The sequence below is a fragment of the Antechinus flavipes genome, chromosome 4, assembly GCF_016432865.1.
Source record: "Antechinus flavipes isolate AdamAnt ecotype Samford, QLD, Australia chromosome 4, AdamAnt_v2, whole genome shotgun sequence".
Taxonomy (NCBI): Eukaryota; Metazoa; Chordata; class Mammalia; order Dasyuromorphia; family Dasyuridae; genus Antechinus; species Antechinus flavipes.
In genome coordinates, this window is record NC_067401.1 from 82268589 (window position 1) to 82530188 (window position 261600).

Here is a 261600-nt window from a genome sequence, read left to right on the forward strand (position 1 = left end):
CCTTTGAGAGTTCACACATTAGCTCACACATTAGTTCACACGTTTGGGAGATTTCAGGGTTCAGTATAAGATATCCAAATTCATACCCCCCATAATCCTACTCTCAGAGGAGGAGTCAACCTTTAGTTTATACCTCTGAAAGAGCATAAAAACAGCTGAGCTCAATCAGGAGAAGTCAGCTGAAAAGATTCAGAGGGGAGCGTCAGTTAAGGAGATCGAGAAGCTAATCTGCAGTTGGGCAGAACGAAGATTCAAAGAGAGCTGGAGGCTGAAGCTAGCAACAAAAGCTCTCTGAACCAAAGAAAGCTAACTGGGCTATTTTGGAAGAGATAATAAAAGATTTGAACTTTTATCACTTGGCTGCGTTTGAGGTGATTATTACTCTGAACTGAAACTAAGGCTGCCTCCAGGAAACCTCCCCAAGAAACCTGCTCCCAGAGAACCATCATATTTTAGAAAAGAAGAGAACACTACATATAAGCCCAGTAGTAGGATTCCTGAATAAAAAAAGTATGCACATGATAGTATTATGACTTTTGGGGGTATAGTTCCAAATTACTTTCCAGAAAAGCTAGACCAATTAATTCATTGCTCCACCAGGCATAGATATTAGTGTCTCTATCTTTCTGCAGATCCTTTAAGAATGTCATTTTCCTTTATCATCTTGGTCTATGGGAAACAGAGAATTTCTGTACCTACTCTAAAGTGAGGGAAAGAAGAGCCCTTCTATTATTTAACCCCTACGATTCATTAAAATGCGACACCAAACCACAAAATCAGAAACAAGAAGTTAAAGAAGTTGATGGACTTAGAAGACAAACTTAGGAAGCTCTGCCATTTTATTTTGGATAAAAGTGCCCTATCAATGAAAGGAATGCTGAACTTGATATCAGATGAGATGTAGGTTTCAATTCCAGTTGTGAAACTTACTAGTTATACGACCCTGGAAAAGACATTTAAGCTTTCTTAGCTTCAGGTTACTTTTACCTGTAAAATGTAGATAAGAATATTTGATACTATATACAGGTTAATCTAAGGAGGCCTTAACATATGATATAAATGCAAATTATTTGCAGTAATAACTGTTATTATAGAAGATATAACAGAAATATATTACAATAATAGCTATAAGCAATGTCATTATCAAATAAAGGAATATAAATGATAAAAGATGACAAAGAATCTAGAGTGAAAGAAAAGTCCCATAGCTAAATGAGAAAGGAAAATCTTCTAAGACATCAAAAAGAATTGTAGAATAAAATGGCATTACAGGATTGAAAAAAATGGGACTTGTGCTGTAAGAACATGGCAGAAGAAAATTACAAAAGTTTTGAAAGAGAATGACAGTAAAAGGGTATAAAAGACATTGTTGTCGTATCCAAATAAGACAGAGATGAAGCTAAGCAATGAAAAGGTTATATAGACTATGGTCAAGGCAAAAGATAGCTACAGTTAGAAATTCTCATGGATAAGACTTAGGAGTCCAAGCTGGAAAAGTGTCAGAGAGTAAATCAAGAAAGGCTAGGGAACTGGTGTCTGCTGAAGAAGTTTTCCAAGTCTTGGAAAGAAAATTACTTGCAAGGGAGCAACCAAGACTGAAATTAAGCCATTCATAAAAAATCAAAGCTCAAATCAAGAGAAGAGGAAGGATTGCAAAAAAAAAGTGAAATACTAAGTACCAAGACTAAAGGGGAAAGCCAGGAGGTTGCACAAGTCACATGTATTGAGTAGTAGTAGTAGAGTAGTAGAGTAGTAGTAGAGAAGATAATACCATGAGTCATAATGTTGACTGTGAGAGTCTGGAGATTTGAAGTTTATAATCTAAATCTAGATTTAATGTACAGAATTTTAAAAGTGATCTAGCTGATGCTGGGCTTTGGGATAAAGCTACGATTGGGAAGATTTTGGGTTTTTTAAGGGGACAGGATATGCAAGAATCTTATGTAAGTTCTGGCAAAAGTTATAGAAAGGACATTATGGAAAAATAACATTGGAAGGTCTGAGAAAAATAGGAAGTAACATTTCAATATTATTACTATATGCTGGGCACTAAGCTGAGTGTTGAAGAGACAGAAAAAAGATGGCCCTTGACTTCAAGAAGCTTACATTCTAAATGGGAGGGAGGGGCAAATACATAAAATACATTCCACATATGTGAAATGTCTGCCAGTGTGTAGAGGAAACAAATTTCTGAGGAAATAGCAGCTAGATGGGCAGGTCTGATGAAATCAATTACTAGATAGAAAAATAAGTGTGAAAGTGATGGTAAGAGTTAAATGACAGGAGGTCAATGAATATAAAATATAAACTTGATATAGTTCTCGAAGAACTATTCTGATATTCTGATAAGCATGTGTGTGTGTGTGTATGTGTTATCCAAGGATCAATCTAGATGAATTTAGAGAAAATAACTACTTTTAGCTGAATAAAAGTCATCAATTAATTATTTTTTTCTATACTTGCTCATGATTTTAACTCAGTATTATCTACTAAGTTATTGAGGTATTATAATCTATGTTTGGTGAGGTGAATGAATATGGTGGTGAAATCACAATCTTTTGACATACTGAAGTAAGATATTTTAAAGATGAATATTTTAGCAGGCTTGAGAAGTTTATATAAAGGGAATTCAGCATAATGATTTTTTATGGGATTAGACAGCAATGCACTGCCTTCATTCTACAACAAATTCAAGTAGATGGATCACATTTTTGACTTCTCTTCTTTAATCTTTCTGTTGCTCTTTGCGTGGGTGGGCATGCTCCTATAGAATTGTTATCACATAGAAAGCATAGGTATTATGGTTCATTGTCCCATTCTGCGACAAAAATGAAAACAGTATCTCCAAATATAGCTGGATAAGAAATGATAGCTCATTGAGATAGAGCTTAGAGCTATGATTTCATTGATACTGGGAATTCCAGAGTATGGAAATTCCATCAGTGTAAGTCAGAACATTCTTTGGTACTTAAGAGTCTTAGAAAACTTCTATATCACTAAGAGATTAATTGATTTATCCAGGGTCACACACATACAATCAATATGTAGAAAGTTGGGACTTAAATTCAGAAATTCTGCTACATCCATGATGTCAAATTCAAAAAAAGCACCTTCCAATGAATAGCCCTGGTTAATTTCTTTAAGTATTGGCTGATCTGATCTCCTTGATTGTCTGATTTTCCCAGGAACTCTCAAAAGTTTTTTCCAGCACTACAATTCAAAAGTATCAATTCTGTGACATTGTTTTTCTTAAAATCCTATTCTCATAACCATACACTACTACTGCAAAAAAAATACATAGATATATATATATATTATATATATATACACACATACATACATATATAAATATATAAAACTGACTACATGGACCTTTATCAAACAAGATGAGTCTCAGTTTTTTTTTTTTTTTTTTTGTTTTTTTAGCTGTTAAGATTTGCAGCAGCTTTCCTTCCAAGCAGTATCTTTTAATTTCATGGCTGTAATCACCATCTGTAATGATTTTTGTACCCAAGAATATAAAAGCTGACACTGATCCCATTTCTTTCTTTTTTTTGCCAGGAAATGATGGAACAGAGTTTCCATGATCTTAGGTTTTTTAAATGTTAAGCTTCAAGAAAACTTTTACAGTATTCTCATTCACCCCCATCAAGAGCTTTCTTGGTTCTTCATTTTCTGCCATCAGAATGTTATCATCTGCATATCCGAGATTGTTGATCTTTCTCCTGTCAGCTTTACTTTCAGCTTTTGATTCATCTAGCCTGGCATTTCACCTGTTGTGCTCTGAATGTAAGTTAAACAAATATTGTGACAATCTATATAGCCTCCTCATATTCCTTTCCTAATCTTATACCAATCAATAGTTCCATGTGCAGTTCTAGCTGCTGCTTCTTGGCCCACATACAGATTCCTTAGAAGACAAGCAAGATGATCTGATACTTCCATTTCTTTGAAGACTTGCCACATTTTGTTGTAATCCAAACATTCAAAGTGTTTAGAGTAATTAAGGAAGCAGAAGCAAATTTTTTTTTTGGAATTCGCTGGTTTCCTCCTTAATCTAGCAAATGTTATCAATTTGGTCTCTAGTTCCCCTGACTCTTTGAAAAGCAGCTTATGGAAACCACTGGGTAGGTGGTGCAGTGGATAGAGTACCAGCCCTGACGTCAGGAGGACTTGGGTTCAAATTTGCTCTCAGATACTTAACATTTCCTGGCTGTGTGATCCTGGGCAAGTCACTTAACCCCAATTGCCTTGACAAAAAAAAAAAAAAAAGAAAGAAAACCAGCCTGTGCTTCTTGTAATTTTCAGTTCTATAGCTGAAATCTAGCTTTCAAAATCTTAAGGATAATCTTACAGGTATGTGAAATAAGGGCAATGATTTGGTAATTTGGTATTGATCTTCTTTAGGACTGGGATAAAACTGATCTGTTTTAATCCAATGGCCACTGTTAAGTTTTCCAAATTTGCTGGCATATTGAGTGCAACACTTTTAAGAGCAACATCTTTTAGGATTTTAAATAGTTCAGCTAGAAATCTATCACTTCCATTTATTGTTAGCAATACATCCTAAAGCTTATTTGACTTTATTCTCTAGGATATCTATCTAGTTCTAGATCAGTAACCATAATAGTTATCTGTGATGTTTAGATCTTTCTTGTTTATTTTTCTATAGATGGTTTGCCACCTCTTCTTAATTTCTGTTAAGTCTCTACCATTTTTGTCTTGCATAAAAAAGTCTCCTGCTATCTCTAATTTTCTTTAAAAGATCTCTTATCTTTGCCATTCTATTGTTTTCTTCTATTTCTTTGCATCAGTCATTTAAGAAAACCTTCTCTTTCCTTGCTCTCCCCTGGAATTCTGAATTCATTGGATATAGCTTTCCTTTTCTTCTTTCTCTTTTACCTTCCTTCTTAAATCAGGTAAAGCTTTCATCAGAAACCCATTTTACTTTCTTACTCTGCTTTTTATTTGGGTTCTTGTGTGTGTGTGTGTGTGTGTGTGTGTGTGTGTGTGTGTGTATGTGTGTGTAAATAACTGTCTTCAATATTATGAACCTCTGTCCATAGTCCTTTAGGCATTCTATTTACCAGATCTAATCTCTTAAATCTATTCATCACTTCTTCATATGTACAATAGATATTATTTAGGTCATACCTAACAGCTTTTCCTACTTTCTTCAATTTAAGTCTGAATTTTGCATTAAAAGGCTCATAATGTGATCCACAATCAGCTCCAAGTCTTGTTTTAATTGACTTTAATGGAACTTCTTCACCTTTGACTATAAAGTATATAAAAATCTTATTTTGATATTGACCATACAGTGATGTTTGTGTATAGAGTTGCCTGTTAAAAAAGAATGTTTGGTATGGCCAGTGAGTTTTCTTGACAAGACCCTATTAGTCTCTGCTCTGTTTTATTTTGTATTCCAAGGTTAAATTTGACTATTATTCTAATTATCTTTTGATTTCCTACTTAAGCATTCCAATGCCCTATGATGAATGTGACATCTATTTGTTGGTATTATTTCTAGATAAGGTTATAGGACTTTCTAGAACTGAGTAACTTTGCCTTCTTCAGCATCAGCTGAACTCCAACTAGAGCTAGTTTTGTAAAGCTGTGATGTTGAATGATGTGATTTGGAATCAGCCATATCATTCTATCATTTTTGATATTACACTCTTTGCTGCTTTTCTTATCCTTTAGAAGTCATTCCATTTCTCTCATTTTACAAGATCACATGGGTAGTAAGTGGGAGACCTGGAATTAGAAACTAGGTCTGCTGAGCACAAATTTTTTTTTCTCCTAGGCTAAGAATCAATATTATGTCAACTACAATATTTTCTGTCCAACTGTCCCTCTTTAGTTCTTCAATTATTCCAACTGTCTCCCTTCTTAAAGATTAGTACAAAGGAGAGCTTTGATCTACCATCATCTGAGCTAATCAAGTGATTTTGGTGATATTACACATTTTCAATGAGTTGTAGATAAGTCTAAATAACCCTTGTTGTCCTTTTAATTGTATCTATCCTCCACAGGCAGATTCAATCAAGGTCCTCAAAAAAAGCTCACTTTGTAGCAAGCCACAAGCATTTATTGAGCACTTACCATGGGCCCAAATTTGGCAATCTGGTTCCCTCCACAAAATGAAAGTTCTAGGAGGAACTCACAATTAGGATTAAGGAAATGGACTGACAGAAGGTTATTCTAGAGTGAAGATATAGAAATGACTGGATTTTCTAGGATAACCTAAAGCCTGTGGGAACTTCCAGAAGACATGAAAACTGAAGCATGATTTCTAAGTCTACACAGGCAAGTGCAGAGCCTGGAGGGGAAGAGCAGTAGTTCTTAAACTTTTTTTAAATCATGAATCCCTTCAGCAGTTTGGAAAAGCATATGAACTCCTTTTTACTATATATTTTTTTAAAGTTTAGAATTGAAAGAAATGTTAAAAATAGTCTTTTCCTCACCCAACTTAATAGATTTTGGACTTTATCCATATAAACTGAGGTTAAAATCCTTTCTAGAATATTCTCTTTTATTAATTTTGTATACATCCTTCAGCTAATAATAATAATTACTATTATGGGCAGAGAGCTTATTTTAGACTCAGGAAAGTCCAGATTCAAGCCTTGCTCCTTAGAAATACTGAGTGAGTTCTATTGGCATAGACTGAAAATACCAAAGTGTGCATTTTTCCTAAAGCTGCAGGACTTTTATATGGTGTTTATTAATGCTCTATAGGAGAGCCCCGTACAGTAGAGGCCTTCTGATACTTTTAGTCTCTTGGTTAACTAACTTTCCTCCTTTTCTAATCATGTTTTCAGTATCTTTTATGCTATATCCCTTATTGATACTCACCATCCATCATCCAATTACATTTTTAAATTATTCACAAGTTTTTTTTTCCCCAAGATCATTGTGTTCCATGATTCTTAGCCATCATTTTAAGAATTTCAAATATCAAACCCTAGCACCCTAGCTCCCCAGCTCCCTGGCTGGGAGCCACAAATTTCCCATTTTCCACAAAAATCATTAACCATGGGTCTCACTAGAACAATGGACAGGCTGGCCTATTCTGTGGCCACATCACCAGGTCACCACATGATGGTTATCACAAAATATAATATAAAAATAGCTAGTAAGAAAGTAGCATTAATAGATGCAAAACAGGATGCTGGACTGCAAATCTCAATAAATCTTTCCTCCTAAATGGAACCTGTGAAGTCCTCCCTTTTTTGCTGTGCTTGGATGAACCCATGCTAGTTATAAAGTTGTTACCATAAATTAATACTTCCTAAGTGGTCTTTTCTGTATGGATTCTGGGTAACCACATACACAGTTCTACAAGGTTTTAGGACTTCTCCATGTTAGCAAACTCCTCCTTTAACCTCAAATTTTACATAACTTATACATAATATAATCAGCATCATTTATTCTATAACAATCCTTGTCTTGCTTTGCCAGGCTGCTAACAACAGAGAGCCTGGCCTGCCAAAGGAGTGAGTAAATCGCATTAAAATACCTTTTTCTTGGCTTAGAGACTGTCTGAGCCTGGATTCTTTCAGAGGAGACACTACGACATATACCTGATACCTCAATATAACCAATGGAATTGTTGAGCCCTATAGGGTTACCAAAATGTTGCCATATAGGCCACCAAAAATATTTTAAGGTTCTCTGTACAGGGTCGACAAAATGCTAAGGTTATGGGGTGCAGACTCTTCCCATAGTAGGCCACTGAATTAATGATCAAAATAATTGGATGTGATACCCAAAAATATATTGGGGTTGTGGGCTGATGTTTCGAGTTATTTCAAAAGAACTCATAGGCTTAAACATCCTAATCATGGGCCAAGATTTTATTGTGCTAGTAAGAACAGGCCAAAGGGCTTTTAATAAGGATAAGGGTTTTAGCGATCTTGTTAAGAGGGAAGAAAAGTTCCTAGCAGTAACCAGAAGGAAGACTCCATTAAGAGGGAAGATGCAATAAGGTAGAATTAGGCCATTGATTGGTGGGCTAAATTCATAAAGAAGTTTCAGGGAAGATCTACAGTTTGAAATCTCTTATGGGGGAAAATATAACCTGGGGGTTTGATATTATAACTTGGATTTCTGTTTGGACAAATAAAGGTGGGGTTTCTAGAGTGCTTCACCTAGGGTATGATTGTCATAAAAAATCCACTTGAAAAAAGACTCAAGAACAAAAGATTTAAATAAAGTCAAAAGGATTCCCTTAAAACCCCATCAGTGCTCTTCCCAGGTTGCTTTAGGGAGTAGCTAGGCATCCAATTTACAGAAATTCAGGCTTTCTCTGCCAAAGCTCAATAGACTACCCAGGATCTCATCAGGATTAATACAAAAATGAAGAAAGATTGGAAATCCATTTAGTAAATGTATATATATATATATGTGTGTGTGTGTGTGTGTGCATATAATGCATATATGTATACACAAAATATACATGTGTTTATCACACACATATTTGTTGTAATAGATTATAGTACCTCAATGGAATATCAGACTTTCTAAAGAGACTCATTTTCTCTTTTCAATACTTTCTCATTCAGCTGCCATTTAGAAATCCTAAGGAACTGCCTCTAGCCCTAATTACATCTGGCTATCTTTAGTTGTGGCAGGGACAATCTTTGTGACAAGATGCTGGTAGTCACTATTCACTAAAAGGGCAATCTGTCCTCCTGGAATCATTATTACTGAAAAGGCTATGGTACAAATTACTAGCTGGATTTCTGTCCTGAGTCCAGTATTTAATGGCTATGTGACCTTTGATTGATTTAATGAATAAACATTTATTAAAGGTCTACTATGTACCAGGAACTAAATAGAATTGTTAGAAGGAAATTCAACGATGGGATATTGTAAATTTCCGTGCCATAACTAATGGATAAAAAATTTTGAGTGATGGTAATAATGAGCTTCACCAAAAAAACAGAGACAGGAGAGGGGGGAAGTTTGAGACAGACAGTGAGAGAAAGAAACAGAAAGAATGCCAGAAAAGGGGGAAAAAACATCAGTGGTTTTAAAAGTACAATAGAACATGTGATTCAGGATAGCCACAGCAGCCTCAAAAATATTTGATGTAGAAGGAACTTGAATATTGCTTCCAACTCAGTTCATAATCTATTTTTAACTATTTTTTTTACTGTTCTCTGTAGCATTTTATTTTTTTAATTACATGAAAATAGTTTTCAACATTTACTTTTGCAAGATTCTGAATTTCAAACTTTTTCTTCCTCCATCCCCAAGACAGAAATCTGATATAAATTATAAATGCATAATTATTTTGAGCATATTTCCATATTTGGAAATTTGGGGAAAAAATCAGAAAAGGAAAAAAAAAAAAAAAAAACAAAAAAGTTAAATCTACTTTAATCCCCACTCAGTCTCCATAGTTCTTTCTCTGGATGCAATGGCATTTCCATCCCAAACTATTGGAATTGCTGAGAAGAACTAGGTCTATAATAACTGATCTTCATATAATAGTGTTACTGTGTTCAATGTCTTCTTGGTTCTGGTCACTTCACTCAGCCTAAGTCTTTTCAGGCTTTTCTGAAATCATCCTGCTCATCAATTTTTTAATTTAAAAATTTTGATTTAATTTCTTACATTTTTTTCATCCTAGGGTACCTTTGTCCCAAGCTAAAAGTGAAGTGTCTAAATGTGATGAATATCAGTTTTTTTTTTTCCTAGTAAATTTATTTATTTTTAATACACATTGCTTTATGAATCATGTTGGGAGAAAAAAAATCAGAGCAAAAGGTAAAAATCATAAGAGAGATAAAAAAACAGAAAAAAAAGTTCTTTTTCTGCATGCAGATGGCATTTTCTTTCCAAAGTCTATTGTGATTGCTTTGGGATCACTCAACGAATGAGAAGACCCAGATCTTTCATAGTTGATAATCCCACATTCTTGTTATTGTTATTGCATTCTTGGTTCTGCTTGTTTAGCTCAGCATCAGTTCATGCAAATCCTTCCAGGCCTTTCTAAAATTAGCTTGTTCATCATTTCTTATAGAACAATAATACTTCATTACATTCATAACTTTATTAATTTATCCAGTCGTTCCCCAAATGATGGGCAGCTATTCATTTTCCAGTTCTTTGCTACCACAAAAAGACCTGCTCATAATTTCTAATGGAATAATACTCCATTATATTCATATACCAAAACTTACTCAGCCACTGATGGCATCTGGTCAATTTCCAATTCCACAACTTATTTTTAAAGGTCTTCCACAATTTCTTTTCAATTAGACAAGAATTTATTTAAAAAAAATTTTTTTTATTATAGCTTTTTATTTACAAGATATATGCATGGGTAATTTTACAGCATTGACAATTGCAAAACCTTTTGTTACAATTTTTCCCCTTCCTCCACTCCCCCCTCCCCCCTAGATGGCAGGTTGATCAATACATGTTATAGATGTTAAAGTATATGTTAAATACAATATATGTATACATGTCCATACAGTTATTTTATTATTATATTATGTTATATATTATTGTTATATTATATATATTATTATTACATATATTATAATATAATATATATACATTATTATGTTAAGCATCTCACATGAAAAAGCTTTGGGTGAGGCTGGCCCTTTTTTGGATCCAGAGTTGTGCTCTGAAGACTATAGGTGTATAAAATTCTAGGTGTGAGATAGCCATTTTTTAAGAAGCAGATGAGAAATTCACAACTTGTTATATATCCTTAGGTGTCTGGGAGTACTGGGAAGTCATGGCTTGCACATTTTATTGCAAATTGTTTGGCATTTAGTAAGCACTTAACAAATACTTGTTGCCTTGCTCATGGCTGCCTAGCTATGGCTCATAAGACTGAGCTTGAAGCCCTGATTTTGGACTCTGCAAGACCTGTCTTTATTTTTTTATTCATTCACTCACTTTTGGGGCTCCAAAGGCAAAAGCAAAACAAAACAAAAAACAAAAACACTCTTCCCTTTGCATATTCTACGAGGTTTTCAAACAACAAAAAATTGGTTATTTTTTCTTTTCATTTAATAGTATTTTTTTTTACCAATTAGATGTAAATTTAATTTTCAACATTCACTTTTTGCAAAATTTTGAATTCGTTTTTTCTTTCTCTCTCTTTTACCCTCTCCTCCCTCCCCAAGACTGCAAGTAATATGATATAGATTATAAATGTACAACCACTTAAAACATACTTCTATAAGTTATGTTGTGAAAGAAAATTCAAAACAAAAAGTAACGACCACGATAAAGAAAAAAACAATTTAAAAAATGAAAATAGTTATGCATCCTCAGAATTATTTCTCTGGATTCGGATGGCATTTTCTATCCCAAGTCTATAATTTGTATACTTCAAAAAAATCAAGTAAGATGAAGTACAATAATAAACAATTGTGCATTGGCAAAGGGGGAGTGGAAAGGCAGTACTAGGGGAATTCTTCGACACAAGAAGCCGCGGCGGGGCTAGGGCTGGAAATAGCACGCACCTTTTATAAACGGCTGTGGTCCCAATTCTGGATTGGAGAAGTTGGAGAAGCTTGGGAGGAAAAAGGCAGGTAAAATTAATTACCAGTAAAACATACTTAAGATCAGTAAGAATTTTATTACGGGAAAAAAAAGATTTTTCAGGTTCTAGTGATCCTAGGGACTTGAAACAACTGGGAGTCAAGGCCTACATAGAGAGGGTTTTCTCGGCGAGCAAAGGTGGTCCAGGTTTTGCGCTCACACTTCCTCAAAAGGCGGCGGATTTAAGCAAAAAACTACCACTCCCGATTCACCCCTTTTCTCGCTAGAGAGCAGAACGGGCCGCAGGGTGTTTAAATTCGCACGTCATGCTGGGAATTGTAGTCTTTTTTCCTACTGGGTCAGAATGGGCTAACGCCAACTTACGTCAATGAAAGCGTCTTAACTCCACCTCCAGCCTTAGCCCCAAATTCATCTCCGACTCCATTCTATCTCACTTTGCCCCGCCTCCGCCTTTTCGGGATCTTTTTACTAAACCCGAGAGTTTGAAAATTCCCGCGGCAGGAGATCGGGAGGCTTGGGCTCTCGCGAGAATCCCAGCTTCAGGCGTCGAGATCTCCGGGTCTTTCCACTCCGCAGCTCCCATTTCCCCCCCTCCCCCCTTCCCCGCCGTTTCCCCTTCCCTTCCCGGTGTGAGAGATTTAGCCTGGCGGCGGCAGTTGTGGCGGTTTTGGATAATGCGTATAGCGCGGTCGACATAGCTTTGGTGTGAGAAGAAGGCGGGGAGAGGGATCCCCGGAACCGCGGCGGGGGTCGCAACTGTGTTTTAACTGCTGAGCCGTTGTCCGGCTTGGAGGTTGGGTGCTGAGTGAGGTGAGTTGGAGTGGGAGGATCGCGCGTCTGGGCTAAGGGAAGAGGGGGGAGGGGAGGAAGCTGCTCCTCTGAGTCGCGAGCCGCAGGGGGAGGGGTCTCCAGGGCGATGCTGTGACGTGACGGAGGCGCGCGGGAGCCGCTTGCTACCCGGCCTCGCGCCCCACTGGACTCGGGAACCACCGGCTGGGTCATCCGCCCTTCCCAGGTACTGGGGGGAGGGGGAGAGAGGGAAGGGCGGGTAGGTAAAAGCGCTGGGGCGGCGGGCCGGTCGTAGTCGGCGCGGCCTGCACTCTCTCTGCCGGTGCCCACCTCGTCTCGTCCCCCGCTCCCTCGCTCTAGGCCGGGTTTATGCCGAAGCAGGTAGCGGCAGTCGGGTCTCCTTTCCTCCTTCCCTCCCCGGCTCGCTAATCGCCCCCTCTGCCCCGCCGCCTCTGCCCTTTGGGGCCAGGGAAGGCCTCTCCCATGGGGTCGGGAGGGGGGGCGTGCTGGAACCTTCCCTCCAGCCCCGCGCCAAGCAGGAAGGCAGAGGCGGCGGCCGCCCCCCACCCCACCCGGCTGCGCGGAGCTCTCCGGGAGGGTGAGTTATATAAGCTGCTTTCCCTCCCCGGGGTTTGGCGGCGGCGGCGGCGGCGGCGGCACATGGCTGCGGTGTGGCGCAGCAGGATCCGCCCCTCCTTGCCGGCCTGCAGGTCTCCCTGCATCCTCTCCTCCCCCCCTCTGCTTGTCTCCCACCTGACAGGGAAGCCTGCTCCTTAGGTTCGAGGGAGTAATAATCGTTTGACTTCATATGATCTGAAATTTCAGGAGAAAACCAATTAAAGGAAAAATATGACTGAGGGCGAGGTCAGACAACTGCTCCCTCTCCTTTAAAACATTTTGCTAACATTTGCCAATTCATTTGCTGTCACCTAGAGAATCCATGCATGTGTATGCTGTGTGTGATTTGGTATTCATGCTTTCGGTCTTTCTAACTTTTAGTGACCCTATTTGGGTTTTTCTTGGCAAAGATACTGGACCAGTTTATCATTTCCTTCTCCAGCTCATTTTATTGATAAAGAAACTGAGGCAAACGGGGTTTCGGGACTTGAACAGTTCGTAAGTGCCTGAGGATGGATTAGATCGTCCTAACTCCAGGGCCGCCAACTCTATTCACTGTACCACCTCGTTGCCCTCTTGTATGTGATAGGTGGGAGGTAATTTAGATTTTAACGGGGTACAATTATTGTATGGAGTATAAACTAAATGAATGTTAACCTGTGTAAACTAAATGAATGTTAGCCTCTATATAGTTTACCACCTTTTATAGATGTTTTCTTTTGGTTTGTTCAGGAATGGGGAACCTTTTTTTTCTTCCTGGGCCATTTGGGTATTTAGAACATCTCTCTGAAGACCATATAAAATTATCAACTTAAAGAACTCAAGCAGTGGGAGGTTGTTGGTACCTACCTCATCACTGATTGCCTTTGGTTGCCTTAGTAAATGATTTTACTTCTAAAGACATTCCCCACCCCTGGTTTAAAGCAAGGATCACTTTGAGGATTGGTGTGTTTTTTTTTGTTTGTTTGTTTGTTTTAGGGCCTGCAACTTTCCTGACTCCATCCTATTCTAAGAATGTAGGATTGTTTTTGTGAATTTGTGGAACTATCAAGAACTTTTGGTCAAGAGTCAGGAAATCTGGGTATGGTGCTGTTATATTACACGATAACTTTATGATCTTTGCCAAGTCATCTAACTTCAATTGTACTTAAGTTTCATCATCTATAAAATGAATTAAGTAGCTCTTTTCAACCTTAAAATTGGGATAGCACATGGCTGCAATGGATGACAGGGAGGAGAGAGAAAACTTAAAATACAGTTAGGGTATTTAGCCAGTTTTAAAAGATGACCTTTTAGCATCAGTGTGTGCTACATAACAAAATGTATAATCCCTTTCTTCCACTGTAGTGATTACTAATTCTGTATTCATATCAAGTTGTGACAAATTGTCAAATGAAAATTAGTATTTGCCTTAGTTTTTTAAATCAATACAAGTCACCATTTTTAGGAGCCACATAAGTAAATCTTGAGCCAAAGAAAAAATTGTTGGTTGTCATACCTCTAGAAAGGTTAAGAATCACTCGAGTTTGTTGGAAGTTAACATTTAAGTGTTAATTCTAAAAATTAGTAATAGTGCTTGAAAAGTGAACAATATAAAATATTCTGAACATCTTTAAGATAAGCATGAATAACAAGAGGACTCATTCCACATCCTCAATATTGTAAGTATATTAAGATAGTATTTAATTGACCCTCAACTAATTAGAACAACTCCTTTTGTAGATAAGGAAATTGAAGCCCTGTGTCAGGATGCAAATCCAATCTCAACTTCAAATTCATCAGGCTGGAGAGTGTTATACTCTTGAAAACAGTTTAGAATCCGTTATTCTAATGTTTCTTAAGTAGAAATTATACTTACTTTTTATTTTTGCTTCTTAGTTCTAAAAAGATTCATTTTAAAATATATTCAGTGTTGAAAGAATTGAGAATTTTAAAAAATGTATTTTGCCTCTATAGTCAATCAGTAAACATGTTAAGCCCCTACCTTGGACCAGGTACTCGATGTCTCTTGTTTTCAAGGAGCAGACAAATAAAGGAGACAACAAGTAAACAAATATGTTACAAGTGATAAGCTGGATAAAAAGTAAAGGCACTCCAGTTAAGAAGAGTTGGGAAAAGGTTTCCTGTAGAAGATGGGATTTTAGTTGTACTTAAAGGAAGCCAAGTAAGCAATAGGAGATAAAGAGGGAGATCATTCCTGACATGGAAGACAGCCAGAGAAAATGTTTGGGGCCAAAGAGTATTTTGTTTGATGAACAAAGCAGCCAACATCACTGGATCAAAGTGTAAGGTTGAAAATGGGAGATTGGGATAGGTTATAAAGAGCAAACAGGAATTTGTATTTGATTCTGGATATAATAAGGAATCACTGGAGTATGTTGCAGTTGACAATGGGATGACATGTTGAATCTGTTTTGGAAAAATTCATTGTATAGAAAAATTGTCTTGTCAATTGAGAATGGATTGGAGAGAGATTTACTTAGTTTACCTTTTTATATATTAGTATACCTTTTTATAACTTTATAGTTTCTAGAGTAGGCATAAGAAATCCTGTGGATCTTGCAGTAGTAGTAGTAAGTGGCCATTTTTTGTTGGTCTGTAAAGGAGAGTATTTGAACTTTGTCACACTAATTTTCAGTTTGTTCACCATTGACAATCTATCTGCTTAATTCTTTTCAACACACAGCGCGAAAAGCTATTTTCTAAGCATAGAATGTATTTAGGACTCCTTGGACTATTGGATTTCAACCCATCTCTTCCTCTGTTATTATACCAAGATGTGGTAAATTCTCAAAAATTAGAATCATTGGTTGTCACAACTTTAAAAAGGATAGGAATCACTGTGCTTGTTGGTAGGTGACATTTAATTGTTCATTCCAAAAATTTATAATAATCCTTGAATAGTGTACAATGTAAAAAAAATATTCTGAACATCCAGAGGGTAAGCATCAGTAACAAAATGATATATTGTTAAATAAGCATCCTCTTTTAGATGTGTAGGAATTCAATGTATTAAGATGTTATTTAAAACAGTTTCTTTAAATTCTTTAAGGAATCATAAGATTTAGAGTTTAAAGGAGACCCTTAGAAATCATCTAGTTTTAGTAGTAAGGAAGGACCTCATTTTAGAAGTAAGGGAGTCTAACATTTGGTTTATTCTATGAGACTATCCCTTTCTTGAACGTAGTATTTTTATCTTGAACAAAGATGATTTTGGAGTTAGGAGAAATCTAGATTTGAATCCACCTCTGACATTTAAGAACTTTAATATTCTAGGGTAAGGGTTCTCATTTTGGGATTTGAAGTAGGGTCACTTTGGTGAAGATGATAAATCTTTTCTGAGAATCATATTTTTTAATTGATAAAATACTTTGGCTTACAAAGGATGCCAGGTACAAAAGTTATCAAAAATTTTTCTTAAATTGGAAACATGTTTAATTCACCAATTCTAGGTTGAGTCACTGCTCTAGCACAATAGGCCTTTAATTATTAAAGTTGGATTTTTTTTTAAAGGTCAATACTTTATGAACTAGTCTTTTAACTTTAGTGAGATTAAAGGTGATTTGAAGTAATATACTTTATAATGCCCAATCTTTGCTGTATAGACTTTTTCAAAATCTCTTTACTAAGTTTGAATAATGCTAATATTCAAATAAAATGAATATAGCTCTTTGTCTCATCCTGCTAGCCTTTTGGTATATATTACAAATGTCTATTAATGAATGGCTAGAAGATATTTATTGATGAATTAAATGATGTTGGTAAGTTTTTACTTGTCCATTTTTAAAATTAATTGAATGATTTTAATATATTTAACCCAATTATATGTTAAAACAATTTCTAACCTTTTTTTTTTTTTAAACATTTTAAGTATACCTTTTATACATTTTGAATATTGAGTTCAATATTCAATTTTCTTACCCCTTCCCGATAATGGTAAGCAGTTAAATATGTTATATGTATTCAATTATATAAAACATTTCTATATAAGAAGATTTGAATAAAAGAAAAAAATGGAAACAAAAAGAAAAATAGCATGAAAACTATGAATATGAAAAATCATATTCAGTCTATCAGTTCTTTCTCTGGAGGCAAATAGTAAGCTGCTTTATTTTCTTGAATAATTGTATTGCTGAGAATTGCTGAGTCATTCACAGTTCATCACAGTATTGATGTTAGTATGTACAAAGTTCTCCTGGTTCTGCTTGCTTCACTTTGTATCAATTAATATAAGTCTTCCCAGATTTCTTATAGCCCAATAATATTCTGTCACAATCATATACCACAGCTGATTCAGCCCTTCCCTAATCAATAGATATCTCCTTGATTGCCAGTTCTTAGCTGCCACAAAAAGAATTGCTATAAATAAATTCTCCTTTTTAAAAAATTTTGTGTGTATGTGTGTGATATAGACCTACCAGTGGTATTGCTGGATCTTGCTCTTTAGGCACTTCCAAATTGTTGTTTACAGTGGTTGGATCAGGTCACAGCTCCATCAATGGTGTATTAGTGTCACAGTTTTCCCACATCTCCAACATCTTCCTTTTTTAGCCAACTGATAGATGAGGTGATATCTTGAGTTGTTTAAATTTGCCTTTCTCTAAATCAGATCACCTAATCATTCTTATATATTTCAGGATAGTTCAGTCTGGACGAAACCACAGAACTCATCCTTTACCCTAAACCCTTACATTCATTCTCCTTCCAGTCATAGCTATTTTTGCGGAAATCCTAATTTGACTCTTCTCATCCTCCATTTTTCATGTTCTCTTGCCATATGTGCTTTATATATTAAAAAGATATATTATCAAATCTAGCTCCACATTTCTTGTATCTATTCCTTCTCTCCCCTTACAGAATTGCCACCAAAGTTCAGGGTCATCTTATTTCTTGTCTGGAATATTTTAACATCTTTCTCATTGTTCTGTTTCTAATTTTTTCCCCTTCCTAATTCATCTACATTCAACTACAAAAATATTATTACTAGAACATTCGATCTTGTTATTCTTCTGCCCCCAAATCTTAAACGCTTGAAGTCATTAGCAACTAGCATTTGCAAATTTTAATTGCTTCTCGATTAAAATACAAAATCCTTATAATGGCAGCCTACCTTTCCACATTTATTTCATATTACTATTTTAGGTGAACTTTTGTTTGTTATTCCCCAAATTTAACATTCAGCTTGGGCCTTTACCTTTGTACTCCCTTATCTTTTTGAAGCCTCTCCTAATTTCTATAGTTGTTGTGATTTTCTGTCTCAGATTCTTTACTTATCTTTTAACATGTTGTATTCTCTAGGTAAATGTAACTTCTTTGAGTGCAAGGATTATGTTTTTGTCTTTGTCTTTGTATCTTCTTATGCTAGCACAGTGCACAATAAAGGTAATTAATAAATCTGTGCTGAATGTAAACTTTGTTACTATAAATCAGGGTTCTTGGTTCTGTCATTATGAGTCAGCTATGTTTTCATAGTTTATTTATTGCAGTTATACATTTATTAAGCATCTTCTATGTCCTCAGGGTTGTTTTGGGCTCTAGAAATCTAAAAACAAAAAATAAAAAACACCCCAAAAAGTACTTGCTCTTAAGAAACATTCAACCAGAGGATATAGTATAAGTATATATAATTGCCCAAAAGGTATGTGATATTTGGAAAGTGAGGTAGGGAATGTTATTATTAGCTAGAAGCAATTAGGGAATCAGTAAATATATATTTAATTTGCAGACATTTACAGTGTGTCAAGTACTGGAATAAAAAGATAAAAAACAATTGTTGATTTCTGGAGGCTTTCCTTGCCTTGTTGTTAACATATCTGCTCACCCTTTATAGACAAACTGTATACAGGATGAATGAGAATCTGCAGAGGGAAAGCAGTAGATTGAGAAGAATTTGAAAAGATTCCCTTTGAGTTTATAACTGAGACTCGAAAGAATCCAGGGAAGTGGTAGTTGAACTGGATCTTTCATTAAAGATTTGGGTTGGAGTGACATTTCTGAGTTTATAGAATGTGATGAAAAAAGGCATAGAAGGTTGGAAGGGTGTTGGGACACTTAGCTCCTGTTAGCAGCTACTAGAAGCCTTTCTAGTGCCTCTAGTTGATGTTCTTTCACTTTTCAAATTAATTTATATTTATTCATTTGCTTGCTCCCGTTTGTTGAATATGAACTCTTTTAAAGCCTTGCATATTATGTCTTTGAATCCTCAGTGTTTGATGTCATAATTTAATAACTGTTGAGTTGAATTGAAAAGGCCTGTACAAGAATGGTAAACAGCCTAGTTTGCTTTTCCTGAAGGTAACTGAAATAAGAGTAGACAGGGAAGGTGGGATAATTCAAAGTTTTGGAGGGCTTTCATTCCTAGGACCATGATGACTAGGTTAAGGAATTTTAATTTTCCTCAGTAGGCAGTAGGACTGGCGTGGAAGTAGTGCCGTAATCAGATGTGTGCATGAGGAAAACTCATTTAGTATTGATAATAAGAGAGCATGGTTAGGGAAGGTGGGAAAACTGGTTAACAGTTTCTTGCAGTAATTCAGGTGGTTAATGATGAGAGTGGGAATAGAGACCTGGAATTGAGAAGATAGGTGACACAGACACTGGAGTCAGGAAGTCTCTAGATACTTAAGAATTCTGTGATTCTGGGAAGTAATTAATTCTCTTTGCCTCAGCTTCCTCAGCTGTAAAATGGATACTAGCACCTATATCCCAGAATTGTTCTGAAGATAATAAAATGAATAAATTTGTAAAGAACTTTATTGTTCTGAAAGTGCTATGTAAAGCTGGTTATTTTTATGATTATTATCATTGTATGTGTTGCTTTCATAAGACATCACCCTCCCCACAGATACATTACATAAATAAATATTAGATATTGTTATTTTAGTAAAATAGTCCTTAAAAGTTCTTGGGGATGGCTCTTAACATTGTAACAATGAGACTTGGGCAAAGCTTCCAATTCAAATTCTGAAACAATACTGAGTAGGGATTTTTAGGTTTCTAGATCGCATTTGAGGAGATTAAAAATTGCCAGAGGTGATCAAGTTTATGGTCCAGCTACTCCAGAGTCATAACTTTAACAGGCAGGTGTTTATTGATTCTACTTTGTGTAGGACACCAAAGAATATTTTGCTGGTCTTCCTTGGTAACTTCAGGAGCTTAAGTGAATATCCAGAAGTAGTCCGATTTGCTCTCTACTCATCAATCTCAAATCTAGCTAAATTTTTTTTGAAGCCATTTTTACATCTTTTCTAGTCATACAGTTGACTGAAAAAGTCCTGATACAGTACTCACTTTACAGTTGACTAAAAGCTACATTTGATTCTATAGAGCAAAATAACATTTTTTCCAAGTTGTCTATCTTGTTTGTGTCACATTGTTCACAAAGGTCTGTTTTAGGATATCAAAGAGAGTTTACTTATAGGTGATGATGATGATTTTTCCTTTGTTCTAGAAGAGGGAAGATGATGGTCATATTAGGGAGGTTATGCCATGATATACCTAGGAACTGGATACCCATATCTGGGAGGGGAAGACCTTTCCAAAAACTTAAGAAACCATTGGTATTTACATTCATTCTTTAGCCAATCAGGGTCAAAACTTTTAATGTAAAGAGTGCATTGTTGTCCTTCATTCTTAAAGATGACCATGACATTAGGGACATGATGCCATGACATGCGGGTGAATTGGATTTAAATGAAAATGGGTTGTGCAGAATCACTGGCCACACTTTTCTGGCTCCTGTGGCAAGATACAGATCTGATGGCTCTGGATACAATTGGATACCTTGATCTTTTTTCAGCTAAGGTCTTAAACTGGTCTGTTTGACTATAATTAAGGAGAGGCCAGAAATGAAGAAGAAAATAGTCTCTTTTACTAATCCCCCCCCCAAAAACAAAACAAAACAAAAAACAAACACTTAGGAGGTAGAGACCCTTGAGGTTTCTGACCAAAACAGAAGCAATTGCTATTTACTATCACTCTGAACCATTTTGGCCCCAAACCATGATCAAGTGGGACTGGTCTGGGAATTCTTGTTGGCCAATTAATGAGTGCCAGAATGATTTGGATTTTAAGCATGATCTTTAAGAAAGAAATCTACCCTGATGGCATTTTCTGAGGTTTCAGGAAAGCGCTAGGGGGGAAGTAGAAAAATGGTAAATTGAAAATGACTATGCGGTTAAGAATGTTAAATCTTTTCAGGGTAGTACTTTCTTGAAATATGCTAATAGCTTTTAGGTCTTGGTTAGAAGGGTGATGATTTCTTTATTTTTGACTTTTCAGTTATTAGGTGGAAGATATCAATTTGATATCCAGTTCCATTTTTGTGGCAATCACCTGCTGAAATGATAAAATATTGAAATTGATTAGACTACTAAAGTTTAACATCAATTTAAGCTCATCTGTATTTAAATGTGTTAGGTTGAGTAATTGTTAGCAGATTCCCCCCAAAACAATTTTGGGTGGGTTTTAAATTAAAATTGATTCCTAGAAAGTAAAAGACATTACTTATTTGAATGTTTGAATATTTACCCTATTGAATAATGCTTCAAATATTATCTTTGAAATGAAGTTGATTTTTCCTCTTGGAATTTAGGTTTTCATATACATATGAAAGTGATTCAAATTTTTAAATTTTAATTTTAAAATTAAATCCATTTCTTTCCCCCCCCCCCCAATTAGCTCTTATTGGGGAAAGAAACAAGTTATTAAAAAATAAAAAAAGCCTTCAAGTTAGAATTTAGGCAGATACCATTTTCAGTAAGTCAGTTTTACAAGTTTTCAAGGAGCTACTCATTCTAGGTGGAATATATAATAAGATCACTTGGAACATAATGCCCTCCTTTCCTCCATGCCTTTTATTATGAAAATATCTGGAAAAGTAACTAAAGGAGAGACTACTTAGTAAATATGTTTTGTTTTCTAGGAACTGGCATTAAAAAAAAAAAAGATAAATTTTACACGTCTGATGTATTTTTAAGTTCCCTAAAAATAATAAATGCAATACAAATTTACATGGTAGTAGAAAAAAAGTAGAATTTGTTAACTTCATTGAGATAATTTAGCATTTATTTTTACGTATCTAATAGTCTTAACATACAATAACTATATGTGCCAAATTTTAATAGATTTAATTAGAGACAATTAAAACTTGAGTTACTTCTTCCTGAACCAACTTTCATGATTTTTTTTTTGTTCTAAAGCATAAAACTTTTTAAGAAAAAGAAACCTCTTCTAACATGATTTTTCCTTATTATAAGTTCCAGAGATTGCCTTTTAGACAATCCAACATTGAACATATTTCTGATGAAAATATTTTCATCTTAATATTTCATTTTCTTAATTACCATATATAAAATTCTCTCCATTTAAAAAAAGAAATCTTATCTTCATTTACCTTTGCTTTGTAGGGCAATTGACTTAGATCTTAGACTTAAGTTCTTCAAAAAGCTTAAAAGCAACTTGGAATTTTTGAGAAGTTATCATTGTCCCCTTAGAATAAAAACCTTTTGCCTGCATTAGACATTTGTATGCTATTAAACTATAAGTAGAGTGTCAAGAGTATTGTGGTTCTTCACTCTTTGCATAGATAACACAATCTGGTCGTGAAGAATATAGCTTTTAACTTTTGAGTATATTTGGCATCTCAGATTAGGAAATCTTATTTGTGCTTTAATATGAGCATAAGTTCTTCCATGTTGCAATAAACTGCTTTATGAAAGTGAAGATTGTTTTAAGTATTCTGTCCACTGATCAGTCATTAATTCTTACTTGCATAAATTCTAGAGGGTAAAGTTTTGGTTTTATTGAACACATAGAATAATACAAGTGACAGCAGGATTAAGTGAAAATAGTTAAAATATTTTGAGAGGTATTTTAAAAATACTCAATGGACTGAACTTAGGTTAGAGGTTTCCTGAGTTCATTGACAATGAATGAATTAACATGAATGCCAGGATTTCTTACTTGTAAAAATGGGAATTTAAAAGTCATCTTTGGAATGTTTTACAAGAATAAAAGTGACATAGTTAAACTGCTTTGTCTTGAAGGTTTGATGAATTGAACTTACTGGGATCATTAAGACAATGAATACAGATTATAACTTTAGTAGGGAAAGTATTATAGTACTGACATTCAGGTGATGGATTCTAATCATTTTTATCACTACATAGGTGTGGTATCATGGAGAAGTAATTTAACTTTTTTGAGCCTCAGTTTTCTTATCTGTAAAATGGGTTGGAGGCTGAACCACATGGTCTCTAACTTCAAATTTTGTTCTTGGATTTATTCTTATATTTAACTATTTTGTATTAACTTTACATTTAAGCTAAATTTATGTAAGTCATTAATTGGGATGTAAGCTTCTTGTGAGCTGGAGTTCTTTCTTTGTACTTTTATAGGCTAGCACATATTATGGTTCCAGGCAGGCATATAGTGGGGGCTTTAATGATAATAGGCTAATTGATTGTTCTTGTGATCTCATTAGCTTCATATCTCTGATCTTAACTTCATCAAGCAGTCATACAGCTTTTGCTTGAAGACATCCAGTGATGGAAGACTCACTATTCACTGAGGTAATCTTTTTTTAAAAAACAAAACAAAACAAAACAAAAAAACCTTGGGACAACTTTATTAGGAAGTATTTCCTTATATGTGGTAGTGGTGGTGGTGGGGTATTTTAATTTTTTTACAACTTTCATCCATTGCTCTAGTTTTGATTTGAGTCCCAACTGAATAAACTCTTAATTCTTTTCCCACTCTAAGTCTCCTTTTTGAGAGAAAAGGAGAAACCATTTTATTGAGCACCAGTCTTCTACCTTTGAGGTAAGGGAAAAAAATGCCATTTATTCAGATCCGGCTTATTAAGGTGGGTGTCTCCAGGGTCTGGCCTGGGCTCTCCTCCTAAGCCCTTGTTGACTTCATTAGTTCCCCACTTTCAGTGATCATTTATGCTGATAATTTTCAACTGCTTCTTAAATAGCCTGAACAGGATATCCCCTATAAACTCAGTATGTCCAAAACTGAATTCATGTTTTACCTTCATAATCTACTTCCTTTCTAAACTTCCCTATTAATTATCAAAGGATACCATCAGTCTTCCCAGTCTTGCAACCCAAATGTTATCCTTGATTCCTCACTCTCACCTCTCCATATCAAATCTGTTGCAAAGTACTATTGATTTAGGCCAGGGGTCCTCAAACTTTTTAAATAGGGGGCCAGTTCACTGTCCCTCAGACTATTGGAGGGCCAGACTATAGTAAAAACAAAAACTTTGTTTTGTGGGCCTTTAAATAAAGAAACTTCATAACCCTGGGTGAGGGGGATAAACGTCCTCAGCTGCTGCATCTGGCCCGCAGGCTGTAGTTTGAGGACCCCGATTTAGGTCTTTGTAACATTGTTCTGTACCTCCTCCTCTCAGACACTGCCGTGATTTTGTGCGGACTCTCATTACATCTTGCCTATACTACTGCAATAACTTCTACTTAGTCTTTTTGACTCAAATCTTTCCCTACTCCAATTCATCTTCCACCCCACCTATCAAATTAATTTACCTAAAATGCAGATCTGACCACGTGGCCCTCCCTTTCCCCCATTCATAAACTTCCTATTATCTCTAGAATCAAAAATAAAATATTCTAATTTATCATTCAAAAAACCTTTACAACTTAGTCCCCTTCCACCTTTCCAGTCTTTTACCATATTCTTCCTTATCATGTATTCTGGGATCCAGTGACACCCTGGTTTTCTCTCCCACGAGATATTCCATCTTCACACTTGGGGTCTTTTCACTAGCTTTTTGCATGCTTGGAATACTCTCCTCCCCTATTTTTTTTCCTGGTTTTCCTGGCTTCCTTCAAGTCTCAGCTAAAATTTTACTTTGTATAGGAATCTTTTCTGAGGCCCCTTAATGAGAGTTAAGCAGCAATGTATACAACAGTGGATAGAGAGCTGGGCCTGGAATTTGGAAGACATCATCCTGAATTTAGATCTTGATTTCAGAATGCTTCCTGTGATTCTGGGCAATCACAACCCCATTTGCCTTCATTTCCTGTAAAATGAGCTAGAGAAAGAACACTTTATCTTTACCAGGAAAAACCCAGATGGAGTCACAGAGAGTAGGACAAGATAAAAATGACTGAGGAACAAAAATTAATTAGCTTGTAGCTTTCCTGTTGGTTATACCCAGCTTATTCCTGTATTTTTTATTTGTACTTAGTTGTTTGCATATTGTCTCTCCCATTAGATTATGAGCCCTCTGAAGGCAGGGACTGCTTTTTGTCTTTTTATGTATCTCCAGTCCTTAATACATATCTGGTACACAGGAAAAGATTAATATATGCTTATTGATTGTCATATCTCCTTGAAATTGACATGGTTATATACATCTGCTTGTTTAAATTATATGCTTAAAAATTACTGAAAAAAATTTTAAGAGCTGAATTCTGTCCCTTTCAACTCTTCCCCATCCCATTGAGAAGGCATGAAATGTCAAGTATTTTCACATGCCAAGTATTAAAAATAAGCTTCAAACTCCATCAGTTCTTTCTCTGAAGATAGCATTTTTCATTATATTTGAAATTGTATTAATCTGAATACATGTAGTTGGATAATATAATGTATAGAGTGCAGGGATCAGGAAGATCTGAGTCCAGATGTGGCCATCAGACACTCCTGGGCAAATCATTTAACAAATACCTCATTTTCCTCATCTATAAAATGATCTGGAAAAGGAAATTGGAAACCACTCTAGATCATTGCCAAGAAAACCCTAAATGGGGTCATGAAGAATCAAATATGACTAAAACTACTGAATAATAATTGATCAGAATAGCTAAGTCATTCACAATTGATCATTGTATTGGCTTTTACTGTATATAATGTTCTTTTGGTTCTGCTCATTTTACTTTGCTTCAGTTCATGTAAGTCTTCCCGGATTTTTCTAAAACCATGCTGCTTATTATTTTTTATAGCACAATAGTATTCCATTACAATCATATACTACCATTTGTTCAGTTGTTTCCCAATTGATGGGCATCCTCCCAAGTTCCAATTCTTTGCCACTTCTAAAGAAGCTGCTATAAATATATTTGTACAAATAGATCCCTTTCCCCTCTTATTTGATTTAGTAGTTATTTTGGTGGGTCAAAGGTTATGCATTGATAGTGCTTCAGGCGTGATTCTAAATTGTTCTCCAGAATGGTTGGATCATTTCACAGGTTCCATTAGCAGTGGTACCAGTTTCTTCACATCCTCTCCAACATTTGTCATTTTTCTTTTGTCATGTCAGCCAATGGGCTAAGTGTGAGATAGTATATCAAAGAATTGTTTTAATTTGTATTACTCTCATCGATAGTGATTTAGAACATTTTTTTCATGTGACACTTGATAGCTTTGATTTCTCCTGAAAACTGCCTGTTCATAACTATTGACCATTTATCAGTTGGGGAGTTCTCACATTTTTATATTCACTCAGGTTCCTAAATATTTGAGAAATGAGGGCTTTATCACTGACACGTGTTGTAAAAATTGTTTTCTTGGCTTTCTGCTTTCTTTTAATTCTGGCTATATTGGTTTTGTTTGTACAAGAACTTTTCTTCATCATTATTTGTTTGTTTTGCTGAGACAGTGGGGGTTAAGTGACTTGCCCAGGATCACACAAGTAGGAAGTGTTAAGTGTCTGAGATCAGATTTGAAATCAGGTCCTCCCGACTTAAGGGCTGGTGCTATCCACTGGACCACCTAACTGCCCCATGCAAGAACTTTTTTAATGTAATCAGCATTACATTTTTTTTTTTTTTTGGGTAATCAACATTATTGATTTTATTTTCTGTGACCTCTATCTCTTGGACCATAGATGTGACGGGTATATTTTCCCATGCTCTTCTAATTTAATAATCCTTTGGATCTAAATCATTTAACTACTTTGACCATATATTGGTATATAGTGTAAATTGTTAAACTGTTCTTAGTTTTTACGAAATTGCTTTCCAGTTTTCCCAATGATTTTGTCAAAGAGTGAGTCTCCTCTCCTCCAAAAGCAGGAACTTTGGGTTTATCAACATTAAATTACTGTGATCTTTTACTACAGCATATATAGTGCACAGTAAACAAGTATACAGTTATATTAGTTTTGTAATATTAACTGTGAAAGAGTTAATTACTCTGATCAAGACAGTGATTCAAGACAATTCCAAAAGACCCTAATAAAAGATGTAGCTTAATTGGGTACCTAATCTATTTCCCTGCTCTACCACTCTATTTCTTAGTGCTAAATTGTTTTTAAATTTAAAATATATATATATGTAAATAAAACTTTTGGTCTTAAGATTTCATTGACAGCCTTAGTTAGCTTCTAATAAAAGTTTTTGCCGGACCCATTTGTACTTGGTTTATACTAAATGATAGAATACAGCTGTGGTTTATTTTGTTTCAAATTTTGAGTTCCTGGTCTACCATTTATTCATAGGACCATGATTTTGATCTTGAAGGAACATTAGCAGAATTATGTTCTGGTGGAGTTTTTTTTGGGGGGGGGGTGGAGGGGAGGTTAACTTTTTTTTTTTAAAACATAGAGGAAATTTAGGCCTAATTGACAGTGATTTGATCAAAGACAACAGTGGGTGACAATTAAATGTCAGATAATCCAATTCCAATGTCCTCTGGCCTCATAGCCTGAAGGAAGATTGAGATCATAAGATAATAGAGGTAAATTTTAAAAGAATCAAATAGAGTATAAATAAGAAATATTTAACAAAATATATAGAACATAATGTAGTTTTCTAAGTCATTATGTGACCTGTAGGGATCCTTAAGTATGATTTAGTGGCTTCATTTCTATCTTGAGTTTGACCTCACCAATCTATCGTTGGCTTTTCACTTATTTATTTTAGCACATGAGGAAATTATGTTACAGGGTGAGGATAAATGATTTGCTTAAGGTCACTTAAATTACAACAGCATCATAAAATCAAGTAGATCTATATACGAATATTGTTACATATACAAGTATTGTTACCTATTAGATTATAAATATTATCATCTAATGTAAAGCTAACAATACATAGAAAAGGGTTCGTGTAGAATATTTCAGTGATAGGTGATTAGGTAATCAAGGACTAGCACCTGAACTAGGCCTTGAAACAGTATGGCAAATGTCTGTATGGGGAGAAAATTGGTTTCACTTACGGGGCATAGCTCAGAGGCAGGAGAAGATTGAGTACTATTTCTTCGGTTGGTTAGACTGAAAAGGGGAATAGTTAAATAGATGTGGTTAGAATGGAATACTGTGTTGTATCCTTTTATCAAGAAGTTTGTATTTCATCCTTTTAACTATTGGAGCCACTAGGGTGATTAACAGTGACATAAGACATGAATTTTAGGTGCACTAAGATTAGGGTATACAGAATGGGTTAAAGAGAGGAGAAACTTTTATTAATTCAGTAATCCCTCATAGTCAAGAATATTCAGTATTTAAGACTATAGACTGTTTATTTCCAAATTTTTTTTTCCCTTTTTTACTCATGAGTATAGTCATTTTCTCTTAATACTTTCTACTTAAATCCCCATTGAGGAACCTTTCTTATAAGTAAAAGGCCCATTGAAAGTGACATGGATTTTTTTAAAAAGCAGGACATAAAGAATGTTTCTTTATATTCTGTGTTCTCCATTAGACCACATTTTTACTGGATATTAGTCACTTTTTTTAAAAAGGCTGCATGGTTTTGTTTCTCATTTAGTTTTATAGGATGATATATATTTTGTAGGTTACTGGTTATGTAGCTTTTTATACATTCATTCATGCATTTTTCCAGTGGGCATTTTGTCTAATCCTTCCAGAATCATGTTGGCTACATGGATTCTGGGATTTTGTATGCAGATACTATTTTCTTTCTTAAAAAAAAATTTTTTTTTTTTTTATTAAAGCTTTTTATATTTCAGCACATATGCTTGGACAGTTCTTCAACATTAGCCTTTGCAAAACCCCATGTTCCACTTTTGCCCTTTTTCACCAAGCCCTTCCCTAATTGCAAGTAGTCCAATATATATTAAACATGGGAGAAATACATGTTAACTCCAATATATGCATACATATTTATGCAATCATCTTGCTGCACGAGAAAAAAAAAAAGCAAAATAAAATGCAAGCAAACAACAGAAAATGTGAGAATGCTATGTTGTGAACCACACTTAGTTCCCACAGTTCTCTCTCTGGGTGTTTATGGCTCTCTTCATTACTGAACAATTGGAACTAGTTTGAATCATCTCATTGTTGAAGAGAGTCAAGTACATCAGAATTGATCATTGTATAGTTTTTTTGTTGTTGTGTCCAATGATCATCTGGTTCTGCTTGTTTCATTTAGCATCAGTTCATGTAAGTCTCTCCAGGCCTCTCTGAAATCATCCTGCTTATCATTTCTTAAAGAAAAATAATATTCCATAACATTCATATATCATAACTTACTCAGCCATTCTCCAATTGATGGGCATCCACTCCATTTCCCAGTTTCTTGCCACTACAAAGAGGGCTGCCACAAACATTTTTGCACATGTGGGTCCCTTTCCCTGCTTTAAGATCTCTTTGGGATATAAGCCCAGTAGAAACACTGCTGGGTCGAAGAATATGCACAATTTAATAACCCTTTGGGCCTAGTTCCTTATTGCTCTCCAGAATTGTTAGATTTATTCACAGTTCACAATGTTCACAATGTATTAGTGTCCCAAGGTACTGTTTTCTTATTTCTTTGACATGGTAGCTGATAGTTACTTTTTAATTTAGTATAATTGAATTAACCATTTAAATATTTTCTTAAAGACTGTATAATTAGAATTAATGTTTAAAATGATGAGTTTGAAAAACTGCAGGGTCTTGAGCCTTTTGAATCAGTATATAATGTTAAGTATAAATTTAGTGTTGTATTTTTTATTTTTTATCTTAAAAGTATTGTATTTTTTGCATTAGTATTTTGTATTGTATTTTAATATTTTCACATTTTCCCCATAATGTTTAAAGTATTTGTTTAAAAACTTAAAAGAGGGGGAATAGCAGTATGATTGGGAATGGGGAAGAGGTCTGATTTCTCTCCATTCTTTTTTGGAACATACAAAATACCATGTTTTCATGGCTGTACTACAATATAGGAATCACTCACAAAATATTTAGGAACTGTACATTTTAATATTTTCCCTGAAAGGTAGTTTTTGGTATATGCCTCCTCCTTCATTACTTTTTTTGTTTCCCCTCTCTCTCTCTCTCTCTCTCTCTCTCTCTTTTATTACAGCTTTTTATTTACAAGATATATGCATGGTTAATTTTTCAGTATTGACAGTTGCAAAATCTTTTGTTCCAATTTTTCCCCTCCTTCCTTCTCCCTCCTTTCTCCTCCCTCCTTCCCCAGATGGCAGGTAGACTAATACATGTTAAATATATTAAAGTATATGTTAAATACAACATATATATATATATATACATACATGTCCATAACAGTTATTTTGCTGCACAAAAAGAATCAGACTTTGAAATATAGTGTACAATTAACCTGTGTCCCTCATTACTTTGTATTAATTTTGTATGTGTTTTGTCCACACTTTTATATGCATGTCTTTTCTTCTTGTTATACTGTAAACTCTTTGAGGACAAGGACATTTTTGCTTGTCTTTGTATCCAGAAGCCCGGCACATAATAGGTCCTTACTGAATTGTTATTGATAAATTGACTAGCTGGATTTTTGAGGTGAAATAGAAGTTAATCCCAAATTCCCTGCCATTTTCCTTTTTTTGTATTAAATCTCTTTGATGGTTTTCCTAAGTAAATAATTTTTAAACATTTTATTTTTGTTTGAATTACTAAAATAGGATCATTTCAACATATTTAAAAAACATGAGAGACAAAACTAATGTTTTGTTTTTTCCTTTTGTGTTTAGCTTGATGGTTTTTTTTTTAATAATAAAAGTTTAATATTGCTTCCTTGTCTTGATGGATGATCTAACTTCCTAGTGTTCTCCTTAACTCTACCACCCCTCTAAAACCTTAAAATAAATTCATAAACTGTTTGAAAATCTAGTTTTCATTTTAAACTTTTTCCAGTGCATTATTAGCAATTCAAGAGAACAGGAAGCAAGACCATTAGAGTTTTGGAGTTGAAGTTTGTCATTGTTTTTCTTTTCAGTGTTAAAAGTGGTACTTAGTTAATTCTGCATTAGTTCATACAAGTCTTCATTTTCTCTGCATATGATCCTTTCATTTTTTAAGGATGCATAATTTTCCATTATGTCATATAATTTGTTCAGCCATTCTTCTGTTGATGAATTCCCACTTTGTGTCTAGGGGATGTTTTTCTTGATTTTTGTTTCTCAAACAAAAAAGTATTGCTATAAATACTTTTGCTTACTTGAGGCCTTTACCCTGAGGTAAGGCCTATTCAGCATTTATTTCATCATGTTCAGTTTTATATGGAATTTTGCAAAGGTAGATGAAATAAATGCTTTTTGTAATCAAATAATTACACAATGGATTCTGGGTCTTGAGTTGGGGAGATTTGAGTTAAGATCCAAACTCAGACACTTAGTAGTTGTGTGATCCTGGGTAAAGCACTTCAGTTTCCTCATCTGAAAAATGAACTACAGAAGGAAATGGCCAACTAGTCTAGTATCTTTGCTAAGAAAACCCCAAATAGGGACATGGAGAATTAGACACAAGAGAAATGACCAAACAACAAAAACCATTTGGTTATAAGTTCATTTTCTGTAGGCTCACTGAAAATGACCTATGTAGAGCTACTATAGCATGTGCAACAATAGGAATGAGAAGTACCTTTTCTTTCTTTTTTTTTAATATGATTTTTTTCGATTTTTATTGGCTCCCTATTCTTTGAAAGTTTCCATTATATCTTACTTGGAGATTGCATATTGATGATCTACTAAATTATTATTCTTAAGTTTTAATAAATTGAATCAGTATTATGCCTGGGTGGTTGTGGGCAATAGTTTTATTTGGAATAATAATCTGGTTTCAATCCAATTGAGGTATTGTAGTTATGAGTGTAGGTGGCAGTAGTAGAAGTAGTAATTGTAGTTGTGTAAATTAGAATCCATCCTCCACTCAGCTGTCAAAGTGATCTTCCTGAAATGTAGGTCTGAATATATCATTACCCTTTTCAATAAATTTCATTAACTTTTTCACATCCAGAATACATTATAAAATATTCTTTTCATATTCAAAGCTCCCTAAAACCTGCTCTCCCTCCCAACTTCCTTCTTTAACTTAACTCCATTTTCCATTTCCTTGCTCCCCAACATCCTGGGACAGTGATGTTCCTTAACTAAGCAAGGATATAATCTTATTTCCTGACTCCATATTTTCACTGCTTGTCTTCTGTGCCCAGGTTTCTTGTCTTCATCTCCACTTCCTAGTTTCTTGAAGTCTCGGCTAAAATCCAACTTTGTGGATAAATCCTTTCCAGATCTTTTTCATTGCCTGTAGGGCCTTGATTGTTTTCCAGTTTTTCTTGGATCTATCTTGTTTGTACATAGTTGATTTTTTTGTTGTCTCTCTTGTTAGACTAAATTTTTGAACAGAGACAATTTTTCTTTTCTTTGTATCTCCCAACAATTAGCCTGGTGTTTAGTACATAGTAGGCCCTTAATAAATGTTTATGGACTAATACCTAGTAAATTGTACCTTAGTGCTTCATGATACAGTCCTTATTTTTGAATGCCTGATTCTTAGAAAGTTTTTCTTTACACCTTAAAGTTATTCATTAGTAACCTATGCATATAGATTGTAGTTCACAAAGGAATTATATGGAATAGGCCTAATTCGTTTTGTAATATCAGGAGAGAAAACTGGTAGCTCACTGGACTCTTTGAGTCACTGATTAGCTGTTCTCCCTGGGAAAGTTAATTTCTGCCTCTTATGTCAAATATGATCAGAATTATTCAAAATAAAGATTTGGAGTGGAATCTGGAGTTACTCAGGGTTTTTTACATTCATGGGAGTCTTGTGTCATGGAGTACAAATGTTAAGGGATGACTGTATATTCATATTAAATTTGAGTCTTTTAGTTTTTTTTAAAATACTTTTAAAATTCTTGACAATTCAACTTTATATAAGGCATGGCAAATAGAAATTTCTGTAGACAATCCCTGTTAAGGCTTTTAAGAATTGTTTGAGGTGAGAAAAAATAGAATATCTATACTTGAGAAAAAATAAGTTCATCAAAATTTGTCTAGCGTCATAGATTTAGAGTTTGAAGGGATTATCAAGGTCATCTAGTCCAGTCTCAAAGAAACTAAAATTTGAATGCAAATCCTGATTCTAAATTCAGTGTTTTTTTCCTTGTTTGGGAGACATTTAAAGAGTTCATTATTTTCAACTGCAGGTTTAGAAAAGGTATGTGTCATAGTTTAGGGATCTAGCCCAGTTTGTATTTTTCATCTTTTCCTTGGATTTCCAGTAGACTGGTACTAGGTATAGAATGGTACTAAGTATAGAATTCTATATTAGGTATAGAATGGTACTAAGTATAGAATTCTAGGTTTGGAGTCATGAAGATTTTTTGTTATTCCTAAATTACATATTATAAGTAGATACTGCCTTACCCTGCCGGAAAACAAACAGAATAAATGGGGGGAGGGGGAACTACAGTTAGCAAAAGTAATTGTAAAAAGAATTCAAAGCAAATTTCTCTGATAAGGCTTCATTTCTCATAAAACTGAATCAGATTTATAAATTAAGAGCTATGCTCCAATTGATAAATGATCAAAAGATATGATCTATGCCCAAAGGCCATAAATTCATGCATATCCTTTGATTCAACAATACTACTACTAGGCATGAATACCAAAGAGATTTTTTTAAAGAAAAGGACCTATATGTATAAAAATATTTGTAACAGCTCTCTTCATAGGGCAAAAAAATTAGAAATTCCCCATCAGTTCTGAATAAATTGTGTTATGTAATTATCATGGAATATCATTGTTCTGTGGAAAATAATGAGTGGGAGATGCGCTCAGGAAAAAACCCTGGAAAGTCCAAATGTACAATATTAATATTACTAATTAATATTATAATCATATTAGCAATCTGGGCTAACCAGCTGTGACTTCCCTATTAAAGTCAATACTTTAGAACAATAGTGTGATTATGACTACTCTGAAGGACTTGATGAAAAATCCTGTCCATAACCCATAGAAGAAACTCTGAATACAAATTGAAGCATTCTCTCTGTCTTCTCTCTTTAAACTTGATTTTTCTTGAGTTTTTTTTTTTTTTTTAACTATGGTGGGAGAGCTATGTTTTCACAACATGACTTCTATGGGAATGTTTCCTATAACTTCACATGTGATTTATTAATGGAGGCTGAGAGTTATGGGAATAAGGGAGAGAATCTGGAACTCAATACTTGCCAAGAGAAAAAAAAATTTTGTTTACGGCCACAGCATAACAAGTTTTTTTTAAAAGAAAACACAAGTATTGATAAAGGATCTATTCCTTTTTATTGTGAAAGACAAGGCTAAAATAATAATATTTTTTCAAAAATGCCTTTGAAATTTGTTATGGCCAGAAAATGGCAAACCAAGACTATTCTTGGAGGAAAACTCATTGAAGGACAAAAGATAAAGACAAAAAACCCTAGTGGTTTGAATACATTGAGATAGAAGTTCCAGTTTTGGCATATTAACATAATACTTCTATCTGAAGTAGTACAACTTCTATTAATTATTAATTGATAGATTATCCATTTTGTAGATTATCAGGATTTTTTATTTCTCTTTCATTTTCTTCCAGTAGTTTAATTTCATTGTTTGTTGATGTCTTTGCCTTGAAAATTTTTATTTGAAGCTGTGGAAGAAGAGGAAATTAGATAAATTTTGTTGTTTATTATTAGATAAATTAATATTACTATTATTAAAATATTAACAGTACTAATGTAACTTGTTAATATTAATGCTATTAATAGATAAATTACTGACCCTGGTTTCATGAACGAAAATGGATATAATGAATTGTTTGGATTATTTTGCCCAGTAATTATTAAAAATAAATAGTTCATTAATCTTATTATCTTTCAATATACCTATACTAATAGAAGTTAGTAAAACTGTATCTAGACCTGGTAATGTTTAGAAAGTAGTATTCTTTTTTATCATACTGTTTTTTCTGGTCAACTACTTTTTACTTTGAAATTGTAGCTTTTCCTGATGTCTTTGTTCTCGGTTTTAAGTGACTTCAACATTGAGTCTTAGTGCATAGAAGACTGGCTAGTCTAGGAATTAGGAAGTCCTAGATTGGAGTATAATGGTTGTTAACATAGCTGTATGACTTTAGACAAGTTATTGAACCTCTCAGAGCCCTCAGTTCCTTTTGAAGAATTTTATAGGGCTCACCAAAAATAAAATTAAGATTGCCTCCTTTTCCAATGTTATAACAATCTTCTGTAACTTTCCTTTTCTCCCCAAAAAAAGTTAAGGAAAACTCAATTGTCAGTGCAGTTAAATGACTGATCAATTTAATTTAGTTGAGTTTAGAAAAATGAAACAGATTCACAATGCAAATACATATAAAATGAAGTGATTTAAATCAAAGAAATTAGTAAAAGCCTTTTGTAGCATGATGGCACTTGAGCGGGCCCTGAAGGCTTTTGAGCTAGTAGTTCCAAAAAAACGGAATGAGGGAAAGTGTTAAAAGCATGTGGGTATAAGGAGTTTAGGGAGCAGCTTGTACAAAAGCATGGAGATGGAAGGTGAAATGTCAGTTGGCAGGATACTAGTGGGGTAGTTTGGACTCTGTAGTATGTTAGTATGGATTATATAGTATTGTAATAATGCATGATCCTTCTGGGAAAATGCACATGAGATACATTGTAAACAGATTCAAATGCCAAATTGGAAAGAGGTTGATTTTTTTTTTTTGCTTGGGAGGAACTACTGAAGCTTCTGGAGTTCAACCTCTTTTCTGATGTTTTTCATTTATATTATCATATGTATTGTTTTGTTATTGTTAATTCATTTTCCTAAAAATTTTCTTATGTTTCTGTTAAATGTTTCAATGAAGTAACATTTCAGTCATTAGATTTACTTTGAATCATGTTTTTAATGGGATGAAAAAATGTGGTAAAGTATTTATTTTAAATTTATATGTTTAATTATAGTATTATGTCTTTATAGTGAAGTATGCGAGACTTAACTGCACAAGTAACCAGCAGTGTGCTGCGGTTTCCAGAAGTGACTATTCAAGCCCTTGGAGAAGATGAAATAACACTAGAGTCTGTACTTCGGGGACGTTTTACTGGAGGCAAGTTAATATTTTTGAGATTTTACTGACTCACTAACATTTTTTGGTTCTATCTATTAGTTAACATTATATATTGATTCAAGATTTTACAAAGTGCAAAACTTAGATTATCTCATTTGATCCTTGCAACAGAAGAACAAAATGGGCGAAACAACAAGCATGGGAAAGAGAGTAAAGAGAAAAATAGGAAGGCCTAATGATAATAGTTAGTAGAGGAACATAAAAAAAAAATTAAATCTATGCCATGTGTTGTCTGTTTTTGGTCTTTAGTGGTTTACTGTTAGATAACATTCTAGCAAGTGAAATGAGTACAATTATAGTTTTTTCTTATTTTAAAGAGCTGGAGTTTTTTATTTGCTAACTTTTGATCTTCACAGTAAACCCAAAAGGTGATAATTATTGTCCCTGTTTTACAGTTGAAGTACCCACAGTTACACTATAGTTTCTGGGGCAAAATTTCAATTTAAGGCCTTCTGGACTCCTGAGTTCAGCATTCTATCCACTATGCCTGTTTATATAAGCCTATGTCATATTTAAGGCATTAAGTATCGTAGGCATTACTTCTTATCTGAATGTTAACATTAGCTTCTGAATTGGTCTCCCTGCTGAAGTATACTTCTTTCTACAATCCATCCTTTTCATTTCTGTCATTGATTTTCTCCTTTTTTGAATCACCTCTAAATTTCTTTCAGAACTCAAGTTGTAGTACCATCTTCTGTATGATTCTTTTCCTTGCACTTTATATATGTACAAATTGTGTCCTGCAATAGAATTAAAACTCTTTTGGGGTGGGGATTGCTTTGTTTCCCCAAGGGCCTCCATTGGAAAATGTTAAGCAGTGTACTGGATGTGAAGTCAAGAAGATCTGAATTCAAATTCTGTATCAGACAATAAAAAGCTGTGTAAACCTGAACAAATTACTTAATATCTCACGCTTTTTCCCTAAAGTGTGAGTTTAAAAATCTCAGGATTGTTGTAAGCATCAAATGAGATCTTACTAGTAATTGGTAATTGGCAGACTTGAAAGCATTATGTAAATAGATGTTATAGTATTTTCGTTAATATTATTGTAATTAATATAATATATGGTAGGTATTTAATAAATGCTTGATTTATTAAGCTAGCTATAGTTAAAAATATAGTTGTCCAAGTGTGGAAAAAGAAAACTGGAACTTGTACGCTTGTGCAATTTTTCCTGATTCTGACTTTCAAGGAACCATTCTATGCTTCAGTTTACACTGATAGACTTTTCTTTTAGCCAACTTAACTTAAGTATTCTAGCACTAAATCAGCATTTTTTGAGGAAAATGATACAAATCTGAATACTGGATTTTTTTTATCTACAGACTTCTCTAATTAAAATAAGTTTTTTTTTTTTTTTTTGTTTTTTTTTTTTTTAACAAAGTCTTTGAATAGAAATCTGTAGAAATACTTTGGAGATTATGTGGGAAATGTAATTCACAAAATTTTAACATAGGATTGACAAGCCAGCAATAGATAACATAACTTTACCATCTCATAATTAACTTAAAGTTGTTCTTAATTGTTTAATTATGAATAAGCCATCTTCTTGGCTTTTAAATCAAACTGTCTCCCATTTCTATTCATATGTATAGTTTATTTAGATTTCATGTAGATTCACGTTTAGATTTACAGATCATCATCCTTGGTTAGTATAAGAACAGAATTAGCCCAATTTACATGATCCTCTTATAAAATACATCAAGCTAAATAATAAAACAGATTTATACATGCAAAAGGTGTTCATCATTATTACCAATTAAAATGCAGTGCAAAACTTACATAGAGAGGGAATTCCTTGTCCGTGATAGGGACCTCCAAATGCTGTCTTTGGGGGATAAAAGGGGTTGACATTATATTGATTACATCAAGCCTCTGAGATTTAAGCCTCTGTGATAACTCAAAAGAATTAACCTAATCATCCTCACAGGAAATGCCAAATGGATAAAGAATGTATGTTGCTCATATTTCAGCTTCCATTAAATGGACATGCAATAGAACTTCTCCAGTTGTATGTAGTTCTGGAACATAGTATATATGGATGGCAAATTGGGGCCTCGAGTCTAAAAAGAAAAAAACAGTTTGAATTGCTTACAGGAAATTGCACAGCTCTTTTACTGCCCTCTAGTTTCTCATAAAAGCAAAATTCCATTTTAAAAATACTAACAATTTACTGGTATTTGCTGCATGGAAGCAAGACATGCTATCTGAAGAAAGGAGAGCAGCAAAAAGGTGGATAGTAGAAGTAAGCGACGTTATATTAAATATATTAAATGTATTGATATTATTAAATAAAATTAATATTATTTTTAAAAATTAAATATTAAATAAAGGATGTCATCAAGAGATTGCATGACAAATAAAAGAGTTAGTCTTAGAGCCATGGTTATCAAGAAAAAGTAAAGAGAGCTTTCAATCTTTGGGCAGTCTCCTGTGGAGAATTTGAGATAGATGTTAGATAATCTAACAGACTGGGTAAATTTAGAGAAATGGTGATACACATTTTTAATATTACAAATAGTTCTCATTTTATGTAAATTCACATTATGCAAATTCTGAATAAAGAATTCTTAAATCTACATTCCAAAGAACACTTGTTAACTTTACAGTACTGTGCTCTTTTCACTACTACTCCTCACTTGGTGCTCCATCCCCTTCTACCCCATCAGATTTGAAATTAAGGTAAACAAGAGACAATGATCTGAGAGTTGGGCTATCAATAACCAATAAATTGAGTCAATGGCTTCTCTTTTGACCAAAGACCCTAAGGGAGAAGTTATATTAGTCTTCAGATGTAATTTTGGAAAGTACATGAGAACTAAGAACAGAGTTGGTTAGGTAGGGGAAGCATAGAATGGGTTATAGGGTTAATGACAATGTAACATCCACATGGGCCTAATAAACTCTTCTTTCTGTATTAGAGAAATGTTTGGTTGATTTATGGATCCATCTGCATCTTGAGGCCATTAATAGTAGAGCTAGAAGAGCAGACTCCCTGGCTCCTGGGAAGGAGATATAAGACCCTCCTTAATTCTACAGGGACAGGCAGCTATGAACAATATATCTTATGGAATTGTACCAGGTCAACTCAATCCTTCAGACACAGCAAACATTATGGAATTTTCTAAGACCTGAAAGTATAAGGGAGAAATTTACTTTTAACTAAAAGTTTTATTTTTAACTCAGCAGAAGCACTGAATTTCTGGGACTAAGAAGTGTTTGATGTTTGAGTTTACCTGCAAGGTTAAGAGATAGTGGACCAGACGTGAATCCCTCAAGGATAACAAATTTCCTTGAGACACGAATAGAACAGCTATTAAGAAGAACTGAAATTCTAAACTTAGTTCATAGGCAGAGACAAAGAAATGTGGTTTGAACAATCACAGAGTGGGCAATAATATAAATCAGTTACAGAATAGAAAAAAATTTTTTTTAAATTCCCTATAAAATAGACCCTCCAAACAAAAGAAGTAGATGTACAGAGAAAGTACCACCACTGCTACAAATCGGGGGCCTTGGTTTGATAACTCCAGCACTTTGCCCTTCTCTGCTTGCACGTCCTTTCTGTCTGTCAACATTCAGGTATTATGTGTCTGTTTCTGATTTCCATGTGTTGCTAACCCTTTTCTATGTACATGTCCAACCTGCGTTTATCTGCCCTTGAGTGTTTTTCCTCTTGGTTCTGGCCAGGGCCCCCATGTAGCTGCCCCAATCTCATGTTCCTCCTCATGTTCTTGCCTTTTTGTCCCTGGCCCCCACTTGTTCTTGGACCATATGTCAGCCATTTTTCTGCTTCTCTTCTTCCCCTCCCCCACGTTCATGAGCAAATTTACATTATGTAATGCTTTACCTAAAGGCCTACAGAACAGTCCACTTATATAAAACAAACTATTTCTAATAATGAAAGCAGCTGACATTTCTATAGTGCTTACAGTGTGCTAGGAATCATATTATTCACTTTGCAATTATCTCCTTTGTTCCTCACTACAATCCTGGAAAGTAGGTGATAGCATTACACTCACACCCACACACATGCACATATTCTTTTATAAATGAAGAAACTGAGGCAGACTTAATAAGTATTTGAGACTTGATTAGAACTCAGGTCTCCTTGATTCCTGGTGTAGTGCTCTTTATATTCATTGTGCCACCTGAGTGGCCCATAAAATGTCTGCATTTCATTTGTGTATAGTGGGCTTTTCCCTCCAATTACGTGTTTAAAAACTATTTTTAACAATGTCTGCATTTTCAAAGGAAACTCCTGAATCAGTGAGATCCATTTGGGTATTGAGCTCTTGCTGTTGTTTAAAAATTATACCTTTTGTTTATATAAGAGATACTGTTTACCAGGCACTATGCTAAGTGCTTTACAAATAGTATATTATTTGATCATATAACAATCTTGGGAAGTAGATGCTGTTATTAATCTTCATTTTATAATTTTAAGAAACTGGGGCAAGTAAGGATGGATTTAAAGTCAGATTTTCCTTAATAGGGATTAGCACTCTATCCATCATGTTACCTTTGTACCCTTAATGCCCCTTTGATCCTTGTATCTATTCTCATTGTCAACATCCCAGATCAGACTATATTATATTACTAAGCAGTCATCTATCTGGTCTCTAGTTTCTCTCATATAATCCATTTTGTCCATTTCATTTCCTATAGTCAAATTAATTTTTTTTATTTTTTTTATTTTTTTTTTCAAATTAATTTTTTAAATTTTTTAAAACTGCTTTGATCATGTCAATCATGTGATATGAAACTTTAAATAATCTTATTTGCCTAGGGAAGAAATTTTTAAGTTTGTCCTTCTAACTTTCAGGGTACCTTTACAATCTGGCCTTATCTTATCCATCATTGTTCTTGTATTCAAACTCTATCTTTCAATCAGAAAAGTTTATATTGTCACCTATAATTATCCCCTTCTTGAATCATTGTGCTAAGTAGTAGAGAAGCAAAGAGAAAAAATCTTTTCATAGTTGTAAATGTGGGGGAAGGACAACTACATGATAATAACTATGTGTAAATAAGATATACAGAAAAATCAGATAATCATAGAAGTGGGACACAAATATTAGGAAGAATTGGGAAAGACTTTTATAAAAAGAAATAAGTTCAGCCTTAAGAGAACCTAGGAGGCAGAGATAAGGAGGGAACAACATTCCAGGGGGGAGGGGGAGGAGAGAGAACCAGTAGAAATGCACTTGATGGTTGAGGTGTCTAGTGGGAAGAACAGCAAAGAGACCAGTGTCAGTGGATCTTAAAGTAGATAGGAGTAAATTTTAAGAAGACCTTAAAAGTAGGAAGGGGCCGGCTTTAGAATGTAAATTTTGATTTTGGAGAATTAATGGATTTATTAAGGAACTTTTAAATTGAGTAAGAGGTAATAAGTCAGACCTTTGTTTAAAGGAACTAAGTAGTTGAATGGAAGATAGATTTCAATGAGTAAGTTGTTGAGTAGAGAGATCAAGCAGAAGATTATTACAGTTGTCCAGGCTTGAAGTGCTAAGGGCCTATATCAGACTTGTAGAATGTATCAGGAGAGAAGGATGCATATACTGGAGATGTTAATGAAGGTAGACTCTGGGAGTTGGTAACAGAGTGGATATTGGGAGAGAAAGAGTAAGAAGTCCATGGTGACACATAAGATAACCCCTTTATTTTTATTCCCTTCCCCCTTCTGTATTTCCCTATTTTAATTAAATGTACAAGCAAGTCTTCTAGTCCAAATTAACAACCTTGGTGTCATCCCTGATTTATCACTTCACTTAACCTACATTTCCAGTTGTTTTTACCCCCACAACATTTTTCTTCCTTTTTTCTTCATTCATTGAACTACTTCTGTAGTTCAAATAACTTTATCAGGCTCCCTACTTTTACTTGCCAAATAGCTGCCAAAGTTCTGCATAGTTCACTCCCTTTTAGTTTATATTACATTTAGGATTAAGTGTAAACTTCTCAGATTGTTTGACAGTCTGGTTGCTGCTTCTGTGTCAGCCTTAGTACACATTACTCTCTGTGATCCTCATACAATGCCTTTGTACTTGCAGTCCTCCTGGAAGTTCCTGGAATGTTTTGTTTTTACCTCCATTTTCCAGAATTCCTGGTTTTCATTGACTTCTTTCCAGTTGCTACATCATGTTCACAAAATTAGAATGCATCTGTTTTGTAGATATTTATGTGTATATGTGTTGTCTTTCCCCATAGTATGTGTCTTGAGGGCAGAGATGGCTTCACTTTTGTCTTTGTTTACCCAGCACCTATCGTAGCTCCATGTAGTAATTTTTTAATAATAAATGTTTGTTGATTGTTTTGAGGCATTTAGTTTCCTTGCTTCATGTTTCTATAGTTTAACTGTCAAACTAACCCATTTTTTCTTCTTCTAGGAAGGAATGGATTAGCTTGCCTGGCTTGTGGTCCACAACTTGAAGTAGTAAACTCTATTACTGGAGAGCGGTTGTCTGCGTATAGATTTAGTGGAATAAATGAACAGCCTCCCACTGTCCTTGCAGTGAAAGAATTCTCTTGGCAGAAAAGAACTGGATTGTTAATTGGTTTGGAAGAAACAGAAGGGAGTGTTCTCTGTCTTTATGACCTTGGAATTTCAAGAGTAGTTAAAGCAGTTGTCCTTCCTGGAAGGGTATGTATTTCTCAAGAATGGAAAGTTTGGGGTACTCATTTCCCCCAACTTTCACATTGTATTGTTTTTCATGTTCTGAAATAATAAGGGAATATACAGGGAGTATTTAAGATCATTGATATAAATCTGCAAGAAGGAACTTTCAGAAGTCAACAGTTTCAAATATTTTGACATTGTTTAGAGTGAGGATTATTTTTAAAAGCCTACTTTTTCTCTTTAGACATGCACTTTAATCCTAGAGAAGTTTTTTGTTTTAGTTTTAGTAGTTTAGTACTATATTGGTAGAATCAAAGAATTTCACTCTAAATTGAATTAGTCATAGTAGCAAGATTGTGAGCTTTTCTTTGGGTATAGAATATAGGTATATAAATAGTATTTAGTCCTCAGGTAAAAAGGAGCGAAGCATTTCTTCCTCCCCCCTCCAAACTCCCCCCCCCCTTTTTTTTTAAGGGAGTTGACCAGGATAGGTATGTGAGATTTTAAAGAATAAGCATATATAGTTCACATTTTTTTGAAAATGAGGGAAATAGTGGTTTTCAGGTGGGTCTCACTCTTTTGAGACCTCATTTTGGAGGTTTCTAGCAAAGATGCTAGAGTGATTTGTTATTATTTTTTTTTTTTATCTAATTTATTTGGCAGATGAGTAAACTGAAGCAAACAGGGTTAATGGCTTTCTCAGGGTCACACAGCTAGTTAGTGTTGAGTTTGGGTTTGAACTTGGGCTTGCTTACCTCTACACTTAGCTATTGAAGCTTCCCTGAAGGAAGTAGTAAAAAGTAATTTTTAAAAGTTTTTTTCTATGGAAACATCTTCATAGCAATAAAGTTTGTTTATAGTCACATTGCTAATATGTTGGAGAGATGCATGGAATCTATCCTAGATCTTCTGACTTTCAGGGAATGAAAGTACTGAAAAGATATTATCTAATTTGACTCCCTCATTTTGCAGATGATTGACTTGATCATTTAACATCATATAGGTGTGGTGGAGTCAGTATTTGAATCCAGGTCTTTTGAAACTACATATAGTATTTCCATTATTCTCTAGAAACATTGTTCAAGCCATTTTTGTTGTTGTTTGCTTTTTTGTTTTGTTTTAAAGAAAATCTAAGTATATATTGACTAGAGAAACTCTTGGTGTAGCACCATTATAATTTTCAATATGCTAATCAAGAATTATTGGTATAAATTTCCTTTTTCTTCTCCAGGACATTAATGAACATAGTAGTAGAAATATCTGTCTTTAAAAGTTGTATTATCACCTAATATCCAATTGAAAATCAAAACTATTTTAATAAAAATCCAAAATTGATCTGAAATAAATGCTAGTCTCTTTAGGTTTTGAAGGAATTTTATTGCTATTTGAATAGCAATAAATAAAATAAAGCAATAAAAAATTTATTTCTAATTTGAATAAAATTTTGGTCAAATCCATTTTCCCTTGTTATTGTAAGATTTTTTTAACCGTGCATTTCTCTAATGGTTTCTCTTACATCATTTTTCATGAATACGTTAACACTGCAATATGCCAAAGTCTATTTGTACCCATCATGGGTTTTTTCATTGACTTTTGACCACCTGAAACTTTGGTTCTTTAGAAAAGTGTTTTATTCCAAAATTAGCATTACATTACTAGGACTTTAAAAAGGAAAAAAAAAAAACTTTTTTTTGCTGATACCACTAAAAGCATTTCATAATTTTCCAAATTGATCCTGCTATCTCTTTCTCCTATTCATTTCTTAAGCCGCTGAATTCATTGTCCGTCTCTAGTGATTATCTAGCTGTATGTATTGATTCATTGAACAGTAGACTCTTTTTTAATCATTTTTTTTCCTATGTGGCTGTTTGAATAAACATGTTTATTAGAAAGGCAATCTAGTGTTTTGGAGTTAGATGCATTCAGCACTACTCATATACTTATGAAACCATTTAACAGTTTAAAATTTTAAAAATTCCCTTGCCTAATCTTACAAAATTGACATCAGAATCTATGCAGTCAAGAAAATGAAGGCCTTCAGCATTTTGGGTTCCTGATAAATTTATGAGAGAAAATCACTAACAACTGTACCAAAGGGAAAGAAATAAGACTTGCAGTGTGCTCTCATGGACGTACTCATGAGATCATGAGTTCTTTTTTAATTATTAAAGTAATTTGATCACATAAAGGTAATTATGGGACTTATTTTTGGTATAGTCAAAGAGTTTTATACTTGTCTTGCAGTCTTGAGTTTGAATTCGGACTCTCCCAATTACTAGTCTTATACCAGTCAGCAAAACATTTAGCATTTTTAAGTCTCAGAATTCTCATCAATTGATTCAGGGATATTTGCTATCTCTATCTTAATAAAATGGTTGTGTGTGAACTGAGGATAAAATGTTTTGTCCTATTTTAATACATACAGATATCAGCTGTTACCATTTTCATCATTATTAAAGTAATTTATATCCTTTGCTTAGTGAGCTCTTGTATTTCTTTGTTTACAGGACCATTAGAATCCAGGGCTTCTGTTTCTAGAAAATGACATGAGAAATTAAAATAATATTAAATACTATTTGGAAATTACATTAATTTTTTTTCTCTTAAGTTTTAAAGCAAGGTTAAATAACCTCTTCTGCTTTATTCCTTGAATTAGTATGACATTAGGATTTTATGATTAATTTTTTAGCTCCAATTCTCTGTGAATCTGAAGGCTTTAATATACTTGTGCTTAATTACATTAAGGTTACCTGGTATAGCTATATTAAGCTATATGTGAATGGTTTGTAAATATTAAATCCAATATAACAAGTAACTTTTTTCAAAATTTTAGTGTGTTTTTATTTAAAAATGTTTATGCTGCACAAATGAAAAAAACAAATCTTATTTGTTTTCCAGGTAACTGCCATTGAACCAATAATTAATCATGGAGGAGCCAGTGCAAGTACTCAGCATTTGCACCAGAGTCTTCGATGGCTTTTTGGTGTGGCAGCTGTGGTTACTGATGTTGGACAGGTCCTTCTCATTGATCTGTGTTTGGATGATTTGTCTTGCAGTCAAAATGAGATAGAAGCATCAGGTAATATTTTTAAAAGGGGGGAAAAATTAATGCTTGAAAATCCAAAAATAGTTAATAGAAGTGAATCATTGGTTTTAAAGTATGCATGCTTTAAATCAACTAACTATCCAAACACTTACAAGGTGCCTTTTTTCAATCCTGCCGCAGTGTACTTGACATAGAGTATATGATAAAACACATTTCCTGATCTTGATGTGCTGGTCTCAGAAAAGTTACAGCTAACATGAATGAATAAATGAATCATTAAGTGTTTACTCTGTGCTAAATGCTAGGGATACAAATGGAAGAGTAAGGCAATTCCTGCTCTCAGAGAACTTACATTCTAATGGAAGAAACAATATCTGGAAGCTTTTGATTGCAAGTCTGATAGAAAAGTCTTTAAATACTTATCGTACAACTGCAAAGGAGTTGGAATGCTTCTTTGATGTCATTCCCACTGATAAAAATCTTGTCAGTTTCTGATGTTGAACCATTTGACAGTGCTAAAGACTTTGGTAGCAAGAACTTCTTTTCTGAATCTTCAGTAGCTATGTCTGTCTAGCACATACTAGAACATTTGCCAGACTACATTTCTACAGGAGTTGCTTCCAAACATGATGGCTTTGGGTATTGGACTAGATATAAGGTTATTATAATTCAGGGTACCAGGCTAATCTAAAGTTCTAAAGAATGGTGGTAGGTGACAATTTGGTTTTACTTACAGCTTAGTGTTTCCTGTCTCTCTAGATGTCTTGCTGTTTTACCTAAACTCCTTCTCCATAGTATTGCTTCTCCAGGGCTGGATTATAAGCTGGACCAGTGTTGTGGAAGGTGCTGGTAGCAGCTGGTCAGAAGGTGTTGGTCGTGACATGAAAGATGGGTTCTTTCTCTGCAATTTTTTTTTCATTCAGTGGTGTCTTTGGAGCTAGGTTGGAAATAGGTCCATTAATTTAGGTGATATTAATATTCCCATAAGTCCTAAGTTTAGGATCTTTTTTAGTCTTTCTCAAACAAGTGTCTAGGAGTAGATGGTGGTGCATAATGATAGTAATAGTTTAACAGGCACATGCTGTCTTTTGTCTTTCCCTTAGGTAGAGAACTAAGTTTGATACAAGATAGAAAATCATGAGGGGATGAAAGAGCTTCATACCACAGTGCTTTAGAAATATTTGAGGATTGGTCAGATCATATGTATTTCAGGGCATTAGGAAAGACTTTGTGATGAGAGTGGTATCTAAAGGTAAGTTGAAAGAAAGAAAAGGACTTCAAAACATAAAAGAGTACATTAATAGGCATGAGTTTAAATGTAAATAGAAGAGTAATACAAGATTCCAAAACACTAGTATTCTGTTTTGTCAAGAACATGAATATGCGTTGCAAAGATAAAATGAAATAAAGCTAAAAAGTTTTTTTGGATCCAGTTCAAAATGCAAATTCCATCAATATCAGATCAGGGAATTTGTGTTTCTTATAAATGCAATTAGGAGCCATCAAAGTATTTTGAAAAGGCAAGACTTTTGCCTTAGAAAGATTATCTTGTGTGAAGGATTATTTAAAGAGGAGATGGGTTAGGGGGACCATTTAAGCATTACAGTGGTCTAATAAGAAGTAATAAGAATCTGATATAGTTAGGTGACTTAGAAAGAAAGGAAAAAATAAGTATCAGAGATAACTCAGGTTTAAATCTGTACAGATGGTCAAAGTATAAACAGATTAAATGAAAAATAAGTGGAAAATACAATGAATCAGTACAGAGAAATTTATCATTTCATTTGGTGTTGGTAGTATATTCAGGTGAAGAGTCTTAACAAATTACTTTAAGGCATTTATGGGAGATAATTGGGTCTCTGATTTATATGGGTTTGGGAATCATGTGCATTGAATTGATCATTGACACTGTGGGAAGAGATGGGGTAGCCAATGAATAAAGTCTAGAGAAAGAAAAAGAAATGAAAGGAGAGGGTATGGAGCTGCTGAGGAAGGTGGAGAGAGGTATCAGAGAGGTAGGAGAGCCAAGATATTGTGATTTCATAATTTCTAAAAGAAGAGAACATCAAGAAGAGTGAAATGAGTCAGTCTTATTAAAGGTGCCAGAGATTAAGATTTTTGGACTTATATCAGGTTGCATGCTTTCTTGGGAAGAAGGGAGGGAAAAAATGAAACTCAAAATCTTAGAAAAATAAATGTTGAAAACCATCTTTAGCTGTAATTGGAAAAATAAAACATTTTAAAAATTCTATGTTATTGTAAATAGGTTTAATATTCAAAGCATATTTCCTCTTTAGAAGTTTGAGTATTTTAAATGATTGGTATTCTGTTTGTTTAATTCATTGAGAGACAAGGCATGAGATTAAGATGAGAAATAAAACATGCTTTTTATATTCTTAAGCAATTTATGAGGCCCAAATAAAGAATATGTATATTTTTTATATTCATTATAAGCTTGTTCATCACTTATTATATCTAGATCTTGAAGTTGTAACTGGCATCCCAGCTGAAGTACCACACATCAGAGAAGGTGTGACTCGAGAGGGAAGACATCTCTGTTTCCAGTTACTAAGCCCATCAGGAACAGCCATTTCAACCCTTACCTATATAAGCAGAACCAACCAGCTTGCTGCAGGTTTTTCTGATGGCTGTCTAGCCCTTTGGAACATGAAAACTTTGAAAAGGGAGTGAGTATAATCAATGTATTTTTGTCTTCATCAGATGATACATATATTGCTAGTTTGAATTGTTTTTATTGTTTGAGTTTTTTATCAATATGAAAACATAAGAAAAATTAGGATGCAACATTAAAACATGATTTGTATCACCAGATAGGGAGATAGCAACATTTAATTTATTCTGCTGCATAAAATAACTGGTAAATACCTAATTGATGTTTATTAAAGCATCTAAAATCCCAAATTTATTGAGCAAAAGGAAAACAGCGGAATTCTGGAATGGTAACAGAACAAGGGTTTAGTGTCAGATTATTGAAACTTTCCCAGTACAGTCAGGACCATAAGATTCAGGGTGGAAAACATTCCTTTATTTTACTTCTTATCTTTTAGTGATGCTTTTTTTAAAAAACATTGTCCTTTGCTGGTACCATTTCAATAATAGAACATACCCATTTAATAAAAATTACTGTTAAGCAAAACAAACTTTTGAGTAGACTTGGAGCATGTTCCTCAGTCTATACCTATAGCTAACTACCTTTTGAATGGGAATGGTATGGGGTACGGGGAAAAAAATTCTTGTTAATACGATAGTACAGTAAAAGTAGTACTGACAGTTTTGCCACCTAAAATGAGTTCTAGAGGCGAATTTTCTTTTGAATCTAAACTTCAGAGAAATTAAGCACATTTGGATGGGTAGGGGAAAGTATAAGAATTCTGAAGGTAAGGGTTTGGTTTTTTTCTTTGTTTTCTTTTTACTGTTACTATTATTATGAAGAGTTAGAAATTAGATTTTTGTTTAATGATAATTTTGTGAATACTAGTGCTTTATAAGCTTTTCACTCACATATGCTTTAGTTTACACAGAACAGGAAAAGAAGCATAAGAGGGACAAAAAAAATTTCTTTTATTTCACTCTTTTCTGCAATTGGAATATCTTTTTGGATATCTTATTGGATGTTTTTTTACCTTTAACTTGAATTTTGATTCCTAGCAATCTTCTTTTTCTTGACTATTTTGAACTTTTGTAGAACTTTCTAAGAAAATAGAAATTTTACCACACAGACTTGGAGAGAGAATAAAATTGGCCATCTTCATACATAAAAAAAATTTTCTTAATATGTTGGGGACAATGTAGTATGTTGGTAAAAATTTACTTTAGATAGTTGACTTATCACTATATGATGGGACAATTAATTCTACTTAAAATAGTAATGTAAAAATTAAGTTGGACAATTTACTGGAAAATCAGTATAAAAAAATTGATTCAACTTCTGCATTGATTCTGTTTGCAAAATGATCTTTAAACAACTTGAACTTGTTTGTATTATTGTTTTCACAAAAATCTAGTGCTCTTTTGTCCTACCTTTTTTCAGCTCCAAGATTGTCTCCTGTTCTCTTTTCTATGTATTCTTTCTCATTTGGTGATATTGTCACTTCTCATAGGCTGGGTATGCTGGCATTCAGTTCATCACCAACTGCCTATTGGGCTGTTTCTAGTTGGATTCTTAAATTTCTAATTGGATCTCAAACTTGACATACACACAAAACAGAAGTCATTATCTTTTTGAACAAAACTACACCCTCTTCAGAAATTTTAGTCTAGGAAATCATCCTTCTAGTCATCCAGTTTTTGTAATTTGAATGTTTTCTTGACTCTTCCCTCATCACACTTATTCAGTCATTTGTTGAATCATTTTTACCACCGCAATTTTTCACAATACAACAACCTAGTTTAAGCTTTCATTATGTGGATGAACTACCATTGTAGCCTTCAAATATGTCCTTGTGCCTAAGTCTGTATACTCTCCACATAGCTACCAAAATAAATTTAATTCAGGTTTGAAGGATTTTAGCCTGCTACTAAATTCCAGTAATTTCCTGTTACCATGACAAATATAATGATGCGTATCAACTCACAACTTTACATAAATCTGATATTGATGACATCTTATCAAATAGTAATACATTTTTTGCTTCTTGACTTTTGAATTTTCATTGTTGTTGGCAAAGGAACTTTGTTCCTTGGTTTTGGGGACACTGTCTCCTCCCACTTTTTTTTATATTTTACTTTCTATATGTGTTCCCTGTACAATTTTCACTCACCTATTATCTATATAGGCTTCCACATGGTCATAGACCCTTTGCTCTTCTTTCTGTAATAGTTCCACTGGATTGTTGATGTGCTTACATGGTTTCAGTTTCTGCCTGTACTTGGATGACTCCCAGTTCTTCATTTCAAGCCCTGACTTCTCACCTCTGACAGTCCCGTATCTCCCACTGTTTAAAGGATTTTTTCCCCTAATACAATCCATAGAATATCTCCGTTTAAATGTCTATGTGCTGCCTTAAGCTCAGAATATAATGTAAGTAGAATGTAAGCTCCTTGAGGGCTGGGACTGTCTCACTTCTGTATTTATATCCCCAGTGCCTTGCAGTTAATAATTGCTTAATTGAATTTTACTAACAGCATTATGCTTGGTTAATGGATTAAAGATTTGTGTTATCAAAAGTGCTGATTTCTAAGCTTTGTGGAAGATAATTCAACTTTTTTATGTACTATTTTTATTACATTTTTGCTTTAAAATATAAATCCAATATTTGAGTATTGAAACTAACTCTGCCTTTGGTGCTTAATTAACTACAGTAATGAAGAATGAACACTTACTAAAATTTTTGAGAATGGTTTTCTTTAATAAATATTTAGAGGCAGCTTAGAATATTGATCAAAGATCCAACCTTGGAAGTCAGGAAGACTTGAGTTCAAGTATTATCTCTAATTCATGCTGCCTCTGTGACCTTGAGCAACTTATAACTTCTCAAAGGTCCCAGATAACTCTCAAGTAGGGTTAGAGTTGCTGATCTTTTATCAGTAGAGTGGTTGTGTACTACAGTGAACTCATAACTCCTCAATTCTTTTTTGGTCTTCCCTCCCTCCAAATTTCCAAATTTCTGTGACTGATGGCTAAATTTAACTGATTTTAAAATTTTTTCTTAAAAGGTTACATGATGATATTGATAATCTACTGAATCTCTATTCCCTCAATCAGCAAGCAAGCTTTATTAACTATCACTTCTGTATATCTTAATGAAAATATAGAAGAAATTTATGAAAAGTCTGATTGTCTATAAATATAAAACATATATGCATATTAGTAGATGTCTATAATATTTTAAGGCATTGTTATCTCCTTTTAAGTATATTTGAAATTAATGAAGGATTAATTGTATGCTGAATATAGTTTTAATGTTTTCTTTATTAGTATTTTTGAAAATTAGTGTATGAGATTTACTAATCAGAAAATCCCTAACCATCTAGTTAATGTTTATATCAGAATCCTTCTAATATCTATTCTAGTTTCAACATTCTCCGTGTAAATCAGTCTACTTTATTTGATATATCCATCAGATTTTTAAAAATTAACATTGGCCCCAAAAATATAATAGGAAATCTTTGTTTATATAATATTATTTGATTCTGTAGAATCAGCCATTTTACTAGCTAAAAGATAATGTGACATTTAATTTAATATTATTTAATAGTTGGCTGACAAATGTTATTTAAAATTTAGGGGAAAATCCTAGAAACTTCTTGACTTGATGCTTGTTGCTGTTTCAGTAACTATCCTTGTATGATTCTCTTTTAAAGATTTTTTTTGTTCTTTTATGTAGTATCTAAAAATCCAATATTTTGATAGATGAATATTGAAATAGAGAGGGGTTTTATTGAAGCAATCCATGCATGCTCTATTGAGTATAGCTCTATAGTTTAAGAAATTAGGATAATGAAATGATATATAACATAATTTTTTTGTATCATTTCTCACATAATTAGAAAACCTAGTAACTAAAATTATAATTTAATATATATGCAATTTGTAAATATTTTATTTTGTATTATAGGTATTATGCCCAGTTAGAAGGAGGAAGAGTACCTGTTTATGCTGTTACTTTCCAAGAACCTGAAAATGATCCTCGAAATTGTTGCTACTTATGGGCTGTTCAGTCTACACAAGATAGGTAAATAAAATATATATAAGGCATTATTTTTTTATTATTCTCTTTGATATTTATGGAGTTCATTTTAGCATCTGTATAAAAGACTAAATTGATTTATAAATACATGTAAGGGCAATTGAAAATTTTAATTGTAAGTATTTCTTCTGGCATATATTTCTCACATTTATATAGTGTTTTATATTAACAAAAGCATTTTTTCCCCAGCAACTCTGTGAGGTGTGGGTACTATGGGTATAATAATCAGTCAGTAAGCATATTAAGTACTTCAGATGTTCTAGGATCTCTGCTAAGATATGTGGATACAAATAGAGGGAGAGGACATATCTTTTCTCAAGGAGCTCATGGTCTAATGGGGAAGACATTATGGAGACTACTATGTATAAAGATAAATATTGAATAAATTGGAAATAATGTCAGTGGGAAGTTTTTATTAAGGAAGCCTGGGAAAAGCTTTTTAAAGAAAGTAATTGAGCAGAGTCTTGAAAGAAATCATGGAAGCCAGGAGGTGGTAAGAATTTCTAACATGGATAAAGCCAGTGAAGATGCAGTGTCAGTCTCAGGCAGCCTTAGAGAGGAGGCACTAGCTTTATTGGGAAAAACTTTTTATAGAAAATGGGATTTTAGCTGAGAGTTGAATGAACCCTGAGTGAAAAAATTGTGATCATAAGGGGATAGCCAGATTGGACAAGGGAAACAAAATGAAGCTAAGATCGCTGGATTATGAGGTGGGGAGAGGTAGGTGGATTGTGGAATGACAGATTATGAAAGACTTTTTTAAAAGCCAGAAGGATTTTATATTTAAAAGAAGAAAAGAAAGAAGGCAAGATTTATTTATTGCCTATTTTGTTTTAACTTGATGACAACCTTGGGTGGTAGGTACCATTTCCCTGTTTTATAATTGAGGAAACTGAGACAGACAAGTTAAGTAACTTGCCTGACATTTTGCTCCTATTGAGTCTGAGCCCAGATTTGAAGACAGGTCTTCTCAACTCTTGGAGCATTCTTTTCATTGCACTAGCTAGCTATCTCTAATTATAGGTGATTATGAGCATTTTTTCACATGGCTATTTATAGCAGAGAGAGCCCAGAGGTACAGTGGGATAAAGTTTCAGTTCAGCCTAAAATACCTACAAACTGTATGACCCTGAGCAAATCACTAACCCTCTCCAGGCTTTAGCTTCCTTGTCTGTAAAATAAGGAGATGATGTCGTATTATCAGTTACCACCCAAAAGTTGTTGTATGGATTGAGTTTACATGTGAAATTTGCTTTGCATAAAGTATAATAGCTACATGCAGAAGAAAATTTTATACTTAATTTGCTAGAATATAATGTGAGAGTAAATCGATGAAGACCCAAAATTGACAATACATAAGGCACCATATATCTGGGATCTCTCATCATTAAACCCCTCCTAATTATTTCTTTGCTCTATTTTCTTTTATTGTCTTTTTTTGTTCTCTAAGACAAATAATCATTTCTCTCTGATTTGAAAATCATGTTACTGAATACTGAAGGGATATGGAAAATAATAATTTTTTGCCTCCTCAGCTTGGATTTTCAAAATTATTAATAATGCTACAATGTTTGAGTCAGAGATTGCAATGCAAATCTGGAGCTCAGAAAAAAGATCAGGTAAAAGATAGAGATACAATTATTGGTGTCTACTACATAGACATGGCCATTGAAATTTAGAGTGAATGAGATTATCAGAATATAAAGAAGAGAGAAAGAAGAGGTTCTTTGGTAGTCCCCACACTAAGAAATCAAGAAAATAATAAACTAGTCAAGTTGACAAAGGTACTTAAAAAGGTAGGAACTGAACCATTAGAATGTTATATTTCAAGCCTGATGAGAGAAATAGATCTAGGGAAGATTGAAAAAAGGGGCTTTGAATTTGTTGATCCATATGGCCTTATGAGATTTCTAAAGAAGTTTCAGAAGAGTGATGAAAGAGACTTTTTGAAAGATGTTGCAACAATAAGGAAATAGAGATCAGTTATTGACAATTATTTCAAGAACTTTATTAGGTGAAATAATCGATAAATAAACTAGGTCATGAAAAGTCTTCTCTCCTACCCTACCACAAATTTGTGGAGAATCTTACATGTTTTTAGGCAGTTAAGAAAAAGCCAGAGAAGAGGGAGAATAAAACATTGTAAGAGAGGAGGGATGAAACAGCTAGATGGTACAGTAGATAAAGCACCAGCCCTGAAGTCAAATCTGGTCTCAGACTCTTAACACACTTAACACTTCTCAGACACTTAACACTTCTTAGCTATGTGATCCTGGGAAAGTTAATTACCTCAGTTGCCTCAGCTAAAAAAAAAAAAAAAGGGAGAGAGAGAGAGAGAGGAGAGGTGATTAAAGATCAAGATCCTGGAGGAGGAGGAAGGAGGATATAAAATAAAGAGCATGGAAAAAGGAGTGATTTGTAAAAAATAATTACTCGTTTGTATCCAAAGCAAAAGAAGAGAAAATTGAAGATGGTGAAAAATTTTGAGGAATAGAGAAGGGGCTAAAGAAGTTTATATTGTATGCCTTTAATCTTAGAGAATTGAGTGGTTAAGTTTTGGGCATGGTTTTATGTTGTTGTAAACTTTGTGGTAAAGGCTATACAAATTAAGTTTGAAAAGGAGACTAGGGATCTGTTCATGAACCAAGTTTGAAATGTTGTCTTGAGGATAATATTTCAAAACAATTGGCTTATAGATTTAGGAAGGAACCTCACCTCAGAGAACAACTCAATCAGATACACCCTTTTAATTTACAAAATGGTAAAAATGAGAAACTGAGAGGTAAGATGTCAAAGTCAGAGAGGAAGCTAGTAAGTAGCAGGGCCCAAGATCCTAACCAGGCCCTGGGTTAAGAGCTACAGAATAGATACTCAGTATATATGCTTAATCCTTGTAATGTAGATCTCATGTGTAGGATAAGTAGTTGAAGGATGAAGTTATTGGAGTTAAGTTGAGAGTTTTTATTAGAGTTAAGGACTCAACAGTTATGAAGTATTTGATATAAAGTGTGTGCTAGCCCACTATTTTAGGCATTGAGAGACATATACAAAATCATTGTATATCTAGTAATTTTCTAGGAATGGATTGGTGGTGAACAAGGACTGACTGTGGGGATTAATCAGAAAGGGATGGTACAAGCAACTCAGTAACATTTTTCACACTGATTTTCTAGAAAAGTTGGCACTGCTGTTAGTATTGTGTACTTGTCTCCAAAACTAATTAACTTCATTGCCAACTTGAAGGTTGAGATATATGAAAGAAATTAAATCTCTTATTAATAGCTTTTTGACAATTTTCCTTCTAAAAATTGTTCACTCCTTTGACCACTTAGATGTGAAAAAGCATTCAGTACTTACTATGAGTCAAGTGCTTTGGTAAGTGCTGGAATTACAAATTGAAAAAATTGAGACAGGGCCTTTCCTCAAAGATAGCACCTTAATTTTCATAGCATAACAACACACAAAGGAAAGTTTACCCTGCAAGTCTGATGGAAAGACCTGGAAGACCTAATGGTACAATGTCAGAGCAAATGAATTTAATTACCTGGGGCTTTTGGAGAACTATCTATAAATTTTTTTTCTTCTTTTTTACTTTTTAAATTACATTAATTTTATTTTAAGAAACAAAGGAATACAAAACAAAAGAAAATATTGTCATGTGCCCAGCAGAACATGGCGGGGGATGGAGGGAGTGTTTAAAAATATACAACAACAAATTACCATGTGTGTCTGTCAAAAAAATTTATATTCCTAAGTATCCATCTTTTCTTTACTTCCTTGTAAATTATTCTTTTGCTCTCTGCTGAGCACCTTTTTTTACTTAATTCTTTTTCCCTTTCATCCCAGTACCACCTGCAAGCAGGCTATATTTAAGAATATATTTATGTCTACATATGTAGATATATACATACACATACACATACACACACCCACTCCTCTGCCTCTCTCTGACCCACCCTACCCCCTACAAACATCTTTCCTATCCCTGCTGCTTTAATTCTATTCCTTAATTTGCCTTTATTTTACTTAACCTCCCATACTCACGTATCCCTCCCTTGTCTTCTTCCCACATCTTTTGTTCCCCATCTGCCTAGTCCTTCCCTTTACTCTTTATATAGGTTTTGGAGGGTGCTGTGCCCTTCATAGTATGTATGTAGTGTTACCTATTTAACCCATTCTTGATAGGAGTAGGTTTTTAGATGTATAAGTCTCCTCCTCCCAGGCCTGTGTGTATATGCTCTTCTCTTCCTCTGCACTGGGGCATAATTACTATTTTTACCTTAATTCTGCCAAAGTTTTCTTTTGAGCTACTCTATTGTTGTGAATTCTAAACATATAGTATACGTTTCCCATGTAAAAAAGGAATTTGTCCATGTTGAGTTCCTTGAAATAGATCTTTGATATTGGCTCTTATATGTTATATTTTCTATTAAATTCAGGTTTGGTTGATAAAAAGCCCTGAAAATCTGCAAGTTTATTGAATGTCTTTTTTTTTTTCATTCAATATTATAGATAATTTTGCTGGATATGATATTTTTGGCCACAGGCCTCGTTCTTTTGATTGTTGGTAGATATGATTCCAGAACCTGAGGCCTGGTTGCTGAGTTCTGACAATTCTAATTGTAGCTCCAGGGTATTTGAATTTTTTTTCTCCTTTCTTGAAAATTTTTCTCTTTGGTATGGGGTTTTTTTAATTGTACAGTAATATTCCTATGTGTTTTCCACAAAGGATCTCATTGAGGTAATGATTGGTGGATTTTTTCTGTTTCTACTTTCCCCTTATGTTCTATCACTTCAGGACAATTTTCTTAGATTATTTCTTGCATTATTGATGAAAAGGTTCTTTTTTTGGTCCCAACTTTCAGGGAGTTCAATTATTTTTATATTTTCTCTTCTTGATCTTTTCTCCAGACCTGTCATTTTTCTTATAAAATGTTTCACATTTTATTCTACTTTTTCATTCTTCCAGAATCTGTTTTGTTATTTTTTCACTTTATAGCCTCACGGCTTCCCCTTGCCCAATTCTAATTTTCAAGGAGGGTGTCTCTTAATTTTTGTCAGTTCATTTCAGATATAATATTCGGATTTTATTTCTGAGCTAGATAGTGAAATTTTTTTTTTCCCTATCAGAACATTTTCTCTTATTCTAGCTACACTGATTTTATTTTTATTAAGACATTTCCTGCGGCAGCAAGGAGGCACAGTGGATAGAACACAAATAGATAGAAGTCAGAAGAACCTGAGTTCTAGTCTACCCTGTGTGACCACAGGCTAGTCACTTAACCCTCAATAACAATAAAAAAGAAATTTCTCCCTAGCTATAGTTGTGAATACTACTTTTTTCCTTCTATTCGAAAAAACAGTTGCTTTTGATTTTGATTACATACCCAGTATTGAGTTTATTATAGAATATGGTGTTAGATATTGATCTCTACATCTAATTTTCCCCGTGTTCTTGTCCAGCTTTCTTGGATAATTGGAATGAGAGAATCTTTTCTAGTACTTTGTACTTGAGTTTCTCTAACACTTTGGGGTCTTATCTAGTTTATTCTACTGTTCTATTTTTCCGTTTGTAGCCATCTATCATTTTTGTTGCTTTTCTCTCTTTTATATTTTAATTTTGAAACATGATAGCCAAATCTTCATAGTATTTAAGTGTGAATACATTATAGTTGTATATATGATTATAGATAATTAATTTTTTTCTGATATTGTAGTTGCTGATGGCTATCCTTTAGCCACTCTTTACTCTTTGGGCAATATGACATACTTCTAAATATTGTTAAGAGTTGGAATAATAGGACCCAGGTTGAAATTCCCACTCTGTTGCTCATTACTTCTGTGAATTTGGCATGTGCTTTAAATTCTGTACTAATTGTAAACAGACAGGGTTAGGTTAATTGAGTACTTTGATGCTTTTGTTCTCTGTCTTATTCTCAGAATCTATCCTACAATGTCTTTATTTCTCCTCTTTTTTTGGTTAAAATCAATCATGTAAAGTCCTTTGTTTTATAAATACATTTCCTTGTACTTATCCATCCCTTACTTTTCTGGAGTGTAGTGAGGGGATAATTAGAATCGAGTTTAAAAAATTAGGGTATTGTAGTAATAATTATATTATTAGGGGATTATAGTAATCACAGTATTATGTGATTATATATGTGTATACATCAAAAAATGTGTGCATTTTAGCGGGGGAGAGGATGATTTTTTTTTTTTAAGTTCCATATTACATCTTTATGTTCAAGGTAATTTTGGGTGAGTATTTATTTATATAAAATTTGTTTAAAGACTTGTTAAAAACTAGTATAAAAATTTTAATTTATATTTACAAAGGTTGTGTTTTCATTTAAAATTTAATTTTATGTTTTTATTTATAGAACAAGTTTGATAACTGCCTATTGGTTTATTGTATAAAATGAACTGTGTACATTTATTTTCTCGTATTATATTAACTAAACAATATAAACAATTACACTTTTATACTATTATCGTTTTTTGAAATATCTCAGATCAAACTTTTTTGACAACCCAATGTTAGGTTTTGTCAGTTAAACACATACACAAAATTAAATGTGGTTGTGAAAATGTTATATCCAAAATAGTTGGAACATTTAGCGTATGAAATATGTAAGGTACTCATAGCCAAATTTTTATATGGTTTCAGTGAAGGAGATGTTTTGAGTTTGCACCTTCTTCAGCTGGCCTTTGGTGATAGAAAGTGCTTGGCATCAGGACAAATCCTTTATGAGGTAAAAAAAAAATGACAGTACATTATCAGTTTGAGGTATCTGTATTCTAAATATTTTTACTTTTACTGTTAAACAATAAAAAGAGTGCTTCTTGAGTGATTGTCAGAGCTGCTATATTATAAGAATGTGAATATTGGACTGGGAGTTAGGAAATCTAGAGACCTAAGTCTAGTTCTGAGACAAACTTTGAATTCTGTATTTCTTGATACAAGCTGTGAGTTGTAGATTTTTCAGCTTTTAGTATAAAGGATTGCTTGACCAGGCAGGCAGTGATCTTTTTCTGGATGCTTTGTTTCTGAGAATAATAATGCTAATGTTATATCTGTCTTTTTTTATCTGCCTCTTTGAAAAAAGTCAATAAATTATCAATTAAATTAAATTGTTCCATATTTCTGCCTGGTGAGCATGATCTAGAACAATCTTTTAGCCAAATGTCAATTGTGTCCTTCCTCTACCTCAGCCTCAGGCAGTGGGGATCTCTGAAAGGAACCTTCAGTTTTTTGTGAATCTGGGCCCTTGCCACCACAAATATTCCCTTCCAATTCTAGGGGGTGTCCTACCCTAAGGAATGAAGATAATCCTTGTATCTCCCATCACCCAGATTCTGGCTAGATTGGAAGATTCCGTAATAATCATTTAGACTTTGGAAACCCCTACATTAAACTTTTATTTTGGCAGTGCAGGATTAAAGCACAGCCCTGCCTTTTCTGGTAAGTTTTATTGAGTTTCTTCCATGTGACCCATCTCCTCAAACCCCACCTGAACATAATTTTGACTTTATTTAAGCTTTTGTTTAAATTTCAGTCTACAGATTTTTTTAAAACTTTTTTTTAGTGATAGTGTTATTATTCTCTTAAATTCCTTACCAATTCCTCAGTTTGTAGAAAAGTGTCATTATTATATATAAAACCATTTTTGTACTAAGAGGCAATTTTTTTTTTGTTGTCTAGCAATATATTTTTAAAAATTTTGTAACTAGAATATTAGTTGTGAGATTATTAATGTGAATATATGTTTCAGGGATTAGAATACTGTGAAGAGAGATACAGCCTAGATCTTACAGGTGGTATATCTCCTTTGAGAGGTCAGACTAGCAACACCAAACTCTTGGGATGCCAGAGCATAGAGAAATTTCGAAGTCACGTCGACAGGGAGGAAGGCGTGAATGAAGGTTTGTAAAATGTCTTTGTAGTAGTTAGTACATGTTTGATTTGATTTGAGACTTGTGGATGGTAGATGAATTGTTGAAAATTGTTGATAGTCTGGAAACAAACATTATGAGGATCACTGGGTCTGTTAATCTACTCTAACTCCCAAGCCATACATACAAAGGACAATTGTGTCTAGAGAATGGGACCTGACCAGAGCTCTCTCATTGAAGAACTTTTATTGAAGAGCTGTACATTTTTTGCTTTTTAAAAGTAGTTTGTCTAGAGCACTGAAAGATTAAGTGATTTGTTTGAAGTTGCTTAGCAAGTATGTACCCAAAGTTGAAATTAAATTGAAGTCTCCCTGGCTCTTAAAATCCAATTTTTTTACTGTGCTCCATTATTTTTCTAGCAGCATATATACTATCTATTTAACTTATCAAACATCGGTAGTAATCTCTATTTTTCAGAGATTGATTCTAACCTAATTGGTTAAATAACTTTTATTCTCCAAGCTATGTTCTTGGTTCTCTCCTGCTTTTACGCTGTACTTGCTCTCTTGGCTTCCTTCATTACCTTTTGCCTTCCGTAAAGCTTCATTCTGGTCCTATGTTTTAAATTGGTCTATAGATCATTTCCACTTTTGCTTAACTTTTATCTTATACTAAAAAATCAAATTTATTATATTTTTCTTAAACCAACTCTTCTTTCTAATTTCTATTCATAGTCACCTTTCTTCTAGTTTTTACAGCTAAGTTAAGAGCTCCAGAGTAGGGATTCAGAGTTAGCCTAAAGCTAAATGAGTAGTACTTAAGCAGAAATTGAATTTGAAATCAGAGGACTTAATTTGATCCTAGCAGTTACAAAGAGCTTCTGAAGCTTTTTTTTTTTAGAGTTTTAAGTGTGACTTAGGTTTTAGGGAAGCTATTGTGGAAAATGAATTGGAGGAGAAAAAAAAATTAATAATAAACCAAGTTATTAAATACTGCTTAATGAGAATTGTTACAAAATTTCTCTCTTTATGTATATGTTGCTTCCTTCCCCAGTTCTGTCTCCTGACACCAGTGTTTCAGTCTTTAGCTGGCAGGTGAATACATATGGACAAGGAAAGCCATCTACTTATTTAGGTCTTTTTGATATAAATCGTTGGTATCATGCACAAATGCCAGATTCTTTAAGGTAAGACTGCTTTTTTATAATGATTTTTAACTTTTTCTTAATTTTGTTTTTTGGTTATCAGATCAGTAAATTACTACTGTCCTACCATACCCTTCCCCCCCATTTTTGTTTTTAAGGCCAGGAGAATTTCTTCATAATTGCTCTTATTTTGCACTGTGGTCATTGGATTCTGTAGTGAGTAAGACTTCTCCACATTGCATCTTGGATATATTGGTACATGAAAGAAGTTTGAATCGTGGTGTTCCTCCTTCATATCCACCACCTGAGCAGTTTTTTAATCCCAGTACTTATAATTTTGGTACGTATTTTGTTAATAACTGTGACTATTAGAAAAGTCACTGAGTTTAATCATATGAAATGTGCTTTACTTTATTAATGAGCAGAGAGGATTTTTCTGGAAAATCTATGAATTAAATGTATGAATTTCATTCTTTTCAATTGAATCATATTTCCCTTAGCTAATGCCTTTATGGATAATTTCTCAGCTTCGTTGTTTGTACCTTACTGAATCATGATAAAAGTCATGGAGTTTAGGAACAAACTAAGTATGTAATTATGATATGTACATTTTATATATAATTAGTAATTATCTTGCAGGCAGAAACATATCAGATAATTAGCTTTGTGGAATTTAGAGCTATAGAAGAGACCTTAGTGGTCATCCTACTCTCATTTTGCGGTTGAACACATTAAGATCCAGCAAGGTTAAGTATTCTATATACATTCATGTGTATAATCCATAGGATTAGTATGCTTTTTACAAATAAATTAGAAAGTTTTTATTTTCAGCAACTGTCATTAAAACTTTAAATGACTTTTTGTACTCTTTTAGATGCTACTTGCTTGTTAAACTCAGGAGTTGTTCACTTGACTTGCACTGGCTTTCAAAAGGAGGTAGGTACATTTTTAGTGCTAATTTTATAAACATAATCTTAATGTTTCTGACTCAGATACAATTATATCTATATCTTGTATTAATTAGATTGTGCATATTTATATGGACTCTAAGATTTATAGGCAATAGCCTATAGGCTCTGAAACTATAATTAGAAAACCATTATTTGTATTTATTTCTTCCCACTTCGTATGCATTTACTCTTCCTTGCTGCCACAGCAAGGATACTGAACTGGCTGTAACCAGTATTTGATTTTTCAGATATCCTGCTTCATTTAAAATTTTTTTTATTACTATCTTTTCATTTTTACATCACCTTAATTGCCAGATACATATCTCTTTCTGTCCTCCCCTTCCCAACATCTTCCCAACCGATGATGGGGGGGGGGGGGGAAGGCTTTAAAAAAAAAGCTCAGAAAAACAAATCTAAGAGTATGTGTGATATTTCACATCCTTTGCACAGAAGGGATATATTTGGTCATTAAAATTGTATTCATTGCCATTTTGTAATTTTCATTCTTAACATGTATGTGGTTGTACTCAATGTGCTTTTTAAAAAAAGTTCTACTTACTTTGCAGCACATTGTTCATAAAGGCAATTCCCTGAATTCTTATTAGTCATCATTTCTTATGGTGAAATAATACTTGATTATGGGCACTAAGGGGATAAAATAATAGATATTTTCCTGAATTTAAATCTGAACTTAGACACTTACTAGGTGGTGACTTTGGGTAAATCATTTAAAACTATTTACCTCAGTTTTTTCCTCTATAAAATGAGCTAAAGAAAAGATGACAATTCATTCCAGTATCTTGGCCAACAATATCCCCTATCATGGACATGACTGATTGACTAAACAACAATATTCCATTATAGTGCTGGAGTTGGTCTATCCATTCATTTGATGGATATATGTGTGTGTGTGTGTGTGTGTGTGTGTGTGTGTGTATCCATCAGTATATATTACTATATATCCATGAATATATGTATATGTGTTTCTGATTTGTTTCTTTTTTCTTGAAAAATATTTTGGTTTTGACTTATTGAAAAGTTCATTCACCTCAACTATTTGATACTGGTCATAATATCAATAAATAATATAGCGGAAAAAAATAACTCAGTTTAAGGAAGAATTCTCTGTTTGACAACACTTATGAGGCAAACTGGGAAGTATCCTGGCAGAAAATTGGGTTTAGGATAAAAATCTTCCTGCATATACCACAATAAAGTCAATATATTACCTAAACATTATATATTTTAAGATAATATGAGAGCTGCATAAGTTACCTTTTTTATTATGGATGGAATAGAGTTTTCTCATGAATGAGAACACAGAACATTTGGAGATTTATATTTAAAATGATAAGCAAAATAATTTAACTCACTTAAGTAATTGTCATACTGGTTAATTTACCATCTGTTGTATTAGACTAATTATTTAATATCAGTGATTACTGAGAACCTATTAACATTCACTTTTTCAGACTTTGACTTTTTTAAAGAAATCAGGGTCTTCTTTGAGTGAAGCCATTCCTGATGGTTATAATAGATGTCTTGTGGCTGGACTCCTTTCTCCAAGACTTATTGACATACAGCCTTCCAGCTTAAGTCAGGTGAGGCCATTAAAATGTGTGTATTTAGGGGTTTTTTTGTTTTTTGTTTTTTGTTTTTTGTTTTTTTTTTTTGCATTTAACAGTTATTTTCCAAGCAGTAAAGAGTCTGATTTGCTGTTTTCCAAATAATTCTTGGGACAAGTACTTTTTAAATTTTCCATAACCAAATTATACATATATTTGTGTCTTAGTAGATGTAATACAATGTATCTATTAAAATATTGCAAATTCAGTATAAATCATCATTCTTCTTGCAGATAGTATAACAATTTTTATAGAGAAGTCAAATTTGATAGGTAGCTGAAAAATGAGAAAATGTTCTAAGAGAAAGGCAGGAGTTCCTCCTCTGATTCAGGAAGACTTGGTTTCCCATCCCAATTCTGACCTATACAGGGGTTGTGACTGGCAAGTTGTTTAAACACACAGTGGCCCAAGCAACTGAAAGCTGCAAAACAGCTAAGGAATCCCTATACTTTATTATATTATAGATCTCTCTCCCCCTCACCTGTGAATTATTTATAAAATGATTTGTCAGGAATGTGTTCGGCATTGGGCATATAAAGATAAAATGAAATAATTTATGCCCTCTAGGAATATTGCTTACTTTTTTTTTTTTAATCATCAAAACTTCTTGCCTGTGCTTCCATCTGAAATTCCTTCTGTATTCTTTATGCTCATTTCTCTTTCCGTGGCCTAGGGCTTTCTAACCACCCTATGTCTTTCTTGGAGGAGCCCTCTGCTTTTGCTGCCTCTGGATACAGAACCGTTTCCTTTGCTTGAGGGGCCCTTTTCCTATTGCCAGTGGATGTCTGGCTGACTTTTTTCACAGTTTTGGTGTGGAAGATGTCAATTAGTATAAGTTTCTTGTTAGATCTTTTAATCATAATTCAGTATGTTTTGAGTTTCAGGGTTTTAGTTATCTGTGCATCCTGTCTTTCTAAACACTAGCTTAATTAGCTTAGCTTTTTAGAGAAGAGCCTTCTCTGAGGATATTGAATTCTCTGGTTTTTTTAGTCGCCACATCAAAGTTAAGTGATACAAAGGTGACTCCCATCCCTCTTTGTTCTTTCCTGCTACAATAGCCTTTTTAGCTCAGTTCATTCTTCACTGTAGGATTGGTGTTGAAAAGGTATTCTAGTGTAATTTTTTTTTATTAAGGAAAATCTTGTTTGCTTCATTTCTTTTCATAAGTTAAAAATATCATAAATACCTAGTATTGTTGCAGTAATCTGCTTTATTGAATCCATGCTAGAAGTACAGAAGATGACTTTTTAAGGTGTTTTTTTAAAAATTTACTTTATTTTTTAAAGACAATATTAGAGTTAATATATTTCATGGTACTTCACAAATTAAGGGCACTGTTTAATATAACACTGTTATTAAACTCAATATGTACAATGAGGCATATATTTTTGGACGTACTATATGGTTATTTGATTGCCAGACTATGCATATTTTAATTGATTTTGTTTTTATTATTATTATTTTTAAAAATTATTTTATAATAACTTTTTATTGACAGAACTCATGCCAGGGTAATTTTTTACAACATTATTTATCCCTTGCACTCACTTCTGTTCCGATTTTTCCCTTCCTTCCCTCTACCCTCTCCCCTAGATAGCAAGTAGTTCTATATATGTTAAATATGTTGCAGTATATCCTAGATACAATATATGTATGCAGAATCAAACAGTTCTCTTTGTTGCACAGGGAGAATTGGATTCAGAAGGTTAAAAATAACCTGGGAAGAAAAACAAAAATGCAAATAGTTTACATTGATTTCCCAGTGTTGTTTCTTTGGGTGTAGCTGCTTCTGTCCATCATTGATCAATTGAAACTGAGTTAGGTCTCTTTGTCAAAGAAATCCACTTCCATCAGAATACATCCTCATACAATATCGTTGTTGAAGTATATAATGATTTCCTGGTTTTGCTCATTTCACTTAGCATCAGTTCATGTAAGTCTCTCCAAGCCTCTCTCTATTCATCTTGCTGGTCATTTCTTACAGAACAATAATATTCCATAACATTCATATAGCACAATTTATCCAACCATTCTCTAATTCATGGGCATCCATTCAATTTCTAATTTCTAGCCATCCACTTAACTTTAAAAAGGTGCTAAGAACAGGACTTGGAAGAAAACAATTTTGGTTCTTTAATTTATTCTGGGCCTTAAAGGATGAATATGGTTTGGGAGAATCTACAAATCTGTAAATCTCACTGGAAATTGGGCCTTCTTTTGAAAATGTCCATTGTCATTATCTTGTGAAGGGTTTCTTAATATGTTGTTATATGTTCTAAGCACTTTTACAATGATAAACAACTTATCCTACATTTTTCTATTTAAAAAATTACTTTTTAACTTTTCTCAGTGATTTCAGCATTAGACCCTTTTTTTTTGTTTTGTTTTGTTTTTACATTATTTAGGAAGAACAATTAGAAGCTATATTGTCAGCAGCCGTTCACACAAGTTCCTTAGGACTCCTAACTGGATGCATTAGAAGATGGACAACAGAAGGTAAAACTTTTTTACTTTGGAAAATTAGTATTCATTTTGTATTTTTTTAAAGATTATATTAATGGTTTTCTCCCATTCCTCTTTCTTAAACAAGAACAACCAAGCTCTGCTGCTAATTTGCGGTTTGTTCTTGAGTGGACGTGGAATAAAGTAATATTTACAAAAGAAGAATTTGATCGAATATGTAAGTAATCTAAATTTGGAATTCATTACGTTAGAGTACCATGTGTTATAATTTGGAGGGGGAAAAACCTAGTAGAGAAAAAGTTTTTTTGTGATGCATTTAAACTTTTGAATTAAAGTGAAATAAAATTTATTTTGTTCATAAAATTAAACTCCCTGAGAAGGCAGGGATTATTTTTATCAAAATTTTTTAAGTCCTATTACCTATCGCAGTGCATTGCAGAGTAAATACTTAATAAATTTTTCTTGCTTCCTTGTTTATGAGAACTTTTAAAATATCCTTTCAGGTTAGTGAAACCTGTCTGAAGAGTTTAGAAAATTTATGACAGTACCCTCCCTCCTTTTGTTCATATTTCTCAGGAAATGCTAAATAAAGAGCGAAAAGATTATAGATTGAAAGTTAAAAGAGAACTAAGAGGTCATCCAATTTATGCTCCTTAGGAAATGTTAGAATACTAAAGAAGCTATTTTAATTAAAAATGTAATAAATAATTTAAAGTTAAAACTTGGTTAAACTAATTTTCCTGTCTATAGTTATTGAAAATATAGTTGCCAAGATGCATTTTAGAAACCATGAATTCTAAGCTAATTTGTAAATTTTAAAATGCCCATTCTGTTCTTTTCCATTTCTCCATAAAATAAATTAGGCCGTACTGCTTTGAGAACATTGTCCTGTTACAGAAATATTGCTGGCTTTTGAGAAAGGAATTAAAACAGTGGTGTCATCAAAACTAGGTGGGATTATCTTAAAGAGATAGTTACTTTTTAGTAGCAGAATGGTGGACTTGAATTGCTTGGCCTATAGTCAGGAAGCCCAGTCTAGCTGTGTGAACCTGGACAAATCACCTAAACTATCATGGCCTGGATTTCTTCACCTGTTAAATCAAATTGAGGTGAATCAAATGATCTTAAATCTTATTTAGCTCTTAATCTGTGGTCCTTTTATCTACGATCCCATTGTAGCACTGGATTTAAGAGATCATATATTTTACAGTTTGTTTTTTTTTCATTCCTCCAAACTAATATCAAATTGACTTTGTGATACTTAAATTTGTGATTTATTATGTTTAAGCTGGTTGTGTTATATTACCCTCAACAGGTACTTCATTATTTGATGGTTCTTGTCATTTTATTGATCCACAAACTATCCAGTCTCTTCAGCAGTGTCAGTTGCTTCTTAACAACCTTAGCACCGTCTTAAACTGCTTTTTAGCAGAGGCTCAAGAGCTCACTGAAAGAGGTTTGTTCTTTTTTTTTTTTTTTTTCCCTTCTGGAAAGTTTAACTGCAATATCTTGGTCTTTGGAAAAAATTATAATTTGTTTTTTGGCTAACATGTATTTAATGGGGAAGGATATAGAAGATATTCCACCAAAATGTAGTTATGTCTGTTTTTTCCAAGTTTTTGTTACCTACATAGTTTGTAGCATTGAAGAATCAGTTCCATTACAGAATAATTGATTCTTCATATACATTTTATTGAAAGCATATTACATGCAAATGTGTCTTCTATCATTCTAACCAGTGATAGAAATGAAGATTAAAAAGTGACTTTTAGGTAGCCTCAATTGAAGGCCACTTAGAAGAGTTTTATTATATTGATTTATATTAGAGTATTGTGGGTTATGGAAGAAGCTTGTATCTGTAAGGTTTTTATCATTTTATTAATGTGTTTTTACTTTGAAACTGTTATCTTTGTTTCAAATATATAATTTCAAATAGCAGAAGGCTAGAAATTTTATTATTTTGGGGAGGGTGAAGAGACAGGTTCTAAGATTGGTTACAATCTATGACCATGAAGGAAAATGAATTCTCAAATGTCCTATCTAGGTGTGCTTCTCCTTTTTTTCAATACATTTTTGCTGGTATTCTTTATTTCTCCCAGTATTCCTCTTCTTCCTTTCCCACAGTCAACCATTATAACAACAAATACATTTTTTAAAAATGTCTCAACCACCACCATCCCACCCCACCCCCCAATTACAGGTAAATATAATATATTTTGGAGGGTTTTTCCTTTTTTTTCTTTGGTTTTTAAATTTTGAGTTTCCAATTCTATACCTTCTTTCCTTACCTTCTCCTTCTCTGAGATGGTAAGAAGTGTAATAGTTCATAAATGTGCAGTCTTGTAAAACATTGTTATATTAATCATTTTGTGGAAGAATATTCATAATAAAAGAGAAGACTTTTGTCTATATTCAGCAGTTTTCTGGGGGCACATGGCATTTTTCATTAAGTCCTTTGAATTTGTCTTGAACGATTGTATTGCTAAGAATAATAGCTAAGTCATTCATAGTTCTTCATTGTACAGTAATTGTTCTTTTTGTATCTTTTTCTGGTTCTTTTCACTTCATTTTACATCAGTTCGTTGAAGTCCTTTCAGGTTTTTCTAAAATCATTCTGCTCATGATTTCTTACAGCATTTCAATATTCCATTATAATCATACATCACAACTTGTTCAGCCATTCTCCAATTAATGGACAATCCTGTAATTTCACATTCTTAGCCACCATAAAAAGAGATACAGTAAATAATCTTCTGCAGATGGGTCTCCTTTCTTTAAAAATCTATCTAGGGAGCTAATTCAGTTTTAATTGATCAAGGATGGACAGAAGCAGCTACACCCAAAGAAAGAATACTGGGAAATGCATATAAACTGCTTGCATTTTTGTTTTTCTTTCCGGGTTATTTATACCTTCTGAATCCAATTCTCCCTGTGCAACAAGAAAACTGTTCGATTCTGCACACGTATATACTGTAACCTATTCAACATGTAAAGGACTGCTTGCCACATGGGGGAGGGGGTGGAGGTGGGAGGGGGGAAATCGGAACAGAAGTGAGCGCAAGGGATAATGCTGTAAAAAATTACCCTGGCATGGGTTCTATCAATAAAAAGTTATTTAAAAAATAATAATAAAAAATAAAAATAAAAATCTCTCTAGGATATAGATTTAGTAGTGGCATATTGCTGGATCAAAGCGTATCCATTGTGAGCATAATTTCAAATTATTCTCTAGATTCACAACAAATTCATTTTAAAAAAAATAAAGAGGAAGGAAAAAAAGTTCCAACAAAATTGAACGACAGACAAAAAAAATCTCAGGATATATGCAAAATCCCACCTATGTGAAATTTATCACTCTGCAAAAGCAGTGGGACGAGGTACCCAGGAGGTATCATCCCTTCTTAAAAGCTGTTTTTAATTTTACTTTTTTTTTTCTCACACTTCTGACCCATTAGCTTTTGATTTCGATTTTTTTTTTAAAAATGGTCATTTTTCTATTTATATTGTTGTAGACGTGTGCTATGTTATTTTCTCTTGAATCTGCATGAATATGCAGAATCATATTCTTCATATCTTCATATCTCTTCATGTAAGTCTATCTGCTTCTTTATATGTATTATATTCATCTTGCTGATAGCACTGGTCATCTCTTTAGAAGAGTTGCATTCTGTGAGAGTTAAATGATTTCCTGTGTTCTAGATTTATTAAAATATTTGTCCACAATTTGCTTCATTGATTTAGGATTTTTGTTTTTTTCTATATATTTTATTTTTACTACATGCTAATAAAACATGTGTTGCTATAGTATTTTGTTATATTCAAAAGTATATGGTCAATGAGGCTGTGTATTGGAGAGTTTTGTTTTTTTTTTTTTAATGTGTGTGACCAGCCACTAAATTAAGTATTTTTGATGAATCTGTCTTTACAGGTCTGGTGGACTTAACCAATAAGCAAATGGTTACTAACCTGATCTCTCAATATGCACAAGTGGTTCTTTGGTTTTCTCGTGCTGGTCTCTTACCAGAGGGTTTAGGTAAGATTGGGGGGAGAGGAGGGGAGAGAAATAATTATTTAGTAATTATTTATGTTAATAAATTATGTATGTAGTTTAAGATAATGAAGCGTGCAATATATTTACAAACTTTTTTTTTGTTTTTTTTTTTTGCTGAGGCAATTGGGGTTAAGTGACTCGTCTAAGGTCACAGAACTAGGCAGTGCTAAGTGTCTGAGGTCAGATTTTGAACTCAGATGTTCTTGACTTCAGGGCTGATGCTCTATACACTGCACCACCTAGCTGCCCCATTTACAAACTTTTTAAAAATATGTTCTCACAGAGAGAATGTAGAGTGAATCTTTTAGCCATTAATACAGGATAGTGAAAAGACTCCTTGACTAGGATAGCTCTAATTACTTGGTATATGATTCCAAACAAGTAATTCTTTTGAGTCTGTTATTTAGATAATGAAAATACATGTGCTGCCTACTTCATGAAGTTGGCATGAGAAAAATTCTTTTTAAAATGTTTTGAGTATTAGTGTATCATCATCATCAAGTTATAGAAAATAAAATAGGCTCTTTTATATGACTTTTTAAAATCTTCATTTAGAGCAACTATGTACATTTAGTATATGCAAGAATGTAAATTTTGTGAAGACAAAATGAAAATACTGTGCTAGACATTCACTAGTGTAAATAGAACATCAACATTTTACAATTTTAGATTATGCAAATGAATATTTATGGATTAGGGAACATTTTGAAGAGTCTTGCTTTTAAATTGTCACTTTTTGTTGCAGGAATTGGAAACATTTCAAAGAACACTAGATTTACAGTGATTTACATAGTACATTTAAGTTTACATAGTACATTTAATTTCTCCTTTGGGTATTACATAAAAAAAGTACTTAAAAGAATTCTTTTACTCCTTAAAATAATCTAGGAAATACAGTAAAAAAGTACAATAAAAATTGTGGTAAAATTATAGATGAATATTGTCTTTTAAGTAGAACACTTAAAATTTAAATTACATAGAAATACTACCTTTCAAAAAATTTCAAAAATTTACTTTTAAAAATATATCTAGATGATCCTATGCAGTTGTCAAGATTATGGTACAATTATCCTGTAATTCAGAGCTACTACACCAGTCGGCGACAGAAGCTTCAGCGTCTGGCAAGGTACATTTCATTCAGAAAATTTTTCAAAAATTATTGCTATAATTCAGCCACCTCATTACATGATTCAGCATGTTATTAAATATTTAAGCTTGTTTCTGAGGAAAGATTTAAATCTTATCACTAATGCTGATAGGTTATTGTTGGAAGAACTATTATCTTAATCCTACCCCTTTTTCATTTTGCATAAGAAAAATTTGAGACATGGATGGTAAACAATTTCCCAAGGTTACATGTCTAATGAGTGCTCAGCCTTTCCTTACTGCTTATTTTCACTGTCCCATCTTTACAGTCTCAAGTCTTTCCACGAGTGCAAGCGTGTGTGTGTGTTTGCCCCATTATAATATAAACTCATTTTTAGTAGAGATCATTTCATTCATTTTCTAACATGGCATCTGGCATGTAGTATATGCTGAATATTACCTGTTTATTAATAATAACTAAGGGGGAATAAACTCTCAGACTTTGTGAATCATAGCCCAATTGTCTTTACACATGACTAAAATTTAAAAGACTGTATCTATTATTTCAAACTACAGAGATAAAAAGAATTCTTCAATTTCTGTGATTGTTTACAAGAAATCATTTTAACTGAAATTTTTTTTTACCATGCTTCAGTAGCTACCATATCAAAAAGAAGGAAATAAAGGATAGAAACTTCTATAAAAGATTTTAACTATTGGTACTTCAAAATGAAATAAATTTTGGAATCATTTCTTAAAAGATTAAAAGTTCTAAAATTTAACATGCTAGTAATGACCTTAGTCATTATTCAGTGTTCTCTTCTACCACAAATGACCTTTCCAACAAAGGAAAAAAATAAACAAAACAAAACTACATGATCCTATGAATTTGCAAGGCTATTATAATGCACCAAAATTGGATTAATTGAAGAAAATAGAAAAGACACATTCTATGAGATAAATAATCTTCCTGATGATTTATTGGAATAAATATTGATGCTGCAATTTTAAATAAATATTAGCAAAGTTCATTGTACAGTTTATACTGGGAATGCAGGATTGGTTCAATAATAGGAAAATTGTCCACATAATAAGAGCACATTAATAACAAGAACAATAAAAAACATGATCATCATTAGTGACATCACATAAGCTTTTGAGAAAGTAGATGCATTCAAGTTTTTTTTTTTTTAAACATGAACTCATAAGAATAAAATCTATTTAAAACAAAGAGCTAACGTTAAAGCAGGTGTCATCATTATTATTGTTAAGTTAGAATTGCTAGCTGTAGAAATAATGAAGAAAAAGAAATTGAGGAAATAGTCATGCAAAAAAAGAATTAAAATTATTTTTGTAAGTGATAAAGTAGGTTGCTTAAAGAATATTAATATTAGTTTAAAAAGTAATTAAAAAGAGAATAATTTCAGCAAGGATAGAAAAGGAACCCAAATGAATCATGAACATTTTTATATATTAGCAAGAAATCCAGTTGGAAGAGATTTAGATTTTAAATAATTACAGAATATATAAAGCTACTTGGATTTACCTGCTAAGACATATAGGAACTATAAGAATATTGCTATAGAATTTGTCAATTATAGACAGTCTAATAGGAGAAATTTTAGCTGCAATATGCTTATATGGTTAGGCAAGCCCTACATAATAAAAATAGGGATACCTTCTAAATTTATTTAGTGCCATAAAAATCAGAGTACCAAATGGTTATTTTAATGAGTTAGAAATAATAATTAAATTCATTTTTGTTAGGCAACTCCATGAGAGCTAAAACATAACTTTTTGTTGTATCCTCAATACTTGACATAGACACTTAATAAATATTTCTTGAACTGAATCCGAAGAAACAATTTCAAGTGAAAAGGAGACTTAGCAATTGCAAACTATACCAAAAAGTGGTAACAAAACAATTTGATATTGGTTAAGAAATAGAGGTAAACAAGAAGAATAGATTAGTTATACAATATATAGAAGCCCATGAGATCAGTTGCATAGTATTGGGTAAACTTAGTAAACAAGTTAGAGGAGATAGGAATAAATCTCATTTTGTTCCTATCTCCTCTAACTGTGTGTGCGTGTACATCTTACAATAAATTCTTATCTGTGCATGGAATAATTCCTGACCAAAAATGAAACAAGGAAGATCTTAGAAGTTAAATTAAGTAATTTACATAAAATCAGTGGTACTGCACGTGCGCACACACACACATAGGAAATTGAATCAAATTTATAAAAATAATGCTGGCTTTAGGCATTGCTTGCAATAACCATCTTCACCATAGTGCACCCATATCTTGACTTGCTGGTTGCAGAGTTGGAGCAATTCTGGAGCTCTAGTTACATTCTGAAAATATTTTAAAAGTTCTAGTTAATAATTGTGTGCCTGAATGTTAATAATTTGATTGAAGACTGATAATCAGTAATCTTCTATGTTGTCCTCATTTCAGAGGGAAGTGGAACTCTGACTGTTTGATGATTGATGGAATGCTTTCCCAATTAGGGGATCGAATTGAGAAGTTGTGGCAACGGGATGAAGGAGGCACGGGAAAATATCCTCCTGCTAGTCTACACGTAGGTTTTCTAAATTTTTTTTTAGTGCTTAACAAAGTAGTGCTTGTGATATAGGATTAAATTTCTTATACCTAGACATTGGACTGGTAAGGAGGAGAACTCATTTGCAGTTGGGAGAAATAACACTAAAACTTTTTTTCCCTTTATTTTATAGGCACTTCTTGATGTGTACTTATTGGAAAACATTGATGAAACAAATAAACATGCTATTGTATCCTTTTAAAAGATATTTAATATTGCAGTATTAATTATATTAGAATATTATGTCTTATAAGCATGACATATAACATGAAGGTACACATTTTTGAACAGGAAATTGTAAACCAAAATGACTTAAAGAATAAGTTTGTGTAGTTTTTGAGCCTGTTAGATCTAGTAAAGAATGTCTTCAAATATAGTTAGCATTGCATGACTGTACAAACAGAATTTGACATATTTCTCTTTTGTTACATTTTTTAAGCCAGCTAAGCTTGCCTGAAGCCAGGAACATTCTAAATTAAGCTTTACTTCAACTCCTCTATTTTACTATTCCATACTTTTGGGAAAGAGTAGAAACAGGACATTAAAGTATTAATACCCACTTCCTACTGCTATAAAGAAGATTAGTAATTAACTTTAAAGATCTAGTTATCATGGTTTCTGAAACAATAAAAATACTTCCTTTAAAAATTGTGCTCTTATTATATACATACCATATTGGATTCTGGCAGAGATCTTTCCTTAATTATTTGTCCTCAATTGAGAGAATTTTTTTCCTCTGAGATTTAACAAAAGTTTCCAAGCAACATATTTTACTGACTTTTTTCTCCCCAATGTAGGTAGTTATTTCAAGGGAAGGGAGGAAGGAAGGAAGAAAAGAAATTGGATTTTCTTTTTAAACTCTCAGAAAATTAGAGGTGTGATGAAGCCAGCTTAGATGAACAGCTGTTATATTTTCAGTCTGAGAATCTACATCTCAAAAACTGATGAATTGTTAAATGGTTATCAACCTAGCACTATTGTTGAACTGATGTTTTCACTGTGAATTTAATATATTTAATAGTAATCTATGTGTGTATATATACATTTTTTTTCTTGTCTCTAATGGATATCAGGTCTTAATAATTGTTACATTATTACATATTCTGGTTATATATTAAGTGTTTATTGAGATTTCTGTTATAATTTAAAAATCAGCCTAAGAAAAATTTAAAAAGTTGTGCCCTTCAAGGTCCAGCTATGTGGTGTAGTGGATAGAGAATATTGGCCCAAAAGTCAGGAAGAGCTGAGTTCAAATTTGAGGTCCCTTGACAATTACTAGCTTTGTGACCCTGGGCAAGGCACTTAACCCTGATTGCCTCATATATCTCCCTCCCTTCCCCCAAATAGTACTCTTCTAAACCTATGTACTATTGTTTCTTGATAAGAGGTCATATGGGAAATTTCCATTTTTGTTTTTTAGCCTTAATCAAAATTTTAAGACCATTTATTTGCTGCTTGATATTATATATTCTTTTCCAAATAAAACAGATACTTCAATTGAATCTTTTCCAACTGCCTTTGCAATCCCTTGGGGTCTGGTTAAACTTATTCAAGGTTTTTGGCTTATAGATCATAATGACTATGAGGTAGGTATATCATTTGTTTCATTTAGGTTACTTGAAATTTAATTTCTGGAAAATTATATGCAATTACTAAAGTTATTGCAATAAGATAAGCTGCTTTTATTGATTGATAATTACTATGTAAGGACAAGTAGAAATTACCTAAGTTTTCAATATCATTTTTAAAAATTCATAGATATTACTCATTATCATAAAAAATTTGACATTCTCCTGTAGTTTCTCTCTCAAACACTTTTACCTTGAAGCTGTGGCTCAGAAAGTGTGTCTATGCATCTGTATGCATATACACATAAATGCATAGATAACTATAGATTGTTTTACTTAGAGTTATAAAAATATGCTACCACTGCACCCTGACTCCCAATTTGTCCTTTGGCTAGAAGTTAGATAATTTTAGCAGGAATTTAGGAATTGTAGTACTTATTTAGTTTGTGAGAACAAAAGTGTTGACTATCTCAATAAAGGACATGATGCATTATTGAGCAAAATACGTAACACAAATATTAATGGACTTCCGTAAGCTAGAGACAGCACAATTGATCTAATATGAACATTAAGCTAATTTGCAAACAATTTATATTTCCCATTATGATTTAGCACCCCCCTTTTTTTTCCTCTTGTAAATATTGAAAATTAACTACTTGTATTACTTTTAATATTGCCATAGTTTTGAGAAATATACCTTGATAAATTTGAATATTTTAAATTAATAAAGAACTTTTCTGGGTCCTTTTTACAGAGTGCTTTGGATCTCTTATTTCATCCAGCTACGATAAAATCTATGACATGGCAACATACAAAGATTATTCAGGCTTTCATGTGCCAAGGGGAACATAGACTAGCCCTTAGATACATTCAAACAATGAAACCATCTGTGTCAAGCAGCAATGAGGTTATGCTTCATCTCACTGTTTTGCTTTTTAATAGGTAAGTAACAAAAATATTTTTTATTTAGAGGGAGATTACTTGCTAATGGAAAATAAATGGAGTGTACAATTGAAAAATTATTTTTGTGTTTTTGACCTGCATTACATGATTCTATTATGAAATTTAAAGCTTTGTATTTATATTTTACTTAGATTCTGCTAGTAAAATTAGTTCACATTTCACAAATGCTTACTAATGGGTGAAATAGGTAGGTGACCCAGGAGCATTATTGAAACCATCTGGAAGTGAAACCATCTTGAAATAGTCAATAGCATGGATAATCAGGGATGGGAGTATATTTTAATTATGATTATAAATTTTGGAGAAATGAAAATCTTTACGTTTCATCTTTGGTGGTGAATTGATCATATTGTTCCTTTTCTGTTGCCAATATTATCATTTAATTATGGCATTTCTCAATTTTTATGAATTTTAATTTTCCTCATTTCAAATTATCTTGAGCAACTTAAGGAAAACCCACATGCCAAATCTTTTTTGAAGTATTATATTGTTTAGATAAAGAGAATTCTGAGCATGTTTTCATTTCTTTGTAGTATCCCTCTTTTCTATTAACATTAACAGTTTTTGTGAGTGTGTATATAAGTACATTGAAAATAATTGCCATGGTTGGTAGCTTTGGTGGAAAGGTTGAAATTTTCTGGTTCTATGAATTTGTATTCATTTGTATAATAGCACGGGGCAAACATTATCCTACTTTAATTATGTATGTATTTATTGAAGTTATGAATATTTTTTGAAAGAGCATTTCCTTCATCTAATTGACCAGACCATTTAATCATATTGCCAATGCTCACTTAAAAGAGGCCTCAAAAAAATGTGTGAAATGATTTTTTATTTAGTAATCAGAATTGACCTAGAGAGTTAACCTAAAGTTTTTTCCAAAATTTGATTCTGGTAGATATTTTCAGAATTGCATGAGAAATAACAGGTATTTGAAAAAATAATTTAAGTAGAAATAAGAATCTAGATATGACTGAATTAAAAAGAAATTGTTTAAAGAATAACAATGTTTTGATTTTTGATAGCAAGATATTATTGTTATTGTCTTTCTGTTTTATGAGAAATTATTGAAATGCTTCTCTTCCATCTGGTTTTTATTTTCTAAGGTTAGAACTTAATTGTCATTTCAAAATAAATGGTATACTACTTTTGGAAAATTCCCAATCAATTCACATTATTCATTTTTAGTTGCAGTTTTGTCTAGTTGTCTGAAGGGTTCTGGTAGGCATCTTTTGATTTTCTCTGGCCTGTATGTGTAACTGGGTTCTTTAATAAGTAAAAGTTTGCTATGATAATCCAACAGCTTTAAATCATTTTTGATTTAAATTTGATCTTAAAGAGTTAAACCAGCCAGCCATTTTAAGTATGTAGCAAATATTTTAGAAAAAGGAAAATAAAGTCCACCTAGGAAACAGGCATAAAGAGAGGCAACTAAAATCAAAGTATTGGGAACATCTTCATTATATTTGTATTCTCTCTAATATAACCACGATTCTAATATCAACATTTTTAATATTTCTACTTATAACAGAATTTTTATTTCATATTTATATTTGTTAATTATTATATAAAAATAGTAAAGATATTTATATGAATAACAATGTTAGAAATTCAGGAATAAATAAGATTTTTAACAAAAAAATTACATTAATACACTATAATAAAGGTAAAACAGTGTAGGACTCCCACTATTTAGATGTAATTTATCTACATTTCCTAAAACAGTAAAAATAAAATGTTCCTGAAAAAAGTAATTGCTTTTCAAAAATCAGTATCTCTTTTCTCCTACTTTGCTTTCTAGTCTAGTGCCTTCACAGTCACATTTTCCTTTTGTTAATTCTGTTCTTTATTCTCTCCATATACATTTCTTTAGAATATTGATTCATTTTTTTGATTTAAATTTTCTGACAATTACTGAGTCTCTGGTGGTCACTACATTGATATGCCATTTTTAGTGTAAAAAGAGATCCTAAAAGAGATCATTTCATAGGTGAACATACTGAAACCCAGAAAAGTTTAACTTTCCCTATATCATTCTGGTGGTAAGTAAGGATTCTGCTTCTTCTGACTCCAAATGTTGTCTTTTTACTGCATCAGTATTTGTTGCCTTACTTATTACCAAAATCCTATTTATCCTTCAATAGTCAAGTCACATTTCTTCTCTAGCAAATTCTTCTCAGCTGAAAGCTTACATTGAGCTTTTGCTTCTTTCAGTCATCAAGATTTTTGTCTATAAACATTTAAACCCTACATGTTAGGCTCTGAGGTTATATAAGGAAAAAAGAACTGAAACAATCCCTATTTTCAAGAAATTTATATTCTCTCTATATAAAGTTAAATATGGATTAAATACAAAATATGTATATATACATACACATATCTATCTATCTGTCTATTAGTATTTAGGAAGAGGAACAGGAATACCACTGGCATTTGAGAAGACCAGGATAAGCTTTGCATAGAAAATTTTTGAGTTATGTCTTGAATGAGCAATCTTAGAAAATGAGAAAGGAGTGAATTTTGTGCATAGTGGACTATTAGTGGAATAACACATACAGAGTTTCATATAAGAATTATAATAGATCAGAGTGTACATAAAAAGGAGTGGCATTATAATTGGGACTGGGTTATGAAAACCTTTTACTTTTTTTAAAGTTTTATTTTTAAAATACATGCCAAGATAGTTTTCAATATTTACCCTTGCAAAACCTTGTGTTCAAAATTTTTCTCCCTCCCATCCTTTTTCCAATGCAAAAAAAACACGGAACGCTTCATAAATTTGCCTGTCATATTTGTACAGGGGCCAAGAAACCGTGTTCATCTTCTTCATTCCAATTTTAGTTTATGTGCTGCCAAAGCAAGTACATGAAGATCTTTCAAAGCCAAGGGAACTTATTTTTTTCCTAAAGGTAGTAGAGAATCATTGTAATTTCTTGACGAAAAGGGTGAAATGATCAGATCTGTATATATACTTAATATACATTGGCAGCTGCATAGAGAATAGATTGGAATAAATAGAAACTTGAGATTTGGAGACATATCATGAGACCGTTTCAATAGTCCAGGCAAACTGATTGTGAGGAAAAGAGATCAAATGGAAGAATTGTTGTGGAAGTAAAAGTGATAAGATTTAGTATTTGACAAACTACTTAAGTGAAAGAATTGAATATAGTGCCCAGGTTATGAATCTGGAGTGTTAAAATAATTTTGAGAAATGAGGAAGTTTGGCAAAAGGAAGAGTTTAGGGGAAGCATTAGTTTAAATCTTCTTTGAACCCATGTATTGTCTGTTTTCACCCTTTAACACATTATTGTATGACAGTGTAGGATACTGAGTCATTTGCTTATCATTAATAATCACAACATTGAAATAGCTAAGACTTATTACCCCATTGTTAAGTTACAGCTGGGTTAATCTGAGGCTCACAAGTGTTCTTGAGGCTTTTAGTTCAATGATCTTTTCATCATGCCTTGCGTCTTTGACTAGTTGATTCTTTCCTATGTCTTTTTTTTTAGCTACATTATTGGAACTTGTCTCTGCTTTTATTAATTTTTTTGTCTCTATATAATTCCCAACATAATGCTTACTCAATTTCAGTTCAATTTGATATTTTTTGGAATGACTTTGTAAAAAATTTCCAGACACATTAATTAATCAGTAAGCATTTATTACTGTGCCAATTGCTGTGCTATGCATGGGTTATAAAAATGCAAGCAAAAGAAAGACAGTCTGTGTCTTTAAGGAGCTTATATTCTACAGAAGACTGAAAAAGAAACTGAAAGGTGTGAGGGACATGAATAGGCCTGAGGATACAAAGGGGGAAAGAATGTTCACAAGGAAATTGATAGATTTTTTTAAAAAGTAATTATTTACCTATTTTCTTTATGGTAGTTGTACTACCACCTCTAAGGATTGTTGTGAGAAAAGGTCTTTGTAAATTTTAAGCTAGTAATTGAAAAAGTTTTATGAACTGCTTATATACTTATGTATAAGTATATGTATGTATGAGTACTTAATGAGCTCTTCAGAGGATGAAGTTTCTAAATGTTCTGGGGAATTTTGCTATGGGATAATGAAACTGTCAAATACTATTTGCAGGTGTATGGTTGAGGCTTGGAGTCTCTTGCGGCAGCATTCAAACAGGTTAAATGTAGAGGAATTACTTAAACACATGTATGAAGCCTGCCAGGAAATGGGCTTAATGGAAGATTTGCTGAAATTACCATTCACAGACACAGAACAAGTAAGTTATCCTCAGAATAAAGTTTTCAAAATTTGAAAGAAGTTTGATGGGTGACTAATCCATTTTATTTCTCTTAGGAATGTTTAGTGAAATTTTTGCAGTCCAATGCTGGTGTTCAGAATCATGAATTACTCTTAGTTCACCATTTACAACGTGCCAATTATATACCTGCATTGCAACTAAATCAATCTCTGAAGGTTAATTTCATGGTAAGACTTACTTTCTTTTTAGAAGAAACAAGAGAATAAAGACAATTTGAAAGTTATTCTCAGTTTTAAATTTCATGACAGAAATGAAAATTCATTATACTTGTTACATTTAAGTAGATGAATCCCTACCCCACTTAAATTCGAAAAGACTTATTAATTTGTCCTTCTTACGTATATTAATTTTTCTCAGTTAACTGGGAAAATTTTGCCTACTTTATTTCAATTCATTATGGAAACAAATGAGAGAGGTAATTAGCAATTAAAAGACTTATTAAGAAAAAAACTTAATGTTAGCAATTGTGGGATAAAGAAATAGAACATTTAGTATAGAAGGAGATATTTTGGCTAGAGGAAGGGTGTATATGAAAGATTGATATGAATATTGGTAGTACATTTTATAAGACCATAAATTCCTATATGTATTATGGGTTCAGTCTGTGTAGATTTATCAGGATTGATTTTCACATGTGTGTATGATTTTGTATATTCAATAGAATGATCGTGATCCTCGTTTGAGGGAGAGGTCAGTTGCCAGAAATTCCATTCTAGATCAGTATGGGAAGATACTTCCTAGAGTACAGCGAAAGTTAGCCATGGAACGAGCTAAACCCTATCATTTGTCATCTTCAGTTTTTCGAGAAGGTAAAATTTCATTTAAATTTTTTGACTTAACTTTATAATCCCAAACAAATGATTAGCCAGGTTTTATAAATAACATACTTAAATTTACTATTCAGAATCCACTTCAGAAAAGACTGGTGAAAGACTCAGAGAAGTTTTTAAGAATATATAAATGAATTCATTATTCTTTTCTGCTTTTACAAGTTCTGCTTGTGGTTAGTTGGGGAAATTATTTTTTGATAGATTGTAATTTTTTTTAAAGATTTCCACAAAGAAATTCTTCTAAGTAAGCTATAAGCCCTGTATCTACCCTAGTAACAATCTTTAAAATGAATAAATTTATTTTTAATAAACTAATGTTTTAACAATTAATCTTTTCAAGGTCTTACAGTCACAGTATCAAGATTTCTTATACTTCAGTTTTAGCCTTCAACCCTAAATTACTTTGGAATTGTAAAACACTTTCTTATTCACCACCTCATTTTGTCTATAATAGCACTGACATGTCTGTGTACACACGTGCATAAGTGTGCACACATGTGCCACTTCCATTAAGAAATGGGAAGGTCAGTTTTAAGAGATGTATCTGTTTTATCTAGTTCTTTTCCTGACTTCAGGTCCTGTATTCTGTATTTTGCCTCTTATGCATAACTTTTAATATACTTATTTTGTCGTTTGTTAACTTTCCTTAATTAAAAAGAGAGAGAACAATAGACACACACACACACACACACACACACACACACACACACACACACACACACACAAAATTAGATAGAGCAGTGAGGAAATTGAATGGATGCCCAGCAATTGGAGAATAGCTGGGTAAATTGTGGTTTATGAATGTTATGGAATATTATTGTTCTGTAAGAAATGACCAGCAGGATGAATACAGAGAGGCTTGGAGAGACTTACATAAACTGATGCTAAGTGAAATGAGCAGAACTAGGAGATCATTATATACCTCAACAACGATACTGTATGAGGATGTATTCTGATGGAAGTGGATTTCTTTGACAAAGAGACCTAACTCAGTTTCAATTGATAAATGATGGATAGAAGTAGCTACATCCAAAGAAAGAACACTGGGAAATGAATGTGAACTACTTGCATTTTTGTTTTTCTTCCCGGGATATTTATACCTTCTGAATCCAATTCTCCCTGTGCAACAAGAGAACTGTTTGGTTCTGCACACATATATTGTATCTAGGATATACTGCAACATATTTAACATATACAGGACTGCTTGCCATCTAGGGGAGGGGGTGGAGGGAGGAAGGGGAAAAATTGGAACAGAAGCGAGTGCAAGGGATAATGTTGTAAAAAAATTACCCTGGCAAGGATTATGTCAATAAAAAATTATCATAAAAGAAAAGAAAAGAAAAAAAAAGACAATATTTAAACAAAACAAAACAAAAAAAAGATAGAGCAGGGAATATAGCACCAAGCCTAGGGTCAAGAAGCTAACTGCAAATTCAGCTTTAGACACTAGTCATGCTCCATGGGAAAGTTACTTATCTTCTGTATACCTCAGTTTCCTCAACTTTGGGAATAATAACAGGATCTATTTCTCCAGGATAGTTTTGAGGATCAAATGAGATGTTTATAAATTATTTAGTGTAATAGCTGGAATATAACAGGTGTTGTACAAATGCTTATTCCTTTCCCCTTTCCTCAGCTATATTCTTAAAATTTTATTCTTTTTGTGATTATTGTTTTCTGAACTTTTGATTTTTCAGTTTAACAAGCATTAAACATTAACTTTGTGCTGAGAATGCAAAGAAAAAATGAAGTACGTTTCTTAAGAGGGAAGCTCTCCTTACCACACCCTAAAAGTTGATAACATTTCCCATACTTAGATGAATATCTTGGTCAAAGTTTGATTCAAGAAACCAATAAAATTAGAGCTCATGCCTCATTTAAAGGCTGGACTAAGTTATTTCTTAGCTCTTTATCAACTTTTATTTCTGTTTTCAGTTTCCAGGCCCAAACCTCTGTCTACTGTTGCAAAACAAACTACAGCAGGGACTATATTAACACGAGCAGCTTTCATCAATAATGTATTATCAAAAATTGGAGAGGTTTGGGTTGGGAATGAGTCGAAAAATAATTTATCCCCTTACAATAGGTAAGTAGATTTCTGTTTTAAATGCTTCTTCTAATTACACAATTTGTGTATTTGTCAAGGAAAGACTTGTCATAAATGCAAAGTTTACTTCAGAAATGCCAACCTTGTTTTAGAATTTAATATTATTGGAGAAGACAATTAGAAAGAACTACATCCCAAAGTGATATTTCAGGGTTTGGGTTTTTTTGGGGTTTTTTATCCTTTTAAGAACAATTATATCATAAGATAGGGACAGTTAATAAGAGGGCTTATAAGTGTAAAAATAGCAAGATTAGGAAACTTATTCTACCAATGTAGGTTAGCACCTATCTTGTGATTTAAAAGTTTTCGATAGTTTCCTGGTTGATGCACTGAAATGTAACATGGCTTGCTATGAGTGGCACAGCCAAAGTGTTAGAAATAGAATCTTAAGCTTCTGGCTCCAAGGCCAGTTTCCTGTCCCTCAATCCATATTGCATCTACCATATGCAATTATCTCCATTTCTTCTCCTGTTGCCTTATTGAGATACAAAAATGTCTTTTATTTTAAGTTTAGCACATTTCTGCTTCAATTAGTTAAAAAGTATGAATTAAGCGTCTGTTTTTGTGCCAGTTGCTGTGTTGGATGCTAGGGAAAAGAATATAAAGTATGAACTAATCCCTGCTCAGAGTGAGCCTAATATTGTTTTTTTAGTGTTAAATATTGTTTAGGCCCATCATTGAGTTGACTTAAGGCTGATGAATTTTTCTACCATATTAACTCTTAAAGACCTTGATAAGTTGTAAGGGTACTTTTGATTTGCTGTAGTGGAAGGGCAACCCACACCAATTAAATCACGGGTACGTAACTTTTACATTCTGAACAGATAGTATAGATTTTTCCTTTTGACTAAAATAGAAATGTTAAATAAGAAAAATCAAATTTTGCAGTAATATATTGACAAATTTCTTAAATTTAATTTAATGTTGCACATATTTATGGTTGAGATATTAAGTTGTGTTTTTTTTTTTTTTAAACATACAGCCCTAAAGTTGAAGAAACTTCTCCTGTAGTATACTCTCTCCCTGATACAGAATTGCCTGATGCATTTGTTGGAACACCAATTACAAAAGCATCAGAAAAAATTTCTAGGTAAGACTTTCATTTTTCATTCAAAATATAAAGGAAATGTTATAATGATTTCAACTGTGTTTTGAAGTAGCTGTTCTTTTTGCGTGCTTTTAAAATGTTAAACGTTACAAATCTAAGAAATTAATATGGATCTGGTAGTTTGTAACTTATTGTATAAAAAAAAATTTCTCAGATTTGTTCTTTTTAGGATATTTGTTAAATTTGTAATTCTATTGGTTCCCTTTCTTGAAATTTGGTTACGATATTCCTGGTCCTTATGGCATGATTCATTCTCATTTAAAAATATAGTTTGTCTTAGACTGTGCAGTAAACTCAGGATTTCCAACTTTCTTCATGTAACATTAATTATTTTGTAAAGATTATGAATTTAGAAAATTTTGGAGAGCTGAATTTACTATATTAAATTTGAAAGGTGGAAGCTTTCCTATTAAGTAATTGTTAATGGGAGGAACCAGAGGAGTGGGAATTGTGAAAAATGATATTTCTTAAGTTTTGGAATTTTGAAGAATACCAAGATTTAGTCTTGATTAGGATTTGATTTGAAAGATAAGGGTAAAATTAGCTATGGTTGCTCTGGCACTAATAAGGAAAGGATGGTTTTTATCTGGATGTTGGCCACCTGTGAATAACAAGAAATGAGGGATAGCAAAGGATTGAGGCTCTTGTTTCTGAAAAATAATGGAGAGCCAGGAAGAACTGGGATGATCCGTATGAAGTGTGTGGTATGTGGTGTGTGGGTGTGGGTGTGTCTTGACAAAAGGAATTCTTAGTTAAGGTCAGAGGCACTTTTGTAACTTTTTGGAAGGGATAATAACAGAAATTAAGCAGAGAGCAGAAAACAGCTGATTTTTTTGTATGTGTGAGTTTAAGAGAATACTTCCTAAACAAGGTAACAAGCTGGTCATAAAATAAAATGGACAGTTTTAATATAATTTTTGCACAAACAAAATCAATATCCACTTTTAAAAATTATCAAGTGGGAAAAAAATCATATCTAATCATCTATGTCAGGGGCTGCATGTGGTCCATAACAATCCTGAGTGCAACCCAAACCATATTTCACTATTGTTACCATCCAAATTTAATGTGTTGTTTATGTTTATGTCTAATGTGTTGAATAAAAAGTGATGTATAAATGTCTGGTTTTCCAAATCATTATATAGTTCATGGGGACCATTATGTATGATTTAGTGGCCCCTATTTTTGTTTGACACCACTTATCTAGTTTGATTCATGTTTAAAAGAAGCCCTTATAACATCTCTCACCTAATAAATGGTCACTGAACCCCTGTCTAAACCTTCTGAGTAAGAAGTACACCACTTTTGCCCTTTGGGGGAGACCTCAAATGAACTACTTCCCAAAGTACTGACATAGTTCAGTTATGTGAGTGCTAAGCCATTGTCAGTATCTTTAGAAAATTTCATGGACAGTGAGAGAGATAGAACAAGAACTGTTTTTAAAAAAAGAAAAGAAACAAACATAAATGGAATCAATAAAATATAGATCACTATACTTAGATTTAAATCCATGCAAAATTCATTATATATTCAGAAAGAACATCTAGGGAAAAAAGTTGAGAATATGTCCTATAATTTTATTATTCTTGAATTTTTGAACTGGCAAATCAAGAGAATGTAGTATACTTAAGCTTACTAAACTTTAGCAAATCGTTTGGCAGCATAATACTATTTTTGTAATGAAGATGGAAAAATCAAAATAAGTGCATTTAAACCTGGTTGGCTGTGCAGAGAAGTTATTATTATATTGTTTCTATGTTAAATTGAGTTAGAGGTCTTTCTTGTAATACTTTAGGGATTTAAGCTGGGCCTTGGCTATTCTTTGTTTTTAATCAATAATATATAAAATTCCAAATGAAGAGATATAATAGTACATATTGGATAACAAGAGAAAAGTCAAAAAGCATCTTGGCAAACTGGAACATAAATACCGGATGGGAATAGGTATAATAAGACTTTGTTGGTGATGGTCTTGTTGTATTCTGCCATTGTCAGACTACTTTTCAAGTGTTTTATTTTAATTCTAGGCGTATGATTTTAGAAGTTACATTTTTTGGCTTCGTTGTATCCAGAGGAAGATGGCCAGGTTGCTAAACAGCCTTTATACAGTGTCATGTAAGGACTAAATCAAAGAAATGAATATTTTTATTCTGGAGAAAGGATTAATTGGGGCATAGCTATATTTTAAGGGTTTTCATGTGGAAGCAGACTTTGATTGCTTTTCTTCAAAGAATTTTGATTTCCAGTAAACAAACTGAATAGAGACATTTCAGAAAGTTGTGTTTCCTCCCTCTCTGGAGGTCGTCAAGCTGAATTTGGATGACCACTTTGTTAGGTATATCCTAAAGGGAATATTTGTTTGTGTTTGGATTTGTTTGTATGGTCTGAGATCTCTCCAGAATTAGAGATCTTATATCTGTAAATTTGTACCTTTGAAGATCTTATTTTATAGTTGTGAACAGTTGAAGGATCATAAATAACCTCTATGTTCAGTAGCACAGGAGACAAACTTCTGTGTTAAACATGCCAATGTTAACCATTTCCTACTGATTTTCCTCCCATGATTCAAAAATATCTTTGTGATTTTGCTTCCATCTTCAAAAATTTTCTTTAGACTTTGAACTAATTTGTAATTGACAAAAGTCAGCATTTTTAGAAAAACAGCTATTTGATTTTTGAATATACAAAATAAATTGAATAATGTATATTAAAGTGTTCCTTTTGTAGAATGCACTTGAATGTGCACATATATACTGCCAAACTTTCAAAGATTGATTTTATTTTTTCTTTTTTTAGGTTTAGTTAAGTTGTTTCCCTTTAATGAGCTTCATAAGAAGGTAATTTTTTAAGTGGAAGTCATTTGTATTATTACTGGCATCCATTTATTTTCCCATTAGTAGAACCAATTTTTTTTAACCACCTTTTCACATCTACACGTGCTTCCATTTGGCAATAATCAAGATTTCTGTAGATGTATTTGTGAACCAGTTTGAGTTGTTTTAGTCTTTTATTTTTGAGTTCCAGACTTAGTTCACTCAAAAATCTTTGTCAGACGGCTGCCAAATTAAAGTTTCTGTTTTATCTGAACTTATTTTAAGTTCAAATTGAGGTTGGTTGTGTTTTTTTTTTCCTCCCAGATCTACAATTACCATTGTTGGGGAACTCTAATTACTATTAACTATTTTTTAATTTAATATTTTAAGTCATAATATGATCTTTTTTAAAAATTTGAACTTTATATAGAGACAAAATGTTCCTTTGATATCATGTAGATCCTTAAGATCTGCCTCAATTTCATCTTTTTTATACTTCTGATGGGAAAATGTCATCTATTAAAAGATAAAGTCCTTGTGAAGTATATTGCAGAATTCAGTGTAACTCTTTTCTTCATTCTAAGTGACAGAAAGTGTGTTGGGGGGTGGGGTGAAGGGCTATTCTGTACTAATTGCCCAAGGAACAATTCACTACTTAAAATGGTTCTTTACATAATATAAATTAATATGTAATTTTTATGTAAACACATTTTTTAATTAATAGAAACATTGTGATCCAATTGTGTTGATGGTAATTGCGTTTTGTTTTGTTCTTTTTAATCCCAAAACATACTCACAAGCACATACAGGAATATGTGAAACTTTAAAAAGGAAAATTAATAGCTTTCTCAAACATTCCAATTCCTGTCTTTTGTACCATATTTGCTAATATTCTGTTAAAACTACTACAAACACAATAACAAAATAACATAGTATTAAAAATATGTCTGTATAAGAACTTTCCTATGTCATTCTAATGAGGAAAGAAGGTAAACCAGCAGCTCCATTGTTGTGTGGAGAATACAATACCTATGTAGGTTAAAACCCACAATTTGAAATTCCTTAAGCCAAGGATATTATCAAATCCTGAGTACATTCAGAAAGACCCCAAGATTATTCTAACAAAAACTATTAATTTATAAAATTATGTTTTTTAAGCCCCAGTGTTTAGTATTGATGAAAAATTTGTTTGAATCAGGATAATAAGGTAAAATTTGTAAGAAATAAATGTCATGTAGTAGATACTTAATAAATGTTTATCAACTAATTGATCTAAAACTGAATGTTTGGGGTTAGAGATTCTTCTTATCTACTTTGACAGTCAACTGAAAGAGCTGAAATCTCTCAGTAGATCCATTCCTGCATGTTATATTTCTAAGGTTCGTGCTAGGGTTTCGTTCTCTAAGAAAACTTGTTATTTAAAGTAATTAATTTTGTCATTATGTGTAGTGTGCTTTTGATTTTCACTGCAATAGTATATTGCTTCCATACATTTCTACTAATTTGTCACATTTCTTAAAATGCTATTATATTCATGTTACACTTACTACAATTGATATCTGCTTTTTTTTTTCTTTCTTTCAAAAGGGCTGCTAAGAATATTTTTTATAGTTTGTTGTTTCTTGATCTTGAACTGTGATTTCACTCATGGAAATTTGGAAAATTCCACCAATGCAGAACAGCAATTCTTGTAACTCGACATTCTTAGAGAGTTGCCTAGTGTACCAAAGAGATTAAAATGAATTACTCATGGTCTTACAAATAATAAACTCTTTGGGGCAGGATGTAAATGTAGGAATTCCTATTTCTGAAGCTAGCCCTCTTGTTTCTACTTCACCTTGCCTCTTCGTTTTGGAAGTAAGACTTTGCTGTCTTCAGCCTCATTGAGGTATATACAAAGTTATTAGATTACTGAGTATGAACACTTGAGTAACTTGTATAATAAAGTTTTCCAGTGTTCTTTCTGATCTTAAATCCAATATTAACTATTTCTAACATTTGTCATACTCCCATTTGGAAGTAGGTATGTCACCTCTGTGTTTTTTATTTACACTTGTTTAGTGAGTTGTAGCATTTTTTGATTCATTTATCCCATTTTCTATCTCTTCCAATAACTGTTCATATCTGTAGATGACTTGGGTTTTTTGGAGAGAAATGATTATTTTTGGATAGGAACAGGAATTGGACTTGTAATTTCATTGTATAGGAAATTTCAGGTTTCAGTTTCATTTCTAATATTTAGAGGAAACTACCTCTTGTTCAATATAAGTAAAATACTGATGATTTTCCCCAAATGAGATAGATAAATACATTCTTTAGTTTCCGATTCTTGATGGTGCTCAGTCACTGAATGCTAAATGCTGCTTATTTATTGGCTCTGTGTCTTCTTACTACCACTCCCTGCCAGTAAATCTTAATATCTACTTCACTGTTGTTGTATAGTGGACTTCACTGGTGTCTGACGCTTTGGTTTTCTTGACAAATATAATAGATTTGCCATTTCTCCATTTCATTTTACAGATGAAGAACTGAGAACAAACAATGTTAAGTGACTTGCCCAGAATCACACAGCACCTAGTAAATATCTGAGACCAGAGCTGAATTCACAAAGTGTTCTGGATTTCAGGCACACATACTATCTGCCCTAACCTCTTTCTAGCATCCTAAATTTACTAATCTATAACTATTCCCCTGAAGGCACATCACTGGAATATTCCCATACTGTGATTTAGAAGGATATGAGTCTTAGCAGACTTTTCCAGTTTTGCCTCTGGCCAGAGTTTTGATTGTTTTATATAATAGGACCTTTGAGTACCTTTACATTTATGTCTTATTGTGGTAACTGATCTTAATGAGTTTTTCATCAGACTCTTCTGTTTTCCCCTCTCTATTCTATTGAATAAGAAGTCTTTCTTAGTTAGGTAGTTTGTTATTGGATTGTTAGATAGTTGTGTTCTGTTGCTTGTCTCATTTATCTTATGTTTATTGATGATCATCCTGTGATGCTTCTATTTTATCTTTGGCTTATTTTTTTAAATCTATTGCCAAATAGTGTAGCAAATGACTAGTTTTTAAAATATTATGCTCCTTCCCATTAAAGATAATTTGTTTTGATATTCTAGGATTTAATAAATGTAAAATGCATTTAGTTGTTTAGTTCTATAAGTATACGGTTGTCATATGGCATGCTGTTTTGCATATTTAAAATGTAATATGTTAGGAATTAATTCCATGGAGTAATCTTTAGTTACTTCTCAAAATTCTAATGTGCTGTATTTATAAAATAACACCATGATATTAGTTGAAGTAATGGAGCCTTCTTCTACAAACTAACCTTTGAAATTTTTGTCATCTATACATTATTTTATGAAACTAAAAACATGAATTGTCCTTATAGAAAAGATGAAATTCTGAGCTGAGCTTTAAAGTGACACAAAGACTTTTGGGATATTCTTGTGCTTAATGTCAGGAAGCTATTTTTGTCCCCCCCCCAAAAAAAAAAAACATATCATGTAATTAGTGGAAAAACTAGAATGTTGGCAAGTTTTTTGCAACTTTCTAGTAATTTAATTTATTATCAATTTTCAAAATTTTGTTGAATTTATATTGGCCTCCACTAATTAGCTACTGTACAGTTTTGTACTGTTTTTCAGTCTTTATCAGGAATAACTTCAAAATGTTTATTTAATTGAATTATTTGATTCAATTGAATTGAAATGAAAAAAGTCAATTTATTCCAAATAGCAAAATATAGAGAGAATAACACTCCCTTTGTAGAGCTCCATTGGATCAGTTAAAAGCAGGAGTTAACTTTTTTGTGTTGTGGACTGTTTCAAAATCTGGTGAAACCTTTGGATCCCATCTCAGAATAAAGGTTGTTTAAATTGAAAATATAATAGTTTTTAAATGCCTAAAATAACATAGGATTACAAAGGCAGCTAATTATATTGAAGTTAAATTATCGAAATAGTTTTTAAAAATTGTTCACTGATCTCCGGTTAAGAAGTCCTGAGTTAAAGGAAGTGGGATGTTTTGACTGGAGAAGACTTGGATAGCAAATGTGGAGAACCTTAATTTCAAGTTAAAGGATTCTCACCTAGAAGAGGGATTAGAATTGTCCTGCTTAAACAACAAGTAGAAATACAAAGAAGAAATTACAAAGAGGCAAATATAGGTTTGATTTAAGGAAAATCTTATAGACTAGTAGATTGCCCAAAAGTAAAATGAATATCCTATTAGTTAATGGGGTTCCCTTCAATGAAACAGAAGACTCTTTGAGCATTTGCTGGATATGTTAAGTTCCTGTTCAGTTGTGTAAGCTACATAGCTTTCCATCATTTTGAGGGATGCATGTGTATGTGTATAATATATATGAATCATTTAAACTCATCTTCCATAGATGTTTCCAAGCATAAATATGAGAAAATAAAAAAACATTTTGCCAAATATTTTTTGGTATGTCAGAATAATTCAACTTTTTTTTTTTTTTAACATATTTTAATAGGGTTTTGGGTGGGGAAGGGATGGAGAATGAATACAAAATTGAAAATGGAAGAAATCTGATGTATGACTCCTGGAGATCCCATAAGAAATTATTCTTTTGAGAATAGTCACTTGTTTGTAGTTGTCAGCAAGTAGATAACATTTTATAAGCTGCAACTTGAATGCATACTAGGCCCTTTATATTGTGTATGAAGCATGTAACATTTGCTCAGATGAGCCATTTAGCAATCAGAAAAACATTGCTAGCTTGTGCTTCTCAGGTAAGAAGTATTTGGGAATATATATACACATATACATGGGCAGTATTCAGTTGTCTTGCTAGTTTTTCTATCTACTTTGTAATTGTAATTTTTTAAATTGTCCACCATTTGAAATTTTCTGACAGTATAATTTTCACATAAATAGAACAGATAATGGATTTCAAAGTAGCTCGTTTCAAATCTTTTTTCATTTACCTGTGTGACTTTGGGCAAATTTTAACCTCTCTGGGTCTCAGTTTCCTCATTTGTAAATAAATAAGTTCAGAGAACAAGGTGATTAATACAATTTTGGGTCTATATAATACTATATTTTGATATGCTGATTTTAATATTTGTAATTTATCAATTTCCTCTCAGAACAGCCCATCAGATATTTTCTGGAATATCTTAAGATAATTTTCAACAAAATGTAGTCTAATAAATAATTGTAATTGATATATATCATTAAGTATTTAAAAATGAAAATGAAATCTAGTTTTTAGGATTCTTGGATAATTTTAAGTCATTATTGGTTAGTCTAAAAATGTTTTATTTGAAGAAACCTTTCTTTGCTGTATTTTTTATCTTCCCTCCTTTCCTTTATCTCATCTTAAGCTATCTTATATTTTAAATATAAATTACATATATAATTTTGAATAACTTAAAGCTGTTAGTCATTGTTAAGAAGTATAGACTTTCATATCTCCCAATCAATAAATGCTTTGTATTATTTATTTTTGTTTTCCAAATGATCTTTTTAAAAGTCTTTTCATGATAAAAGGGAATTTCAGATTCTTTTCATAGCTGTCATAGTGCCTTTCTATAAGCTTCTGATTTTACTGTACCATTTTTTTCAGTCAAAGCTTTTATTTTTAATGACATGGTATTTATTAATAAATAGTAAATTTATTAATATTTACTAATATTTTACTTAATATTAATACTAAGCAGGGAGAATGTCAAGTCCTAATATTTTTCAGAATTAATGACCCAAAAATTGGATAAGACTAGAATATTCTAATAGTTTAAGTTCTTTCTATAAGCACACTCTCCCTCATCGAGTATAATTTCTTTTTCTTATAAGAAAATTCCTGATGCTGGAGAAAGTCTCAAACACTGATAAGTTGTTAAAAGGCCCAGGGAAAAAAATAGACCATATTAACCCAATGAGAAAGGAATTTTTTGCCTTTTTCAAAATAGTTGCTTACAACATCTCTCTTTGATTCAAACAGACATTTATGTGAAAGATCCCCTTATTACATTTCACCTACGTCTTTAATGCAAGACATAATTGGGATTATTTAATTGTTTAATTTACACATCTAATTCAGTATCAGTTTACCTTTTGAGGAAGACAGTTTTCTATTTTACACATTAATAAACGTTAGTTATCTTTTAAACTATCTGAAACTTGTTAAAAATAGAAACATTAATGTAATGAATAAATGAAATGGCAATATCTTATATTCTTCCAAATACATAAAAAGATTAATGTTCAATAAATTGTTAAATAAGATTAAGGGAAAAATTACATTTAATCAGCAAAAGGATTATGAACAGTTTTCAAGAGCAAACAGTATCTTTTAAGATGCTTGACCTTATTAATCAAAGGAAACAATTGAAATTATCAAGTTAATATAGAAATAGATTGTCATTCATTGGTGATGAAATTAGGAACTGGTAAAATAGGATCTCTTTGGAAAAGTAATCTTGTAGTATAATTCCATTTTGGGGGAAATGACAAAAAAAAAAAGCTACCCCTTTGGAGATTTATAGCCATTTTTATTTTTATTCTTTGAGGAAAATGTTCAGCTATAAATGATTAGTTAACTAAATTATAGTACATTAATGGAATAGAATTATAGGGCCATGAAGACCAAAAATGAGGAAAATAATTATTTAATAATACAAAGTGAAAAATCCTGAATTAGAAAGAGTATTGTTAATTGCATTCCTTGTAAGAGATGAGCTGTATAAGAACAAATGGCCCATGAATGATGATGGAAACTTGGAAGAAGTGACTTGTTATAGCATTTCATATATCAAAAGTAAATTTACATGTAATTTAAATGGATGTATAGGTGTTTGATAACAAATTATTAATTCAATGCATTTCCATTTTATACCTTTTTTTGTTTATATAGACTATTGGATTTGGTCGTTCGTCCTATTCCTCAACCCTCTCCTAATTTGGAATATAATCAGCTCACTCCAGCAAGAGCTATGGTATATATAACATCTGATTCATTACCGTCAACATCACAGCTAACTGGGTTTCCCGAGAACTTTGGAAGAGCATCTGAATTAACTTTGCTTGAGACACCTCTTGTGGTGAAGGTAAAAAGAAATTTAATTCTACATCTTGAAAGCCCCAAGAAAGAAAAATGAAAAAATGCTGCTTCCTCAGGCTGCTACATAAAATTACAAATATTATAAAGTTCCATTATTGGTTCATTCAGATGTGCAAAGCACTGCAGGGCTTAAAGTATCATTTGATGCTAGACTGAAAGATGATCCTGCTGTCCAGGAATTAGATGTATCAGATGTAGCCCCAGAAGAGGGACTTCTAAATGACTATATTGTAAATTAGGATTCCAGAGTAAGAAAGGTTTGGGGAAGTAGGGAGGGAGGGAGGGATGCTTTCCACTGTTTAATGAAGGGGTGGGGAATCATTTTCTTAGGCTACTGCAAGCAGTGATCAGCTGAGAGCTTACAGCAACCTCCCACTGCTTCAGTTCTCTTAAGTTGATTTTGTAAGGCCGTCTAATGATATTTTAAATGACCAGATGGCCCTTGGCAGAAAAAAAGTTCCTACCACTGCTTTAACAGAAGAAAAGACTTTTATTTCTAATGATGTAGGGAGTCTAATGTGTGGAGATGTGAGCTTGTCACAGTTGAAAAAAAGAATAATCAACTGTAGAATACATGGAGAGAATGGGTTCCTGGCCATGTTCTGAATATTTTAAATTACTAGGTAAATGCCTGAGTAGCAAGTAATAAGTATATTATGGGCATTGGGCTTAGTGCAGAGGTACAAATGTGAAGGAAGAATGCCTGCTTTTGAAAGGAGCTAATTCAAGAGTACATATAAAAACATAGAGCAGAAATATAGAACAAATATATATATATATAAAGGAGTTAAAGTAATACTACACTTGTATTTGGGGAAATTGGAGAAGAATTATGCAGAAGATATTGCTTGATCTGTGTTTTAAGATGAGGGGACTTAATTTAATGAAGCCAAGTTAATTTAAGGTAGGTATGCATTGTAGGTGTATGGAATGAATAGCGCATAAAGCACAGTGTAAACGAAGATGAGCTTGTCTGTGCCATAAAGATCGGGAGGAAGGGGGGGAAATGACTTAATACTGGAAAGGTCAATTTGGACCAAGCTTTAAAAATCAAATAGAAGAGATTATATTTTAGACTAAAGGTAATAAAGATGGTCAACTTATTCTGACGGGGAATGGAGAAAGACTTGAGGCAAGAGTACTTAATACTATTAGGGTGTTTATTGTTAAAATGATGGCAGAGGGTGCTCCAAAACAATTCTAATATACTTCAGATCGAAAATGCCATCTGCATTCAGAGAGACAACTATAAATAAAGATTTGAATGTGTGGAACAAAGAATAGTATTTTCACCTTTTTAAAATTTCTTTACTTTACTTTTCTTGTGTGTTTTTTCTCTTTGGGTCTCTTTTTTCTTGTACAACATGATAAATATGAAAATGTTGAAAAGGATTGTACATGTATAACCTGTGTCAGATTGCTGTTTTAGGGAGCATAGAGGAGAGAGGGAGAAGAAATTTGGAAATCAAAAACCTAACAAAAAATGAATGTTGAAAATTATGTGTATTTGGAAAAATAAAATACTGTTTAGGAAAAAAATCTAGGCAAAGGATGATGAAGGCAAGATGTATTGTAGACGTTAAAATGGCAAAGTTTGACACCTGTTTGGATACAGAAGAGTAAGAAGAAGAGTCTAGAAAAATGAAAGTTACAAATCTGGGACAATGGAAATATGATGGTACCTTCATCAAAATTTGGGAATTTGGAAGAGCAACTAGATTGATTTCCAAAATTATGGGACCAGCATTAAGTGCCTACTCTATGCCAGTCATTAGATTAGTCTACTCTGGATATAAGTATAAATCTGTTGCATACAGAATGTCTCATTTTTGTAAAATGGAGTCCATGTTTTGTCCCCCAATTTAAAAATAAACACACCTATTTTAAAGGAAACAGTTTTTCCTTTTCCTTTGATTTATATTTTTCTTGTCCTGCCGAATTCTAGAAGAGTGATTTTGATTTTGGTTCATATCTACCTGAAATTCCAGTGTCCCAAAATGGACATTGGAGTCATAGTCAGGAAAACTTGAGATTTTGCCTTGTTAGTTGTTCAGTCATTTCAGTTGTGTCTTGACTCCTCATTACTCCCTTTGAGATTATTGAGGCAGAGATACTGGAACGATTTGCTGTTTCTTTCTCCAGCTCTATAAAATAAAACCAAGGTATATAGGGTTAAAAGTGACTTGCCTAGAATTATACGCTGGTTTGTGAGGCCACATTTTAACTTAGGAAGATGAGCTGACTCCAGGCCTGGCCTTCTATCCACAGTACCACCTAACAGTCCATCTAAAGCACCATAAAAAATTCAAAGTGTTTTTTTATTGGGAGATTTTTTTCGCTTTCACCAAATTCGATAAATATTTATCGAGGGCTTACCATGTGCAAGATCCTGTTCGTTTTCTAAGAGAATAAAAAGTACTCTTTTAAGTCTTTGACCTCAGAAAGCTTAATTTTAGTTTGAATATTCTCTCCATTTTAACCATTTTTTAAAATTAGGTAATTTAAGATGAAAGTAGAGAAATATATGCCATTGATTGATGGGCCATAATTGTTTATATTTTACATAAATTAAGCCAAGTGATTCAGAAATACTTTTTAAACTCAAGTTTATTGTTCTTTGTATTTGTATGTAAAAATTCTTATTAATTCACAATTACTTAAATTCATGATATTTTGGTTAGGATGAAGGCTGAAGTTTATGTGTCTTTGCACTATTCAGTTTGTAAATTACTTAATATTTTAAAGAGGATCACAGAAAGAATATTTTAAAATGCTAAAGGAAAAATTATTTTCACGAACTTTGGAAGTACTTTTTATTTTTTTTTTTTTAAAGATAATTTGGGGGAAGTACATTTTTATTGAATAAAGTGTTTTTTTGGGAAATACACCCAACATTTTGTTGATTTCATTTCAAATTATCCTAGTATTATTAGCAACACCAATAATAAGAAAATAAAGGTAACACAATTTTTTTATTCAGAAATATTTTAGCATTAGAACTTTTTGATTAATTATTTTAATTAACTTATTTGGTTTGAATTGAAACACATCATTTTTGAATTGAGTGCTTTTCCACATATATTTATGAAAATCGATTTTTAAAGTGGGTTTTAACAGTGAAATTTTATTTCTTTTCCTATAGAGAGCTAAAGCTTTGGCTACATCTATTTCTGCTGCTGGATTGCCTGAGTTTACGCCTCATTCCATCTTAAGATCTAGTCTTCGTACAACACCTTTAGCATCTCCTTCTGGATCCCCTGGAAGATCTGTAACCCCTACTCCACGTGCAAAAGAAACTAGGATCTCCTTCATGGAAGAAGATGTAACTACAAAATGGAATACTGGAGAATGTTTGGTGGAGGTAATTATACATTATGTTTATTTACTGCAGTGTATTTTATTTAGTACTTCCCTTATAACTCTATATAGTAGTTAAAGCAGTAGTTTTATTAAAATAGTTAAAAGTTAAACTGGTGGTGATGAAAAATGTATATATGATTATTTGATTTCCTTTTTTGTTATCCTTTTTATTATTTTTTAAATTATTAAATTTATTATTGTAAAAGTTGTATTTATGGTCTAAGTGCCTCCAACTTAAAAGTCTGTCTTCTCTCCCTCCATCATTTTATTTCAAATGTTTTTAAGTATTGTATTTGATCAAATGCCTTTTGTGTATCTTTTGATATAATCATAGGGTTTTTGTTTCTTTTGTTATTGATAAAAATCAATTATGTTGGTGATTTTCCTTATATTGAACCAGCCCTGTAATCCTAGTATAAATTTCACCTGGTGATAATGTATAATTTTTGTGTGGTATATTATAGTAGTCTCCTAGCTAGTATTTTTATTCAGCATTTTTGCATTTATTCATTAGTGAAATTGGTCTATAATTTTCTTACTCTGGTTTTCTTCTTTCTGCTTTAGGAAAAATAAAAGAAATTTGATATAGAACTCCTTTGCCTATCATTCCAAATAATTATTTACTATTGAAATTCGTTGATTTTTGATGTTTGGTAGAATTCACTTGTAAATCCATCTGGTCCTGATGCTTTTTTTCTTAGGAAGTACATTTATGACCTGTGTAATGTTCCTTGTAAATTAGGAATGGAACTTGGTTTCTGGGCTATTCTAGTGGGAAGAAAAGATGATTTTGCATTGAAGCCAGTTTTTTATAAGCAGAGAAAAGAATTGATATGAATTTCACATTAATCTCATGCTTTTACATGATAATTTATTGATAGGGATTAAATTTGTGATTTTTTTTTGACATAGGGAATTCTCTGATGAGAAAACTCTACCAAATCAAAATAACTGATTTTGCAACTCATAAAAATCTTGAGAATTGCCTAAAGCATTGAGAGACTGAGTGAATCCAGGGTCACTCAGTCAGAATGTGTCAATCTATCTACACTCTATCACACTGTCTCTCAGTAGTTATTGCTGTTTTAAACAAATTATTAATGTAATTGTTGGTGCTCTTCTCCTTTCTCTTCAGAACCATTCCATTTGTTTTATTAATTTGTAAATAATTTTTTAAAAGAAAAAAATCAGCATATTCAATTAATACATCAAAAAGTCTAAAACAGACAATATACCACACTCATGGACCTCCCCACCTTTATAGTGGGATTTTCTATCCTCTGCATATTGACATCACAGTGATAGTGCATTAATTTTATGTGCCACTTTGCTTAGCCATTCCCCAATTAATGGGCCATGCACTTTATTTCCAGTTCTTTATTGTCATAAAAAGTGCTACTATAAATTTGGTATATGTGTGGGAACCTATTTTGTGGTATAAGCTTAGTACTGAAATCTCTGGGCCAAAAATTAGGAACATTTTAGTTACTTTATTTTCATGATTTATATTCATGATAATATTCACAAATGATTCACAGTTCTACCAGTAGTGCACTAATGTTCCTATTTTCTCAGAACACCTCCAACATTAACTATTTCTGTCTTTTGTCTTTTTTGCCATTTTGCTGGGTGTAAAGGTTGTTGTATTTTAATGTCTCTTATTAGTAACCTGAAGCCCAGTGGCTAGTCATTGTTTATCTGTTGGAAAAAGGCTTTCTCATGGGAACAACTTACTAGATTTGATGCATTAATTTTGATTGTGCAGAAATTTTTCAGCATGTTATAAAATGCAGTACTTTTTAAAATGCCTATTAACACTCTTAAATTTTACACAACTCTCCTTCTCAAAAAACAGTTTCTTGGAGTCTAGACTGTCTTTTCTCTTTACATCCAGAAAATTCCCCCCCCCAACTTTTTCAGTGGTTATCTTTCTAAATTATATAAGCATATCATTTCTGATCTCTTTGATAGTTTGCATTATAATGTGATTTGAAGTTCACATACTCAAAAATATCTCGCTTTTTGGAAGATTGCAATATTAAAATTTCTGTTTTGGGTTCATAAGTCATAGCTTTTTTAGACAACCCTAAAGGCAAATGTGAGGCAGAGTTTTAGAAGGCAGAAAAGTAGGAACATTAACTGGCCAAATTGGGGGAAGCACCATACTAGTCTTACCCAAGTAAAGTTAACTAACCATCAGACAATTTTATGTAGCTTTGATTGACATTATTTTTACTTGAAAATTTAACTCCTTAATTTTTTTTTTTAATTTAAAAGGTTACAGAAGACAATAAAGCAAAATTGTTTGTGCCCTCACCTTTGCATAAATGTGGAGTTCATTCAGAGACTGTGTGGTTGAAGAGCAAAAATAAGACTTCATCTTTGGTCCCTAGTGGACAAAAAGAGGATCAAGAAGAGACAATTGAATTAACACAGAATTCACCCATAGAAAACACAGAGAAAATAGAAATGACTACTGAGAACACCAGTTTTCCCCAGACCACCTTGGGATATGAGGTTGCTCCATTGCCAGATGACATTGAAGATGAAGATGAAGATGATGATGATGATGATGATGATGAAGAAGAAGAAGAGGATGAAGATGTTGATGATGATGATGATGATGATGATGATGATGATGATGAAGAAGAAGAGGAGGAGGAGGAGGAGGATGATGATGATGTTATTTTCATTTTTTCTAAGCCAGCAAACAATTCAGCTGATTTAACTGGTAATTTGGAAATACAGAAGGAAGAGAATGACAACGAAGGTACTGGGCCAACAGAACTCTCTTCAGGGACAGAAGAGCAAATTGGTATGTTGTTTAATCTATTGACTAATATATTGACAATATAGAAATCTTTGCCCATTAAATTCAAGTTCTAAAGAAAACTTATCATTTGTGAAAATAATAATAGATTTGGGGAAATTCTTTTTTTTTCCCCATTGCTGAAGAATTTGAACAAGAAGCACAATCTGGTGATGTCTGTAACCATAGCATCTTGCATAAAATATTATATGGTATTTATGATCTCATAGTTTTAACAAATGTGATTATATGATTTCTTAATCTCACTAGTAGATTAAAAGCAGCAAATCAGAAATGAAGTAGAAACTGAAGTAACAAGAAATAACAGCTGTTTTATTACCTCTGAAACAGAGGAAAAGCTAGGAAAATAACTTAAATTAAAGTCTCCAATTATTTAATTTGAAGAGTCAGTCTTCCAAACCTTATTATGGTTCTGATTACAATAAATCATTAGAAAGGTTAAATGCTGTGTTCATTGTATTTTTAAAAGAAAAAAGGACTAAAATTTTAAATTAAGGTTATTTTCACTATCTAGAAAGTGAAATCATATAAATGACATTAATATAAAATAGTATCATAGTTGCAAATTAAAATTTTCCATTTTAATTTAATAAAAGCATAGAAAGTTCCTGCTGGAAAAGGATCTTTACTATCCTGTACCTTAATTGGTTCATCTTACAAATGAGGAAAATGAAGTCAAAAAGATTAAATGATTTTTCAAAAGTTTTAGTTTAGTAACAGAAGCAGGACGAATTTCTTCCTAATTTCTACTCTATAGTTATATGATTATATTATATTGTCTTTCCAAAGAAAATTATACTAAACTTTTACATAAATAAGTGGTGGAAGATAGGTAACTATTAACCATTTGTAATTTACAGGTGTTTTGAAAGAGGATGAAAACAAATTGGTCTCAGTTTCAGTAGCTGAAATTTCAGAATTAAATCCCCCAAGCTTTGTTCAAGTTTCTGAATCTTCACCTTGTGCCTTATCAGAACAGGAAAGGTAAGTTTTTTGAAGAAAAATAAATATTGTAAAAAACAAACCAAGGGGCAGCTAGAAGGTTCAGTGGATAGAGCACCCCTGGAGTCAGGAAGATCTGAATTCAAATGCTGCCTCAGACACTTAACATTTATTAGCTGTGTGATCCCAGGCAAGTTTTATTTAACCTCAGTTGACACACAATATCTTCCCCCCCCCAAAAAAAAAAAAAAATCAAGCCACTAAAAGATTTTAAGGGAAATTTTTTAATAAGATGATAAACATAAAAAGGATGTTGTTCAAAAACAGTGTTTGCTTTTACTACATTTTACTTAAATCTTTGAGGTCTTCATTTTGATTGTAGTAAATTTTCTCTAGATAGATTTGCTTAGTTGGAGGAAAAGCTTTCTTTCCAAAAGCAGTCCATAATTTTTAGTCTCTTTATTTCTCTTTTCTTTGACTCTAAGAAGGACTTCAATTGAGTTCAATTGAGTACTATACATTCTCCGACTAGTACACCAGTATAGGAAGCATGATCACATTACAAGATTTAGTCCCACTATTGCTGCCAATTTTCTTTCCCAAACTGGACACTGCTATCTCTTGATTTTAATCAGAAAGTTCATATGGCTCCTGTTATAGTACAATATACTGTGGAGAGTACAATATATAGTATGGTGCCAGTACAAAATGGCTGGTGTGAACCAACAAGATTGTGATGTAAAATAACATTTTTAAATGCATCTTATATGATAGTAGAATTCTCTTATGCATGAAGTCCTTGTACTTCAGTTTCTAATATAATATAGTATTGTTAAGAAATAGAAAAGATAGGGATGACCAAACAGAAAAATTTAGAAAAAATGTTGCTTTATTTTGTTTTGGAAAAAATGGGTAGTGGCCAGATCTATCTACTTTTCCTATTTATTTATTTATTTGTTTGTTTATTTCATGCTGCCTTGTATCTCTGATTCCCAGTAACCCCTCAATAAAGGCTCCAAAATTATCCTCATCTTCTTTCCAAATTAAAATTCTTTTCATTTTTTCAACTAAATGTTGAACAGATTCTCTGGGGATAACCTAATATGTGAATAAGTATAAGCTTATCCATCTATATAGGGATACCTGTTAACCCCATTTTCTAATTGATAGGTTTTATGGGGGAGTATTTTGGTTTTGGTTTTGATTCAGGCTGATATATTAAGAATTCATATGTATTGTTTGCTTCTTCCTGAAACTACCATCTCCTTTCACTCTCCATAAATTCTTCAGGGGACAAAATACATAGAATTTACATTCTTTTAGCAATATTGGGGGGAGAACAAGTCAGCACAAGATTTAGTAGATGCTCCATAAAAATTAAAGAAAGTAAAATAATAGTCCCTGGAACACCTAAGGTAGTGATATTAATTCCCCAAAGCATACATGAAAATCAGTATCATTACTAAATAGTCTCATCTCATCTATAATAATGTGCTCAATTGTGTGCTTCAGGAGTTCACAGAAGAAAGATCAGTATGAATTGGAGTAGCTGGGGAAGGCTTTGTGGAAGAGGTGGGACCTAAACTGTTACTTCAAGATCAAAAATACACATTACAGTTAACAGCACAAGATTATCAAAATTGTCTTATTGCTCGGTACTGTAATTTGTTTTTATTGTGTATTGAATTGAGTGACTCATTAAATAAGTTTAAAATCTTTTGGACTTTAAAAAATTGTACCATAGTAACTATTCATGAAGCCTAATTAGCTAATGAAAAACTGCTTTCATAGCTATTACAAGGTAAACAGATCTTTTTTGTTAAAGATTTTTGTTTTATGAAACTTTATCATTGTGAAGAATCACTTATTCATGCTAAGGACAAGAAATAGCTAATGCAGTTAGTTCTTATAGTCTATATCCAAATCGTTTATATATCATTTAAAATCCATTATATGATTTCCTCATTTTCTTTGCTTATGTGCTTATACAGGAAATATCTGTGGGAATTCCTTTTAACAACCAGTAGGTTCAGATCTTAATACATAAATAACGAAAGCTCTGTGATGCCATATAATGAAGATTATGAGAACATGTTCTTCCTAGATAGATCAGCATTTTATTTATGACTTAGTAAATATGTGCTCCATATTTCCTTGAGAATCAGCTAACTGATTTGTTCAAGATAGCACATCTAGTATGCCAAAGATACAATTTGGTCCTAGTATTGCTGATTGTAGCACCATCACTCTTTCTATACTTTGATTCTTCATTACCCGATTTGAGATTATTGTGGCAGAGATACTGGAATGGTTTGCTATTTCCTTCTCCTGCTCATTTTACAGATGAAGAAACTGAGGCAAACAGGATCAAGTGACTTTACCTAAGGTCACACAGCTAGTAAGTGTCTGAGGACCAAATTTGAACTCAAAATAAGTCTTCCTGACTTCAATCCCAGCACTCTATCCATTGCGCCATTCTAAACTTTCATTGTCTTAACTCATCCTAGTTAAGGAACAGAGGAGGCAGAACAGAAGAGATGTTTGTAGAGGAAAAAAATTAATGGATTATTGTTAGAGGACTTGCTATTCAATTCCCACCTCTGTCTCTTATTACATTTTTGACAATGGGCAAGTCAGTATATCTCCCTGGGCCTAAATATCCTTCTCTTTAATAGGCTTAGACTAGTTGGCTTTTGATGACCTTTTTTGCACTAAATCTATGATCACATATGATCATCAAAAGATCTCTGCTCCCAGCCTATACCAGGCCTTGGTCATCTTGGTTTTACAGTAACTTTGTGATGGCCATGCATGTAATTCAGATCCATCTAGTATAATGATACCATATTGCTTTTCTTAAAATAAAGTGTGTGTATTATGTCTCTCTCCTGTCTCAACTTTTCAGATTAATATTTACAACTCTCAGCCCCTCAGTTACTATATTTCCTTATCTCCCACCATTCCCCAAGGAAAACCTTCCACTCTAACCTGGTAGGACATCTTTATCCTGTCTCTTAGTTCTTGGTAATAGTATTCTCTCAATCTAGAATGTCCTCTAGATCTGTTCATACTTCACTCTCATTTACCCCAGAAATACAGTCTTCTGTTCTAATCCATCCCATCTAGATACTTTTATAGTACTGATTGTATATATGTTGTTGTTGTTTTTACTTCTAATAATCTATCTCATTCATATGTGTATATGACATTGCATTATTTGCCATCAATACCTTGACTAATTTTGTTAATTGGATCCCAGAAAACAGTTTCATAAACTAAATGTATAGTGATATAAAAATGGATTTTCATGATGTTGCAATAATGTAAAATGAGGTAAAATGACATTGGGCAGTGCAACATTCTTAATGATATGCCAGATTATAAAGAGTTTTAATGTTAAAAGATACTTTAAATATAAATGAAGGTACAGGAATAAAAGGTAAAAATATTTTAAAATACTATTATTGAACATCTAAAAAGATGATATGCTGGTGTGGTTGGTGCTAGTATTCTCTGTTGTACTGAAAAAATGTAAATACTGAGATTGAGCGACTCATCCAAGGTTAAGTGATGGAACTGCAACTCAAATTCAGCTCTTAGAATAGCCCTTAAGACTTCCTGTTATTCTAAGTTTATCTCTCACTATGTTCAGAGTATCACAGATTTAGGAGTAAGTTTTATATCTAGCGTTCATTTTAAAAGTTGCATAGATTGATAGGTGTATTTTACTTCTAGGTCCTCATGACTACCTATCCAAAACCTTTTCCACTGATATTTATTAATAGGGACCATGTACTAATACTTTTCCCCCCACTCCCACAGTGCTTTGTGCAAGGCGTTTAATAAACAGTTGTTGAATCAAGAAATTTGCCATGGATTTCTAGAATTGAATACATACGTAACAATTTAAACCAGAACCTTAATGCATGTCAACTTTTTTGCACGTTCAGTAATGGTGTTTTAAAGTTTAAAAAATGTTATTATTTCATTTTTTGTACTTGCATTCTCAGTACCTCACACAATATATGGCACCTAGTAAATTTATTGAGTAAAAAAGAATTTACTTTTATTACTATTGAATATGTTGTTTTATATGAAAATACAGTAACAACTGATGTTACTATAATTGGTAAGCACATAGTGAAGTAAGAGAAAATAAGAGTGAGGGAAAATGTTATAAAGAGTTGTATATAGCTCCTGCAATTCATAATAATATTAATTGAAATTATTTTAACTTTTGCATCCACAGTTTGTTAAATGAAGGTTTTGATCATTTAAACTTTCAGCATCTCTGATATGTTTTTATTCTTGTATTTTATCATAAACATAGAATTAACAAAAGCCACATAAATCCATAAACACATGTATTGAACATTTTAACACAATACTGTGATTCTGTTTCAAAAGGGAAATCTTCACCCAGGAGCCCAAGTTGCCACTTTTGGATGAAAAACAATTATCTGATGAAATATGTACTACTACAGTTGGAATAACAGGAGCAAATAATGAATGTATGTATTGTGCAGTTTATAATACTCTAAAAGTTTAGTCAGATATATTCTAGTATTGTCTGGAAATAAAGCCTTTATTTTCTTTGGGATAAGAAATGAACAGAGGAGAGTGGGAAGAATCGTACCTATTTGTTTTCTCTTTTTCTATCCATTCTCTTTTTAGTTGAAGGATGGCAAAGTAAGAAGAATATATACACTCTTATTTTAAAAGTGTCGTTGGTCATTTCTCTATTTTTTCACAATATTAGTCATAGCATTTGGTAGATAATATTTTGGCATGATACTTGTAGGCATTGCTGCTGTATGATATACAAAAAGGAGTCGGCCAGTTCATTAATTCACAGCTGGCAAAGCTACCTGAGCCAAGTTAGGCCGTGACAATTATTCCATTCTTTGTTCATCTAGTCATTTATGGCTGTACAGATTTTTTAAAAATCTAAGAAACTGATTTTATCTATAGTTATGAGAGTGAAATGTAACCTTAGGACAGAAATTTAGCAAGCTTTTTTGCATTAAGTGCCAATAGCAAGGGTAAGACTGATAGTGCCTACTCTCAGCAGTAGTTTTGGAGAAAGAGAAGAAATTAAAAATAAGAAAAAGGTAATATTGAAGAGTGATGAGGGTACCACTGATGTTTACATAAACATGGGACAAAAGACTATATTCTTTCTTAATAGTTGGATTCTCTTTTGCATAAGAAAATGAGCCAGGTTTTTGTTTTGTTTTGTTCGCCAAGGGGAAAAAACCAGTCTGGAGTAAACCTTTTGTGACATGATACTATTTGAATCAGGATATCCATTTGCCAAAAGGGACGTGTTAAATGAACTTCAACAGTTCTGGTTAATGACTGGTTAAAGGACAGGCATTTGAGTTCCTTAGTTCACAAGTCATATTATTGTTTGAAACAAAAAAGGTATTTATGTTTTAATCAAAAGTGGTAGTTGAAAGAAAAAATGCAAAGTACATTTCAGCTTATGTGCTTTTTTTAGGAAGAAATGTCAGTGATAGAAAAGAGGTTGATATTATTCATAAAACTAGCTTACTCTTGAGGATTATATAAGTTTTAAAAATAAGTTGAATACCAGTAAATTTTCTTCTTCCCAATTTCATATTCATCAAATTAGATAATTAATGATTATCCCTGTCTTTCAGCTGTGATGAGTGTCCTCCATGTCAGTGAAAGTTCTGGGCCTGTTACTTCTGAAATTCCTACAACCAACATCTTTGAAAATACATTCAAACAAGAAATAGCCTTAGATTTAAAGGAAGATTATGAAATAGAGATTGATGCACCAAAAGAAAATGCTAATTTACCAGAAGAAAAACCATCAGTTTCTGACAGTTCTGACAGTGAATCTCAAGAAATTCATGTAAGAAAATGTTTCCCACATTTTGAACTATCTATATGAGGTCAGTTGGATCTGTCCATTTTTTCCATCTTAGTTTTGATAATTTATTACATACTATTAATGAGGGAGTGTGTTTCTGTTATATATTGTATCTGTTTACCTTTTGAGTAATATATACTGATCAGAAAAATTGAATCACCATTTCCTTATACCTCCAATTTTATGAAAATTAAGAGGTTATCAAACAACAAAATCAGCGTCTATGAAGAAGTTTTTTTCTTGGTACCCAATTGATACTTGAAGTTTTTAGACATAATCAGTTAGTGACTATATACAAGAAAAAATAATTCAGAATGATTTTTATTCTACTGAAGTATTCAACCAGATATTATTGAATTTGTTTATACTAAGAACCTTTTGAGGGGTTTTTTTGTTTGTTATGATTTTTAGTTTTTGGAATCCTATCAAGTCAATCTTTTTTCAGGGGGGCAGTAGTGACATCAATGACATGCGGGCATAAAGCATTTCAAATGAAACCTTTTTTATTTTATTTTTTTGTTCTATTAAAAACTAATGCATTTGTGATGTTTTAGCTCTTTTTAAAAATGATTTGTCTGGTCACTTTCATGGTATCCTGAATAGCCAAATCCATGGCACTTAGCTATATTTTACTAATTAACAAAAAGAGAGTATACCTGAATCCGCATTTCTTCAAGTTGAAATTGAAATGCTGATGAAATTGTGGTGATGGCATGAACGGGAGAGAAATTTTATTCCTAAGAATTGCCATTCTATTATTCTAACTGAATGTTTGGGAAATGGGAAACTGGCTATGTTCTCAGTGATGGGTAATAATGTTCTACCTACTTGGTCAGGAGATCTCTATTGTTTCTACTTCCTCCTTTTTCTCCCCTTCCCTTACCAAAAGGTAAATGCAAGGACCATTCCTTCTTCCACCAAACCCCTAGAAGAGAGGTACTCAACTTGAAAGCCTTAGGAATTTCATGGTTTATGCAGTCCCAGCCAAAGGGAAGAGGATTGAGGCTAGCCCAAGGGAGCTTATATGTAGGTGAACTCTTCTTCAACCTTATGGGAATCATTCTATTTAGAAAGTATGAATAGTTGTTAAGTCATATGGGGATTATTTGGAAGTAATATTTTCTCTTTCCTCTGCTGAGACACCTCACATAGTACTTTATACCCCTTATGTTCATATTATGTTATAGTCTATTGTATATGGATAACTCTACTAAACTATCAGCTCCATGAAGGCAGCGACCTTGTCTTATTTACTATTTGTATTTTTCCCAAAACTTAGTTTGTATGAGCTTAATTAAATGTTGATTAAATTAATGAAATGAAGTACTTTGTTTTCCCTTAGATTCTCTTCCTGTACTCTTTACCTTTTATCCCCTTCAGTAGAATAGTATTTTAAGTGCTCTTCATTCTCCTCATAACTATTATTACAAAACTTTAGAAATTGAAGCTATTTTTTCTAAAGGATACAATCTGTCCAGCTGCGGAAACAAAAATTTTCCTATTTAGCTTTATTGACTAAAATGTGCAAACTCCCATGATTGATTATGTGTTTTGTAGGTGTATCTCTTATATAGTTTATCTGATTATCTAGTTTGTGATTAAAAAGTTAGGGTAAAACTGATTCCGAGACCCTTGTTAAGTCTTTGAGTTAATTTGTGGAAATGTTTCTTAACAGATTTTATATTTTAATATATTTTAGGTGATTGAACATGAAAAAGTTGAAACCATGACATCAGGAGAAGAGGCTGGGACACTTTCATTGAATGAGTTGTATCCTTCAAGAACTCTAAACCTTCAATATAACTTTGATACCATTGAACAACAGTTCACTTGTGGCTTACCTGATAATAAAGACTCTGTTGAGTGTGATATGGCTGAAGTGGATGGAGAGCTTTTTGTGGCTCAGAGCAACTTTACCTTGATATTGGAAGGTGAAGAAGGAGAAGTTGAAACAGGAGATTGTGTCACATCTGATGTGTCAGCTAAAACAGCTAATACAGCAGCTGAGAAAGAAAATGACAGTGATAAACATGGGCATGTTGAAGGTTTGGCATCTGTCAGAATAAATGATCAAGAGTCCCAAAATGATGTGGAGACATTACCATATGTGCCAGAACCAATTAAAGTAGCTATTGCTGAAAATTTACTAGATGTCATTAAAGACACAAGGAGTAAAGAATTTGCTTCAGATTCAGTGGAACAAACTATCCTTGAAACCATGCCTTTAATAACTCAAAAGGTAATGCGTTCCACCAAGACAGAAAAGGAAACAAGTCTAGTAGAGTTAGATAGCCAAGGCATTGACATGATACCTTCCAGAATACGAACAAGAGGGCAAAGCATCAAAAATCTTAAGTCCAGATCAATACCTGAGGAAAAATCTGCAGACATTCCAACACCTGAAATACTAGAACTTTCTGCTATAAAAAGAAGTACCAGAAAAACAAAAGAAAAATCTGAGATATCTGAAAGTGCCTTTGCTGAAATTGAAGCAGATTCTCAGAAAATATCCCAGGATTCTATTACTCCTAGGAGAGGAAGGAAAAAAAATGTTAATCTGAATACATTAAAAATTGCTATTGAACAGGAATTACAAGACTCCACTACTTCCCGGAGAGAATTAAGGATGAAATCGTCTCAGCTTTCTGAATCATCAAATGAAGAAACTCCCTATAGTAAAGAAGCTACTGTTACAAGAAGAACTTTGAGAAGAACAAAAAAATCTGTAGAGGAGCCAGAAAGTAGTGAATTATTAAATGACGAGAAAGCTAAATTAGCAGTCAGTCCTGGCAGAAGTAGGAAGAAATTGAGAAGTGTTGATATGGAACTCTCTGAAAATGTTGGTCCTAATCAAGATGGTGCATCCAATGAAGAGAAGCACCCTGTCCAACAGAGTGGGAGAAGCAGAAGGAGAATGAATAACACCTCATCTCCAGAGCACTCTAAACTTGATTTATCTGAATTGACTTTTGAAACAGAGTTCAAGACACCAGCTACACCTAAGAAAAGGGGCAGACCAAAAAGAGTAAATCCATCAGAGGATAAAGATATTCAAGAAATTAGTTCTGAGATAAAACAGACTCCTGTTACCCCAAGAAGATCTACAAGAATTACCTCAAGTAAAACTGGTAATAATAATCTAGGAAAACTAACTTTAGAAAATAATCCTTTATCATCAGATGAAGGACCGACTACACCACTGAGTTCTAAGAAAAAGTTGACAAAAGTGACTGGAAATCAAAGGAGAAAAAATAAACTTCCTTCAATATCAGAAGGAAGCACAGATGAAGAAATTATACTCAAAGACTCCAAAAGCAAAAAAATACTGCATGCTGATAATGGATTGACCAACTCATCTCGTAATACAAGGACTAGATCCAGCAAGACAATTATTTTTCCTAACTTTTCTGACCCCCAAACTGAGTCTTTTTTATTTTCTTCACCTGTTTCAAAAGTTACACGGAAGACAAGAGGTACACAATTTTTTTTGATATCAGACCAAAATAAATTCCATTCAGAGTCTAAAACTTAAAATAAGCCTTCATGCATGGGATTGTTTTAAGACTTAACTATATGAAAACTAAAATTTATTATTTAAGAATGATTATACTTTTTAAAAATTGGTTTCATTTACTTTTAGTACTTGTGGTTTATTTCTCTACTGATTGAAAGTTACTTTTTTCAAATCACTGGGTTTTTATATATTATGTTCCCAAATGATTTATGCTAGGTACCATTTCTATACATTTCACTAAGGACTTTAAAATATATTTTTAATTGTTCCTACCCTTCCCCCCTTCCCCTTTACTTTTTTTGGCTGTTCATAAGCCAAAACTAGTTTTTTTGTTTTTTTTTTAACTCAAATAGTTTTGTGTATATATTTCCACTTAATATATACTAATTTTTTTTACTAATTATATTATTTCATGCTTTAAGCAACATATTTTTTATCTTGAATTAATTTTGATGCCCCTAGTCTCACCTTTCCTTTTTTTCCCATTCTCTCTTGTCTCTTAAAGTGAGTTATTGAGCTTTGTTCATTACTTCCTGTATATCCCTAATTAAGTTATATAATTAGTTTTTCCTCAAAAACACTAGTTTCAAAACTCCTGAGAACTACTTTCAACCTCTCCAATGACAGTACTCCAAAAATGTCCTTTTCTAGGCTTAGAAAAATTTTCCTTTTTTATATCCTCTAACTTAAAATATCTTAAGCACTGTGATGCACATGCTATATATGACATATGTGGTGTTACATTTGTGTAGAAAAAAAAATTTCCCATTAAATTGTTTGCTATGTTGTATATCAGTTAGGAGAGTCAAAAAAAAGTTTAGGTTGTTTAAATTCTGTGGCCCCCATGTAAATTCTCTTTTGAATGTCAGTTATGTTCCATACTGAATGTAGAAGAGAGCTTTTAGGGTAATTAGTTAAATTTGTTCTTGCCTAAAGTATGATGGAAAGTACAGTTGCTTCCACTTAGGAAATGTTTAAAGAACAAAAATTATTAAATGTCCAATGTTTTTTATGTGCATTTTGATTTGCCAAGGTAATGTTTATGATGAAATTTAGTTTTATTTCCTTATTCTGAGTCAGTAAATTAAATTTAGATATATTATCCAATGGCTAATGAGTTTTTATTTAAGGCAAAACCAGGTTTTTGGTGCAAGAGACAACAAATGTTGATGATGTCTGTTAAATTTGGCACAGACACCAAGCTAATTTCTATTGAGAGGAAAAAATAACTGTTGATGTTTTTCTAGGGCAATGTCATCTTTATGTGATTTCTAAAATACATCCTTTGAGTAAATTTGAAATAAGAGAAGGGAGTTGTTATAGAGAACCATAGAAGTAAATTTGAGAATTTATGTAAAATCAGAAGTAAATCTAAGCACTTTATGTAAAATAAAGTTTTATTTATTTGCATTCTTTAAAACATGAATTTTGTACTTATAAAAGCCTCTGTTGTTTTATACTAGTTTTGTCGGTTTTAATAAATGTCCAGTTTTTATTGTCATGAATACTAGATTAGTAAAAGAAAGAAAATTTGGCCTTCTAAGACCTGAGTTGTCATTTTACTATTTGTGGGAGATGTTTTTTTTGTTTTGTTTTTAAATCTGAGTGTTTTTAAAAGCAAAATACATGGGGGTGGTGTCAAAACTCACCTCAGGGTATACACAATGATCACGATGTATATTTAAGAATTTTCTTTCACAGGTATATAAATGAATATCCTTCTGAAATACTTGTATTAATCTCGGAGATCTCTTTCATGAATAGAAAGGAAAGACAAGTCAGATTCTTCAATAACAATGTCTGTATATAGGTACAAAAGAGATCTGGTTCTCAGTTGTTCCATTTTGATTTCTCCATGATAAGCCTTGATTTTAGCTTCTTTGAGACACAGTCATATCTTTTGCTTACTTAGCCCCTTTGTTGACATCATCATCATTTCTGCTTATCTTTACATATTATAGTGTAAAGTCCAAAGTGAGTTACAAAGGTTTTAAACTTTTAACTTTGTCACGACATTGATCTAATTTTATTCCCATAAAGGCATAAATCAGATAATATACATGGATGAATAATATATTAATGCTATTGATCTTAAATATTGATTAGGGGGTAGAGAAGAGTAAAATAACAGAGTAGAACATTTAAACAGCTTTCTAGTTGTCTGAAACATTATAAACTCTTACTCAATTAGGATTAAGTCAAATTAAAATGACTTTAGGAAAGAAAACTATAGATTTGGAAATAGGGTCCTTGGAAATCCTTTGGTCCAACTCTTCTTTTTACAGATAAGGTGACTGAGGACCAGAAAGTTCAGGGGATTTATCTCAGATCATGGAGGTAATAGTTAGTAATGTAGATCAAGTTTTTAAACCCAGATTCTCTGGCTCCATGTATAGTGTTCTTTCTACCCTATCACACACACTGCCTCTTGGAATTATTCCCACTGCTGCACTCTTCTGTCCAATACAGCTTTTATGACAATGATTTAAAATGTAATACACTTTTGGATAAATGCTAGCTTCAGGTATAGATGAAGGTGCTTGCAGCTTTATAACATTATTTTCTCTAAACTTTTTTTTTTTCTATTCATAGTTGTTTGCACTTAAATTTAACTGTGTATTTATGATTTTTTTTTTTAAGCTCAAAAAATAGAAACCACTGTACAGTTGAAAGGCCTAGTTTCAGATTTGTCCTCTCAGTTTGTCTTCTCACCCCCGACTTTGAGGACCACACGAAAACAGGCATCTGAACTTTCACGGATTGTAAAAGAACTGGTAAGAATTATATTATTGCTGATTTTCATCCTTCAAAATACATTTTTTCCCCTTTGAGGCATGTCCCCAATGGCAATTTTAAGTATATTAAAAACACAAAGCTGCCTCACTTTTTATTTGAAAATTTTGCCCTTTGTGCCAAATAATCCTGGCAATTGCTGACAGCTGAGAATGTAACAATATTAAAAGTAATTGTCATTTAGTTTTTTTTGTTAGTTTTCATAATGTGATAAATGTACTTACAGTGGTTTAAGCTCACTTTTTTACTTTTTAATTCAAAGGAATTACCAGTTGAAAGTGACCCCAAATCAGTAGAAACCACGGAAAAGCAAAAAGTAAAACGAATCAGGACAACAAAAACAAAAGCAAGCAAGTATGGAAAAATTTTCAGCAATCTAACATCTCTTTTCATATTAAAATTAGACTGTACTAAGAATTGGAACTTTCTAATTAATTTTGGGTATCTGTATGAGAATGTTTTGTTGACAAACCTAATGTCAATTCCTGAAAGCCAGCTTCTATCATGTTATAATTATTTACAGAATGTAAAACATAAAACAACAGCTCTGTGCTCATTCTGCTATTTATTTGAACTAGCAACTTTTTCATTTTTCTTTGAATCCCCAGAATATAGCAGTGCCTGGTAACATAGTAGATATTTATTTAAAGGAGCATAATAATATTAGTATTATGATTATATGGCATTATTGTATTAGCATATTCTTAGTAGTGCAAGGGGTAAGGAGTTAGCTATTATGTCATCATGGCCACAAATTGCATATTTTCTCATTAAAAAATTCCCATTGATCTTCATATATCATATTTAGAGATTTTTCCACTATTCTAATTTTCCTACTAGACACTATCATTTTTGTTAACTCTTAAAACTTTAGTTCCACAGAGTAAAACATTCCAGATTCTGTATAATGTGAGAAAAATATAGCAGTACTTATGTTGGACAGTGCATGTAGTACACAATTTAAAACTTTGGTTTATTGGATAAATATACCATTAACTCACACTGAATTTTTAGCCTGATTTTCTTTTTTACATGAACCATTATTGAGTCATGTCTCTTGTATTCCATATGTTTACAACTGAACTTATTAATTTTAAGTATAATTCTTTTACAAAATGAACCTTTGAAATTCAACAAATAGGTTAGCAGGTTTTTGAGCATTTGGATGGGCCTCAGATTCTGGTTAAGCACTTGATTTCTAAATGGAATAAAAAGAAAGAAATGTCCTTCAAGGCTCCATTGGCTTCAAATGTCACAAGGACAAAAAGAGCCGGTAATAAAAAAATTAGCTAGGAGAAATGAGGGAGAGAAACAAAAAGTTTTATTAGTTATTAATAATTAACAATTTCATTAAGAGTTCATTAGGATATACAAAAATGAAAGAAGGATAATGAGGTTCTTAAAAAGCACAACTGTTTTCTGAATTATACATAGGACAGTTGGAAATATACATTATGTTGTATACAAATACATTAAACACATTAAGAAAATGGGCAGGCACAGGAAGAAACCATTTAATAGGGTAGATCCAAGGAAGAAATAATCATAAAGCACACATTTGGGTATTGAATCAAAAAGGAAAAATTCAAAAAAGAGGTAGTTGAAGAACTGAATATCAGGGATTGGAATAGGTAATTAAAGGTTGGGGAGGGCAATAGGAACAGACCTATGCTGTTCTAGATAACAAATGTAAATTGGCTTTGTTCTCTTTGTCTACCTTGTATAGAGCAGGGTTGGGAGTGAGAGTATAGGAGAATATGTTGGAGGGAAATACACAATTAATGTCTATGTAAATAGAATTGATCCATAAAATTTAAGGGCAGCAGAATGAAATAGATTCAGAATTAAAAGGAAAGGCCTACAACACAATACATGAATTATAAATATCAAAGTAAATGGTGGGAGGGAGTTGTAGATATATACATTTTTGTCTTGTTTTTCAATAATTTTTCATTTCTCTTTTTTCTGGGTTGTGTGTGTGTGTTGGTTTTTTTTTTTTTTTTTTGGTTTGGTGTGTTTTTTTTTTGTTTGTTTGTTTGTTTGCTAACTCAGGAAGTGCTGCTGTGATTTTCATTTTTTGTTTTTTACTTCTTTGGGGGTATACATCTAATAGTATAATTGCTGGATTAAAAGGACAACAGACTGAATGTATACACAAATCCACTAATTATTTGCTCATACTTTGCTGTACCATAGCCCATCAGCCTTGACTATCTTCAGTTTTAGTCTTTTTTTTTTTTTTAATTTGATGGGATATGAAATGAAATGAAACCTTGAAACTTGTCTTATTTACATTTCTTTTATTAGTGACTTGGCATGTTTATAAAAGTTATGGGTAATTTGCAAATTCCTTGTCTGTCTTCCCTCCCTCTTCTTACTTCCTTGCCCATGCTTTCATCATATTCTGTTCCTTTAGTATACTACTTTTTGAAATAGTAGGGGAACCATTATCAGGCTTCTGGAGTAATGATTGGTCATTGCATTGATCAGAGTTGAAGTCTGAATTTCAGAGTTCCATTTATAATTAATATTGTAGTTATAGAACTTGTTTTCCTTCTTCTGCTAACTCTGCTCTGCATTAATTCATTCAAAGTTCTACACAACTCTTGTGTAAAGATCTGTGGCCATAAAGTATTCTTTTTGACTCTGTTTGCATATTCATCCATGAATTATGTAGACTCTACTTCATAGTAGTGGGTTTTAAAGCAAGTATTTTTCTTCTGTTAAGCTTTCTTTAATACCTTTTAGCATGATTCTAGTGAAATGCCACAATTTTCCTAGTTTTTATGTTGGTTTTGATCCCTGTATGAGAACTTATCGGTAATCTTAAAATCCTGGTCAAAAACTTTCATTTTTAAATTTATGCCATCAGCAAAGAGAATTGTTGATTTTCACTTTTTTCCCCAAGAAACACAATCTTCAGTTGGAAAATGTCCTAAAGTTCTGGTTTCTTTTAGGTTTGTTTGAGCAGTGTCTTTTTCCATATGTGTAATGACTGAATTTTTAAAGCCATTTCTGTAGGCTGTTCTGAAATAAATATCTAGCATTTGTAGTCACACTTAAAGATTTGTAAAATACTTTATATCCTGTCTTATTTGATCCTCACTACAGTGGGAGTGGGGGGTGCTATTATGATAGCAATTTTGCAAATGAGGAAACGGGCATAAAGTAGTTAAATGACTAACCTAGGATCACACAGCTAGTAAATATCTGATACAGAAATTGGGCCTCAGGTCTTACTGACTCCTAGTATAGTATTGCTCACTTTGTTGCCCACCTAACCTTCTTGTCACATTCCTGAACCATGTTTCAGTAACATACAACTTGTCATATCAAATCTCCATATTGATACCTTTGGAACCAGGTTTTCCCTTCATCCCTGGTGCCATTTTCTAAGGTATTTACTTTGCTATGATCATATTTCTAATACATAAATTTATATCTATGGGAAATATTCAGATGGTATGTAGATATTTATAAATAAAGTCATGCAAAATAAAGGAAATTTTCCTCTTGTCAGACATTTGTTAGGCCTATTCTAAGAAACACCCTTCAGCTCTGGGTTCAAAACAAGTACTGCTAATTGCTTGCAGATTGCAGAATCAGAAAATCTTTGCATGTGTGATAGTATTAACTAATAAAAATAAACGAAACAAAATGTATGTTCAGTAATGATCACCATGCAAAAAAATCCAAAAAATTTTTAAAGTTTTCCCCATTTTTCTCCTTTCCCTTTTCACAGAACCACAGAAAAAGAAGGTTCTTGGTCGCCTCCTCCTGTGGAAATAAAGCTGATTTCTCCCTTGGCAACCCCAGTTGAAGCACCCAAGAGCAAACCAAGAAGGACTACAGAAACAACGGAAAAAACTCATGGAAGGAACAGAAGGAAACTGTCTTCCTTTCCAAAGCAAGTTTTACGCAGGAAGATGCTATAATTTTTTTTTTCAAGTTTTTAATGTATACCCCCAGTTTGTAAAGTCATCAGAATTGTGTGGATTCTTAAAAATCATCTAATTTGGAAAAAAATAATTTATATAAATTATTGTAAATTTTCATAAATAAATGGTCTTCAATAAGTAAAGTAACTCCATATGGAGTGTGATTCCTTCAGTCACATGCAGTTTTTTCTATTTTATATTAAGACTTCATACATTTATATAATATGTAAATACAGCTTATTATTGGAATGTTAAATAAACTGTATACTTCACAATATGTTGTCAGATTTTTAACAAATTTTTGTGTAATTCTGTAATGGTTTTATGGACTAATAGTATTTGCTCTGAAAATAATTCTTTGATTCATGAACTTAAATTTCTCTTAAATAAGGATGATTTGAACTATTGGTTTAGTTTAGGGTTAAATTGATTTTCTGACTCATTAAGGATGAAACTGAGGCCATTGTATTAAGCAGTAAGGTCATTAGTAAATTATTTATACACCTTTTGATTTTAAAGTATGAATAGTGTTGAAGGGGGAAGGGAATGCCTTCTATTATCTAACATACTCAATTCCCTAAGTAATATTATACTTAGCAAATATAGTGTCATGTCCAGTTCATCATACTTTAGACATGGCAGTTTCAGATGCTTTAACATTTACAGTCTATTTATCCTTACTGAATTAGCTAATTCACTGATACTAGCATTTCCCACAAGAACACAAAGGAGGAGGGGGGAGGGGGAGAGTGGCAGAGGTTTGAAATAATTTGTCCCCACTTTACAATTATAATTCAGTAAACACTATATTCCCAGCACTGTGCTAAGTATTTTGAACTATATAAATGTTTCATTGTCCTATGCTCTGCTTATATTGTCTGTGTTCTTGCAGAGCTGCAGAGGCATAGTATTTTTTAGCCCTTTATTCAGAAGTATAATAGTGCTGATAAATATGATAGAAGGTGCTAGAAAATGTTGGTTTGATTCATAGAGAGAGTACAGGTAATGAAGTGCTTTTTAAACATCCTTTCTGGAATGTATCTGAATAAAGTTTTAATTGATGATGGCCCAGAATTCATGAATAAACTAGGGTTATACAAGATTGCCTAAAAATAATTTATAGCAGGTAATTGATAGTTATCTACATTAAAAATTAATCATCTAGAAAGTTGGCAGGCATTTTAGTACCAGGTTGGGTTAGTGTAAATTAGGAGTGCTTTTCCTAATTACTTTTCTCCCAAATAACATAAAAAGAAAGAAAATACAATGGAAGCGCCAAGCATGGACAGTGTAAAAGTTGCAGTTCGAGTTCGACCTTTCAATCAGGTAAGTACTTTGTGCCAAATAAAAATTTCATACTGATTTTGACTAGATAGCAGGAATCTACCTTTTCTTTAAACTATTTGAATGGTCTAGACCTGTTTAAACACATTCTCAGTAGTTTATTCCAGGAAGCATCAATTAGACAAATAGACTTCGTTAAGAATTAGAATTGTTGAAAAATGAAATGCATTTACCTTCAGGGAAGTAAGTTCCTTGTTCTTGGAGGTCTTCAAGCAGAGGCTGAATGACCATTTTTCAGGTATCCATATTGGGGGCAGGGATTTACTTTCAGATATAGTTTGAATCAGATAACAGCTGGGATACTCTCCAATTTTGTGATTCTATTTAAATACAAATAGATTTCACTAGAAAAAGTAACGTACTAGGAAATGATTTATGTCAGTCATGGTAATTTTTTTGGATGTTAAAAAAATATATCAAGATATCCTTTCCCATATGTTAAAAGTAGGATTTATGGAATAAAATTGGAGCAAAAATTTTTCTTTCCACACTTTTTTTTTCAGTCCAGAAATGGATTATACACATTCAAAATAACCAACTTTTAACTTTTGTTCTTTTAACAAATAACAAAAATTGAACATACGTTTCAAAAATTTTAAAAGACTATCCTTAGAAAATAATGTTTTGACATGAAAATTTGCCAAATTTTCAACCTAGCTGGAACACCTGTTTTTGTAAGTACGTTAAAAATAAAAATTGTTACAGCTTTTTTTGTATAAAACTACATTTTGTTTTATTAATACCAATTTTCTCAGTAATCATATGGTACCTTGTCACTTTTACCTATTGTAAAGAACCTTTGAACTGATTATGAGAAATAACGAATATCACTTTTCAAAATCAAAAATAGTATAATTTCACACCATTCAGTTTCTGTTGTTTTTTTCTTTTATATTGTTGCATTCATATTAGACTTTTTTTTTAATGTATTGGTTAGTGGTTTTTGTGTTTTTTGTTTTTGTTTTTTTTTTAATCTCTGCTTCCCTCCCCCTCCTTTGTCATAAGGGATAAACATTAACAACATTCAAAGAAACGATCTAGAAAAATGAAAAAGCTTAAAACTGAACAGTAGTTCTAAACAGTTAAACCAAGAAGTTACCTAGTACTAAATTTCTCTGACTATTCTGCATCATCTTTAAAAGAACTGGACTTAGAATCAAGAAGACTTGTTTTTGGAACCTTAATTAAGCAAGTAATGCCTAACTTTGATTAAGGTCCATCAGCCTTTTTCTTCGATGCATTGGGTTGTGAAAATCAAATGTTAAGACGGTGTGGCAAGTCATATTTATGTAATAGTAAAAGGTGGAGAGCATTTATCACATTTGATTCTCAGGGCAAGCCTGTGGACAGAGTACTATTGTACAAACTTTATAGATAAAGGAAACGGGCACAAGGTCAAGCAGTTAGTGAGTGAGTGGGACATCACTTAAACCAAGTTCTTTCTTGACTCCTGAGTTCAAGAAGCTGCTCACTGCCATGTTAAGTGCTTTTGAAATTCTGTTTGAATTGTTGATTATTATACAGGTAATTCTGAGTAAGGAACCTTCCTCTACTAGTGCATTTTCACAGTTTACATAGAATTGCCTGCAGCATTGAGAGGCTGTGATTTGTTCAGAGTCACACAGCCAGTATGTGTGGCAGACAGGACTTGGAAATTAGTTTGTCTTTATTTAAGTTGGCTGTATACCATTCCACCTCATTTACAGATTTTTAAATGGTTTAATTAGTTATAACTATATCAGTAAACATTTAAACATTATCTTCCAGACACTGCTGTACAAGTTTATAAAAAGAGGTGGAAGATAATCCCTGTTTTAAATATTTTAAGAATCTAAGTAAATCACAGGTTGATGATTATCATCTTTGGTTTTGCTAATTGAAGACTAATTTTGCCCTTCCACACCTAAAAAAGTAGTATTGAACAGTTCTTGTCATTAAAGGTAATTTTGGACTACAATAAATCTTATTTAAGTGGAGTGGATGTTAAATATTAAAACATTTAGTATTTTGCTATCTCAATGTCTGCCCTCAACCCCTTCTCCATTTTTTAATAGGTATGAGAAGGAAGTTTGGGAGAAAGTTGTTTTGATTATATTGGTTAGATGAGTCTACATAAGTTTTTGCCCCACCATTACTTTGTACATACTGATTCTCTTAATCAAAAGAGTAGGGAGAAGTCTGGGAAGTAGTGGCCTGGGCCTGAGATGTGACAGTGAAAGCTCATCAGCTATAAAGCCCAAAGTTACAGGGGTGAGACAATGGAATAAATTACACTCTTTGAGCTTCATTTTCCTTATGTAAAATAAGGACAATTCATATATAATCTATGCAATATTAAAAACCCTTTTCAAATCTTAAAGTATTACATAACTTAGCAATATCTGTTTTTGATCTTCTTGTTATTTAATATTTTTAATAAATGTCTATGATTAACAAACACCCAGAATGATTTAAGAAGCAGTCAGGTACAGGTAATATTTAGATGAGAGACCACCTAAGGATTTATGGTGATCATTGACTTCAGGAGGTGGTACATTACAGCTATCTGATTGTAATGCAAAAGAGGGAATGATGCTTGTTTTCCCTAACCTCGGGAAAAATTAAAACAAGTTGATGGAAGTTGCAGAGGGGCAAATTTAGACTTGAATTAGGAATTTATGGGAAAAAAGGTGTCCAAAGTTTTTTTTTTTTTTTTTTTTAAATGTCTCTAGAGGTGTTAAATTCTTAGGAAAGCTAAGAGATTTTTTTTGCTGATGCTAAATGATTTTGTGACAGATTATAACTGGCAATTCCTTTAGGGTACAGGAATGGAAAGAATGGAGTCATTCTAACTTGTGCTTTTCTAGCTTGAGTAAACATAGAAAGTATGCTTATCAAGCTTATAGATTACATAAAACTAAGTGGAAAATAGCTAACGCAGTGGATGACAAGAGCCATGATCCAAACAAGATCTTGACACAGCAAGCATAAAATCTAATACTAATTGAGTAGGGATTTACAAAAAGTTCAAAATGAGTGTAAGTAGTTTATCATTTTTCTATAAATGGTTTTTGTGGACTAAAAGCTCAATGCCAATAATTTGATGTGGCAGCTAGTAAATCTAATGTGATTTGAGACTGATAGACATGGATAGAAAACCCTCTATTTTGATCACATAATTGGAATATGTTCATTTCTGAATGCCACATTATGGGAGGATTTTGGTAAATTTGAGTATTCAGAAAAGAATGACAAGGATAAAGAACTTGAGATTTATGCCATGTCAGGCTAGGTTGAAAGAATATGGATGTTTAGCCCAAATAAATCATGGGGGATTGGGAGAGAGCAATGTGATGGCTATATATATGTTCAAGTGTGAAGGCAGTCATATAGAAGAAAGATAATGTTCATGCCAAACTCAACTTGGGTAGAAAGAGCAATAAGACATTTTAAAGTTAAAACAAAAATAAAATAAAATAGATGGAGCTATCCACATGGTTTTAGGAAATGTTTTACTAGGGCCCTTCAAAAAAAATCTGACTCATCAATTTTCATGTGTCGTATGGAGGGAATTCTTGATCCAGTTGAACTGAATTTTCTTGAGATATCCCTTCCAATTCTAAAATTCTATGATTTTTGTTCTTAAATTTCAATAGAAGACTAAAGATGTTGCCTCACCATTAATATCTCTAATTTGTGTGGGTGGTAGAAACAGATGCTATCTGGATCACTTATGTTAAGAATTCACAAAGCAAGACAAAACCTTTCTAAGACAGCATAATGGGAAAGAAGAATGCATCTTCAAAAAAAGAAGCTTAAATGTTTAATGACTACAACTTAAAATGATTTCAGGCATATTGCATTAAAAGCTACAAGTAAATATAAATTAGATAAAGTCTATAAGTAATTATTCTAAGATTGTTTCTGATTTACTTTTAGCGAGAGAAGAATGCAGGAAGCAGATGTGTGATTTCAATGCAATCTGGGACAACCACTATTATACATGATCCCAAGAACCCAGAACATATAAAAACCTTTACTTTTGATTTGGCATATTGGTCTCACAGTGGTTTTCAAAGGGACAAAGATGGTGTACTTATTTCAACTGGTTCTAACAGTGAATTTGCAGGCCAGGTAAATTGTCTTAAAATAAAATTTTACTTGTATTTTTTTTTAATCTACAAAATTGATATTACATAAAAATATAGATTTTACTAATTTTACTGATATGTATTGGAAATTGTACATAATTATGTATGTTGTATATGTATACATTTTATATGATATATGGTAAAACTATTTTCTGCATCCAAATAAATGATGCCTTTCAAAGTAATTACTTTGAAAGTATAAATCTTTGTCTCAGTGATATTGCCATGGTTCTTCATGTTTTTGGAACTCTCGTAGTTACATCAAAAATTACTTGTAGAAAGCACTAATCCAGGCACTGGCAAAGATAAAAACAATTAAGACTCCCTTCCCTCATGGACCTTTTGGGAATATATATTTTAAAATTTCAATAAACATAGTAAATCATCAATTGATACTTGATTTGAATTTTCAAAATACACAAAATTCACTCCTTATTCAGTATGGTGAAAATCATCAAACAGATTAATAACCATTTGTGGGTGGTTATTGTTTTTAAAGAAAAAGGAATGGCTAGAAAATAATGAAACTTGTTTCCACATATAGCTCCTATATTGATTCCAAAAACAATTTTAAAAAAGAGATGTTGAATTAAGTGAGTTTCATTACTTCTCTATTTCATTTCTCTCCTTTCCTTAAGCAGAATGTAAATTTTTTAGGGCAAGAGATTTTTTTTTTTTAACTTTGTATGAATTACACCTAATATCCCATACTCCAAGTCCATTTCCAGACTATTCAAACTTTTGTTTCTATCAGCCATACTTGTTGGAAGTTGGAGTATACAGCTAGTATAGAGTATTTTGGAGGATGTTTGACAGTATACGTAGATCTGAGCTCTATATCCCACCATTTGGGAAGCAGCCAAAGCAGAAAGCCTTCCAGGCTTCTGCCACAGATACCATTCCTTAAGAAATTGCTTAACCAGAAGTCTTTTAAAAAAGGGGAGGGGGGGAGCGTGGCGTGGGGAGATGAGGAAGGAGAAGAAATCTGTGTTTCATAAGTACGTCTTGGAAAGCAGATTCTCCATGTCCCCTAAACAAGAATTAGGTAGGCATGGAATTCTCTGCTACTATGAATGCTTTGCCCTTTTCTTAGACAAGATCTTTTCTGACTTTAGTGTCTTTTTGCAGGTTCTTTTTTTTTTTCTTACTGTTGGTAAGTTTTTGTTTTTGTTTTTAAATAGGTTTTTATTGACAGAACCCATGCCAGGGTAATTTTTTTACAACATTATTCCTTGCATTCACTTCTGTTCCGATTTTTCCCCTTCCTCCCTCCACCCCCTCCCCCAGATGACAAGCAGTCCTATACATGTTAAATAGGTTACATTATATCTTAGATACAAGTTGGTAAGTTTTTTGCCTCATATACTTTGGGCTGCATATTAACTCCTAGCAAAAATTTTTTTCTTTCTTCAATGACATGGTGATTAGCCAGTTTGCCTCATTCTCTTTCCTCATCTAGGTGTTTGTATTCCAGAATCACAGAGCCTGCTGTTACCTTAGATTTTTTGCCTTCTGTTTATTATCTACCTGCTCTCAATCATCCTCATCTTGTATTCTTCATCATACTCCTAGCTTATCCTTGTTTCTATGTTCATATACATTCCTTGTGTAACAATCTTAGAGAATTAGGGATTTGGTAAATGTAGACATTTAGATAATTGATCAAAGGAAATATAGAAAAATCAGATAAAGCATTTATTAAGATTTTATGTATCTATTCAATGTGTCAAATGTTAGGAATACAAAAACAAATCAAAAAAGTCTCTTTGAAGGAGCTTTACTTTCTAGTGAGAGGTCAGAGAGCACATTAAAGGAAATTGGAAGGGAAAGATGGCAAAATTGTTGATGGCAAAATAAAAGAAATTCTAGTTGTCAGAAGTCAAATCAGAAAAGAAGTGGGCATGGATGGCCAAGGAGTCTCATGAAATTGTGGTTCAATGCAGAAACTTACTGCTCAGGAAAATCAACTTGAATTCTCCAATTTGTTTTTCTGAGGTGATAAGTCTGTTAAAGTGTTAAAGAGAGGTGCTTGGAAGGTTAATTATAAGCACCCCTAAGTCCGTTTAAAAGTAAGGGAAAGATGCCCATGCAGTATAGAGAAAGGGGAAATTTTTGCCGCGATTTCAATTATGCATTGTTTGTATTTCTGCCACACCTAAGTAATTACCATAAGTTGACCAAAAAAAAAAAAGTTGAAGAGACTCTTTCACAGGTTAACAGGTTATAGGTTAACAAGAACAATGAAATTAAAAAAAAAAAAAACAGACTTGGGAGGGGGGAGATATTTGAAGTGGGAGAAATTTTTCTCAGTAAGTTGGAAATTGGAGTAATGTATCACAGAAGAGGAGATAAGGACAGCAGTTGGGAGAGAAGAGAGAAAATATGGAGGGAAGGAAAAAAATTAATTTTGAAACTTTTCATAAAGAAGAGGAAACTAGATGTTCTAAGGAGGAAACAGCTGGGTATCCTCCAAATGAAAACCTAAATCCACAAATTCTCTTATCTAATAAGGGAGAAAAAGAAGAAGAGGGGAGGAAAGAATTAAATACTGATGATTCCCTAGATAGAAATACTGAGGCAGAGCTTCTGGTTATTCAAATAGGCACAAATGATATTTACAGAAGAAATCCATGAAGTGTTACCAAAGCTACAAATTTTAGACAATAAACTGAAGACAAGAGCGGCATTGATTGTTTTCTTCATTACCTTCAGTTGGAAAAGGATGCATAAAACTTACAAATCAAATTAGATTCTTTAAAGATAAATTAAGGTGGATAAGATAAAAAAAGATAGGGATAGAGCACCAGCCCTGAAGTCAGGAGGGCCTGAGTTCCAATGTGACCTCAGGCACTTAAACACTTCCTAGCTTGTGATCCTGGGCAAGTCACTTAACCCCAATTACCTCAGCAAAAAAAAAAAAAAAGAGAGAAAAGATAGAAGCAAATACAAGTAAGGGAATGAAGGAATGGAATATGAAAGCAAGTCTTATGAAGATGTCAGAAATGTCACATGAGAAAAAGATAGCTCTTTTTCCTCCCATCTTGGAGGAAAGAAGGATCAAAGAAGAGAAAGGACCATTTCCCAGGGGAAAAAATTATTTTGGTGATATGTAAAAAACAGGTCAGTATTGCTTAATTCTCACCTGTTTTCTCTGCCAAGGAGAATTACTTTGAACAGAGCTGATATGTAAAATAAGTATGGAAAATTATCAAAGAAGCATCCAAATTTACTTGATGAATTCAATGCACCAAAAACAAAGAAAACATATCTTTGTGAATGGAAAGAACCAGGAAGTGCAATTTCTGCTCTGCTTTCATTATTTGAAAAATAATAGAAATCAGGAGAGGCATAGTTCAGGACTAAAGAAGGACAAAAATATTTCTTAATAGAATAGGTCCTGCAAACTCTAAACCAGCGAGTTTGACTTTGATTCCTAAGAAAATTCTAGAAAAGGTCACTTTTTAAAAAATGGTTAATGACTAGAAAAGGAGGCTGTGATAAAAAGAGCCATCATGACTGCATCAAGAAAAAGTGGTCATGCCAAACTAACCTTTTTCCCTTTATCAATAAAGGTTACCAAGTTCAAAGAAGTATTGTAGGTATACTTTATCTCGATTTTAGGAAACCATTTCAGAAAAGTAAAATCCTTTTCTTGTGGAAAAAAGTAGACTACATGATAATATACTAAGTAGATTCAGAACTAGTCAAATGGTTAAACTGAGAGTAAGATTAGTTAATGGTTTAGTTTAAACTGGCAGAAGTCCTCCAATTGAATGAGTCAGATCTATGACAGCTCAGAGATAGTATTTTTGTCAGTGACTTTGGAAGAAAGTATAGGGAAGAGGGCAGCTAGGTGGTTCAGTGGATAGAGCACCAGCCCTGAAGTCAAGAGGACCTGAGTTCAAATTTGACCTTAGACACTTAATATTTCCTAGCTATGTCACCCTGGGCAAGTCACTTAACACCAGTTGTTTCAGGGGGGAAAAAAGAAAGTATAGGTAACACTTGTCAAATTTCTTAAATACAGAAATTTGGAAAAATTCCATTTAATGATACAATTTGAAAAGATTCTGAAAAAGATATAGAAATTTAAAATTGATTTCAAGTTCAATATAATTCAGCAATGTGATGTGGCAGCCAAAAAGTAGCTAGCACTTACTTATCCATAAAAACAAAGAGAAAAACCAGCAGCTTCTATTAAGATTCATTCTAACAGTGTCAGTATTTCTAGGTTTTCAATTTGCTGGAATTTTATATCAAGTTATATCAAAATCTCAAATATGAATAATGACTCAGGTGAAAATGGTACATATGAATTAGAGCAGCTGTTTGAGTATTATAATAATTAAACACAAATAATGTATGCTAAGTAAATTAAGATTTGCAAGGCACTTTACTTAGATTATTTACTTAGATAATTTCGGTAGATCCTCACAACAGTTATGTAAAATAACTACTATTCTCATTTTACAGATGAGGAAATTGAAGTTGATAAAGGCTGTGATTACACATCTACTGCAGCTAGCTGGCACAGTGGTTAGACTATTTGGCCTTAAATCAGGAAGACTCATTTTCATGAGTTCAAGTCTGGCCTCAGACACTCACTGACTAGCTATGTAAGCCTAGAAAAGTCACTTAACCCTATTAGCCTCTGTTTCCTTATCTATAAAATGAGCTGAAGAAGGAAATGGCAAACCACTCCAGTATCTTTTCCAAGAAAACCCCAAAAAGGGTCTCAAAGAATCAGACACGAACGAAAACAACTAAACAACAAAATAGAGCACAAATTCCTCAATTTGGCATTTAAAATCTGGCATCTGGATGGCACAGCAGATAAAATACTGACCCTAGAATCTGGAGAACTTGATGGCAAATCTTTGCCAACCACTCCCCCACCCCAAATGGGGTCACGAAGAGTCAGATTCTACTAAATATCTACTAGTTCTCAAATTCAGGTATTCTTGATTTCAGAATAAGCACTCTAGCTTCTGATGAGAGAATATGCTAACTCCTTTGTGTAGCATGTAAATCCCATCACAGCCTGGCTCCAGTCTTCTTTATTGTTCCACTTTTATATGTCATTCCCACTCATATACACTCGTTATTTCAGCCAAACTACCCTATTTGCTGCTTCATAGTATTCTATTTCATCTCTGCATTTCCACTTCTGTCTTCTCTTTCGTATAGCTCAACTATTTGCTTACACGATATTTTTCTTGATTTCCCCACCCTAGTTGCAAATATCCTCCTGAAATTATATATACAATAATGTATGCAAAGCACTTTGTAAGCCTTAAGGTACTATATAAATGCTAGGTATTTTTTGGTGTGTAAAAATTATTTAGATATTGTTGTTTTGCCCAATGGTATCGTGTTCTGGAACCATTTGGGTTTTTCTTTATTGTCCTAGCACAGTGCCCAGTATCTGTTAGGTGCTTAGTAATGATGCTTCTTCTTGCTCTCCATTACCTAAGTTTTCCCCCCTGTGATCTTTATAGAGAGATGTTTTTCGTGACCTTGGTCAAGGAGTTCTAGACAGTGCCTGGCAGGGTTATAATGCTACCCTCCTGGCGTATGGCCAGACTGGCTCTGGGAAAAGCTACTCCATGATTGGTTATGGTGCTGACAAAGGCATAATCCCCAATGTGTGTGAAGAACTCTTTAAAGCCACTGAAAACAAAGGAAAAAACCAACAATATCAGGTAAGATTTTATTCTAAGTGTCAGTATTTCTAAGTTCCAGATTCACTGGAATTTTATTTTATGTTAAAATCTCCTAAATGACAAATGATGACTTTTTTGTTTCAGATAAAATTAATATTATGTGTCAACATTCACCCTTACAAAAACCTTGTGTTTCAAATTTTTCTCCCTCCCTCTCTACTTCTTCTCTCCCTTAGACAGCAAGTAATCCAGTATACCTTAAACATATGCAGTTCTTCTAACCATATTTCCAATTCATCATGTTGCAAAAGAAAAATCATATCAAAAAGGAAAAAAATGAGAAAAAAATAAAGAACAAAAAAGGTGAAAAAACTACATTGTGATCCACATTTAATCCCCATAGTCTTCTCTCTTAGTACGGATGGCTCTCTCCATCACAAGTCTATTGGAATTTGCCTGAATCTTACCTCATTTTTGGAAAGAGCCAAGTTCATCACAATTGGTCATCATACAATCTTGTTGCCATGTACAATATCATGGTTCTGCTCATTTCACTCAGCATCAGTTCATGTAAGTCTCTCTGGGCCTTTCTAAAATCATCCTGCTGACCATTTCTTATAGAACAATATTATTTCATTATATTCAATATCCTATAACTTATTCAGACAGTCTCCAAATTAATGGGTTTCCACTCAGTTTCCAGTTTTCTGCCATTACAAAAAAGAGCTGCTATAAACATTTTTGCACATATGATTTGTTTTCTTGTTTTTATTATTTCTTTGGATACAGAACCAGTAGAGACACTGCTGTATCAAAGGGCATGACAGTTTGATAGCCCTTTAGGCATAGTTCCAAATTGCTCTCCAGAATGGTTGGATCAGTTCACAACACACTAACAGTATATTAATGTCCCAGTTCTCCCACATTCCCTCCAGCAGTTATCATCTTTTCCTGTCATCTTAGCCAATTTGAGAGGTGTGAAGTGATATCTCAGAATTATCTTAATTTGAATTTCTCGAATTAATAGTAATTTAGAGCTTTTTTTAAATATGACTAGAAATAGCTTTAATTTAATCATCTGAAAATTGTTGGTTCGTGTCTTTTGAGCATTTATCAATTGGAGAATGGCTTGTATTCTTATAAATTTGAGTCAATTCTTTATATATTTTAGAAATGAGAACCTTTTCAGAAACTATGGAGGTAAGATTTTTTTCTCCAGTTCTTCCCTTCTAATATTAGCTGCATTAATTTTGTAAATACAAAACCTTTTAAATTTAATATAATCAAAATTATCCATTTTGGATTTCATAATGTTCTCTAGTTCTTCTTTGACCATAAATTCCTTCCTTCTCCACAGATATGAGAAATAGATTATCCCTTCTTCTAATTTGCTTATAGTGTCACCCTTTCGTTTCTAAATCATGAACCCATTTTGACCTTATTTTGCTATAGGGTATTAGGTGTTGATTAGTGCCTGGTTTCTGCCATAGTATTTTTCAATTTTCTCAGCAATTTTTGTCATATAGTGAGTTCTTATCCCAGAAGCTGGCGTCTTTGGGTTTATCAAATACTACATTGACTTTTGTGTCATGAACCTAACCAATTCCATTGATCCACTACTTTATTTCTTAGCCAGTACCAGATGGTTTTGATGACTGCTACTTTATAATATAGTTTTAAGTCTGGTACAACTAGGCCAGCTTAGTTTGCTTCCCCCCCCCCCCATTAATTCCCATGAAATTCTTGATCTTTTCTTCTTTCAGATGAATTTTGTTATTATTTTTTCTAGCTCTATAAAGTAATTTCTAGAGAATTTGATTGGTATGGTTTTGAATAGTATATGCATTTAGGTAGAAATGTCATTTTTATTATATTAGCTCGGTCCATTCATGAGCACTTGGCAATCAGTTATTTCTTCTTCGTCCTCCCAGAAACCAGGATTGAGATTGGTAATGAGGAGACTAAGAAATATATTTCTTTTTTCCTTCAAATTTAATCATCAAATCAGATTTTATATTTCCCCTCTGGAAGATAAAAGAAAGGTAAATCATCCATAAGTGAGTGAACTTTTGGAGAAGCTATGTGGTAAACAGAAATTCAAGTCAAAAGAACTGGATTAATTTCTTGGTTCTTTTTTATTTTTTCAACAAGATACTTGGCCTCTCTGTGTTTCATTTTCTTCAAAGTTTGTAAAGTGACAAGGTGATCAGAAGATGATCATTGAACTTAATTATCTTCTAGGTATGAATTATGAGTCTTTTTATCCTGTGTGAGAGAAATGACTAGCCTGCTTGTTCAAAGATCTAAACTAATATAACTTGGTTAAATTTGAGGACAGTGTCCATTGCTTCCATTTTACATTTAGTTTTAAATGACTAATTGTACTTTAAATATAGTTTTAGGAAGAATCATTCAAAACAATGACTTTTAAAAATACTTTTTGTCTTCTCAGGTGACATTCAGTATGCTGGAAATTTATAATGAACAGGTAAAAATAAGTGCATTTTCTAATATTTTTTAGATATCACTTTCAGACTATAATTTTCTTGAGGTCAGAAAACAGATCTTAATTATTTTTATCTAGAACAATACTTTCCTTGCACATAGTAGTTGCTTAATACATACTTTCTGACCGAATGATCAGTATTTTTCTTTGATGTTGACTATAGTAATTATCTGTTTTTTTCCTGTTTTCTTCCATTTCATAAGTTATGTATGACCTGATAATTAAAAGTAATAAAGTCATAAAATCCTAATGTAAGAGCTTTAGAATGTTGAGAGTCTTTAAAAAAAAATCTAGTCCCACACATTTCCTTATGAGGAAACCAAAGCCCCTAAAAGTTAAGTGATTTACTCAAGGTTATGTAGATAGACTAAACTAAAACCCAAGTTTTCTAATTCATTAGCTTAATTTCATTTACTTAAAGGTATTTGAAAATATAAAATTAGAAACAAAGAACCTTTGTCACTGTTTTTCCTTTAGGTTAGTGATTTGCTCTCTAAAACCAAGAAGGCTGGAGGGCTTAAGGTAAGAGAAGATCAGCACCAAGGCTTTTACGTAGATGGTTTGACTTCTGTACCTTGTGACAGCTATGCACAAATTGAGAGACTAATGGAACAAGGCCTTAAAGCCAGAACTACTGCAGCAACAAGCATGAATGCCACCAGCAGCCGGTCCCATATGCTTATCAGCATTCAATTTAAGCAGGTATGAATCTGATTTTATTTCCATCTATAATCAAGGGGCATCAAGTGAAATACCTCGAAAGTAACTATATGAACTGCTGACCTTGGTTTCTGTACAGGTTGGACCAGTAGCAATAGATAAGGTGACCATATTTCATACCCAAGAATGTGGGGGTAAAGCAGGATGAAAAAGAGAAGCCAACTCTTCCCTCTTTACTATGTTCCTTAACACTAACTGAGCCCCATCATGGGTGATTCAGTAAAAGGTAGAGTCAAGGATATACTTTTTTAATTAAAGCTTTTTATTTTCAAACTATATGCATGGATAATTTTCAGCATTCACCCTCACAAAACCCTGTGTTTCCAATTTTTTTCTCTTCCTTTCCCCTCCACTCCTTCCCCTAGATGGCAAGTAATCCAATATATGTGAAGACGTGCAGTTCCATACATATTTCCACAAATATCATGCTAAACAAGAAAAATCAGATCAAAAAGGAAAAAAAAAATGAGAAAAAAACAAAAACAAAATAAAGGCAACAACAGAAAGTGAAAAAACTATGTTGTGATCCACATTCAGTTTCCACGGTCCTCTCTCTGGGTACAAATGTCTCTCTTCATCACAAGACCATTGGAACTGGCCTGAATCATCTCATTATTGAAGAGAGCATCATGAATTGCTCATCATCATGGATACAGCTCAGTAGAGACATAGCTGGGTCAAAGGGTATACACAATGATAGCACTTTGGGCATAGTTCCAAATTGCTTTCAGAATGGTTGGATCAAAGTTCACCGACAATGCATAGGTGTCCCAATTTTCCCACATGTCCTCCAACATTCGAGATTATCTTTTCCTGTCATTTTAGTCAATCTGAGAAGGGCATAGTGGTGTCTCAGAGTTGTCTTAATTTGCATTTCTTGATCAATAATGATTTAGAGCACCTTTTGATATGCCTAGAAAGTTTTAATTTCTTCATCTGAAAATTGCCATATCCTTTGATCATTTCTCAATTGAAGAATGCCTATAAATTTGAGTCAATTCCCTATATATTTTAGAAATGAGGCTTTTCATCAGAACCCTTGAATATAAAAAATATATTTCCCAGTTTATTGCTTACCTTCTAATCTTGTCTCCATTGGTTTTTGTTTGAACAAAAACTTTTTAGCTTATTATAATGAAAATTATCCATTTTGTATTCTTCTTTGGCCATAAATTTTTTTCCTTCTCCACAGATCTGAGATGTAAAGTATCCTGTGTTATTCTAATTTGCTTATAATATCACTCTTTATGTCTTAACTATGAATCCATTTTGACTTTATCTTGGTGTATGGTGTTAGGTGTTGATCAGTGCTTAATTTCTGCCATACAAATTTCCAGTTTTCCCAGCAGTTTTTGTCAGATAGTGAGTTCTTATACCCAAAGTTGGGGTTTTGGAATTTTCAAACACTAGATACTATAATCATTTGCCTATTGTGTCTTGTGAACTTAACCTTTTCCACTGATCAACTGCTCTATTTCTTAGTCAGCACCAAGTGGTTTTGATGGCTGCTGCTTTATAATATAGTTTTAGGTATGGCACAGCTAGGCCACTTTCATTTGCAATTTTTTCATGAATTTCCTTGAAAATCTTGACCTTTTGTTCTTCCAGATGAATTTTTATTATTTTTTCTAGCTCTGTGTTTCTTAGGAATATTATTGGTATAGCACTGAATAAGTGGGTTAATTTAGGTAGTATTGTCATTTTTACTATATTAACTCGGCCTATAAGATTTTTCCAATCGATTAGATCTGATTTTATTTATGTGCAAAGTGTTTTGTAATTGTGTTGTTATGGTTCCTGACTTTGTCTTGGCAGGTAGATTCCCAAATATTTTATATTCTCTACCATTATTTTAAATGGAATTTTTCTTTGTATCTCTTGCTGCTGGACTTTGTTGATAATATATAAAAATAATAATGATTTATGTGGATTTATTGTGTATCCTGCAACTTTGCTAAAGTTATGAGTTGTTTCTAGTAATTTTTTTTAGTTGATTCTCTACGATTCTCTAAGTATACCATCATATCATTTGCAAAGAGTGATAATTTAGTTTTCTCATTACCTACTCTAATTCCTTTAATCTCTTTTTCTTCTCTTATTGCCAAAGCTAACATTTCTAATACAACATTGAATAATAATGGTGATAGTGGGCAACCTTTTTTCATCCCTGATCTTACTGGGAATGGTTCTAGTTTATCCCCATTACATATGATGTTTGCTGATGGTTTTAAATAGATGCTGCTGATCATTTTAAGGAAAACTTCATTTCTTCCTATACTCTCTACTGTTTTTAATAGGAATGGGTGTGAGATTTTGTCAAATTCTTTTTCTGCATCTATTGAGATAATCATATAATTTTTGTTAGTTTGGTTATTGATATAGTCAATTATGCTAATAGTTTTTCTAATATTGAACTAGCCCTGCATTTCTGGTATAAATCATACTTGGTCATGTTGCATTATCCTGGGAATAATTTGCTGTAATCTCTTTGCTAATATTTTATTTAAGATTTTTGTATCAATGTTCATTAGAGAAATTGGTCTGTAATTTTCTTTTTCCGTTTTGATCCTACCTCGTTTAGGTATCAGCACCATGTCTGTATCATAAAAGGAATTTGGTAGGACTCCTTCTTTCCCTGTTTTTCCCAATAGTTTGCATACCATTGGAATTAATTGTTCTTTAAATATTTGGTAGAATTCATATGTAAATCCATCTGGCCCTGGAGATTTCTTCTTAGGGAGTTGATTAATAGTTTGTTTAATTTTTTTTTCTAAAATGGAACTATTTAAGTAATTTATTTCTTCTTCTGTTAATCTGGGCAATCTATATTTTTGTAAGATTTTTACATTCTACATAAATTATCGGATTTATTGATATGTAATTGGACAAAAGAATTCCTAATTATTGCTCTAATTTTCTCTTTATTGGTGGAAAGTTCTCCCTTTTCATTTTTGATACTAACAGTTTGATTTTCTTCTTTCCAATAAAATTAACTAAATATTTATATATTTTGTTGGTTTTTTTCATAAAACCAACTCTTACTTTTGTTTATTAATTCAATGGTTTTCTCACTTCCAATTTTAATATTCTCCCCTTTTATTTTCAGAATTTCAAATTTGGTATTGGAGAACTGGACAAGTGGAAACTAATGATGCCATAACAAATAATAGTCAAAAGAATGGAGGGAAGAGTAGAAAATGTATGAACTATCTCATTGAAACAAAAAACTGACTTGGAAAAGAAATTGAGAAGAGATAATTTTTTTTTTTTAGATTGATAAAAGAGGTTCATTATTAGATAAGCAAAGTTAAAGGACAGGCGAAGGCAGAGACAAGGAGGGCACTGGACAGAGGGTCCAGTGGACAGAGGGTCCTCACACAGTAGCCATGTTTGGAATCTCTGCAAAGAGGGGTTCCCAGCGTGGACTTTTTATAATAGGAGACTTAGCTTGAGGGGCCCTCGGGTGCAGTCCCAAAGTTGGCTCATATCCGGGTGGGGCTGGGAACAGGTCAGATCGAGAAGAGATAATTTAAAATTTATTGGATTATCTAAAAATCATGTTCAAAGAAAGACCTTTGACATCATATTTTATTATAATTTGTTTAATATATTTTCCTAGTTTTATTCAAAACAAATTTTTTAACATTTGTTTTTAAGATTTTTGAGTTCTGGGTTCTTTCACTTTTCCCCACCCACAATTAAGAAATCACATATGAACTTATGTAAAACATTTCCATAAAAATCAAGTTGTGAAAGAAAACACAAGTCTCCCACCATAATAAAAACCCTCAAGAAAGATTAAGTTAAAAGTAAAAAGAGAGAGTAATAGAGAATGCTTTGATTTATATTCAGACTCGATCAATTCCTTTTCTGGGTATGGATAGGATTTTTCATCATAATTCCTTCCAAATAGGTATGAATAATTATACTACTAAAACTAACAAGTCATTTACAGTTGGTTATCCCAGAACATTGATATTATTTCATGACATCATATTTTTAAAATTATAAACAACAACTGCCCCAATATCTTAAATCCAGAAGATAAAATAGAAAATGAAAGAATCCACTGCTCACCTCCCTTTTGAAAAGGATCCCAAACTAAAAACTCTCAGAAATACTATAGCCAAATTCCCGAGTTCTCAGAAAAAAAGGAAATCTTTTAATCTTTTAAACAGTCAGAAACAACTCATATATCATGGAGTTACAATCAGGAACATACAAGATTTAGCAGCTTCTGCTTTAAAAGAGCAGAGGGTTTGAAATAAGATATTTCAGAAGGCAAAGGAATTAGGTCTTATAACCAAGAATACAAAGAATTATAACGAAGAACAATTACTGAGAAAACCCAAACATAAACCTTTAGGGTAAAAAAAAAGAGAGAGAGAGAGAAAAGAAAGGGCTATATAATGAAATAAAGAAGTAATAATAAGAGACTCAATAAAGCTAAACTGTTTATATTAATAGTTGGGAAGATTGATACATTTAGTTCCTAAGAACTTTTATCATTATTAGGTTAGTTTGAAGGAGTCTGCATAGACAGAGGGCACAAGTATAAATCTATATATTGGGATAATATACTATTTTTTTATCTCAATTTACCTTCTATTGCCTTTTTTTTTTCCAGATGATATTTGGGGACAAGGATGTGAGGTCTTCTCTCTAAAACAGGAGTTCTTAACCTTTGTTGTGTCATAGATACCTTTGGCAATCTGTTAGAAGCTATGAACCTCTTCTCAGAATAATGTTTTTAAGTAATTGAAGGAAATGATAAATTTCATCTTGAGGTTAGTGAAAATAGTCTATATAGTCCACGGATCTCAGATTAAGAATTCCACCCTCAAGGGAAGTAATGACAAAAAAGCTACATATTATATTGGAAAAATGAGAGATAAATTTGGCAGCATTTTCTGCCTACTTATAGCTTAATCTGGACATTTAGTAAAAGTTCTCTATTTGTATAATCTTATTTGCCAAAAATTTACTGAAGAAACCAGTATAATCTGATATATTCTTGGGAAGTAGATTTGGAAAATCATAGTTTCCTTTTGTATAATATTTTAAAGTTAATAAAATACTATTGTGAGTATCTGGATACGATACACAATACTGATTCTTATGTTCAGATGAAGAAACAGAAATATTAAAGTGTGGTGGTATGGAAAGGTCTAAGATCTCATCTAAGATCAAGGTTTAATTCTTGGCTCAAACATCTGGAACTAAGATGAACAAACTGGTCAGAAAAGAAGGAACAACTATTACTCAAAGTTAAAGTGTCAGACGGGGATACTGATTGCAAAATGTGCTCACAATAGTAAGGGATTAGGGACAGGTGGGAAGAAGGATGGGGAGGGATTGAATGGAATGATGCCTATGTTCCATATATGGAAAGGAGGTCTGAAACCTTGTGTGACTTTGTAGAAGTTGAACTGACTTGTCCTCTTCTTCTGACTAATCTCACATGGGACAAAAAAATGTTTCAGATCTCTCTTGCCACTCTTCAACCCATAAAATGATTTTAAATCATGGGCCCTAATCTTATTTTTTGGCGATCCAATTAGACCAAAGTTTTTAAGTATATAAAATAAAAAAACACATAATTACAAAAGAAGCCAATTATATTGACACACAGTTTACAAAAAACATCAGTATGCAAATCTAAGGTTAAGAACTCCTGTGAGGGAGGCCATGTCTCATTTGTGGGTTTAAAAGCTAATAGGAAGCTTAGAAAGGCCAATCAGAGCTTCCGGTCTTAAAACCCTTTTTTTTTTTTTTCCATTAAATGTTGTAGAGTGTCAGTTCCAGAGTGGAAAGCATTTATCTTTGTTCTTTACTTTTTATTTTTAATTATCTCAACTATATTATTCAAGGTATTTGTACATACAGTAACAATTTCCCTTTCTTCTTACAGATCTAAGATTTAATTGGAAGCAGTATTTTTAATCATCTGCTTTTGCAGAAGGATTGATTAATAGTTCATGGCCTTTTATAATTTTTAAGTAATAGATACTTCATTTTCTTAAATAGGTTTTTCTTGATGGAGATCTCACCAAACAATCCATTATTAATTTGGTGGATTTAGCAGGTAGTGAAAGGCAAAAATCCTCTGGATCTGAAAGAGACAGATTGAGAGAAGGATCACGTATTAACTTAAGTTTAACCACGTTGGGCAATGTCATCAGGTAATGTAATCAAGAAGATAAGAATTTATTTTTCTGATATTTGTAACATAAATTTTAGATAATATTAAAATTGGCTTTTTCCTTAAGACTTTTAAAATCCATTTACTTTGAACATTAGAATTAGGTAATATAAAAAATGTGAACAAATAACTACAAAATATACAAATGAAGCCTGCTGTTTTAGGAAAAGAACTTAAAAATGGCTGTTCAGAGTTTAGATTTGTGGTGGTGCTTATTTTTGTGGTGCATGTCTGAGAACCAAACAGTCAATAAGCACTCTATTAAACCTTTACTCTGTGCTTCGCACAGTGCTAAGAGTTGCAAATGCAAAGAAAGGTAAAATCTTTTCTGGCTTTGGAGCTCACATGGAGGGAGGGCAGAGAGAGACAAGGGGGCTGGGGTGTAGTAAGAGATGACATGCAAACAAGTACATACAAGATGTATACAAAGTAAATGGAAGGTAATCTCAAAGGACAGTGAGATGGGAAGGGTGGGAACCAAAAAAAAAAAAAAAAGCCTTTTATAAAAGGATTAACTTGAACTGAATTTTGGAGGAATCCAGAAGAATCCAGAAGAGGTGAGGAAAGAGCATTTCAGGCATGAGGGGTTGGGGTAAGAATCCTGCAGATGTAATAGCACAGAGTCAGCACAACCAGAAGATCAATGAAACTGAATCATAGAATATATGAAAAGGAATATAGATTATTTGGTCCAATCTTATGTGTTAGAGGTTGGCATTAGCAATGTTGTTAACATGATGTGGGGCTTTTGTTCTTCATTTTTTGTTTTTAATAATATCAATTTTATCAATGTTTTTCTACACACAAGATAATTCATACATGCTTTTCTGAACAGAGAACTGTCAATGTGAAGAAGGGCTATGAGGCTCTAATGGGGTTTTAGAAATTAATGGAGTACATGAAAATGAAGGGAAATAAGATTTACCACTTCCCATTTCATTGGTCATTGGTTTGTTCAGCTGTCACTCAGCATCAGGCCCACCCCATTGGTTCTTAGATTGTGCTGGAACATTCAATATTGATCCCTAGCTTCTCCAACCAGTAACAGGAAATCTAGGAGACTATGTTCATAGTGGTCTCCCATATTTGATTCAACTCAAGTTCTCAGGTAGCAGAGAGGCATCTCTTATTTAACACAAATAAGAATTTTAAAAAGACTTTTTAAAAGAGGAAAGAAAAAATTCTGCAGAACCAACAACTAAACAAAACAATCTGGTGACAACAATGCATCTTGAATCATTTTCTTGTATTTTTCTCCCCAGGGCAGATGGCAGTTATATGTTATCTTGTTATGTCACAGAGTTATTTTGTTTTCTCTTGTTGTGTGTTCTTTTTATTGTAGTGCTCTTGCAGATGTTGCCATGGGAAAGAGAGTTCTGCACATCCCTTACAGAGACTCTGTTCTGACCAGACTCCTCCAGTCAGCTCTGGGTGGAAACAGTAAGACTCTTATGGTAAAATAATGTATTGGTTGAACTATTTTGTATTGTACTACTTTTGTCACAGTGGCTATATGGACAATAGGTTATCAGCTTTGATAACAAAGACCCTTTAGTTATAGAAGAAATGTTTCACTCTGTCTCACTTGAAGGGTCATTTCCTGTTATCCATTATCTGGATGTCAAAAATGGGCCATTTATATGAGATAGGATGCACAGACCAAATACTGCGTAAAGTGGGCTGTCCCAGCGTGTACCTTGGCACTGTTACCCATTTGTCAAATACCCATGAGATGCTTCTAAATCAGTATACTTGAATATATTATTTCAATCCCAAAATTATTAAGCTCTTCTTATGTGTAAACCACTGTGTTAGGTTCTAGGAATAGAAAAACTAAATTGGAACAATCATTTCTTTCAATAAGGTTACATTCCAATTATATGAAAAGATGTTGAATGTATTACCTTAGATATGAAATGATAAGGAAGTTGAGGCACGAATCTCTTAGTTAGATCTCTTACCAAATGCAGGGAGTGCTTATCTATTGATGTTTTCAGGAGAAAAAGGTTGGTCACTGAGACTAATTATTTGCTCTTTTCCCAAATCCCAAGATTTAAAAAAAAAAAAATAAGAAAACAAAATTGATTATCATTTCATCTCTCTTGAATGGTTTTCACTCTAAGACTAAATCTTTTATTCATTTTAAGGTTCTCATTTCTTAAGCAGTTTTAAAATTATTTGAAATTGATGTTTTTTGTGTTCTAAAATAATGATCATTCAGTTGAAGTTTTTAAAATCCATTTACCTTGAATGCATAAGACAAAATATATTTTATTAATGAGGAGCATAAAACACTTCTAACATAAAATTTAATTTAAATATAGGTCTTTTTTTTTTTCAAGAAGAGAAATTTCCTGGTCTAAGATATTTTGCTCAGTGTGTCTTGATCTCTGTTCTGTTATTATTGACTATGCAGTTTGGACTTACAATTTTTTCTGTTAATTTTATTAAGATCTATGAAATTTTAAGTGGAAACTTCTCTGACTCCCACTTCCCTGGCCCATTCCAGTAGGGCAAAGGAAGTAACCCTGAAATCTAGAAGACTATGCTAATAGAGTATAAGCTATGGTAGGTCTTAGCAAGCTGAAAAAACTTTAAATATGAGGCCAGAGACAGAGTGTGTCCAAGTTTGGAAGGCTCACTGCCAAGACATTGGCCAGTGAATTCTGCATCAGTGTAAAGGGAGTGTGGAAAATATGCACACTGCTGAAATTTCTGATCTTCCCACATAGATTTTTTTCAATTGTTTATAACTCTAAATTGATATTTAATTTTATTAAGAATTGCAAGCCATTTTTTTGATGTAGTTGTGTTTTTGTCAGTGTGAGTAGTTATGCTAATAAAACATATCTCAGGCCATTCATGGCTGCCCATTCTATGATACTCTTGTCTGTCTTCCTGTCAATCTTTCCAGGAAATAGAACCCATTGTGCTGGGAACCTTCCTTTTATTCTCTTCATCTTTATGAATTCCAAAAGAGTACCTGAACAACCCATTGGTGTTCCTTCAAACTTACCATGTGATCAGCCTTATTTTTCTCCCTTCAATCAGTCAATAAAATGTAAGTGCCTGCTTATATTCCTGAAACTGTGCCAAGGGGGCTAAAAAGAGAGCAACCAAACAGTCCCTGCCCAGAAAAAGCTTACATTTTATTAGGTGAAATATGTCCACATACACACATTTATTCAGAGCAAATTCAAGATAATTTGAACTGGGGAGATATTCTTATATTTGATGTGTTAGGCAAAGGCCTGATGAAAGAAGATTACACATAAGCTGAGTTTTTAAGGAAACTAGAGTTCCTTTGAGGCAGTGATAAAGAAATAGGGGGAGAGAGCATTCCAGATGGGGACAACAGAATGTGTAAAAGAACAGAGACTCGAGATGGAAAATCATATATGAAGAATGGCCGAAGGCCAGTTTGAACAAATCATCAAAAATATGAAAAGGAGTCACATATATAATAAACTGGAAAGGTAGACTGGGGCCAGGCAATGAGAGATTTAAATACAAATGGGAGTTTTTTATTTTATTCTAAATGTAATGAGTTTATTAAGGAGGAGAGTGATATGGTCAGATGTTGGAATCTTTACAAACTGCTAACTCATTAGAGTTGATGTTTTGGGCCAGAACCTGACAATGCTTGTTAACTGTGTAACTTTGTGAATTCACACCTTCCTTGAAGCTCTTAGGGCCAGAGAGCACTATGGGAGAAAACCCATAATCCCTCTCTTGTATCCCACAATTCCTCTCTCTCATATAAAATAGACAGAGGCTCTCGGGGAGAGTTGAGCTGAAGACTGAGAAGGCTCTCTCAGAGGCACAACCAGATTCATCTCACACCACTGTGGTAGGTGGCTGGGCTCCTGCACTTCCCCCACTGAGACCAAGCTGGTCTGAAAGACTCACTAGAAAGCTAGCCGAGCCCCAAGGGAAGGAGACAAGAGATTCATTCCATCTCTGTGCTGGCTGGAGGCTGAAGAAAGCAGAGGCAGAGGCAGAGGCTGAAGGATATAACCTTTGGATTTGGAGACATTTGGAGGGCTCTAAGCTAATCAGGCTATATTAGAGACAATAAAAGATCTGAACTTTTATCACCTGGCTGCATTTTGGGTGATTATTTACTCTTAACCGAAACTAAGGCTGCCTCCAGAAAACTTCCCTGAGAAACCTCTCTCCCAGAGAGAACCTTTATATTATTTTAAAGAAGAAAAAGAACACCACATTTGGCACCCAATGTGGGGCTATTTTTCATTCCCTGTGGCAAAACTGTCCATTCATATCTTTTATAAGGCTCAGCTAAGTTAACACTGGGCACAGAAAAGGCAAATCTTTTCGTATCCTCCTTATCCAGAGGGATAGAATAGAAACAATCCTTGATGTCTGTAACCCAAAGAGGCCATTCTCTAGGCCACTGAGTAGGAGATGGAAGTCCAGGCTGAAGAGTTCCCATAGTTTCCATCTGTTCGTTTACCTTTCTTAAATCACTTAACATCCTCCATTTTCCAGATTTCTTTTTTATAATAAATACTGGAAAATTCTAAGGACTTAAAGAAGGTTGTAAGTGTCCTTGGTCAAGTTGCTCTTGCACTATATCTAATAAGGCCTGAATTTTATCTCTTGTTAAGGGTCACTGTACTACCCACACTGGTGATTCAGTTTTCCACTGAAGAGTAACCAGTGTGAGTGCTGGCAGGCCTTCAACAGCAGCCCTACCTAAAAAGCCGAAGTACTTAATTTTAATCCTATCTGCTGTAAAATGTCTCTTCCCCACAGATTGATAGGGATTTCTTCAACCACAAAAGGAGTAAAACTCCTGTTTCATTTTCAAATGTCCATTTCATAGGGGTAGCACTAACTTCAGCTGCTATTGATCCTCCTACACCAGACATGTAGGTGTCTGCCTTAATCTTTGGCCAGTGACTGGGCCAGCTGGCACCTCTAATGACTGTACTATCTGCACCAATGTCTACCAATCCTTTAAATGGTATTCCATTCACATAAATAGTGAGCATAGGTCAGTCATCTGTCACAGCTGCAGTCCAAAATATTCCTGGATTCTGCTGCTTGAAGTCAGAATCTGGGCAACCATCATCAGATTGTCTATTAGGAATATGTAACAGTAAGCCTGATGCTACTTCTCCTGGTTAATAAATCACAGGTTGTCTACCTGTGTTAGTGACTGGGAGATTAGCTACAAATTCCCCAATTTCCCACATCAGTGTGTAGATGCCTACTGTTTTGTAAGCACCCTCAGAAGGTGAAATGGTCAAGCCTACTGTGCCTGGAGGCAAGGAATCCATAGGCTGGATAGGAACAGATTTCACCTCTCCAGGGGATTTCTCAGTAGTCTCTACTGCATACAACTCTGTTTTTCCTAATTGCAATCCTCCAATGATTAATAAATGTTTAGTGACTGATTGACTAAATATAACTACTACTTATAGCTAGTATATATACTATACATATGCAGAACATTTCAAGTTTTGCAAAGTGCTTTACAAATATTACCTCATTTTATCCTCACAACAGCTCTATATTATTCTTCCCATTTTATGTCTGAGGAAGCCCAGGTAGATAGAAATTAAGTGACTTACACACTCAGGAAGTATCTGAGGCAGGATATGAATTCAGAGTTCCTTGATTTTAGATCTAATGTTCCAGCAACACTGAGTCACCTGTTGAATGAATGATTCTGTGATGAAAGTCGTAATTATATATAATATGGTAACTGCTTGTATCCCATTGGAAATACGCAGACTTAGATATAGTTAGTAGCAGAGCTGAAATTTGAATCTAGATCCTCTTAACTCTAAATCTTGGCCCCCTTCTGCAATAACATTACTTCTCAGCCTCTAAAATTTTATATTCAGTTCTTATTCAGATCTCTTTCAGTCTATTGTACCCGACACAAGAACTCTTTGTAAAGCTAAGAGATGGAATTAAAAATTTGGTGACTGTCTTTATAGATTGCTGCTATAAGTCCTGCTGATGTGTGTTATGAAGAAACTTTGTCAACTTTAAGATATGCTGAAAGGTAATTGTATAAATATTTATTACCTTTAGTGGTTCCAGATTTTTAAATCAAACATGTTCATACAATATCACAACTCCTGAGTTTTTTTCTTAGGGGAAAAGCAAGAAATAGAGCTGAGAAAAAGAAACGAGGATAGAGTTAATGGAGTTCTAGTGGCAGTCAGAGTTGTGGAAATTCCCTTTGGTCAGAGGTACAAGTCCTTTGTAAAAGAATTCAAGAACCCGAAGAGTTTTAGGTGGCAAAAATGGAAGTTTATTATTGGATGAGAAGTCAGCTTTGCTAGAAAAACTGACTTCTTCAGTGGCAAAGTCCTATTAGGGAAATGGAGGCTGGCACTGAGAAGAGAATGTCTTCTCAGTCCTGCCATACTCCAGACTTCTGCAAAGAAATGAGAGCTCAGAAACCTATTATATGAGTAGATCTTAGTGGGGCTCTGGGGGCAGTTTGAGCTGATCAGACAAGGCTCTCCCAACTGAAATTATTTTGAAGACTTTTTCAGCCTGAATTTGAATGGAGATCCAGTTATCAGTGGAGGTGATTTGCCTTAGAAATGGCCCAGCCTGAGAAGCTCTCTCACCGACTTCAGAGGGGAGTTTGGGAAGACAGAAATCAAAGGGGACAGAATTTCAGAATGTTAATTTTACAGATCAAAAGAGAACACAGTTTCACATCCACATCAAAGGGAAATCTAGGACCAATCATTTTTTCATTATAGCTTGAGGACCTCCATTTGGAAGGTGAAACATACAAAATTCTTTGAGAGTTACATAATGTTAAAAATATTTTGTGAGAAACATTTAATTCAGGAGTTGGCTGTCTTTCACCAATAGCATGTCAGTACTATTCCTCTGGAATACTAGAGAATGGTAGTGCTGGGAAGGAGATGAATTGTTATTGAGTCTTGTAGGAGTGAGTGGTGTCAACCATTCTACAGAGAAGTTGGATACAACTGTCTGCCATCTTGGCGGGATAAATTGTTAAACTTAGAACTCATTGATAATTTACTCTGTGGAAATACTGGCTTCCTGCCATCTTTGGTATAACCCAATTATCCTCTGGAAGTCATGAAAATGTTTTATCTTTAGTACTTCCTGTTAAAGTAAACCAACCATATCTTACGATATTTCAGAAACTATTGATTACTATAATATATTCTGTGACAGTCTCTAAAATTGTTATTTCAACAAAACACCTTTTACCAGTTCTTGAAAGTATCATGATTTGATCCAGTAGATCAGGATTAGCAGCAGCTGACTCATTTATCATTAGAACTACATGGCTTGATACCTAAACCATGTAGGATGAAAACAGAAAAAGAAAATTATAGACCAATCTCCCTAATGAACATTGATGCAAAAATCTTAAATAAAATATTAGCAAAAAGATTACAGAAAATCATCCACAGAATAATACACCATGACCAAGTAGGATTTATATCAGGAATGCAGGGCTGGTTCAATATTAGGAAAACTATTAGCATAATTGACTGTATCAATAACCAAATTAACAAAAACCATATGATTATCACAATAGATGCAGAAAAAACATTTGATAAAATCCAATACCCATTCCTATTAAAAACACGAAAGAGTATAGGAATAAATGGACTTTGCCTTAAAATAATCAATAGCATCTATTTAAAACCATCAGTAAGCATCATATGTAATGGTGATAAACTGGAACCATTCCCAGTAAAATCAGGAGTGAAACAAAGTTGCCCACTATCACCATTACCATTCAATATTGTGTTAGAAATGTTAGTTTTGGCAATAAGAGATGAAAAAAAGATTAAAGGAATTAGACTAGGTAAAGAGGAACCCAAATTATCACTCTTTGCAGATGATATGATGGTATACTTAGAACACCCCAGAGGTTCTACTAAAAAGCTATTAAAATAATCCACAACTTTAGCAAAGTTGCAGGATACAGAATAAATCCACATAAATCATCAGCATTTTTATACATCAGATACAAAGAGAAATTCCATTTAAAATAACTGTCGATAGTATAAAATATTTGGGAATCTATCTGCCAAGGGAAAGTCAGGAATTGTATGAGCAAAATTACAAATCACTTCCCACACAAATAAAGTCAGATCTAAACAATTGGAAAAATATTAAGTGCTCTTGGATAGGTTGAGCAAATATAATAAAGATGACAATACTCCCTAAAGTAATCTATTTATTTAGTGCTATACCAATCAGACTCCCAAGAAACTATTTTAATGACCTAGAAAAAATAATAACAGAATTCATCTGGAAGAACAAAAGGTCAAGAATTTCAAGGGAATTAATGAAAAAAAAAATTAAATGAAGGTGGCCTAGATGTACCAGATCTAAAATTGTAGTATAAAGCAGTGGTCATCAAAACCATTTGGTATTGGCTAAGAAATAGACTAGTTGCTCAGTGGAATAGGTTAGGTTTACAGGACAAAATCGTCAGTAACGATAACAATGTAGTGTTTGACAAACCCAAAGACCCCAACTTTTGTGATAAGAATGCACTATTTAACAAAAACTGCTGGGAAAATTGGAAATTAGTATGGCAGAAACTAGGCATTGACCCACATTTAACATTGTACACCAACATAAGATCAAAATGGGTCCATGATCTAGGAATAAAGAATGAGATTATAAATAAATTAGAAGACCATAGGATAGTTTACCTCTTAGACCTGTGGAAGAGGAAGGAATTTGTGACCAAAAAAGAACTAGAGATCATTATTGATCACAAAATAGAAAATTTTGATTATATCAAGTTAAAAAGCTTTTGTACAACAAAACTAATGCAGACAAGATTAGAAGAGAAGCAATAAACTGGGAAAACATCTTTACAGTTAAAGGTTCTGACAAAGGCCTCATTTCCAAAATATAAAGAGAATTGATTCAAATTTATAAGAAATCAAGCCATTCTCCAATTGATAAATGATCAAAGGATATGAACAATTTTCAGATGATGAAATTGAAACTATTTCTACCCATATGAAAAAGTGTTCCAAATTATTATTGATCGGAGAAATGCAAATAAGACAACTCTGAGATACCACTATACACCTGTCAGATTGGCTAAGATGACAGGAAAAGATATTGACAAATATTGGAGGGGATGCGGGAAAACTGGGACACTGCTACATTGTTGGTAGAGCTGTGAATGGATCCAGCCAATCTGGAGAGCGATTTGGAACTATGCTCAAAAAGTTATCAAACTGTGCATACCCTTTGATCCAGCAAGGTTCCTCCTGGGCCTATTTCCCAAAGAGATCTTAAAGAAGAGAAAGGGACCTGTAGGGGCCAAAATGTTTGTGGCAGCCCTGTTTGTAGTGGCTAGAAACTGGAAAATGAATAGATGCCCATCAATTGGAGAATAGCTGAATAAATTGTGGTATATGAATGTTATGGAATATTATTATTCTATAAGAAACGACCAGCATGATGAATACAGAGAGGCTTAGAGAGATTTACATGAACTGATGCTAAGTGAAATGAGCAGGACCAGGAGATCATTATATACTTCAACAACGATACTGTATGAGGATCAATTCTGATGGACGTGGCCCTCTTCAACTATGAGAGGTTCCAAATCAGTTCCAATTGATCAAAAATGAACAGAACCAACTACACCCAGCGAAAGAACACTGGGAAATGAGTGTGGACTACAACATAGCATTTTTATTCTTTCTGTTATTGTTTGCTTGCATTTTTGTTTTTCTTCCCAGTTATTTACCTTCTTTCTAAATCCAATTTTTCTTGTGTAGCAAGACAACTGTATAAATATGTATACATATATTGTATTTAACATATATAACATGTATGGGACTATGTGCCATCTAGGGGAGGGGATGGAGGGAAGGAGGGGAAAAGCTGGAACAGAAGTTCTTGCAACGGTCAATGTTGAAAAATTACCTATGCATCTGTTTTGTCAATAAAAAAGTTATAATTAAAAAAATAAAATAAAAGAGTCATGTAAATCTAATAAATAAAATACAAAGCAGATCAATTATTTTTTGGGAGAAAAAAGAACTTCATGGCTCATTGATTGAAGAAAGTGTTATTTATTTTAAAATCAGAGTTTAAAAATTGAAATTATAGAATACTGGGTCATACAGAAGAAAACAAAGGAGATAAATAAGTTGGATTTTGAATACACAGCAGGTCTGTTTCTATCTACTGCTTGCAAACATTATTGAATGCTTTTATAAAAGAAGAGGGCGTTTAAATGTGGTTTTTGTTTGTTTGTTTGTTTTGGTCTCTGCTTGACAAAGAACTAAAAAGATCAAGAACAAAGCTGTGATAAATGCGAGCCCCACTGAGAAGCTAATAAAAGAACTGAAGGCAGAAAACAACAGACTGTTGTCCAAACTTGCTGGACTGGGAAATTCAGGAAAAAGAGTAGCAGATAAAACAAGTAGGTATTATCAACTAAAACCACAGATCTCTGTCACAAAGATTAAAGAAAATAGGGGCAGCAAGTGATGGGAGGATGGTGTCAGAGGGAGGGAACCTGCCTATTAAGCCCTGTTAGAGATCATTTAAGCAGGGACAGTTCCAAATGTAGGTTTGAGAGGTTTCCCCAAGGAAGCTGAAGTAATGTCTAGTGGAGAAAAAAAAAAAAAATCAATGATCTTAAAGTAGACATAGGAACCAATAGCACAGGATTGGAATTAAGCCAACAGACCTTTTGTAGGCCACTGAAGTATGGTTCAATAAGAACCTTACATTTCATAATCCTGTCCTCAAATGTTAAGAATCTTCACAGATCACACTGGTAGACATATTAACCCTAGGACCTATCCTTTTCAGCTTTATGTTCTTGAACTATCCTCCTTAATAGATAACAGTCTGCCCTACTTAGAAGAAGCCAACATTTTGGACTAGCAGCAACCTGCATATTGCCTCGTGATAACTTCAAGACCATGAATCTTGAAGGATAATTGATCTGGAAAAGTGTTCTTTTTCAAAGGACAAATCACTCTATTCCAAATTTCATTAAAGCAAACAATTGGAAATCACTTCATAAACAGGGCTAAATAATAAAATAATAAAATCAATACACAATGAACATTTTTGGCCATTCTGTAACTTAAAAGGCTCACAAAGTAGTTTGCATATTGAATAGAGAAATGTCACATTAAAAATTCTCTTCATAGGACTGGTCAGTTCCAACCTGAGTGGATGAATGTGCTATATAAACATATCCATTGGGATATTTTTTAAAAGACAGTAAGTATAATTTTGAAAGGCAATTGAATGCTATCATTCATTTACAAATGAATTCTCCTGATATCTTTCTGGAAGATAATGCATATGCTTATATGCATTCTATTATGTGTAGATATACAATACTCAATGTGTCTTGAAGTTTGGGTCAAGGTTTTAAGGGATTAGTTTGTCTATAGTCTTTGGTGCTGTACACCTGATCTTTAAAATACCATCTTCCTTTCAGAGGAACTGGAGTATTTACTGGCCAGAAACCAATTGCATCTTCAGACTATACAGATTACATGGGAACACCAATTGGAGGAAGCTCGGAAGGAATGGGAAGAACAATATAGGGCAATCACACAGGTGAACTTTTTTCCGACTCCTAAGGACTTTGAAATTAATTGATTTTTTACTTTTTGGCTTTATTTATTTATTTTTACTTCCCACTTTCTTTCATGAAGCTAAAGAAAAGTCTTGTGTTAAATCAAGATTTTCTCACTCCCAGACTGGAGCAATCATGGTATATCTGCTTACTTTTTTAGTGACTAATTAAAATTCTTATGGAGTAGTAATTAAACATAATATGATGTTAATTGGTGGTGGAGGAAGTAAAACCTAAAGTCTTTGCTCAATATACACTGAGAAAATACAGGATAAAGCAGCTAAGGTGGCATGGTGGCAGAGCACCAGACTTGCAGTCAGGAGATGTTCATATGTGATTTCAGATATTCAATAGCTATATGACCCTGAGCAAGCCACTTAACCTTGTTTCTCAATTTCCTTTTCTGTAAAATAAGCTAGAGAAGGAAATGGCCAACCACTCCAGTATTTTTGCCAAGAAAACTCAAAATGGGATCATAAAAAAATCAGACATGATTGTAAATAGCTGAACAAGAAGTGGAAAGAACTTTGAAGTTGGGAATCAATAGAATGAGGTCTTTAAACTATATTTGCCACAAAGTTATTTGGTGACTATATGATTGTAGCAGGCAGAAGCTTGGTTCAATTTTTAAGAGCCCTGGATTTGGATCTAGAGGCCTGAGTTTCTATACTGTTTCTGCTATTATGAGCTTCTGGGCAATTGACTTAACTGCTCTAAACTTGCCACTTTTCCACCTAGAAATGTGGAATCAAGTTTCCACATGATTTGGAGTAGGTAATGTTTCATTTTCCTTCCCTCTTTATATCCATCATCCCAAATCAGTTCTCCTTTTCTGGAGCTGGTTTCCACCTCTGCTAAGGTGGTCGTTTTGATTAATTTCTAAGCAATATGATCCCCTAGGCAAGTCACTTAAGCCCAATTGTCTCTCAAAAAAAAAGTTTTATTGGCTTTAAAAGACAAGCTCTAATTTCTAAACTATGTTCAGCTTGAAAGACAAACTGTCAAAGCTGTAGGAAATGCCAAGTTGGAGACAATGGGAAGAAGAAAGGAAAAGAAAACCTTCTTCTAAGGTTATGTGAAATAACCTAACCTTGTCTTTAGCTTGATGGTCATCTAATATCCTTGAAATGAATGAGCAACAAAGAGTCAGCCTATATTAGCAAAATTTAGTCTAAGAGGTTAATTGGAGAAGAGGGAGAAAAATTCTGAGTAAACCAGAGTTAGCCCATAGTAGTAAATTTGGCTCCAACTTGCCTTCCTAAAATGTTTTCATTAACTCCCCCGGCAAGACTGAAAGCAGTAATAAAGGAAACAATAGAGAAGGAAAGGGCAAAGATTAGTTGAAAGGAGTGAAAGAAGAGAGGAGTAGATTTGATTAAAGATGCAAAGAGAAGGATCAAAAACTGGAATAAAGAAGAGAGAAAATTAACAATGTCAGGAAGTACTAAGATATGAAATAAGGGGAAAGGGAGAACTCCTGACAAAAGGATTCTATTTTCAAGGTGATGCAGAGATTGAAGAATGTGTTGTAGGAGACCTGAAGAGAGGAGAGGTTTGGGGTGATGTAAGATAAGGCTCGAAAGGTTGGAAATAGATTATGGAAGGCCTTAAGTATCATGCTGGGGAGTTTGTATTTTATCCTAGAGGCAGTTGAAGCTCTTTAGTTTGTCATAAAAAGATTAGATAATGAAGTCTACATTATCACTCCATGCTATCCAATTAGATGAATTTCAATATGCCAGCTGTGACCACCTAATCTCCACTTCTGACTGTCTGAAACAGATAACATCTTGGAACTAACCCTAACTGAGTGGATCCTAGTGATGAAAGCTTCACTTTGATGGAATATGTATTTTTATCATGGTCAAAGAAAAAATGTCATTGCTTAGCATAATGTTGAGTTCCTTATCTAGAGAGATGCTATTTTTTTAAAAGTCTTCCTCCCCTTTCTTGTCTTCTGGATTTGGTTATATTTTATCATTGTCCTATATTTTCTAAGGCAAGAAAGTCTGATTCTGATGTGTTCTTGATGGCACCACTAATCCTGTTTCATTTCTAGGAGCAACAAATGATAAAGGCTTTCCCTTATCTCTTCAATGTCAATGAAGACCCACAGCTCACAGGAGTTCTCAAACACTTCATTCAAGCTGGTATTTAATTAACTTTATATTTTTCTGGTGGTACCCAATGTTCTTCATTATATTAATTATAACTACCTTTTTTCATCTAGTCGTTAGCTAAAGTTCACTTCATTCCTATTGTTGCCATTTGTAAAACTTCAGGTCATTTGTGCTCCTTTTTTTTTTTTTTGGAAGTTTTATTGATGTGCCTTGTTTTAATATTATATACACTCCTTGAGTAGTCTCTGACAGAAAGTAAAACTAATAATATAGTGGCATATAACATTCTACTTATATAGCGTGCCTCCTCCTATTTTTTTTTAATTAAGAGGATTTTCTCTCCCTTCCCTCATCCTCTTGAAATTTTTTTCTTGAAACAAATATATGACAGTCAAGCAAAATAAATTCTCTCAACCTCAATGGCTGTATCATACATACATACATACATGCATACACAAATGTGTAATAGAATGAGACATACATATATATTCATATATATGTATGTCTCATTCTACATCTTATATTCATCACCTCTGTCAGGAATAGCATGTTTCATCATTGGTCCTCAGGAATCACAAATTTATTAATCATTGTTGTTATATCTTTAAAAGTTCCTTGTTTTATAATGTTAGAAATAATGGAAAAGGGGCCTGGAACCAACCTGTGGAAGGTCATTTGTACCAAGCTTATGCCTATGTGTATTTGACACTGTTGCCAAAATAATCTTTTCATGATATAGGTCTCATTTAAAAACCTTAGGTAGCTTTATTTTTATTTTTTATTTTTGAAAGATAATTGGGTTTAAATGACTTACCCAGGATCACATAGCTAGTAAATGTTAAGTGTCTGAGGTCACATTTGAACTCAAGTCCTCCTGTTTTCAGGGCCAGTGTTCTATCAACTGCACTATCTAGCAGCTCACTTTTCCATTATTTCTCATTGTTCTCATTCACATACTCAGGCAAAATGGATCCTCCTTAAAATTAATATTCCATTTTCATACTTCATTTATTAAACATGATGAAGGGGAAGTCTATAAATCAAGCACTAAACTCACTGATGAAAAATAAAATGAGCAGAACCAGGAGAACAAGATATGTCATAATACTGAACATACCAAGAAACTTTGAGAAATGTGTAGTCAGAACATTTATATCAGAGGACTAGTGATAAAACATGCTATCCATTACAGAGAGGTGAGAATATAAGGTGTAGAATGAGAAATATAGAAATAAAATCGAAGAGGGCCCAGGATAGGATTTTGACTAACATCCATGCTTGGGAACAAGGAAGATTGTGCTGAATCAGCAAAGGAAACTGAAAGGGAGGTAAAAGGAGAATCAAAAGCATAAATGGAGTCAAGAGAAGATAATAACCAGGAGAAATGTGTGGTTAGCAATGTGAAGAGCTAAAAAAAGAGGATTGTGAAGAGGGGGAAAGCCTACTGATTTTGGTGTTTATGTTTTTGTTTTGAAGCCAGATGATCAGATATTAAGACTGGGTGATGGAGAAGTATGGGAAGTAAGTGGACAACTCTTTCTAAGGACTTGGCAATGATATGAAGGATAAATAGGATAATAGTTTGAGTTAGTGGCTAAATTAAAGAGAAGGATTTTTTTAAATAGCTTTTTATTTTTCAAAATACATGCAAAGATAGTTTCAACATTCACCCTTACAAAATCCTGTGTTCCAAATTTTTCTCCCTCTCTCTTCCCCTCCCCCCAGACAGCAAATAATCCAATATATGTTAAACATGTGCAATTCTTCTAAATATATTTCCACATTTATCATTCTTCACAAGAAAAATCAGATCAAAACGGGGAAAGAATGAGAAAGAAAAAATAAGCAAGCAAACGACAAAAAAAAAGATGACGCTACTATGTTGTGATCCGTATTCAGTCTCCACAATCCTTGCTCTGGGTGCAAATGGCTCTCTCCTTCACAATTCCAATAGACCTGAATCCCCTCATTGTTGGAAAGAGCCACATCTATCAGAGTTGATCATCACATAATCTTGTGGTTGCTGTGTACAGTGTTCTCTTGGTTCTGCTTTAAGTGAAGGATTTTTAAAAGTAGAAAAGACCTAACATGTTTGTAGTCAGTACAGAAGAAAACAGTGGAACAGGAAAGATTGGAGGAAATGATTGAGAGGGCAGGCTTCCAGAAAAGATGGGAGAAAAAGAGAACAAAGACAGAAATAGAAATTTTGACCTTGTCCTTGACAAAGAGAAAGACCATTTCTCAGACAGGAGCAAATTGTGGAGGGATAAGAAAGATACCATGAGGCAGAATGTGGTGGACTTAAACCCGAAGGGATTCAGCAAAGATAAAGTAGGTCATGGAGAGATTTGTAGGGGAAATTTAACTTGGAGGTTGGATGTAACTTGGCTTTTTGATTGGATATAATAAGTTGAGATATCTAAGACCTCCATAAGGAGTGGGACTATAAGGCTGAGCTGATCCCAACAGTGACCCTCCCTGCTTGCCCCAGAGAGTAATCTTATCAGGCTTTCTTTGCCAATCCCACCTAGTGACTGAGGACCTCATCACTTAAGATGATCTTTTCCAAATCATCTTTAGGACTAAGCCTGCTGTGAGGTACTATCTCCCTCCTCATAGTATCTTCCCTTTAATGGAATCTTTCTCCTTACTATATAACTAAACTCTGGTTAGTTTGCTGAATTCTTCTATAGATTAGCCTGCTAATCAATGGCATACTCACACCTCATGGCATATTATTTTAATGACTTCTTCCAACACTTTTCCTTGTTAACTCTATTGCTCTTGTGATTCATATTTACCACTCCTGGTTCCTATTTTACCTCTTCATTTTGTCGATAACTTCTTCTCCTAGATAAAGGTATCTTTTATCTAGATAATGCCCTTGTGAACTTGTCACATGTGCTTTGTATCTTGTATTTAGAACTAGGAATTACTACTCTGACTTCATCAAAAGGACCACCACCTTGCCTGTGGAGGGGCTCAGATTAAAGTCCCCATATTTATTGATATTGGCATCTGGCTATGAGTGGCCGCTATGCTTCTTGCCTGAGTAAGCTGTATAGACCTAATAAAAACAACAACAACAAAAAAAAAAAACCTAAAAAATCTAAAAGATAAAAGAATAGATAGGAAAAAAAGTGCTAAACTAAGCCACTTGAGTTTTCTTTTAACTTTTGAAAAATATTATTGACTTTGTTTCAGCACATTCTACAAATCTCTAGCATAATACCCACCGTTTCCCAACAATTTATACCTTGAAAAGAACACCATTAAAAGTCATGGAGATAAATCTTATTCCTTAGCAGTTCAGTTCACAATAAACCATAAGTTTGTTTTATGACAACAAACCAAGCTTCTAGTCGTTCTTTTTAAATGCCATCACTTATTTGAGTATTGTTGCCATTTTAAACTATCTTCCTTCACACAGTTGTGCTAATTGTATGGTATTGGTCTTTTGGTTCTGCTTTATTTCCTGTCACTTTTTAAATGTGATGTTATCATATTTTTCAGGTTCTTCTGATGTTGGTCAAGCACCTTCAAATAAAATTATCCTTCAAGGATTGGGGTAAGTTTCTGCGAATCTGTACCTTTGTTCAGTATCAGAATTATTCCTCAGCTTAGATGAGGGCTCTGAGAAGTTTCCTGTCAATCTCCCTGTCCTCAAGCAAAGTCCCACTCAACTCCTTCTGAACCATAGCAAAGAAATTGTATTTTTTTTCCTAATGACCCATTCCAGTAGTCACCAACCCGAACAAATAGGAAGTTGTTCCTTTTCTCTAACAGAAATCCAACCTGATATAATTTATCTGTTTTAGTGAAGATGGAAAAAGGTATTCATCATGCTATTATAGAATTTCATGGATATGTGCATGCATGTATACAAAGATACACAAACACCCACACACAAGCATACATTTTCCATAAAAGTCCTCTGAGATATCACTGTGGAAGTAAGGTTATGCTAGGACAGTGGGTATTGATAGTTCCTACCCAGCTAAAAAGACTTTGAATATTAATGTTGAGGTTGGGAAAGGGAACACCAAAAGTTTGGGGTCATAGATTGGTATTGTGAGATATTTCAAAAGAATTTGCAGGCTTGATCCCATTTCCTATTCAAGCAGCAAATTATTGTAATTCTAATGCTATTACAAGCAGACTGAATTCCAAAAGAAATTACTAAAGTCCTAAGAGAGAGAGGAGACCCCTTTATCCAGCTCTCTATCATTGATATGCTAATTCTATGGCCTAGAGGAGTGGTCTCCAGATTTTGGTTATCACTGACCAACAGATTATGTATCTGACAATTAGCAATAAACTGAGGAGTGGCTTCAGAATTCAATTTTTACTGACCAGATTATCAGTCAGCAGTGAATTGAGGAGTGGTCTATTCACTACTGTCTTAGGGATCTGTGGGACCATTCTGAGGTCAGAAGCTACCTGATTAAGGAGTGGTCTTCAGAGTCAGACAGATTTGGGCATGGGAGTTTCCCGAGGCAGACTCCAAAGTCAGAAGATTTAGGATTTACTAACTTATTGTTAGAAGCCCCTCTAAAATCAGGGGACCACAAAATCATATTCCATCACTGACTCTGAGACAGATTAAATTTTGTATAGAATAGAACTATCAAAACAAGGAGAGTATATAGAATTAGCCTTGAAGCCAGGAAGACCATCTCTGTCACATATTGGTTTGAGCCTGGACAAGTCATTGAACTTCTCAGTTGTCTGGCACCTCTTTGCTAAGCAGCAAAGGAGATACAAACCTATATGAATAGAAGGAATTTCCTAATCTGGAAGTTCCCCATGATGAGGTCCTGGGTGCAGTTGACAGAGAAAGAATGAAACATCGATGGAATTCCTCCCTGGGACAGGGCACTGATAGCAATCAGTTTAGCTTTGTGGTCTCACTCTCTGTAGAAGTTCTACCCCCACCAACTCCCATGAATAGACCCACTGTGTCCCATCAGAAATCCCAGTCATGTCCCTGAGATTAAATTTCCCCTATAAATCTGCCTGTGGCCCGCACCATTTTTGCCAAACCTCTTTGGGTCAATTCATTATGGTGCTCTACCTCATGTGTCTCCTCACCCCCAATTATGCCTTTTGGTGTTTTTCTCCTTTTAGATAACCAACTCTTTTAGGATGCTTCCAGCTAAAAGCACGCGTCAATCTCAAGGGATGTTTCCTTTCTCTTGGCTAGTTTTGAATTCCCCTAGGGAACTTGTCTTTTCCATCATTAAGTATTAAAACCCCTTGCCTTGCTGTGTGTGCTCCCAATCCTATTTCATATTTATCCCTCCTGTGTCTAGCATATCTCCTTATTTTGTCTGTAACCTCTTCTCGCATATAAACCTATATTTTGCCAGAGAATGGCCAATGTGAATTCTTCCTATAACCGAACCTCAATATTCGGTGCTCTCCTAAATCACATCATCTGGTGCCTGAGCCTACAATCACATCATTCAGCTCCTCAGCCATCACTTGTGCCACTGAAATTATGGGCCTGATTTCTGTTTCTTTCCTTTTTTCTCAACACTGGAAATTCTCTATTCTAGAGGTAGTATCTATTTATACTGTTCTTTGTAATACATATCATTCTGTGTGTGCAAGTGTTAGTCTTTACCTTCAGTAATCACAGAATAAATATAGTTATGAGCAAGTGGATGATATAACAGATGGAAGATTGGACCTGGAGTCTGGGAGATCTGAGTTCAAATTTGATCTCAGACACAGTCTAGCTTTGTGACCCTGGGTAAGACACTTACCCCTCTCTGCCTCTCTCTTTCTCTCTCTGTGTGTGTGTCTTTTTCTCTATGTCTGTCTTTCTGTCTTTCCTTTCTCCATCTCCGTGTGTCTTTCTCTGTCTGTCTCTCTCTACTTTAGTTTCCTTATCAGTAAAATGAGGATGATAATAGCACCTATCTCCCACATCTGTGAGGACAAAATGAAATAATATCTGTAAGGAATGGAATGGAAAAGAAAGATCTTCCTTCTTTTGTGACAACTTACTGATGACCCATGAATCTTCTGTCCTTGCAGAATTTCTGATAAACATGCCACATTCACCAACACGGATGGAGAAGTCACAGTGACACCACAGAGCAAGTGCAGAGTCATTGTCAACGGTGTGCCTACAGTCACAAAGACAACGCTGCAGCATCTGGTAACCTAACCATCTGCAAATTAATGAATAAATGAACAAACAAGCAGATAGATAAATAAATGAATAGGTAAAATAGAAATAAATATATATATGGGTCCAGTGTAACCTGTTTTCTGTGTTCCCTCCCCCCAAGAAGAGAGGTGCTATATAAGAACAGCAGCGGCTTCAGGATTTGCAAAGCACATTGCAAATGTTATCTCGCTTTATCTTCCCAATAACCTTGGGAGGCAGACGCCCATTTTACATATGAGAAAACTAAGACTGAAGGAAGTTAAGTAACTTGCCAGGGCTACCCAGCTAATAATAAGTGTCTGAGACTAGATTTGAACTTAAGTCTTCCTAGCTCCAAGTTCAGTACTATCCACTGTACCAGCTTGATTTCCTGCATACATGACTTCATCTCTCTGGGATTTCTGCTTTAGATATATTATCTTTTAGGTATACTTTTAGACATTATTTAGATTTATTATTATAGGCATATCATTTTTTGCTTCTTAGACTCTTTAGAGTGGGTGGTGATGTAAGCTGCTTTTCATATATGAGATACCTCTGAGAGTCAGGGAAATGAAGTGACTCAATGGTAATTAGTATATCTCCTACACAAACCAGAAATTGTTACTGTCTCTTTAAGAGAATTTGGAGCTTGACCAACTACAGTTTAATTGTCTTTCTTTGAGGAACTTGTAGGAGACCAGAAATTTTAACTACTGTTTTAGAGCAATTCTTAGTTTTTTGTGTGTTGGGGATCTCTTTGGGAATCCCCTTTAGAATAATGTTTAGATGCATAAAATAAAATACATAGAATTTCAAAGGAATACAATTATACCAAAAACCAATTCCAATAAATGTACAAAAAATTTTTCATTGACCCATATGAAATTTATCCATTGGTCATTTAGGAGTCCATGGATCCTTTGTTCTAGAGAGACTAGAATCCTTGTTAGAGATTATACCTGACAAGGCAGGGATTAAGTTTCAATCTTATATTATGAATAGGAAAAGTATGCTTGAGAAACTTGGGTGTTAACTAGAGACATTAAATGATGAGATTGTCTCAGAAGTGAGAAGTCAAAAGATGGTAGAGGTAACCCTATGACTTTTCTCACAGAGAAAGCATTGTAAATGTTTTATACTGTTATTTCTTATGTTATTAAGGAATTATATAGCTAGCAACTTTGATGTTTGCTTAAGCCTAGTAGACTAAAGATTTTTATGTGTAGTGAAAATGAAAAAGAAGAACAGCTTATGAGAAAAGAGGTTTTTCCAGTTTGCTAAATAATAACCCAGAGTGGAAGCTCTGAGCTAACTGTTTAAATAAGAGAGATGTAATTTTTAGTCCCAATTAAGGGACTATCCAAATACCCCTATATTAACATAGAACTTGGGAGTGATGAGAATAAAAATAATAACAAGTCAACAATTAGGTTGAGAAGAAATGACATCTCATGTAAAGTACATGTATTACTAGTAAGTGACAGAGTTGGGACTCAAATTTAAATTTTCTTGCCTTTTTTTTTTTTAATTTTTGCTGAGTCAATTGGGGTTAAGTGACTTATCCAGGATCACATAGCTAGGAAGTATTAAATGTCTGAGACCACATTTGAATTCCGGTCTTCTAGACTTTGGAGCTGGTGCTCTATCCACTGCACCACCTAGCTGTCCCAAATTCAAATCTTCTTGACCCTTTCTGTCACTCTTAACTTATAAGGATTTAATTTTGTAAAAGTATTTTAACCTGTTCTTTGATCTTAGAGTGTTTAGCAAAGAAAGATCTTAAACCATGTGAAAATTAATTTTATTCTTATGAAATATACTTCGTGAATTTTATAACAAATTCTTAAAGTAGGGTGTAAGAATTGTTTGCAGCATTAAGGAAGAGAGGAGAAAGGGAGGGAAAGAATTTGGAATTCAAAATTTTAAAATAATCTAATAAAAATTATTGTTTTAACATGTAATTGGGAAAAATTAAAATGATATATTTTTTTAAGTGGGGTGTGAGGCACCAGTAGTGGAGGCATCCTACAATATCCATTGTAGACCTGATATAAATGAGGAAGTATAAGTTTTTCCCTCATCTCTATTCTTTAGGTAATCTTGGATAATGGCAGGGTACCAGCTGAATTTCATTTTCTTTAGCTGTTAAATAAAAATAATTGGCACACAGGCACTTAATAAATCCCCTCTTTGTTAATTATTCGATTGATGATCATTTATTAAGCACCAATGTGCCTAAGCACTGGAGATACAAAAAAAAGAGAAGATGACAGACCCTGCTCTCAACGAGCTCATCATCCAGTGGGGAGAAAACAAGCAAAGAAATATATATTAAACAAAGTGTATCCATGGATAAATAGGAAATAGTTAAAAGAAAGCATTCAAATTAAGAAGGAATGGAAAAGGCTTCCTATAGAAGATATGATTTTAGTTGGGACTTGAAAGAAGCCAGGGAAGCCTGGGGTGGAAATGAGGAGAACATTTTAAGCAGAGGAGCAGTGAAGAGAAAATTCCCAGAGTCCTAAAATGGAATGTGTTGTTCATGGAGCAGCAAGGAAGAGCCAGCACCACTGGATCAAAGAGAATATGGCAGGCAGTAAGGTATAAGAAGACTGGAAAGGTAGGAGAAGATTCCATTTTGAAGGGCTTTGAATGCCAGAGGATTTTGTATTCAATTTTGGAGGCAAGAGGAAATCACTAGATTTTATTCAATAGGTTAAAGACATGATCAATTATTTGCTTTTGGAAAGTTACCTTAGTGGCTGAATGAAGGACGGACTGGAGTGGGGAGAAGTTTGAGGCAGCAGACCCACCAACAAGGCTGTTGTAATAGTCCACATGTAAGGTGGCAATGTAGGAGAGAAGGAGACTTAGAAAAAAGATGTTGCAAAGGAAAAGTCAACAGGCCGTGGCAACAGTATGGACGTAGTGGGTGAGACAGAGAGATGAATCCAGAATGACCTATGTTGTGAACCTGAGGGACTTGGAGGATGGTGTTGCCCTCTATATAAACAGATTGGAAGGAAGGTAAGAGGGGAAAGTGATTTAAGGAAAAAGGAAATGAATTTGATTTGGACATTTGAATTTCCATATGTCTACTGGAAATTCAGTTCAAGATTTCTGAAACACAGTTGGAGATGTGAAAATGAAGATCCAGCAGAGAATTATTAACAGAGAGATGATGATCATTAAATCTATAGGAAATAAAGAAGTCATCAAATAAAGTAGGAAATGGAGAAGAGAATTCCGAGGGACACCTGATTAGAGGGCATGATCTGAAGTAGAATTCAGCAAAGAAACGGAATGAGTGGTTGGACTGATAGGAGGAGAACCAGGAGAGGGCAGAGAGAAGAAAGTGTGTCACAGGCTGCAGAGAGAGCAAGGAAATGAGGCCATTGGATTTGGCGACTAAGAAACCATTAGTAACTTTGGAGAGAACAGAGAACAGTGATAACATCAAAAACTGTTTTGTGAATAGTTAAGAGAAAACAAGAGAAACACAATGATGTAATAGAGCATTGAAAGAAGACTGGAGTTGTAGCTCTGCATTTCCTGTTGCCTCATTGCAAGACTCTTTGTGTATCATTTTGTCTCTCTGGGTCTGTGTCCTCACTTGTAAAATTAGGGCATTGAATGAGATGCACTTGAAATTCCTTCCAACTCAAAAGTTTTGTGATGCTTCATATCAAAGATGTGATGTCTTTCAAGAGAGTGTGGGGGCAAGAGGAGATTCCAAAAAGTACTTTGTAAAACTAAGTGCTGTTCAAATGTAAGTTATTATTTTCAGAAGCACAAATTCTTTTGGGATTATGCAGCACACTTATAAAGGTGTGACTTGACTTACTGTTCCTTAGTATCCTTGTTATTATTATCCTTTTAGTTTGTGGGAAGGTTGTCCCTATTCTCACTACCTTTTAAGTTGTGATTTAGCCCTGAAGTATTTTGTTTTCACTTCCAGTCATATAGGTGATTCTCTGTCTCTTTTCTCTCTCTGTGTGTATGTATATACAGACATATACATGTATATATATATATATACATGCACATGTGTGTGTATATGAGACAAGACTTCCTGGTCCTCCTTGTTCTACTGGTAGTTCTCTATCCATTATTGTACTCTCCCTCCCATCTTCACATCCTATATTTAACTCTCGATAAATTACTTGATGTTTCAATGTCCTAATCAGTTTCTAAGAATATAAATTACAAGAAAGGTGCCAATTTGCTCTATTAGAAGGTGTTTCCCTTCCTGGGAATTCTCTATATTTATAAAACCAGGACTTCCATCCCTATTCCTATACCTTAAGACTTATACCCCCTCCAGATCAGTGGCAGAATTATAATTCCTTCTAAAATAGTTACATTTACTATCAAACATGTTGGGATTCTTTAATCCACTTTGTTTTCCCTAGGACCGAGTTATTTTGGGATCCAACAGTGCCTATCTCTACATTGGATTTCCTTCTGAACGTAGCAGTGAAGATTTGGCCAGGTTTGATTATGACTTTTTTCAATCTGAACTCGCAGCAGCAGAAGGAGTTAGTGTAGACAAACTTGGTAAGCATAACCCACATGTGTTATTTTTGATGTTTCCAGTGCATTGACTTAATTGATTGCCTTTGTTACAAGTGTCATTATCTCTTTCCAAAAATTGTCACCTCCATTGTGTTTCTCCTAGAATAGAGGCAGATTTGCACACCATTTATAGACTCTTTAGATTTCATGATGTTCAGGAATTTGGATGAGAAAAATTACATCTTCACCTCCATTAACTTTTAGTTTCTTTCTAATCCTATGTATTATATTTTGTATATTTAAAAACATGATTCTGAGAAATGGTCCATAAGTCTTGATATAATTCAACCTTCTTTTTATAAATGAAGAAATGGAGGTTCTGAAAAGTTAAGTGAGTTGTCTAAGAACACCAGGACTTGAACATATATTCTCACTTCAAATCCAGTATTTTTTATATTTTATTATAGTTGCCTCTGCTTCATAAAAGGGGACAAACATTCTTAAAATTTGCCTGGTAAAATGGTAATACCTATGGTCAGAGGTAATAGAGATAAGATTCTTATTAGATAAAATTCATAAGTCATCCTTAGTAATTTCTCCCTCCTACCTCCAATGTTTTCTTTGGCAAAATAATCAGACTTATTTTTGCTTTTCTGTTCCTTCTCCTGGATTAATGACTAACTCTGTATGAACTTCAGCATGCCATCTTCCATGGTTCATGTCCTTCTTGCCATGACCTCCCTTCTGACCTCTACCTCTTACCTTCCTTTCTTCAGAACTCAGCTCAGGTATCATTTCTATTGCAAGAAGCCTTTGCTAATCCCTTTTCATTGGTGCTCTGTCTTAAGACTAGTACCTTATATTTACTTAAGGATTTTTGGTTTCATATATTTATGAGAAACTGCTACTTTTATTAAAAGCAGGGAAGTATATGGTATTTTGATCAGAAAATTACTATTGATACATATATTGGATGTAACATATATTTTAACATGTATTGGAAACTGCCGTGGGGGGGGGGTGGAAGGAAGGAGGGGAAAATTTGGAACAGAAGGTTTTGCAAGGGTCAATGTTGAAAAATTACCCATGCATATGTCTTGTAAATAAAAAGCTATAATAAAAAAATTTACTATTAAACAATAGACTCCTTCAATACAGCATCAGTACCATAGACATCTTTGTTGATTAAGGAGTACTTAGCAGAGAATCTCTCAGTTGGCAGGTATTCTTGGCATACATGGAATGAATGAAAAAGTCTTTTCAGGTTGGATATTTGCTAAATAAAAGTTCATTGACTTCTGGGATCCAAGATGACGGAGTAAGCAGTAAGTTGCCATAACTCTCCCATATTTACCTCCAAACGACCATAAAATTATATCTTGAAACAAATCCTGGAACAACAGAACCAGCACAAAGACAGGATGAAATGATGTAAAGCTCATTACCTTTCCTTGCTGAATTCCTCTTCTCTGACTTAGGCCTATGGCTGGTGTCTCTTTGGACACATGTTGATAGGATGACTCAGCAAAGAACTTTAAGAAGGTCTCTGTTCTGAAACCACAGAGGAAGAAGAGCCTTCTAGCCAGGGACACAAGCTTCCCTGCAGGTGACCTTTGTATCCTGAAAAGAAGAGACTGGGGTAGCATTACCAGCCTAAGGAGCAACTCCTCCTCATCACTGAGAATTCTCCAGGCGCAATTGGAGCTTCCCTATGCACATGTGGACCTATGCTCAACAGCAGCTCAAATACAGGCAGCTTGTAGGAAAAGTCATAATATTCTCTCCAGATTGTGCTCTAGAACTGTCCCCAGCAATCAGAAGAAAGAGTCTTCCTTCAAGGGATTGTGAAAACCCAAGTTTTTTAGTTTTCCCTACTCTAACAATTCGGACAACTTTTTCCAGAGTTGTCCCCTGGAAGTCCCTAAAGCCATATCAGAGGACTACTCCTTGATATCCTCCATCTCTATATTCTATGGCAGCCGGCAGATGATAACAGGTTTTGGCAGTAGTCAGGAGTGGACAGTACTGACCACATATGAACTCCTTATCAGTTACCTATTTATAGCACCAAAAGAATTGTAGCAATCCTGATCTCAGACAAAGTAAAAGCAAAAATAGACCTAATTAAAAAAGAGAAGAGAAAGAAACTATCTGGCTAAAAGATACTAGACAACGAAGCTATATCATGACTAAACATATATGCCTCAATTGGTATAGCATTCAAATTCTTTTTTAATAATATTTTATATTATATTATTGTACATTATATATTATATATGCATTATGTACATACTATACATATTTACATTATAAATAATATTTATTTAATAGTATTTTAAATTTATTTTCCCAAATACATGCAGCAATCCAATATAGATTAGACATGTACAATTCTTATAAAAATATTTCCACGTTCATTATACTACACAAGACAAACCAAATATAAAGGGAAAAAAAACATGCAAACAACAATAAAAAGATAAATACCATACTTTGATCAACCTTCAGTTTTATATACTTCTCTCTCTCTGTATGCAGATGACACTTTCTATGACAAGTCTGTTAGAATAGTCTTGGATCACCTCATTGTTGAAAAGAGACAAGTCCATCATAGTTGATCATCACATAATCTTGTTACCATATACAATATTTTCTTAGTTCTGCTTACTTCACTTTCCAGGTTTTTCTGAAATCAGTCTGCTCATCATTTCTTATAGAACAATAATGTTCCATTATGTTCACATAAATAATTTATTCAGTTATTCCCTACCTATCAGTAGATTTCCATGGGTATCTACTCAATTTCCAGTTCCTTGCCACTACAGAAAGAGCTAGCACCCAAATTCTTTTTTTTCTTACATTTAAAAAATTAATAATAGTTTTTTATTTTCAAAATAAATGCAAAATTGGTTTTCAACATTCACCCTTGCAAAATCTTGTGTTCCAAATTTTTCTGCCTTCTTTCCCTCCATTCTCCTTCCCTAGACACCAAATAATCCAATATAGTTTAAACGTGTGCAATTCTTCTAAACATATTTCCACATTTATCATGTTAACATATAAATTCTTAAAGAAGTTAAATGGGTTATAGGAAGAAATAGATAAGATAGATAGAAACTGTAAAAAACAATTTTAAACTATTGCGCTAATAAAATGAATCTAGGAGCTGTTTTTATGAAGGGAAAACAGAAAAATAAGCCATGGCTTAATTTGATTTAAAAAAAGAAGAAAACCAAATATCCAGTATCAAAAATGAAAAAGTTGAAATCACCAATGAAACAGAAATTAAAACAATCATTAGAAACTGATTTGCCCAAATATATGCCAATAAATCTGACAATTTAAGTAAAATTGATAAATATTTATGAAAATATAAAGTATCCCTATATTAAGAGATTAGGAAATAGAATGTCCAAATAACCCCATTTTAGAAAAAGGAATTGAACAGCCATAAATGAATTCCTTAAGAAAAAATCCTCAGGACCAGATGAGTTCACAAAAGAAATCTATAAAATATTCCAAAAACAATGAATTATAATTCTATAAAAACTATTTGAGAAAATAGGCAAAGAAGTTCTACAAAACTCCTAAGATAAAATATGCTGCTGATACCTAAATCAGGAGAAGCTAAAACAGAGAAAGAAAATTATAGAACACTTTCCCTAATGAATATTAAAAGCAAGAATTTTAAACAAAATACTAGCAAGGTAATTACATAGCAATATATCATCAGGATTATATACTCTGACCAAATATATTTGTTCTGGAATACAAGGTTGATTCAATCAATATTAGGAAAACTATCAACATTAATTGACCATATCAATAACATATATGAATAGTTTACAGATAAAGAAATCAAAGGTATCTATAGGCATATGAAGAAGTACTCTAAATTATTTTGATTAGAGAAATAAAACAATGCTTGAGGAACACCTCACACCTATCAAATTGGTTAATATGACAAAAAAAGAAAATGATAAATATTGGAGAGGATGTGGGAAAATTGGGGCACCATTGAACTGCTAGTGGAGTTGTGAATTGATCCAACCATTCTGGAGAACAATTTGCAGCTATGCCTATAAAAGCAACCAAACTGTCTATAATCTTTGGTCCAGCAATATCACTATCAGGTCTCTAACCTAAAGAGATCATAAAAAAGGGGAAAGTACCCTACATGTACAAAAATGTTGATAGCGGCTCTTTTAATTGTGGCAAAATATTGGAAATTGAGGGAATGCCCATTAATTAGGGAATGGCTGAAGAAATGGTATATGAATATAATGGAATATTATGGTGACATAAGAAATAATGAACAGGCAGATTTCAGAAAATCTGAGAAGACTTATGTGAACTGACTGATACCAAGTGAAATGTGCAAAGCTAGGAAAGCATTGAACATAGTATTAGCAATATTATGTGACAGTCAATTATGAATAACACATCTCTTTTCAGCAACACAATGCTCTAAAATAGGTACAAAAGACTAAGAAGAAAAATGCTATCCACATATGAATAAGAACTGGTGACTCTTAATGAAATTGAAGATTGTTTTTTCACTTCATTTTTTTTTTTTGATCTGCTGTGGTTTTTTTCCCCTTTTGATGTGACTAATAGGGAACTATGTTTTATATGATAGCACATGTATAACCTATATCAAGTTGCCTACCATTTTCAGATCAGGGGAGGGAAGAGAGAAAATTTTGAAACTTAGATCTTGTAAAAATGAATGCTAAAAAATGTCTTGACATGTAATTGGGGGAAAAAATAAAGTATTATTAAGAATTTTTTAAATTAAAGAAAGTGAATTTAGTTTTTGTTTCCTAAAAGGTGCTCTAAATGATAAAGATGGGAAAGTTGATCCCAGTATTCTGGCTGTATTCCAGGATTATATTAAATTGATACCCTTGGTTGCCGAAGCAAATCAAATGAGTGAAGAACTGATGAAGGTATTTAGCAATGTAGCTCAGCTAGTGTCTCACTTCTCAAATAGTCTGTACTTTTAATTTGGTTAGTCCTTTTCTGGGATGCCTTTTACTTACACACACAAACATATACACCTTCCTTAGTGTAAGCAGTTATGTGCTACAGAAAGCAAAGCAGCAGCACTATGCTTTGAGTTGAATTGAGTTCGAATTGTATTTCAGAAAGTTACTAGTTGAGTAACCCTGGACCAGTCACTTAGCCTTGATCAGTTTCAATCTCATGTATAAAATGAGGGAGTTTGAATTTGTTTCTAAGATCCCTTTCTGCTTCTAAATCTGTAATTTTAAGAAATCCACATAGATTCCTCTCTCCAGAAAGAAGACAACTCAAAACTACAGTGAGTGGAGTGAACTGAGCATGAAGCAATATTTTAAATTTAAACAGATACCTCAGAAATTCATAGTGTCTTGCCTTAAATACTGTGTCATGACTGCTACCTTAGTGGAAGCATGGAATCACCAGAGGTTCAGTAGGACTGTGAATAAATAACTCCTTTCTAAGGCTCTTAAACTAGAGCTAGGGAGGCTGAGGCTGGGAAATGGCTTGAATTCAGGTGGTCTGAACAGCAGCAGGGCTGAGAACCCAGCAGGTAAGGAGAGGGCCACTAGCTGGCTGCCCCTTAGTGAACTGGCGGAGATCAAAGAGTTGGGCCCAGCCTAGGTAAGATCAGGAAACCCAGCCTCAGAAAATAAAATAAAAATAAAGTTTGTTATTAAAATAACATCTTTGGTTTAATAAAAACATATGCTCATAACTGAAAGAGACCTTAGTAGTCATTTAGTAGTATCCTTTTAAAGAAACACATAGCTTTCGAAGCTGTTCAAGATCATACAGCTAAGCTGTGGCAGAAACCACCTGATCTCATTAATTGGGCTGGCATGAACAATTTGCCGCAGTTTGTCCTGTTTGTATACACTCCTTTCTCCCTTTGAAAAGTAATAATATGTTCAGGCTAGCACACTTGACAAAATTCATTTCTTAGCTATAAGTGAAATGGTATGATAATGGAGGATATATTCTGAACCTTCTGAAAGGGGTTTCCTTTTCCAGGGGCTTAAAATGGAGCTCAAAGTGAAGAATTTGGCATCATCTGATTCCAAAGGTTATGATCTACAAAAGGAAGTCATTGTGAAGGTGACCAACAGAGAGACTCAAGAGGTAAGGCTGGACATCGGGCCAGCTTCAATGATTTGCACTCAGAGGGAGAACTGTGAGCACTGAGTGTGGATCACAATATAGCATTGTCACTTTTCATTATTATTTGCTTGCATTTTGTCTTTTCTCATCTTTTTCTTTTTGATCTGATTTTTCTTGTGCAGCATGATAATTGTGGAAATATGTATAGAAGAATTGCACATGTTTAACATATATTGGGTTACTTGCCATTTAGGGAAGGGACCTGGAGGGGAGGGAGGGAGGAAAAAAATTTGGAACACAAGGTTTTGCAAGGGTGAATGTTAAAAATTATCTATGCAAATGTTTGAAAATAAAAAGCTTTTTTAAAAAGGAGGGGAAAAAAAGAGGTGAGGCTGCATGGGGAAGGCATAAACAGTTATTTGTAGGTGAAATGCTTCATTTGAAAATGTTTCCCTTACCCAAGGAAACAGAATAACAGAAGTGTAGGTGAGCAAAAGGTAAAAAGACAAATTGAAGAATCTACTCTAAAAGTAAAGGAACCATGACCCATGGAATAAACATCCAGAGCAATGGGAAAGATTTGGAAGACTAAGAAAGGAGTGCAAACATGAGTCTAATCCAGATCTCAGAATAAACCAATAAACAATGGAAGCTATTTTGCCACTGCTCTCAAAACAAAACGAAAAAAATTTATGTATTTTCCTGAGAGCAAATTTTTTTACCCAATTTCCTATTCTTTTGTCTATTTGAAAAGTTGTGTTGTTTTCAGTTGTGTCCAACTCTCTGTGACTCTTTTGGGAGGATTTTTTGGACAAAGGTACTGGAGTGGTCTGCCATTTCTTTTTCCAGCTCATCTTACAGATGAGAAAATTGAGGCAAACAGGGCTAAAGTGACTTGTCCAGGACCATAGAGTTATCTTCCTGACTTCAGATCTGGCACTTTATCTACTGTTTCAAAAGTTAATATTATAAACTACTGACATTCAATGGAAGGAAAAAAAATGATGAAAATGGAGAATTATACAATTTCTTTGATCAGTTCCCCTCATTAAAAATCCAGAAATTCTTTTTTTACATGTGATCTAGACACAAGTCTAGTCTCAAATCCCATCCTTAGACTCTGATGTCACTTATCAGGTATGTTATGTGGGGATTCTTTCAAATATGGAAGTGATGAGGATCCTTCCAATTCTCAAATTCTGTGATTCTCTGACCCTGAGCAAGCCACTTAAACACTGTTTCATCACTTTCCTCACTTGCAAAATGGGAGCATTAGTCTCAGTAGCTTATAAGATCTCTCCAGTTATAGAACTAGGACTCTGATCCCTTGATGAAGACAAAAAAAGAGCAAGTCACCATCTCCTAACAGCCTTAATCTCTCTGAGGCCTTATGGAGGTACTCACTCTATCTTCTCCCTCCAGTCAAATAGTCCTTTGGTCTCATATTCACTTCCATGTCAGCTGATTTGGGTCCTTTTCAAAATCTTTAAGTTATAGAACCCCAACCAGCCACAATATTCTGAAAACTTACATATGTACAAAATAGAGGCAAATCATCCTGAAACTATGACTGGAAAGGAAAAGAGAGCCAGTCATATCCTAAGAATGAGAAGCAATAAGAGATGGACAAACTGAGAAGGCCACTAATATATAGAGGCACAAAAAACCAAGGGAAAAGCATCTGGGGTATTGGACAAATCCTCTATGGTCATTTTTGATAAAATATGGACCAGGATGAGATAAAGATGGGAAGAGGTCCCTGGGTCTTGCAAAGTCAGCACCTGAACTGATAATTATAAATTTCAGAAATAAATAAAATAGAAAGTGAAGGTTATTTGTAATGGGGAAAAAACGGGCACAAATGATTGTTCACAAGCCACAAAGTTGCTAAACTGCTGAGCTCCTAAAATTTTAAACATTTTTTTTTTTGAGTCGCAAATGGAATGTTGCAGTTTCCCAGATAACTGGTAGCTTCTGTGAATTTTCTGTTAGTCACACACCTTATCTGTAGGAGGTTTTGCCCAACTCAGGCCTCTTGGAAAGACTGAGGGAAATGGTCTAGGATTGAGATGGCCACTCCTTGACCTTTTTCATTTTGAGCTATGTGTTTTGGGATGTGTTTATCTCAAACTATGAGTGTGTATATGAGTTGAATTGTTTGGACATTATGGGAATGATGCAAGGTTATAGTTCTGAGCCCTGTGAACTTCCCTTAATGATCATAGACTGCACCACTAAGCCTGGCCAATCATTGCATCAGATGGGTGAAAGAGAGTAAGTTGAATCACAACACAGCACACTTATTTATTATTTTGAAGCAATAACTTGATTTTTATAAAATGGGAGCCAGTTTCATTCTCTTCTCTGACTCAATTGAATTTAACAAATATTTAAGAAAGCAAAAGCTTTCATAAGGCAGCAAGGTAGCAGTTTGTGAGAGAGCTAGACTAGGACTCAAGAAAACATTTAATTAGCTGTGTAACTCTCAATAGATCACTTAATGTTTACCTATATTTCCTTATCTGTAAAGTTAACTGAATTGGAATGGTAAACTATTCCAATATCCTTGCCAAGAAAATCTCATAGACTATATCTATGGAATGACAAAAGAATTGAACATGAATGAATGACTTAACAACTCTTCCATTTATCCACTTGGAATAAAAATCCTAAGAGCTAAAAAAAAAAAATCATCATTAAAATATTGCTGATTTTACTTTGTATTTTCAGGTATGGATTTGGTCTAAAGCCAAGTTCATTAACAGGAAATACCTAATGGAAGAATTTTACCAGCACTTTCTGGATGGAGGAGACATCCATGTCGCTCAAGAAGATGATCCATTCTGGGATCCTATTGAGGCCATTCATTTAGGATCTGCTCATGTCTGGCTCCAGTCTCTTGCTTACGGCATAAAATTAGAAGAGCAGGTAGAACTTTTGAACTCTGAAGGACTGGAAGAGGCCATTGTACTCATCAACATAATTCCATGTTCCAGCACAGGAGAGTATGTTTCTTCCTCCTTTCACTTCTTTTGAAATTGTTCTGATATTTGGAAAATTCAGATAAATGTGCTCAACTTGGAGCCATGTTTAATCATGTATTAATTAACTATCTGCTATACAGATAATACTGTGCTAGAACTTTGGGCAGTTTTCACTTATTTTTTAGTTTGTCTGCCTCTTCGTGATCCCATTTGGAATATTCTCAGCAAAATTACTGGAATATTTTTGCCATTTCCTTCTCCAGTTCATTTGACAGAAGAGAAACTGATGTAAATAGGGTGAAGGGACTTCCCCAGGGTCACATAGCTATTAAGTGTTAGAGGCCAGATTTGAGACTCCAGGCCCAGTGACTGTGTCCAAAGATGCAGCAATCTAACAATTAGTACTATTCTACGGAACTGACAATTGATCTCTTTCATGGCCATCAAGCATATCCATGACATATATTTTACTTGCCTCGTGCCTCTATGATAATTTGATAGAGAAATTTAAAATAACAAGCATGATCCTTAATATTTTGATGAAAACTTGATTTCATGTTAATATTGTTGCTACCAGTGCATAACATAGTCCCTTTCTCATTCCTAATCCTATCTAAATTATTTTCATTTTTAAAATAAATAACCTAAAAAGGATCTTTCCAATGTGATGGAGGCCTTCCTCTGGCTCCCTAAGTATTCTGGGGACACCAGTTTTATATTCAACCAAATCAAATTGCTTTTTCTCAATCTGTCTCTATTTCCAGCCATGCGGTCTTTGATGCTTAATAACATCTCTGGCACAAACTAGGTGGTCTAGTTTGGTTGTCTTCAAAGGAGGAGCATTAAATCCTGCAAAGGCCACAATGTGTCCCCAGTGGGAGACTAGTTGATAGGTAGTATCCTACCATTTCTGAGAGTCTGTGCTGTATGCTTCCCATGATGTCTCACATAGCTATGCAAACTTTCAACACAGCCCCTTCTACCCTGGGAGTTAACTTCTCAGTGCAATTATAACAATGTTCTGTGCAATTGCACTAGCAACCACACATGCAAAATTCACAACCTGTTCCTTAATGTACCCTTGTCCTGTTCTCAGATCATCTTGTGGCTTCAGTAGGCATCCTTCCCTCAGGTTCTGTACTCCTGGGTAGTGGGATAGAATTTAGAACTCAAAACTTAAAAAACCAATAAATGTTAAAAAATTATTTTTACATGTAATTTGGGGAGAACAAATAAAGTATTATGTAAAAGTAATAAATTATCTTGCTTTCCCTAAACCAACCAGCTTTTGAAGCTCCTCTAATTTTTTTTAGAGCACCATTAACCTTCCAATCATCTACATTAACAACCTGAAGATTATCTTCAACTCCTCACTTTAAGTTTCACTGCCAATCAATCAGTTGTCAAATATTATAGACGCTAGTTACAATTTATAATCAGTGATGTCTTTTTGGTCTTCTTTTACAATCAAAGACAACCAATTACAAATACTACTCTTTCATCCATTATCACTCACTCTACTCACAGTTACCACCCTAATTCAGATCAGTAAGTGCCAGTGGCTTCCTATTGCCTCAAGGATCATTTCATTTTCATCTCAACCTTTTAAGATTTCAATTTGTTTTATAATGTACATAATTATCTAGTAGTACATATTACTTATAATTAAGTATACATTTATTTGAACGACTAAAAATGCATTTATTATATGCCCACACTGTATTAAGTTGGGGAAGGAGTGATCAAAAAAGTTTGGGGCCTGCTGGTGGTGAGATTAGGATAACCAACCTTAAGGATGTCAGTGACTTCCAAGTGTTACCATAGAGCTGGTGATGCAGCCTCTTCCCTTCATAGCTCTTTCCCTATCCATTAATGATGCTTCATGGTAACAGTCAATATCTTAGTGGACAATGTATTTGCCTCTCCTGTTTTACAGGGCCAATGGTGAAGATGATGTGGTTATTGATCCTTTGGAGCTGCTTGGCAAGAGGATTGATTTCCAGATTCAGATTATACAGTGCCTTGGTGTTAAATGGCTCAAGGAAAATACAAGGAGGGGTATACAAATTGGGTATTGTGCGCCATTGGCTCCTGGTAACTATGTTCTTTGTTAACCTGGTAGTCTAAGTTTGAGGCCATTCAAATTATTTATATTTTCTCTACTTTTTTTTCAATTGCATAATACATCTACATACACACACACACACACACACATATATGTATAATATCTCCATATTATACGAGATGTGATTTAACAGCCAAGATCTCTTTCCACTAAACCAATCTACCACCATTTTAGGTTGTGGTATCCAAATAATGTGTGTGTGTGTGTGTGTGTGTGTGTGTGTGTATTATATAATAATAATATTCTGGAGTTATTCATTACACATTATAAATTGTCCAGACTTAAAAAGATTTACCTACTGGAAAAAAAAATATTCTATATAGGAGACAAACACATGAAGCACTGCTTTCTTCAAAAGATACATAAGAACAATTTCAAGGCATCCTTGAGATTATGGTAGCAACTTCTAGTTGCTTCTGAAGTGCTAAACTGGGCAATCATAAGGCCACATTTTAGAATAAACATAGCTAAAAATCTTGAAGAGCCCTGTCCTTGTTTATGAAAATGAGTCCATAGTCCTAATGCTCTCTTTGGGTTCTTTTTTTCAGCTACAAAATCTATGATCTTCCAATCACTTTGTACACAAAGCCTGTCTGGAAAAACGTAAATGCCAAAATTGAAGAGACAATCCATTTTGTGGCTTTGAATGCATCTCACAAGTTCTTGAATTACTTACAGAAAAATGCCCTGATCGTTGACTTATGGGGTCTTCAAGGTATCCTTCTTTTGGGGACAAGTATCTTTTTAGTTAAGTTTGCATATACATGGTAGTAAAGGGATCGGAAGAGTAGCTTTTTCAGTGGGATAAAACTCATTCTACAACCAAGTCTTTGCTCATGTTCACAAGGCTTTCTAGCTCCTAATCTAGACTATAACTAGCAGTTATATACTAGTCAGTAGTAGTCTGCTCCAGTGAACTAAGGAAGGAAACTTTTTTTTTTTTAACAATCTAATTCCTACCACAGAAGGCTGTGCTGAACTAAACTGCACCCAAGAAGATCTTATCACATGGGAAGGCAACATTTTAGTAGACAATACAAAAACATTAACAGCTCAAGAGACCAATCAGGTAAATGTATTCAAATGACACATTAAATAGAAAAATCACTATACCTATGAGTAATGAATGTTTTTTTTTTTTCATCATAATCAATGTCACTTTCATTTGCTCCCGCCTCCTCAAAAGGACTTTTTACATTATGCTAAAGTAATAATCTCCAGAAAAGATAGTAAGGTAATCCTATAAAAAGATTAGGCTAGAATAAGTTATTACATGCAAAAATTACTTTACAGGGTACATCAAACCAAATGGCAGAACTTTATTTGAAGCTGCTGAAGTTAGAACAGGAAACAGAACTGCTCAGAAATATTAACAGAGAACTAAGGGAAGAAAACATGCTTCTCAAGGACACACTAAGGGGATGTAGTCCTGGACAAGGTCAGTGATATATTTAAACCTTCATTAAGGTATCAATCACAGGCTTCAGATTAGACTGTTTTTCATATAACTGCTAAGCCATGGAAAGACAAATCTATTTGCTTCAAAGTAATTTTTCAGTATTAGTGAGTGAAATCTTTCATTTAAGAGGATGGCAAAAGTTTTGCAAACACATTTTCCCCTTTTCCACTATTATTTTATTAGGTAGCCTATTCTTATATATTGGATTGAGTTACATTGAAAAAAACCCAATCCCTTCCCCTTTCCTTTCTACTTCAGATCAGAAACTATCCAGTGCGTCTAAGATAGCTGCACATCAACATCACAGTGACTCTCCCCAGATGTGCACCCCTCGGACCAGCTGTGATGCTGACTTTGCCAAAGCTCTTAAGGTTTTCTATCAAAGTATGAACACAGTGAGAGGACAATTTCTCAAGCTAAGACATTACAGGCCTCCTGTAAGTATCCAGCTTCTTTAATCTTTTATATGTAAATGGATTTAGCAGAATACTGTAAGGTATCAATCACTACACTTCCTTGGTCTATCCAAAATGTGGAATAACTGTTGTAGGTAACAGTAGAAAAGAGGCACAGAATGTGGTCCCTAGGCTGAACTCTGTGTGACAAAGCCAGGACCTTCTTAGATATGATGCCATTTCCCTCCCCACCTCCCTACCCCCCAAAAAGAACACATTCAAGAATTAAGGCCATTCTTACTCATTTTGGCCCATTTATTTTTCAGGAGGATGATCAAATGTTACGTCCTTTTACACAAAGACAGTCACATCTCTTAAAGGACATTGGTGAGCTACTTGAAGCCAGTCTGTGGAAACTGAAAAATGATGTTGCTCTTATAGTTAAGAAGAAGAGAGAGAGTTCAGTGCACACCAAATATCAAGGTTCCAGCTTCCCATAAAATATTTAAAATTTACTTTGATTAGCTTCTTAATATAAATGTTGGTTTACTAAATACTTGTTTTATAAAAGAGGCTGAATGGATTAGTGAGTGATCGAAAAATTCTCTGTAGTTTGTATCTACAGATTTCATTTTCAAACTGTAAATGGCTTAAAACCCCCTAATTTTTAATTATATGCTGTTATTTAAACCAATAGTTTTATTTACTTTGTGTATATAGTAATTAGCTAAGAAATTCATAAAAGCAAAAGTGATTCCTATGACCACTCTGAAGACATTTTAAAAGGCTATACTATTTTATATATACTCAGGTTTTAATTCTGAATGAGACAGCATGATAAGTGTTTGAATTCTAAGAGAGAAGCACAAAACCAAATGGACTTTGAAAAAGCTGGTCCATCCCTCACATCCTACAACTGAATAAACTGCATGCCAGAGACGAGCTTTATTTGTCAGACATCACAGATCCAAAGGAAAATTCTCATTTTAAAAACAGACTCTAAGGATATATATGGCACACATTTGGTGTTAGAAAAACGCATGCACAACTTTTGTGAGTGACAAAATAGTTCAATGGAAAACCCAATTTTGGCCCAAAAAGTGAATGAAAGGGGCAGCTGAAAGGTGCAGTGGATGAGTCAGGAGGACTTAAGTTCAAGTATGGCCTCAGACGCTTAACTGCACGATCCTGACAAATCACTTAACCCCAATTGCCTCACAACCAAAAAATGTGAATGAGGAAAAAACTTACTTGGGGCATTGAAAATCAAAGAAAAATCTTTATCATCATATCAGTATAGTCTTTACAAATATAGCCAAAAGAATGAATCATTAAGGATTATTAGCAGGTAAGCTGAGGCTTAAAAAACACATTCATACTCCTGTGGAAATATACAAAGCAGGTTAGTACACAAGCAGTTTTCTAGACAGCATCCATACTTATTCTTCATTAAATAACCAAAGCTGGTTAAAGGATAGCTACAATCACGTTCAAATAGAAAAGGCACACAAAAGCATCAGGGAAACTCTCCAGTAAGTTGCCCCATTCCTCTCACCTGACCAGCCACCTCACAATCTATCTAAGGAAAAATATATCTGAAGTACTTTTTAGATCCCCTCTGACAAGCAGTGATATCAGTTAAGAAAAATAGCTTAGTGCATGTGTACCTAGCACAGACTGCTTTTTATGAAAGGTTTTTTGACCTGGTCACTTGGAATCATCTTAAGAATTTCAAGTATCAAATGAAGAAGCTGTTAATTCATGCAGTTTTATGAATATTTCTCTTTTTTAAACTTCAGAGCTGCTAATGACACTAAATTCAATGCCACATTGGTTGAGTCTTTCAATCAGCTTGGTTTTGGAGAAAGCAGCTCCTGGTGTAAAGACACCACCTCTGGAAAACAAGATAAATTAGAATGTTACAACAGAGCAACCAAATCCTGATCTCTTTTAATGTACTACAGAATTATTTTGCAGATTGCTCCAACAAATATGTAGGTTACATAAATTAAGAAATGACAATTCTTAAACTCTCATGGATACAACTTTGTTTCTCATAATCATAATCATTTCCATACTCAGAATTATTTAATTGAACATTCATTTCACTGAAGGAAATGATGATGCTTTCTGCCCCACCATAGACTTTTCTCATCTGGACCAATTAAATACCCCGGGAGACCTAATCTATTCTGGTTTGGGACTTTTGACTGTAGGGTGGAGGCACCCTCAACAATTCCCGTTTTCACTCTCCCCTCCAAAGACACAGTAATTAACTCACTTAAAACTGCTTCTAAAAAGGGCACATGGATGTCTGTCTTATTCTCCAAAATGAAATGTGTCTAGTATTTAAAATTCTTTAGGGCCTGACCTATCTTTCTCATCTCTTAACACTCCCCTTCTCTCTCCTTTTCCCTCCCCCTTCAAACTTATATCATCATTCCTTCTTCAAAGTAGATACTCTCATTTTCAATAGAATGTACATCTTAAGCATGCATAATTTACTTTTCACCTAACCCTGGGATTTATGTCCATTTTAAAAAGTAATTTACTTGAAATTACAAATTGATAAATAATTTTAATATCCCTGCATCTCTGGCCCAATGGAAGTAGAAATAATGAGAACCATTACCAAAAAAGGCCAAAGCCTAGCAGCTATAGATAGGCTAATTCTTCTAAGTACAGTAAAACCAACTCACCCCTTAGGAAGCTCAGAGGTATCTTTTAGAAGAGTAACAGCTGCTTGTACCATTGCTATGGGTGTAGCCACATAACCAGCCTCTACAGAAAAGATTTAATGGGGGGAAAAAAGCACTACTTACTCAAGGTCACACAATTCAAAGGCAAATTTTTCTCACTATGCATAAAGAACTTTTAAAACCTAAACTACTTCTGAAACCCAATAATCTAGGCTTGGGCCTTTGATTTTCTTTTTTTTTCTTTTGGGAAGCAGAGAGGATGATCAGACTTCTTTATTTCAGTTATGTGGAAACGTCCTCTATAGATGCAGATCTGCAACTGATAAGTCTTAAAAGTCCTTGAGAATATTTTGATATGGAGAAATCCTGAAAAAGAGTATATGTCAGAGGCAAGAGCTGAACAGATCCTTCTTGGCTCCAAGACCAGGCCACTAGCTGCTACCACATAGAGCAACTAAACTGAATGCTATCTGCTTTTCTGTGTTCTTACAAAACAGAAAAGTAACTTATAATGGCAATCAACGATCACTCCCACACCTATGCTATCCTCTCTTTCTTCTTCATTTAAAAAAAGCAAAAAGTAAAAAGAAAAAGCTTTTGGGAAATGCAATCTGAGATGGCTCTTGAAAAACAAATAGGATTTCAACAAGTCAAGAGGCAAGTTGCAGTCAGTGATTATTTATTATAGGACTAGAAACCAACCACCTTAGAAAATCATTTGAGAATCTGAAAATGATGTCCTGTTATAGTACTTTGGTTTGATTCAGACTACCAATGTAATATTTATATGCCAAGCAAGCCTTTTCAGATGAAAATGCCTACTTTTCCCCCATCTTTCCCCAAATTGGAATTGATAAAGCTAAATTATTGATTTTTAAACCACTGTGATGGATGTTATTTATTGTAAATCCTTTTATTCTCTCAGCATACCTCATTTTAAACTTAATTCATGTAATTTATGCAAGAACATTTTTAATATGACAACTTCTCCTCCATTCTTAAATCCAATGTCTCATCATAGAGGTGAGCCTGAATTTTCAAAAGCAATCAAAGTATATCATTAACTTAAGCAGGGAGTATAAAAACTGAAAAAGCCTCACATACAAATTCTGCAACTTGACTAGATAGTCTATTGTTTGGGAATCATCCTAGCTAAATGTAAAGAGATAGCATCAGAGGCCTGACTTCTATATAAGGAATGAGTTGCTATGGCCAAAAAGATCCAAATTTCTGATGGTGGGGAGGAGTTGGGATTTGGTTTTAAGTAAAGGAAATGCCCATAGGAATTGAATCATGGATCTTTGAAGCTGAAAGGAATCAACTTTTATTTTGAAGTGGCTGCAGAATGTATTTTTCAAATTCACAAGAAGAAATGCTCAATATAATCACATAAACGTACCTGGTCCTTTCACTTGGGTGCATATTTTAATATTAGGTTTCCCATCTTTTGTAGTATGGTCCTGGCTATATCCTTGACCAAAGAATGTAAATGTAAATGAAGCATCATCCATCTGCAAAGGACAAAACAACGAGACATTTAATATATAATTTCCTTTTTGAATATAGAAAAGCCTGTTATTCCCTAATCCATAAAATTCCCATTTCCAGAATATGAAAACCAAGATTCAACTTGATAAATCATATTAATCCTTGAGCAAGAAAATAAAATCCAATTTCTTTGACATCTCCAAAATTATTTCCCAAATAAAAAATCTTTATTGGTGCATCAAATCTGTGTAGTTCTTATTTCAGAAAAATTAAAAACACTAAAAAGTCCATTATTATTCTCACATATTTCCTTCAGTTCTACATAACAGCTTGGCATCCCCTGCATCTTCTCTAAAAGGTATCTGACCAACAACAATTCATCAAGCACCCAGTGGGGGCAGACCATGTATGCAGAGTGATTTTGAGATTCAAAGAAAACATAAGCCTTACTTCTTTCCCCCTAGGACTTTACAATCTATTTGGTTAGATAAAACATAAAGCTATACATTCTATCTATATACACACGCAATGTATATACATATATGCAGACATACATTATATGCACAAATGTATACATATTTGTATATGTATGCACACAGGTACCTAAATTCAATCATGTAACTTACCCAAAATCAATATGAATGGTAAAGACAGAAGGCACTAAAGGAATTCAAAAAGACAATGGGGTTTTTCTGGTTAAGATAAAAAGAAAAAACTTTCTGAGAGATGCAATCTGAGAAGGCTCTTGAAGAATAAATAGGATTTCAACAGGTCAAGAGGCAAAAAATAATTAAAAAAATGTCCAGAATGCCATAAGCCAGCCAAGCAATCTGTTCACCTTAAAGGATTTGCCATCACATGAGACAATAACTGGAAAGGAAGGTGTGGGCAAATGGGAAGATTTTTTACATGCATGACTGATAACTGCTACATTTTAGACTGCAATAAGTAGCCACTAGAGGTTTTGATTAATAAAAGGAAGGCTGAAGAATATTAAATTGACAGTGATGTATACAACGATTATCTTTTAGGGCAGGGCATCTTAACCTGGTATATCTCTTTGAATCTGTGGAGTTTGGGGATAATATTTTGATACCCTATTTAAAAATAAATGGTATCTTTTGTAATTCCAGCTATTTATTTTATACATATAAAAATTTTTGTTTTCCTGACTGCCAGAGGTCCATGACACAAAAAAGGTTAAAAGACACGAAGTTAGAACATTATTAAAGAAGGTATGAATTGAAATGGCCTAGTTTAAGATAAGGACACCAAACAGGCCATGGCATAGTGGTTAATTGGGCACCAAAGAACAAAGGGAAGAGAAGACTCAAAGATGATTTTTCTATTTAAGCTTATTTTTCAGTCAATTTTCAATTGTGTCCAACTCTTCATGATCTCATTTGGGATTTTCTTAACAAAATTTCTGAAGTAGTTTGTTATTTTCCTTCTCCAGCTTATTTTATAGATGAGTAAACAAAGGCAAGCAGGGATAAGTGATCTGAAGTCACAGAGCTCATAAATGTCTGAAGCCAGAGTTGAACTCAGGAGGATGCATCTTCGGGAGGACTAGCACTCTTTTCTATCGTACCACCTACCTGCCCCACCCAGTCCAGGGTTAAATGTCAAAGACCTAGGGATACAGTACAATTAAAATAAAAACATTTATTGTATTGTCACTATGCAAAACCAAAGATGAAAATGTTTTTAAGACAATCAAAAAGGTTCAATACATATTTAAGCTGAAGATTTAATTTTTCATTTTTCTGCTGTTATTTAAAGGGAGAGAAGGACTATGGGAGGGACAGCTTACAAATGTGTTGGGAAAAAGCTATCTTAGTGGTGTAAGAATCCTTAATCTAGACAGAAAAGGATTACCTGTTTCTGTGTTGGTCCTTGTTTTGAGAAATACCCAAAGGAGAACAACCAGGGAAACTAAAAGAAAAAAAAAACACCTGCAGTGAATTTAAGAGAATAGTGAACAAATGGTTCTTTTAAAACAAACATTTGACAGCCATACTTACTTTTACTAGAAGTTGTCTTCCAATGCTAAACTTCACAAAGAGTAAAAAGAAAAGTCCTGCAAACATCAGCTTAATAACATTAGTGAGGCCTCCAACAGTCACATAAGCAGCATACTGCACCTAAATAAAGAGCATCAAACTGTGATGTGACATTCTGATCTTTACTGTACCAATTAACACAAAGAATACGTACTTATACCTTACTTAGTTCTTACATATGAACTGGGGGGCAGGGGAGAGAGAACTCAGTAGAAAACAACTTTAAGTGTTGTTTAAGTTTCTAGAACAGCTCAGGAAAACTCATTTGAACCCCTGATGATATAGAACTATATCTAGCACCACCTTGAATAATAACATTTCTATGTAAATTTGTTCCTAGTTCCAATTTGGAGCACCAGAAAAACATAGCCCAGAAGCAACCCTGGCCTGGGACAATGAGTCTCAAGCAGCAGAAGAGTAAAAAGGGTAGGAGCTGTCTACATGTATCACATATGGGGAAATATTCCTATGGCCACAGTAATATTAACAAGCAGCCAGTCATCAATGTTGTCATATCACAGCCTCAAAAGTCAAAGAAAATGAGATTTAACAAAAGTAATAAAACGAAAATATGTTCCTTGGGGCTTAAAAGATTCTGGTTCATATCCAGATAATTAAACTAAGCACTGTTTAGCTCTTTTGTTTTCAAAACACAAAATTTCTATTTAGAAAAAAATAAGGAAAAATTTTTATACTATAAGATGCTCATTCATTGACAAACTTCAGTCATATAAACATAAACATACTGGTGTTTCCTGCAAGTTTTCATACAAGAACCGCTGTGTCCGTTTCACAACAGAGGCATCAGCTCCCAAGAATGGAATAGAATATTCACATAGTTCACTACAGTAAGAAATAGGCCATCTGAAAGAGAAATTCAAAATGAGGGTTTCCTTCCTTCCTGCCCCCAGCCCAGCAACAGCTTAGAAATAATATCCTTAAAAAAAATATATCAGGGAAAAACGTGGTGATCTCTTAAAAACAATGATGAAATGAAGTCTGAGATACAGTCTAAACTGTGCTTACTTCTCTACCCCTTATTTCCTGTCTCCATGAGAAGTTCTGAAGCAAACAAAGATGTGCTCTGAAGACAGTGGACACTAAAAATCTTTGCCATAATTTCTTTTTGCAATAGCCTTCAAAGGTGTATAAATTCTAAATTAAAAAACATTTTCAATAAGTAAACCCCAAAAGTACTAGATAGCTTGTATCAAACAGGTCCCATGGCTTCAGGATTACATTATTTTCCCCAACAAAAAAGCTATCAACGAGACATACTGGAGCAGACAAAAGTCATGTCTTAAATTCTAACACAAAAATTTTAATTCACATTTAAACTTGACATAGATTTAAAAAAATTCCAAAATTATTTTCACTTCCAGATTCTAACTATATTTTTATACAGAGAAGATTTCTTTTTAGGGCAATTCTATTTATAGCTTCAAGTTTCTCTTTTTATCTTTTAATTGCTACATGGATCAAAGATTCCATACATTGTATAGTTGCTCCAATTAGTATACTGCAATCCATTCCTTCACAAATTATAATGAATAATATTCAAAGGAGCAATAATTATGTTTAGGATCAGAAATATCAACAGATCTTGGGATTACATACTTTCTTTTCAATTTAGCACCAACAACTGGAACAGGTTTCATATTTGATTGTTTTCGTAGGTTTCTTAAACGCTTCTGGTCACCAAAACCATGAATAGCTGACTTCCAAGTGCCATCATGAATACACATTCCCTGATGAAATATATCAAGTGATAAAATATTTCAGAAGTGGCAAATCCTACATACATACATACACACACCCCTTATCTTTATCATATGCATTATTTCAGTACATATTTAACTGTTGATATTAAGTTATTTGAAATACTATCAATTATTTACTAGAATAGCAAAGAAAGAAGACTTTGGTAATTGCTTGGCTTCCACCAGAATTCACTACCTTCAATACATTTACTGTTATTCCCTCTCTGACATGGAACAATCACTGACAACCACTATTCCTAGTCTTTTCAGCAACTCTGTACCACTCTATCATCAAATCATATTCCTTTCTGTAATGTGGAACCTAATGCCTAAACCGACTGCCAATTATAGAGACCTCTCAGACCACACTCTCCACCTCTGATTTTTTAAATACTACTCCTCAAAGAACATTCTATTTAGCTGCTTAAACTCCAAGTTAAAAAGCATTATTTGATAGTCATGTATCATCCTCTAAGGCAGTGGTGATCAAAGTGTGATCCACAGAATCTTACTGGTTTCTAAAGCCCTTTCAGAATGTCTACAAATTCAAAATCAGCTTTTATTTCTAATATGGTAAATATCTACAAATATAATCCACATAAACAAAAACTCTTTGGACAGATCCTCACTATTTTCTAATTAATTAAAGATACTGAGAACAAAAGTTTGAGAGCCATTGCTCTAAAGTACAATTTAATAATCAACTAAATCAAGAAGCAGATAAATCTGACAACAAAGTTAATATGATATATGAAATAGAGAACCAACATTAAATTGCCATTGTAATGAATCATGATTAGGTATAAACAATAGTGGAGGTCAAAAGGCCCAAAGATAAACTTTACTTCATAATTTTGCCTAGGGCCAACCCAGTCAACAACTAGATACCAAGGAGCAGAGTGAATTGTGTGCTAAGGACTATGTTGGAGTCAGAGATAACTTTTGCTAGAATTTCATCCAGGGCCAATTCTTTATTAATAGGCTGGAAAATTGAAACCCTTCTAAGGCTTGTGTGAAAGTTTGGCTCCCAGAAAAATTAATAATAAACATTAAAAAAAAAAAAAAAAAAAAAAAAAAAAAAAAAAAAAAGGATTTTCAGGGCATGTGGCTAATCTGCAAAGAGAAGAGCCACAGAAACTTAAGATTACAAAAGCATATTTAAGATTAATTGGGGAGTCAATAGAACCACTAAATTCACTGTAAAAATCAAGCCCCCATTTCCTGCAGTTCCAGAAGGTCTGATAAAGCCACCATACTTGCTCAATCCTCTCCCTCTGAAGACCTCTGCATTTATCACCCTGAAGAATCCAGTCAGCTAAGCTTCCTCAAATTCTGTGGCATTCTGTGGCCCAGAATCCCTGGGCTAAGTGTTCACACTCTCAAATTTTGGAAAGGAAGACGGATGGGAAAGCTTGGAGTGATGCTTTACTTAGGGGAGTAAAATGTTTACTTTGTGAGCGCAATTTTTCCCTCCACCTATCAATAAGCCCAAGATTGGGCTGTCAGAGCCTCAAGATCCAGAGGCAGAAGAAGAGCATTAGTTGTTTATTCTAATAGGCACAAAGGCAGAAAGGGAAAAGTCAGACTTAAATAAAGGCAGGTTAGGTAGTATGATTTTGAGAAAGCCAAAAATATCTACCTTATGTATCTGAAATTCTACCACTAAAGAGATTGATGTATTTTGGAAAGAAATGAAGCTGGGGAAAGGAAGGACAGGGCAACAGAAGGGAGAAGAGTGAAAGTTCCTTTTGAAACACTGGGCATAAAGGAAGCACGAGCACATAAATCTTTCCTGGCTATTTTTAATACTTTAAAAAGCTCACAACACCAACCTCAGGTCCTGAATTTATTGTCAGGAAACTTTCAACAGCAGTCAGAGTACCTTAAAAGTGGGGAAAATAGCAAAGCATTGTAAAAATAAAATACAATCATCCATGAGAAATTCAATTCCTCCATTTCTTTTTACCCTTGACCCAATTTTGATATCAACAGTCTGATACCGTGGCTGAAGGCCAGAAATTCTGGACTCTAGTCTCAACTACGTAGCCAATTAAATACATGATAAGAGAAAACATTCTTGCCTATGCTGGTGCTATCATTTTATTATCTCTAACAAGGAATGGGCTTATTGGCAGAAAGCAGTTCAGCATAAATCATCTAAGAATAAAATAAGAATAAAATGCTTTCTCAAGCATTTAAGTTATAACATTAAAAACCCTATCATTTAATCTTAGGGGGGAGGGAGTTGAGGAGGAACAAACACTGTAGCTAACTTGTCTTGGATGCTACAATACTATGCAATTCTACAGACTATATTCTGAAGTCCTTTTTGACGGCTGAACTTGTAAAAAGCCTGATTTCACAGTTTTTTCAGGACAAAAAAAAAAAAAGTTCTCTTCTATGCTCTTTAATCAGGAACTCTCCAGTCTCAACTATGTATTATCTAAATACTTCAGACTTCTCTCTTTTTTGGAAGAAAGAATCAGTCTTACCTGCAGACCCCACCCTGGGCCCACATCTATAACCTTATACCTTGTGGGTATCCATCTCACCATGACCTTTAAGTCGATCTCCTCCTACATTATCACAACTAGGTAAAAATTCCACCTCATACCCAGATCACTTTTTAAACAGCAAAGGCTATAAGAGCACCTTAGATATTCAAAGATTTCAACCCTAAAGTGACTACAAATTTAATAGTTAGCAAAGAATCATTTGAGACACTTATCCATTTGCCTCTCAAATAGTCATGTACTATCCAGGAATCATCCATACTCTAAACTTTTTATTAGAATTAAGTTAGATAGGAAGGCAACATATGTAGATAATGTTACTTCAGTTCACTGATAAAATTTCATTTTCATCTTAGATGCCAAAAATTTTAGAGACACATTTATTGCTCAATTGTATTCCTCTCACCTTACCTTCTCTGATGATCTCATTCTGTTTTAATTGCCCAATTTTATATTATTTAAATTTGTAAACCATAGCAAATCTTTTTTTGCTTGTAGGTGGGGTAGAACACTATATGTTTAACTAATGTTAAAGTAACTAGAAATCTTGGAAAAGTTTTTAAGCTCATTACCATTTGCAAAATAGTAATGATGAAACCTGATCTATCTACAGGTGTAAGAATCGTGATAACAGATAAAAAAGTTCTTTGAAAAGTTAAACACATCACAGAAAAATATTACTACTGTTAAATCAAGACAGCAGGTCAACAGTCTAAACACAGAGAAGAATAAACACAAATCTAAAGGTTTGAAAATTTGAAGGTAGTTGCAGCCTGCCTCCTCTTGATTAAATGCCATAAAGGTCAACATAGGAGCTGGAAATGCTTTTTTCATTGAACACAGAAGTTTAAATTGAGTTACAAAAATTATAAAATTATGAGTTATTAAAGTTCAAATTAAAAATGACAAGCCAAATTTTTAGCAATTAGCAAAATTCTTAATAATCCTTGTAAATCATAACTGGACCTCACTATTTCACCTTTACAGTTACAGTTACTCACTGAAAGAGTGAATAGCAATGAAGAAGTTAGACTTACATCTAAAATCCTACTTTTACCCAAATGACCATGACAAATCATTTAGCCTCCCAAAGTCTCAGTTTTCTCATCTGTAAAAAAACTTGACATTTGCAAAGATCTTTTTATACCTCTTCATTTGAGACTCACAATAACACTAACAAACACTACTGGTATTATCCCCAATTTACAGATTAAAAAAACTGAAGCTGAACAAGATTAAGCAAATTCCCCATGGTTCCACTGTTTGTAAGAACCAAAAATGGGATTGAATATGAGCCTTTCTAATTCCAAGTTCAATATTTATGTGCAACATTGTATATCATCACCTCTATAAAACATAGATATCTGTAATATGATTTACAAACTTTAAATGGCAATACAAATGTCAATTGCTAGCTACCTATTACTCTTTAGGATCAAGTTTAGGTCTATAGAGCTGAAAGTGCTGGAAGGCCTCCTGATTAACTGAATATTAATTAACTTGTCCATGCTGTAGCTTACAATCTGCAAATACTATTAACTCAAGAATTCATTTCCAAATACTACTTAAGATTACTTAACACATCTGTATGTAAAAAGTATCTTGATGATATTTTAAAGCTATGTTAATTTTTTGGCCCCAAATTATTAAACTTTTAAGTATTATCCAGTCTGGATTTTTCACTTTACAGATGGGGAAACTAAATCCCCTTTCTTGCCCCCACCTCCCAGGCCACAAAAGTTTATAAGATATGACCAAGATCCCATAGTTTACAATACATTCTCCACAAACTCTGATTCACTGTCCAGTAGTTCTTTGTGTAGCTTCTATCACACCAGCATTATGTTTAAATGTTACCCAATCAACATGTACAAAAAATTAATTAATAAAAGCTGGCCTATGTTTTAAAAAAGAAATTTCTCACTGGCTTCATTTTTAGATAAGAATTCTGAAAATTTGGAAGGAAATACCGATCAAAATGTTGAGTTCAATAAAATTCTTGTGGAAGATAAGTCACTTTGGATGTTTTTTGTCTAGACCTGTGATTTCAATGGCACAGGGAATTCTCAGTAGAAACATCTTCCACTGATAAAGATTAGCAATTCATTTGTAACTTAAAACAACTATCTGAAGTACAATTCTGACTATGAACTTGGTTAAACAAATACTTTATATTAAAAATAAATTGAAGTCATATTTTCTGGACTTTAAGGCTAGTCCTCAATCCACTACATCACAGTGCCTCCTGAATTTAAGTTAGGAAAATTTAGGGGTAAAATGCTTTTTTTTTTTTTCTATTTTTTCTCCAATATTCAATTCTCCCACAGTTAAAAAAAATTCTCCAAAGCTTCAAAATTTAGGAAATACTACACTTTTAATCATAATTATTTAATAGTTTCTGCCCATTATTTTCAATAAAAATTTTCAAGTTTTATAAAATAAAATTTGATGATTTATCATCACATTAGTACTTAAACAAAATATATCTTTACATTTTTCACCAAATTAATCACACATATCCAATATTATGCTACTTAAAGTATTGCTTATTAATAATTACCTTTTAATTTATTTCTGGTATATAATACTCCCAGATCAGCTGGAATGGAATCAAAACCACTGCTTCCAATGATATATACCCCCTTTTCTGCAGCTTTTTCATGATATTTCCAATACATTTCTTCCAGATACTGAAAAATGCATGAAAAATAATAATATTCAACATAAAGTGTTAATTGTAGAGTTGTTATGGATGGGGTAAACTGTTTTTTTTTAATGAAACTTTTAAAACTAACAAAGCTTCAGTAGTGGAAATTTACCTATAGTTAACAATTTCATGATTTAATTTTCCTTTAACAGTTATCTGCATTGGCCCTAGGCATTTTCAGTTTTAGGAACTTTTTCTTTTTACAGCCTCATTATACACATAATGTCTGTCACTTTGTTTTGAAAGTATATAGATGAGTGCTTCTTTCACAGATTTCCATGAAGCTATTCAGTTTTGTATGACATAGCCTGAAACTTTTTAAAAAAGGGTGCCTAGCAATTGGAGAATGGCTAAAAGAAAAATTATAGTCTAAGAATGTAATAATAAAATATTATATTGTAACTTAAGAAATGATAAAGGATGGTTCAGAAAAGTTTGGGAAAGTTTGTATGAATTGATGCAAAACAGAGTAAGCCAAATCAAGAAAATATTGTATATGATAATATTGTAAAGAAAAAACTTTGAAGAACTAAAGAACTCTGATTAAAGCAATGACTGAGCACTAATAAAGCATGCTACCTATCTTCTGGCATAAGAATAATGGCCCAATATGTAAAATGAGAAATATACTTTTAGATATGGCAAATGTATGGCTTTGTCTTGCCAGACTATCTTATTTCCTTATTTCTTTTTTTCATGGGAGGAGAAGATTTAGGTGGGAGAGGGATATAGTTTTAGAACTGGTTGCCCATAAAAATAAGAAACAAAAAAGGATCTTTAATAACCCACCAGTCAAGGCTGATCTGGTTGGGTTTCTTTCTAATCTTCTGTTCATTTGACTGTCAATCTTTTTAAAATCTAACTATCATGTCTCTCATATAAAAATCATGTTGAAGTCATGTCACAGTTTAGAAGGGGACTATATGAGATAATAACTGGACTGTTGAAATTTCATTTCATTGTGCTATTTGAAAAAAATGAATTAAAGTCTACTTCCTTCACATCTTCACTTGATTTCCCATCCCTATGAACTCTCCAGACTTTGCCACCATGTCTAAGCAGCATTCTCAATCTTGAAGATCTATTTCCACAGCAGCAGCTGCTGCAACCTCCTGGTAAATTTTTGCAAATTACTCCAGAGGAAGTAAGTACCCAAGCCAACCAGACTCATTCCTCTCCCAGCTCTGATCAGGACTCTTTGGAGTTCTCTAATGTCTTCTTTACCCCTCATTTTTCAGCTCCCTTTCATGTGTTGTTTTCCTCCTAGAATATGAATTCCATGAGAGCAGGGAATTCTTTCTTTTTGTTTGTATTTGTATTTTCAGTGCTTAGCATAATGCTTGGTGCTTAGGAAGTGTTTAATAAATGCTTTTTGACTGAATTCCCTTCCAATTTATAAACAATATTGAACATTTACAAATTATGCTAATTGCACCTTATTTTAAGATTTCCATATTCTACATACCTGTGGTTCCCCAGAGATGTCAATACAACTAGCCCCATTTTCAATACATGCTTTGACCACAGGTTCACCATAAAATCGATACTAAGGAAATAAAAAAGACATAGGTTATTTTTTTTGGCAGTTAAAATGAAGTAAATGCTTTCAATCTTTCCTAATGATGGGAACTGTCAGAAGAAGAGAAATATTCTTCCATTTAATAAGATAATATTATAATTATGCTCCAATGCCGTGTTTTAGTAAAACACTAATGATAGCAGTGATGATTTATTTTCACTGAGCTACCCACATTATCACTTGATCCATTTTATGACCACTAACTTTGCTTTTGTGAGAACATGGATGGCACCAGGCTTAAAAGTTAGGTCTGTAGTCCTAAAAAAAAAAGATTAATTCTCTTTAATGCTGCTGCATGATGTAAGAATTAAGCCAACAATCTTACTATCAAATGGAGTTTAATAGTAAGGAACAATACTATATAGAGTTGTGAAAAGAATCTCTGGGATCACATAATTTCCCTTCTCTTTAGCCTGCAAATGTCTAATACAGGGTTAAGGACCTCCATGCTAACTGTAAGGTCTTCCTTCTTCCTACCTTATGTTCCTTACAATACAAAGTAGCAATTTTGCTAGAAAAGAATGTGCTGTCTGTTTCAATAAACAGAAGGGGCGATTACTTACTGGTCCTACACAATTGAGAACAACAGATGCTTGTTTAGCCATTTCGTCAAGAGAGGCTGGATTAATGATATCACAGATTATTATACCAACTTCATCTGGGAGTGTTGGTCTTTCTAGAAATGGAAAGAAAATTATAACATAGAGTTGGTACTACATTAGATCCTCTGGATCTTTTAAAACTGTTAACTAAAATAACCTAAATCCACAAACATCTATTAGGTATCTCCTCTTTCCATAACACTATGCTAGGAAATAGGAAAAAAAGACAAAAGCAAGCAAGACTAATCTCAAAGATCTTATCTTTTGGATGGATGCTACAGATAAACAGTTTAAAAAACTTCACACTAATTCACAGTAAGAACACCAACAACTATGTTTGCTCTAGGAGATAGCACCTGAGCATAACCTAGAAAGATTTTAAGGGATGTGGCAATAAAAGAAAGTGTTCCCAGATGTGAAGCTTACGAGAAAATAGAATGCTAAATTCTGGAAAAAGCTTAGAAGGTTATATAGACTAAGGGGATTCAGGAGTTACACTCTCTCCATCTTTTAAAACATATAAAGCTTGGTTTTTTCATTAGTCTTTCACCAAGTAATAAGGAAGACCTAAGATCTCTTGATTGCCACATTTTAGGTCTCTTAAAAATTTAGAGGAAACAATGATTATATTGACAATTGTTTAAAGAGATAAAAAGGAAAGTACACAATACTACTAATTAAAAAACAACCATTAATGTACTCAAGTGTGATCTATAATCCTAAATAATATGAGAATAATACGAGAACTTTCCAAGAGAACTTGGGTGGCTAAGCAGATTAAGAGGGAAGGTGGGTAAAGGGTGTTGGGCTGGGCCAAAATTGATATTTCATTAATATATAGAACCCTCAAAGAGCAATTCCCTCTACCGATTACTCTTAGAAAGTTTTTTTAGAGGCTCTAAGAGACTATACAAGAAAAATTAAATCTGGTTTTCAATCTACTCTCCCATCAACAGTTTTTTAAAAATGAGTACGATTCAAGAAGAAAATTAACTTCAGGAATTAATATAAAAATGGAGAGGACAACGAAAAGAGTGTTAAATATAATGCAAAGAAGCTTTTCCTATAATTGTGACAAAAGTCTCAGCTGAGCGGCACACTGGGGGACTGTAACCTAGGGATCCCACAAGAAGAAAAACAAAGAAAACTAGGTCGAAGGTCACAAACTTCGCATCTTGCTCTTCTGAAAGATTGCGTCATTTCACCAGGTTTCAACCACGGAGTGATATTTTTTCCTATTTCCTCACAATTAGATCGCTAGGGGGCGCGATGAACAGAACACCGGGTCTAGTTCAAAAGTAACTGCAGTCACTAGATGCCAATTGAGCCTGGGTAAATCCCTTCGTCCAGATTGCCTCAGTTTCCTCCTCTTTAGATTAGATGGAGAAGGAAATAGCAAACCCCGGCAGTATCTGAGTCAAGACAACGGGGACAGAGTCGGACTCAACTGAACAAGTCGTATTAAAAAAAAACTTTGGAAGCCTTATTTGTAAAAGGGAAAAGGTAAAAATTGGCACGCTCAGTTATTTAGGAGATAGGTCAAATAAACTGGTGGCACCACAAAAAAAAAAAAAAAAGAAAGAAAGAAATAACAAGATTTTAAGTCATGATATAAAACAAAGAAAACACAGTGACAGCTCCCGAATAAAAATGACAAAATGCGATAATAAATCCGCAGACAAAAAAGGTGTGGGAGGGGAGCACAAAGGGATTGTGTTCGCCCCCTTTTAGCAAACCTAACAGCTTATCATTCAGGACTTTGTGTCCGAGCTTATCTTTTAACTATCAGATCTCTTTCCCTGGATGTCCTCGAGGCGTGGAGTTCCGTCCCTTCTCATTCAGGCTCAGACAAAATCCCTTCAGCCAGAATCCCTTCTCCCTACTTCTTTCTACCGTTCCCCCACCGGATCCTGTTCCCAGGGGGGCAAGGGTTATGTCTGGGCGCTTTGCCTCTTACACCCCCACCCCAAGTACTTGGGCCCTGTGTGAGAGTTTGGGCCGGGGAGGTAAGGAGGGCGCCACCATCTGCAAGGAGTACGCGCGTGCAGACTGAAGCTTGGGGGAGGAGGGGAGGTGAATGGAAGAGGAAAAAAGACGGGAGCCGAAGAGGGTCTCATTCCTCAACAGTCCGTCTCTGTCTTTCTCCCCAACCAGGGCCCCGCCCCCGTTTTACCCAATTTCTCAGCAGCTTCCTCCAACACCTGCCGCAGCTTCTCCCGACTCCGGCCGGCCACAGCCCAGGGCAGCGCGGAGCCTCGTAGCTCCGGGTTCATCTGCTGCCTGGCCACCTCCTGAACCACAAACTGGCCTGTAAAGCCGGAGGCTCCGAAGACCACAAAGTGGTAGGGCCTCTTTTCGGTCGCCATGACTAGCAAGCAATAGAACGAGGAGCTCGAAGGCTGTGGCAGAACGGACGGCGTCTACGCCAAAGACAGAGCGGCCAGGAACCGGCGCGCGCTCCCCGCCCCCAGGCGTGCCACGCCCACGGTGGCGTGACATCAGCGACGTCCCTGTTGGCTGCCGCCTTTTCTCTCCCCTGTAGTAATGGCCGTACCTGGACTGGCCGTGCTGCCCTTCGGCTCATTTCCCCGGGACTGGTGGGCGATGCGGACCCTCGGTTGGATTTGGTGCTTTAATTATTTGTCCGAGGAGAAAAAAGAAAAGGAGATGGGGGAGGTGGGGGTGAAGGCTCCTTGGTCCAGGCTTGGAAGGCCTCGAGGGAGAAGGCTGCTCCCCCACGCGGGCTGACCCTCAAGAGGCTGAACTGGTTCCTCCCAGACCCCCGGGAGCCCCTTAAAATCCCGTAGTTTTCTCCCCTGTGGCCCAGTGGGTCTGAGTTTGATCCCACGGGACCTTTCCCAAGCTCCATTACATCCCCACGTTTATTACATTTAATCACTGATTTTTACCTGTTAGGCCATCTAAGTCACCCCCCTGGTTTCCCCGGGATTAACTAGCCAGAATGTAACCCTGAGGGCCGAGGTGCTTGCGTTTGGGGCATTGAGACCACACACGAGGCGTTAGTCGCAGCACTGCCTGCCTGGATGGCACGGAAGCAGCAGTGGTTTGTGGCCAAGCCCCGACAGCCCTGCAAGGAGCAACATTCCTGTATCCTCTGGGGACTAGGAGACGATTAGGCTGCGCCTTGGGGGACATAAGCACCTTCTGTCCCGAGTCCATGTGCAGAACTTTGTCATCGTGATTACATCTAGACTTTGTGCTCTATTGATAAGAGTTGCTTTGGAGAACATAGGGCCAGTGTTAGTAACTTTTTTTTTTTTAAAACATGGACCTCCTTTGCAATGAAGTCGCAGAATAAAATTTCTTTTTATTATACACACGCACATTTTAGGATTATTTGCCCAGGGTCACAACTAATAAACATATGAACTCTGATCCTCCTTATTCCAGATCTGGTCCTTTATTCCCTGCACTATTTAGCTGACCTACAATGCTTAAATAATTTACTAAAATGCAGTTTTATATATATATATACATATATATATATATGTATATATATATATGTATATATGTATATGTGTGTGTATATATATATGTATATGTGTATATGTGTATATATATGTATATGTGTGTGTATATATATTTATTTATTTATTTAAAGTTCACAGACACCAGGTTAAAAATTCCTGTATTACTATCACTTATTCGCATTCTGCTGTGATGTTTTGAAGGGGGTTTTTAGTGGGAGGGGAAATATTCATTAATAATTCACATGGAAATATCTTATTGTAAAAACAACTAACCTGGGAAATGGATCAAGGAGACAAGGAGGGAGAATGTAGGAATTATGGACAGTGGAGAAGCCATAATCAAAAAACAGAGCTAGACATCTTTCCCACTTCACCCCCACCTCCCACCCCCACCCCCTGAGGAAATTGAGGTTAAGTGACTTGCCCAGGGCCATACAGCTAGGAAGTATTGAACTCAGGTCCTCCTGAATTCAGGGCTAGTCCTCTATCTACTGTGCCACCCAGCTGCCCTAGACATCATCTTTCAAGAAATGATCAAAACCGTCCTGATACCTTAGAACCAAAGGGTAAAATAAAAATTAAAAGAATTCACTAATCGCTTTTTTTTTCTTCTTTTTTAAAAAATAACTTTTTATTGATAGAACTCATGCCAGGGTAATTTTTTACAGCATTATCCCTTGCATTCACTTCTGTTCCGATTTTTCCCCTCCCTCCCTCCACCCCTTCCCCGAGATGGCAAGCAGTCCTTTACATGTTGAATAGGTTACAGTATATCCTAGATACAATATATGTGTGCAGAACCGAACAGTTCTCTTGTTGTACAGGGAGAATTGAATTCAGAAGGTATAAATAATCCGGGAAGAAAAACAAGAATGCAAGCAGTTTATATTCATTTCCCAGTGTTCTTTCTCTGGGTGTAGCTGCTTCTGTCCATCTTTGATCTATTGAAACTGAATTAGCTCTGTTTATCAAAGAGATCCACTTCCATCAGAATACATCCTCAAACAGTATCATTGTTGAGGTATATAATGATCTCCTGGTTCTGCTCATTTCACTCAGCATCAGTCCATGTAGGTCTCTCCAAACCTCTCTGTATTCATCCTGCTGGTCATTCCTTACAGAACAATAATATTCCATAACATTCATATACCACAATTTACTCAACCATTCTCCAGTTGATGGGCATCCACTCAGTTTCCAGTTTCTGGCCACTACAAACAGGGCTGCCACAAACATTTTGGCACATACAGGTCCCTTTCCTTTCTTTAGTATCTCTTTGGGGTATAAGCCCAGTAGAAACACTGCTGGATCAAAGGGTATGCACAGTTTGATAACTTTTTGAGCATAGTTCCAAATTGCTCTCCAGAATGGCTGGATGTGTTCACAATTCCACCAACAATGTATTAATGTCCCTGTTTTCCCACATCCCCTCCAACATTCCCCATTATCTTTCCTTGTCACTCTAGCCAATCTGACAGGTGTGTAGTGGTATCTCAGAGTTGTCTTAATTTACATTTCTCTGATTAATAATGATTTGGAGAATATTTTCATATGTCTATAAATAGTTTCAATTTCTTTGTCTGAGAATTGTCTGTTCATATCCTTTGAACCAATCGCTTTTTGAAGCAGATCCCAAAATGAAAACTCTCAGAAAAGTCATAACCAAATTGCAGCATTCCTAGGTAGGGGAGAAAGACTACAAGCCAATGCAAAGACACAATTCAAATATGGACCAAAAGGACATTTAAAACAACATTTAGCAGCTTCTATATAAAAGGATGAGAGGGCTTGGAATATGATATTCTGGGTAGCAAAGGAGCAAGGATTACAACTAAGAATAATCTATCCAGCAAACCTGAGTTTAATCCTTTAGGGGGAAAATGGATATTTAATGAAGTGGATAAATTTTACTCATTCCTGATAAAAAGACTAGAGGTGAACTGAAAATTTAACTTCCCAATGCAAGACTCAAGAAAAATGAAATCATACGGGATTCAATAGTTATACTTTTTAAATATATATTTTATTTTATTTTATAATAACTTTATATTGACAGAATCCATGCCAGGGTAATTTTTTTTTTTTTACAACATTATCCCTTGCACTCGCTTCTTTTCCGATTTTTCCCCTCCCTCCCTCCACCCCCTCCTCTAGATGGCAAGCAGTCCTATATAAGTTAGATATGTTGCAGTATATCCTAGATATAATATATGTTTGCAGAACCGAGCAGTTCTCTTGTTGCACAGGGAGAATTGGATTCAGAAGGTAAAAACAACTGGGAAAGAAAAACAAAAATGCAAATAGTTCACATTCGTTTCCCAGTGTTCTTTCTTTGGGTGTAGCTGCTTCTGTCCATCATTTATCAATTGAAACTGAGTCTTTGCAAAGAAATACACTTCCATCAGAATACATCCTCATACAATATCGTTGTCGAAGTGTAAAGTGATCTCCTGGTTCTGCTCATTTCACTTAGCATCAGTTCATGTAAGTCTCGCCAGTCCTCTCTGTATTCATCCTGCTGGTCATTCCTTACAGAACAATAATATTCTATAACATTCATATACCACAATTTACCCAGCCATTCTCCAATTGATGGGCATCCATTCAATTTCCAGTTTCTAGCCACTACAAACAGGGTTGCTACAAACATTTTGGCCCCTACAGGTCCCTTTCTCTTCTTTAGTATCTCTTTGGGGTATAAGCCCAATAGAAACACTGCTGGATCAAAGGGTATGCACAATTTGATAACTTTTTGGGCATAATTCCAGATTGCTCTCCAGAATGGCTGGATGTGTTCACAATTCCACCAACAATGCATCAGTGTCCCAGTTTTCCCTCATCCCCTCCAACATTCATCATTATTTTTTCCTGTCATCTTAGCCAATCTGACAGGTGTGTAGTGGTATCTCAGAGTTGTCTTAATTTGCATTTCTCTGATCAATAGTGATTTGGAACACTCTTTCATATGAATGGTAATAGTTTCAATTTCATCATCTGAAAATTGTCTATTCATATCCTTTGACCATTTATCGATTGGAGAATGGCTTGATTTCTTATAAATTAGGGTCAGTTCTCTATATATTTTGGAAATGAGGCCTTTATCAGAACCTTTAACTGTAAAGATGTTTTCCCAGTTTGTTGCTTCCCTTCTAAACTTGTTTGCATTAGTTTTGTTTGTATAAAGGCTTTTTAATTTGATCTAATCAAAATTTTCTATTTTTGTGATCAGTAATGGTCTCTAGTTTATCTCTGGTCACAAATTTCTTTCTCCTCCACAAGTCTGAGAGATAAACTATCCTATGTTCCTCTAATTTATTTATAATCTCATTCTTTATGCCTAGATCATGGACCCATTTTGATCTTATCTTGGTATATAGTAGTATATGTGGATCCATGCCTAATTTCTGCCATACTAATTTCCAGTTATCCCAGCAGTTTTTATCAAATAATGAAATCTTATCCCCAAAGTTAGGATCTTTGGGTTTGTCAAACACTAGTTAGTTATAGTTGACTATTCTGTCTTGTGAACCTAACCTTTTCCACTGATCAACTAATCTATTTCTTAGCCAATACCAAATGGTTTTGGTGACTGCTGCTTTATAATATAATTTTAGATCAGGTACAGCTAGGCCACCTTCATTTGATTTTTTTTTTCATTAATTCCCTTGAGATTCTCAACTTTTTATTGTTCCATATGAATTTTGTTGTTATTTTTTCTAGATCATTAAAATATTTTCTTGGAAGTCTAATTGGTATAGCACTAAATAAATAGATTAGTTTAGGGAGTATTTTCATCTTTATTATATTCGCTCGGCCTATCCAAGAGCACTTAATATTTTTCCAATTATTTAAGTCTGACTTTATTTGTGTGGAAACTTTTTTGTAATTTTGCTCATATAATTCCTGACTTTCCTTTGGTAGATAGATTCCCAAATATTTTATGCTATCAACAGTTATTCTGAATGGAATTTCTCTTTGTATCTCTTGCTGTTGGATTTTGTTGGTGATGTATAAAAATGCTGAGGATATATGGGGATTTATTTTGTATCTAGCTACTTTGCTAAAATTATGAATTATTTCTAATAGCTTTTTAGTAGAATCTCTGGGGTTCTCTAGGTATACCATCATATCATCTGCAAAGAGTGATAGTTTGGTTTCCTCATTGCCTACTCTAATTCCTTTTATATCTTTCTCGACTCTTATTGCAGAGGCTAGTGTTTCTAATACAATATTGAATAATAATGGTGATAGTGGGCAACCTTGCTTCACTCCAGATCTTACTGGGAAAGATTCCAGTTTTTCCCCATTGCATATGATGCTTACTGATGGTTTCAAATATATGCTCCTGACTATTTTAAGGAAAAGTCCATTTATTCCTATACTCTCAAGTGTTTTTATTAAGAATGGCTGTTGGATATTATCAAATGCTTTTTCTGCATCTGTTGAGATGATCATATGGTTTTTGTTTGGTTGGTTATTGATATAGTCAATTATGCTAATAGTTTTCCTAATATTGAACCAGCCCTGCATTCCTGGTATAAATCCTACTTGGTCATAGTGTATTATCCTGGGGATGATTTTCTGTAATCTTTTTGCTAATATTTTATTTAAGATTTTAGCATCAATATTCATTAGGGAGATTGGTCTATAATTTTCTTTCTCTGTTTTCAACCTACCTGGTTTAGGTATCAGTACCATGTCTGTGTCATAAAAGGAGTTTGGTAGGACTCCTTCAATCCCTATTTTTTCAAATAGTTTATTTAGCATTGGAGTTAATTGTTCTTTAAATGTTTGGTAGAATTCACATGTAAATCCATCTGGTCCTGGGGATTTTTTCTTAGGGAGTTGGTTGATAGTTTGTTCTATTTCTTTTTCTGAGATGGGACTGTTTAGGATATTTACTTCTTCCTCTGTTAGTTTGGGCAAGCTATATTTTTGGAGGTATTCTTCTATTTCATTTAAGTTGTCAAATTTATTGGCATAAAGTTGGGCAAAGTAACTCCTAATTATTGCTCTAATTTCCTCTTCGTTAGTGGCGAGTTCTCCCTTTTCATTTTTAAGACTAACAATTTGATTTTCCTCTTTCCTTTTTTTAATCAGATTTACTAAGGGTTTGTCTGTTTTGTTGGTTTTTTCATAGAACCAACTCTTAGTTTTATTAATTAATTCAATAGTTTTTTTACTTTCAATTTTATTGATCTCTCCTTTTATTTTTAGAATTTCAAGTTTAGTATTTGACTGGGAGTTTTTAATTTGTTCCTTTTCTAGCATTTTTAGTTGCAAGCCCAATTTATTGACCTTCTCTTTCTCTATTTTATGCAAATAGGCCTCTAGAGATATGAAATTTCCCCTTATTACCACTTTGGCTGCATCCCATATTTTGGTATGATGTCTCATTATTATCGTTTTCTTGGGTGAAATTATTAATTATGTCTATGATTTGCTGTTTCACCCAATAATTCTTTAGTATAAGATTATTTAATTTCCAATTATTTTTTGGTCTACTTTCCCCTGCTTTTTGTTGAATGTAATTTTCATTGCATCGTGGTCTGAAAAGGATGCATTTACTATTTCTGCCTTACTGCATTTGAATTTGAGGTTTTTATGTCCTAATATATGGTCAATTTTTGTATAGGTTCCATGAACTGCTGAAAAGAAAGTGTACTCCTTTCTGTCTCCATTACATTTTCTCCAAAGATCTATCATATCTAACTTTTCTAGTATTCTATTTACCTCTTTGACTTATTTCTTATTTATTTTGTGGTTTGATTTATCTAATTCTGAGAGTTCAAGGTTGAGATCTCCCACTATTATAGTTTTGCTGTCTATTTCTTCTTGCAGCTCTCTTAATTTTTCTTTTAAGAATTTAGATGCTACACCACTTGGCGCGTATATGTTTAATAGTGATATTGCTTCATTATCCATGCTACCCTTTATATACTTTTTATTCTACATAGCAAGATGATACAAATCCTAAGAACTATATTTAGGACAGTTAGAAGAAATGTATACAGATAGAAGGTATGGGTATGAGTTAATTATGATGGAATGATTTTTTTAAGTCCCAGTTTCAAAAGATTCCCTATGAATCCATACTCCAAAAACCTCTATCCTTAGTGGTGTGTTTCTTATTAGTTTAAATTTTTAAAAATTGCTAATATCTCATTGTGGGAAGGATAATCTCCATGCAAATCTGGAACTAAGAAAAGCAAATATAAATGTAGATTTTTTTTTAAAAATAGAGGGATACACTGAGAGAAGGGGGAAGGGACATGTAGAATAAAGATAATTTTCTTCTATAAAAGAGAAAAGAAAGGAATATCTTTTATGGTAGAGAGAAAGATGGGCAGTGGTGGGCAACTTATTCTTATGAAATTGGCTCAAAGAATAACATCTGACTTACCCAAAGGGATATGGGAGAGAAAGAGAAAGGGAATGGGGGGTAAGAGTGGAAGAACTGATCTAAAGAAGGGTGGATTAAGAAAAGTAGTGGTCAGAAGCAAGAGATGAGAAGGAACATAATAGAGTAGGATAAATAGGGGAAAATATGACAAAAGGAAATATAACTGAATGTGAATGAGATGAACTCATTCATAAAACAGAAGTGGATAACAGAATGGATTAAAAACCAGAATCTAACATGATGGTTATTTATAAGAAACACACTTGAAACAGAAACACAGTAAATATAAAGGACTGGAGCTGATGCTTGAGTTGAAGTTTAAAATAAAAAAAGGAAGGATAGCAATCATGACCTTAGGCAAAGCTAAAATAAATTTAATAAAAAGAGATACATTTTACTAAAAGGCACAAATCAAATGTGTACTGATAATAAAACATATTTGTGACCTCCACATTTAATTATGAGATCCATATAGAGTTGTGAACCACAATTTAAGAAGCTGGACCACAAACAATGAAATAATGACAATACTAAACATATGTATCAAATGGCATAGCATCCATATTTTTAAAGGAAAAGTTAAATCATTTAAAGGAGAAAAACTGTACTGGTGGAGGACCTCAACTTTAACCCTCTCAGAATCCAATAAATCTAACCATAAAATAAACAAGAAAGAAGTTAAGGAGATGAATATAATTTTAGAAAAGTTAATTATACTAGGCCACTGGAGAAAAGTGAATGAGAACAGAAAGGAGTATACCTTTTTTTCCTCCACAAAAATTGATTACATATTAGGGCATAAAAACCTTTCAACCAAAAGCAAAAAAAAAAAAAAAAATTAAATTTAAAAATATATCCCTTTCAGACTATGCATACTGCAATAAAAATTATATTCAAAATGTTGTGCTTCAGTTTTCCTAGATTGTCTTGCCTCAGTTACCCTAAATTGTTCTGTCTCAGTTTCCCTGAATTGTACTGCCTCAGTTCCTCTAATGGTTCTGCCTCAATCCCCCTGGTTGCAACTCCCATTCTTGACCATTAGGACTGAGATAATTAGGGCTGCAAGCTGGCCACTCTGACATTCCAAAAGATAAAACTCTAGATGTCCTATTTCAGATATAACTGGTATCCTCTATCTCTATCTCTCCAGACTTCTAGCTCTAGTTGGACACCTCCTTTACTCCGATTTTATCAGAATTTATGGTCCCACCTCCCAACCTGTCAGAACCAGAATGATGGTCTGTTCCTGCTCTCAGTGCTCAGACTTCACCCCTTTGCCTTTGTCTACCCTGGTTGCTTAGAGCTACATATATGTATTTCAATGGAACCTCACATTGGCTGCTGAATGCTTTGAGACATCAGTTCTTTGGTCCCAGAAAATCTCTCCTTCTCAGAAATCCAAATAAAATAGTAAAAACTCTAATCTCTATCTTGCTTCAGTTTCTCTGGCATTACAAATAAAGCAGCTTAAAAACTAATCCAACCCTTAAAAAAAGAACAAATCGTAGAAACAATTTTTATTAAAGAGATTGACATCAATGAGACAACCTACCAAAATTTATGGAATGCTGTCAAGGTGGTATTTAAGGGAAATTTTATTTCTCTAAATGCTTATATCAGTAAATTAAGAAAGAACTGATCAATAAATTGGGCATGAAACTAAAAAAGAATTAGAAAAAAAATTAAATCCCTAATTAAATAAAAATAATCCAAAAAGTCAAAGGAGAGATTAATAAAATTGATAGTAAAAAAAAAGACCATTGAACTAGTAAATAAAATTAAATAACAAAATAGATAAACCATTGGTTAATTAAAAAAAAAATCAAGTTATCAGTATCAAAAAATGAAAAGGGTGAATTTACTTCCAAAGAAGAAATTAAGACAATGGGTAATAGCGGTTGTTGGGGTCCTCAGCTAGTGCAGACCTGCTGATACCAGCTGGAATCTGAGCATTTATCCAATTATCGTCGTCTCTATGACCTTCGGATGTTTCTGGATATGACAGAGAAGTCTGACACCACTAATACAGTTAGAGAAGCTTTATTGCTTGGTTACATCATCTTGTCTCTCCTTCTGCTTCCTCTCTCTCCCTCTACTGTCCTGTACTTATACCCCTCTCATCTGCCCCTTTTCAACATGCCCCAGCAACAAGTATGTGTATAGCTTGTGTATCCAGGAGCCCAATTCCTGGGACAGTGGGGGCCATCTCGATTTGGTGCATGCTCGATACCTGTCCTGATGTGTCTACAGGGTGTGGACCCCGGACCTTTAGCCAGCGAGGCAGAACTCACACCCAAGGCCTCAACCTCCATTCCCAAGAATGAGCTGACCAAGATCCACAGACCACAGACCACCAGGGTCAGGTTTGCACAAGACTTGTCTTTGCACAGACTTATTGCTTATGCAAATGGGGCATTGTCTGCAAGATACACGATGAAGGGTCTCAAGACTAATGCAGACTCTTGTTATTCTGTTCCCTAGCATTCTTGTTGCTAGGTTCCCTAGCATCTCCCCCTTTGTGTTTTCTATGAAGGGCCAATACTCGGCCACCAGTCCTGCACGAGACTGTCTTAAGAGAGAGAGAAAGCATCAGAAAATACAAGATAAAAGCAACAGCAATGCAATAAAAAAGAGATTAACAGTAAAATATGAGATAACCATGAGGGTATTGGCATTGTATATTGGTATATCCAATCAATAAGGTCATGAGAAGCATTGTTAGGGAGGCTAAATTTTTTTGCTAATACATCATTAGCAACAAGCTTTGCTAATTTTTGGATTTGATTAGAATAAGTCCACGACACAGCCATTTCAGTCTTCTCTTCTGCTCTCTCTTTTCTGCTGACTGGCGTGTCCTGGTCCTCCTTTTCTGCCTCCTTTTGCTCTTCTTCTGGTTCTGAAGGTCCTAGGAGTTGCAAGGAGCAAGTTGGCACCCACTGTCCAGCTTCATCAGGATCTAGAATGATATAAACATACCCTATCCCCCATTTGTGCATCACCCCCGGCCCCTTCCATGATCATCTGATGTCTGTCCACATCACTCGCCATTGTGTCAGAGCTATCTTGGTATGGGGTGAAACCTGTAAATCGTTAACCTGTGCCATAGCAAAGAAGCGTAAAGCTGGTATAAGGGTACCAATAGCTGAAAATTGAAGAAAATTAAGTGTGTTGAGAGCGGTGTTCAATTGGGACTGAGTTAAGCGTCCCATTCCTCCACTTCCACCTCCCCCTTTTTGCTTTTGCAGCACGATCTTCAATGTGCGGTTGGCACATTCACCCACTGCCTGACCTGTGGGGTTTATGGAAGGCCTGTGAGGTGGCGAATCCCAAATTCTTGTAAAAAGAGAGCAAAACCTTTGGAAGAATATGCGGGGCCTTTGTCAGTTTTAAGGTATGACGAAGGGCCTGCAAGAGAGATACAGTGATACAGATGGAAGATGGCACGCTTGGTCGCCTCGCCTAGTTGAATAGTTGCCCACAGGAACCTGGAAAAGGTATCTACTGTAACATGAATAAGCTGCTTGCCCCAATGGGTCCATTTGCCAGAGGATGGTCACCACGGGGATTCTGAGGAGGGGGAACTGAAGGAGAGGGCTGGAAGGGAGCACATATAACACACCGGTGAATTAATGTGGCCACCTCCTCTCTGCTAAGACCATACAGTATTTGCAATGATCTAGTGGATAAATGGTACTTCTCATGAGTGACTCAAGCTGAAGAAGAAGGAGAAATGTTTTCTACTGATGAAGAATAGAGCAGAGCGTCTGCTGCTCAGTTACCTGAAAAAAATGGAACCAAGACCATCACTATGAGATCGAACATGTAAACACAGGAGAGGTTCGGGCGAGGAGTGTTAATTGAGCTGTTTGAAGCAAAAAAGATATATTAGTATTTCTATCTTCAATGAAGGCAGAAGGCAGATGAAGAAGAGACTTTGCCCCATAAGCACTGTTCGAAACATCGACACATGCCTGAGGGAAGAATTCTAAGGTTTTAATTATAGCCAACAGTTCATTCTGTTGAGTAGACTCATAGAGGGGTGTGGAGAACCTATTGTTGATTGGCATTAGGGCATACTATTGCAGCTTTCCCTGATTTGGTGGCTTCAGTGAACACTGTTGGGCCCACGGCTGGTTCTGTAGATATTATCTTAGGGGGCTGGTCATCTGATACAGACTTTCACAAGTAGGTTTAAAGGTTACAATGGGCACTTATGGAGGCCCACAACAAGCTGTCTTGTGCAATAGCTAAAATGTGTTGTTCTGCTATGGGAGCATGCACAATTGGGTAGGTCCCATTAAGCCACTGTGTCCTTTGTATGCAGGACCAAAGAAATTCAGCCAGCAAGTCTGTCCAAGATACTATGGCCTTCGTGGCTCTTCGAGGTACAACCACTTGTTAGGGTCCTCTCCTTGATGGAGCACGACATACATGGGGGCATCTTTTTGTATTGTTGTTAACTCAATTGCAAGGCTGGGATCTATGCATGTGAGCTGTTTAGACCATAATTGTTGAATACAGTCAAGACTGTCTGGCTGCTGGAGTCCACTGACAGGGAACAATAGTGAAAAATCACTGGGTAAAATGTCACATAAGGGCTTCCTTAGTGAAAGTGGAATGGGAACCACTAACCTCATCCATTGTATCAACCCAATCACCTTTTGAAAATCATTCAGAGTCTTCACTAGTCATATCCAGTTGGGGAGGACGCAGAGAAACATACACTCTGGCCACCACATAACCCAGGTAAGAAAAAGGGGGTTGAGTTTGAGTTTTATCAGATGCAGGGTATGAGCCATTAAGCTGCAGTGCAGTAAGGATTGTTTGGTGCACATGTTGTAACTGAGTTTCATGACTACATGCTTGCAATAGATCATCTATATAGAAGACAATCAAAGCATTGGGAAATCCCTGCCTAACCGGTTGTATTACTCTGTTAACATACTATTGACAGTCTTGAAGACTGACAGGATGAATTATTGTGCTCATTGAAACTGTACAATCCATGAGGGGAGTTTTAACTGATGCTTGCTGTAAGAGAGCCACAAGAAGGTTTTCAAGCCTGTCTATCCTATCTGTTCCTTCTGATCCCTTATACTTGGGCTCTCTAGTTTCTGTAAAAATCTTTGGAGTGCTGGGAGTGGGATACTCATACCTTGGCAACGATGGATACAATCATGCTGGCAGGGGAGGAAAAGGCAGAGGCGGAGGCAAGGTTTCTAACTCTGGCTCTGCCACAGCTTCTTCCCCCATCAGGGATCCCCAGTCTGGCATTGAGTACTCAGAATGAGGAGGCAGCGGGCAGGGCCTTTAAGAGCTGCTCTGACTATCCCAAAGAGCATAAAATCTGTGTCTTCTAAGACACCAGGAGTTGTGTCCTCAGAAGAAGTCATTTGGTACACTACAGTGTCAATTTTGTCAGGGTCAAGTCCCGTGTATTCCAACCATAGGGACACTGTCAGAAGGATTTTTACAAACTTTCTGCATTGTTTAAGATGTACTGTGATGTGTTTCTGTTTAGCTAATTTTATACCAATTTACTATGCACATCAACACTCAAGGGTGTCACTAAAGGGAAACTGAATTCAGATCCCATCCTGAGAGGCTTGTAGCACTTCCGCGGCCTCAGCCGCCCCATTTAGCTCAGGCTAAGTCTCCACTCTCTCTCTGGGTGCTCAAAACCTGGATTCCCCAACTTCTGTCCCTGTTCGGGCACCAGTTGTTGGGGTCCCCAGCTGACCCAGCGGGAGTCTGAGCACTTACCCAATTATCATCGCCTCTACAACCTTCGGACATCTCCGGATACGACAGAGCAGTTCTGACATCACTTATGCAGTTAGAGAAGCTTTATTGCTTGGTTACATCATCTTGTCTCTCCTGCTTCCTTTGTCTCTCCTGCTTCCTTTCTCTCTCTCTGCTGTCCTGTACTTATACCCCTCTCATCTGCCCTTGCCAACATGCTCCAGCAACACGTATGTGTTTAGCCCAACTCCTGAGACGGTGGGGGCAATCTCTCGATTCCTGTCCTGGCGTGTGTACAGGGTGTGGACCCCGGACCTTTAGCCAGCGAGGCAGAACTCACACCCGAAGCCTCAATATCCATTCCCAAGAATGAGCTGACCGAGATCCACAGACCACAAGACTTGTCTTTGCACAGACCTGTTGCCTATGCACATGGGGCATTGTGTGCAAGGTACACGATGAAGGCTCTCAAGATTAATGCAGACTCTTGTTATTCTGTTCCCTAGCAAGTGATTTTGTGTAATTATATACCAATAAACCTAATAAGTGAAACTGATGTATATTTGCAAAAAATGTAGATTGTTCAATTATCAGAAGAAGAAATAGAATATTTGAAATTGAACAGGTTATCAATGAGCTCACTAAGAAAAAATCCCCAGGACCTGTATGGATTCAAAAGTGAATTCTATTAAACCTTTAAAGAATACTGAATTCCAATTCAATAAAAACTATTTGGACAGAAAGAAATCCTACTAAACTCCTTTTATGACACAAATATTGTACTGGTATCTAAATCAGGAAGATCAAAAAAGAGGAAGAAAACTAGACCAATTTCCCTAATGAATATTGAGGCAAAAGGATTTAAATAGAATACTAGCAAGGAGATTATGGAATATCACAAACAATATACAACATGACCAGATGAGATTTGTATCAGAAATAGCTGGTTCAATATTCAGAAAATTATCAGCATAATTGACTATATCAATAAAAAATAACAAAAATATATATCTCAATAGATGCAGAAAAAGCTTTTGACAGCATACAACAATCATTCCTATTTAAAAAAAACTAGAAAATATAGGAATAGAGTTTTCTTTAAAATGGAAAATAGCATCCATCTAGAACCAGAAGCAAGCATTATCTATAATGGGGATAAATGAGAAGCCTACCTAGTATGATGAGGAATAAAGCAAGATACCTATTATCACCATTGTATTCAATGCTATACTATTTTTTTTTTTTTTTTACAGTTAGGCTCCAAAAGATTTAGTAGCTTCCATATTAAAAGAGTGAGGAGTTTGGAATATAATATTCCTTTTTTTAAAAAATAACTTTTTATTGACAGAACTCATGCCAAGGTAATTTTTTACAACATTATCCCTTGCACTCACTTCTGTTCCGATTTTTCCCCTCCTTCCCTCTACTCCCTCTCCTCCCCCGCCATGGCAAGCAGTCCTTTACATGTTAAATAGGTTACAGTATATCCTAGATACAATATATATGTGCAGAACCGAACAGTTCTCTTGTTGCACAGGGAGAATTGGATTCAGAAGGTATAAATAACCCAGGAAGAAAAACAAAAATGCAAACAGTTTATATTCATTTCTCAGTGTTCTTTCTCTGGGTGTAGTTGCTTCTGTCCATCATTGATCAATTGAAACTGAGTTAGATCTTCTCTTTGTCGAAGAAACCCACTTCCATCAGAATACATCCTCATACAGTATCATTGTTGAAGTGTATAATGATCTCCTGGTTCTGCTCATTTCACTCAGCATCAGTTCATGTAAGTCTCACCAAGCCTCTCTGTATTCATCCCGCTGGTCATTTCTTACAGAACAATAATATTCCATAACATTCATATACCACAATTTACTCAACCATTCTCCAATTGATGGGCATCCATTCAATTTCCAGTTTCTAGCCACTACAAACAGGGCTGCCACAAACATTTTGGCACATACAGGTCCCTTTCCCTTCTTTAGTATCTCTTTGGTGTATAAGCCCAGTAGAAACACTGCTGGATCAAAGGGTATGCACAGTTTGATAACTTTTTGAGCATAGTTCCAAATTGCTCTCCAGAATGGCTGGATGTGTTCACAATTCCACCAACAATGTATCAGTGTCCCTGTTTTCCCACATCCCCTCCAACATTCTGCATTAACTTTCCCTGTCATTCTAGCCAATCTGACAGGTGTGTAGTGGTATCTCAGAGTTGTCTTAATTTGCATTTCTCTGATTAATAATGATTTGGAGCATATACTATTAATACTAGCTATAGCAATAAGAGATGAAAAAGAGTAGATAATGAGGGGGGAAAACCATCACTCTTTGCAAGTGATATGATGTACTTAGATAATTTTAGAGAGTCAACTAAAAATACTAGTTGAAATTATTAACAATTTTAGTAGACTTGCAAGAAAAAAGTAAGCCCACATAAATCATCAGTATTTCCTACATATTAATAATAAAGTCCAGTAGGAAGAGATAGAAAGATAAATTTGATTTAATATAACTACAGACAAACCCAGGAATCATACAAACACAATTACAAAATACTTTCACACAAAGTCAGATCTAAACAATTGGAGAAATATTAACTACTCATGGGTAGACCAAATTAATAAAAATGACAATTCTACCTAAATTAATTTACTTATTAAATGCCATCCCAATCAAATTATCAAATTATTTTGCATAGCTAGAAAAATAATAACAAATTCATCTGGAAGAATAAAAAGATTAAGAATATCAAGGAAATTACAGTTATTTTTCTCCTCTTATTTCATATTATTTTCATACACTACATGTACCAGTCATATTGTCCTACTGGTTTTTCCCTGAACTTAACTTTTCATCTGCCACTTTTATGCTTTTGAACTTCAGGTTTATCCCCATGTCTTGAATAAACTCCTATCTTTTATACCATCTTTTAAAAATCCCAATATCCTTTCAAAGTAGCTCAGTTGGAACTTCCTAAACAAAATTTTTAGTTTGGCAGTGCCTAGTGCATAGCAGGAACTTAGCAGTTTAATGAATACACTATTCTAATCGTAGGTGGTCTGACCAGGTCAAAATATAAAATCTTTTTCCTAAACCTGAAAAGGACATTGTGTCTTTTGATGTATAGGATTCACTTAGGTTTTGATTTTTGTCTCCCAAGTTGTAGTGTTGATTCATTGAACTTTCAGGCTATTAAAATGCTTAAGTTTTTTGAAATGAAATGTTATCTAATCATACCTTCCCCATCTTGTAGTTGTAAAGTTGGTTATTTGAACTTAAATGCTGAACTTTACATGTATTTCTATCAAAATTCAAACTCTTAGATTAAGGTTATTGTTCTAGCCTGTTGAGATCTTTTTAAAGCCTGAATTCTGACATCCATCATTTAGCTATCCTTCTAATTTTATCATTCATAAATCTGATACTCATGTCATCTATTCATTTATCTAAGTCACTAATAAAAATGTAAAACAGGGTAAAGCATTGATTATGAATCAAGTTAACTGCAAGCTATTAATGATAGTGATGCAACAAGTTAAGAATCTATACAATATTCACAATGACAACGATGTAAAAGGAAAGAAAAATAAGAAAACTGAATAATTTGTAATCAAACTTTGTTCCAGAAAAGAGAACATGCAATTCCCTCATTCTTTGCAATAAGGAACTAAATCTATTAGAACTATAGTTTTTGTGGATGTATTGGTTAATTTTGCTAAGCTGCTTTATTTTTTTCTCTTTCTTAAAATTTTGTTATAAGAAATGATACACAAGATATGGAGTATAAGGAAGGGATGTATTCATGTAATGAAAGTAAAGACAAAATATTAGCAGAGGGATGATGGACTTGGAGTACAGAATAAAATATTTTTTAGACATGGCTAATGCATTGAATTGTTTTTGTTACAAAGAAGGGCTTTGTTACAATTCACAGGTTCTTGTGTACTTTTTTCTTTGTATATTGATATATTCATGTTTATTGTTTATAGAGAAAATTTAGAACAATAATAATATTTTTTAAAAATCTTCTTAGCTACTTTTGTTTCTCTATCTTGTACAAAAAGATATCAGGAAGACAAATTTTCAGCTACTTTGCTGAAGCTTAGTAGGGAATCATAGGTCCTTCCTACTCTTTAAGTTCCATTAGCATCTTATCGCAATTCTATTTCTTGTAGTTCCTAGCCCAATGGCTTCACTCAGTAGGCATTTAAATATTTGCTGAATTGAATTTATATATCAAACATGGAGGCAAAAATCTCAACTTTAGATTTTGTTATTCAGACAAGACATTCATCTATTAAAAAGTTAAAATGAGTGTCAAGAAATAAAGTGAAAATTCAACAAATATTTATTAAGTTCTTAAAGATATTGTTATGGGCATTGTGCATATAAAAACACAAAACAGCCTCTGCCTTTGAAAATTCATATCCTACTGGAGTTTACAATATGATAAATAATCTAATTTGAGGAGGAAAAGAAAACTAACAACTAGGAAAGTCTTCAGATAAGCCCTGGTTCCTGACTAGAACATGAAAAGAAAGTAAGGTTTATTTTATGAGAAAAAAAATAGGAGGAAATATAGTACAGCCTTGGAGCTATGCAGTGGAAACATTAATGATTAAAAGTAGCCAAAAGATGATTTAGCAAAGAATAATGTGTTCTCCCCTGACTAGAAGTCTTCAAGGAAAGGGGACAATCAGTTACTGTGTTGTAGTGATAATTTCTATACAGATGTACATTGTACAATGTGGCCTCAGGCCATTGATTGAGTGGGTGGCATTAAGCTCGGAAGATTTCACGGGACCAACTTGAGTAGAAGAACAGGTAGGATCTGAGTAAATGGAAAGAATGAAGAAGGAAAATGGGATATTAAAAATATAAGCCAAAGTTTAAAAGTAAGGATCTCTATTTGTTTTAGCTCTTGTTGAAAATTTTTTCTGAAAAAGCTATTCTCCCCTATATTTATAACAATGACAATTTTTCAGCACCTCTGGGTTATGATGCTGAATACCAGACCTCAAACACAAGAATTAATTTGGAAGTTATAAAAAATGGGGTTTAATCTGTACTAATCCCATCAGTGCTTATTAAAAATAAATACTTATGATTAATAATAATAACAAATAGAACTTAATAAAGGTAAACTGAGGCACAGAATTCTGAGCTTTAGCACCTTATTAATAGGGTGTGAACCTGGCAACTAAATGGATCAGTTGGCTGTGTTGATTAGGCCAGTGACGTAGAAGAGAGGTGCAGCTCCATTTTATAAGCATAGAAAAAAAGAATAAAATTGTATGGGACAGCAACCCTTATCCCAATTAAAACCAGAGGCTCTCAAGGTAAAAAGCAAAAAAGGATTCATTACAATCTTACAAGAAATGGCAGCTCCCTTACAGACAAAGTGTCAATAGGAGAGTGCAAACTGCAAACTGCAAAACACAAGATTATATTGATCCTAACCAGAAGCCCTCCCTCACATCTTTTCTCCATTGTCTGGGGGAGTCCAGGTTTACAAACTAAACTAGAAATCTATCCCAGAAACAAAAGAATATCAGTAAATAACAAACTCTCTACCCATTAAGTACTTAAGTGCTAATTAAGCGGGGAGGAGGATTGGAGAGAAACATACATGTCATTGAGAACTCACATTTGCTGCTGGATGTTTTGAGACATCAGCCCTGAAGGCAACATGTCCCCAGTACAATTTCTCCCTCTCAAATAAACTCTCTAATCTCTGTCTTGCCTCAGTTTCTCCAGCATTACATATTAAGCAAGGGCAGTAGTGATTTGGTCAAGTCAGGCCATTGACCCCAACTAGTTCTAGTTGGATGGGTTATTATCTTCAGTTAAAAGAGAAAGACTCTTTCTGATTGGCTGAATCCACCTGTGCCTTCCTAGCCCCACCCTACCCCCCAATTTCTAATTTGCTCAAGGCTTCTATTGATCACTTAATTGTTCTATGAATCCTAGTCTTCCTTAACCTCTCACATTCTGAAAACCCACTGTCTCAATTCCATATTACCTCAAAGCTTGTAACACTGTAGAAGCCAACTTTTCAGCATTTTTCACAGTGTCTCTATCACTAACATACTTATGTATTTAGTTTTATATGTATTATGTATTAGTTTTATAGTTAGTTGTGTATAGTTTTTACCTCTCAAGATTATAAGCACCATGTTCCTCATTTTCTTTATCTTTATATAGTCCCTTAGTGCCTAGCATAGTATTTTGCATAAAATCTGCTTATGCAAGGTATTTATGCAAACTTTAAAAAAAATTTTTGCTGAGGCAATTGGGGTTAAGTGACTTGTCCAGGGTCACACAGCTAGGAAGTGTTAAGCTCTGAGAACATATTTGAATCCTTTTGATTTCAGGGCTGGTGTTCTACCACTGTTCCACCTAGCTGCCCAGCAAGCTTATTTTTATTATTATTATTATAACTTTTTATTGGCAGAACATAAGCCTGGGTAATTTTTTACAGCATTATCCCTTGCACTCACTTCTGTTCCGACTCTTCCCTTCCCTCCCTCCACCCCCTCCCCCAGATGGCAAGCAGTCTTATACATGTTAAATATGTTATAGTATATCTTAGATACAATATGTGTGTGCAGAACCAAACAGTTCTCTTGTTACACAGGGAGAATTGGATTCAGAAGGTAAAAATAACCTGGGAAGAAAAAAAATGCAAACAATTCACACTCATTTCCCAATGTTCCTTCTCTGGGTGTAGCTGCTTCTGTCCATCATTGATCAATTGGAACTGAATTAGATCTTCTCTTTGTTGAAGAAATCCACTTCCATCAGAATGTGTCCTCATACAGTATTGTTGTGGGTTGTTTTTTTTTTTTTAAGTTTATACAGTTGTCCCTTATGGTTTTCTAAATCATTTTTTTATTATTATAACTTTTTATTGACAGATACAACTTTTTTTTTTTTTACATCATTAACCCTTGCACTCACTTCTGTTCCTACTTTTCCCTTCCCTCCCTGCACCCCCTCCCCTAGATGGCCGGCAGTCTCATATATGTTAAAGTATATTCTAAATACAATATATGTGTGCAGAACTGTACAATTCTCTCTCTCTTTTTTTTTAAATAACTTTTTATTGACAGAATCCATGCCAGGGTAATTTTTTACATCACTTCCCTTGCATTCACTTCTGTTCCGATTTTTCCCCTCCCTCCCTCCATCCTCTCCCCCAGATGGCAAGCAGTCCTTTACATGTTAAATATGTTGCAGTATATCCTAGATACAATATATGTGTGCAGAACCGAACAGTTCTCTTGTTGCACAGGGAGAATTGGATTCAGAAGGTATAAATAACCCGGGAAGAAAAACAAAAATGCAGATAGTTCACATTCCTTTCCCAGTGTTTTTTCTTTGGGTGTAGCTGCTTCTGTCCAGCCTTGCTCAATTGAAACTGAATTAGCTCTCTTTATCGAAGAGATTCACTTCCATCAGAATACATCCTCATACAATATCGTTGTAGAAGTGTATAATGATCTCCTGGTTCTGCTCATTTCACTTAGCATCAGTTCATGTAAGTCTCTCCAAGCCTCTCTGTATTCATCCTGCTGGTCATTTCTTACAGAACAATAATATTCCATAATGTTCATATACCACAATTTACGCAGCCATTCTCCAATTGATGGGCATCCATTCAATTTCCAGTTTCTAGCCACTACAAACAGGGCTGCTACAAACATTTTGGCACATACTTCTTTAGTATTTCTTTGGGGTATAAGCCCAGTAGAAACACTGATGGATCAAAGGGTATGCACAATTTGATAACTTTTTGGGCATAATTCCAGATTGCTCTCTAGAATGGCTGGATTCATTCACAACTCACCAACAATGCATCAGTGTCCCAGTTTTCCCGCATCCCCTCCAACATTCATCATTATTTTTTCTTGTCATCTTAGCCAATCTGACAGGTGTGTAGTGGTATCTCAGAGTTGTCTTAATTTGCATTTCTCTGATCAATAGTGATTTGGAATACTCTTTCCTGTGAGTGGAAATAGTTTCAATTTCATCATCTGAAAATTCTCTGTTCATATCCTTTGACCATTTATCAATTGGAGAATGGCTTGATTTCTTATAAATTAGAGTGAGTTCTCTATATATTTTGGAAATGAGGCCTTTATCAGAACCTTTAACTATAAAATATGTTTTCCCAGTTTGTTGCTTCCCTTGTAATGCAGGCTTATTTTTAATGTCCTGTATAAAAGTCATTTTTACTAGGGAAGTTATGCTATGTGCAACGTGTGTCATGATTGAAATTTAACAAAAAGTAAAACTAGGCCTGTTTCTCTGTGCAAGGTTACATTAATAGTGATGCATATAGCTCTCAATAAATGGACCAGTGCTTTGCCTCCATTTATACCAAAGACTCCTGGCATAAGGATAATTCCCCTTTTGTAAGTTTTGGGGAGTGCAGAACAAAGAACAGAACAGGGTAGGTAATATGGGGTTGAAGACAACATGACTGGTTGGAAGTTTAGTAATGAGGGGCTAGCAATGATTCTTTCTTCCCCCTGAGATAAAGGAGTGTTTATTGTTTGAGTCCACCTGCAAGATAATGGTTCACTTTTTGCACAGCAAACCAGATATTCTTGAATGATATCTTCCTGGCATAAAGATATTAGGCCCAATTCCCTTAAGGCAAATTGTATCATCCAAGGTTAGCTGCATTCCTTGAAACAAGAATAGAACTGTGATTAGCAAGAGAATTGGATTTTTAAACTTAACCTATTACAGACCAGTTGAATTTTGAACCAAGATCAGCTATAAAGAACCATAACTTGGTCAGTTACAGGCCAAAATCAGTCAGTGTAAATAGAATCAATGAACAGATGATATAAAATCAATCTTTATAATTTCAAATGGTAGAGGGGAGGAAGAGAGGAAGGAAGAAAAAAGAGAAGAAAGAAGGAAGGAAAAAGGAAAAGAATGAAGGAAGGAAAGAAGAAAAGAAGGAATGAATGAAGGAAGGAAAGGAAAAAAGGGGGAGGAAGGGAATGAAGGACAAACAAAGGAGGGGAAGTGGAGAAGAGAAGGAGAAAAGAAGGGAGGAAGAAAAAAGAAGAAAGAAAAAAATAAAAAAGGAAGGAAACAAGCATTTATTAAGTGCCTACTACTGTGCTAAGTCCTTTACAAAAGTTATCTAATTTGATCCTCACAAAAGCCTTTGAAGTAGATACTATTATTATCCCTACTTTACAATGGAAATTGAAGAACACTGAGGTCACATAACTAGTAAGTATCTGAGGCTGTATGTGAAACCAGTTATCCAGATTAGCTGCTTAGTGAAAGGAGAAAGGTAAGGAGCAGAGTACAAAAAACATAAGAGTCGCTGATTTTAAAAAGCATATTACAGCCTAGTTGTAAAGATAAGACATATACCCAGGTAGCTAAGGCCTGACAAATAAATGAAATTCATATCCTTAACAAGTTCCCCAGAATGTTTGTTCTGAGTGTTTATGTTATAATGTCAAAGATTATATTAAGAATAATTTAGAAATTGACTTATTTTAGGAAAAAAAATTTTACTTTTGCTTTTTGTCTACATCACAATTATATCCTGATCAACTCCACTCTTCTAACATAAGTTAACATAAAAAGAATCTAAGATGTGACATCATATGTAACATTCTGCATCACTGTGACCTCACCTACTGTGTGGTTATCCAATGAGATCCTTTTATTAAGAGGAGAAAAGTATGTTATCATTTGCTTTCCAGGGCTCAGATTGGTCATTATAATTAATAAGAGGAGTTTCAATGATTTTAAATATTGTTATTCACATTGTAATCATCGCATACAATAATGTAAATAATGTAATGTTCTCCTGGTTCTGCTTATGGTTCACTATGACCAGCATCCAGGTGGTCTTTCCCTACAAGCTGAAAGCCTCATGTTTGAATAGATACAAAAAAACAAATTTACTAATCCTGGAAGGGATCCTAAAAGGGGGAAAAAAAAAAAAAGCAAAAACCTAAAATCCAAGAAGAGCCCCTTAGATTAGACTGTCTGTTACACAAGTAGGGAACGAATGAACAAATTGTGGTATATGACCGTAATGTGAAGTAATTGGATTGCAAGAAATAATGAAAGGAATGAACTGATGTAATGTGAAAGGGCAGAACAGCTGATATCAGAACAATAAAATAAAGGAATTTTGATACCAGCTCAAGGGCCTCACTGAGGAGAAAGTATGATCTGGGACAGGCGGGTACTTTAGCAAAGAAGTCCATTTATTGATCTGAGAGACAGGGTTTATTTATATACTCTTTAAGCTAATGTGTGTATCAATATCACCAAATGTCTCTAAATTATCTAGGTTACATTCTAAATAGACATTAACATTAAAGACAGACCAGCAGTACCAATCCATTAATACAATATGGTCATAAATTGTCTAGTTTGTCACACTTGGTTCCTGTTACATGCATTCATCACCAGGGTGACTGTATTTTTTTCCATCATGCTTTCCTGATGCTTACATGTTCACATAAATAACTTCCGGATGATGGCATTCTTGTGCTAGCAGCACTTCTTGGGACCTATCAGGTCAGCACGTCCTATTTTCAACCTTGGTCATGGAGAAGCGGTGAGTCTGCTTGCAAAGCGATCCACAGCTGCACAGAAAGCATGTGAACCCCTGCATAGCTCTCTGGGGGCTCTGCTTGTTGTGGCCCTCTACTTCTCCCCCTTCTCTTTTAACTGAAGGTTTTGAAAGTCTGTGGACAATGCTGAGAAATTTCTAAAGCCAATTTTAAACAAGCAGTATGTACATATTAACATCAGGAGTAAGAAAAACAAGCCAAAATGTAAGCATATTTCCCATATTTTTAAAAGGATTTATCTGTTTCAAAACCTCCAACATATCTTCAGTTAAGCCATTTTTATCAATTGCAATTTTGCTATTTTTGATGTTCAATGTAATATTTTTCAACCAATCTAAATCTCTATACAATATAGAATTGTCCATATACCAAGCAACTTGTTCCTTATCTTAATTCAATTATGTTCTGTATTATTAAAGATCATTGGTGTAATGTATGTGTATATATATGTATATATATATATATATATATGTAAAATGATAATCACAATGTAATTGAGATCTAATAAATCTAACATCCCCAGGAGCAATTACTGCAGATTGCAAGGCTTCTGTTTTGAGTTCAAAGTGAAGATTTAATAAAATAAATGGAGGACCGAAAATTATATCCTGTATAATTGAAATTCAACACCTGTTGGTCAGTATAGGCCTGAGTCCTATTGTGTAATGGGCTATAAAATATTTTCCCTGCTAACCTCCCCATCCCCAATACTATGATTAGGCTCACTGGCTGATTCCAGTTCATAGTTCCAACCCAAGGAAGCTTAGGAATGAGTGTCCATAATTCATTATCTTTTTTTTTTTTTTCTTTTCCTGCTTCTCTGCCAGTTGTTCCTCCAATGGCCAGGGCTGTCAGCAAAAGTATCAAGTTCTTTGTGAAATGAGGTCTGTGTCTCTGCAGTTGCTTCTTTCAGGTTCCCATTTCCTCATTATGTCTCATACATTTTTGCAGAGGTCCCTATATCACATGGATGTTCCTCTCTGGGACCCAGATTGGTTCCTTCTCCTTCAACCCTTCTGCATCTGAAAATATACAAGCAAAACCCCAACTCCATGTTAATAACTTATGTGGCCCATTCCATTGCCCTGTTTTGGAATCCTTCCACACAACTCATCACAAGAAGTCCCTGTCAGAATAAATTGTTTTGTGTTCATCAAAGAAGCTTTATGCTGGACCTATATACACTTTGATCTTTTTCTTGCCCTCCTTCCCTTCTTCCCTAGTATTAAACTTATTGGTCCCACTAACGTCACGCAGCTCTCCCTCTTTAGTATCCCTTCCCCTTTCTTGTACCCTTCCCTTATTACTCTTTTTCCTTCTCCCTTTTCCTCTCCCACTTTTTAAGGAAGTGAGAGAAGAATCTCTGTAAAACAAATATGTCAATTGTTTCCTCTTTGAGCCAACTCTGAAGAGTAGGATTCACACAATGTTCCTCCCCCCTCTAAGTTCCCTCATATATGATAGGTTTCCTTTGCCTCATTGTCGCATGTAGTTTCCCTCTTTTTATCTTCCCTCTTCCCTTTTTCTGACACTATCCCCTTTCCATTTCTACTTCCCTTTTTTATATTATATTGGTAAAATATACATATGATTTTTATGTATATCCACAACAGAAATACAGTTCTCAAGAATTCCTTTTACCTTTTTCTACTTCTCTTGATTCTTGTTGTTGGAGATCAAATTTTTTGTTTAAGTCTGGCTTTTTCCTTAGAAACAGATGGAATTCTTCTATTTCATTAAATGTCCATCTTTTTCCATGGAAAAAAATACTCAGCTTAGCTGGGTAATTTATTCTTGGCTACATTCCAAGCTCTTTTGCCTTTTGGAATATCTGATTCCAGGCCCTTCGATCCTTTAATGCTGAGGCAGCCAGATCTTGCGTGACCCTTATTGTGGCATCTCGGTATTTGAACTGTTTTTTCCTGGCTGCTTGTAAAATTTTTTCTTTAGTCTGAAAATTCTGAAGTTTGGCCACAATATTCCTTGGAGTCTTTATTTTAGGGTCTTTTTCAGAAAGTGTTCCATGAATTCTTTCAATGCCTATTTTTCCTTCTGGTTCTATTACTTCTGGGCAGTTCTCTTTGATGATTTTCCTGTAAAATAGTATCTAGGCTCTTTTTTTTTCATCATAATTTTCTGGTAGTCCGATGATCCTCAGGTTATCTCTCCTAGATCTATTTTCCAGGTCTGTTGTTTTTCCAAGTAAATATTTGACATTTTTTCCAATCTTTCATTTTTTTGGTTTTGTTTGACTGATTCCTGATGTCTCAATGAATCAGTCATTTGTTCAGTTCTGATTTTTAGTGAGTTATTTTCTTCATTAGCTTTTTTTTTTTTTTACTTCTTTTTGTATATGTCCAATTGAGTTGTTTTGCTCTATGGAATTTTTTTCCATTTCACTTTTTTTTTTTTTTTTTTTTTTAGTGAGTTATTTTCTTTTTCCAATTCGCAAATTCTGTTTCCCTGCACTTCTTGGAGTTTTTTTGCCTTTTCCAATTCACATTTCAGGAAGTTGTTTTCTTTTTCCACTTCATCAAATTTTTCTTTTAGTGAGTTATGTGCCTTTTCTGTACTCTTGCATAGCTTCTCTTTCCTTTCCCCATTTCTCTTCTAGCTTTCTTTTAAGGTTCTTAATAGTCTCTTCTATGAGAGCCTTTTGTATTGGAGACCAATAATTGTCTGGAGACCAACAATTGTCTGGAGACTGTCTGCTATTAGTCTTTTCAGGGTTGAAAAGCTGTTCTCTTTCTGTGTAGAAACTATCAATCGTTCTTTTGATTTTTTTACTCATTTTGTTAAAGACTGTAAGGTCTGCCTTCAGAGCCAGGAGGTTACCAGCTTCCTCTGCAGAGCAGTGAAAGGTGTATGGACGGGTAGCTGTCCTGCCGACGGGCTACAAAAAGCAGCGAAGTACTGGTATGCTCTGGGAAAGAGTTCCCCACCCGGGAGTAACTCAGGCCTGCAGGGCCGGGCTGGGAAAGTGCCCTTCAAAGAACCCCCGCTGTGTGAGATAATGAGTGCCCTGGGGCTAGATGCTGAGCAGTGAAAGTTTCACTACCCCTAGCCAAACCCTGCCCTGGGGCTGTGGGTGTTCGCAATTGAGCAGTGAATGGATTTGCAGGGACCGGAAGTGTCTGCCCGGAAGCACAGTCAGCTGGGGAGGTTCTATTGCCCCAGGCCGAGCCTGCCACTCTGCAGATCAGAGGCTGCCCAGGCCGAGCCCCCCACTCTGCCCATCAGAGGCTGCCCAGGCTGAGCCCCTCAGGCTGCCCAGGATGTGCCTCCCTGCCGTGCAGATTAGTAACTGCCCCCGCAAAAGCCCCGAACTGCCGGATGTGGCCACAGGGCTGTGGTAAAGTCTGCCTGAGTCACTTCCGGGTTTGAGGGGTTACAGCCAGATCTCGTTAGGTTCTGGCGTTTTTTAGAGTTCCCTCTGTTTCAGGCATTAATTTCTCTGCCAGTTTATTGCTTTGTAGTCAAGGCAGAGCAGTTAGCCTATAGCAGAGTGGTCTCTATAACTTCTCTAGCCACAGAGATCACCCCCGCCCCTGGTCTGCTCAGGATGCTAGCCTCTCGCTGCCTGTGCTAGTCTGTTCCTGGCCCCTCAGGACAAACCTTTCCTGGTGAGCTTCCGGATCAGCTGGTAAGTTGTAGTGCTTCTTATCTTCATGAATTTAAGCAGTGAAGAGCTATTTTTGAGGCTGGATTAAATAGTTGGTTATGAGGGGAAGGAGAGGAGCTTAGAGAGTCGTGTGTGCCTGCTCCGCCATCTTGGCTCTGCCCCCGGAAGTCTACTCTATACACTTTGATTTTTAAGCATCAAAAAATTAAGTGTATATATGACTCTGGCTAGCCTCATACGTGGCTTATTCCTGAATTCTCCTTCTCTTTGTTTTTGCAAGAACATCTTAATGTCCCTCTTTTTACATTTGACAATCATCTGCTCCTGTGTATTATATGGCTGGGCAAATTAATGTTCAAATTATAATATAAACAAAATGGCTTAAATCTGGATGATGCATAAGCAGGACCATTATCTATTTTTAAAGAGTAAGGTACACCTATAAGAAAAAGCAAAGACAGAAAGCATGTGTTCAATAATATGAGTTGCAGATTCTCCTGTCCAGAGAGTAGCCACTGGAAAGGAAGAAAAAGTATTTACAAGGATGTGTAAAAAGGATAAACGTCCAAAAAAAGGGAAAAATGAGTTACATCCATCTGAAAATTTCTAGAGGTTATAGGTCTTTGGGATTTATCTGTACACTACAAAGTGGTGAACAATATAGGATACATGATGTGCAGGTATATGCCTTGCCTGCTCTCTAGTGATGTGAAATTGTTTGTTCAGGGATTCAATTGATTGATGTACTTGAGATTGCTTGTGCTTCCTGAACTGTGAAAATGTATAAGCTAATGAAATGATCTGCAATAGAGTTCTTTTTTTAAAAAAATTTTATTTTATAATAACTTTTTATTGATAGAATCCATGCCAGGGTAATTTTTTTTTTACAACATTATCCCTTGCACTCATTTCTGTTCCGATTTTTCCCCTCCCTTCCTTCCCCCCTCCCTTAGATGGCAAGCAGTCCTATATATGTTAGATATGTTGCAGTATATCCTAGATATAATATATGTTTGCAGAACCAAACAGTTCTCTTGTTGCACAGGGAGAATTGGATTCAGAAAGTATAAATAACCTGGGAAGAAAAACAAAAATGCAAGCAGTTTACAGTCATTTCCCAGTATTCTTTCTTTGGGTGCAGCTGCTTCTGTCCATCATTTATCATTTGAAACTGAGTTAGACCTCTTTGTCAAACAAATCCACTTCCATCAGAATACATCCTCATACAATATCGTTGTTGAAGTATATAATGATCCCCTGGTTCTGCTCATTTCACTTAGCATCAGTTCATGTAAGTCTCGCCAGTCCTCTCTGTATTCATCCTGCTGGTCATTTCTTACAGAACAATAATATTCCATAACGTTCATATACCACAATTTACTCAACCATTCTCCAATTGATGGGCATCCTTTCATTTTCCAGCTTCTAGCCACTACAAACAGGGCTGCCACAAACATTTTGGCACATACAGGTCCCTTTCCCTTCTTTAGTATCTCTTTGGGGTATAAGCTCAGTAGAAACACTGCTGGATCAAAGGGTATGCACAATTTGATAATTTTTTGGGCATAATTCCAGATTGTTCTCCAGAATGGTTGGATTCGTTCACAACTCCACCAACAATGCATCAATGTCCAGTTTTCCCACATCCCCTCCAACATTCATCATTATTTTTTCCTGTCATCTTAGCCAATCTGACAGGTGTGTAGTGGTATCTTAGAATTGTCTTAATTTGCATTTCTCTGATCAATAATGATTTGGAACACTCTTTCATATGAGTGGTAATAGTTTCAATTTCATCATCTGAAAATTCTCTGTTCATATCCTTTGACCATTTATCAATTGGAGAATGGCTTGATTTCTTATAAATTTGAGTCAGTTCTCTATATATTTTGGAAATGAGGCCTTTATCAGAACCTTTAACTGTGAAGATGTTTTCCCAGTTTGTTGCTTCCCTTGTAATCTTGTTTGCATTAGTTTTGTTTGTACAAAGGCTTTTTAATTTAATATAATCAAAATTTTCTATTTTGTGATCAGTAATGGTCTCTAGTTCATCTTTGGTCACAAATTTCTTTCTCCTCCACAAGTCTGAGAGATAAACTATCCTATGTTCCTCTGCAATAGAATTCTTTTCAAATATCGGTTCAGGAAGTTTTGTATGTGAATTAATATGAAAGCAAAAAAAAAAGGGTGATTTCTAGTATGTATAACAGTTTGTAATCTTTGAAATAACTGGAAAATATCAATATTAGGGGAGTTGAAAATGACAGCAGGTTCTATGTTGCGTAAGACAAATATGGAATATTTCCTGTCAGAAACTAAGTTTAGGGGAACATGATTTTATTCTTATGCTACAGCAAATAGCTTATTCTTTTGAGTGGAATTATGTGTTATAATTATGTATTTCTTTTGATGTGCTATGTAATTGGCTGCTCGCTCATTTTTTTTTTTTTTGTGGCATCTGTAAAAATAGTTATGGCCCCTTTTTGGGTAGTATTTCTGGAAACATCTAATGCTGTTTTTGTACAAATTGAACATAGGATGTGAGTAAATGTTAATCTATTGTCCCTACATAAATACATATGAGGATTTGCCATTCAGGATTTTATTGTACCAAACTTCCTAATTGTAGCTGCATATATAGTTGATGAATTACATGAGGATCATTTCCTTGAATTTGTCTAGTTTGACCCAATCTTTTTTGTATTAATTCTGCTACCTGTAAGGGGGATAGGAGGTTATTGATGATGATGGTCGGGATGGAAAATACAACCATTCAAATATCTGATCCTGATAATGTAATACACATGTAGGTTGCTCAAAAATATCTAGATTAGTAGCTTTGTAATGTCTGATGAAATTCTTGACAGCTTACTGTCTTGAACTTTCTTTTTTTATGATCTATAATGAATCTGAAGCAGAATGTGTTGTCTAGGGGAATCCAATTTTGACACTCCTAATAAAATGTTATATGAAGATTGTTCATCATGATTGGTAATATTCAAATACGGTCTCATGCAATTTATATCTCCTATGAGTTTTTGAAAATCATTCAATATTTTTAATGTATCTTTCCTTAATTGTACCTTATGAGGTCTGATCTCTTGAGGTCTAACAGTAAGGCCTCAATAATTATATGGGAGTTCCAGCTGGATTTTGTCTGGGGCTACTCTCAGTCCATATTTTTCAAATTTCTGTGTAAAACTTTCAAGAATAGTTGATAATTCTTGTTTTCTAGGATAAGCACATAAGGTGTCATCCATGAATAATATAAGCTTGTGGCTATTGTAGTCTAATGAATTGGAGGATTTGGTCTACATATTGTTGACACATTGTGGGACTGTTCTTCATTCCTTAAGGGAGAACTTTTCACTGATAATATTTGTGGAGGGCTTTAACATTAATATGAAGCAATAAGAAAGCAAAATATTGACAATTCTGTTTTTGTAAGGAACTAGTATAGAAATAATCCTGTAAATCCATAACCCACAATGGCAATTTGCTGGGATCATAACAGGGGATGATAATCCAGGTTGCAAAGCTTCCATGCTTTCCATTCTTTCATTAACTTTCCTAAGATCTGTTAACATTCTCCATTTCCCTGATTGCTTCTTAACCGCAAATATGAAGGAAGTGCAGGGACTAGGGCTGGGTTCAATATGTCTTTTTTCTAACTGCTCTTTGATTATGATTTCCAAAGCTTTCAGCTGTTCTATCCAAATCAGAGGTCCTTCCTTCCATTATATGGGGAGGACCTTCATTTTCTCAATAGTGGCCATTAACAAAAATCTCCTGTTCCTCTTTTAATTCCCAAATCTTGTAATATCCCACGACCCTAGATTCACAGGAAGCTGAGATTTGACATGTGGTTTAAATGCCCCTTCTATCTGATCTTTCTGCCACTGTAACCATTGTGCTTTATGAGAGTCATCTGTACCCCGCCAACACCCTGAAGAAGAGTATTGGCCATTTCCAACACCCATGAAAGTGGCCAGAGTTTTTGGGCTATAGCAGAACTTCCAGTATCTCTATCACTCCTTTAAATTTCTTCCCTTCAATAATGAATTTGAGCATTGGCTGCTCTCTTATTTCCTGTGTGCATCCAGTTTGCAATGAAGAAGCAGTATTTGGATGTGTATGAACAGCACTCAGGGTCATTATCAACTTCCCCATCATATTCCCTGTCTTAATTCTGACTTCTGTATCCCCATGGTGTGGAGCACCGCCACAACTGGCCCTGGTGGCTGGCAGGATTAACATCAGTGTGAGTTATTCCTAAAACAGCAGCATGGCATGTACCAGTTATGAACCCACAAAATATAGCTACTAAAGGCCCGGTAAGAGAGGTAGCCACAGCAGTGCCTTTGTTAGGATATATAGTAATATCTAGCACTGCCAGCAAAGAAAATAATAGAGAGCCAGATTGTTGGACTAAATCCTTCTTTCCTCCAGCCAATACCCTCCGGCAATCTAGATGCACTTTTCCTGAGCCAGTTTTTGTAAAATTTATGGATGATATTTCTGGACCACTAACACTTCTCTGTATAGCTTGAGTATGGATTCTTGAGTTATACTATTGAGTTATTGACTACCTAAGAAATCTGTGAAGCCCTCATTTGATTTCTACAATATTTTCATAAATTATGTTTCCTTATCCATACTTTCTGATATTTGAGCCCAAGTTTTTTGGGCAGTGGAAGCAATCTGTCTGTACACCTATATATCATAGTCCAATTGGTGGTTGAGGGGAGTATGTCCTGGTACCTGTCAATTGTTCAAATGTAACATTAACATGCATTTGATTGTTTTGTCTGTCCGTTTTCTGACATTCCTCAAAAAAGGCAGCTTTCCATGTATAATAATCTCCCCCAGCCAAAGCAATTCTGGATACTCAGTGCCGATCAAGAGGGCTCAAAATGGAATTTGCTATTGTCTCTATCAAGGTTTTTACACAGGTTGGTCTAGTATTGGAATGTCCCTCTCTTTAATTCTTTCAGCATTTTGAATTCCAAAGGTTGATAGTCTCAAAGGTTGGTCACCAAGGAGTGGTGATAGGATGATACACATATCGCCTAGATTCTGTGGATTGGGAACTTCCAATAACCCACACAAAATTTGCATATCAAGGGGAAAGTCTTCTGTTTCTTTCTCTGCCTTGAGGGCCAGTTGTACCACAGTTAACTGACATCCCTTTGACCTCTGGGTAGATAACTTGCTCCATTCTGTATTTTTTATCTCCTCCTACCAACGGCAGGAAGGAGGAGGAGGAGCACTGAGGTGGTTTGTTTTTAATCCCCATGTTTCATAAATCTTATTAACCTCCTCGTTCTGCAACTCCTTTTCTTCTCCATTCTCATTTTCACTCTCCTCACCCTCTTTGTTATGTAGGGTTGTAGCTGCCTTTGCTTTCAATGGTTTTGTAGGTAAAGGAACATTTTGGGGGGGCTTGTGAGCAGATTTTTAACGCGTTCCAAATAGAGGATGCTATTACGGGAAAGGCTCCCGGACCTTCAGCTCGAAATCTTTCTTTCACCTGCTTTCCTACTGTCTTCCATTTATCTAGGTCAAGAGTGTCTTGGGCCAGGAACCAAGGACAGCATTTCTCTACACATTATATGAATTCTTTCAATTGTCCATTTGGAATAAGTAACCTTCCATCTTCTACTACCTTTTTCAATACTTTTCAATACAGCTCTTTGTTTTTCTCCTGTTTGAGACTCTTCCATTTTACTAAGTGAAACAAAGTAAAATTCAAATTAGCCCACAGCTTAAATGAAACTTCCTCCACTACCAGCCACCCCTGCTGATTCTATGCTTTCCCACGGCCCCCCCTCCCTTACCTGAGGGCTCGGGAGTCTTGATTGATTGGGGGTACTTTGTCCTCCTCACTGCTTCTCTGTGTTGTCTATATCTCCAGCTCAAGGGCCTCAGTAAGGAGAAAGTATAATGCAGGACAGGCGGGTGCTTCAGCAAAGAAGTCCGTTTATTGATCACAGAGCCAGGGTTTAGATACCTTTTATTTTTATTTATTTTATTTTGCTGAGGGCAATTGGGGTTAAGTGACTTGCCCAGGGTCACACAGCCAGGAAGTGTTAAGTGTCTGAGGGCAGATTTGAACTCCTGGATTCAGGGCTGGTCCACCACCCAGCTGCCCCGGTTTATATACCTTTTAATCTAGCATTGCAACAGCCCCAGATATCTCCAAGCTACTTAGTTTATATTCCATAGTTACAGTCTAGCTAGACATTAACATTAAAAAAAGACTAGCGCAATCCATTTATGACAATATAATCATAAATCACATAAATTTGTGATAAATTGTCTACTCCTGTTATCATTTATTACCAAGGTTATCATATTTATTTTCAACATGCTTTCCTGATCCCTACACGTTCACATAGATGGCTTCCAGATTGATTGTATTCTTATGCTAGCAGCACTTCCTGGTACCTATCAGGTCAGCACGTCCTATTCTCAACTTTGGTCATGGAGGAGTGGTGAGCCTACTTGCAAAATGATCCACAGCTGCACAGAAAGCATGTGAACCCTTACATAGCTTTCTGGGTCCTCTGCTTGTTTTTTCTTTTTAATTAAAGCTTTTTATTTTCAAAACATATGCATGGAAAATTTTTCAATCCTTGTATAGCTTTGTGTTCCAAATTTTTCCCTCCTTCCCCCCACCCCTAGATGGCAAGCCATCCAATATGTTATACATGTTAAAATATGCTAAATCCAATATATGTAAACATATTTATACAATTATCTTTCTTCACAAGAAAAATCAGATTAAAAGGGAAAGAAAATGAGTAAGAAAATAAAATAGAAGTGAACAACAACAAAAAAGTGAAAATGCTAGGCTGTGGTCTGGGGTGTATTCTTTTTCTAAAATATATGATGGTTCTCTGGGAGCAGGTTTCTTGGGGAGGTTTTCTGGAGGCAGCCTTAGTTTCAGTTCAAAGTAATAATCACTTCAAACGCAGCCAGGAGTTAAAATCCAGTCCTTTATTGTGCCCTTCAAAATCTTGAGCTTCAGCCCCTTCCTCCCTCTGAATGTCTCCAGCCAGCACAAAGGTGGAATATGGAGTAACTCTGTCTCCACCTCGGAGAGTGGGCTTCTTTGTCTGGCCCTGAGAGCTTCTTGCTTATATGCTGTACACTGAGTGTACACCGATCATTATATCACTGGAAAACTATTATTTGTGGTAGGATTAAATCAATTCTAAACTAGATTTAACCACTGTCTCCTCAATTCCACTTAGTACCTTGTTTCAAGTTCTGGCCCATGACATCTCCTTGTAGGATCAATCGATCAATCATACTGAACCATTCTAAATTAGATAACTATTGTCTCTATCAATTCTAATGACTTAACACTTTGTAAGGATTCCAACAGGGTCCACATTCAGTTCCCACAGCCTTCTCTCTAGGTGTATGGCTCTATTCCTCACAAGATCATTGGAATTGAACTCAATCATCTCATTGTATATCCTGGATACAATATACGTGTGCAGAACCGAACAGTTTTCTTGTTGCACAGGGAGAATTGAATTCAGAAGGTATAAATAATCCAGAAAGAAAAACAAAAAATGTAAGCAGTTTATATTCATCTCCCAGTGTTCTTTCTCTGGGTGTAGCTGCTTCTGTCCATCTTTGATCAATTAAGGCTCTCTTTATTGAAGAGATCCACTTCCATCAGAATACATCTTCATACAATATCGTTGTCGAAGTGTATGATGATCTCCTGGTTCTGCTCATTTCACTTAGCATCAGTTCATGTAAGTCTCTTCAGGCATCTCTGAAATCATCCTGCTGATTATTTCTTATAGAACAATAATGTTCCATAATATTCATGTATGGGTGCTCTGCTTGTTGCTGGCCCTCTACAGAATTTGATTTTTAAAAACATTGAAAGACTTCAAAGATTTTGAAAGATTTCTGATTCATGTAGTGAGCAGTTATAGCTGCAAAGGACATATGATTAAGCATGTTCCCATCTGTCAGAGAGATGATGGACTGAAGGTGCAAAAAGGAGATATATTTCTAGATAGGACCACTAAGGTGGATTTGTCTTGCTTTACTCTGCTTATTCGTTCAAAGGACCTCCTTTCTTTTGTTTTTGTTTTAATGGGAGGAAGTGTTTGAAGAAAGAAGTGAGGAGAGCAATGTCCAGAAAAGAGGGTCATCGAAACATTTTTTAAATATACTACAGGGGAGAACCAGCCAAGATGGAAGAACAGGTTTTACAACCCAGGTTCCCCCACAACAACATCAAAAACTAAGAAGGATGCTGAACTGAGTAGTTATGGAAGAATCAAAGAAGAAATAATAATGAGTCATCTTTTGAGCCTTTAAATTATAATTTCAACCTAAAGGCAGTGCGGTGGTTAGAGTACTGGCTCTGAAGTTAGAAGGACCTGAGTTCAACTCTGGTCTCAGATACTTAATATTTACTAGCTGGGAGACCCTGGCTAAGTCACTTAATCCAACTTGCCTCAAAAAAATGGAAAAGAAAAGGATACATTATAGAAGAACAAAAAAGGAATCAAGAGAACTTATTTTCTCTTTCTGTTTTTAAAATTTTAATAGCCTTTTATTTACAAGTTATATGTATAGCTAACTTTACAGCATTGACAATTGCCAAACCTCTTGTTCCAATTTTTCCCCTCCTTCCCCCACTCCCTCCCCCAGATGGCAGGATGACCAGTAGATGTTAAATATATTAAAATATAAATTAGATACCCAATAAGTATACATGACCAAACCGTTATTTTGTTGTACAAAAAAGGATCGGACTCTGAAATATTGTACAATTAGCCTGTGAAGGAAATAAAAAATACAGGCAAGCAAAAATATAGGGATTGGGAATTCAATATACTGGTTCTTAGTCATCTCCCAGAGTTCTTTTGCTGGGTGTAGCTGGTTCAGTTCATTACTGATCCATTGGAACTGATTTGGTTCATCTCATTGATGAAGATGGCCAGGTCCATCAGAATTGATCATCATAAAATATTGTTGTTGAAGTATATAATGATCTCCTGGTCCTGCTCGTTTCACTCAGCATCAGTTCATGTAAGTCTCTCCAGGCCTTTCTGAAATCATCCTGTTTGTCATTTCTTACCGAACAATACTATTCCATAATATTCACATGCCATAATTTATTCAGCCATTCTTCAATTGTTGGGCATGAGAACTTATTTTCTCAAAAAGCAAGGGGATACGAATTGAAATCTACTTAAATATTATGAAATTGGTATGTATAAACTGAAGTGAACAAAACTAGAACAATTCAAATTATGACTATAATATTATAAAAATGAGCAATTTTGAAAGATTTTTAAAATTCTGATCAATTATGACTCCAAAGAACTGATGATTCAAAATGGGCCCTATCACTGACAAAGTTCTCTGTCAGCCCAGAATCATTCATGCATTTTTTAACATGACCAACTTGGGAATTTGTTTTGCTTCACTATAAATATATTTTGACTGTTTCTTTCCATGGGAGGAGAAGGAGGAGAAGGGAAAGAGAATCAATGTTTGTTAATGGAAAAAAAAAATTAAGAAACAGCAAGGTTCAGAAAGAAACACAGAAAAGTAGGATGGTTTTGAAAGATGTAGAATTATTTAAATTAAAATATAGAGCAGTATGCAGTTTTTTATAAAGCTAATCATATAAAATAGAGATTTATAGTTTCACAATCCTCTTTGTGTTCTTTTATCTATATAGAAATGCTTTTTTGGTATTTAAATTCAGAATAAATAAAAAGAATTACTCACATTTCTCATTTCTTACATTGAAATAATGGTTTACTTCATTTTTTCTTGAAAGAATTGGAAATTGTCTGATAAAGAATTAGAAGGTAGGTAGAGTCAGGAAATCTGCTTTGTTCTTGCTTTAACACTGATCCATTGTGGTTTGTGGCAAATTGCTTAGCTCCTATGTCTTTCCCAGTTACTATAAAATGGATATAGTGATGCTTGATGGCAAATGCTTTTTTTTTTTTTTTTTTTTTTGCTAAAATTCCTATAGGGCTTATACCCAATATGACATAATTTAATAATTTCATAATATTCTGCAAGTATCCATTATATAATAATTGTCCAGTAATAATATCATCAAGTAATGACTTAAATACTCATGAAGAGGCTTTTTCAAATATATATATATACGAATTAAATCTGATATCTAGTCTATCCTTTATTTTTAAAAAGTTTTAATGATAAATTTTATTTCAAAACATCATATAAATTCTTAGTGTGATTCTAATTGATTTCTCCATAATGTTCAATTCCTGGAAAGTTAGGTAAAACAACAACAAAAAGTGTTTCAATTGATGATAGATGTAACCTTAGAGTTTAGTAGTTTGACATTTGACAAAAGAAAGGATACATGCATTATAAGTTAAGAGCTTCATCTTACTTTTTTTGTTTGAATTTTGCTGTCATTTAGGCTTCATTTTATAGCGTTATAGTAGTAATAACTACTGACCCAATTTATTTAACATTTTTAGGAGCATAATCTATATGTAAAATCATTGATCCTTGAGAGTCCAAAACCACATCATGGAAAAGAAAATATTAAGCTAACTATAAAAATATAGCCACACCATATGATCCCTTAATGAGGTATAATTGTGTTGGTTGGGAATTAGAAGGTACTAACAGCATTGGATGAGCTTTGATTAGCCATTCCTCTAGGTGACCCTTAAAGGACACAATCCAGTTAAAGGCACATCCTCCAGACAGACATGGCTACAAGAAGCAATCATTTGTCTAATGCAGCACCCAGGAGCAATGACTTTTAGCAGTGTGACTATGAGCTCCAAGTAGTCTTGGCATTTGAGGGTTTAGTGGCTGAGGACTGACTCCACACAAAAGGAAGGACTTTTTGGCCCTGAAGTAATAGAGGAATCAGTAGCTTTCATTTATACTTCATTTCCATTGCATTGTAAATTTGTGCCCACTTTTCCATGAGAGAGTATGCCCTGTGTTTGTGGAGGAGAGAAAAGGGGGAACAAACATTTATTAAACAGCTACTATATTTTGGGCCCTATGCTAAACGCTTGCAAATATTATCTCATTTGATCCTTACAACAACCCTATAAGATAAGTGATTATCCTTATTGTACACTTGAGGCAAACAGAGGTTAAGTGATTTTCCCAGCGTCACACAGTTATTAAGTATTTGAGATTAGATTTGATCTTAGAGATTCGTGATTACAAAATAAGTATTCTAGTCAATGCTCCAAGGAGTGTTTGGTAGCTATGGTCCTTACTATGTCACAGTTATGCAACTGCGAAGAACCAATTGTGTCTGCTGGTTGATGGTAATGGGAAGTATACTAACTGGGATTTGTAAGCTATACAAGTTGGAGCCAACACACCCTAAAACCTGAGAGTAGTAGCTATTTTCAGGGCACCCAGCCTGAGAGTATGAGGACAAATTTCTGGAGAAGTCTTGAGAAGGTGTTACTTATATATGTACCAAGGTTATCCTTGATAAGGATAATAGGAGGAAACAGATTTTTACAAATGATATTCCATAGAAACCACAACTTTACTATCACAGAAATGGCTGAAAGATAGACATTATAAGATCTCCCTGGGATTATTGACTATAAATAAGGTTATTTGGTAAAGCAAAAAGCCAACTTAAAGGTTCTTCTTCAACAAAGTGTCTCCTTGAATAATAAAATTATATAAAATTTCTTGAAAAATGCAAGAGAAAAACGATTTCTGACTAACCTCAGTCATTAATATCAAGCAAAATATAAAGCAAGGGAATGTTTGCCTGCCAATAGAGTTCATCACTATTATGTATAGAAAAAGCATTTATTAAAAGGTTATTATGTGCTAAGATCTGTACTAAGTACTGAGGATGCAAAAACAAGAAGGGCAATTCTTACCTTCAAGGAGTTTACATTCTAAAGGGGGACGATGACACATAAAGGGAACCTGGGAGAAAGGAGGAATATAGTCACATGGTGTAGAAGTGACCCAAAAGTGACTTAGAGGCCTAGAGGCTCCTGGCTCCACAAAGTGTGGAAAAATTTTAGGTAACAGAGCCCAGAATGTCAATAGTAGAGTCTTAGGTTTTTTTTTTTTTCTTTTAAGCTGAGTCTGAGGTTCTTGAGAGAGAGGGATGAAGGTTGGAAAATAAATCACATGTTATGAATGTGGCCAGGAAGTGTCTTAGAGGACATATAATATTGATTTCAATTCAGTGAAGGATTCCCTAGGACGGTCAGGTCCTCCAAATGCTGCTTTGTTTGTACCATTTTCTGTTGAATCAAGCCTTTAAATGAAATTAATAACTAAAGAGTTTGACCCACACTCATCTGCATAGAAAAAAACCAAGTGGAAGAAAAATGACTATTGTCTAGACTACAGTCTGTAGTTGAATGGACAATTATGGAGCTTATCCATCTGTATAATAAGGCCCCACTTTTTTTACCAAATGAAATAGGGTTGGATTATTTGGGGTTAGGAGTAGGGTGGGGTTAGAAATTAATTTAAAAAGGGAAATTTATTAGATTCACTTGTACGTGTTGTATTTGTATTTAATATTTAATAACTTCTGTATTTTACAGGAGTGATTTCTCTGATAAACTAACCACCATACCCACGGGGAAAAAACATAGTCCAAATGCTGAGAATTTATGTATCCTCATGATTGAAGGATATTCTTTGAGGCCAGGAATCTCAGGTAGGCTTAATTCTGTATTTCAGCAGATCCCACCAACTGCCTGAGCAACATAAAAGATCTATAGTCTCACATTATTTGGGTAGATGAAGAATGGCTCAGTAGCATGTTGCAGCACCACAAAGCAATAACATTTGTGCTGAAGTGAGGAGTACCATAATTTTGGAACAAGGGACAGTTCAGGGTTATAGAATCCAGAAATTCAGGGTTATAGGCAAAACAAAGATGAGTAGCAAATTGCAGAGAGGCAACTCCTAAAGTAGAATTAGTTTTTTTCTTTCTTTTTTTTTTTTTTTTTAATTAAAGCTTTTTATTTTCAAAACGCATGCCAGGATAATTTTTCAACATTGACCCCAGCAAAATCTTGTGTTCCAAATTCCCTTCCCCTTTCCCCCTTTCCCTATATAGCAAGCAATCCAATATAAGTTAAATGTGCAGTTCTTCAATGTGTATTTCCATATTTATCATGCTGCACAAAAAAATCAGATCAAAAAGGGAAAAAATGAGAAAGAAAACAAAATGCAGGCAAACAACAAAAAAGAGTGAAAATACTATGTTGTGGTCCCCATCCAGTCTCCATAGTACTCTGAGTGTGGATGGCTCTCTTCATCACAAATCTTTTGGAATTGGGCTGAATTACCTCATTGTTGAAAAGAGCCAAGTCCGTCAGAATTGATCATCACATAACCTTGTTGCCATGTATAGTGATCTCCTGGTTCGGCTCACTTCACTCAGCACCAGTTCATGTAAGTATCTTCAGGCCTCTCTGCAATCATCTTGTTGATAATTTCTTTTCTTATAGCTTTTTATTTACAAGTTATATGCATGGGTAATTTTTCAGCATTGACAATTGCAAGACCTTTTGCAAGAGCAAGAAGACCTCTTCCCTCTCACCCCCTCCCCCAGATGGCAGGTAGACCAATACATGTTAAATATGTTAAAGCATATATTAAATACAATATATGTATACATGTCCATACAGTTATTTTGCTGTACAAAAAGAATCGGACTTTGAAATAGTGTACAATTAATCTGTAAAGGAAGTAAAAAATGCAGGAGAACAAAAATAGAGGGATTGGGAATTCTATGTGGTGGTCCATACTCATTTCCCAGAGTTCTTTCGCTGGGTGTTGCTGGTTCAGTCCATTACTGTTCTATTGGAACTGATTTGTTTCATCTCATTGTTGAAGAGGATCATGTCCATCAGAATTGATCATCATATAGTATTGTTGTTGAAGTGTGTAATGATCTCCTGGTCCTGCTCATTTCACTCAGCATCACTTCATGTAAATCTCTCCAGGCCTTTCTGAAATCCTCCTGCTGGTCATTTCTTACCGAACAATAATATTCCATAATATTCATATACCACAATTTATTCAGCCATTCTCCAATTGATGGGCATCCATTCAGTTTCCAGTTTCTAGCCACTACAAACAGGGCTGCCACAAACATTTTGGCACATACAGGTCCCTTTCCCTTCTTTAGTATCTCTTTGGGGTATAAGCCCAGTAGAAACACTGCTGGGTCAAAAGGAATGCACAGTTTGATAACTTTTTGGGCATAATTCCAAATTGCTCTCCAGAATGGCTGGATGTGTTCACAATTCCACCAACAATGTATCAGTGTCCCTACTTTCCCACATCCCCTCCAACATTCCTCATTATCTTTCCCTGTCATTCTAGCTAATATGACAAGTGTGTAGTGGATTATCAGAGTTGTCTTTATTTGCATTTCTCTGATTAATAATGACTTGGAACATCTTTTCAAATGGCTAGAAATAGTTTCAATTTCTTCATCTGAGAATTGTCTGTTGATATTCTTTGACCATTTATCAATTGGAGAATGGCTTGATTTCTTATAAATTAGAGTCAATTCTCTATATATTTTGGAAATGAGGCCTTTATTAGAATCTTTGACTGTAAAAATGTTTTCCCAGTTTATCGCTTCCCTTCTAATCTTGTCTGCATTAGTTTTGTTTGTATAAAAATTTTTAACTTAATATAATCAAAACTTTTTATTTTGTGATCAGTAATCGTCTCTAGTACTTCTTTGGTCATAAATTCCTTCCTCTTCCACAGGTCTGAGAGGTAAACTATGTTCTAATTTATTTATAATCTCATTCTTTATGTCTAGATCATGAACCCATTTTGACCTTATCTTAGTATATGGTGTTAAGTGTGGGTCAATGCCTAGTTTCTGCCATACTAATTTCCAATTTTCCCAGCAGTTTTTGTCAAACAGTGAATTCTTGTCCCAAAAGCTGGGATCTTTGGGTTTGTCAAATACTAGATTATTAAAGTTATTGACTATTTTGTCCTTTGAACCTAACCTATTCCACTGATCCTGTTGATCATTTCTTATGGAACAATAATATTCCATAACTTATTCAGCAATCCTCCACTCAGTTTCCAGTTAGAATTAATTTCTTAAGATATTCTGTTATTTCCCAATAGCTTGATCACTTACAAGGAAAATAGTCTCATGGCTTTTTCTTTAATAGACAAATCATTTATTAAAATATTTAGTAATAATCAGTAAACATTACAGTAATGTGCCAGAAACTAAGTTAATGAACAAACAGTGGAGTCTTTGCTGTTAAGAGGAGTTCTAGCTTTTCTTTGATGACATTTCTAGTAAGGCATATCAATTCATTCATAAGCATAATATTTGGAATTTTTAAAGTCTTAAATAACAGATACCTTATGAAAAGAAGCATAATACTACAAACCAGAGACCATGTCATGCTATAAAGCAATCAAAGTTTAACTTGGAAATTATATATAACAGACATTCTTAGTTTCATATGCAATTTCCTTTTTTCTCTACTTTGTATATTAAAATGTTAATGTTTGTTGATTATTTTAAAAAAGTTTTATGGATGTTTTTGTTTTTACATTATAAATACTTACAGATTATACCTATCTTGAAAAATCTCTGAGAACAAAGTAAAACAAGTTATACTAAGAATACAGTGATCTCACTTGAAAGTTCATACAATATTCCACTTCTAGTCAGTCAATAAACATTTATAAAGTACATAATATTATAAAGTGCCAAGAGACACTGTACTAAGTGCTAGGGATACCAGAAAAGGCAAGAGACAATCCCTACACTTGAGGAGCTCAAAATCTCATGGAGGAAACAATTCTTAAGTACATATGTACAAAAAGCTCTATGTAGGATAAATAAGAAATAATTGTCAAAGAAAAGGTACTAGAATTAAGATGGGTTGGTAAAGATTTCTTGTAGAAGGTAAAATTTTAGTTGCAACTGGAAGGAAAATAGGGAAATTAGGACATGGTAATGAGGAAGGAGAGTATTCTAAGCATGGGGATCCAGCCAGAGAAAATTCCTAGAGCTGAAAGATTGACTCTCGTTCATAGAAGAACAAGGAGGCTAGTATCACTATATCGGAGTGTTTGGGGAGAGTTGTAAGGTTTAAGAAGACTGGAAAGGTAGGTGGGTGCTAATTTATGAAGGACTTTTAATGCTCAACAGTAGATGAAAGGGAATCACTGGAGTTTTATCATCAGTTCTTGATTGAACCTGTGCTTTAGGAAAATCACTTTGGTGGCTAAGGATGGATTAGAGGGGGAAGAAACTTGAGGCAAGTAGATCCATCAGCAGGCTACTGTAATAGTACGACATGATAAGGGCTTGCATGGGGGTAGTATCAGAGGAGAGAAGGAGTGTATTCAAGAGATATTGCAAAGTCAAAATTGATAGGCCTTAGCAACCGATTGGATATAGTGGTGAGAAGTAGTGAGTAGTAGAGAATTACACTTAAATTGTAAGCCTAAGGGACTAGGAAGATAATAGGGAAAGTTGAAAGGGAGAAAGGGTATACAGGGAAAAAGTTCAGTTTGAACATGTTAAGTTTAAGATAGCTAATTTGGACATCTAGTTTGAGATGTCTGCAAAGCAGCTGGAGAGATATTGGAGATATTTTTTCCCATCTTTATATTTTTTAATTTAAAAAAAATTTCCTTCCTTCTACTTCACCACCCTATTGGGAAAAAAGAGAAGAAAAACATATTCCTTGTAATAAATTATGAATATTCAGGCAAAAAAGTTCCTTCATTAGCTATATATACTATATGTATATATAATGTATGTATATGTGTAGATATACACATATCTGTATGGATACTTGTGTGTATATGTGTGTGTTTGTGAGATTGTTGATTCCTGCCAAGAAAGGACCAGGAGATTAGAAACAACTGGAATTATGTCTATCTGCTCCTCTAAATATTGATAATCTAAGGAAAGTTATTTTTAGGTTCATGTCACTTTTCCTTATCCATGTCCCTTAACAGGGAAGGAATGCCTACAGCTATATTCCAAGAATTTCTCCTTGAGAAGCACAGAGAACCCTGTGTACTTTCTCAAAGCCAAACGCTAGCAAGTGGTATCCTTTCTCAAGCTCTCAGCAGCTCTACTCCTCAATTAAGCATGGATCATCGAATGATCAGTCCCTCCACCATTGCCCATGCTTGAATTCTGGGTTACACAAAAAACACTTTTGTTGAGTTGTTTTCTGTCCTATCCAACTCTTTTGGCCTGCTGTTTGGGGGTTTTTTAGGCAAAGATCCTGGAGTAGTCTGTCATTTCCTTCTCCAGCTCATTTTACAGATGAGGAAACTGAGGTAAATAGGATTAAGTGACTTGCCCAGGATCATACATCTAGTGTTTGAGGATCTGACTTCAGAAGGATGAGGGCTCTTGCTCGGGCTCTGTACTTGATCTACTTGCCCTGTGGCTGCAGCAAGTGGAGTTAGCAGTAACCCAATCAGGATAGATAGATAAGAGAGACATGAATAGTCTACAGTAGTGTCAGAAACACATAGTCTACCTACATATATCACTCTATAGCTATTTTTATGTATATATACTTGCACTATATATGTGTATGTGTGTGTGTGTGTGTATGATATATATCATCTTTATTTACTATATATATATATATTTTTCAATCCATCTTTGACACACCAAATAAGCAGTAAATTGGGCCTAAAATTGAACAGGAGAGTGAGCCTGGGTAGTCTATGGGAAATCAAAAAGTTCTTTTAACATCTCCAGGTTTCTTCCTGAAACAAAGGCTCAGACTTTGAATGTCAGTATTTTTCCAGCATGTTACATAACTAAAGTCACATGGCACTAGGGTCTCCAAGAGTAATACTAATCACTGAAAGAGGACATAGCAATGGTGAATCTCCTCTCTTGAACTTATCAGAGTAGATATAGATAAGATTCACAAAGGATGAATAGCACGTACAAAGGCACAGAGATGGGACTAAACAGATCAAATTCAGGAGAAAAGCAGTAAGCCAGTTTGGCTGGAACATAGAATATGTGAAGAGAAGTAATATGGAATAAGTCTGAAAGGTAGGTGGGAAAGTCTAGATAACTGAAAATTTTAAAGGCGAGACTGGTATTTTATCCTAAAGGCAATAAGAAGCCACTGAAGATTTTTCAGTATAGTATAAAAAAAGATGATTGCATATGAAACTGTAAATTTATTATGCACAACTTGCTATTCCTTTTAAATATATAATAAAGTTATCTTGAAATTTTCCTTGTTTTTTTCTTCCTTCCCCTCTTACCCCCAGAAATAGCTGCCATTAGACACAAATAGATATAGAAATGTATAATTATTTTATACATACTTACAGTTTTCAGTTCTTTATCTAGATGCAGGTAGCATCTTTTTTCATATGATCTTTATAGTTAAGAAAAATTACTTTGGCAGTTTTATGGAGGATGGGTTGGAATGGGGAGAGACTTGAGACAAAGAGATTAGTAAGAAAGCTATTGCAACAGTGCAGCAGGAGTCATAAAGGTCTAAACCAGAGAGGTAGCCAAGAAAGTGGAGAAAAGAATCCTGGAAATAGAAGTGACCAGAATTGGCCATGTAATGGGTATGTGCAGTGAATGGGAATAGAACTGAGTGTTGAGGATAATATCTGGATTGCAAACCTGGGTAATTTGGAGCTTGATGGTTCTCTCAGCAATAACAAGGAAATTTAGGGGAAAAGAGAATGAGTTCTAACTGAACATGATGAATATGAGACCATGAGTTTTAAATATACAACAGGCAGTTTGTGATTCATAACTAGAGCTTAGGAGAGAGATGAAGGACGAATATATTATTCTGTGAGCTATCTGCATAGAGATGATAATTTTGCCCATGGGAGTCAAGTCAACAAGCTCTTATTAAGAATTTATTACATGCCAGTCACTGTGCTGAATACTGTGAAATACAAATATAAACTAAAAGAACGATGGTTCCTGCCATCATGGAACTTAATAAGTTTAGATTATGATGAGTACAGAGAACACATACAAAGGAAGCAGAAAGGGGGAAATGGGATAAGGTGCCAGGCCCTGGGATTGGGCCTAGAGTTAGGAGAATCTGAGTTCAGTTCTAGCCTCAGACATTTATCTAGCTGTGTGATCCTGACCAAATTACTTAAATGCTCTTTGTCTCAGTTTCCTCATTTGCAAAATGAGCTGGAGAAGGAAATAGAAAACCATTTCAATATCTTTGCCAAGAAAAACCCAAATGGGATCAAGAAGAGTCAGATTTGATTGAAATAACTAAACCACAAGAAATCCTTCTTTGAAAAGGAGGCAAGGATAGAGATATAAAAACAGTCAGAAATTATGCTTTATATAGATCTGGAAAGATATCTTCATATTTCTTTACATTTTATTTTTATATTTGGATTCTGTGGAGAAATACAAGCACCTAGAGAGCTGTAGCAGATGGAGTCTTGACAAGGATGAGAAAAAATGTATTTAAGATCTTGATTAGAGGAGACAGCCTTGCCTTGGAGACCAAGAGGCCGGCTTTGCTTGGATCTGGAGACAGGCCCACTGGCCATCCTATCTATGCAGCCTTGGCAAGGAAGAATCAACCCAGCAAGGAAGTGCTTTGCTCTCTCTACTTCTTAGGTGAATCATGTGACCTTATCAAGAAAGAAATTAAACCTACTTACCAGAAAAAGAGTTGCAGAATTCCTTCTAGAAGCAGGGAGTTTTCCTGATTTTAAGGAGGTTTTGATACAAACCTATTCCACATTTTCTGTGGGATTTTATTGGATGTGTCATAAAGTCAATGAGTCGTTAATTTGAGTGTTAAAAGAGAACTATAGGGTTTTTGGAGACAGAATTACATGGGAATTCTGATCTCAGAGGAAATCATATGTAGGAACATGATCCTGAGATTTTTGAGAGATTCTTCCAAGATTGCATTTGGGTTTGCAGTGTTAGGATCTGGGGTTCAAATGACTCAGAAATTATCATCATACATTTGTTGTTGTAGAAACATAATTTCTTCTGTGAACTATGTTCACATTTATTATGGAGTTGCTGAGAGAATAGCAATTAAAACAAGTGAATTTTTTTTAAAATAAAACACAACACAGGAAAATTGTGTACAGATATTTTTCTGGTCCAATGACAGTACAAGCTCCCTGAGCTCTGCTCTCGGGGTTACTATGAAATCATCAATATATAAAACTTCACATGACTTTTAGGCCTCAATGGTCTAGGTCCAGATTTCTCTTCTAATTAGGTTACCATTCCCTGAACAATGAAGGGTAGTGATTAAATGATAATCCTCTGGTGTTTGTATATTTAGGAAATAGCACAACCATTCTGGAGAGCAACCTGGAACTATGCCCAAAGGGCCAGAAAATTGTGCATCCCCTTTGACCCAGCAGTGACATTACTGGGTCTGTATCCAAAGAGATCCTAAAGGAGGGAAAAGGACCCACATATACAAAAATTATCTGTAGCAGCCCTTTATGTGGTAGCAAAGAATTGGAAAATGAGTAGATGCCCATCAATTGGGGAATGGTTGAACAAGCTGTGGTATGTGAAGGTAATGGAATATTATTGTTGTATAAAAATGATGGGCAAGCTGATTATAGAAAGACCTAAAAAGATTTACATGAACTGATGTGGAGTGAAAAAAGCAGGAACATACATTGTACACAGTAACAGCAAGAATGTGAGGTGATCAACTATCAGAGATTTGGTTCTTCTCAGTAGTTCAGTGATCCACGGCAATGCCAATAGCCATCTGTATCCAGAAAAAGAACTAAGGAGATAGAATGTAAATCAACACATGTTATATTCACTTCTTTTTTTTGATCTCTCCCATGGTTTTTCCCTTTTGCTCTGATTTTTATCTCCCAATATGATTCATAAAGCAATATGTATTAAAATAAAATTTAAAAAAGAAATAGCAACTAATTTACTGGGGTTTTTGTTGTTATCTTCAAGGCCACATAATCTGTTTAGCTTCACTCAGCATTGCAAAATCAGTTCCAACACAAAGTTGACTTATCCCACTAGATGGAGCTATTTAGTCCCACTTGACAAATTGCTGGTTTTGATTTTAGAGATGCTTCCCATACCATAGTACTTAGGACATTTTCCACATTCATTCATTCAATAATCATTTATTAAATACCTATTCTGCAGAATACTGTGCTACAAGGCCCTGTACTGGCTTTTAATTTTCAGCAATATTTCCTACCACGCCTTCACCCATCCCCCTTTCCTAATTTAAGCTTAATTTAATCACCAATAATTTCTGCAGGAGATAATCAAATTAAATGAGCTTTTGGACAATAATACCTAGTCTCAGTCATCATTTCATTAGAGCAGTTTCACAAATAAGCCCAAAACATTTCAGGCCAACAAAATCTATGTTGGACAAAATTCTTACTAAAACATGGAATAAAGATGATCATAAAAGATAAAATGAAAAATTTGTTACCTAAAATTGAAAACATTTATACAAGCAAAATAAATGCAGTTAGAAAAAAAAGGGAAACAATTTGGAAAAAATCTTCACAAAAATTTCTTTGATAAAAGTCTAATATCCAAGATATAAAAAAAGAATATATACATACACTCTTTTTATCTACATACTTAAACCTACACATTCACATATGTGTTTATGTATTTGTGTATATATACACACATGCAAGTATTGCTTTTCCCAATGTATAAATAGTTAAAAGACAGGCTCAAATTAAGAAAAGCAATCTATCAACAACCATATGAAAAAAGTTCCAAGTCTCTCAAAAGAAAAATAGATCAAAACAACTCAGTTTTTACTTTACACCTATAAAATTGGCAAAGTTGACAAAAATAATAATAAGAGGATTGTTAGAGAGTGAGTATATTGTCTAGGAATTCCTCTAGGAATATTAGAATTTCCCTGGAATTCTTTTGGCAGAACCTTTGAATTGGTTCAACCATTCTGGAAAATAATGTGGAACTATAGTCCAAAGATCACCTCACTATATATACCTTTTGATCCAGATACTGTGGGGGACCACTATTAGGCATTTACCCCAAAGAGATCAAGGACAGGACCTAAATACAGAATAACATTTATAAAGGCTCTTTTTGTTGTGGCAAAGAACTGGAAGAAATATAGGTGCCCATTAATTGGGGAGTGGTTGAACAAATTATGACATATGAATGTGATGAAGTTTTATTGCAGCATAAGAAATGAGAACTATGACAGAATTAGGAAAATACAGACATGTATGGATTGGTGCAGAGTGAAGTGAGCAGAAGCAGAACAATTTATATGATGACCAGAATGTGAAAGGAAAAAACTCTGAAAGCGCTTAGAATACTCACTCAAAACCATGACGTCAAAAGACTGGTGATGAAACCTACCTTACACTTCTTGATGGAAGCACAGCTAATTAGAGACACATTCAAATATATATTCACATATATGGCCAGCATCTTAATTTGTATTGCTTTACTACCCATACTTGCTGTAAGAGTGAGAGGGAAATGGATTAGTGGATCCTGACTATATGGGGTGGGAAGGGAAGCAATGAAGACATTTTAAGCAAAGCATTTTAAAAGTTAAAAAATACAGTGCAAATGCCAAGAGATAGTTTCCATTTTATTCAAGTTGTTGGGGGCAAAGGTATATTTGAGTGGACTGTTATTTCATCCAGGCATAATTAATTTAGGAAATTAGACAAGTATTCATCCTACTTATTAATTTGCAATTTAAATGCATATTTATTTTGTTAGATGTTTTCCAATTACCTCTAAAATTTTTTTTAACTATTCATGTTAAATGTATAAGTTTCTTCTTCTCCCTCCCCTTCCCATTGAGAAAGTAAAATGCTATTTACTTACATGCATACGGTTGTCTCTCGTAGAATATAAGCTCCTTGAAGACAAGAACTTTTATTTTTACTTTTTATCCTTATTATTACATTATTTGGTATAGTATGCATTTAATAAATGCTTGTTGATTCTGAGTTGACAGGCGCCCTATCCTAGGGGACACAGCACTTTCTAATACAAGGACAGTGTAGTAATGGCAGCCAGTGTAGACACAAACCCAATTCTAGGATGTCCAATGCTTTCCATGTCAGGATTGGATTCCTTTCTGCAGTGTGCTTTTGAGGTGTTAGGATTTCAGGTAGAATTCAGTTCTACAGCATGTTCCCTATAGATAGTTCACCTGTTTTGCATCATATCCAACAGAATTTCTGTCTTATGAGATGAATAAAACAGGGAATAATCATGTTAAACTTTTCAAAGTGGGTGGTTGTGAATCTTCTGGTAAGATAAGTCAAATTAATTCTCTGCTTTAGCAGTTCCTTCAGTGTGAAGTCAGTTCACATAGTACAATGGAAAGAAAAATTAATTTGGAGAAGAGGATCTGGATTCAAATCTCAGTTCTTCTACCTTCAGTGGGACTTTCCATGCTAGCAGGACAAAGGAAGCAGCTAAGTAGCTAAATGGATAGAAAGCGCTGGGCCTGAAGACCCTCAGGAAGACCCTCAGGAAGACCCGAATTAAAATCTGACCTCAGACCCTTACTAGCTATGTGACCATTTAACCTCTGTTTGCTTTAATCTACTCTAGAAAGAAGTGGCAAGCCATTATAGTGTGTCTTTGCCAAGAAAATCCCATGGATGGTATTGGTATGCCGTGTTTCATGGGGTTACAAAGAATCTGACACAACTGGATGACTGAACAGCAATAATAGGACAAAAACTCCCTGCTGCCATATCATCAAGAAAGCACTCCTGCAGGATTCTGCTCTTCCCTCTAAAGAATCTAAAAATATACCCAAAAAGGCAGGTTACCCTGTAGACAACTGGCACTCGTGGTCCCCACTTCCAAAGCCAGTCCCATGCATATTATTCAGAACCTACTGATTCTTGATATAGCAGGGGGGCACTTTTGGGGGGTCCCTAGTCACTGAGGGCAAAGCCCGCTGCTTCCCCATAGCTTCCAACCCTTTCTCACCCCACAACTGAGCCATGGAAGAAGTGGGCAACATGTCATTCAATGAGATGAGAGGCTATAAGCTTCTGAAGGGCACACAGGATGCTGTAACTATTTGGGAAGGCTTGAGTTTAACACTACTTTCTCAAGATATATTGGGCAAACACTCAGCACTTCTTGGCTGTGTGACCCTGGGCAAGTCATTTAATCCCAATTGCCTTGGCAAAAAAAAAAAAAAAAAAAAGATATATTGGACAAAATCTTGAAGGATAAAAGCTTCTGAGGAAAAAAAATAAAACACATGAGAAGTGGAAAGTTTTTATTCCTCTTCCCAATCTGGTGACAGAGATCTTGGTGTGGTTAAAAATTAATAGCTTTCTGTATTATCATTGGCAAAAGACCCAAAGTATTATAGGAAACAGAGCAGCTCACATGTGGAGATTTTTCAGCTGTGTATAGAGAGGCTGTGACTCTGGAAAGGACCATGGGTGGTTTCTCATTTGTATGTACAGAATGATTAAGATAATGACTTAGTGATATCTTTATAGATAGTTCATTGAAGTAAATCTACCTCAGATGAAACTAGATGGACAAGGAATTCCACAACTCCCTAAGTGTCTTATAGAAGCAGAGTCCAAAGAGTTCTTACCCTCTGCTTTATGCACTGAGTCACACTGTCAATCAGATAAAATACTAATAGTAAAATACTATTAAAATACATTAAGCAAGTCATTTACCTCTCCTGGAGCAGTTTCTGCATCTATCCATTGGGGGGCTTTGACAAGATAGCCACTAAGATCCCTTTCAGCTCAAAATAATCCATGACCTTTGATCTAAGTGTATGGAAACAAGCATTCCATCAAAGCCTCAACTTCAGAAATTCTCATTGGATAATTTCCACGAAATAAGGAGAACAATGTACTCTAGCCAGAGAATTTAGTTTTGAAACTCTGTTTCTTGAAAGTATTTTGAAAAATTATTCCCAGGAACCATTAAGAGCCCTGACTTCTAGAACAAAATTAGGTCATAAAACATTCTAGCCATAGTTAGTAAAAAATACATGCAGGAGGGGGAAAGTCCATTTAGGGATTAGAATAATAGCTTTTCCTTCTTTCAGCTTCTAGGTGGCCAAATAGATCAAGTGGTTGCTGTTGGAGTCAAGAATACTAGAATTCAAATCCCTCAAGATACAAGTCACTTAACTCGTTTAGCTCTATTTCTTCAACTGTAAGATGGGTATAATAATAGTGCCTTTTTCTCAGGATTGTGAGGATCAAATGAAATAATATCTGCAAAGTGCTATGAAAATATTTTTATTCTCTGCTTCATCTATATCATAATGGAAAGTTGGGGATTGCTGGGAGAGATCCATTAACCACTGAGAATAAGCTTGCTACAAAACGGAAAATCACAAGGCTCATCATATGTTTTGTTGTTGGAGATAGTAGTAGCCAGAGAAATGAGTTCAAATGGCAAATATTAGCTTTAATTGTGAGAAAGGGGAAAGGAAGTGAGCAAGCATTTATCTAGCAATTACTATGTGCCAAGCCCTATTAAGAGCTTTATTTCCTCATTTGACCTTCACAACCAACTCTGTATAGTAGAGATGTCCCCATTTTTTTTGTTGAGAAAACAGCAATTAAGTGATTTGCCCAAAGCCCTACAGTCAGTAAATATCTGAGGCAAGTTTGAACTCAGATATTCTTGACTGTAGGTTCAGCACTCTCTCATTCTTGAAGGGGACCATGACAGTGGTGTTATGTTATGGGCAGTGATGTTATGACACCCAAGTGAATTGAAGTGGGGGCGGGCTGTACAAAGGCACAAACCTCATTTTCTCCTTTGGAACCCAAATTTCAGTGGAGAAAAAAATAGTTCAGGAAATCTGGAAATGGCCTTAAATAAGCCACCTAGAAGGTAGAAGAAGGATGGGTTCTTCTTCCAATCTCTAAGTAACCATTTTCCTTCTTAGATCTTATTTCTTACTAATTGTGGCTAGAATGCTTTATGATGTAATTTCAGTTCTAGAAGTCAAGGTTGTTAATGGTTGCCTCAATCCACTTAGAGAATTACTTATTTTAGATAGAACTGGTAGGAATTTTCTCTTTAACTAGTTAAGGATCATGCTATAATTACTTCCATATCTACAGGTTCAACAATAATCTCAGGATCAAGCCTGATAAAATAAGTGAAATTCATTGTTTTCCATCCGATCCGTGAGCCCATGATATCTTCCTCCCAGGGACACTCGAGGTCGACAGGTGTCTAGAATCCCCATGTTTTCCATCTCTATATATTCCTATACCTATACTTGCTACCAACAAATCTGATTTGAGGTTATGTGAGTGATACGTGTAAAAGAGCTTTGAACTTCTTGAAATAAAGGTGTCCCATAAGTTCATTGATTACAGACAATAAATTTATTTTTGATCCCATTGTGACTATAACACAGAATGAATAATGAATGAATGGAAAAAAAGGTATTTATCAAGCACTTCCATGTTTACGTGCTGGACCCTGGAAATACAAATATAAATGTGAGAAAGTTCTTACCCTTTCCTCAGAGAGCTGACATTCTAAAGGGGGAGACAACATGTACGTGAGAATGGTCATTAGGGAAAAAGATATCCTAATAAGTCACTGAGGGCAAAGCCCGCTGCTTCCCCATAGCTTCCAACCCTTACCTTCCTCACCCAAAACTGAGCCATGGTGAAAGTGGTCCAACATGTCATTCGATGAGAAGCTGTAAGCCTCTGAAGGCACCCTTATAATGCAGGAGTCTGAGCAGTCTAACCAGATTGCCCAAGTCCCAACCCTAAGAAAGTGGGACAAGAAGCTTGGACTTTCCCTTCCACATACCATTCATTCCCTCCTTCCCAGATGCAGCGACTCAGCGCCCTGTGTGCATTGTTAGACAAGCGTGCTCGCTGATGGTTCTACAAGTAAGTGTACATGATCCCACACGTTCGATGGGCTCCAGCAGGTATTCTGGATGACTAAGTCTGAGGCAAGTGACAAGCAGGTCTGCTCTGCTGGCGTGCATGTGAGAGACTGGAGAGCGCCCTGGAAAAGTGGCTCCTACCTAGCTCTACCCTTCTCCTGATCGTTTCTCAGTCTCCTTCGAGCAACCAACTACTAACCAATCAACAACTATTTATTATAATTATAAAATACAATTATTGTAATTGTATTGTAATTATAATTAAGCATTCAAGTATTGGAGAAGCCAGTACAAAGACTCTAAGACAAGAGATGCATTGAATTTGCAATTTTGCTGGACTACAGAGTGTATGGAAGAGAATAAGGGATAAGAAGGCTAGAATGAGAGGAAATGGCCTGGTTATGAAGACCTTTAAGTGAAAAACTTCCTATTTGATACTAGAGATAATCCACTGGAGTTTATTTCATGTGTGTATATATGTGTATGTGTGCTGAGTAGTTACATACACCTGCTAAACAACAAACATATACTAAGCACCTGCTTAATATATATTAATACATATTAGTGAATATGTATTAATTAATATATATTTATTAAGCACCCATTATACAACAAACATATATTAAGCACCTATAATATGTTAGGACCTAGAGTAGGCTGATGCAAAGAGCAGAAGCAGGAGAACATTGAACATAGTAATAGCAATATTGAACAATGATCAACTATGAATGACTTAGCTATTCTTAGCAATACACTGATCCAAGATTATTACAAAGGATTCATAATAAAAATGCAGTTGCTTTCAGAAAAAGAATTGATGGAGTCTGAATATAGATTAAAGCATACTATTTTTCATTTTTCTATTTTTTTCATATTTTTTTCTTTTGGGTCTTTCTTTTATACCATTAATATGGAAATATGTGTAGCCTACATCAGATTGCTTACTCTCTTAAGGAGGGGATAGGAATGGAGAGAGGAAGAATATTTGGAGCTCAAAAATTAAAAAATAATGAATGTTAAATGTTTAACACATATTGGTTTGCTTGCCATCTAGGAGAAGGGGTTAGGAGAAGGGGCGGGGTGAAAATTTGGGACACAAGGTTTTGCAAAGGTCAATGTTGAAAAATTATCCATGCATATGTTTTGAAAATAAAAAGCTTTAATAGAAAAGAATGTTAAAAATTGTTTATCTGTAATTGAGAAAAAATATATATTTTAAAACAGAACTATACTAGACACTGAAAAGGGTTTCGGCATAGCCACTGTTCTTAACTGACTTATGATTTATTTAGAGAAACAATATATGCATAAAGAGATATATAGCAATGCTATGGTACATATGCCAAAGGGCAAATGAGTGGCACAGGCAAATGGTCCAAGAAAAGCATTAGATATCTTGGGTCTAATTATAGCAGTGCCTCCAAGAGGTCTCGCATAACCCTCTCATTTTTCATTATCATTTTTTTTAACTTCACGAGGTATGGTGAGAATGCCATAATCTTCCTTGGGGGGAAATTAGACTATCTTTAAACTTGGCCATTTCATAACCTTAATATGATATAGTCTTGTACAACTGTAACCTACTCACACCAGCCAATGAGTCCCCTTCAGAAACTGGGAGAATGTTACATAGAGAAGAAAAGGCAGAGGAGATTTTAACAAATATTTTTTAGTATTTCAAGGGCTGTCACATAGATCAGGGATTAGACTTCTTTGGTCCAGCCAAATGGGCTTTCTTGCTATTCCTCACCCAAAACATTTTATCTACCATTGCTATACCTTTGTATATACGCCATTCTCTATTTTTAGAATGCCTTCCCTCTTCAGCCAAAGTCTACTAGAATCCAAGGGTTCCTTCATATGTGTAGCTGATGCCACTTCCTCTAAGAATTTTCTTCTGATTTCTCCCAGTTGTCAGTCTCTCCCCACAAAATACTTCCTATTTGTCTTTTATATAGTTTGTTTATATTTATAAATATACATGCTGTTTTCCTGAAGAGAATGTAAGCTTCTTCTGGGCAGTTTTTTTTGCCTGTTTTTGTATTTCCAGGGCTTAACATATAGCCTGACATATAATGATAGAGAAATATTGATTGATTGATTATTGATATGTATAACATATTTCCCCCCCAAAAGAAGAGACTTTCATTTTTACCACTGTACCTCTAGTACCTACCATAGTGCCCAGAACATAGTATGTTCTTAATAAACACTTGTTTGATTCTTCTGCTTGGTCAGCAGTGCTCCAGAGTTATGAAGAGACAAATTTATGTTTGATGTAATCAGAAATTACTTAAAAATTAGAGCTATCCAAATAGAACAACCTGTTTTGGGAATTAATGAGTTTTCTTAATCTTCAAGCTTAAAAGCTGTCAGCTACATTGGAGAAGGGATTGTTTTCCATTATAGGCTATCCAATAAATTTTCAATTATTTCTCCTGGATTTGTTTTCCAGGTCAGTCTCTTTTTCCAATAAGATATTTCACATCACTTTCTTCCATTTTTTTCATTCTTTTGATTTTGTTTTATTGTTTTTTGAATTCTCATAAAGTCATTAGCTTAAATTTGCTCAAATCTAATTTTTAAGGAATTATCTTCTTCAATGAGCTTTTGAACCTCCTTTTCTATTTGTCCAATTACATTTGTAAAAGTTGTTTTGTTCAGTGGATTTTTTCCCTCATTTGGCCACTTCTGCTTTTTATGGCATTCTTCTTCTCACTAGCTTTTTGTACTTCCTTTACTATTTGGCCTAGCACGATTTTGTTTGTTTGTTTGTTTTGTTGTTGTTGTTGCTTCTGTTGTTTTTTGCTGAGGCAATTGGGGTTAAGTGACTTGGCCAGGATCACACAGCCAAGAAGTGTTAAATGTCTGAGGTCAAATTTGAACTCAGGTTCTCCTGACTTCAGGGCTGGTGCTTTATCTACTGCACCAACCATCAGAGAGTCACATGAGGCCCCCCTTAACATAGTTTTTAAGGTATTATTTCCTTCAGAATTTTTTTGTTTCTCCTTTAGCAAGCTGTTGACTTGATTTTCATGATTTTCTTGCATCACTCTCATTTTTCGCCTGCATCTCTTACTTGATTTTCAAAATTCTTTCTTCTATGAGGATAGATTTTGAATTCTTAGATTCTAATTCTAGGCTCAGTGTTCAAGCCTAAGACTAATTCATGTTTTTCTCATTATGGTCTCTGAACAATTTGGAAATCCTATGATTCAATAATCACAATGGTTCAATAAACAAACTGAACACTAACAAAAGTTTAATGAATACCCTTTTGGTCTTCCTCTTAGCTCCTAGTATTAAATAATGGGCACATGGCAAATATTCAATTAATATTTGTTGGGTTTATAGAAACACTCATCTGTATTGCTTGCTGGGAGTTTTGAGAAAGAAGGGCTCTATGGCAGCTAGATATTTTGGGGTAGAGTACTATAAGACTCAAATTTAAGTCTAGTCTTAGACATTTACCAGCTGTGATTACTAGCAGTCCTGCAAGTCACTTAATCCTCTGTTTCCATCTGTTTCCCCATTTATAAAATGAGGATAATACTTTTTTGTTGTGAGAATAAAAAGAGAGATTATATATAAAGTATTTTTAAAATCTTAAAGTGGTATATAAATGGTAGATATTGCTATCATTATTACATGTTGCTTTCTGATTGTTAGGTTTTTGTTTTTTGTTATTTTTTGCCTGGATGTGATTCCATTAGTAGAAGAAATTGTGTCAGCTAACTTGCTCTTCATCTTACAGTTTTAGATCTGTTCTGGGGCATTGAGAAGTTAATTATCTTGTCCAAGAGTCCCTTGAATTATCTTGAATTGAGCTTAGTCTTCTTGACTCCTCTTGCTGTTATATCAGACTTCTGTGTGCATCCTGGACCATCGCCAATCATCTTGACTTTTTTTCCTGCCACTTAACATGGAGGAGAGAGTGAGACTGATGAGTTTGGACAACTCTGTTTCACTTAAATCCAATTAATGTTCAAATCAAGACATCATTCATGATGTCCCCGGGTCCTCTTCATAAATGAACAATTTCCTACCTCTGCAAATAGCAGACACTCCATGGGGGAGTGGTGACCCAGGTCAGTTAAGACTTCCCTACAAGCTTGAAGAACTCCACCCTTTTTAGATCCTAATTCTTTTTATCTTTTGTCCCAATTCCTCCTGCTACAAGTTTATCATCTAATTTAGAAAAGAGCTGGCAACAAAAGCTTCTGGATGGAGCTCAGCAGAAGGTGAAAAGCTCTCCAGAGATTTCCATGAGAGAAACTTCTTCATAAACAGTAATAATATCTACTGCAAGTAGGTTAGATAAAAATACCAGAACAACTGCTCCCCATCAAGAGAGGAAAATATCATCCCTATCACTGCTTGCAGAGAGTCACATGAAAATTTCACACCTTCAGTCAATTCAAAATATGAACCAAGGAAATTATTGGGTTGATGAGGCCCTCTGGATGTAAATCCCTAGGGATTTGTCTGGGAGTGCTCATCTCTCCTTTAAGGAGCAGGACAGGATGTGTAGCTGATTGTGTCCACTCCACATGATACTTTTTTGGGGGGGATTTGACCTGCGATTTCATCAGGGAGCACCTGATACACGTCCACACATTCTCTGTGACTTACAGTCTCTGTGTGACCTTGGGAAATTAATTTAACCTGACAGTGGGTTAGGTCCCTTAGGCTTTAGCGCTATAAGCTGCAAAGTGAGGGGCAATATGTGTGGGTTTCCCCTCCTGACTCTGCTTCTGGTCCTCTGTACATCCCCACAATGCCATAACTACTATTCCTCAGAGCCTATGACTTTACTGTGCCATCTCTCTACCCTTCAGACCCCTTTTCTCCCATAATGCCTCCTGGAATCTCCGTTTTGAGGAAGGGCCTAGGTCAGCCATTTTTTTATTCCTCTCCTGGCTCTGCTTCTGACTCCCTGAACTTCACTATTATGTCCCCATTATCCCCTGTCCTTATGCCTTTTTAGCACTCTTTTATGTATTGCAGTAATTCTCAAACTTTTTGGTCTCAAAATCAAAATTATTTTTTTCCTTAAATGTTTTTATTATTTACTTTTTTAAAAAATTCTTTCTTTTTAAGTTTTCAGTTTCCGATTCTTTCACTCTCTTCCACCCCCTTCCTATCCACTGAAAAGGCAAACAGTATATCAGTTAAATGTGTGAAATCATGCAAAACATATTCCCATATTAGCCATATCACAAAAAAGCAAGAAAATTATACTTCAATTTGAACTCAGAGTTCATTAGCTCTCTCAAGAGGTAAAAAGTATTTTTTTTTTATCATGAATCTTGGAATTTACATCAAAATTCTTATAAATTATAAAGCTTTTTTTTAGGAGGAGGGGGAGTTATGTCTAGAAATATTTACCATATTAGGAATTAAAACATCTTAGTATTATTTTTATGAAAATATTTTTGATATTGTGGACTCCCATTTAAGGAGCCCCAGGGGACCCCTGGACCAGACTTGAAAAATTGCTAATATATTATCTTCACCTATGAGAATGTAAACATCTTTGAGGGCAGGGTTTATCTTTGTTTTTGCTTGATTTTGTATCTCTAGCGTTACTCTATAACATATTAAGGGCTAAAGATATGGGTTTTGATTTGACTGATTTTGTTAGGGTGCTGGACACTAAAGTCCCATCTCAATCTGAGCTATCTTTAAACATTCAAACTCTTGCAGGGAGTACAACTCTGATGGGCTGGCCATATAGCCTGAAAGGCTAACACGAGTTTGTCTAAAAGATTATTTTATGGAGAAGTTACACAAGGGAGGTCAGAAGCAGGACAAGAACACATTCAGGGTTTCTCTTTAGAACATTAGTACTGATTATGAGAGGCGGGAGACACTGGCATGGGACTCCTGCATCCAAGCAGCCCATTTCTGCCTGACTTGATCTCATGATGGACTGACCCTAAAATCAGCCTGTCATTGGTCCTCTTTGAATATGAACATGAACACCAACAACAACTTTCTATCTGAGCACTTAAAATGGTTTTGTTGCTATTTAAAAAAAAATTTGCTACTTAATGCAGTCATGGTCTGAGGCTATATTCTTCTTGTAGGATTATCGGATTATAGATTTAGGGTTAGAGAGGATTATTTTATAATCATTTTACAGAAGATGAAATAAGGTCAGAGAGACTCGGCTTTGCTTAGGGTTACAGAGAGAGTAAATGACAGAGGCTCCTCCAGCTCCAAATCCAGCCTTCTTCCTATCACACCAGATGATCCAGACACTGAAATAATTGTCTGGTCCCAGATTCCCGGTCTTTGCATCCCTATTTCCTCATTCTCCCCCAGAAGGCCCAGGATCTCACCAGCTACATTTCTCAAATCTGCCCAGTTCTGTAACATTCTCTTTTTAGAGTGTCCAGAGGCAGAAACTGCAGTGACTGAACATTCTAAAACGTGGTCCAGTACTCCGGGCATGGAAACTAGGACATGTGCGACCTGGGTCCTTTTAGTGCCTCTGCCCTTCATGGGTGAATTGGCAATATTGGGACAAAAAGAAATTTCCTTTTTATTTTCGCTAAAATACCTACCAGTCAAAAGATTGAAAATACCATTAGAAACAGAAATGGTTTTCTGGAAGACAGAGAAAGGTTCTCTTCCAGACCTCCCTCAGTGATAATGGAGCAGGGTATTTATAGCTTGGCTACCCACTCAACTCAGACAACAATCAATGAATGAGGTCACCTGGGGGGGTCACTCGGGACTGGTTTTGCTGTGAACAATGCTAATTCTGATAGACACTCAGTCCAGTCTGAGTCCCAGGGGAAAAAAAGGCTGAAGAACCCAAGCAATGTACTAATTGGAAGGCACTCTTGGGGGTCTCAGCATCCTGTACAAAGGCTTTTGTTTATCTCTGCTTGTTTGTATTCCTCATCCCAATGCCTTTCTCCCTTCCCAGGCCCTGGACTTTGGAATGCCTCTCACCATTTGAATGCGATTCGATTTTAATAATTTCTATTTTTCAAGGCTTATGTTGTGCCCAATTATAGCAATTGAGAAGAGGTGGTAGAAAATGCACTGGACTTGAATCAAGTTATCAATAAGCATTTATTAAGCACTAATTATGTTCTTTCCCTAGTGAAGATGAGTTCATCAAATTAGAATTTGGCTTAATTATATCTTCCCCATTCATAATTTCTTCATTAAATTCACAGACTACAGTTTATTTAAACCTTTTCTGTTAGAAGGGTACCTTCTTTGTTTCTAGGTCTTTGCTACCATAAGAAAAATGTTGCCATGAATATTTTCATATACATTGGACCTAATTTCTTCTTTTTATCATTTACCTTTGGGATATGCTCATAAGTGGGATTTCTGGTTCAAAAGATATGAAGAGTTTAGTTAGTTTTTTTATCTTTTATATATAACAGTATATTCTATATACTGTTTATCAGAATGGTTGTACTAATTCACAATTCCAAATGTGTCCAAATGTGTATGTCTATCTTTCTCTTTCTTTCCTTTCTCTCTCTCTCTCTCTAACATGGACCCTTTCCAACTCAGCATTGTTTAATTTGAATTTTACTTTTAGTGATTCAGATCAGAGGTGTCAAATAAAAAAAAAAGACCTTATATTAATTTATAAAACCACAAATTAACATTATCTATATTGTATTTTATTTTGTTAAACATTTCCCAGTATTTTTTAACTGGTTTGGGGACCCCTTGGAAGTTTTACTGGTCCCAGTAGTCTGTGTGTGGAGAATTTGATACTGCTGATTTAGAGCATGTTTCTTTCATTAAGTTGCTGATAGTGTGGAGTTAGATTTTTTTTTTTTGTTTTTTGTTTTGTTTTGTTTTGTTTTGTTTTTTGAAAACTGTTCATATTCTTTGGCCCTGATCTATTGGGAAATTGTTCTGGGTCTTAAAGTATTTGTGTAAATTCCCTGTAGGAAGAAGAGAAAGAAGGGAGGAAGCAAAGGAGGAAGGAAGCATTATTAAGTACTTAACTATGTATCAGTCAGACACTGCTAAATTTTGAAGATACAAATATAAGAAAAAGAAAGACTTCCTTCCTATGCCTGCCCATTCCCCATCTTTTCTCCTGCTCCAAAGGGATTAATGGGGAAAAAACATGGACAAAAGGGAACTGGAAAATAAGAAGGAGTTGGTAGTGGGAGATGAGGCTATCAGTGAGAAAGCTGATTTTGAAATCTGGGAAGTCAGGAGTAGAGCTAGGAAGATAATTCAGACTGCCTCACTAGAGCTACTCCACAAAATGCAAGGCTCCAAGAGGAACTCACCAATCCAAGAAGGGGGAATAGACCTTAGATGTGCCTGGATGAAGATGTCCCAGATGCAGAGGGAAATTCCAGCATGAGACAGCTGCTGAGGAATGGTTTTGAAGTCCAGAAAATCATGAGCAGAGCCAAGAAGGAGATATAGGAATACACACAAAACACAACAAAACATGTTTAATATATATGTAGGAATGTATTACATATGCACACATAGGTACAGTATGTGTATACACATATTTATGCATACATAAAATGATAATTTCAGAATTAGATCTTTATGAATGGTTCTTTCTACTCAACAGTTTCCTTTATTCTAAGTTAATTTTGTTCATGTAAAAGCATTTAATTTTTGTGTCTATTTTATGCAGATATTTTCAATACCTAATGCTTTAAACTTTTTTATAATTTTTTTTTTTGTTGTTGTTTCTACATCACATTCATTTCAAAATGTACGCCTCTTCAATCTCCTACCCAGGGAGCCTTCCTATATTACAAACAAAAAGAGGTCAGCAAAATGAACAAACTCTTCAACCACATGTCCCATTATATGCAATATTCTACATCTCTGGTTCCTCACCTCTGTAAAGAATGGAGGAAGATTAACTTTTTCATCTCTTCTACTGGGAATGAGTGTAATCACCACCATCACCCAGCAACCTGAAAACTCCTGAAATTTTAAGTGAAAGACTAGTCATCCCTTAGGTCAGTGGTGATTTTTTCTCTCTTTTTTTCTCAGAGTTCATACCTATGCACCATTCCCTAAGCAGGAGAGAGAGCAGGTGGACTTTGGGTTCAGCTAATGCTAATACAGGCTTCTCAGTGAAAAAGGGATGTTTTAGCACAAAATTCAATTCCATCCTTTGGGCAGCTGGTCCTAGAAATTCATCAGCTAACAGCAGGTTTACGGATCAAAGGGGAAAGGGCATATAAGAATGTGAGGTCTCTGAGGAGGGGGTAGGAATGGGACTGGCAGCTAATAAAATTAGTGGGTAAATGGTTAGGCTTCCCTCTAATTAATGTCCCAATTGATTTAACATAAAGATGGAGCTGGGCAGGAAAATAGGGTCTAGGAAGGAATCCAGCTAAAATACAATTCTCGGATGAGGAGAAAGAAAAGAAATTATTGTCATTTCAGCTAAGTCACAGAGTCAGAATCTCTTCTCTGGAATGAGTCCTGGACTGAAAAAAAGAAGATAATCAAAAGAGCAAAACAAATTGTGTATCAAAAACCATCCATTTCAGATTTGTGTCTTCAGACTTGTGTAATTTTACAAAGATAAAACTAGGCATATAAAATGTAAGCCTAGATTTTAGAGTAATAAAGCTGATGAATATTTGGGGATATATAAACCAAAATGAAATTCAGGTGATTTACCACTGTGAGAGTGGTAATTCTGATAAATAATTCAACTCAAAAGTGGAAAGTTGATTGCATCTGATTCAAAGCAATGATAAACAACCCTCCTCGGAGGGTTGGGGGAAGACAATACTGTGTTAAGCTTCCTAATTTGTAAGGACTCTGATGATGAGGAAAGCCTAGAAAGTCCAATATTTCTTATTGTTTCTTTTTTAAAAGCTAAATTCTATATAAAAATTTATTTATTTGAAATTGGATCTCCCTGTCCCTCCAGACTAGAAGCACTTACTGCCTTGATCCCATTGCCCATTGCTGTAGAAGCTCTGACCTGCTGTTCCTGACTTGAGTAGTTAGGCAGCATGGTGGCCCTCTACCCCTAAGGGCTCACCATACTGATGTTAGATTTTTCATGGACTCCTTAATCAGCTGTAACCCTATTGCAGTTCATAATTCCTAAAATGAATTGATCCACTAGCCTCAGGTACCACTTTATTTCATTATTTTCAATGAACAAACATTTTCTCTCCCTTCCTTCTCCTATTCCTTCTACTCTTAAAAGCAAAAACAAAAATGAAATTCTCAAAACTGATATGCCCAGTCAAGTAAAGCAACCTCAGACAATGGCCAAGTTAAAAAAATAGAGGAATCACTGAGTCTTCCACTTCTCTGTGGGGAGATGAATAATGAATGTTCATCATCAGGACTCTGGAATCATGGTGGGCCATTGGGATGATCAGGGTTTTGTTGTTTTAGATCTTTCATAGTTGTTTTTTTTGGGTTTTTTTTTTTTTTAGTGTTGTCATTGTCTAAATTACTTTGCATTAGTTCATGCAAGTCTTCCCAATTTTCCTGGAAAGTCAACCAGTTAAGTCAGCAAGCACTCAGTGAGTGCTCCTATATGCAGATACTGTGTAATGCTACAAAGAAAAGCAAAAACCTTTCTTGCCCCCAAGGACCTCATGTTTCTAATATGCCAGCGATGATATGCAATATGGCACCCGCAGGACACCGGCAGGGCAGAAAAAAGCAGGGAAAGTCAGGAACACAGATGGAATGGGATGGAGAGAGGGGGAGATGGGGATGGGGGAAAAACACTCAGCAAAAAGGCACAATTGGGAGATGAAGTTTCCCAAGTGAAAAACATAAAAAAAACCCAGTGTTACTGAACTATAGAAATGAAAGGGATGATAGTATGAAAAGATTGCAAAAGTAAGAAGGGGCCAGATTGGGAAAGGCTTTAAATGTCAAACTGAGCATTTTATTTTTGATTCTGGTGGCAATTAAAAGCCACAGGAGTTGATCAAATAAGGAGAATGTGTGTGACAGGGGAAGACTGGAAAATCCTTTAAGGAATCTTTTTGGCAGGTCTGTGGAGAATGGATCAGGGTGGAGACCCTTGAGGTAGGGATGGATTAGGTGTGAGGGGATTTTAGGGCCCTGTATGGGCAGCTGGTTGGTATGGTGGATGAAGAGTTGGATCTGGCAGGAGTCTAGAAGACTCATCTTTGTGAATTTAAATCTGGCCTGAGACACTTACTAGCTCGGTGATCCTGGGCAAATCGCTTAATTCTGTTTGCCTCGGTTTCCACATGTATAAAATGGGCTGGAAAAGGAAATGGCAACTCACTCTGGTGTCTTTGTCAAGAAAACCCCAAATGGGGTCAGAAAGTGTTGGACACAAGTGAAATGACTGAACAACACCAATACCATCAGTATGGCAATTGTGTGAGTGAAAACAAAGTGCTTTACCAAGAGATATAGGTACAAACAGGAATGGACAACAGATGAGTGATGGTGAAGAGTCAAAGCAGACATTGATACTTGGAACCTGGGCAACTGGGAGGAGGATGGAGCCCTAGATAGTAAGAGGAATGTTGGTTTTGGGGGATTAACATGAGTCGGGAGACAGTGCAGTGTTGTAGGAAAGCAAGGAAACAAGTATTTCTGAATCACAAAGTACCTAGAGTGGAGTCAAATATAAGAAGTCTGTAAAGGTAGGAAGGAGTCAGGTGGTTATAGGCTTCAAAGCCAAAGAGAAGATTTTTATATTTCATCATACCATTCCTTTCTTTCAGCACAAAAGGATTCGAATATACTCATATTCCATAATTTGGTTGGCCATCTCGCAATGGATGGATCTTGTATCTTTCCATTTTAAAGTCAGCTATATAATCACCCAAGCCTCCTTCCTACAAGAAGGGAGGAACCTAGTGGGGCATTATTCCTTGAAACTTGAGAGAGAAAAGCACCATCTTAGAGTGCTGGAGTCAGGAAGAACCAAGTAAAGAACCCTGCTTAGACATTGCAGTGGGGTGTAACGAATTGTCAACCTAAGTAATACCATCTTAGTTTTAAGTGATTATGGGATTGCTATAATTTGCTAAGTATAATGTATAATAATGTTCATCTGTAAAAACATCCCATAACCTTTATTCTCTTTCAAAACATGTCTTACTAGATGCTATTAACTGTCTCTCGCATGTATCATTTATATTTTGTTTGAATCTCTCTGGTTTATTTTTAACTACAATGCATTCCATTTTCCTGTTAGGGAAGCCAATCAGAATGGAAATTTGATGAGCACTTCCTCCTCCTCCCATTTTTCTATAAATATTTTAGTAAGAGCTAATTAACTTGTATACAAGACACACATTCCTTTGCTGCAAGTTACAATGGATTGACAAACTTCTGTGTTGCATTGTTTTGTTTTATTTCTTAAAATTTTTTAGGTGTTACAACAATGTTTATTAGCTGTGTCACCCTAGATAAATCATTTAATTAACCTTTCTGGGCCTGAATTTCCTTTTCTGTAAAATTAGGGTGTTGGACTCATTGGCCTTTAAGGTTCCTCTCAGTTCTAAATTCATCATCCTATGATCTTACAATTACCTTCTACTTGAACCTGTTCTGTTTTTCCTGACTTTTTCTCGAGCCTCGTTCAATGACCATTCCAAGTTGCAGATGAGGTCTCCTTCCCCACAGAAGGGGATTCCTCATTTGGATCTTGCCCCACAACATTTATTGATCCTTTCCTCCATATATTTATCTAGCTTTTAAATTCCAACAGGGAATTTAAGGGAGCATACTGTATATAGTTACATCCAAAGTTTCTAGAACTTAGTACTCAATAAATATTAGCTTCTAGATTGGTGATAAAGGGCATTGATGGCAGTTTCCATTT

At 34.5% G+C, this 261600-nt stretch overlaps 3 protein-coding genes, 1 long non-coding RNA gene and 1 other non-coding gene across 5 annotated transcripts; 3 read left to right on the forward strand and 2 right to left on the reverse strand.

Moving 5' to 3' along the window:
- The first annotated feature begins 36105 nt into the window (after nt 1-36105).
- On the forward strand, nt 36106-118765 carry AHCTF1 (AT-hook containing transcription factor 1). Its single transcript, XM_051993442.1, has 35 exons — nt 36106-36236; nt 42647-42896; nt 45771-45951; nt 48398-48605; nt 52497-52613; nt 59296-59380; nt 60401-60551; nt 61575-61707; nt 61824-62005; nt 62540-62601; nt 64088-64216; nt 66646-66736; nt 66831-66920; nt 68019-68159; nt 70632-70736; nt 71787-71880; nt 74303-74426; nt 74581-74637; nt 75887-76033; nt 76770-76957; nt 81077-81221; nt 81299-81430; nt 81925-82072; nt 84029-84179; nt 85183-85290; nt 95008-95200; nt 98357-98575; nt 100852-101389; nt 102265-102388; nt 106754-106857; nt 108010-108227; nt 109945-111718; nt 114400-114533; nt 114815-114906; nt 118295-118765. Exons 1-35 carry the CDS (start codon nt 36112-36114, stop codon nt 118485-118487), a joined length of 6933 nt encoding a protein of 2310 aa, XP_051849402.1. The 5' UTR covers nt 36106-36111; the 3' UTR covers nt 118488-118765.
- LOC127563594 (U6 spliceosomal RNA) lies at nt 79734-79843 on the reverse strand. The gene has a single exon (XR_007954037.1). It is a non-coding gene; the product is annotated as a U6 spliceosomal RNA (small nuclear RNA).
- A 94-nt stretch (nt 118766-118859) lies between the features above and the next one.
- LOC127561274 (kinesin-like protein KIF28P) lies at nt 118860-176747 on the forward strand. The gene is made up of 19 exons (XM_051996562.1): nt 118860-119816; nt 123753-123998; nt 129463-129666; nt 132080-132115; nt 132611-132835; nt 138881-139035; nt 140398-140509; nt 145025-145092; nt 149354-149496; nt 156309-156363; nt 158838-158961; nt 163368-163512; nt 168301-168419; nt 169507-169614; nt 172324-172598; nt 174514-174671; nt 175223-175417; nt 175668-175771; nt 175996-176747. Exons 1-19 carry the CDS (start codon nt 119757-119759, stop codon nt 176146-176148), a joined length of 2685 nt encoding a protein of 894 aa, XP_051852522.1. The 5' UTR covers nt 118860-119756; the 3' UTR covers nt 176149-176747.
- LOC127559559 (uncharacterized) lies at nt 145025-150674 on the forward strand. The gene is made up of 3 exons (XR_007953162.1): nt 145025-145092; nt 149354-149496; nt 150535-150674. It is a non-coding gene; the product is annotated as an uncharacterized LOC127559559 (long non-coding RNA).
- A 103-nt stretch (nt 176748-176850) lies between the features above and the next one.
- SCCPDH (saccharopine dehydrogenase (putative)) lies at nt 176851-195346 on the reverse strand. Its single transcript, XM_051993443.1, has 12 exons — nt 194141-195346; nt 191929-192041; nt 191252-191332; nt 189640-189769; nt 186399-186448; nt 184424-184554; nt 183553-183670; nt 182768-182887; nt 182622-182678; nt 180655-180766; nt 179256-179337; nt 176851-178450 (listed from the first exon to the last, which is right to left on the reverse strand). Exons 1-12 carry the CDS (start codon nt 194331-194333, stop codon nt 178345-178347), a joined length of 1293 nt encoding a protein of 430 aa, XP_051849403.1. The 5' UTR covers nt 194334-195346; the 3' UTR covers nt 176851-178344.
- Nucleotides 195347-261600: the final 66254 nt, after the last annotated feature.

What these genes read in the sequence shown, in the direction of transcription:
- AHCTF1 (XM_051993442.1), top strand. Translation starts at nt 36,112, where the DNA reads ATGCGAGACTTAACTGCACAAGTAACCAGCAGTGTGCTGCGGTTTCCA. An exon ending in TCTCTTACCAGAGGGTTTAG is followed by an intron (nt 70,737 to 71,786) that starts GTAAGATTGGGG and finishes AAATATATCTAG; the next exon opens with ATGATCCTATGCAGTTGTCA. An exon ending in GTGAATCTCAAGAAATTCAT is followed by an intron (nt 108,228 to 109,944) that starts GTAAGAAAATGT and finishes AATATATTTTAG; the next exon opens with GTGATTGAACATGAAAAAGT.
- SCCPDH (XM_051993443.1), bottom strand. Translation starts at nt 194,333, where the DNA reads ATGGCGACCGAAAAGAGGCCCTACCACTTTGTGGTCTTCGGAGCCTCC. An exon ending in TTCTCAATTGTGTAGGACCA is followed by an intron (nt 191,333 to 191,928) that starts GTAAGTAATCGC and finishes TTATTTCCTTAG; the next exon opens with TATCGATTTTATGGTGAACC. An exon ending in TACCAGAAATAAATTAAAAG is followed by an intron (nt 186,449 to 189,639) that starts GTAATTATTAAT and finishes CCCACTTTTAAG; the next exon opens with GTACTCTGACTGCTGTTGAA.
- LOC127561274 (XM_051996562.1), top strand. Translation starts at nt 119,757, where the DNA reads ATGGAAGCGCCAAGCATGGACAGTGTAAAAGTTGCAGTTCGAGTTCGA. An exon ending in TCAGCATTCAATTTAAGCAG is followed by an intron (nt 132,836 to 138,880) that starts GTATGAATCTGA and finishes TTTCTTAAATAG; the next exon opens with GTTTTTCTTGATGGAGATCT. An exon ending in ACTTTAAGATATGCTGAAAG is followed by an intron (nt 145,093 to 149,353) that starts GTAATTGTATAA and finishes TGCTTGACAAAG; the next exon opens with AACTAAAAAGATCAAGAACA.